General features: G+C 49.4%; 6 protein-coding genes across 11 annotated transcripts; all 6 read right to left on the reverse strand.

The window, feature by feature from the left end:
• Positions 1 to 22,222: 22,222 nt before the first annotated feature.
• SSH3 (slingshot protein phosphatase 3) lies at positions 22,223 to 30,365 on the reverse strand. Of its 3 annotated transcripts, none has more exons than XM_014793057.2 (14): positions 30,152 to 30,365; positions 29,636 to 29,676; positions 28,806 to 29,037; positions 27,289 to 27,407; positions 27,137 to 27,208; positions 26,715 to 26,780; positions 26,412 to 26,600; positions 26,232 to 26,325; positions 25,929 to 26,057; positions 25,802 to 25,848; positions 25,011 to 25,157; positions 24,587 to 24,787; positions 24,217 to 24,490; positions 22,223 to 23,239 (listed from the first exon to the last, which is right to left on the reverse strand). In XM_014793057.2, exons 1-14 carry the CDS (start codon positions 30,215 to 30,217, stop codon positions 22,967 to 22,969), a joined length of 1,950 nt encoding a protein of 649 aa, XP_014648543.1. In that variant the 5' UTR covers positions 30,218 to 30,365; the 3' UTR covers positions 22,223 to 22,966. The 3 variants fall into 3 exon arrangements, with proteins under 3 accessions (XP_014648543.1, XP_004437753.1, XP_087278692.1); XM_004437696.3 differs by having other exon boundaries at positions 22,224 to 23,239; positions 29,636 to 29,673; positions 30,152 to 30,307; XM_087422566.1 differs by having other exon boundaries at positions 23,106 to 23,239; positions 24,217 to 24,392; positions 30,152 to 30,307.
• Positions 30,366 to 31,376: 1,011 nt separating this feature from the next.
• Positions 31,377 to 42,236, reverse strand: ANKRD13D (ankyrin repeat domain 13D). Its single transcript, XM_004437695.3, has 15 exons — positions 42,022 to 42,236; positions 41,309 to 41,444; positions 41,069 to 41,193; positions 40,241 to 40,286; positions 40,016 to 40,159; positions 39,572 to 39,761; positions 34,756 to 34,822; positions 34,288 to 34,369; positions 34,005 to 34,066; positions 33,785 to 33,915; positions 32,703 to 32,860; positions 32,491 to 32,607; positions 32,244 to 32,407; positions 32,072 to 32,163; positions 31,377 to 31,749 (listed from the first exon to the last, which is right to left on the reverse strand). Exons 1-15 carry the CDS (start codon positions 42,109 to 42,111, stop codon positions 31,536 to 31,538), a joined length of 1,818 nt encoding a protein of 605 aa, XP_004437752.2. The 5' UTR covers positions 42,112 to 42,236; the 3' UTR covers positions 31,377 to 31,535.
• A 2,789-nt stretch (positions 42,237 to 45,025) lies between these two features.
• On the reverse strand, positions 45,026 to 64,807 carry GRK2 (G protein-coupled receptor kinase 2). Of its 3 annotated transcripts, XM_087422569.1 has the most exons (22): positions 64,503 to 64,619; positions 56,978 to 57,044; positions 54,035 to 54,111; positions 52,094 to 52,167; positions 51,846 to 51,947; positions 51,650 to 51,724; positions 51,462 to 51,523; positions 50,660 to 50,711; positions 50,283 to 50,374; positions 49,809 to 49,908; positions 49,638 to 49,716; positions 49,413 to 49,543; positions 49,032 to 49,126; positions 48,849 to 48,956; positions 48,573 to 48,639; positions 48,118 to 48,218; positions 47,486 to 47,552; positions 47,310 to 47,405; positions 46,924 to 47,086; positions 46,617 to 46,753; positions 46,413 to 46,526; positions 45,026 to 46,317 (listed from the first exon to the last, which is right to left on the reverse strand). In XM_087422569.1, the coding sequence occupies exons 3-22, from the start codon at positions 54,096 to 54,098 to the stop codon at positions 46,153 to 46,155; spliced, it is 1,944 nt and encodes a 647-aa protein (XP_087278695.1). In that variant the 5' UTR covers positions 54,099 to 54,111; positions 56,978 to 57,044; positions 64,503 to 64,619; the 3' UTR covers positions 45,026 to 46,152. The 3 variants fall into 3 exon arrangements, with proteins under 3 accessions (XP_087278695.1, XP_087278693.1, XP_087278694.1); XM_087422567.1 differs by lacking the exon at positions 56,978 to 57,044 and having other exon boundaries at positions 64,503 to 64,807; XM_087422568.1 differs by lacking the exons at positions 56,978 to 57,044; positions 64,503 to 64,619 and adding an exon at positions 56,494 to 56,969.
• Positions 64,808 to 73,766: 8,959 nt separating this feature from the next.
• Positions 73,767 to 171,689, reverse strand: KDM2A (lysine demethylase 2A). Of its 2 annotated transcripts, none has more exons than XM_087422570.1 (21): positions 171,644 to 171,689; positions 169,388 to 169,512; positions 117,634 to 117,772; positions 116,368 to 116,446; positions 115,655 to 115,701; positions 111,840 to 112,018; positions 107,391 to 107,497; positions 106,928 to 107,021; positions 105,582 to 105,735; positions 103,769 to 103,884; positions 98,975 to 99,101; positions 97,029 to 97,423; positions 87,838 to 87,921; positions 86,071 to 86,340; positions 85,387 to 85,518; positions 83,605 to 83,694; positions 80,913 to 81,625; positions 78,836 to 78,999; positions 78,069 to 78,227; positions 77,277 to 77,492; positions 73,767 to 76,837 (listed from the first exon to the last, which is right to left on the reverse strand). In XM_087422570.1, exons 2-21 carry the CDS (start codon positions 169,427 to 169,429, stop codon positions 76,656 to 76,658), a joined length of 3,489 nt encoding a protein of 1,162 aa, XP_087278696.1. In that variant the 5' UTR covers positions 169,430 to 169,512; positions 171,644 to 171,689; the 3' UTR covers positions 73,767 to 76,655. The 2 variants fall into 2 exon arrangements, with proteins under 2 accessions (XP_087278696.1, XP_004437749.1); XM_004437692.3 differs by lacking the exon at positions 171,644 to 171,689 and adding an exon at positions 170,725 to 170,948.
• Positions 171,690 to 196,721: 25,032 nt separating this feature from the next.
• On the reverse strand, positions 196,722 to 205,788 carry RHOD (ras homolog family member D). Its single transcript, XM_004437691.3, has 5 exons — positions 205,625 to 205,788; positions 201,026 to 201,113; positions 200,130 to 200,239; positions 197,875 to 198,009; positions 196,722 to 197,310 (listed from the first exon to the last, which is right to left on the reverse strand). Exons 1-5 carry the CDS (start codon positions 205,754 to 205,756, stop codon positions 197,143 to 197,145), a joined length of 633 nt encoding a protein of 210 aa, XP_004437748.1. The 5' UTR covers positions 205,757 to 205,788; the 3' UTR covers positions 196,722 to 197,142.
• Positions 205,789 to 212,965: 7,177 nt separating this feature from the next.
• SYT12 (synaptotagmin 12) lies at positions 212,966 to 227,929 on the reverse strand. The gene is made up of 7 exons (XM_087423218.1): positions 227,878 to 227,929; positions 223,388 to 223,581; positions 220,128 to 220,520; positions 216,973 to 217,188; positions 216,155 to 216,275; positions 215,105 to 215,238; positions 212,966 to 213,684 (listed from the first exon to the last, which is right to left on the reverse strand). Exons 1-7 carry the CDS (start codon positions 227,909 to 227,911, stop codon positions 213,511 to 213,513), a joined length of 1,266 nt encoding a protein of 421 aa, XP_087279344.1. The 5' UTR covers positions 227,912 to 227,929; the 3' UTR covers positions 212,966 to 213,510.
• Positions 227,930 to 258,807: the final 30,878 nt, after the last annotated feature.

The following is a 258,807-nucleotide window of genomic DNA, read 5'->3' on the forward strand; positions in this document are numbered from 1 at the left end:
TGGCCCAATAGCGAGGAGCACTGGTGCTGCAGGAGACAGAGGGGCAATGGCATGAGTGAGGCCTCTGTGAAGGCGAGAAGGGCCAGGGCTACTACATGAGGAGGAGGGTGGCCTTAGAGAGGAGCATCCACCGTGACAGGAAGGGAGGCAGAGGATGTGGGAGTAGAGGCAGGTAGGGGATACATTTGGGGGTGGGAACGTTGGAGAATCAGATGTTTGCTGAGAGCCTGGAACTGCTGGGAGGGATCTGAGGTTTGCTAAGAGCCATCCGTGCCCTCTGCAGTGCTGAATGTTGCACTTAACGTTATCTGATTGACTCCTCAGAACAATCTCATTAGATAAGTACTATCCATGTTTCACAGATAAGGAAACCGAGCCTGAGAGGACAAGACTCGCTCAATCAGGGCCTGAATTCACACCAGGTCTGTCTTCCCACTGATCGCCCTGCACCTGCACTCCCACTGGCCCCTGCGCTCCAGGTGCCTAGGATGGTGTGAAGAGATAAGACCTACCCTTGTGGGAAGTTAAAGAACAATGTAATACAAGTGCTCCCTTGGGCAACTAGGAGTGGTAGAGACACTGAGTTCTCAGGAAGGAGAGAGCACCACATGCTAAAGGAACCCTCATTGCGGGGGCCCCGGGCACAGGGACAGCCACCGCCCACAGCTTTGGCACTACCCCTGCCTTACCTCATCTGCACCAAGCCCCTTCTGCTCACAAAGTCCCTGCTTCTCACACCTTTCCCCTGCGGAATGAGTGCAGACTCCCCACTGGGGCTGGGGGGTGGCCCAAGACACTGCCACTCTGAATGTTCTTAGTAGTTTTGTGTTTTAGCTTAAAAACTTTTGGCCAGTTTTGCATTCTGCTCCACGACATGTCTGGAGTAGTTGCTGTAACATGAAAACAGATGAACTTATCAAGGGAAATGAACTCTCCAGGAAGATGTGCCACGTGCGGCCTATGGCTGGCTTCACATACCCGACACGCCCACCCCACCCAGCTGGGTTGCGCAGCACTGCAGAAAGCACCCAACAAGCATTTATGGGGAGGAAATGCAAGGTCAGTGGCCCTCGGAGGGTAAGAGCCGGCGGGCAGAGAAGAGCATTCTAGACTGAGGGACTGGGCTGAGCAACGGCAACAAGGAGAGGTGGACGTGTGTGCCCAGGGGAGAAGCGTGCAGACTGCAGACTCACTCTATGAAAATCAGCGCAATAAAAAGCTAGCGTTTCAGTGCTTACCACATATCTAACACTGTTCTAAGTGCCTTTTATCCTCACAGCAACCCTAGACATGATTATAAAACTTTTTATAAAGCAATTCTAAAGAGGAAATTCAGGCACAGAGAGGTTAAGTACTTGCCCAGAGTCACAGAGCATCTAAGTGTTGGGAATAGGATTTGATCTCAGGGTCTGGCTCCAGAGCCTGCACTCATATCATGTGGGATAATGCCAGTGAGGTTGGCTGGGACCAAACACCGGGTCTTGAGCCTGAGGCAAAGGAGTTTGGACTTATCTACGGTGATGAGAGCCCCTGAAGGTTTCTGAGTGGCAGACAGAAAGGATAAAAATAATCATTCTAGAGAATTTGGCCACGTATGAAAGAAAGACTAGAGAGGGAAGAAACTGCAGGGAAGAAGACCAAGTGGGAAGCTATCAAATATTCAACACATGGGCGTTGAGACCTGGATTAGCAGACAGAACAGAAAGGGCAAAGAGCTCTAAGAGACGTTGCAAAGGAAGATGGCAAGACTTGTGTTTGGGAAGGGAAGAAGGGAAGCACAGGGGGAGGTGTCAAACATGACTCAGGTTTTGAGCTTAAGTGGGTGAGAGAATGCTGATGCCATGGGCAGAAAAATGGAAGCTGGGCGGGGAAGACAGGCTCGATTTCATGCATGTTTAGTTTGAGATGATGACAGGACACCCAAATGGAAATATCTAGCAGGCAATGGAAACCTGGAGGTCAAGTCTAGCAGCGAGGTCAGGGGAGAGTGTGGTGTCTGTGGGACAGAGGGGAATCACCTGCATAGAACTGACACTTGAGCCCACGAGCGTGGATGAGTTCTCCGAGAGTGAAGAGGGACAGGAAGAGGGTGCGAAGACAGGACCAAAGGTAGCACTTGGGAAAATTCTCTCTGGAAGAAGGTGGAAGACTAGTAAACAAGAGGAGAGAGTGTCAGAGTGACAGGAGAGTCGAGGTAGAGCAGTGGCCGGGAGGCTCTGAAGAACGTCACAAGCGGTGGTGGCTGGTGTGCCGCTGCCGAGATGTCAAGGAAGACACCATTAGGAAGAGATGGGAAGGCTACAGGATGGCTCGCCCTAATTCTGTCCCATGTTTCCTGCTTCCCTCTGTCCCCGTTCGGTAGTTCTCTCTGGCATCCCCAGCTGTCATAGTAACTACCAGTGCCACACCCATCTATGAGGGCCACACTGGTTCACTCTTTATTGACTCAGGTGTGGCAACATTTATCCACCCTCCCACTCAGACAAATTCACTAGTGGCATGAAGGCTTAAGGAGCTAATGTACCAAGAAACTAAGTAAACAAGGGAAAAGAACAGGTTTCTGAATTAGTCTAGAAGTAGAGCGAAGCCACAGCAGTGCCAGCTTGAAGTGGATTTGGCTTAACACCACCCCTAGGACCTATGGGATCCTCAACACAATCACCAGTTTTCTCTGCAGGTAGGTCTCCAGTTCATCCACCGAGTCCTAAACTAGAAAACAACAGCTTCGTGCCAGTCATGGCAGATGCAAATGATCTGGACCCCAGTGCCTACGCTCCAAGAGCTTACTATAGTGGGAGAGAGGGAGAGCAAAGACGTGCAGGTGAATTTCAAACCCTGCCACAAGACAGGTGTGAAGCTGACACTGTAGGAACTCAGACTTCCTGAAGATGGCCCTTTAGCTGAGTATTTAAGGATGAGGCGGGGTCCACAAGGTGGACAAGGTCCTGGGTCCTTCTTGAGCCCTACTTTGGTCCTTTGTCCCTTGAAGGAAACCTTTGGGGTGGATGCCTCCTTCACCTCATCCAGAGGTCCCAATGGTTCCCAGTCCTGCAAGTGCTACCCTTGACTGCAGGCTGCTTCTCTCTGTGCAGCCTTCCCTAAGAAGAGTCCCAGTGGCGACCCGTTCATATTCTATTATAGCACATCACACTGCTACAGCACGTTTCACTGTCTCCACTGCTAGAGAGCATTTTGTCCTTGTCGTGTGTACCTAGCACAGGGACAGCTACACAGTAAGCACTCAAAGCTGATGGAACCTTCCTACTTCACTCCCGCCTCCTGTTTGGTCTGTTGGTCCCGTCCAGCCTGTGAGAATCATGTATGCACCAGTTGTGAAGGCCAGTCCTCAACGCCAGGGAAATCTGATCTCCATCTAAGGCACTTCTCCTGGGGGTTGTGTGGGTTTTTTTGTGTGTGCGTGTGTGAGGAAGACCGGCCCTGAGCTAACATCTGCCAATCTTCCTCTTTTTTTGCTGAGGAAGAGTGGCCCTGGGCTAACATCCACGCCCATCCTCCTCCACTTTATATGGGATGCTGCCACAGCATGGCTTGCTTACCGTGTCTATGTTGATGTATTTAACAAATATTAAACATAATAGAAACAATGCTACTAGGGTAAAAGGGTTATTGGGTCGTGTATTACACGACTTTGTGGATGTCTCTAGACTCATAACGCTGCACTCTTTACATCCTACTGGGAGAGAAGGGTCTTCTACGGGTCCTATGGTGGGGTCCTGGCAGTGGGAAGGTCCAGCACTCGCTCCCTCTAGAAGGCCCTTCTCCTCTTTTACTAGATCTCTGCCAGGCACCTGGCACTGCCCCACCCTGCGACAAAAGTCACCTTGTCATGGTGACATGTTTCACCAGAGTCCAAACATGATGAATCCAGTTCATTCCTTTACTCATGTAACAAGTGCATATGGGGCACCTGTTAGGATGAGTAGTAGGTGGAATATACAGCTTGGGTCCCAAGCCTTAAAGAGTTTTCAGTCCTCCCTTAAATATACGAAAAGATGCTCAACTTCACTCTAAATAAGATTGGCAAAAGCTAAAAAACTCGGACAGTATACTCTGTTGGCAAGGCTTGGGAGAAACACACAGGAGCACAGAATGACCAGCCTCTATGGAGGGAATTGGCTAGTATTAATGAGAGGAGGTAGCTTTTACCTTTGACCCAGCAATCCCACTTCGAGGAATTTACCCCGAAGAGTCACTTCCACAAACATATAACAACATATGCACAAGCTTATTCACTGTAGCATTATTTGTAACAGCAGAATGTTGGAAATACCCAAGTTCCTGTCCACAGAGACAGATTAAATGAACCCACCCAATGCAATACTGTGTACCTATTAAAAAAAAAAAAGTGAAGAAGTTTCCATTAGCTGACATGGAGCGATTTCTCCATATCAGAATAAATTGTTAAATACGTAGTACGCTACCTTTGTGTAAGATAGAAGGGGAAATAAGATACATATTTGAAAAAAGAAACATAGGAGAAGTAAACTAGAAATGAATAAAATGCTTACTACTAGTGGTAGGTAAGAATGAGGTGGAAGAAAGAGGATGGGAGTGAGATTTCTCTAAGTATGTTTTCATATAGTCTCAGCTCTTGAATCATATGACTATTTTACAGATTCAAAAATATATCAAAAGAGATTTTTAAAAATCCTAAAATTGAATATAAACAGTAACAAATGAACCTAATTGTATATCAAATTGATAATATAACCACATAGAAAAAAGAATCAAGAATTCAAGTAAATTTTTAATATAGTTCATGGACTTCCTAAGAATTACAAAAAAAATCTTGAACTTTACTTAATAGGTTTGTTGTTGATAAAAGTATTGATGTAGGAATTCTAAAACTGTTTTGCTGTTTTTGTATGAAGGACAGAAAAGAAAGAATAAATATATAGATGTTGGGAACCTGAGACTGCACTGCCAAAAAAGGGAGATGAAATATGGAATGGGGTGGGCCAGCCCCGTGGCTTAGCGGTTAAGTGCGCGTGCTCTGCTACTGGCGGCCCGGGGTTCGGATCCCGGGTGCGCACCGACGCACCGCTTCTCCGGGACGCTGAGGCTGCGTCCCACATACAGCCACTAGAAGGATGTGCAACTATGACATACAACTATCTACTGGGGCTTTGGGGGGGAAAAAAAAAGGAGGAGGATTGGCAATAGATGTTAGCTCAGAGCCAGTCTTCCTCAGCAAAAAGAGGAGGATTAGCATGGATGTTAGCTCAGGGCTGATCTTCCTCACAAAGAAAAAAAAAAAGAAATATGGAATGGGGCAAGGTGAGGAAGAATCCTGAAGTGTTGTATTTGAATTGGAGATTATCAGTATGGAGATTTAAAAATTTTTTTTGGTGAGGAGGACTGGCCCTGAGCTAAGATCTGTGCCCATCTTCCTCTATTTTGTACGTGGGATGCCACCACAGCATGGCTTGATGAGTGGTGCATCGGTCCATGCCTAGGATTCGAACCTGTGAACCCCAGGCCGCCAAAGCACAGTGCACGAGCTTAACCACTATGCCAGCAGCCGCCCCCTAAAAATTTTGTAACTTTATTGAAGTATAATTTGTCTACAACAAAATTACATATTTTAAGCATATAGTTTTGCTCAATGTTGCACCAGTGTAACCACCAACCCAATGAAGATCTAGAACATTTCCATCAGCCCAGAAAGTTTCCTCACTCCCCTTTGCATTCAATTCTCCCCTCCTCTCCCATCCTAGGCAATTTGATTTCTATAATCAAAGATGAATTTTTCCTGTTCTAGAACTTATATAAATGCCACCATTCAGCATATCTGGCTTCTTTCACTCAATGCAATGTCTGTGACATTCATCCATGTTGTCGTATATCAGCACCTCATTCATTGTTGCTGCTGAGTAATATTCCATTGTGTGAATATACTAAAACGTAGTTATCCATTCATCAGTTGATGAACTTTTGGGTTGTTTCTAATTTTGGGCTCTGATGAATCAAGCTGTTATGAACATTTGTGTACAAGTCTTTGTGTAGGCCTATGTTTTCACTTCTCTTGGGTAAATGTCAAGGCGTCGGATTGCTGGGTGGTATGGCATACATACACTTAACTTGATAAGAAACTGCTAATCTGTTTTCCAAAGTGGTTCTACCATCTTACATTCCCATCAACAACGTATGAAAGTTTTAGTTGCCCCATATCCTATCAACACTTAGTACTGTCAGTCTCTTAAATTTTAGTCACTCTAATGAGTGTCAAGTGGTATCTCATTGTGGCTTTAATTTGCATTTTCCTAATGTTGAGCATCTTTTCATGGGCTTATTTGCCATTTTTATATTGTCTTTGGTGAAGTGTCTCTTCATATCTTTTGCCCATTTTAAAATCAGGTTGTTTGGCTGCTAATTACAGTGGTAAGAGTTCTTTATTATATTCTGGATATACAACTTTTGTTAAATACATGTATAGTGAATATTTTCTCCCAGCCTGTAGCTTGCCTTTTCATTTTCTTAACAGTGTCTTTTGAAGAACCAAAGTTTTAAATTTTGATGAAATCTAATTTATCAATTTTTTTTTAAAGATTTTATTTATTTTTAATTTTTTCCCCCCAAAGCCCCAGTAGATAGTTGTATGTCATAGCTGCACATCCTTCTAGTTGCTGTATGTGGGACTCGGCCTCAGGATGGACGGAGAAGTGGTGCCTCGATGCGCACCCGGGATCTGAACCCGGGCCACCAGCATTGCAGCGCGCGCACTTAACCACCAAGCCACAGGGCCGGCCCAATCAATTTTTTTTTTATGGTTAGTGCTTTTCACGTCCTGAGAGATATTTACCTACCCCAAAGTAACAAACATTTTCTCCTATGTTTTTTTTCTAGATGTTTTATTGTTTTACCTTTTATATGTAGGTAAAATAGGCCACATAGATGATTTCATTTATAGAAAATGTTCAGAATAGGAAAATTCATAGAGACAGAAAGTAAATTAGTGGTTGGTAGGGGGAATTGGAACTGACTGCTAATAGGTACAGGGCTTATTAGCAATATGTGGCCTTTTGTGTCTGGCTTCTTTCACTTAGCATAAGGTTTTCAAGGTTCATCCATGTTGTACCACGTAACTACTTCATTCTTTTTTCTGGCTGAATAGTATTCCATCATGTGGATATATCCCATTTTGTTTATCCATCCATCAGTTTGTGGACATTTGAGTTGTTTCTACTTTTTGGCTATATGACTAATGCTTCTATGAACATTTTTTTTGTATGAATGTATGTTTTCAGCTCTCTTGGGTATATACTTAGGAGTAGAATCGCTGGGTCATATGGTAATTCTGTTTAACGTTTTTGAGAAACTGCCAAACCGTTTTCTAGCTTCTTAAGGTAGAATCACAGAATACTAATTTTAAAGCTTTTTCTTTTTTCCCTAATACAGGCATTTAAAGTTATAAATTTTGGGCCAGCCCCGTGGCTTAGCGGTTAAGTGTGCGTGCTCCGCTGCTGGCGGCCCGGGTTCGGATCCCGGCCGTGCCCTGATGCACCACTTCTCCGGCCACGCTGAGGCCGCATCCCACATACAGCAACTAGAAGGATGTGCAACTATGACATACAACTATCTCCTGGGGCTTTGGGGGGAAAAAATAAATAAAAATTAAAAAAAAATAAAATAAAATAAAATAAAACAAAGTTATAAATTTTCCCGTAAGCACTTCTTTTGTTTTGTTTTGTTTTGTTTTTTGGTGAGGAAGACTGGCCCTGAGCTAACATCTGTTGCCAATCTTCCTCTTTTTTCTTGACGAAGATTAGCCCTGAGATAACATCTGTGCCAATCTTCCTCCATTTTGTATGTGGACACTGCCCCACGTGGCTTGATGAGTGGTGTGTAGGTCCACGCCCAGCATCTGAACCTGCGAACCCCAGGCCACCAAAGTGGAGCACACGAACTTAACCACTATGCCACCAGGCCGGCCCTCCACTAAGCACTTCTTTAGCTGTGCTACACAAATTTTTATATGCTGTGCTTTCATTATTGTCCAGTGTGAAATATTTTCTAATTTCAGTTGTGTTTTCTTCTTTGACTCATTAGTTATATAGAAATATATTTTTCTTCTTTTTTTTTCCTTTGGTGAGGAAGATTGGCCCTAACTAACATCTGTTGCCAATCTTCCTCTATTTTGTATGTGGGATGCCACCACAGCATGGCTTGATGAAAGGTATGTAGGTCCGTGCCCGGGATCTGAACCCACAAACCCTGGGCTGCCAAAGCGGAGTGCACGAGCTTAACCATTACGCCACTGGGCCAGCCCCCAGAAATATATTCTTTAATTTCTAAACATTTGAGGATTTCCTAGATGTATTATTACTTATTTCTAATTTAATTCCATTGTGATCAGAGAGCATATTCTGTGAGATTTTAATCTTTTGAGATTTATTGACTTATTTTATGCCCAGATGTAATCTAGCTTAGTGAATGTTCCATATGTGCTTGAAAAAAATGTGTTCCACAGTTATAGGGTGGAGTTTCTTTAATGTCAATTATATCTAGTTGGTTGGTTGTATTGTTCAGATGTTCTATCTTATTGCTTTTTTGTCTAGTTTTTCTATCAATTATCAATAAAAGGAGATTTCAGATCTCTATGATTGTGCACTTGTCTGTTTCTCCCTTTAGTTCTGTCAGTTTTTACTTCATTTCTTGTAGCTCTGTTATTAGGTGCATACACATTTAGATTCTATCTTCCTTCAACTGACCCTTTTCTGATTATGAAATGTCTCTCTTTATTTATCTCTGCTAATTCTCCTTCTCTCGATGTTTACTTTGTTTGATATTAATGTAGCCATACCAGCTTTCTTGTGCTTTTTATGCGCATAATATACCTTTTTTCATCCTTCTACTTTCTATCTGTACATTAAAATTATATCTCTTTTAGATATTATATAGTTGGGTCTTGACAAGCTCTGTCTTTTAATTGGAGTGTTTATGTTTAATGGAATTATTAATACGGTGGGGTTTAAGTCTGTGTTAGTTTCCTAGGGCTGCCAAAACAAAGAACCACACACTGGGTGCCTTAAACAACAGAAATTTATTTTCTCACAGTTCTGGAAACTAGAAGTCTGAGATCAAGATATCGGCAGGGCTGGTTCCTTCTGAGGGCTGTGAGGAAAGGACCTATCCCAGGCCTCTCTCCTTGGCTTGTAGACAGCTGACTTTTCCCTGTGTCTTCATATCATTTTCCTTCTGTACATGTCTATATGCAAATGTCCTCTTCTTATAAGGACACCAGTCATATTGGATTAGGGCCCACTCTAATGACCTCGTTTTAACTTAATACCTCTGTAAAGACTCTATCTCCAAATATAGTCACATTGTGAGGTGCTGGGGGTTAGGATTTCAATATATGAATTTGGGGGGATATAATTCAACCCATAAGAAAGTCTGTCATCTTGCTATTTGTTTTCTATTTATCCCACATGTTCTTTTGTTCCTCAGTCCTTCTTTTTCTGCCTTCTCTTGAGAAATTGAATAAAATTAATATTATATTTGCATATTATAATTCAATATTCAATATATTATATTAAATATAATTAATATTATATTTTATCTCCTTTCTTGGCTTTTTAGCTATACTTGTTTTTATTATTTTTTAATGGTTTCCCTAGAAATTATAATATGCATCATTAATTTATTACAGTCCAATTGAACTTCTTCACATTTCACAGTATAAGAACCTTACAATAATATAATTTTATTTACTTCCCCATTTTTTGTGCTATTATCATATATTTTATTCCTACATATATCATATTCTTTTATATTTACCCAGATATTTATCATTTCTGTGGCTCTTCATTCTTTCCTATAAATTTAAGTTTCCAAATTTCCTTTCAGCCTGAATAACTTCCTTTAGTATTTCTCATAGTACAGGCCTGCTGGCAACAAATTCTCTCATCTTTCATTTTTCTTAAAATGTCTTTATTTTTCCCTCATTTTGAAAGATATTTTCATTGGCTATAGAATTCTGGATTGAAAGTCTCCTTTTGTCAGCACTTTAAAGGTGTGATTCCATGGTCTTCTATCCTCCATTTTTTCACATAATTTTTCCCCTAAATGTAAAGTGTCTTTTTTCTCTACCTGCTTTCAAAATATTTTCTTTACCTCTGGTTTTCAGCAGTGTGACTGTGGCGTGCCCAGTCTAGGTGTGCTTTTCTTTGTGCTCATCCTGTTCGTGGTTTGCCAAGCTTCTCGAATCTATAAGTGAATGTTTCTCATCAAATTTCAGAATTATTTTTTATCATCACCTCTTCAAATATTTTTTCTGTCCCATTCTCTTTCTTCTCTCCTTCTGGAACTCCAGACACACATGTTAGACTGCTCGATATTGTCCCACAGATCGATGAGGCACTGTTAATTTCTATTCAATATTGTTATCTCTGATTTTCAGATGCGAACATTTCTCTGGACCTGTCCTTAAGCTCACAGCCTTTTCTCCTCCCAGGCCTTCTCCTTCAATCTTCTGTTAAGCCCATCCAATGGATTTTTCAGTCTATTTGGTTCTTTTTTACAGTTTCGATTACTCTGCTAAGACTCCCCATTAAGAGCACCATATTCTCTTTTAAACCTTAATCATATTTACAGTAACTGCTTTAAAGTCCTTGCACACTACTTTCAACATCTTAGTCACCCCAGTGTATGTTTCCACTGACTGTTTTCTTGATTATGGGTCACATTTTCTTTTTTTTTTTTTTTTAGATTTTATTTATTTATTTTTCCCCCAAAGCCCCAGTACATAGTTGTCTGTCATAGCTGCACATCCTTCTAGTTGCTGTATGTGGGATGCGGCCTCAGCATGGCTGGAGGAGTGGTGCCTCGGTGCGCACCCGGGATCCGAACCTGGGCCGCCGGCAGCGGAGAGCACGCACTTAACCGCTAAGCCACGGGGCCGGCCCAACACATTTTCCTCCTTCCTTGAATGACTAATAATTTTTTATTACGTACTGGACATTGTCTAGATAATATTGTCTTCCTTTAAAGAATGCTGAGTTTTGTTCTGGCTGGCAATTCATTTCTGGCAATTAATTCTCCTTGAGCCTTTTGAGACTTTTTGGCTTTATTAGGCTAGGTCTAGAGTAGCCCTTACTCTAGGGAGGGGGTTAGCAGAAAGCTGACCCTTGTAAAGAGCCAGAGAGTAAATTATTTTCAGCTTTTCAGGCCATCTGGTCTGTCACAACTGCTCAGCTCTGCCACTGTAGTGAGAAATCAGCCATAGACATAAGTAAACAAACAGGTAGGCATGCACATATTTGGCCCAAGGTGGGCAAGATTCGGGCAGGCCATAATTTGCCAACCTCTGCTCCGGGTCAGGGTCCTTAATCCTAAGGCATGGCCTTTCTGGTGTCTCAGCCCAATACCCAGGGTATTAATGAAGTATTTCCCCCTGGCTAGGCCGGAACTCCAGTTCTCCCAGCACTGTGTGATCTTTAGTACCTCCACTGCACTCCCAACTCCACAGCAGCAACTCTGCCAGGTCTCACGAAGTCTCACCTTGCACGTGTCCTGCCCAGCCCTCAGCTAAGGACCCCAGAGAACCCACATACGAACTTCTGGATATCCCCCCTCTGCACAGCTCTCACCTTTCCACCACCCTGCCCTGCAATTTCCACCTGCTTCACAGTCTTCACCTCTGATCTCCGCCTTATCAGCTCAGCAGAACTGCTGTCATCTGCTTGGGCTCCACCTCTGTGCTGTTCCCGGGCAGAGGGTCAGGGGCCAGGGTTAACATGGGGCTCACCTTAAGTGTTTTCCTCCTCTTAGTACTCACAGTCCAGCTTACGGTTCAAAGCCTAATAAGAGTTTCCCTATATATATTTCTCAGTTTTATAGTTGTTTACAATGGGATGGCTCTACCATGGTCAGAAGCAGAAGTCCTAGAATTCAATGATTAAAAAACAGTTTTCATTCTCTGTCCACTGAAAAGGCCTGGAAGCAATAAAACCCTAATAGCTATGAGTACACCTACAACCTAGATCTTAGTTTCTAAATATCTTTCCTACTTAAAGAAACTAGAGCTCTTTGGACAAATGGCTGATTCCAGGCTTGGGACAGGGGAAATACAAGGTGCATCTGGGACATTATGTTGGGCTAGAAGGCAAGGAAGTGCTCAAAGACTAATAGGAACATGACAAAAGGACCTGGGACCAGCTGGAAGGAGCTCTCACTGGACAAATATAGGAAAATCTGAGCATCTAAAGGAATAAAGATGGTAATGGCTTAAAACATACTGAATAAAAAAGGCCATTAATCTATAGTGATACTAAAAAAGGAGACTAGGGAAAATTCTTCTTTACTGAATAATAATGCCATATTATATTAAATGCATAATAAATGTAGAAGGAATTACATAATTTAAAAAAACAAAATGAAATAAATAATTTAGGCAAAGATCATTACTTGATACTGAAACCAACTATTGACAGATTGTTGGAGACAGGATATTCACACAGTCTCAACTTACCACCCAACAGATCACTTATGACTACAAAGGGAAAAGGGCTCCTTGACAACGGAGGGATCTAGAGGATACCGTCTTAATCAAGTACTCAAATGCAGCATCAGCAATAATGAGACAAAGCAACATTAAACGACAGAGGTAATGAAACCAAAAGAACATATCACTTATGTAGTCTTCTTGCAAAAAGGTTTAACCTGAATCTAATTGTGAGGAAACATTCAAACAAATCCAAATTCAGGAATTATTCTACAAGACGACTAGCTTGGATTCTTCAAAAATGTCAATGTCATAAGAAACAAAAAGATAAGAGGACTATTCTAGATTATTGAAGAATCAAGAGACATGACAACCAAACGCAATCTGTGATCCCTGACTGGATCCTGAATCAAATTTTTTTAAAGCTGTAATGGAAAATTTAGAGATGTTCGGAGAAATGCAAATATGGTCAGTAGTCCGGATAACAATATTGCACCATCGTGAAATTCCTTGGTTGCTAAAGGAAACAGTTTGGTGGCTCCTCAGAAAGTTAAAAATAGACTTACCATATGATCCAGCCATTCTACTTCTAGGTATATACCCCAAAGAACTGAAAGCAAGGATGCAAACAGATGCTTATACATCAATGTTCACAGCAGTATTATTCACAATAGCCAAAAGGTGGAAACGACCCTTACATCCATCAATAGATGAATGGCTAAACACAACATAGTATATACATACAAAGGAATATTATTCAGCCTTAAAAAGGAATGAAATTTCAACACATACTACAACATAGATGAACCTTGAAGACATTATGCTAAGTGAAATAAGCCAGACACAAAAGGACAAATATTGTGATTCCACTTATATGAGGTGCCTAGAACAGGCAAATTTATAGAGACAGAAAGTAGAGTAGAAGTTACCAGGGGGGATGAGATGTTTGATGGCTACAGAGTTTCTATTCATGATGATGAAAAAGTTCTGGAAATGGATAGTGGTGAGGATTGCACAACATTGTGATGCCACTGAACTGTACACTTAAAATGGTTAAGATAATAAATTTTATGTTATGTATATTTTACCACAATTTTTTTCTTAAAAAAAGGATATTGTGGTTATGTAGGATAATGCCTTATTATTAGGAGATATGGGCCAAAATATTTAGAGGTGAAGTGTCTTAATGCCTGCAACTTATTTTCAATGGGTCCAGAAAAAAAAAGGGAAAAAAGAGAAAGAACTGTGGCAAAAGGTTAACAACTGGTCAATCTAGATGTAGGGTATATACATAGAGTATTTTTCAACTTTTCTGTAGGTCTGAAATTTTTCAAAATAAAAAGAAGGTGCTCAATAAATATTTTTTAAATGAATAAACGAATGCGAGAAGGGACCCTCCCAGATAGAGAGAACAGCATGAGCAAAGGTGGAGATGGAGAAAGTGTTTTCAAGGAACAGTCAGTAGTCTAGTTTGATTCGAGTGAAAGGTGCATAATCAGACACTCTGGGAGATAAAGCCAGAAAGGTAGGCTGGTGCCAGACGGGGAAAGGCCCCGAGCAAAAGGACAGAATCTGTACGGCACTTGGCAGGCGACAGGGAGCACCACGGAAGGCAACAAACATGGGAGCAACATACATGAAGTGACGCAGTACTTCCAAGGACTCATCTAGTCACGGCGCCCCGGCCTGACTGAAGGGCGTGACCAGCTAGGAGGCTGTTAGAGTAGCCTAGGCATGAGAGCAGGGACTTGGGCTAGGCGGAGGACATGGGGATAAAAGGCAACTGTTGTGTGAAGGACCATCAGAATCTCATGACTGGTTAAATGTGGAAGTGGGGGTTATCCCCCTGAGGTTTACACCTGAGTGGAGGAGAACAGAGGAAATGGGAAAGTCAGCAGGAGAGGCTGGTTTGCAGCTCAAGACTCACAGAGATGAACTCTAAGAAAAAAGAAGGGGTTTAGTTTTCTCCCATCCTTCCTATCAAATGGATCCTTCACAGGCCCTCAGGCTGTCAAAGAGGGGTCCAACCAGAAACAGAATTCTCCATCGGACCAGTCTCACCTGGCCCCACAACCCAGAGCTAGCTGGTATCTACGGTCCTTCTCTGGTGGTGTCCCTTCAACCTGGTTCCTTCCCACTTAGTCTGCGCGTAGTTCCGTCTTCCTGCCCTAACCTCCTCTCTTATCTGAGTCCTTTTTCCTCTGTACGAGGAGAGGAATCAGAGATATGTGCCCAGGAGTACAAGGCCTGCAGCATGCAGGCCAAGATGGGCACTCCTAAGAAGCTTACGTGGGGGTGGGCCAGGGGTGGAGGGAGAGAGGGAAGAGACGAAAGAGCAGGGCTGAGGTGGAGGGGGAGGCTACAGGTGGATGGAGGGTGGGACAGCAGGGACCATGCTAGGCCATGCTCTAGCCAGCCTCACCTGCCACACGGGATACTCAGCAGTACTGGGGTGGGGGGATCTCTGCTTACCAGCTTGGGCATCCCACTGACCCCCAAATAATTCCATCTGTTGCCCCCAAACCACTTAGTCTATCCCCATGGCACTCAGCCTCCCTCTCCCAGTTTCCCATTTCTGTGTAGAAACTAAGAGCTTGAGGTTGGCAGGAGTGTGAACCTTCTGATGAGGCAGAGTTCAGCCTAGCACAGGAACATCTGGGACACTGAGACAACCAGACTGTGGACAGGGCTGGAGGAGGCATCTGGCTGAGCCACCAGTGAGGGTGGAAGCTGTGAAGAAGGTCTCTTGAGGGCTTCATCAGATGGCACCCAGTCCACCAAACCAAGAGATGCGCTGCACAGCAGTGTGCTGCCTGGGGAGAGCACTGCTGTCCTTGTCACACCCGCCCAGCTCTAGGCCTTCTCAAGCCATATGAAGACAAATGATGTGGGGGCACATATAATCAGCTCCATCTCCCCCATCCAGCATCCTCCTCCCGGCAACCTGTCGCCCACCCCCACAATCACATCTGGCCTGAGTTAGGCCGGCATGTGGGGCCTTGGTCAGTCTGGGCTTGTTCCGTGTGCTCCTCGCTGCCACACCCACTCCCCACCTTTACCTCTGAGGCTCACTGAGCTGCCACCAGGGGTGTCACTGGGTGGGGTGTGGCATTACTACCTGGGCCAGAGAATCCCACGGGGCAAACTTTGCCAACTTGCCTCCCCACCTAGTGGGAGAATAGCTTTCATATTCTTGGTCCTCTAACCCAGACACAGAATCCCCTAATGTGTCCCAGCTACCCAGGGTGGCTGCCTGGAGGGGGCAAACCCAGCAGAGTAAGGGGAAGAGCGCCAGCGCTCTGATGGGACTTGTTGCCATGAGAACAAGGCAGTGTCTAGTGAGCGCATGAGAGTGAGAGAATATCTCACTCTGGCCAAATATGTCCCATGACAGAGAGAAGCTGAGCTGGGCTGGAAAACTGAGGAAAATGGGCAGGAAGTTCTGGCTGAAATGGGAAGGAAGGAGAGTCTTGGTCTAACTTCAGGTTAACCTAGGACCACGGCCTCACCACTAGGCAGATGGCAGCCCTTCAGTGACAGCAGAGGCAGTGGAAAGATCACTGGTCTCCATGCCACCATTTGGCTTTGACCTATAACCTAAGAACTCAGGTCCCTCTGATGGAAAAGTGAAAGTCGTAAAACAAGACTTTCCAGCTGTTGTAAATTGTAAAAGACCATCATGCCCCTGAAGTAGGCTGACATAGGCCTCTGTGGCAGGCACTAAGCTGCTGTAACTTCCTCTCAAGTGCCAGGTCTGGAGTTATTAAGGCTTCATGTGGCACTTAGTTACACAGGCATCTTGACACACCCGGCAGGCACTTACCTGCAGCCATTTGAGTGGGAGCAAACTGGAGAGGCAGCACAGAGAGGAAGAGCAGGACTTCAGGGTGGGAGCACGGATTGTGAGGAAGATGGTGTAATAGCTCACCTTGGGTTGCATCTCCAGGAAAAGGAGCATTTGTGGCCTCTAGAAGTCTTGTGCCATCCCATATCTAGGGACAAAATAGGCAGTCAGTTGTGCCCTAACCCTTCTTTGGTTGTCTCCACTTAACCTTTCCCCAGCTTCCTGGTTCTGAGGATGACTGCACCCTCTGTGAGTGACCAAGGATCCCAGGGGGACATGTACACAGGACGTGGGAGGGCTTGCCCTGTCCTCAAGCCATTCTCCTCTCAATATTCTCTGCCTTGCCCTCCTCAAGCGACACTCCCACCCCAGGTCCTAAGACAGTTCTCCACTCCCTGGGCTATTGGACAGTTGCTCTGAGTGGTCTGCTTCAACGCCAGCTCCTGGCACAGCTTCAGCCCTGGCAGGACTGGAAGAAGGGCAGGGCCCAGAAGTCAGCCTGAAGATGGTGCTGCTGAAGCCAACTTCGTTCCTTTGCAGCAGCTGCAGGTCTTGGCAACCTGTTGGCGTGGAGGACTCAGTTTCCCACTCCCAGGTGGGTCACAGATGAGAAAAAAATGTCTCTGGGGGAGGGGTGGGCCATAGAAATAGAAGAACCAGGAACAGACACAAATGCCACCAGAGTCAAAAGAGTATTCATCACTGGTCCTCAAGACTGCTTCATGATCCTGGGCTGCAGTGTCCTCCCCTTGTGGTTGTTCTGCTCCTTTCCAGGGAAGGAGGCTCACACACCCTCCTTCCCATTCACGAGACCCTGTTCACTGGGCCCCCACTTGGCTGGTACTGCACTAAATATGCCAACACTGTGGCCCTTGACCCATTATCATCTGCCTATTCACATTCTCCCCCTAGAAGAGTGGCTGTAAGAGGGCATGTGAGCCTAATAAAAGGGCCACAGGGTAATACAGAGACCACAGCTCAGTTCCTCTCCTCAGGAAACTCATAACCCCACTTTGCTAACATTTACTGTGTGCCATCCATGTGCCAAGCTGGGAATAAAACACCAAAACCCAGTCCCTGTCTCTTAGGACCTCACCATGGAGTCGGGGCTCCAGACATTTCTCCTCCATGTCTCACGGCTGTGGGGAGGGTGCCCAGAATATCTTTTCCCTACTTCTTCACATATCCTCGTTTTCCACATCCTTCAAGGCCCCATTCAAATGCTGTCTGCTCCTTGATGCTCTCATTATATAGCCACTTAGCAGTGGTGTCCCCCTGCCTCTGAATGTTCACAGCACAGTTAGTTACCTGTATCTCTCTTATGACACATCCCTTTCTATGTGTGTTATCTGTGTTCTGTATGCATAGTTATCTTCTCTACTAGACCCTATGTTTCTTGAGGGAAAAAAATGTCTTACACATCTTTATACTCCTCAGAGTACCCATCACAGTACCATGTACAAAATAGGTGCTCAAAGAATACTCATGGAATACAGCTTCCACATAAAGATGTCTGTTAGAGGAGTGAAGACTTGTTTGTGAAGCTACTGGGAGTTCCCAGATTAAAAAAAAAAAAAAAAACATTTTTTATGACTAATTTAAAACTCCTTGGTAGGATTTTCCCAGTTAACACAAAGCTTGAACTCAATGCAAGTAGCATAATATTCTTACGTATTTCTTATAACTGTGTATCCAGGCTTATGTAAATGTTATAATATTATATAAATATTATAATTCAATATTCATCTGTTCATGCATTGTAATACGTAAGTGCTCACAACCTCCGTGAACTTAACGAAGGGAAAGTATCTCTTGTACTACGTGGTGCTGGGCTTTGCACCCTCCCTAGATGCTGCGTGGTAATGATTAACCCAGACTACAGGTGAAGGGAGGAGATACACCAGCCGTGAGTGTTCAGCCTTGGGTAAGAAGACTCTGGCTTCCCGGTCAGAATCCACCTACAAAACCGTGCTGCCTAGGAGAATGGATTTTTCCAGCACTAACAGAAGTGACTCCAAAAATTAGGAAAAGGTCTCACAGTGGCTAAGGAACGTTTTTTAAAGTATCAGAAATGATGGCTGGGACTTGGGATAGCACTTACTATGTGCAGGCCCCCAGCAAAAATCTTACATGCATTGTCTCATTTAATCTTCAAAAACCTGAGATGGTACTGTCATTATCCTGTTTTGCAGATGAGGAAACTGAGGCTCAAGAGATGAAATAACGTCGCCCAAAGTCACATACCCAAGTTTCTCTCACTGAAGATCCTGAGCTCAAACCATCCAGTTCCCTTCTTTTTGCACTTGGTGTGCCATGAGGGACAATGATCCCATACCCGCTAAAGAAACCTTAGGGATCACCTGATTCAACCTCTCTACTTCAGAGAGAAGGAAACTTGTCCCTCGGGTCACACAGAGCCAGGGGCTGCTCTGCAACGGAGTCGCATGTGCACTAGAATTCCAGTCCAAGCCCCATTTGACAGAAGGGGAACTGAAGCCCAGTGGGGTTGAGCCCCGGGACCCGGCTCCATCAGAGGCAGAGCCGGATCCGACCCCGGACGCGCCCTTTGCCCTGCCCGGCGCTACCTGCACGGCCGCCTGCCGCGCGCGGCCCGCGCCCCGGGAGTACCTGCCTGGGCGCGCAGGCCCTCGGCAGGGGGTGACAGGCGCTGGCCCGGAGCAAAGAGGCCGCGCAGGCCAGAGCCCAACACGGCGTCGCCCACCCGGAGCGCCCTGGGCGCCCTGGCCTCAGAACGCCGAGGCCCCGGGAGCGTGCGGACCCCCGGACGCCGCGGAGAATTTGGGGACGCTGGTCCGGGGAGGCAGGGCCGCCTGGCCTCCTCCCCTAAGCCCCCTACTCTGCCCCTCGACCGCCCGCAGACCCCGTCCTAGCGCCAGGGCACCTGAGGAGGAGCAGCAGCTTCACGCTGGGTAGAGCGAGCCGCCGGGACTCTGGCGGGCGAGGTTCCCATGGCAACGAGAGGAAGCTTTTCGCGCCTGCGCGGACGCGCTAGGCACGCTGGGAAATGTGGTTTCTGGACTGTCATCCGGCGGCCGGAGGAACGGACGGAAGATGGCGCTCGAGCGTCGCGGTGGGTTCGGAGTCGCCGGGTTCCCCAGCCCCGGGCGCTGCCGGAGTAGGAGAGGCCGCGGAGGCCTGAAAGGTAGTTTCTCTTGGCAGCCGCGGCTCGGAGGCGTCTGAGATGGGGGGTGAAGGGGCGGGGGCGCGGGCTCTCCGGCGCGTTCGATTTTCCTTTTGAGAACTTGTGCAAATGAGGGGCCGTGCCGGCTCGTGGGCCGTCCCAGCTGGGGCCGAGCCGGGCCAGGCGGAGGGAGGACATTCTGAAGGTGGGAGCTGGCCCAGGAGGGACCGGCTGCCCCAGAGACTCGAGCTCCCTGTCCCAGCAAGTGTTCAAGCCGGGGCCGGGCTCCTGTGAGAGGTGGGAGTTGAATCGGGACTCTGTGCGCAGGGGTAGAGCTGACCCTCCCTCCGGGGGCTTCCCGCGCTTCCCCACCCCGCCCGCCTTGGGCAGGACGGTGAACTCAGTGCGTTGACCGCCCCGCAGCCACCCTCTCCACCCCCGAGTTGGGCCTCTGGACTGAGATCTAGAAACTACTAAGACCGAATTCAGCCTCTATCACAGGGCCTCAGTTTCCTTATTTCTAAAACAGTGGTCATTATAACGCCTGCCTTTTCTCCTCTGGGAGTGTGGCAAGGTTCATATGAGGTGACATTGATGTGGAGGCTGGACCGTCCTTTAAGGACAAACAGGCATTCCCATTCGCTGTAAATTGGTGCAACTTCTTGGAAGGAAATTAGGCAATGCCTTTCAAAATTAAAAATGCACATAGACTTTGCCTCAGTAATTCTAGAAATATGTCCTACAGTTTTAGTGGCCATGTGTGCACAAGAAAGTATACACAAGGGTACTTAAGCATTACTTGAAATGGAAAAAAAAAAAAAAAACCGTAAACAACCTAAATGTTCATCAGTAGATGACCACTTAAATAAATGATAGATTCCATAAAATAGAATATGTGTGGTTATTTTAAAAATTAGGCAGAGCTTTCTGTACTGATGTGCAACTCTTCATGATACGAAAAAAATTTTCAAAGTGCAGAATAGTGTGTTAAGAAGCTATAATTTATATTTTGAAAAGAATACACATATATTTGATGACATAAGCGTGGAATGTCTTTGAAGGAACTCAGAAGAAACTGGTGACAGGGGCTGGCCCAGTGGCCTAGCAGTTAAGTTTACACGATCCACTTGGGCGGCCCAGGGTTCACAGGCCCAGATCCCAGGGAATGGATCTATACACCATTCATCAAGCCATGCTGTGGCAGTGTCCCATATACAAAATAGAGGAAGATTGGCACAGATGTTAGCTCAGGGCCAATCTTCCTCACCAAAAAAAAAAGAAAGAAAGAAAGAAACTGGTGACAGTGGTTGCCAGTGAAGGATTAGAGGACAAGATGGGAGGGAGACATACTTTTCATTTTATATCTTTTTTTAAATTATTTTTTGTCCCTTTGAGCAATTTGTGTGAGCTTTATATATACAGTTCTTAATCATTTGTGTGCATTTTTGATGCAGTTTCCCCTTTAGTTTTTGTAACCCCAAATGCTGAATTCTTACCTCTCCAGGTCCTCCATAGATTCTTGTTGGCCCCACAGCTCTGAGTTCATGATTGTACCCTGCCACCCCAGCTGCACAGGCTTGGCTTCCCTCCTGACACTGTCACCTCACCTGGCCCCAGCCCCAGCCTAGGACTACTGAGAGGGCGGTCTGAGTGGGACTCATGGTTGGCTGTAGGATTGCAGGCAGCCCCCAGTGTTTGGTCAGTGGGGTGGACCAACCAAGTGGATCCAGAATCAGAACGCGCTTCTCTGTACCCCACCTTGTGACACTAGGAATGCCACCCCCAGACAGGTACAAATGATGCCTCTTCTAGAGAGCATGTTGAGACTGAATTCTATCAATGTATAGATGACACGTATTGTTAAAATGTCAAAGTGGGAGGGGGGTGCTTAGGGACTGCCTGGTCTAATCCCTTTGTTTTACAGAAAGAAACAGAGATTTGTGGTGAAGTAACTTGTAAATGGTAAAGCCGGGGCTATAACCCAGGTCTCCTGCGCCTTGGTACTCTAGGGTTAGAGCAGTGCTGGGGGTCCCACTGGGGTCTGGGTGAGAGATTCATTCTTAAAACTGGGCACGAGTTCTCAATCAATGAGAACCTTTAGTGCCAGCTCCTACCTCTGAGGCCTGCTTTGAGGCAAGGAGTTACACACCCCGCCCCAACCAAAGTAGCGTGTTATAGGGCAGAGAATGTGATCTTGGGAAAGGGGGGTTAGAAGTGACAAAGATGGAACCCCTTACTCTTCTTGAACACTAAAACTGAGCAGAAGGAACACCTAGGCAGAAGGGGAGGGCCCGTTGAGGAGGCTCCTCCTTCCCTGGCAGTGATGGGCTGCCTTGGAAAATCAGGCTGTCTTGCATTCTAGCAAGAAGATTCTTGGGACCCAAAGTGTGCTTAAGAACTAGCATCAGATGTCCAAAAGGATCCTTAGCTCTGGAACAGGCTTGGTCCTGCCCAGATGGGCGTTGGCAGCTTCCACTTCCTCATGGGTAATTCCCTTTAGCTGTCCCAACAGAGCCAAGCACCTGCTGCCCCAAATAGATTTGTTCCCCCGCCGACCTCCTAAGGGGGCATGGGCAGCTAACATTTACCCGGGCTGCGAGGTGAGGGAGATAGCACTGACCTCCCCTCTTCTCCTCCGCATTCTTCCCATCCCACCCAAACACACCACTCCCCCAAATGGGCCTGTCACGAGACACCTGGGAACTGAGGAGACTGGAAGGGGTAAGGAGAGGCCAAACTCATGTAACCAGAGAAGGAGCAGACTGATGGATAGATGGCTTTCTCATAAAATTGAAAATAATATGAAAATGTTTTTTATTTCTAAGTACAAAGCCAGATACTATTAAGACTATGAAAAACTGGCCAGAGGCCGTGAGGACGAAAAGAACTCTCTTTGGTCTGGTGCTCTGTGACCCAGTGCAGTGCCGGGGCTCGGGGGGTGGGGTTGGGAGCAGCAGCAAAAGACTCGGGCTGGTTGTAGGGTGTTTGAGGGAGGCCAACCTGCCAGCCCCATGAGGGCAGCCCAGCCCCTCTGAGCCTCCCAGGGCTGGGGACTGAGGACTGAGGTTACGCTCAGCCTTTGGGGGCCACTGGTTCTCTGGGCTAGTGGGCCCCAGGAATGAAGTGGGGGGGGGGGAAGGGACGAGGCAGACAGGAATGAGGGAGGGAGGGAGCATGAGCCTTTCAGCACTGCGAAACTGTTTTTTATTCCGTGGCTGCGAGCATTTCGGACAGCAGTTGAGAATGAAGCTAGGGTGCTGTTGCCCACAAAGGCACCTTTAGTCTCTCTGCCACATCCCCAGTTATAGAGAAAGTCTTGAGCCCTTGGACAGGTGAACATGGGTCTGAGACTTAAGGCTGTAGGAGCTGAGGCTGTAGTGACTGGGGTCTGGGGCCTGCTGGGGAGGAGCTAAGAGGAGTGCGGACAGGCTGACAGGAGTGGGGGGTGCTCGTCCCAGAAGCTGTGTTCAGGTGCCTCTATTTGTGTCTAGAGGGCATGGGCATGTGTGAGGGCTCAGGCCTCGCCCTCCTCCCCACTGCCATCCACGCTGGCCTGCCTCACTATCTTCCGGAGCCTGGGTATGGAGGAACAGCCAGCCTCCCCCTGCCCCTGGAAGGCCCGGGTCCCGCTGGCCACCAGGGCGGCGCTGTTGAGGGCAACCACAGATTGGTGGGACTTCAGGGCAGGCCAAGACCCCTTGCGGACCCGTCTGCCTCCCTTGGCCTTTGAGAGCTGAGGGAAGGGCTGTGGAGGGTCCTCATCTGAAGACTCATTTGAAGAGAAAACCTGGAAGGGTAAGAGTATAAGGAAGAAGAGTCATGGGGAAGTCTCCCAGGGCCGGGGCATGGAGCACAGGGCCTGGAAAAGGGTAGGTGCCAAAGGTTTGTTGAATGAATACAGAAAAACTGAGCTACTCATGGGTCACATTTCCCTAGGAGAGAAGACAGCACTCCAGCCCTACTGCCCCTGCTCCTCAGCCCTCAGCTGTCTGCAGCTTCCTTCTGGCCCCCAGAAGCCCTCCTCAGCTCCCCTGCACCTGTCGTGTCCTTGAGGCCCTCTCCTCCTCCTCTGGCTCCCTCTGCCTCTGCACAGTCAGTCCAGTGAGCTACAAGTGAAACACTTCTGGGTGCCGGGCCCTGAGCTGGGTGCCAAGTGAGGACACCCTGCCTTTAGGAACACCCACACTTATCTCTCAACCATCCATTCCTCCCCATCCTTCCGCACCCAATGCCACTTCCTCCAGGAAGCCTCTCCCAAATGTTCCCGCCCTCCATGAGATGAGCACTCCTTCCTCCCAGTCAGCTATCTTGGCCTCGAGTCGCGCGGGGGCTCTGGCTTCCTAAGGCCAGGGCCAGCTCCTGGTCTTACACTTGTGCCTGTGCACTCAGCACAGAGGGGGTGCTCAGCTCCTCAGCCAGTACATTGGTGGTATGAGTGCTCTGACCCCTCTGCACCCCATCCTCTGATGGGCTGCCCCTCGGACTTGGGAGGGGCTGCAGAGACCGTCTTATCTACCCCATCTAGGTCCAGCTTCTGGCCTGGGTAGGATGCTCTCCGTGGCTGGGCAGCCCTCCCGTTAGGCAGCAAGTCCTCATCAGGTTGACATCTGCCTGCAGGCTTCAGCCCGGGGCCGGCTCAGCAGAGGAGCCCACACGGATGCCCCATGACTGCTCTCCAGCTCCCATTCTCCTGCCATCTGTCCCCTCCTCCTTTTGGCCCCCACCCTGCCTCAGTCTGGGCTTCGTCCCTAGCCCCAGCCTCACCTCTGGCAGGTCACCGGCCCCTGAGGTGCTTTCCAGCTCCAAGGGAGGCTCCAGGAGGCTGATGGACCTCATGATGCCACGGAGGTTGATACGGGGCCGTGACCCAGGCTCTTCTTTTGGGGCTGCCTGGCTCTCCTCCAGCCCCAGAACCTTCACCTCCCCAGTGCCCCCCGGTTCTGGCGGAAGAGGTGGGAACGGTGGAGAGACCTCGGGGGCCAGGGACTCCTCTGGGGAGGCCCCACCCACTTTCTGCTCCCAGACATGGCTCTGCCGGCTGTGAGGAGGTGGCCCTGAGTCAGCTTTGAGTGACCCAGCAGCCACCCCCAGCATCCACACACACGCACCCCTTTTCCTGGTCCCCCATCCATACCTGGCAGTCAGGATGCCCTGGTAGGTCTGCAGCTGGCGCAGGAAGCCGGGGTTGGGGCGGACAATGGGCCGGAGCTCCTGCACGTGGCGCAGGGCCTGCTCCAGGCTCCAGCCATACTGCTTCATGGCATAAGCGATCACTGTGGCAGCCGAGCGGCTGACACCCATCTTGCAGTGGACTAGCACCCGGGTGCCCTGCGCTCTGTGGAGGCAGAACATGGTCAGCGCCCGCCCTCCCCACCCCCTGGCTGTGAGGGGCCTGCAGTGTGGGAGAAGGGCAGGTAGTGGGCTCACTACCCAGAGCAGCGGGGGAAGGAAGCAAGGACCCTGAGGTCCCAGAGCTGAGGGCAGAGCGGGCGGGAAGAGGGCCCGGGGAACGCTGGAAGCCGGGGTGGGGTGTGCAGCGGGGGCGGGGAGAAGCCAACCTTGCAGTCTCCACAAAGCGGTGTGTCTCCTTCCAGTGGGGCAGCAGCTGGGCCGACTCCTCGTCCCAGAGGCGCACATTGTGGTAGGTGAAGCGCTCAGGGTAGAAGTTGTCAATTTCCCGGGCCATGTTCAAGATGTGGCTGACCCTGGAGCAGGGAGATCGAGGCCAGGCTCATGGGCCAGTGGACCCGGCAGACCCTGGGGGTTTCTGTTTAGTTTTTGGTTCTGAGTCAGGCGGGGGTGGCACAGTTACGGTGCAGGGAGAAGAGGACTGTGACCCTGAGCAAATCGTTTCACCCCTCGAGACAGGTAGCTGCTGGGGTCGACTGCAACACGGACCCTTCTATTATTCCCGGAAGTCAGAGAACAACTTTTGAGGTCAGCTGAGATCAAGTGGATCTGCAGCAGCTGGGTGACAGGGGCCATAGCAGGTTACCTAGAAGGCCGTGGGGAACAAATGACAGGAATCTATGGGAGCAGGCAGCCAGGTCCCCCCTGGGAGAGGAGCGCTTCCTTCTCCCCTGAGACGGGGTCAGGCGGAGAGGAGTTTTCTGCTTTTCAGAGCGGGAAGGGAGCGGGGTGGGCCAGGGAGCGCCAGCAGGGCGGCGAGGGTGTTCTCCTCTCCTGCCTGAGACAGTGCAAAGGGAGCAGCCCCAGGGGCTGAGTTGGAAGCAGAGCTAGCAGCTGCTGAGGGGGGTCTGGGGGTTTCTGGCCAGGCTGCCCCTTGCGGGAAGCCAAGCGCAGGGGGAGGACAGAGGGTGGGTGGTCCTGAGTGGGCCTGGAACCCTACCTGTTTCTCTGCAGCTCCTCCAGGTTGGCTGCATTCCACTCAGAGCCCTGTGGACAGGGAGAGAAGCATCATTCTCCCTCTCCCCCGCTGCACAGTCCTCATCTCCCACCCCTCCCCTGCAGCTCACCAGGTAGAGGTGAGGGAAGATGCGGGAGGCCCGGTCTTGCTGGGCCATGAGCAGCAGCATCTGGTTGTCAATGAAGTCGCGGTACTGCTGGAGAGGGCATCCCAGGCGCTGCTCCAGGGCCTGGCGGATCTGCAGGCAGAGCCAAAGGGGAGGAGAGGCTTGGGGGGCGCCGTGCAGAGTTCCTGACACCCCAGCCTTCTCTCTAGAGTCTGTAAGGACGGTACCTATCTCATCAGCTCTGGCCCCTGCTGAGGGCCCCTGCCCCGGGCCCACTCCCTGCCCGGCCCCTGGCACCCTGCCCACCTCTTTGGAAGTGATGCTCTCCAGGTCACTGGTGTCCAGCACCTCCCACAGCTCGGCCCGGATCGCCTGCTCCATCTGCTCCTGTTCCGAGGGCCTGGGACCCAAACCTGTCAGTCCAGGGCCCCCTTCCCCGCTCCGCCATGGCACCCGACCCCCCTCCCCTCCCCTCCCTGCACTGACCGGCCAGGCTCTGCGCTAGGAGGCCGCAGAGACTCCAAGTCAGCCATGGCCGTCCACTCGTTGAGGCAGCTCTGGTCGGAGCTCAGTCTGTCCTGGTAGTGGCTGGCCCAGGTGAGGGCACTGCCCCCTGGCACAAGACCACTGCTGAGAGCCGCCTCGCAGGCTTCGTGCAATACCTGGAGTGTGGCCCTGGGAAAGAGTGAAGGCTGGGTCACATGGTCTTCCCTGCTGCCCCTACCCAGCCCCTGCAGCCATCTCCGAGAAGAGGAGACTGGCCTGAGGCTGGGCCACCCTAGCCCTTACCACATGGTCTGGATGGAGATTGGCTTGAAGATTCGGCTCTGCCCACCAGACGTCACACTGAAGCCCCTGCAGGAGACCAGGTAGGGGTGGAACCCAACTCTCAGCTCTGGGACAGAGCCCCCAAGAGGCCCACCCACTAGGCACCCTGTGAGGCTGACCCTCAGAATATGTACACACCATTGAGTTTCAAAATAAGCCCCGTTTGCCAGATATGGGGCAGCTGAGGCCCAGAGAAGTTAGGTGACTTGCCCAGGATCTCACAACAAATCTGAGGCAAAGCTGAGCAGGCCGGGGCCCCAGACGCCCGGCCTGGACTTCTTTACTGCTCCCCAGTGCCCAAATGCCCCATCATATACATCCCCTTGGTTATTCCACCCTCCAGGCCCCTCCTGTCCCCTCCTTCTCCAGTTGCCACCTCTTACCCATCTCCATCTAGGTACACCTGGGTGTCACTCCAGAGAGGCAAGACCAGGCCCAGGGTGCAGCTGGGGGAGCTGGCAGGGGACAGAGGGAAAGCCATTGACCCCCGGCACCTGACTTCCTTGCCCCACTCCTTTCCTCTCCCTGCTCCCACCTGCTATCCGGGAAGTCCACCCCCAGAAGGACTGTCTCATCCTGGCTCAGATGTTCTCTTGTGGAAACTACCAGCAGGTAGCGGAGCCGGGGGGGCCGTGCTGCCTCCAGCTGGGCTGCCTGAGGAAGATGGGGAGGGAGAAGCCCACGGTCACAGTGGCCCAGAGGACCCTGCTCCCCCATCCCCACCTGACACACACCCAGGCCCAGACCAGACCTGCCACCTGCTCCCTCCATGCCCATCCCCCTCTTCCCAGATACCAGATCAGTGGTTACAATCCAGTGGTTCCCAACGATTGGATTTCGTGATCCAACAAAATGTGTTTTTTTTGTGTGTGTGAGAAAGATTAGCCCTGAGTTAACATCTGTTGCCAATCCTCCTCTTTTTGCTGAGGAAGATTGGCCCTGGGCTAACGTCTGTGCCCATCTTCCCCTACTTTATATGGGACGCTGCCACAGCATGGCTTGATTAGTGGTGCGTTGATCTGTGCCCAGGATCTGAACCTGTAAACCCCAGGCCGTCGAAGCTGAGCACGTGAACTGCTCAGCTACCGGGACAGACCCCAACAAAATGTTTAAAAAGATCTTTCTTAAAGGGGGATGTGTAGGGCCGGCCCCGTGGCTTGGTGGTTAAGTGAGCGCGCTCCACTGCTGGCGACCCGGGTTCGGATCCCAGGCTTGCACCGACGCGCTGCTTCTCTGGCCATGCTGAGGCCGCGTCCCACATACAGCAACTAGAAGGATGTGCAGCTGTGACACACAACTATCTACTGGGGCTTTGGGGGGAAAAATAAATAAATAAAATCTTTAAAAAAAAAAAAAAAAGGGGGATGTGTATGGAAAAAAGGAGAGAATGGGCCTGACACAGATTGCCAATTTTTTATTTCTGCCTAGGAAGGAGGTTTAAAAAAAGCCTTTTCACTTGCCATTACCATCACTTGATTCAAGAATTGTTTCTCATCAAAGAAATATTAAGGACACAATCTCACAATAAAGGATGGTGCTTCCACGGAATAAATTCAGCTTTACAAAAGACTGCCTGCATCTTGTGTTTCCCATTTGCTGCAGACAGTGAGACGTCCCCCAGGCATCTGGAAACTGGTCCTCCCGCGCCCACCTGTGTCCCATCCCCCCATGGGCCCCTCCAGCACACCAGTCCCTGGTGGGTGCTCAGCAGGCCCCCCTGAACGCCGGTCCATTTATGGACAACTCAGGAAGGTCTCGCGCTGGTTGCACAGAAGCCCGCCTCTGTAATTCCCAGCTCCGGGACCTAGACCTAATTTGGCCCTCCGGGCTCAAGCAGGACAAACCTCCCAGTCCTTCCCAGCCCTCCGGAGACCTGAAGACATGACCTCACCCTGCTCAAACAGCTCTGGCTGAAACAGCAGGGTTGTTGGGGTTTGGGTAACCCCTACACTCCCCAGGGTGCCCCTGCCCTCACACCGCTGCTCCCCAACAGACACAGGCCCTGGCTCCATTGCGCCCTCCACTCCCTGCCCTGGGTGGACAGCCCCTCACCAGGCGGATGTCGTCCTGCGGCCTCAGCAGCTCCACCATGAGGTGCAGGTGCTGGCTCTGCTCCTGCTTCCGGGGACTCTGGGGCCCATGCCCATCGTCTGTCTGATCCGCGCAGGGCTGCCCTTCTCCCAGGGGTTCCTCCACCGGCTCAGGGCTGGCCTCAGCTGCATCTCCATTGTCCCCTCCGTCCTGCAGTCCCAGGACAGCCCCACGGAGCACTGCAAAGCTCTGCCTGGCAGGGTGGTGGGGAAATCATATGGCCCGTCGTGCCCCTTAGGACAGGGGTGTGTCAGAATCACCTGGTGGGCTTGTTAAAACAGGTGTTGGGCCCCATCCCCAGAGAGTCAGTCGGTCTGGAGTGGAGGCCTGAGAGTGTGCATTTCTAGCCAGTTCCCAGGAGATGCTGCCACCACACTTTGAGAACCACTGCCTCGGAGGCTCTCATGGAAGCCCCCGGCCCACCTATCCTTGTTTGAGGGGGCGGGAGGCTGTTCCGTTTCCCTTCCCACCTGCCTAACTCAGGAGATGCTGTAAACTTGGTGGGGACCCAGGAGTCCTCAGGCCCTGTCGTCCCATAGTGCCCTTTGGCTTGTGACCACTGGCCTGAGCCAGGGTCCAGGATAGTGGGTGAAGGAGCCCCAACTGACTAGGGGGAAGATGAAAGCCAAGGCAGCCAGGCCAGTGCTGCGAGCCGGCCATGCCCACCAGCTATGCCCACTGGCGACCCTGCACCACATATTCAGCAGTTGGCTTTGGCAAGTCCTCCAGGATGGCAGTGGCCAGGCCTGGCGGCTGGGTGGGGGTGTCTGTGTTGGGGGCGGGGTGCTCACCTTCGCTGGAGCTGGCTTCTCCGCTTGGATGCCTGGTCCTGCTGAGAAAGCAGCCCCCAGGGCAGAATGAGGGGTAAGGACTCTCCTCTCCCCTCTCAGGGCTGCTGGGGTGGGGGGGTGTGGAATCGCCCCCCAGTGGGGAATAGAAGCAGAAAAGGTATCAATCCCCCTCCCACCCTAGTCCACTCCCCACCTGGAGTTATGCCCAGGCCCAGGTCCAGGTCGGGGTAAGGGTGGGTGGGGTGCTGGAGCTGTCTGAGGGGTAGGCCCAGATCCCGGCCGGGAAGGGGGTAGGGCTTCCTCAGGCTGGGCTGGCCCTCAGGGCTCCGGCTCTTGCCCTAGTCTGAGTTCCTGGGAGCCTCAAGACCTGCCCCCCATCCCCTCCAGCCTGAGACTTGGGGTCCCCCTCTGCACACCCCCAGGCTTGAAGGGAGGCTGCCCTTGGGCAGGACCCACTTCCCCAGGCCCAGTTGGCAGCCAACTGCGTGGGCAGGACCACAGCAAAGCCAGACTCACCGTGGGCCCCACAGGCGTGGAGTGGCCGCTGGCCGGTGGCGAGCGGCTCACTGTGACCAGGGCCATGGGGCCAGGCCGGGGGCACCTGGGCTGGCACCGAGCACAGCCTCCTCCCACAGCCCCACAGACAGTCCCTGCCCCGCAGGACCAGGAAGGAGAGAGCGAGCCACCAGGGCCTGGCACCTCCTCGGGGGTGGCCCTTAAAGGGCCAGACGCCCGTCCAGCCCGGCCGGCGGAGCCGGCACCGAGCGGCCGCCGCCCCTCCCCTCGCGTCTCCTCCGGTTTGGCCTGCCTCGCCTCCGCCCCGCAAACACGTTGGGGGCGGGACCCGGGCGGGGCGCAGGTGCGGAGTCCCGCGACCAGGAGGGAAGTGGCCAGAGGTCCGGCAGCTTGCTGCCTTCGTTCCGGGCTTCGGAGCCTCTTCCCGGGAAGCGCCCCTGCCCCTTTCCTCCCTGCTCCGCCCAGTTAGGTCACCTGAGCTCCGCTTTGGGCCCCAACTGTCGTTCCCCAGCAGAGTTGGGACCTAGGGAGGCAGGACTGGGGAGACAGGTCTTGGAGAGGGTCAGACACATCAGACACACGGCGGCGGGGGAGGGGGGACACCTCAAACTTATTTCTCCATGCCGGTTGGCCCTCTGGCTTCCAATGCTCTGCGTGGGTCACTGGGAGACCCACAAAGCTTCAGGAGAGTCAGGGGGAATTGAGAACCAACTCATGAGGCTCCCAGGGGATCCTCAGGGGCGCCTTGGAGTGAGCAGGGCAGGGCAGGGCTGAGCAGTTCAGAGCCACGGCAGAGGAAAGAGACTTGGGCAAAGTCACTCTGATGCCAGAGAACATGCCAGAGTCAGGACAGGGACTATGCCTGGGGTGCAGGGGGCTCTTGCTGTGAGTAGTCTGGAGGCCCAGCCTTTCCCCCTCCCCCACAGGAGCATGGGTGGGTGCCAGGAAAGCCAGACTGAGGGGCAGGAGGAACCTGGGTCTCCAGTAGGTGGGACAGGGCTGAGGAGAATTGACATGTATGGAGCACCTGCTCTGTGAGGTCCCTTGACACATGTTGGCTCATTTGACCCTCCCAACAACCCCATCTGGGGGGGGGTCTCATTTTACAGCTGAGGAAACTGAGGCTCAGAGAGGCTAAGGGGTCCACAGCCAGGATTTGAACCCAGGTCTGAGGCCATCGCCCACGGTGTCTCTCCTCAGTGCCCCCCATTGAGCAGAGCAAGCCTGCTGCTGAAGGTCTTTATTTCCATCTTGGTCTCCAACGCAAGCCCACCCCCAGGGCTCCAGGCCCCAAGCTCAGCAGCAGACAGTTTATAAATAAATAAGTTACAAAAGCGGGAGGGGGCACGGCCAGACAGCCCTGCTGGGGGCCGGGGCTCAGTGCTCAGTGCTCTGTGAGTGACAGCTGCAGAATCCGCTGTAAGTCCTCCTCCTCCTGCTGCCCCCGCCGCTCCCGCTCCTCCTGCTCCCGCGAGGACAACTCCAGGGCCAGGCGAAGCTGCTCCTCAAAACTTGGGGGGGCCAGGGCCGGGGACGTCCTATGAGGGGATCCCGGGCCCCGGGGCTCTGTGGACATCCGCAGGCTTTCCTGGAGGGCCCTTCCAGGCAGGTGTGAGAGGGGAGAGCAGACCGGTGAGCCCTAAGGCTGGGGGAGGAGGCCAAGGGCTGAGACATGGCTTGGAGGACAAGGGTGGCTGGGACCTGGGGCACCAGAGAGAAGAGACAAGGCCCTTGCCCCATCCCTCATGTCACCTTCGGTGATGGGCAGTGCTGCTGATGGGTGGCCTTGGAGAGGGCATGGGGTCCTGGGACCAGCACCACCCTGCTCCCCACCCCCACCAGCCAAGGACCCCCTGGCTGGCAGGGTTGCTGAGGCAGGTGGGCCCGAGACCTGGACCTGTAGGTCCTAGAGGGCCTCACCGCTCCAGCTGCAGCTGCTCCTCATAAGCCGTGACTTGGGGAAGAGGGTGGGCACCGGGCCGGGTGTTGGTCAGGGCTTCCCAGACGGTCACCTGCAGCAGCCAGAGCCCAGAGCTGTCACTTCTGCCACCCGTGGCTGCAGAGGCCCGGGCCCGCCATGCCCGCGCCCCACCTGCTCTGCCTCCGTGCCCGCCTCGAGCAGGCTCTGCTGGATGGCGAACTGCAGCAGGTCATCGTCCTCGTCACGAAGGGGCTCGCTGCGCTCCGCGCCCAGCACGCTGTACCCCTCGGGCACCTCGAACACGGCAGGGTCCACCTCGCACGGGAACGGGCTCCCTGGGCGCGGCAGAGGGGCCGCGCTCAGCCCCCAGCACTCAGAGACCAGTGAGCCACATAGCCCCTCCCACCCGCAGTGGTACCTGAAGCTGTGACAGCAGAGTTGGGGGCCGGCACCCACACCGAGCTCAGGGGCTCGTCACACCCACACAGGTTGCCAAAGGTGATGCGGGCATTGAGCACGTGGAAAAGGGGGATCTCTGGAGGAGACAGCCAAGCGTGAGCTGCACCGGCATCTATCCCACTCCCCAGGAACTGCCTGAGGCCCTCCTGCTGCCCCGGCCCACGCTCTCACCAATCTTGACAGGGAAGCCGGGTGGGAGGCGCAGGGTGATGAAGTCTCGCAGCTTGGCAAAGTGAGCATTGCTGATGGCCATCAGGTCAATGATGGGCGTCACCTGGTCACCCAGGGAGAGCGGGTGCTCCTCGCTCAACCACAGTGTTGCCTTGAACCTGCCCAGTCGACCGCATGATGTGGGTCAAGGAACCCCTGGTGGCCCTTATGCCAAGGCCCACCCACTCTGACACCTGCCTTCATTCATGCCCCCACCTGGCCTGGGGTACCCTCCTCTCTGCTCAGCTGCCCCTGCCTGCCTCCTCCAGCAGCTGGTGTCCTTCTGGCCCTACGGCCCGAGCTGCCCCCAGACCCGGGGCCCAGGCTGGGGCCTGTGGTGGTTTGTGCCAGCTCAACTCGTCTGGATGAGGAGGGCAAGAGGGCTTCAATCTGGGCCTCGTCCACAGCCCTGTCCTCCTCCTCAGCCACAGCCAGCCAGAGCCTCACACTCTACTATCCTTTTGTGCTCTGCACAGCGCAGGGGGCAGGACTGCCAGGGTTCGAATCCCAGCTCCACCACCGGGTGGCTGAGAGTCCACATGAGGTCCCGAGGCAGTGCTGGGCTCATCGCAAGCTGTCGCAGCTCATCAGATCCTCATGGTGCCCTTGGGAGCAGGTGGCCAAGTGTGACTGTTCTCATTTTACTGAGGAGAAGACTAGACTCTTGGAGGGGAAGGCATTTCCTTGGGTCACAAAGCCAGGAGGTGGGAGAGCTGTGGGCCCTTCCCACCCTGCCATGAGCTGGCCCCAGCAGGTGCTTATTAAATTGAATAGAAAACCATACATGGGGGGTGCTGCCCATTCATTCATTCATTCATTCACCCATTCATTCACCAAGTGAGAGGACCAGTCCTCTGGGCCAAGCCCAAGCTGGGAGCCGAAGACCACGGATAAGACAGACCTGGCTCCTGTCCCCAAGGAGTGGAGTCTAGGAGGAAGCCGGCTGCATGAGCGGGGCCCCCACTCCAGTGGGCCCCATGTGACAGGAATCTGCAAGGGCTCAGGACCCTGAGGGAAGTCCCCAGCCAGCCCCCAGACTTCACCTCTGTACTTTGCTGGACATCTCAATGGGGCGGCCGATGTTCCTCGACTCCAGGCTGAAGTTGGGGTCGAAGTACTCTTCCGGGGAAATGGCTGTGGGGTTGGTGGGGCTGGCCGCCTGCTGCACGGGAGCCTGGGTGGGTCCCAGGACCGGGCTTAGCACTCAGGACAGTGCCTGCCTCGCCCGGCCCGGCCCCCAGCGCACCCCCAGCCCTGGCTCACCCCGTTGTGGGAGGAATGCTGCTGGGCCATCCCGAGGAAGGACTGGAATGGAGTCTTCCCCCCTAAGGAGGAGTGGGAGCCCATGAGGGGACTTGGGCCACTTCCCCCAGACTGTCCCCACCCACCCTCCATCGTGGGAGCCTCATGTCGGGTGGGAGATGAAGAAAGAGTATACGGGAATGGAGAGGCCTCCCAGCTTGTCCCGGCTACTGTGGCCCCCCCAGGCCAGGGTGACCCCACCACATGGTGTGACTGGGCAGCTGGCAGGCGCACCTGGGTTTACCTTTGCTCCTCGACTTGTCCTGATCAGAGAGGTGCTCCGTGCGTGTGCGTGTCACCAGCTCCACATTGGTGGCACTGTACACCTGGGGAGCAGGGGGGACACGGGAAGCTGGGGGCTCAGAGCCTGTTCACCACACTCAACCTCACCAGCACAGGACCCAAGTCCTCCTGTGCCCAGGGACAGACAAGATCTCGCTCCCCACAGTGGAGGAGGGGGCAGGGTCTGAACCCCAGGGAGTCACTACTGGGGGGAAAATGCTCCTCCTTTCATCTCAGAACCCTGGGTGGGGGCCCATGCTGTGGGTGATCCCCATGTGCTCGCCCAGGGCCCCACTGGGTTCCCACGGCTGCACAGGGCTTCTGGAGCCCACGGGCCACTGTCGCTCCCTCCACAGGGGTGGATGTGGAGAAGGCACGGAGCTCCTGGGCCTCGTCTCCTACCCCAGCCCCCACCACTAGCCTCTCCTGCCTTGGCCTCGTAGCCGCTAACGGTTTCCATCTTCTCAGACCGCCAGCCCCAGATACCACATTTGTTCCTGAAACAGACCAAACAGGAGCTCATGAGGACCTACACCCCCAACCCTGGCCAAAGCCTCCCCTTCCAAAGAACCCCTCCAGTTAGCCTTCCCACTGTGAATCACACGGGGCCTTGAAGAGGATGCCTGGACAGCTGGGGACAACTGAACAAGGACTGCAGGCAAGAAGGGACTGAGGAATTATTATTAATTGTGTTAGATGTGATAATGGTGTTGGGGCTGGCTGTTTTTAAACATCCTTCTCTGTTAGAGTCACATGCAGAAGCATTTACTGCTGAAATGATATGACATCTGGGATGTGCTTTAAGACAGTCCAGGGTAAAAGGAAAAAAAAAACGTGAGGAAAGATAGATTCAAGAAGATTGGTACAATGTTGATAAATGTTGAAGCTGGGCGACGAGCACATTATACTATTCTCTCTTCTTTCATATATGTTTGAAATTTTCCATAATAAAAAGTTAAAAGTATGTCTGACTCAATGATAATAGTTGGAGACTTCAATACCCCACTTTCAATAATGGATAGAACAAGTCTTCTGACAGAAGATCAACAAGAAAACAGAAGACTTGAACACACTATAAACTAGACTTAACAGACATCCTTAAAACACTCTACCCAACAATAACAGAGTACACATTCTTTTCAAGTGCACACAGAACATTCTTTAGGACAGACCATATGCTAGGCCATAAAAGAAACCTCAATAAAATTGAAAGGATAGAAATTATACAAAGGATGTTCGCCAATCACAGTGGAATGAAATTAGAAATCAATAAGAGAAAAAAGATTTGGGAAACTCACAAATATGTGGAAAGTAAACAACACACTCCTAAATAACCAATGGATCAAAGAATAAATCAAAAGGGAAATCAGAAAATACTGTGAGATGAATGGAAATGAAGACACAGCATATCAAAACTATGGGACACAGCTAAAGCAGTGCTTAGAGGGAAATTTATAGCTGTCAATAACTATATATTAAGAAAGAAGAAAGATCTCAAATCAAGAACCTAACCTTCCACATTAAGACACTGGGAAAAGAGCAAGCTAAACTCACAGCAAGCAGAAGCAAGGAAATAATAAATATCAGAGTGAAAATTAAGGAAGTAGCAAAGAAAAAAACAATAGAGAAAATCAATGAAACCAAAGCTGGTTCTTTGAAAAGATCAGCAAAACTGACAAACCTTTAGCTAGACTGATCAAGAAAAGAGAGAAGACTCAAATTACTAGAATCAGAAATGACAGAGGAGCATTACTACTGACATTACAGAAATAAAAAGGATTATACAGGAATACGATGAACAATTGTACCCCAACAAATTAGATAATTTAGATGAAATGGACAAATCCTAGGGACACATAACCCACCGAAACTAACTCAAGAAGAAATAAACAATCTGAATAGACCTGTAACAAGTGAAGAGACTGAATTAGTAATCAAAAAAATACCCACAACAAAAAGCCCAGGCCCAGGTGGCTTCACCAATGAATCCCACCAACGTTTAAAGATTTTATTTATTTTATTTTTCCCCCCAAAGCCCCAGTGGATAGTTGTGTGTCGTAGCTGCACATCCTTCTAGTTGCTGTATGTGGGACTCGGCCTCAGGATGAACGGAGAAGTGGTGCCTCGATGCGCACCCGGGATCCGAACCCGGGCCACCAGCATCGCAGCGCGCGCACTTAACCACCAAGCCACAGGGCCGGCCCCCCACCAACGTTTAAAGAAGAATTAATACCAATTATTCACAAACTCTTGGGAAAATTGACAAGGAGGTAACACTGCCTAACTTATTCTATGAGGTATTGCCCAGATTCTAAAACCAGACAAAGACATCACAAGAAAACTACAGACCAATATCTTATGAACAGGGACACAAAATAATAGCCAACTGAATCTAGCAACACATGAAAAGAATTACACACCATGACCAAGTGGAATTTATCTCAGGAGTACAAGGTTGGTTCAACATCTGAAAGTCAATTGATGTCACACATATCAATAGAACAAAAATAAAAGTCACATGATCATATCAATAGATACAGAAAAATTTGACAAAATCCAAACCCTTTCATGATAACAACACTCAAGCTAGGAATAGAAGGGAACTTCCTCAACGTGATAAAAGGCACCCACAACTAACATCATACTTAAAGGTGAAAGACTTAGTGCTTTTCCCTTAAGGTCAGACACAAGACAAAGATGTCTGCTCTTGCCACTTCTATTCAACATTCTACTGGAGTTCTAGCCAGAGCAATTAGATAAGAAAAATAAATAAAAGGCATCCAGATTGGAAAGGAAGAAGTAAAACTACCTCTACTAACAGATGACATGATCTCACATATAAAAAATCATAAGGAATCCATTAAAAATCCATCAGAACTAAAAAATGAGTTTAGCAAGGTTGCAGGATATAAGATTAATATACAAAAATCAATTGTATTTTTATAGATTTGCAATGAACAATTAAAAAATGTAATTAAGAAAACAATTCCATTCATAATAGCATCAAAAAGAATAAAATACTTAGAATAAATTTAACAAGAGAAATGTAAAACTTATACTCCAAAAACTATAAAACATCATTAAAAGAAATTGAAGATCTAAATAAATGGAAAAATATCCCATGTTCATGGATCAAAAGACTTAACATTGTTTAGATGGCAATACTCCTCAAACTGATTTACAGATTTAATGCAAACTCTATCAGAATCCCACCTGACTTCTTTATGGAAACTGACAAGCTGAATCTAGAATTCATATGAAATTGCAAGGGAACCAGATACTCAAAATAATCCTGAGAAAGAACAAAGTAGGAAGACTCACACTTACCGATTTCAAAACTTACTGCAAAGCAACGGTGATTAAGACAGTATGGTACTGGCACAAAGAGAGCCATACAGATCAACGGAACAGAACTGATAGTCCAAAAATAAACCCATATATCTTTGGTCAACTGACTTTTCACAAGAGTGCCCAAACCATTCAATGGGAAAAGAATAGTCTTTTCAACAAACAGTGCTGAGACAACTGGATAGTCACGTGCAAAAGAATGAAGTTGGACCCTTACCTCCCACCATATACAAATATTAACTCAAAATGGATCAAAGACCTAAATGTAAGAGCTAAAACTATAAAACTTTCAGAAGAAAACATAAGGGAAAATCTTCATGACTTTGGATTTGGCAAAGTATTGTCAGATATGACACTTAAAGCATAAGCAACAACAGAAAAAACAGATAAAATGGACTTCATCAAAATTAAAAACTTTTGTGCTTTAAAGGACAACTTCAAGAAAGTGGTAAGACAGCCCACAGAATGGGAGAAAATATTTGCAAATCATATATCTGCTAAGGGACTTATATCTAGAATATATAAAGAACTCTTACAACTCAATAATAAAAAGATAACCCAGTTTTTTAAATGGGCAAAGGATCTGAATAGACATTTCTCCAAAGAAGACATACAAATGGACAATAAACACATGAAAAAATGCTCAACATCATTAGACATTATAAAAATGAGTATCAAAACCACAATGAGATACCACTTCACACTGCTAGGATGGTTAGAATCCAAAAATAAACGAATAAATGAACAATAAGTATTGGTGAGGATGTGGGGAAACAGGAACCCTCATACACTGCAGATAGGAATGTAAAATGTGGCAGCCCCTTTGGTGAACAGTTTGGCAGTTCTTCAAACAACTAAATATCCAGTTACCACACGACCCAGCAATTCCACTCCTAGGTGTATACCCAAGAGAGATGAAAACACATGTCCACACAAAACTTGTACACTCATGTTTACAGCGGCATTATTCTAATAGTCCAAAGGTGGAAACGACCCAAGTGTCCATCAGTGGACGAATAAGTAAACAAAATGTCTGTATGTTCATACAATGGATTTGGCCATAAAAATGAATAAAGTCGTTGCATGCTACAACTTGGATGAACCTTAAAAACAGTATGCTAAGTGAAAGAAGCCAGTCACAAAAGACCACATATTGTATGATTCCGTTCATATGAAAATCCAGAATAGGAAAATCTATAGAGACAGAAAGTAGATTAGTAGTTGCTTAGGGCTGGGGGAGGAGATGAGGGGACAAGGGATGGGGAGCCATCAGCTAAAGTGGACGGGGTTTCTTTTTGAGGTGATGAAAAATGTTCTAGAATTGACTGTGGTGATGGTTGCGTATCTGTGAATATACTACAGACCCCTGAATTGTATAAATAGGTGAACTGTATGGTACATAAAATTCTATCACAATAAATCTGTTTTTTTTTTAAAGTGTTCCAGAAGTCTGTTAGTGGAACTGGGGCATATGTTGTCAGAGAAATAACACTCTGGCTGCAAGGGTTGGGTTCCTAGGCTCCCCACAAAGGACTCTTTGGCCCAGACCCAGCCATACTATGGAGAAGCCAACATTGGTGCAAACAGCTGCCCTGATCCACAGCCTAAATCCTTGTTTTTATGGGAAAATGTGTGAGGTGAGAAGTCAAGAAACTGGAGACACTCTGACCTAGCTAGCCTCCTTCCCAGGAAGACAGACAGCTGCCAGTATAGACAGGCATGCAGGGGCTTGAAGGCTGTACCAGAGCCTGCCACCCGCAGGCGGTCTGGGTGAGACACTGGGCCTACACTGACTCCCTCCCCGATCTGAGCAGCCTCTTCGACTGACTCAGCCTCTCACTAGCCTGAACCAGGAGCCTCAAGGGCACCACCCACCGTGTGGCCAGGCCCCAACTGACCTCTCGAAGGCCACATTGCGAGTGTCCAGGTGGGTAGAGACGATAGGAGAGGTGAGGCGACTGGCCACATGCTCCTCGCTGGGCCGCATGGCGGCCAGCAGCGCTTCTGGCTCATGCAGGGCGAGCCCCAGTGTTTCCGTGTGTACCACCTGCCGGTCATGGTCCACTTCCATCACCAAGGCTCCTGCCTCTGCCAGGCGGTAGGGGTGTATTGGGGGCACAAATCAGTGCTGGGCCCCAGGCAGCAGGGAGAGGGCCATCATGGTCCCCTTAGCCATCTGCTGCTTAGTGGGTGCGGCCTCAGCCCCTGGGTTCCCCTCCACCCCCAACCTCTGTTTCCACATCTGGAGGGTACAGAGGAAGGACAGCATTGCCCTTACGAGCCGTGGGAAAATCCATGGGCTCTGGCCTGCAGCATGCCTGCCTGAGTCCCCCAGAGCTCACCCTGGCCCTTGAAGATGAAGCTCCTCCGGCCACGCTGCCAGGTCATGTGCTCAAAGCCCAGGAGACTGGTGTCCACCCGCAGGCTCTCACCCCGCTTCCACACGCGGTACACATCGCTGGGGCACATCTTGGACACGAGGGGCACTGCGGGGGGTGCACAGGTCACCGGGGTTCTTTCCCAAAGGCCCCACCCCACGCCTGAGGATGCTGAGTGGTCCCACTCACCCCAGCTGGTGAACTCCCACTTCATCTCCACGTAGAAGTCGGGGGCCTGCGATAGACCAGAGCGTCTGTCAGGGCCCTGCCTGGTGCTGGGGGCCAGAGGGCCTGGGGAGTTCCGCAGCCCCCCTTCTAGGAGCCCAACCCTTCAGGAAGTCTTCCACGGCCCAGCTACGCCCCCACCCCAACCAAACCCCACCCAGAAAAGGGTGGGCCAAGTGGGGCCCTAAAAAAACGTCTGCGAGTAATCAGGCTATAAGCATCTGGAGGCCTGGGGGCCAGTCTCAACCTAGCCACTAGCCCACTGGAGGGCCCTGGGGGAGCTTATGCCCCTCTTGGTCCCAGAGTCCTCATCTGTAAAGAGGACACAATGAGCCCCTCTGGGCCTGCCCCTGGGGTGGGGGGCATGAGGTAGGTAGTGTGCTCTCCCAGCCGGGCCCCCCTGCATGCTCTGAGAAGGGTGGATGGGTATTCCAGAGGCCCAGGCCACATACGCTGAGTGGAGTGAAATTCTCCCTCCAGCACGCCCCTGATCTAACCTCTGTTGAGATGTCTGGCATCAGGGGACCCTCAATGCTGGCAAAGGATTTCCTCCCACAGGGCCCACTTTCCCCCATGTGGGCCTGGACCCTCTCCTTCCTACATGACCCTTCATTGGGGTCAACAGAGAGGGACCTCGCTGACAGTGTCAGGAAAGCATGCTGCACAGGCTGGGTGCCCTTCCCAGGCCAGGCCTGGCATTGGTGGCCAGGGTGATCCCCATGCAGACTGTTAAAGACCTCAGCCATGGCACCCACCCCCTCTTACTGGCCACACCTCTGTGCCCTGCTGTACCTGGCGGAGTTTGTTGAGCAATTCTGGAATGCCTGCCAGTCTCTGTGTGGCCCTCTGGTAATCCCGATACTGGAGAACCAGCTGCACCATCTCGGGGTCCCCAGTGCTGACTGCTTCCTGCAGAACTGGGGGTGCCAGGCTGCTGAGGGGAGCTCTCTTGATGGCCCCAGGCCTGGCCATCACTCCCACCCACCAACCCTGCTGTCAGCCTCAAGGGAGCCCCTCTGCCCTCTGTGGTACCTGCCCAGCCCTGGCAGCTCTCTTTGCCCACGTTGGCATTGTGTCGAAGGAGGACTCTCACAGACTCCAGGTTCCCCAGGGACACTGCCAGCTCCAGAGGGGTACGCCCCCGGGGGTCCTCCTGTTCAATGTCGTGCTGGTGGAGAGGGGACACTTAGCACAAGGCAAGTAAGGAGATGCCAGGGCAAGAATGCCACTGGGCTGAACAAGGTTGGGAATCACTGCAGGAAATAAGGATGGCAGACAGGCGGTGGAATGGCAGAGGATGGCCTGTGTGTCCTGGCAGCGGAGGGGAGGGAGCAGGTGGGAAGGGCCTGCCCACCTCTCCTGCCCTCTGTCAGGGGCAGAGCTGGGGGGGTCCGGTGGTAGGGCCTGGTCAGGCAGAGGTGTAGCCGCGGATATCAAGACTTTGGACCGGCGTGGGGACCAGGACCGGGCTGCTTGTTCTCAGCCTGGCCCAGGAGTGGTGCGGCGCGAGTTCGGGGGCTGGATGCTGAGTGAAGTGGGGAGACGGGCAGGGCAAGGCTCAGCCCTGGGAGCCGAGGCCAGAGGCTCAAACGCGAGGTGCAGGTGCCCTGGGCTTCGGATCGGGCCGGGGAGGGGGCGCGGGGAAGCGGCTACGGAGCCGAACAGGGGCGGGCGGCCTCCAGGATGGAGATCACAGCTTTGGGTGGGGGGCCCGGAGGAAGGCCCGGGTGCCCGGTGGGCCTCACCTGGCGGCTGTGCAGCGCGGCCTCCAGTTCGCGGTGCCGGTTAGCCCAGACGAGCCGGTGCAGCGGGAAGGTGGGGCCAGGGCCGGCCATACTGGGCCTCAGCGCCGCATCCCTGCCTGGCAGGCGGGCGGGCGCGGCGGGGGCGGCCCCGCCCCGCCTCGGCTTCGGGCCTGGCGCGGCCCCCTAGCCTTGCGTCCACGCCGCGCGCGAGCTGCGCCCACCGCAGCCCCCGCGCCCCCGCGGCAGTGGCGGCGGCGGCGCAGGAGGCGAGGAGGGCGGGCCGGGCGGGGAGGCGCCGGGGCGGGGCGGGGCGTCCGGCCGCGCGCCCCCTCGCCTCCCGCAGCCATGGCAACCACAGCCGGGCCCGCGCGCGCCGGGGGCGGGCGGGGGGCGCTGCCCAGCCGCCATGGCAACCACGCGCGCCAGGAGAGAAGCCGGGACCCGGGTCTCCGCCGGGGCCTCGGCAGGGCAAGGGTCTGCGGTGGGCGGTCCGGAGGGCGGGGCCTGGCCAACCTCCGCCCGCGGCCTGCAGGGGGCGCCCAGGCCCAGCGCAGACCCCTCCTGGCGGGTCCGGAAAGGGGAGGAGGAGGTCCGGGGGCGGGGCGGCTGGGCGAGGGGTGGGGCCTGGGCCCTCGGGTTGTGCGCGCGCGTGTGCGCAGCGAGCTGCCGGTCCTGCTCCTCTGGATTAGTTGCGTCCCCCCGGCAGCCACCCGCCCATGTCCCGCTCTTCCTACCCCAGGCCTCGCAAGTACTATGCCTGTGAGTGCGGGGGAGGCGGGAGGTCCTGGCTCCCGTTTCCATCACGTCACAGATGCCCCTAAATGCTGGCCAGCTTGGCATGACGCGCCTTCCCCAGGGACCTGGGCCGGTGTCCGGTGGCGCCACACCACGGGCTGGGCCCAGCCATGCGGGGAGGCGGCCCCTCAGGGCTCTGGAGTCAGGGAGGGGAGTATTGGCGAGTGGGGGGACCAGGCCTTGCTAGTTCTGACCCCTCCTGGTGGAGGACTGTCCACCACGAACGGCTGCTTTCACCCACCGCATGGAGCCCTTTTGCAGAGGCTGCACTTTGCTGCCAGTGTCAGGAGAGGAAGGGGAGTTTCGAAATCAGGGCCGGCCCCTCCACCCACACCGGAACCAGTGTGCAGGCCTCAGTCGGCCGAGCCATGGCGTCCTTACCCTAGCCTTAGCCTGCGGTCTGGTCCTGGTCTTGTTGGATGGTGAGGCAGTGGCCAGGCTTGGCCAAGACTGATCCTCTGGTCTCAGTCTTCTTATCTGTAAAATGACTAGATAGTTTGATCTAGAAGTTTGAGCTGAGTCTGGGCTGGGAGGCCCTGGTTGCCATTTTCACCCTGCCCTCTCCTTGTGGTGGGGTGGCTCCTGGGCTATCTGGGATAACTTCGCTGCCCGGCCCTGTGGTGTCACCAGGTCGTTGTAATGTCCTCGGTCTACAGTAGCTCAAAGGCCTCTGAATGTCCAGAACTCTAAAATCAGGCCCTGCTGGCCGCCACTGCTGCCACCCCCTCTAGCTCCTCCACCTTTCTTAAACGGGGCCACCCCTCCCCCAAGCCATCTTCCACCCAAATCTAGCAGGACTTTCTCAGGCCCAGCCTCTCTTGGTTTGTGGTCTTGAACACAACTTCCCACTGGCCCTTGATTCCTAATCCGGTTGTCTTCTCAACCCTTTCCAGGGGCTCTTTCTCCCTTCCTGACCCCCAAGTCAGGCTTCTCCCTGGATGAAAGCCTGTCTGTTCCCACTGTCACTCTGATGCCACCTCCAGGACTGCATTTCAGCTCCTTCTGGGACATCTCTGTGCCCAGTGCCCCATGCTAGCCCATCGAAATGTCTGAAACCAGATCCAGCCACATTTACCATCTTCCCCTCAGGCCAGCTCTGCTCCTGGCTGTCATGTGCCATCTGGGACTGCCACCTTTCTGTCACCTCCAGGTCCCACCCATTCCTGCTGGGCATGTTCTTCTCATCTGGCTTCTTTGCATCTCCTCCTCTCTCACCACCATCATGACACCTCTTCCCTGGACAGAAGCAGTGGCCCCTAACCTGTCTCCCTGCCTCCTATCCTTCACCGCCCTCCACACATCCTGCGCGTGGTAATCAGTGACTTACTTTTACAGCCAGCTCTCATCACCCAGCCTCTGTCCAGAGCCTTTAAGGACTCCCCAGAGCCTTTCCAGGTTCAGGCTCCACGTCCATTCCCATCTTCGTTCTGTAGTCACTAAGTGTGCGCTGGGCTCTGGGCCAGGTTAGCCTGGCATTCACAACCTCCCAGGCCTGTCTCCTTCTCACAGTGCTCCTGCCAACCTGAGCCACTCCTGACTGCCTGGCCCTGTTCGGCATCAGAAATGTCCTCCCCACCTCCTCTACCCCAGTGCTGGAGGCCCAGCTCAAAGGCCATTTCCTCCGAGACTCTGTGAGCCCCTCAGCCTTGCCCAGCAGAGCCCCACATAGGGTGGGCAGCAAAGGACACCACCCATGGGGGCCTGGAGAGCAGGGACATGGGGAAAAGGAAGTTGACCAGAGCCTCTGGGTAGATGAGGCCTGATGCTGCGGGATCCCTCAGGCCTCAGGGACTGCTGGGGGCTGCACAGCGAGGCCAGAAGGGAGGACAAAGCCAGAGAAGGCCAAGGGCCCAGAGGCTGCAGTGTGGCCCTGAGGGCAGAGGTGCTTGTCTCACTGTCCACAGGGGTGTCCTCAGTCAGCCAGTCCAAACGTGACACCGAGCACTGAAATGCAGGCACCTCCTCTTGCTTCCCTGGGTAGTGGGCAGAAGACCCCTCTGCTCCCGGACAGTCAGAGGACAGCCGTCGGGGTGGGAGAAGGGGAGTGGGAGCGCCCCGCCCCACCCTGGAGAGTGCTTGGGCCTGGGCGGCGGGCCCTGGATGCCTGCTGTGGAGAGACCCGGTGCCACCAAGACCCTCTCCCCTCAGGCCCCGGCCCAGTGGAGGCTAAAAATTATCATCGGGCACAAAAGAGTCTGACACAGCCAAGTCAGGCACCATTTTTTATAAAAACGCATAGTATCATTTTCCACTCTTTAAAATCACATTCAAAAATCGGCAAAGAAATGCCCCGGGGAGTGAGTAGATGGGGGGAGGGTGCGCCGACCCAGCCCCGGGGGAGAGGGTGCGACACCACACATGGCAGCGAGACTGGCACGAGGGGGCATGCGGCGGGCGAGGTGGCGCCCTGTGGGCGGTAGCACTGACAGGACGTGGGGCTGTGGGGCTGGACAGCCCCGGGGGCACTCTGACCGGCCTTGGGGAAGGGCTGGCACCACCCGGCCCCCTCTCGCTGTGCTGCCCGGCCAGCTGCTGGCCCTTCTATGGTCCTGGGCAGATGAGGGGAAAGGGGGACCTTGGGGCCAGGCCAGGCCAGTGTGGCACAACCCGCAGTGGCCTTTCTGTGGTCCCTGAGCCCGGGCGCTTCGGCGGGAGGAAGGGGGGGGGCTACAGTGAGGGCAGCAGCACCCACTGCCAACGCCACCCTCCTGGCCGAGCCCAGTGTCCAGGGAAGGTGGGAATGGAGGCAGTCAGTGACACAGGGGCTCTTCTCGAGCAAGGGTGCAGGGGCCCAGATCACTGTGGGAGGCCCTGGGTCTGGGAGACAACGGGCCCCTCTCCCACCCCTGGCTGGAGGGCAGGACAGTGCAGGGCTGTGTCCCTGTTGCAGGAGGGGCCGCAGTGGGAACATTCAAGTAGCATCCCTGTGCTGCGGCCTCCCCTGGGGTGGGGGGTGCTGGGCCACCCAGCTGTGCCGTGGGCACAGAGCACAGCCCACAGAGCCTGAGGTGCACAACTCGGTGTGGCGGCATCCCCGGGGAAGGGGCGGGAGGGCTGCTGGGGGCTGCTCGCCCCCCGCAGGAAGACACTGGGAGCGGGCGGCCCCTGGGGGGTCAGGACTGAGGGGGGCCGGACAGTGGCTGGGGTGGTGGCAGCAGGAGCCAAGGCAAGCAGGCCCCTCCCTGGGGGCTGGGCCAGGCTGGGGCCACAGGAAATCACAATAATTACAAAATAAAACCTTTTCCGCTTTGCGGGAAAACAAATAATAAAAATTCGACAAAATAAATTAGAGGTTTATAAAAGGCGGGCGGGCGGGCAGGAGGATGGGCGGGCGGGTCAGAGGCCGTTGGCGCTGCCTCGCTGGATCAGCGGCACCTTGCTCAGCTCCACCACGGGCGAGCGGGGCTTGTTCTTCATCTTGGGCACCCGCTGCACCAGCTGCTGGGCCTCGCGGTAGGCGTCCCGCAGCTCCTTCTTCCACTGCACCAGCTCAGGGTCGCTCTGCACACGCCCCAGGCTCCGTCAGGCGGGGCTGGGCGCCCCGAAGGCCCCTCCGTCCCCACCCTGCCCCCGCCGCCTGCCCCGGCCCCACTCACGTCGCACTGCAGGACGAACTGTTTCCCGCCGCGGATCTTGAGAAGGAGGCACTTCCGCTCCTTGATCTGTGTCTCCTCCACCGACTGGATCTCCTCCATGGTCAGCAGGCTCTGCTGCAGGGCGGGGAGGGGGTGGTGAGGGCGCAGGACAAGCCCAGCCAGCCACTGACCCCACGAGCCTCCGGCGCCAGCCACGCTCCTTACCGGGGCCTCGCCCTCGCCCCGCCACTCGAGCCGGTTGGGGAACAGGTAGAAGTACCGCCGCTGCCACTGCGTCAGGAAGGGGTTGCCCATCTTGGACATGTAGCCGTGCATGATGCAGTCCTTGCCCAGGGCGTAGTCTGACCGGAGAGAGCGAGAGAGGTGGTCTCAGCTGGGCCCAGCCCCGCCCGGGTTTGAATCCTGGTCCGGTTGCTTTCTGGCTGCGACCTGGGCCAGGTTCCTGAAACCCAAGCCTGTTTCTCATCTCTAAGGTGGGCAGCGGGTGCCCACGGCAGCCACGGACCCTCACCTTCTTCGTGGCCCAGCTGCTTGTTTTTGGTTTTCTTGCGGGTCTCCAGCCGGTCCGTCTCAGCGTTGATGGTGTCGAAGACAGTCTCTGCCACCTCCTGCTGCCACCGCTCCGAGATGGTGAGGGGGAAGTTGCGGTAGAGCTCCTGGTCGCTGTCCAGTAACTTCACGTGTGGACAGGGAGGGACATCCATCAGCCACAGGCCTGCCCAGCCCCAGGCCCCCCGGAGCAGAGTGGTCTGGTCCAGCCGCCACCCCCAGGGATGTCTAGGGAGGAGGAGCCCGAGGCCCAGCAGCTGACAGGGCGGGCGCGGGGTCTCAAGGGCAGAGGAGGAGGATGCCACGCGGGCCGGGCTCAGGTGGGAGAGACCAGGCAAGGCCTGGTACCTTGATGCCTTTTGTGTCCTCCTCATCAAAAGAGCCAATGTCGAAGGCGTCGGCCGCATTCACCTCCCCTCGTGGCGGGATCAGCGGGGGCGGGTACTGCAGCACAACGGGAGCTGGGCATCAGCACAGGGCAGGGGCTGCAGGTGCCCCGCCCGGCCCCGGCCCCAGGCCGTTACCTTCTGCAAGAAGACCATCTGCCAGTCCAGGGAGCGGAAGAAGGGGCTCTCCTTCACTTCCTGGGCCCTGTGGGGAGATGTGGGTCGTCCAGGCTGCGGACTAAGTCTGGGCCCTGGGGCAGGTGGCCCAGGCTAACTCCTGGTTCTGCCACTCTAGCTGCGAGACCTTGGTCAAGTTCCTTAAACCTCAACCTGTTTCCTCATTTCTAAGATGGAAAGAGGAGCAGTTCCCACATCGCACGGCTGTCGTGAGTCTAGATATTTGTATTTCTTGCAACATTACACCTGGCACTTGGTAAATGTTTAATAAACATAAAAAGCTGCTGTCATCATCATCATCACTGTCTTTGTTACAAGGGCCCCTCCGGAAGCCAGTCCCCAGGCCGCTCCAGCAGCTGCACCCCCGGGCAGCCCCGCACCCTGAGAACCTGTGAGTTCCTCAAAGGAGGCTGGGACCATGGACGGCACTCCAGTGACGGGACACAGCCCTGTCCTCAGGGAGGCACAGGCGGAGGCCCGGGCAGGCTGGCCCAGCGGCCCACTGCAGAGGCCTGAACAAAGCAGCATGCCCCAGCGCCCAGGGCCCGGCAGGAGGGCAGGCCGGGGACAGCGGCCTGGTCCCGGGCACTCACCCTCGGCCCAGGCAGCCCAGTCTCCGGTTGACATCCCTCTGCAGCAGCCCCTCGAGCAAGGAGCGGAGCTCGGGGGAGAAGGAGTCAGGCAGCTCCACGGCCTGCAGGGAGGAGTGGGATGTTGACAGGGACCAAGGGAGGGCCTGTGGCCCCATCACAGCTCTGGGGCCCCCGGGGGTCCAGCCCGCAGCACAAGGAGAGACAGTCGCAGGCCAGGCCCAGGTCTGAAATGCGCACAGCTTCCTAACTCACCCCCAGCAGGCATGCTTGCTCTGACAACACAGGGAGTGGGGAGCCTACAGGGCAGGAGGCCAGAGTGTGGATAAGCAGCCCGAGATCATCGCTAGTTGGTGAGAACCAAGAGACCGTGACCCTGATACCCGCAGGAGACCCAAGCCCCACTGCGGTCCCCCTGGGCTCCACCCAGCCTCCAGGGGCTGGGAGCCTACACTCACCATTGTCAACGTCATGCGGTCAATCTCATGCTTGTCTTTGGTCTTGTGCTGCCGGAAGGGGCTGTGCCTGGGCAAGAGAGGCCAAAGTCCAAGGTCAGAGGACAGGAATGGGGAAACTGAGACAGGCAACATGAATGATCCTCATCCAAAGCCAGGGATGATGCCACCCCTAACACCCAAGCAGCTGTGGGTTCCCGGCCCCCAGCCTCCTACTTGGCCTGGGGAAGAGCTTCTCTCTGTCCTGTCCCACCCACCCGCCTGGGATGGCCCGCTCACCCCCTCAGCAACTTGAAGAGCATGCAGCCCAGGGAGAACCAGTCGGCGCTGCTGTCGTAGGCCACGCCCTTCTGCAGAACCTCGGGGGCCATGTACCCGTGGGTGCCCCTGTGGAGGCGAGGAGGCCATGAGCGGACTTGGCGGAGGGTGTGGGAAGGAAGAGTGGGGGGCTAAGGCACTCACACGCTGGCGTGGGGCTTCTTCTTGGAGAAGTCGCAGGCCAGGCCCAGGTCTGAAATGCGCACGTGGCCGTGCTCGTCCAGAAGGATATTGGCTGGCTGTGGAGGAAGCCCAGTGAGCTGCCCCGGGGGCGGCTCAGGACAGTGCCCGGCCAGGCAAGATGCCAGCCGGGTCACTGTCCTCGCTCTAGATTATGAGTGTCCAGGGACAAGGCCCCGGGTGGGTCTTCTCCTTCCTCCAATCACAACCCGAACCCAGAAAATGGCTGGGTGGGAGGAAGAGTGAAGAGGGGAGGAGCCGGGCCGGCCCTGTCCCAGGACACCACTCCCGTGGGCCTGGCTGCCAGGCGTGCTGAGGAGGGAGGGGACCTCGGCGGCGCCTCACCTTCAGGTCCCGGTAGACAACGAAGCGGTTGTGCATGTGCTCCAGGCCCAGGATGATCTCGGCCGCGTAGAAGCGCATGTCGGCCTCGGAGAAGACCCCGTGCTGGGACAGGTGGTAGTGCAGGTCCCCGCCTGAGGGAGGCAGCCCCGCAGGTGGCGCTCAGCTCCCTGCCCAGCCCCCAGCCCCCAGCCCTGCAGTGCCCTTGGGGCCAGGCCACACACTCACCGTTCATGAGATCGAGGATGAAGCTGAGCTTGTCTGGCGTGTGGAACGCGTACGACATGCAGACGATGAACGGGCAGTCCTAGGAGAGGACGAGAGGGAAGGTCAGCAGAGGTTGCTCAAGGTTCTGGAACCTGACGCTGCTCTGGTGGCCAGCCCGGGCCCGCCACTCACGCCGGTGCTGACGAGGGAGAGCATGATGCGCTCATTCAGGGCCAGGGTCTCCCCCTGCTTCATCTTGATGCGCTTCTTGTCCAGACACTTCATGGCGTACCTGGGAGGGGGAGGGGCTGTCGGTCAGTCAGTCAGTCCACACGCACCTTCATGCAGAGCCCAGGGCTGCCTCTCGGGCGAGGGGACAGTCCTCAGGCTTCTGCGGGGAAGACTAGACACCACAACAAGCTATGACACACATCAGAGAATCAGAGACAGAGAGAAGGCAGGAGAAAGTGCCGGTGGGTCGGGGGCCCCGGGGGCCTGTGGGGCGGGTAACAGCGCAGACAGGAGGGAGGGAGACAGCAGCCTGGAGGGAACAGCGTATGGCCCTTTGCAGAGACTGCCCACTCGGGACCCTGCCACCTGGCTCCCAGGGCCCTCCTCTCCCTCAGGCACCACCCCCTCGCCGCCGCCAGCTGAGCAGGCGCTCACATCTTGCCCGTGTCGGCCTTCCGGCATCCATAGACCTCGCCGAAGCCCCCGCGCCCGATGATGCGGTGCACGCTGAAGTCATTCATGGTCAGCTGCGGGGGAGGCAACAACCGGCGTCACTGCAGGCTGCCTGGGCCCCGCCCTGGGACAGAGGCACCCAGGCAGCGGGGGCTGGTCCCATGTCAGGGCCCCCACACCCGGGGCCACCCTCGCCACATGCTTATTACCTGCCCTGAGCCACCCCCACTGGGATCCTGCCACTGACTACACAGCCACGGCCCAGGGGCTGAAGGGCAGACGCCCCTGACCTCCCCGGGCCCGGCTCCCAGGGAGGAGAGCGGGGAGCAGGGCTCTCCACACCCGCCCAGCCCACTCACGTGGATGTTGAGCTCCACATTCTTCCACTGGCAAAACCGTGTGAATTTATCGCTGTAAGAGAAGAAGCCGGGGCTCAGACAAGCCTCAGAAAGAGGGCAGGCGGAATGATGCTGAGCACGAGCCTGCCCCACCCCACTGCCATTCCCGGGTCCCGAGCCTCAGGGTCCTCTTCTGGGACTGCCAGGAACAACGCCGGCCTGAGCGGCCTGGCGACCTGTCTTTGGGCTCCTGCTGGGATCAGACAAGCTTAGAGAGGAGTCTTCCAGTCTGACCCAGACTTCCTGCTACCACATCCTCGACAATGCTCACCTCGTCCCTGCTTGCACACCTCCAGTGACACAGCACTCACTCCCTGTGAAGGCCCCACTCCATGGCTGGGCAGCCGGGACCCTAACCAAGCTGTTCCTTACATCAAGCTGACATCTGCCCACAACCCCCACCCACCAGGCCACAGGCATCAGGGCAGTGTGCCCTCTCTTGCCCGCCCCAAACACCATCCCGATGCTTCTTGGCCCAGATGGGCCCAGCAAGGTGCTAGGCAGTCCCTGGGAGGGGAAGATGCGTCAGTGGCCCCTTAGTCCCTGGAGAATCGTCTAGGACAGCCTGGAGATGCCCGGTACTGAGAAGGGCGGGGCAGGAGTGTGGAGGAGGCGACGACCTCCCAGTGGTCCCTGCACTGGGCCGCAGATGGGCCAGCTGCCCACCTGCCGGGGCTTAAAGCAGGCAGGCCTCTCTCCTCCACGCCATCCATATCCCTCCTCAGGGCAGCCTCTTCCCCTACGGCACACGCCCCGCTCTCACCTCTCGATGAATTTCTGGAACACATCCCCTCGCAGGTTCTGACAAATCTCTTCGATGTAGGGCTAAGGGAGGAAGCTGGAGGTTGGTGACAGAGCCAGAGGGGGAGCCGACTAGGCTCCTTGACCTGGGCTGCCCCAGGGTGGCCCCGACTGGGCTGAGAGGCAGCAGGGAACAAGCCCAGCACATACCTGGAAGAGATCTGGAGGCACCTGCTTCTTCACCAGGTGGCCCTGGACATGCTCAGTGGCACTTTTGGAGAAGGGCTGGGAAGACAGAGGTGGCCATGAATTCTCCGCAGGGTCCTTTCACCCCTTCCCAGCACCCAGGTCGCTCTGGGGCGGCGCGCAGGTCTGGGCCTGAGGACAAGCTAGCCGGGGCACTCACATGCGAGCGGGCCAGCAGCTCCTTCATGATGTAGGTGTCGAAGATCTCCCGGCTGCGGGCCAGGCGCTCCTCCTCTGTCTCTAGCTTCTCGTATTTCTTAATCTAGAGGACAAGGTCCCCACAGGTGACACTGACACCAACACCAGGCGTCTTGTGGATTCAACAAAAGTAGCCCCAACCTCTTCCCCTTTCTCCAGCCAGAGCGGGGCCAGGCCCCGCTGCACCCCTGCCAGCCCGCCCGGCCTCACCTCCTCATAGAACTCGACCAACGGCTTGGCCTCCTCCAGGTGTTTCAGGCAGAAGTCTCGGAAGAGCAGGTACCCTGAAAGCAAGCGTGTTGGGTCGCACTGAGCCACATCCCTCTCAGACACCTTCCCATCATGGTGGGAGGTGTGGGCTTGGGGCTCCCTGGGCAGAACTGGCCAAGGAGGCAGCCAAGGTGGTCTCTGCCCCCAGCGGGGTGCTGGGCAAGGCAGCCTCAAAGGCTGCCACCCACTGCAGATTCTGGGATTCAAGATAGGGGTGCCCGCGTTTCTACCCCTCCCAGAGTCTGCTTCCTCGGATGGCAGCTGGGATGTGACAGGCACCCTGGTGAGGCAGAGGCAAGGAGCTGGCTCTGGCGCCCGGGCCCCCCGGCCTGTCACTGCAGTCTGGGGCCTGCGCCTCCTCCGAGAGGGCAACACCCCCACCGGGAGGGCTGTGCAGGTGCAGTGAGATCCACCTGGGCCAGCCTGAGCTGCAGCACAGGATGGAAGGCAGCCTCCGAGCGGGACCACACCCCTCTCCCTGGCCTTGGGCCTCCTCCATCATCTGGCTGATTCTCACAGCAGCCCTGAGAAACAGACAGGGAGGGTGGGTCCAGTTGGGGAAACTGAGGCTCAGGGAGGCCTGTCAGGCAGGTAGCATGTGGCAGGGATGAGTAGGACTCAAGACTCCTCTACCAGATGGAAGGTCCTGGGAAAGACAGGCAGGGGGTGGGGCCCTGGTGCAGGTGGTCTTAAGGACATAAGGCCGTTGGGGAATGGAAGAGGGGCTGCAGAAAGGGCTCACAGGAGACCCCCTCCCAGGGAGTGGGGCTGAGGCCTGGCCCCAGAGCAGCCCTGGAGGGCAAAGCAGAAGTAAGGGCGGTCTTTGCTCCTTCCAGCCCGACACGGGTGACCAGGCTTGCACCGGTGGCTTCCCACGCCTCTTTGGGGGCCCCCTCTGGGCACTTCTGCCAGGGCTCGCAGCCATCACTTCTGCTAAGGGTGGCCTGGCCTTTCAATATCATGCCTTTGGGTAACTAATAACTAGGGCTTCCCAGTGGGCAAGGGGCTTTCACTGACCACTGTCCTCCAAGAGTCCTGGGCAGCAGGGCTCCTGAGTCCTAGTTCCCAGGTGAGGACACCAGCAGGCTCAGAGAGGTGAAGCGATGTGCCCAAGGTCACACAGCACAGACAGGGGACCCAAACTGTGCTTCCTGATTCCCCAAGCCTGACCTCTAACGCCCGATCCTGCCAGGCCAAGCCAGGCCAGGCCACTCCCATTTCAGAGCTGAGATCCTGTTCGCCAGAAGGCCAAATCAGAGCTGTGTGTGGCTGAAACCTGCTTCCCTGAGACCCGCTCCAACCCTGCCCAATGGGCCAGGTCTGTGGGGTGGACCCACGAAGTGTCTCAGACAACTGGCACTGGAGGAGGAGGATGAAGGGGCCTGCCAAAGCAGGTTGCTCACAAAGACGTCCCACGGGGGCGGGGCCAGGCCGACCACAGAGCAGCAGGCGCCACAGGAAGGGCCCCGCCCCTTCCTGTCAGTTCTACCAACGGCCCAGAGCAGATGTGCCTGCGCCAAGGGGAAGCTGCAACTCTCAAAAACAAAAACCCCAAAGGAGGAACTTCCCCGGCAGGCAGCTCTGGAAGACTGCTGGGCCCCCACCCCCTTCACGGGGCTCCCTGGGCCAACAGCCAGGGGCTGGGAGGCACCATGGGTCGCAGCCCTGAGCAGCCCTGCTGCCAACCCAGGGGGCTCACTGGCTGCCCTACCCCCGGGGCTGGGAGGCCAAACCTCCTGGGAGAGGAGAACACAGCCCAGCCAGCTGAGGTGGGGGCTGGAAGGCGGCCTCGGGATCCTCCTGCCCCCCACGCCCCAGGCTTGGGCAGCTAGACAAGCGGCAGAAAGCCCTTGGGGCTGGCAGAGGCCCCACTGTACTCACCCAGCTTCTGGGAGAAGATCTTCTCAAAGGTCACCTCGCCCCGGTCCTCCAGGTACTTCTGCATGACACTGCGGATGCTGAAAAACAGGGACCGCGGTGACTTGGAGCCCTTGTGGCTCCTCTCAGGCCTGCTGGCCCTTCCTTGGCCCTGCTTCCCTGGAAGGCCGCTGCTTCCTCTCCCAGAATCTGGAGTGGAGAGCACCGCTGCTGGGTGTCACTGCTCCCTCCAGGAAGGCAGCCACCCAGGCAGACCTTACCACATGTCACACCAGAGAGACCTGAGGAAGCCTGTGCCAAGGCTCTGTCCCCAAAAGCTAAGGTGGCCAGCAGGTGGCTGCTCAGAAGTTTGGTCCCAGCGCTGCCTCGTGCTAACTTTGGGAACTTGGCCAAACCTCAAAAGCCAGGCTTCACCCATCAGCAGATGATGGATAACCAAAACGTGGCCTATCGTTACAGTGGAATACTGCTCGGCCATGAAATGGAACGACGCACTGAAACACATGTGCATTACGAGACGGATGAATCTTGAAAGCATTCTGCTAAGTGAAAAGAGACAGTCACAGAAAGCTGCATATCATATGATTCCATCTATGGCCCTGTCCAGAACAGGCAAATCCACAGAGACAGAAAGCAGATTAGTGGGTGCCAGGGACTGGGGGAGGACAGGGGAGTGGCTGCTAATGAGTGTGGGGTTTCTTTTAGGAGTGATGGACATCTTCTGGAATAGGTGAGGTTTGTACAACATAGTGAATGTACTAAAATCCACTGAATTGTACACTTTAAAATGATGAATTTTATGTGAAATGAATTATATGCCAATTTTTTAAAACAGGAAAAAAAAACAGCCAAGCCTGAGTTCCCATGTCCCTAATACCTGAATTGAAAATGTGCCCCTTGCCCCTGGGTTGCATGGGAGGGTAGCAGGGGAGAGGCTGGCCATTGTGACCACAGAAGCCCATCCCCACACTCCCCACCTGTTTACCTTACCCCCGACCCTGAGCGCCGTCTGGAAAGTAACACTGGGCTGCACTTCATGCCACAGACGAAACTTGCTGTCCCCTCCTCCCATCTGCTGGGCCAGTCCAGCCCTGCTGGCCTGCCTGTCATGACGGCCAGCTGTGGTCATGTCTGGCCCGCACTAGCCCGGGCTTCTGAGGAAGGTTCTCAAGCTGCCCATACTGAGGGCCGTGCTGGGCAGTCACACCTGAGCCCACGCAATGCTCACACGGCCCTTAGGGTACGTGGGGTCACCAGCAGGCCGCTGGTGAAGAGACAGTGGGTGGCAAGGACTCAGATCAGAAAGGCCAGCTCTGTGCCCCCGCCTCTCTGCATCCCTGACCCCCTACCCCAGAGCCCAGCACGGGGCCCGGTCTCGGGGGACCACTGCACACCACCCACTGGAAGGTGCCATGCACCCCTACCCATCCTTGCCCTCCAGGCAGGTCCTCCCAGGGCACAAGTCCTGTGTCTGTGGTTCTATGACAGTAGACAGCATGTGACAAAGCCTGAGTGGGACCTGGTCAGCGTGAGGAGACTCAGGGAGGGAAGTGTTCTGGGCTGTTAGGAGAGGTTGTGTGGAGAAGGCGGAACTTCGCTGGGTTCCTCAAGTGCAAACAGGATGTCAACAGGTGGTGAAGCCCAGAGCAGGTGGGTGAACGCGGGGACAGGCAGGGGAAGGCCTGGCCAGGGATGAGCAAGAGGCCATGGGGCAGGGAGGGGGCTGGGCAGAGGACACCTGGGAAGCTCGGTCCAGGGCAGCAAGTGAGCAGACAGACTCCACTGGAGGCACCCCCAGGAAGAAGCCCAGATAGATGAGGACACTGAGCCGGGAAGGAGGGAAAGAGACAGGTGGGGTAGGAGCTTGGGCTGTGGACAGACAGGAGAAGAGTCGACAAGGCCAGCTGGATGGCAGGCTAAGCCTGTGAGGGTCTCATGGTTTGGGACCCCATCAGAGAGGGGGCTCCAGGCAGGACGAGTGCAGCCAGTAGACCCTGCCCAGCCTCCGGGCCTGGGATCGAAGGCAGGGGACTCCTGCCCTTTTCCACTGAGCACTTTCCTACTGAGAAAGTCTGGGCGGAAGCCCAGGCCCCAGCCCTCCCAGGCCCTTGCCCATGTTCAACCCACACAGAAAAGGCCACACAAGATAACCCGGGAGCACGCAGAGCTGTTGTCAGCACAATCCTGAAGTTGTGACCCGCTCTCCGGCCTCCCAACCCTCAGAGGCTAGAGGTACCATGACCTCCTCCAAAAACTGTCTCCAACAGGAAGAAGGGCACTGATGACGAGGATAGCCATCCTGTGTCCCCATCCTGTGACTCTAGCCGACAAGAGAAAAGCCCCAAGCTGAGGGCTGGTGGCCGGGTGGCCCTGAGCTGCCACTTCAGGGTCAGTTCCCTCTGGGAAAGTGAGGACGCCCTCCACAACCGCCGGGGGTTCCAGGACCAGAATGTGGCTCTCACCATGCTGGCACACGCTCCCCTCCCGGGGCCACACACCAGGTCACATCCAGCAGCCACCATCAAGGACACACCTCCCTGGCCCCATGGGACTCAGGAGGTGAACCCAGATCCAAAGTCCCATGTGTGTTTCACACATAGCAGGAGCTTGAAAAATCTGTGAAACTGAGAAAGACACAGCCCCTGCCCCAGGGCCTGCAAACTGGAGACCTGAGCCCCAGGAGCCCATGGGGCACAGTCTGCGCTGAGCTCTTAGGGCTCCCAGGTCTGCAAGGGACAGCTTGGGACCTCCTGTTCAGACAGTAGGTCAGGCCGGGGGTGTGCTGGGGTGGTGCACAGCAGGAAGGGCCCGGGCCAAGGCAGCGAAGGCTTGGCAGGGTCGAGAGACCAGGCAGCCGGGAGTTAGGGGTCTAGAGCCCGGGAACCCCGCAAGGGCGAGGTGCCTGGATTCCTCCTGTGACGGGGACCAGGAAGGCTGGACCCTCACCGCTCCTCCGCTCAGCTCTTTGCTCTCCACATCTGCACCCAATTCTTGTGTTCCAGGACATTTTGGTCTATGGAAGAGGATGAGAAAAAGCAATGAAGAAGGGAAAAATATCACAAAATGTCAATCCTCCATGGGGGTGGATGATCAGATGGTGGTCAGGTGTGGCCAGATGGAATGTCCAGACAGGTAGATGCAGATGACAAAGTGAGCCCAGCCTGTCACAGATGACCCCACCAGGCAGCTGGGCACGGCCCTTGCAATAGTCCCTGGGAAGCCCTCCTGAGCCCCAAACTTGCTTCCTGGGAACCAGCAAGACTGGCGCCAGCTCAGCAAAGGCGACGCAGTGGGAATGCCAGCCGGCAGCTGGGGAGCGCTTCCCGCCACGTGACTCGGCGGCCCTCCAGAGCAGCCTGGAACTGGACACGCAAAGGTCCCCACCAGGAAACGTGCTCTCGGGGAGGGCCTGCCTCCAAAGAGAGAGCAGGGAACCGTCTCTTCTCTGGGGAGTGCGCTGGTGGCAGAGCCTGCTCCCTTCCCGGCGGCTCTGCTGTTGGCTCAGCCCAGGGAACAGCAGGAAGCAGGCCCGGGCTCCGAGTGGCCTCGGAGGCAGACCCCGCCTCCCTCAGAAGCCCGCACGGGATGGCCGCGGCATTCTTCCCAGCCCACAGCGCTCCACTTTCTTCCTTAAAAAGAAAAAAATGTTTTCTAAATAAAATAAACAACCCCCCCCAACCAAACACGAGGTCAGACTTGAGCAGGGCCCTTGAAGGGAAGGCCCCCGAAGCGGCAACGTGAGGGTTTCCTGTCCATTCCCACGGGGCTGGTGGCTGAGGGAGTGGACAGGTTAGAAAAATGTGTCACGGGGGAAGCTCCCGTCAGGGTGGCAAGTACCGGCTGGCACGGGAGGCGGTGGCAGCCTCCTGCGCCAGGTCCCCTCCGTCTCCAAAACCTGCTCCCTGATACTGGTGGAGCCTGGAGTGGCAATGAGCCCAGAGCAGCATTCCTGCCCCCACCCAGGTCAACAACCCTGACATCTAGGAGCATGTGGCTCCCAGATCGACTCTGGGTTGTCAAGAAAGCCGAGTGTCTGCATCTTCCCCGCCAGAAGGACTCGAAGGCTCCCAGTCCCTCTGGGAAAGGGCCTCGGGGCCGCCTTTGCTCTCACGGTCGGATGGGAGCCCAGGCCTGGGTTCCAAATGGCTCTCCCTTTGGAAGGCCAGGCCAAGTCACAAACTTTAAATGTCCAGTTTCCCCATTTGTAAAATGAGGATGTCAACAAAATGCTGAATCGCCACCACCGCGCTGGCCATTTAAAGGCCTGAGAGGACACAGCAAAGGAGAACTCTCTTAAGATGCCAGCCTCACTGTGAGGGCCAGCAGGTTGTGTCCCCCTCCTGGAGGAAGCCCTCCTTCTGGGATTCCACAGCCTGCGTCTCCTTCTAGAACGTGATCATAAGCTACATGGCCTTGTTTGGGTCTCTGTCTCACATCTGCCATGTCCTCAGAGGGTAGGGCCTATGGCCAGGTGGCCTCCTGACCGGGGAGCCCTGACCGGAGCTGGGCCCACGAGCACTCCTTGAGCCAGGCACTCCTGTTGCTCAGTTGCGGGCCCCAGTGGGCAGAGCCTGATACCTGCCCTGACAAAGTATGGAGGGCACCTTGGCAGAAGGCCTACCCCGCCATGGCAGGGAACTGCCTGGCACTGCCACCTACAGCCTAGGCTGTTCCCTCTGGCCGCAGCTGCTCTGAGGAGCAGGCCCAGCCTGACGCTGAGGCAGAGAGCACTTCCTCCCTCCCAGCCCCGAGTGCGGGTTGGGGTGACAGGATGGCAGGAAGGGGGTGAGGGTTGAGGGGGAGAACTTCCGGTACCGTTCGGCGCCATGTGGTTCAGAAGAAAAGCAGTCTCTCGCTTTGTGGCGCAGCGACCTGGCGGGCTGGCCTGGGCCCACTGAGGGTCATAGACTGTAGCTTATGTGGACTGCAGGGGTCAGAAGCCAACACACACGTGTTGATGGGAAAGAAATCAAGGCTAGAAGAAGCTGAGCAGCTGGCCAGAGTCCCACACCGAGAAAACATCCAAGGCTCCCTGAGAAAGCGTCTCCGCTAGGCAGAGGCCTCCCCTCAACCTCTGAGGAAGAGCTGGGTGCAGGGTCTCAGGTGACCCCGGCCTTGTGCAGCATCCTTCCCGGGAGCCCATCGGGCTGAGGCAGCTCTAGCTGGCATCTGGCAGGCCAGGGGCCATGGTTCCTGTGCTCCTGTGTGACAAGGATGCCAGAGCCACGAAATCCCAGGATGGTGCGAGCTGGCACGGGGGCTACGGGCCTGGCGGGGCTGGTGCAGCCACCCTGGGAACTGCTATGCCCTGGGAGATGATGGTTAACAAGCCAGCACAACAGAGGCTGTGGCCACGGCTGAGGTACTCCTCTGTGGCATTTCCAGGAAACATGGCAGTGAGGTGGCAGTGGTAGGAGGAAGTCCCCTGGGGCTTCTTATTAACATTTCTCAATGACTCTTCCTGGGGCCGACAATATCCTCAGAGCCCGAGGACAGGGCCACACACCAAATGGGAAAGCCCAACCCACACGGTCAACTCGGGAGCAAGCCTTGGCCCTGGAAGAGAAGATGACCCCCACCAGGCACCACACACACAAGCCCACTGTAAATGTCCACAGCAACCCAGGCTCCCGACGGCACGGCGGCCTCAGAGTGGCTCCCTGCAGGATGTGCAGGAAGAGACACTCTGGCGGCCTTGTCATATGTCATGGCTTCTACACGAATATGACATGAACACCACACCCTGCAATTTACCGCCACCACATTAGAATGCACCAAGAACAAACCAGGGCTCGTTGCCCTGCAGTTCCCAGGAGGAGGCTGTCCCCCACCCCAAACCCAGGACAGCCTCCAGAGTCAGAGAACTCCCCCCTCAGAGGACAGAGCTGCTGACACAGAAGACCCCTTCTGAAACCCTGCTCTTCTGCCGGCGTAGATGCTACCCTTTGCAGAAAGGAGCGATGCAGAGAAGGAATGCTATTGTTTTAGAAAAAGGCTGCAGCCAGACACCTCATTTTTAGTGCCCCTTAATGGAAACAGATTAGTGATAACTTGAGTATAATCCCATCTTATGCGAGCAGCGGAGGACACTGGCCTGTGGGGGCCACAGGAGAGCGGGGAGGGGCCACAGGAAGAAAGGGCAGGTGTGATGGAGGCTCTGCTGTTTGTTCCGAGGCACGAGCACAAGATCCTGGAAGCACCAGCCACGTGCACGCAGCCTGAACCTTCGAGCCCCTGAGCGCTCAGTCCGCCTGCAAAGCCGACCTGGGTGCCCGGGGCGGGAGGAACCGCCCGCTGTGGAGTGTGCCTACAGCTGACGTCACCGGGAATTTACTACTAGGAATTGATCGTGCATTAATAGGACACGTTATTCCCGGGTTGACAGAGCCCATATTCCCCTGCACGGATTCCAACCTGTAATGCTCACGCTCCCTTCAAATCCATTTACCGAGGGAACGGCGGGCGGGCAAGTGAGTGAGCGAGCAACTTAATGGCAAAAATGTGAAACCCGTGCTCTGGAAAGGAGAACAGATGGGAAAAGACAGCCCAGAGACTCATTCCTGGGGAAAGCGGGGGCTTCAAAGGCCCAGAGGGAATGACTGCCTGCCGAAAAGATAATCTTGTTTCCAGGGGCAGGAGAGGAGAGAACACTGCTACTGGAGTGGAAAGTTCTGGGTAAGGGAAAAAGGCTGGAAACAGCAGGGTTTCTGCTGGTGATGGAGAAGTGGAGGGAGGAGGAAGGGAGAAAACGTTCCCCTGCACCCCTTCCCCCCACAAACCAAGAGCAGGAAGTCCTGGAGGCAAAGAGTTAACAGGAACGACGAAGCAGTAGAGGAAGAGTGGGGGGTCTGGGAGACAGGGAAGCCAGGAAAGGGCTGGAAGGAGGAAATCCCTGGTGGGGGAGGGACCAGGAAAGAGCCAAGAAAATGGGAGGCTGCAAGAGGCACCCGGCTCCGACAATCTGCTGCTGGGGCTGCCACTGTCACCAGGGAGGGCAGGGGCATCTCCTGGGACCGCCCAGGCCGGGCTCCTCAGCCGGGAGCCTAGAGATTAATTACACAAGGGCTCCGTGGTCATATTAAGAAAATGACGATAATTACAGGACTGCAGCCACTGCTGGGGAAGGAGACAACGGCTCCTCCAGGGAGAGGCACAGACCACAGGCCCCGAGAGGTCATCGGTGAAGGTGCAGCCCTCTCGTTTTACCAAGGTGGAAACTGAGGCAGGCTCAGCCAGCCTAAGGGACATGCCTGGGTCCCACATGAGCTGGTATTGCAGCGGGATTAGAAGCCAGCTCTCCTGTCTTCCAGCTACACGATGCTGCCTCCTTCCAATAGAAGGTTGAGAAATGGGTCTGTTTCCTTGGATTCTATAGGGTGACAGAATGGGAGGCCCCTGTGCCAACTCTAAGTGGCATTGTGCCCAACAGCTCCCGTTCCCCAGCCCTGCGAAGTCAGAGCTGAGATGCCAGCCCCAGCTCCCAGCCAAGCCACAAGCCGGGCACCAGCCACAGGGAGGCTGCCAAGATGGACCACCCCAAGGTGGGAACAACTCCAAATGGCACCTTGTCATGGACAAACCGTGGCCTTCCTCCCTGACTCTGACCTTGCGAGTGGGGGGAAGACGTGACCCCAGGCCTGGAACTGCCTGCTCCGTGCACCAGCTTTGCCAGGGCACCTCAGCTTTGTCCCAGCCAAGGGGGAGGGGGCTGGGCCTGAGATCCAGGCAGCTGACGGTGCTGGGGGCTGCCCTGCTGCTTCCAGGCCACCTCCCCAGACCCCCAGCTCCCCAGACGAGGGAGGCCAGCTGGCACATTCCACAAAACATGGAGGGGGTGAGAGCAGAGGTGCAGAGGCGTGTGTGGAGAAAACGAAGCACAGCAGTGAGAGAGCCCCTGGGGGTGCAGAGACCCGCGTTCAAATTCTAGCTTGTCTCTGTGACCAAGTGTGTCCCCCCCCCGCCTTTCTGAGCCTCAGTTGCTTCAACTATTAAATGGGAGCATACCACTTGCTGTGCCTGCTGCCCACAGCTGTGAAAAGGATAAAATGGAGTAAAAAGCAAACTGGGACGTGCCAGGCAAACACAAGATACAGTCATGATGACCTCCCAGGGCAGGAGGCACCTGACCCACTGGGTGTGCAAAGCATAAAGCAAAGGGTGACGTGTCCTCCAGTGCAGGAGACCCGGACTCCCAGGGCCAGCCCCGGCCTGCTACACAGAGTGGCTCTGGCCCTTCCCTGTCCTTAGCCCACTGTCAGTCACTGCTAGAGCCTCTGGTCCACCTCACAGATGGGGGCAATTTGCCCAAGGTCGTGCTGCCAGATGGTGACCCTATATGAGAACCCATGACACCTGGCTCCCGTCTCCTGCTGTTCCCCTAAAACTCGCAGTCCACCTGGCTTCTGACACCACACAGTCCCGATAGTTCTTGAACAACTACTACACGCAAGGCACAGCCTTGCCAACTTCACAGGTTGAGTTTTGGATCAACTGAGATGACAGATGTCAAAATAAATAATAAATTATAATTTCCACCATCACTCCTGTCGCCACCATCACTACCACGGATGGTAAAGGGGACAGGAAAAGAGGAACGCCTCGTTTCTCAGGGTTCTAACACCTGCATGGCCAACCCAAGGCGGGGCCCCATCAGGAGCAATGCATTCTGGGGAGAGATTACCCAAAGGCAGAGAGTTCCAGAAAAGGCCCCGCCTCACACTTTGCAGAACTCCAACCGGCAGGAGGGTCTCAAGGCCGCGGCCACCAAGGAGAGCCGTTGAGAACCCCAAAGGTTGACTTCCCCCATTTCCTCCCTCGTGGCTTTGTCATTTCTGAACTCATTTTTGTTCTAACTGTCGCCGCTCCCTGGACAGCCCACAGCTAACAGTCAGTCTGGTTCCTGTTTTGAGAAATCTGACTGCAAATGTCTTAGAAAAAAAGGGCTCTAACGACCTTTTCAAAATGCAGACCCATTTTCCTCTCCCAGGCCTGGTGTGCAGTCAACCCGAAACCCAGCAAGAACAAGGCATGGACGGGGGAACCGGAGACATCAGCATGGCACCCCCTGCAGCCTCGGGCCCTGCTTCAAAGACTCAGGACGCCGCAGAGTCTCAGCCATTATTTCACACCATCCACATTTCACAGATGAGAAAACCGAGGCCCAGAAACGGGAAGGGACTTGCCCAAAGTCACATGATAAGACCATGACAGCTAGCACAGGCCCAGGCTCCCAGGCCGGCCAGGCACCAGCATGCCAACTCTCAGGCAGGTATGGAGGCCTTGCTGGGACTGGCCTGGCCACATGACATGAGGGCTCGTGGTGGGCACACGGCTCTCGTAGATGCAGAACGGCCAGGCCCCCGGCTCACGCCAGAGTGGTGGACACAATATGGAACTAGAAGCCGGAAGCCCTGATCTGGGGGCCAGGCACCACTCTGGATTACCTGTGACACTGGGCAGGCTTCAGCTTCTCCACCTGTGCCATGGGGACAAAACCACACCTGTCCTACCTCCTCATGGGCTGCTGTCAGGCTCAAACAACGAGCAAATACTCTAGAAGCCATAAAATGCTGGACAAGCCTCAGCTATCGTCCGTATCCTGTGTACTTCTGATACTACATCCTGAACAGTTTCAACTTTGATACCAGGTGTGATGACATCAGATGTCTCATGGAGAGGGGGCAGCCTTGGTCCAGCTGCTGCAGGGTTCTGGGATGTTCCCCTGCAAACAGCACCCACAGGGCACCACAGGCAGGGCCCACCAGAGGGGGAATGCGAGGGGAGAGGGACAGGGGGCGTCTCTCCCACTGGGATGGGGCACACACCACACCCTGCTCCTCACCACCACCCTGGCCCCCAAAGCACTCTCAAACCCCACTCCAAGCCAGCGACCGACCAGAAGGGTGCAGAAGACCCCGGAAGACTTGTCTCCCCCAGATCTCACACAAGTGTTGACCAGAGGGGGCTAGGGGTAGGGGTAGTGGAACCCCAAGGGGGGGTGCCCAGAATAGAGGCAGTAAAAGGATGGGCGATAGAGTCAGGCCAGGTAGATGGTGGCAGCCGGAGGAGGGGACCCCACGGGGAGCACGGGCTGCCCGGAGGGGGATGAAGGGGGGCATGGGGCCCCTGTGGGAGAAGGGAGGAGCAGGGGCCGACAGAGATGAGGGCCAGGCAGAGTGGAGGAAGGGACAGGGGGGCAGAGCGGGGCGGGGGGTACGGAGCGCTCGAGGAGCCAGCGGGGCAGGAAAGCCCCGGCGTTGGGGCGCCCGGGTTCAGGTGCACGGGGCCTGGGGCTGCGGGGTCGGCTCGGGGCTGCGGGTCCCGGGGCGGTGGACGGGCTGAGAGGTCCCGGGCTCGCGCCTGGGGGTCTGGGGCTGCGGGCTGGGGTCGGGCGCCGGGTCGGGGGGCCGGGCAGGGCGCCCGCGGGCGCGGGCGCGGGCGCGGGCCGGGGCCGGCGCCGGCGCCGCCTCACCTGGGCTCGGGCAGCAGGATCTTCTTGCTGGCGCGCGCGGCCGGCGTGGCCTTGCTCTTCTCCATGGCCATCAGGTAGCTCACGTCGGCCAGCACCGCCTCCAGGTCCGCCATCTTGGCGGCGGCGGCCTCTCCCGCCGCTCGGCTCGGCTCCGCTCCGCTCGGATCGGCGCGCTCGGCCCGGCCCGGCCGCTCCGTCGGCCTCGGGCGCCGCCGCCCGCCCGGCCCCGCTCGGCGCCCGCGGCTCCGCTAGCCGCGGCTCACAGGCGGCGCCGCCCCATGGCGCCGGCTCGGGCCCGGCCCCGGCTCGCTCCGCTCCCGCCGGGACTGCAGTCGGGCCGCCGCCGCCGCCGCCACCGCCGCCCGCGCCCCGGAGCCGCCGCCGCCGCCTCCGGCCCCGCCTGCCGCGCAAAGCGCCAGCGAACCCGCGAGGGCCGGGAGGGCGGGCGGGCGGCGGCGCCCCCTGGAGGCCGTGCGGCGGACCGAGCCTGACCCCGTGGCCGCCCGGACCCCGACTCAGACCCGACCCCTCCCCGGGCCTGGGCCGTGACCCTGACCCCAGACCTGGAACACAACAGGGACCCGGCACCGAAGGAGGCCCTAGACCCAGACCTTGACCGCAACTCGGATCCCAGACTCCAGGATAGACCACGGCCCTGACCCCAGACTGGCACATCAGAACATGATCCCAGGGACTTGGGTCTCAGACCCTGGCTTTAACCCCTGACTCCCTGACCTTGGACGCAGTCCACCACCTGACATAAGACCTGGATAACATTCCTGACCCCAGACTCCAAACAGGACCCTAGACCCAAACCTTGGACCACCACCTCAGACTCTGACCACAACCTTGGATCACAACCTGGGGTCCCCAACTCCACAGCCAGGCCCTGACACGGACGGACCCCAGACCCCCAACAGGACCCCAGATCCAGATTTTAGACCATGACCTCAAACACTGATCCCAGCCACAGACCATGACCTGGATCCCATCCTGGTTACTGACCCCAACCTTGATTCCAACCCCAGGTCCAGACCACTACTGTGACCCTAAACCCTGGACTTGGGGGCAGGGCCCAGACCCAGACTTGAACTGTCAACCCTAGACCAGGGTCCTAGACCCAACACCAAGAACTCTGGACAGGGACCCAGGACCAGGACATCCAATCAGGACCCAGACTGGACCTAGAACCCTTAACAGGTGGCCATGAACCTGGGACCTGACAACTCCAGACTTACCCCAGTCAGTTCTTACCCCTCCTGCTCCAGACCCAACCCTGACCCCAGGATTCCCACTCGGGACCAAACAACCTGAACCAACCCCTACCCTCCCTGGACTGGCTTGTAGACCCAGGTCCTGGCCTGCACCCCAGGCCATCCATGGCATTATGATGGAATCATCATGATTCCACAAGACAGGCTCAAACCTCTCTTAGCCTGGGAGGGCACAGGGGTCTCAGTGCTGCCTGGTAAGGGAAACATCCTCTGCTGAGAGCCCACAGTAGGGGGATCCATGTGTCTCAAAGCAGCACCCCCTATCTCAACATGCCCCTCTCTAGAGCCTCTCTCTGCTTTCCAAGGTGACAAGATCCCCTCCCAGTCCCGGGCATATGGAGCCCAAGCCTCATGACAGTTTGTGGGCCAGTAACCAGGACCCTTTTGCAAAGCAGGGACCCCCCTCCCTGTACACCTCTCAGGCTACCTTCTGAGATCAGCGTTGGCAGAGTCTGGAACCAGAGCACATCAGAGATGGCAAGGTCCCCTTCTCAGTGGGCGACACCACCATCCACCCAGATACCCAAGCCAGATCTCCGGGCATCATCCTTGACTCCTCTCTCTCCCCCTGCCCTAATCTATCACCATACCCTCTTGTCTGGCCTCCTGAGAACCTGTCTTCTTGAACCTGTCTGCTTCTCAGCATCCCCATGGCTGCTGCCCTGATACAGGCCCTGACCAGAGATGCCGCTCCCGCATCTAGATCTCATGGAGTTACTGCCTGCTTAGCACCAAGAAGCAGTGTTCGAGGCCTTCTGGAGCTGCTGAGCATGGGGGACACCCCCACTCTGCCCAAAGCAGATCAGGTGAACAAGTTCCTTAACCTGCAAGTCAGGGTCTTGGATGCCTGGGCCCTGCTCCCCTTTCCAGCTTGTGTCGCCACCATCCTCTGCACCTAGGATCCCCCTACCAGCCCACCCACCAGTTCTTACCTCTGTGCCGTTGCCCTTCCCTGTGCCTGGAAGCCCTCTGTGTGCCCTCTTCCTGGCTAACTCCTGCTCATCCTTTAAGACCCACCTCCTCCAGGTAGCCTTTCCCAACACCCTGACCCCAATTGTGTGCATCTCCAATTCTACACTTACCACCTATTTCCTTGATTTGAAAACATCATCAACTGCAAGATGCATCATTTCCAGTTTAGAGACTGGGTGTGTGTGAAGCTTTATAACATGTTTGCGTCGATTGGAAAATGCACCCTGATGTCAGAAATGCTAATATGTGCCAAAAAAAAAAAAAAGTATTTACCATCTCCCACTGTAACTGATGCTCCCAGTTCATCTCTTTGCCCCCAGTTCCCACCATGGGACCTGACACAGAAAGGCATAGTCAATGTTTGATGAATGAGTGACTGACTGAGTGAATGAGCTCCTCAGCCCAAGGTGGCACGTGGAGTTTGGGGCAGAACAGGGCCAGAGGCACATGAGGATGCCACAACAGGAGGCCTCTCACCTTCCCTCCTGCCCCACCCTGACTCTTCAACTCTTTGGGACTCTGATTACAGCCACACACTGACCTGGGTTTTCTGGAGCAGCTCCTATTTTAAAAATTCTGCCTGATGAACTTGTCAAACCAGAATCCCTGTTGGTTCTGAAATGCCAGCCATCCTGCTCTAGAAGGTGGCCCTACCTTCCCCCCACCGCCTGAAAACCCACACTGCCCCTCCCACCCACAGCCCAACCTGCAGCCCTGGTGAGCCTGAAGCCTGGGGACTTTGGAAAGAGCCAGTGTCCAGGGCACCCCTCATTGATTCCTGGGATCCTGGAAAGCCACTCCTGAAGCCCTGGGCTGGGAAGAGGTTGGTGCCAGTCCATGGCCTGGGGAGGCTGGTTTCTTTGGATGGTGCTGCCCTCTGGTGGTTGAAGGAAGGTCAACTGTAAACTTGTCTTTTCAGGCTGGCTTCAGTCATTCCTTGTCTCAGCAAACCTTTGTCATTGCCCAGACTGTGCCAGCCTCCGGCTGGGATGTTGGGAGTGAAAGAGGGGTGGAACCCCATGTCTGCCCAGCTGGCAGACCCACATACACATCAGTACCTGGCATCTCCCCTGGATGACTAATAGGTGTTGCAAACTTAACGCGTCCCACACTGAGCTCTTGCTCCCACCACCCAGCCGCTGTCCAACCCGCTGCTCTCCCGCCTCCCCATCTCAGTCGTGGCTCCTCCACCTTCCAAAAACCTAGGAGTCATCCTTGATTCCTGTCTTCCCTCACCTGCCCTGCCTCACACATACACATGCTCTCATCCAGCCTGTCTTGTCGACTCCCTGGTGTGTCTGTCTCCAAAGTTTACCCCGAATCCTTCCACTGTGCCCTGCTAAACCCGGTCCGAGTCCCATCACTTCCCGCCTGGTGCTGATGCCTGCACCAGCCTCCTCTTGGGGATCCCCGCCTCTCCTCTAGTCAGAGTTTTTACAGGCCTAAATCAAACCCCACCTCCGATGGCTGCCCCTGCACTTAGGATAAAACCCAGCCCCCTTTCTGTGGCCTGTAAGACCCGCACAGTCTGGCTCCTGCCTACCTCTCTAACTCAACTGCATGCCTGGGCCCCTTAGTCTTCAGTCTCTCTGGTCTTCCTTCTGTCACTATAACAAGCTAAGTTCATTTCCACCTCTGGGATCCTGACTTCATAATTCCCCTTGTCTGGAATGTCCTTCCCCTCCTTTCCGGCAAGGTGGGCTCCTGCTCACCCTGCATCTTGTGGGCTGAAAGCTTCCTGCTCAAGGGCTCTCCCTTGGCGCCCCTGTTTGTCGTGGTCACTACTGCATCCCTCACACCCAGCATGGCACTCAGCACTAGGTTAGGGCTGCAAGGAGAAACAGGATTCAGCGGTGGCCCAGTCCAGTGGGGAAGAAGACCCCTAAACATATACCTCCAATTAACCCGGCAAGAGCTATGATTTGAGGAGGTGGGGCGCTCAGGAGAAGGTCAGGGGAAGGGTTGGGGAAAGGTCACAGAGGGCAGAGGAGGAATGGGGAAGGTCTTGAACTTGACATTGTGTGCATGTGAATGTGAGTGAGGACTGGCACATGCCAAGGCCCAGGAGTGCACCGCAGCCCCTCACGTCTCCATCTCCATCGTCCTGGGCTTTGAAGATCCAGGAGGATGAGCTTGGGGGCTTCCCTGACCCCAGGAGGGGTGTCCAGATTGATGGGGAGAAACTCCTGCCTAACACAGACAGACACCTCTCTGACAGCGGGGGCCCAGACAGTGCCAGGCTCCAGCTAGGATGCTGGGAGTTCGCTTCATTCCCTCACTCACTCATGCCGCAAGATTTGTTGAGCTCCTACATGCCAGGGCTTGACCTTGTGGATCCAACATAGGGAGAGACAGACAGTGAACTTACCAGCAACCTACACATAATAATAACCACTGACATTTATTGGGTTCTCACTCTGTGCAGGGTACTGTGCCTAGAACCCGGATGATCTCCTTTAATGCTCCAAACATCCTTATGAGGCAGGTGACAAGTTAATTTAAGAGCCAGGAGCCTCCTCAGGTGAAGTCAGGGAAACCTCTAAGGAAGGGCATTTTTGCCAGAGCCAGAAGGATGGGAGGAAAGCAGTTTTGTTAGGGGCAGAGAAAAGAGCTTTTTAGGCATGTGGAAAATCAAGTGCGGAGGCCCTGAGGGAGGAAAGGGCCCTGGTTATCCAGGAGGCTCCCACATCTCCAGGACGCCATTCCTTCGCCCCTTCCTGCCACAGTCCAAGGACCTTCGGCGGCCCCTGGCCCCTCGGCCCGCAGGCACCGGCCCACAACCCTGGGCCGGGCTTCCTGACCGCTGGCTCCGCCCGACCTGCTTCCCGGGAGCAGCGCCTCTCCCTGGAACTCTCCGGAAGACCCCACAGTCCCCGACCGCCCCGGGCCCATATCCTTTTCCGCCTCAGAACCTCAGCTCGGACATGGCCCCGGCCCGGCCCCGCCCCCGAAACCAGCCCCGGTCCCGCCCATGGCCCCGCCCGGGCCATGGCCAGCCCCGCCCCCTTCCCCGCCCCTGGCCTCGCCCCGCCCCGCCCCGGCCTCCGCAGCGTCCCGCCCCCGGCGCCCTCCTGGAGCCATCCCCAGCGCGCGTGCGCGCCGTCGGCCGCGGCACAGCCTGGCGCTGAAGCCTGTTGGGTTTGTGTCGCGCGCGATTGTGCCTTGACCCTGCCAGCTCACCTGGGAGTGTCCGAGGCATGGTCTCGTAGCCCCCACCGGCCCCACGCTGTGGCCACTGGTACTTGCCATGTCGAGGGGAGGGAGTCTGTGTGTGGAAAAGACCTGGGGTCAAATGCTAGTGTCACCTCCTACTGCCCCTGCTGGGTGCCCTAGGCAAGTTGCTTAACCTCTCTGAGCCTTGCCTTTCTCATCTGTACATGGAGCGCCTCCAGCCTGGCTTCACTAGATTGTTTTGAGGATTAACAGAGATGATGTGTGTGCAGTGTTGGGCTGGGGGAGATGGCTTGCCCAGTGGCCACTGTCACACGTGGAGTATCCTGGGCCTCACTGATGTCTCTCTCTAGGCGTCCTCCATGGTATCTTTTCTCTCCTTTCCTTTCTCTTCTCCCCTCCCCCTTTCTCTTTCTCTGTCTTTCCTTTTCTGGGTGTTTCAGGGTGTTTTCTCTCCGTGTGTCTGTGTCTGTGTCCCTTTCTGCTTCTGTCCCTCTGTCTTGCCATCCTAGCACTCTCATGGCACACTCTGGGCGGATAGCAACTGGACCTGCCTACCCCCTGTAGCGCTCTGGAATGGGGCAAGTGGGGGAGGCAGAAGCTGGGTGACAGCGCCAGGCCGAGGGCAAAATCCAGGCGCTCTCCGACCTCGGGTGCCTGCTCTCACTGTTACCAGCCCACACATGAGTGTCGGTGCTGAGGTTTCCTTCTGGGCCTGGGCACCTGGAAAGGTGATGGTAGGACAGGTCTCCCCAGCCAGCAAGTGCCAGGCCTGCTCTGCTGCTGGCCACTGAAGTGGTACTTAGCACAGAGCTGGCCTAGGAGAGCTGGGATTGTCCCTGCCCCAGGACTAGCTACATCATTTGCAGGGCCCACTGCAAATGAAATGCGGAGCCCCTATTCAAATACTACTAAGAATTTCAAGATGGCAACAGCAGAGTGTTAAGCTAAGTGTGGGGTCCTTCTGAGTGCAGGGCCCTGTGTGACTGCATGGTCACTCACCCATAAAGTTGGTCCTGCCTCCCATCCCATACACCCACCTTACATTGCTCAGTAAATTTCCTTCTCCCCCCACTCCTGGGACAGATGAGGGGGAGGTAGAACTGGCTAAGGCTAGCCTCACCGTCAAGGAGTTCACAGTGCCATGGGAGAGGGCTGGATGCTCAGCAGGACACGAGAGAGCTGTCCCAGGTGTCCCAGGCCCAGTGTTCACATATGTCCCACCTCTGCCACTGACTCTAGGACCATCACTTCACCTCTCTGAGCCTTGGCTTTGTCATCTGTAGAATGAAGACACCTGCCCCCTGGGGCTGGGTGTGAGCAGGACATTCGATCACATGTACACAGAGGCTAGAAGGCCAGGTGGGTAGGACCGACTGCGGAGCTGAGTCTCCAGGTTTTACTAGCCAAGTCACTTCGGGCAGATTGTTTAATGTCCATAACTCAGTTTCTCCCCTTTAAAATGAGGATAATAGTAGCATTGCTGTAGGGGCCAGCCCAGTGGCACAAGCGGTTAAGTGCGTGCGCTCTGCTGCGGAGGCCTGGGGTTCGCAGGTTCGGATCCCAGGCGCGCACCAACGCACTGCTTGGCAAGCCATGCTGTGGCGGCATCCCATATGAAGTAGAGGAGGATGGGCACGGATGTTAGCCCAGGGCCAGTCTTCCTCAGCAAAAAAAAAAAAAAAAAGAAAGAAAAAGGAGGATCGTCAGATGTTAGCACAGGGCTGATCTCCTCACAAAAAATAAATAAATAGTAGCGTTGCTGTGAGGATCATATGAGTTCCTACCTGTATGTGCTTAGAACAGTGATTCACACATAGTGAGGCCTATTACATGTCAGCTGTTTTTACTATGTTGTCCTTGGCTAGAAAAGGCACAGAATGTCCAAGTTAATTCTTCTGGTTGGAGGAGAAACAGGAAGGGCTTCTGGAGGAAGAGGTGTTTGAAGGAAGCATGAATTTTCATAGTTGTGGCGAGGCTAAACACAGCAAGCCCGGGGACCACAGAGGATTCCAGTTGGAGGCCTCGAGACAGAAGCACCTGCCACATGCTAACCATGGTGCTTCCCATTTTACAGGTGCCTGTGGCAGGATGAGTTGACACCGGACCCTGGAGGGTTACTGAAGATTTCTGTGCATGCCTTAGGAAGGTTAATTCATAGCTGAATCCAGGTTACATTGGAAATAGGCAAGAAAAAATAAAAGAGGCTGGTAGCATTAGGACAAGAACCAAGGGGAAAGATGTATGAGTGGAAAAAGTGAATTTGGAGAACGTGGCAACTGTATCAGGAGGGATAGGCCTCTGGGTATCCGAGCTACTGGGGACACTGACTCAGTAGTGTTTCTTGGGCATCTATTATGTGCCAAGCTCTGCGCCAGCTACTGAGGATGACATGGTGAGCGACAGACTGATCCGTGTGCTGGGGGAGGTTCCCGGCTAGCTGGGGAGGCGGACTTTAGAGTCCTAAAAAGCAGGAGGATACTATGGGAGCACATGACCCTGTCTTGAGCAGGATGGGAAATGGCTTTCTGGAGGAAGTAACATGTAAACTGAGGAAGGTGTACCAGCAAAGGGAACAGCACATGTAAAGGCCCAGATATGGTGGAATTGAAAAAAGTTGGCTATGGGTGGAGAGGAGTACGCTGAGGGGCAAATAGTGAGTGAAGAAGCTTGAGGACTTGATCCTGAGACAAACACATTGATGGGTCTTAAGCAAAGTAGTAGTAAAATCTATCTTTTAAGAGAAATGTTCTGGCTGCCAACATGGAGGACCGGGGGCTGGACTGGAGGCCGGGAGGCCACTCAGGGCTCTTGCTGTGGTCAAGGTTCTGGACAGTGGTGGCTTCGACTAGGGTGGCAGGGATGAGGCTACCGAGAGGCAGATGTGTTTCTGAGATATTTAGGAGGTAAAAGTGATGTTCTTCCTTCCCTGGCAACATCCAAACACGGTCACATCCATATCCATCCTCAGGAAACCAACATGAAATCAGCCCATCATACAAGTCCCTGTCCTTTTCTAGAATGTGCAGCAGAGCTGGAGATGGTCCTCAACTATCAGCTTGGGAGTAGGATGGGCAGGGCTGGCCCAGCTCCCCTGAGGGTTGTGGTGACAGCCTACTCAGGACCTCCCAGACTGGATTTCAGCTCTCCTGAGATGCTACAGCCTGGGGTGAGGGGGCAGTCTGCTGGCACCACCTAGCACGCTCGTCTAGAGGCTGGAAGCCTGTACTCCACAAGCCAAAAGCACAGTGACGAGAAGCAGCGGGGTGTGGTGGGACAGATGCTGACTGAAGGCTGTCTGGCCCAGACCTTGCTCAGTGACCTGGGGCCTGTTCTGCAGCTTTAGTGGACGGGGGTTGGCCTTGGCTAAGGGATCTCCAGGGATGGCAAGATTAGAAATCCCCAGGCCCCATCTCAGGAGAGCACTGCAGGGGTCCTTTCCAGCTCTGCTTGGTGACTGCAGGGCCCATTCAAGCACTGCCTTTGGGGAGGCGGGCAGGGGATCAGGTAATCCCATGTTTCAATTTTCACATCCATTAAAAAGTTCACCCTGATGAAGTAAAATGTGGTGTTTCTAGAAGCAAGTGCTGCTTTTTGACACTGAAGAAAAAAAAAAAGGAAAGACAAGTAGTACATGCACATAGCAGGCAACCTCTGGCCTTGGCCTCCAGCATGAGAGCCTGCATGACCTTCTGACTCATCCTTTCTCTCACGCACACACACACCAAGGCAGAAAAGGTTTTGTTTTTTTGTTTTTGTTTTTAAAGCCTTTTTATTAAAAAAAAAAAAAAAACCCAAATCAAAATATTTCCCATCGGAGGCTATTTCTTTTTTTGTCTTTTAAAAATTTTATTACACAAATATCTCCCATTCCCATGTGTCAGAGGAAAGATGTCCTTGCTCTTTCTAAAACCAGTAGTGGAGAACATTTAGGAAACAAAAGTCCAACTAGTTTCCCTCCTTCCCTGGCCCAAAATAACCCCAATGTGTCAACTGAGATAGCATGACTTGTCCCCTTAATGCTTACATTTAATTTAAATTCTTTAGCACAACATTGGAGATTGACTCTAAATCAGCAACAAAAAATATATATTTACAATATTTCTCCGAAAAACAAAAAACACAACCAAACCCTTTAAACATAGTGACTTTAGGAGTTTTATTTATGGAGCAGTTATTTTTTTAATCACCAAGTGATTTTATATTATATATATATAAATTTTCTTCCTTTCCTTTGCGGTTTTTTGCCCCGGTGCTTGGAAAGATGGAGGCAGGGTGTCTGGTCCTGCGGTCTGAGGAGGGCAGGCTCTCCTGGCAAGGCCATATCTCAGAGCAGATTGCAGGAAATGCGATGGAACTCCCGGGTTCCTCTGTCTCCAAACAGACTTTTCTTTCCTCCACATGGACCAACCCTCACCTCTAAAAACCATTTTCCCCTCACAGTCCCAGAGAAAAGGAAGACCCAGCAAGGGCATAGGTCCATCTGCCGCCACTCCTGGGCTCGCTTTTCTGCTGACCAATTTAGGTGCTCGGTAAAAATGCTTGTTTTTCCAAACCAAAAACAAACAAACCAAAACCAAAACCAAAACCCAAAACAAACCATCAGCTTGGAAATTTCTGTCGATGAACTGTCCCAAAGTCAGAGGCACTCTCCCGGCACAATCCCTGCTCTGAAGGGGTCTCTCCACCTCCCCTTTTATAAAAAGACAACAAAACAAAACAAAGCAATCTTTTCAGTATTTTCCACAGGAGCAACCAAAAAAGGCAGGAAGCTTCCAATTATAGGTCACTAACAATAATATTAATAAGGTTTTTGCTCAATACCCAGGGTTCTTTACAGAGAAGTTCCCCTAACTGAGGCACTCTGGAATAAGTCACTGACATTTCCTCAAAGTTTCAGCCCCAGGTCGCAGGGGCCTGGAGACCAGTGAAAGGGGCAGAGGGTCACGGGAGCAGACTGCTGCTTTTAAGGTGCAGCAGAGAGAATCAGCAGATTGGAAGAAACAGACACAATACCACCCCCTACCAGGACCCAGTTTTCTCTTAGGAGGCCAGTCAATGCCAGGGTCAAAGCTGGGCTAGGTGGCAAAGAGGGGGCCCCTCTGCCTCTATTGCTTTGGAAGTGGCAAGGGTGCAGTTGGCGTCTCTCCTCGGGTGGCTCACACTCAGACCCCTGGTGCCTAGGCTCCTTCCCCTCCCCCGCAGGGCTTCCGGAGGAGGAGAGCCTGACACTAGGCTACAGGAAAGGGGGCAGGAAGGGATGGGGCTGGAGGATGAGAAGGCGGGGCGAGGTTGTGCTATCGCTATCCTTACAGATGGGGAGCAGAGTGCAAATCCGCGTCTATCATTTATAAGCTCTTGCCACAGGCTGCTGCTACTGAGCATCTCCTCACACACTTAAATATTGACCCAAAAGAAATTCGACCTTTCTGTCTTTCCTTATTTTTTTTTTAAAGTGCAAAAAGCTCTCTGCTGCCCTAGAGAGACGATCTTTGGACAGGCCGTTCAATGCAAAGTAAAAGGGGGCAGCTGATGGGGCTTGACACAGGGCGGTGGAGTGGGAGACACCGCGCTCCCCTCCCTCCCTCCCTCCACACACACGCGTAATACACTCAGCCACACACACAGAGGCACATGCACACCCCCTTCCATGGCTGCAGGCAGAGGGCAGGTGACTGGCTTCTAAGCAGGACCCACCCCCCCAAAAAGGTGCCAGATCAGTGAGCGCTGGCGCTAAACACAGGCCTGGGCTCTGGGGGCTACACTACACCGGAGGCCTGGAGCCTGCTGGGAGGCAGGTGGGGACGTGGCCGGTTCTCTGCTCCCCCCAGCTGGGGGAGATAGGCTGCTCCCTCTGAGGACACACATCCTGGGAAAGCCCTATTCAGGCAGGAATAAGGAACATGTGGAAAAAGGGCGGTGGGAGGCTGAAAGGGAGGGGAATAAGGAGATGGTGCCTGTCTCAGAATCTGCCTAGGAAGCAATAAAATGTGTCCTGGGGTAGGCAGTTCCAGCTCCTGTGAAGAGCCTCAACCCCAATAAGTGCAACAAGGACCCCATGATAGGTAGGTCTGGGGTGGGGTAACCTCATTATGTGAACTATCACGAGCATCGGACAGGATCAAGCTCAAGGGAGGGGAGAGGAGGGAGAGCAGACACGGATGAGAGGTTTTAGACACCTCAACAGCACCAGTGTGATCTGCATGGGTCTGGCATTCCTGGGGCTGCGGGCCCCTCCTGCATAAGCTGGGAGAGTGTGAAGGAGAGACACGCACTGGACACCACAATGAGAACCTCGCCATGGCGACAGGGCTGCTCTCTTCCTTGGGAGTTTGCTCAGAACCAGGCACTGCTGGGGACCATGGATGGGGAGGAGGGCCCCAGGGCCCAGAGCAGATGATGGTTGCACAGACACCTCAAACTGAGAGCCTGACCTCCGGCAGGCGAGCGAGTGGGCGGGCGAGCAAGCGAGCAGGCACCGTGACAGCACACAGCCTGTGCTTTCCCCTCAGATCAATTTGCTACTCCCTTCTTAGGAGGGAGAGGAGCAGGCAGGTGAAGCCTGATGTCCACCACCCTCTCTGCCCCGCCTGTAGGGAAAGGGCTCAAGGGACAGGAGAGCAGAGAGGGAGTGTGACGCTGGCCTCAGAGCCCGTGCAGGGTCGGGGAGAGAGGCTCTCCTGGCTGGGGAGTCAGGGGAAGATCAGTTTCCTGTTCCGTCTGGGCTGGGTGTGTCTTAGCTGATCTTCTGTATCAGCTTCTCGTCAGACAGGCAGTAGAGACTGTTGATGGACAAGTCTGAGATGAAGTGCTCGCAGGCTTTTCGAGTGATCTGCTTACATCCTCGAAGGTCGATCAAGGTGACGTTGGCGATGCGCCGTAGGTAGATCAGGGTCTGGTCTGTCAATTTATTGCAACCTGTGGGGAACGTGACCACAAGAACAACGCTATGTACGCACAGCCCTAGGAGCCTACGTCTGCCGCTCAATTCCCCAGCTCTTTCCCTTAAAATGCTAAACAAAAGCCCGCTTTGCCCCATAACTACCTGCCTCAGAGACCAGAAGTGCCATCAGCTCTGTGGCCTCTGAAGGCCCCCTGCCACCTCACTCCCTGCACGGCAAGGCTGACAAAACTGAAGCTGGATAGTGGCTGTGCTCTTAGGCACCTGACAACTACTTGAAGCCTCAGTCCCCCATCAGTAGAAATCCACATCCTTGTCCAGATGTGAGAAAACAAGTGAACACGGTTCAGTCAAGAGACTGAAGTTCTTTCTCTTCTACCAGTCAAACTCCAGGAAGGGCTGGGACCTCCAGGAGGCATGGGGCACTGTCTGTCATGCAGCATTGCAGCAGCATACCTGCCATGTTGAGCTCTGTGAGGGAGTAACGAGTGGAAGACCCGACAGCGGTGAGTAGATTGGAGGACTGATCTGTCAGGTGGCTGCAGTGACTGAGGTCGAGTCGAGACAGGAGGGGCATGTGGCGAATGATGAGGCGAAGCGTGGCATCTGTGATGTCAAGGCCTGCCAGCCGGAAGTCGGTCATGTTCCGGAGCTTGCTGCGATTGTCCTGACCTGCACAGGCAAGAAAAGAGCCTAGATCAAAACTCGTAACTCTAGCCCAGCTCCAAAGCTGCAGGCAGCTTTAGCTCCTTGCTGGCCAGGCCCCCTTGCAGGGGTTAAGCAGAACTGCCAACACCAGAGAGTGAGCAGTGTGTGGGGGCAGTTTCTAGGAAACCAGACATTTTTTTTCTTCCCAGCTGCTAGATTATTCCTTACTTACACAGCAAAAGGGTATGTGTGGAATGCTCCTCCCCTTCCCACACTCCTACATTTTTGTAGACCATCACGCAAGCAGCTTTTAATGTTCCACCTCAACCATGAAGCCTTCCCAGACTTCCTCAGGCTTATACTCGCTGGACCCCAAACTCCACTGACCCACAAAACGGACTTACTCCTTTGTTTGTAGGTAGTTACCTGGCTGTAAATAGTTAACCTGCACGTGTACATAGTCCATCATTCTGTTCTCAATCTGCACTCTTCTGTTCTTCCACAGCATCACTTCTGGGACTACCTTAGCTTCTGAGGACAGTCTGTCGAAAGACAAAGCTCCCCCAAGACAAGCACAGAGAAGTCAGGCCCAGAGCATACCTGGTTTATCAGCCGGTGGAGTCAGCAAGTCCCGAATTTGAGGGTCCTTGATTCCTACTGCCCACCGAAGATCAAGAGTCCTGAGAAGGGGGCAGCTGGAGGTGCTGAGGGCAGAGACTGCAGACCAGGAACAGCCCGCTAGGAGGAGGTCTTTTAGTCCTGCAATGGAAGGAAACAGAGACAGGCAATAATAATACACTCTATCAGCACATCCAAAGCCTCAACTTCCAGCTGATCGGACCAAGGGAAATGGATTCCCAGTCTAACAGGAGAGAGAGACTATGTCCTAACCTTATTCTAGTAATTCAGCTCAAAGATTTCTATGGTCTCCTCTATTACATCTTCTAGCTTTAGCGGTAAAACTCATTGCTTAGTTCCTACCAGAGCAATGTAAGTGGGAGTGACTTCCTGTCTTTCCAAGACCTCAAAATGCTCAAGGGAACAAGCCCTTAAAAGGGACTGACCAAGGCAACAACTTACTCAAATTTCCTCCTCAGTGGCTATGCTGAGAAACCTACAGGGCTGGCAGCAGCACCTGATCCATTCTCTTCATTGCCTAGGGCAGTGATTGGCCTGCCAGTTGAGTGGCGCCCTGGGGAGAGGCAGTTAAGGTGGCCCCTGATAAATCTCTTGCTAAGCAGAAAGGTAACAATGACACAGGACTGCTGCCCTAAGTTGCCATAAAGCATTTCTAAGAAGCACTGCCAACAACTCAGCTTTCCCTGCCTGCTCCTGGGCCTCTGCAAGGATGGCACAGGGCTGCTCACCTGGCAGCCTATTGACGAGCCACGTCAGTTGTTTTTTGGAGATGTTGGTCCAACTGAGGTCGAGGCTAACTGGCTGCCTCTTGATGATGCCACTGAGAGCCTGGGGTACAATAGCCTTACACCTACTCAAGTCAATTTTTGTCCAGAGTCTCTTGTCGCAGCACCTGTGACAGAAGCAAAGAGAACTAGCTGTCAATAACCTGATACCCTTGTCAGAGGAGCTCCCATCACAGGCTGCTGGAGGCTTGTGGAAAAAGCAGTGCACCTGGAGGGTCACCCTCCCTAGGTTCTTCTACAAGCACACAAGGATGACGCCTGCCATTGTTTTGTCTCAGAGAAGAGGGCTTGTCCTCTACGGCAACCCTATAGGTTAAGTAGTGGATAACTTGACCAGTTCACCCTGATTTACTATGGATAGGCTGAGAACACAGCACGCTTATTAGGGACACATAGCAAACAATATACTCTAACCTCTCATTTGCATTAAAATGGTATGGCTCCCACCAAAGTGTATATAAGGGAGCTTTAAAAAATTTGACTTCTTACTGCCTGAAGCTACTAGGCTTGCCTCCATTCTCTCCCTTGTCAGTCACTCCCGGCTGCCTGAGAAGCAGGGTGCTACTTGGCACATGTGAAGTTCATCCTGCCTTAAGCTCTAGAAAGAGCCCATTGCTGTATCTGGCCGAAAGAGGCTCTTTATTATCAGGCCTGGAGTCTTCTCCCACCCTTGGGTTTCTGCCTCAGTGTTATCTTTACATTTTCTAGCCAGTCCAGACCAGAACTGAAAGGAAGAGGCCTGCCTTTCCACTGCAATCTACAAGTCCACAGGCCACAAACAGCACTGCAACATGCAGGCTTCTGTTTAATATTTTACAGCCCTCACCTCCCAGCGGCTCAGAGTCTGGCTGGCAGGGGAAGGGGAGACGGCACATAATGGGAGTCTTATGTGGCTCAGTCTGGAAACCAAAGGTTAGAGCCAGGCAGGCTCACTAGCCCTATGAAGAGAAATGTTAGGAGAATTTGGGTAGGTCACATATTAATTCAGATTTGGGAAATAAACTTGTGTTTGTGAAGAATGGGGTCTTTATTTAAAGACTGAAAAAATTTCACCAATGGCACATGAAACTTCTATGGCAGAAACAAGCTGCTTACAATAGAGCAGTGGATCTCAAACTTTAACATGTATTAGAATCCCCTGGAAGAGAATTTGTTAAAAACATTGCCTGGCCCACTCCCAGAGGTTCTGATTCAGGAATTCTGAAATGGACCCTGAGAGCCTGCATTTCTAAAAAGGTCCCACATGATGCCACTGGTCTGGGCATCACACTTTGAGAACTACTATTAACAGGGTCTGACTCAGATAGAAAGGATATGTCCTAGGGTCCAGGAGCTTGGGAAAAACAATGCCCTATGGAAATCTTTGTTCATCACCTTTAGGGATTTTTTCCCCTAAGTGTCTTAATCTTCAATTTGAGAAGAAATGGTAGGTCTCATTAAGAAAGACAACTAAGTTTCAGGAAGCTTCAAAACTGAACCCTACTTGCTGGAGAAAGGAATTCTGGTCCAGGTTTGGTGGATGAGAATTAAAACTGTGGGAAATTATGAGCACCTTCAAATTTTTGAAGAGCATGTCCACCTCTCTCAGATGGAGAAGTAATTGAGGCAGGAGCTTAACGGTAGTCATCTGTGTCACCAGCACCGGAGAGTGACTGGCACATCACAGGCTCTCAACAAATGCGTGTCGAGTTCAGGTGACTTGGGGAGAAAACTCATGACTCTGAAGTTTTAGCACAAACTGTACAACCCCATCCTCCAAATCAGTTTCCACGGCTCAGTAAAACGAGAGATGGGAAAGTATGGAGCAGGGAGAGGAAGCAAAGGGCCAAATTTCCCTGATGACACCAGTAGGCACAACTGGCCACACCTTTAACAGGACCCACTGTCTGGGAAACAGACTGGGTTGATTCAATCTTTTAGAACCTGACAAGCCTCCAGATGCCAAGACGCATGCTGTTCTTAGGGAAAACCTGCCACCTACTCCCGTACCCCTATTCCTGATCCCTGTATCCCTGCTCACCATTTATACCACGTCTTGCACACTCGCATACATTCACAAAGTTCTCTGCGGCTGAGGTAGCGGAAGACAGACATCCAGACCTCCCGCTGCATCCAGCTTTCGTCTCCATCCTGAGCCCAACTGCCCCGGCCATTCAGCCTGGCTGCACCCCCCTCCTCTGCACTGTCATCTTCCTCCTCCTCCTCCTCCTCTTCCTCCTCCTCTCCCCCCAGCCCCTCCTCATCCCCACGCTGGGGGGTTCGGGCTGGGCAGTGCTGCACTAGCACACGGGGGGAATGGCGAAGGTTGGCAGAGGAGGCCGTGATGGCCTGCAGCTTGGGCACAATGGATGTCCCGTGGAGCTCTTTGGTGGGCCTCTGTAGCGTGACAGTGAGGTACGATCCCCGGATCTTGGCTTTCTCAACTTCAGACAGCTCCTTTTTGCCGCTGGGATTGTTCTCCTTTTCCCGTACCATGGTGCGCTCTGTGGCCTGCAGCCGCAGCAACTGCCGCCGTTTGAAGCGCTCATCGCGGCTGGCACTGTGGTGGTCGCTGGGGCCAGCCCCAGGGGATGACCGAGTCACCATACCCCGGGGGGAAACCGGGTCATGGATGAGCTGTAGCATGGAAGTGGGTGAGTGAGGCGGGGGTGTGAGGGGCTCGTCGCAGCTCCGCAGGGGCCGCAGGACTTTGGCTTGCACGGCTTCTTCATCACTCTCTTCCATTTTCCGCTTCTGCAAAACAGGCCCGAAACAGCCACGTCAGCACCTCCTTTCTTCAAAACTCTTCAATTTACAGGGTGAGCCTCACTGTTGCTCTCAGGGGACTACAAGCAAGACAGATCACTGCTTTTCTACGGGGAAAGGGGCAACTGCATGCTACAGGGTGGTCATCTCCTCAGAGTCTGCAATCTGAACTCTGCCAGGATCAGCAACTGAACTCATGTCTGTGCTAGAGAAAGCTGATTACAGAACAAAACCCTTAAAATAGGTCACCTGAGAAATCTACCTGTGACAAAAAGGTTTGTGTCCAAGTACAGAAGAGTGGGATCCAGATTTGGGCCACATGATTCCATTAGCCCACCTATTCAACTCATCTCCCAATTCTGGATCATAATTCCCTAGGTAAAGATATCCTTTAAAGAGGCCACAACTCTACCCCTACGCAATCTGAGCATTTTAAGTTCTGTCTCTAATTTAGCTCTTTCACCCAAGAGATGCTTCTGGTGGAAGAAAGAGATGCTAGTGGTGGAAGAAAAGCAGCCTACATGTACTGTTTGGATTAGGATGCAGAATCTGACAGCAGTAAACACCAGGACTTTAGCTCTGCCAGTGTCTGAGCTTGACTCTACCACGCTGCTTCTTCCACTCAGCACCCCACCCAATCCCTGGAGACCAACTGCACGTAAGAGAGAAAGCAGAGAAAGAGAACCTCTGTGAGAAACGGCACTGCTCCCAGAGGAATCTGCTCAGGATGAAAATGAGGAATTCAGGTTTGGTGAAGCCAACATTCCACAAAGGACCACAACCTCATCCTATGCCACTTGTGCTCTCCAGTTGCCTGTCCCTTCCTGGAGCCCACCTTGGCTATGTTGTGATGAAGCCTAACCAACGGGTTCCACTAGGTTTCACAGCAGTAGTTCAGATTTTCCTTAAGGAGACATTTCATGTCCCTAAGCATCAGTCCTGCTCCCTTTTCTCCTCACATTCTTAGAGCACTATGGTTGGAAGAGAATGACCACCTTTTGGGTGCTTGTTTTTACAATGCATTAGAAGGTGGTACTAAAATATAGCACCTGCCAACTCATCTGCTACAGCAGGGGAGCAAGCCCCCATCACCACCACTACCACTGAAGACACTGTAAAAGCTGCTAGTGTAAGAACTTGGAATACGAAGAACGTTAGCACTCATAACCTCTAGAAATCCTTGCCCTCGAAGATATGTAGACTGAAAATTCAACTACCTCAGTGCTCAAGCGGGAAGAAACAGAAAGAAGACAAGGAAACTTGTCTCCATTCCTGCACAGTACGCTTGGAGGAGACCACTGGGGCCTGGTGACTGACACTAGGCCAGCTGCCTCCTCTAAATGTGCCCTTAGCAGGTCTTGTCTTGCTCACCCAAGTAACCAGACTTTTGGCCCTTTGACGTTACTGGTGACCACTGGACCAGAAAATGCAGCTTCTTGGGGCCAAGGTCATGGCACTGGTCCCCTCTAGGGGACGGGCTGCCTCTGTAGGACACATTTGGGCACATGGGCAGGGCTTTCTTTGAGACCACAAAGGTGAAGATGACAAAAATGTGAACCTGCTTAACTGGAAACTCCAGTACACCACTGCATTTACCAGCTGCCTCAGGTCACTGCCTCCCCTCAAGTTGCATTCCTCAGGAGCAACCCTGCTCACCTCATTTCCCTCTTTAAACAGCCCAGCTGTGGTTCCTCTTTCTCTAGGGCCCCAGAGTGTAAAAGGACCTCAGGAATCTGCAGACCCCAAGGGGAACAACATTCAATAATACACAAAAACAAACATTAAAAACTCAAACAAAAGAAAAACAATTAACCAAAGGAAAAAAAAAGATATCAAATAAAACAAAAAATAATCTCCCTGGATCAGAAAAACCATGTGAATAAAGTTGCAAAGGCAATTGTTAGCCATCTTCTAAGCTTTATGCTTCCTTTCTTCTCGTAGTGCAAGTCTGGATCAAGTCCCCTTACCTGGGCTTTCTCTGAGCTGTCCTCCTGGTAGCACTTTGGACACTCCCAGCAGTTTGGCAATTCCTCATTAAGCAATCCCTCTCCATCCATCTACAGGCAGAGAGGGTTAAAATAGGTGTTAAAAATCCGTCTCATTAAAAAAAAAAAACAAAAAACTTAAGCCTCCTTTATCAAACAATAACACAGCCACATGGTTGGGAAGAACCTGGAAGAATTACCCATTCCTAAACACATTGGTCCATAGAAGAGAAAAACCGAGAGCCATCTGGCCTCTTTCCCAGCCACTGGGAAACTGGCCACCCTCACTCTTGGTTACTTGATCAAAGTTAGGCTCCAGGAGGAGATTCCCAAGAGTCTGGGTCAACATCAGGTCTCTTCTCCTGACACATATATACTCCTGAGGGTCTCATGCCACTTTATGACAGGAATGGTGCCAGACCTGAACTTGACTATTGGGCATAGTAGTTATGACTGCTTGGGTTCAGAGACTAGTGACCTATTCTCTGTGATGCAATGTTCTCAGCCGTAAAGTGGGGATAAATAAAAATACCCATCTTAGAGGGTGGTGGTGAGGATTAAATGAATTACATACTATGTAAAGTGTTTAGAAAAATGCCTGGCATATAGTAAACAGTATTAAATAGTATTAACTGTTATCATCATCATGGAGATAACACCCTATTTTATTGATTCTAAGATGCATATTTTTCACATTTATTTATTTATTTATTTGTGAGGAAGATCGGCCCTGAGCTAACATCTGCCAATCCTCCTCTTTTTGCTGAGGAAGACTGGCCCTGGGCTAACATCCATGCCCATCTTCTTCCACTTTACATGGGACGCCGCCACAGCATGGCTTGCCAAGCGGTGCGCGCCCAGGATCCGAACTGGTGAATCCCGGGCCGCCGCAGCGGAGCACGCGCACTTAACGGCTTGTGCCACTGGGCCAGCCCAATATTTTTCGCATTTAAATCCTTCTGAAATTGGGCTGCTTATCACAATTGACAGTGTCTTATAATCAGTCACCCAGGTGGCAGTCATGACATAGGTGACACCTCTGGGAGGACAAAGAATGTACCAGCACCAATGCCCTTTAGATTTAAAGAAATATGAAGAAATGGGGTAGATCCCACTTCAAAGGTTGTCTTAAAGATTAAACAAGAGAATGCATGTAAAACAGTGGTTCTCCACCCTGGCTGCACATTAGAATCACTTGGGGAGCTTTTGAACACACCTAGGCCCAGGATCCATGCTAGAAGAGTTGACTCAACTTCTGAGGTTGAAGTCTGACCTTCCTCATTACTTTTTGGAAAGCTCCTCAGGTGTGCACTGAGCCTGATACAGACTGAGCACTCATTACATTTTAGCTGATAGTATTATTCTCACTATATTTCAGGAACTAATATCCAGAGATACAACGAAGTATGTAGCAGAGATGCTTAAAGGCACGAGGCATTCCAAAACAGATCAGGCAGTTCCATGACGGCCTGGGGACTTCAAACACACTATCTAAAAGCCAGACTATAACCTCCACGTGGGCAGGAACCGGGACTATCTTGTGTACTGGTCTAGCCTCAGGGTTTAGGCACAGTGCCTGACACACAGGAAAGGCATTTGAATCAAGGGCAGATGTTAGACTACTATATGACCCATAGCTGATGGCCCACAGTAGGGATGCTGGCAGCCTCTTGTGATAGATGTCCCACTCTCTTCTGCTCCACTCAGTTATCTTTAGACACTCTATCAGCTGAGACCTCAGGGACCCCGTAGGCCTCTCCTTACCTGAAGGCAGCCAGGATGAACAATCTCGTTGCAGATACAGCATTCCATGAGTTTCTTCTCAAAGTCCTGTGTCTCCTCATTTTGATCTACCTCGCCACAGAGGGAACACGTGACTGAGTGAGGCAGTCTGGGCTACAAGAGGACAAAGACAGAAACCAAGAAAAGAGCAAACTTAGATCCTTATCATTTCAGCTTCCCTTTAACTGAAAATGGGCGATTTGGTTCCTGCAATTCTCCAGTAAACACTTAGGGAGCATGGAGACCGGGTGGAGAGGAGAGGTTTTGGCTGGAAAAATGGCTGAAGAAGAACATGGGGAAAATCAACTAGCTGGGAAGTAGAGACCAACAGAGGTCAGTTTATTTTCAGTTGGCCTGTCCTTGGCTTCACAGGTTCTTCCTTTCTAATCCACTTAAAGAGGGGACAGATGGCAGTAATTTGCCCTTCAAATGCTGGTCTCTCATTTGAAAAGTGGGTAAGGCCGAAAGATTAAATTAAATCATTTTTAGTACTAGATACCTTCCTTCTGAACCCAGGAAGAAAAGGGACAAAAAGAAGAAAGCCAAAAAGAGAGCATAATTTTTTCTCTCCAACTCTGAAGTCTCTATAACTCTATTCTATGTGTATTTCTGTCCCTTTGGCACCACCACCCCTCACCCAAATTCTTTACCCAGCAGATCACTCACTGCCAAGCACTGCCGGAGGACACAGGACTGCTTCATGCGACCAGGCCCCCCAAACTTCTTCATGTCCCTGCAGTAGTGGCAAACACCACATTCTCCCTGCACACAGGCTTTGCATTTTCGACATCGCACTCGCCTCCGCCTGGCTCCTGACACTATGGGGGAGGCAGCAGCTGGCCTCACAGGTGTTAATCGTGGAGCTGGTTTCATAGTGTGAGGCTTTGTGATGGGGATGGTAGGAACCCGCACCTTTGGCCGGGTGGGGAATTTAAGCTGGAAAGAGAAAGCAGAGAGGTCAAATATATCAGGTAGCTATAAGGAATGGAAAGGGTAGAAGATTACATGGCTTGGCAAACTATGGCCTTTGGGCAAATCTGCCCACTGCCTGTTTCTGTAAACAAAATTTTACTGGAACACAACCATGCTTATTTGTTTATGTATTGTCTATGTATTGTCTATGTATTGTCTATGTGCAATGTCAGAATTGAGAAGTTTCGACAGAGACTCTACGGCCTGCAAAACCATAACTATTGATTATCTTTATTTATTATATTTATTATCTACCTATTATTACCTTTACAGAAAAAGCCTGCCAATCCCTCAGGCTACTACTTCAGCCACATCCCTCTCATTCTGCTGAGCTGTAAGATTCCCCCCTCCCTGAAGCTTTCTATGTACCAAAGTCACTCCAGGGGCCCTCCAGTATTTCCTTACCCTGAATATCACTACTCAGAACAGAAGACAGTAAACTGTTGGAGGGTGAGATGTTTATTTCTTTATTACTCTGAATCCAAGCACACAATCTGGTACAGGGCAGACACCACAACAATACTGAAGTGTGAGATAACTCTCTCGGGTCTATGATTATAATTTCAGCACTCAGATTTACCCCGCTAGTGATCTTTTCAAGAACAAGGACTAAGTCTTCTACTCCTTTAATTTCCCACTGTGCCTTAAACACTTTTCTGACACAAAACACGCAATGGCCAAAATGACTAAACTGTTTTGAGGCAGTCCCACGTGGCCTCTGCTTGGGACTGCTTAGGACTCCTCTACCTAGGAAGGAGGAGGTGCTTCTTTAAAGACATCTTCCAGCTACACACCTGTATATTCTGCTTAAACACTCCTGGAATGTGATGGCTCTGCAAGTTTCAGCTGCGGAACACCAAAGAAGGGCCTAATTTATTTGCCGGACTTATGGCTAAGATAAGAATGTTATCATTTATTTTATTTAATAAATAACCTCGATGAAGGACAATATGTAAAAAAATTATACAGGACCTAACTGAAGAGGCATGAAAATTCATAACTGACAATTTATTAGCTAATGGGTAATTCCTTTCTTCTCTTCAATTTGATACTGAAAAGTCCAAATTAAGGGGAATCTTGAGAGTGTGGTCTCCAACACAGAAACACTTTGGCCTTTTAAATATATATGTGATTATTTTAACTAGTTTTAAATCATATCTGTGAAAATAATTGAGTAACTGGGCCAGGGCAGGAACTGATCCATGAACAAACGCACACCTTGCCATCCCAACCTGGAGGCAGGTCTCCTAGTTTGACAGTCCTGTTAAGAGAGTCACCTCCAAAGACAGCCCGTTACCCTAACCTAAGAGTCAACCCAGAACTGAGTAATGATTTTCTGTCTGTCTATATTAATCCACCAAAAGCTGTCTGCCTCTGGTTGTTCTTTTTCTTCCTGTAATGATAACGGTCACCCAGCAAAATGCTTCAGCAGCCTGAAGATCAAGAAGAATAGTTTCTTACCTTATCCCTTTTTGGCCACTGTACTATAGGGACTCCAGTGAGGGCTAACTTGGGATCGCTGTTGGCAAGCTCCTCCAGCAAGATCTAAGGGTAGGGTAGGAGAGAAGAGGGAAAAAAGGCAGGGCACAGTGAACAAAGAGCCAACCACTCCCAAAAATACCCAGACCTAGCCTCAGCCCCACAAGCACAAGGGCAAGAGCAGGCCAGCAACTGCCTGTAGTTTCCCTTCAGAGAGACTCACTGCAAAACAAGGACATCGAAGACCAAAGAGAAAACTCCAATTAGTGCAGCACTATCAATACTTCAGATTTACCTGTGCTCCCAAGCCCGTGCTGTGTACTCACTGTACTGTTAACACTTATGCAGAAGCAACTCACTCCTGGGGCAACCAGTGTTGTCACACAGTTCTATACACGACAGTAAACTTTCTATCACTCCTTTGCTTTTCTATACCAGTTAATGAATATTACTGAATAGTAAGTTTGCCTTCATTTTGCAGATGTCAGCAAGGTGGCAAAAAAAAAGATTAGCTAATACTGAATTAATAATATGAACAGCAGAGTCTTAATGTCTTGATTCAACCCAGGGCTCTGTTCTTCTAAGGCTGATTACAGAAATCTCAATCTCAAATCCCTCTCTCTTACACTTACTTACTTACTTATACACACAGACACACACACACACACACACACACACACACGGTCAATTATTTGCCTTTATTCCTATAAAAGGAGCAGGAACAATCTTAAAGGGCAATAGTTCTCATCGCTTTAACCAATCTAGTTTGAATGACTTAATGAACAATGCTACGGTAAGAAACTGCCACTTGAGTGAATCACATTGGTTGAGTGTTATTTTGAAACAAACCTTTTATGTTTTAGGCAGAAATTTCTGAATCTCAAACCTTCTAGCAGAATGAAATCCCTCTTGCTCTGACCTCATGAGTCCTGAAGCAACAGCAAGAGCAAAAGAACACAAATCCAGGAGATAAATTACATGATCCCTTCCTGGTTTCTTTAGGTGTGTACAGGATGTTAACTGTTTCAGCGAAAACTAAACTTTGATCCTGGACAGGTCAGCATGCCCGGGCCATCTTTAATAATCATTCGCATAATCCTGTGGACTCTGGATCTAGACACCAGGACTTTTGAAGCATGAGGCATTTCTCTACCAAGCAATCTCATACCAAGCAATTTCATCCTTCACCTAAGGATCATGCTCCAAATCCCAGTCAGGACTCAGAAAGACCCTTTAACTCATACCCATGAAGCTCCTCCACAAAGATCCCCTCTGCCAAGTCTCCAGATGCCTCTCACCCTCCCCGCAAACTGATTTCATTTGCAGCCGTTTTATTTACTTCCAGTTGCTATGGCATCCTATTCTGGAGCCTCCTGTTAGCACCACACTGCGTGGGGGTGAAGAGGCGGGGTGCGGTGCCACGTGGGACTAGGCTCTGGTACGGGCTCCTAATCTCCCTAGGGTGAAAAATTCAGGTCCATTCAGAATGAGTGCTAGGGAGCGCACAGCTCCCCTCCCCCACTTCGCACTGCCGAGGAGCAGGACTCTGCCCATTTCCTCTGCCTAAGAGCACTGAGCTGTCCACAAACAGGGACTTTCCACTTTCAGCAAACCAGACGGCACAGAAAGATCCGCGATTGTTAAGAGTAGAAAAGGAGCCTAACTGTCCACCCGAAGCAGTCTAATTCTACCTGAAAGATTCTGTGGGGGGTAGGAAGGGTAGTGGAGAAACTGTGTCTGCGTGGAGGTGGCGGGGGCAGCTGTTCACATATACACGACTCAGTTCCTGGGGTCTGTGTGGGTGTGGAGGGAAACGCAGATTTCCTTCCAAGCCTTATTTCACTGGGGCCATACAACCAAGCACGCCCTGCTTTCATCAAAAAAGGCAGACTCCAGCTGAGGCCCTTCAAGAAACCATATAAAGAAGCCACCACCCTTCACCAGAGGGGGTTTGGGACGGGGAGCGGGGGTGGAGTGCGGAAAGGCTGACGCCTATCTAGGCTCCTGGCATTCGGGAGAACATTCAAACACAAGCCCACACCCCGCACATCACAGGAAGGGGAATAGAACAGTGGCGGCTGGGCAGAGAAGGGAAAAGGATTCCCAAAAGCCAAGCGACCTGATTCAAAAGCACATCCCACCAGGTGAGGTTGTGAACAAGTGCAGTGACGCTCACTCAACAGAGTCACCTAAGCATTGTCCTGGGCTGGCCCCGGGCAGTTCTTCTGTCTCTCTGCCAGGACAAAGTCCCCACAGTTACGCACACCCCACACCAGAAAGGGTTTGCCGCCCGCCCGCCTGACCTTGTGTTTCTGGTCGCTCTGGAGCTGCCGAGGCTCTTGGCTGAAGTTTCCCCAGCGTCTTTGTTTTGTTTTCCGTACTGGAAGTTGTGCTGAAGGAGTTAGGTTTTCCGCCTCTAGGAAAATCCCGATTTACTTGAAAATTCTGGAATCTCCCAGAGTACATACGGCAGGGCAGTCCGGCTATAACCCTTCAGGCAACCCAGAGAGAGCAGCGTGCAGTGCGCTGAGCTCCTTCTCAAGCCCTTCAGCTCAGCCGCGGCTTCCTGTGCCTGCGAACAATGCTGCTGCGTCACCCACATGCAGCTCCCAGAAATGCTTTGCAACGGAAGATGGCAGGAGGGGGAGCTGAGCTCGAGTGAGCGAGTCAGGCAGAGGGCCCAGCCGTCCTGCTGCAGAGTCGGGAGGGGGTGTGCTCGGCAACCGCTCTCTTCTCGCTGATTGGAGGAGAGCCTGCCCGGGGAGGTGAGCTGGGCCGCGCCCCCGCCTTCTCCCTCCCACCACCACTGCAATAGGAGAACCCGGGGCCGGCCCCTGAGGGCTCTGCTGGCCGACTTAGGAAGGCGCCAGCGAAAGGGAAGGCTTTAACCCATTCTGCATCTGGTCCTGCATTTGTCCTTGTCTCAGTCCACACCCTTCCCCTCAGGGTCACTTCGTATTGTTACAGCCAGTGCTCTCTCGCGCTGACTGCACACACACTTTTCTCCCCGTTCTCAGGAAAACATCATCGAGTGGCCCGAAGTTCAGTCTCGATGCTGCCAGGCACCGGAGCTGAGCGCCTCAGGAGTTACCTGCTTCACCTGAACCTCACACTGCCGCTCTCCCAGGCCCAGAATCCAGAACCAGCATACATGTTTCCAGAAAAACCTTCAGGAATGATACATTTCAACCAATATTGAGATAGTCAATACAATATGTCTGTTTAATATCAACTACTTCTACAACAGATGCCTGCCTCTGCTTACGACTGGAAGCTCCACCACCGTAGCAGAAACGCCTAGGCAGCTCTTCTAGCAGTTCCACTATGACCAAGTCAAGCTAGCTGAGGGGCGAGCTCAGGTCAAGGTGCTTTACTCTCTTGCCTTGGAACCAGCTGCAGGGAGCCAGGGAATGCGCATCTGCCAACTCCACATCTGCTGGTCTCCTGGGACCATAACTTATTATGCTGACTCTGCCCCTCAGACTACCCCACCCTCAGGACACAGCACTCCTGTACATTTCCTATTCTAGTCTATTCTAGTCGTTTGTTTTGCCTGCCTCATTCTTGATATTCCCTAGATGAAGCAGCCAGCCCTGCATCCTGTCAAACACCTTGATGTCACTTCTGACAGCCACTCGAGTGACGCATGTCACTCACTCTCCATACACCAATCCACGGCCAGGGTGAAGCTCAGACTGAACAGGCACTCTCTCAGGCTAGGTGTACCAGGCTAGGTTGAGTTCAGATTTATGTAATTTTTAGACTCTCACAAATGTAACTTGGACCTTTTGGATATTACAGAAGCTGCTTTGAAATAAACCTCTGAGGCCATGAAGAACCTAGCTCTTACCACTGGAAACATTCTTATTTATTTCCAGGACAGTTGTTTCAGTGAGTTTCTGGTGCACAGTCAGTAGCCTAACAGGCTTTCTTGGGGGCGGGGGCTTTGCTGCCAGGGGTGGCATATTTTAATTTTTATAGTAGTTTACCACAGAAAGGAGGGACTTTTGTGCTCTTAGGCTGAGCTCTTCCTGGAAATGTTTATATGGTCATTCTAATCCTAAACCCCTCGTTTGCACTTTATCTTAAGACTCAGAGTGCAATCAACCTATTATGTTTGAAAAACTTCCCTTAACAGTGAGAGGTCTTCTTGGAAAATTCTTATTTTGGTCTTAGTGCTATCTAACCTAGAGGGATGATAAAGTATGAATACTTAAGAGAAATACATTATTCCCAAAGTACAAGTGCAAGCTGCAGCAAGCGCAAATTCTAGAGGCCACCAGGAAAGGGCAACACCCAGACAGGGCACCAGGAAATTCACTCCAAGTAGGTTTCCAAATCACAAATTAAACAAGGCCTTTTTTCTCCTATTAACTTAGAATAAAAGACAGGCAACAAAGATCAGAATTGACATTACATGACATGACATGTCATTACATGACATTACATAATACAGGAATATAATGAAAATATTTTAAAGAATTACATCTATTTTAACCTAACCTTATATACCTCGTAGCCAAATTCAATTACTTAAAACTTGCTACTCAGTAAGAATGTGTGAATTTTTACAAATATCTTGTCAGTAAAAACCGCAAATGAAGTTTTATTTCTACAGGTTGCTTTTTTTCCCCCCCTAATCTGACTTAATGGATTAAGATCTAATTATACTGGGTCCACTACCAGTTCTTCTCTTCATTAGTGTCAGAATCATCCCCAAAGTGTCAGATGAAGAAAATTTCTGGTTAGTGTTTCTGTATTTATTTGAAACCATAACTCTCTGCTTCAGTCCCTTCATACTCATGGGATGGAGCCTAGTATAAATTTTTAAATCATAGTTAAAAACTAAAATGTTAGAATCTTAGATCAGGGCAGTGGTACTCTATTACACTACAAAGATCAATTTTGAAATTTATAAGCTGAGAGCTTTTACCATTTATATAATGTTGTAGTAGTCAATTTGTATTATCTAACAGGAAAGATTATTAACTGGTGAATTAAGAAGACTGGCACCTCCTTCCCTCAGGACAGAATCTACCACCTGCCCTCAGTGCTGGCTCAGCGCCCAGTGTCCCGGGCAGCACCTGTACACCTGGAACGCACTTACTTTCTTAGCCCACTTACATGCCTCTCCATCAGTGGATGGTACACCCCTTGAGGGCTTGGTCCACGGTATGTTTGCATATTTACCCCAACACTCAGCCTGGTTCCTGGCAGGCACTATGCAGAGTGGTGAAATAAATGAATTTCATAGATTTGTAACATCTAATTTTTTTTCTGTAATAATGATACTGTTTATTAAGTACTTTACTAACATTTTACATTTTCATTAATTTTCACAACCACCCCACTGAAGTAGATATTATTTTACAGAGGAGAAAATAGGCTTTCATAGATCTCGTATCTTGCCCAAAAGTCACATGTTTGCTAAGCTTATCAAATGTTTTAGAGAAAACAGGAAAGTAGAATAATATTCAACAATACTGAATTTGTTTCATTAAGTGGGTTGGGTAGCTAAAAATATTGATATATTAAAAGCTTCTTTATATATATATAAAAAGCTTCTTTATTACCAAAATAAATAGTAACAAAACAATAAGGTCTCATTAAAAACTCAGAGTCTTGTGGCTGACGTCCACCACGTTGCTGCGACCCTACGTTGCTGCGACCCTGTCAGCAGTCGATGTGCCCTCTCCAGCCCCTCCTGCATGCACGCACATACAGAGACTCTTTTTCTCACGTGAATGGGATTGTACTATATACACATTGCTCCAGGTCTTGCTTCTTTATTCAACATCTATCAAGGACACAACTTCTCAATTTTAGAAATCCAAGAATATCTCACAGTAGGAGAGAATTCCATCCTACCTTTTAGTAAACTTTTAGGAGTCAAGGTTACCCACACCTCTCCCAAAAAGGACTTTACGCATACTGATTACTTCCCCCTGAACTTTACCAATAATCAACACTTTTTAATGCCCCATTTTTCATCTAATCCCCTTCCAATTCTACATTCTTTCTTCAACACTGTAGAACTTAACATCTTAGAATCTTCAAAGCTCCTTTACCATATCACTAAAATTGATTTTTCTTCCAGGCAATATGTAATTATGGATATCTCATCTCACCTCTTCTGCTAGTTATTTGTGAGAGCCATACAGGCTACACGAAACAATTCTTCTCTCTGCAGGAAGGGTAAACCCTGGGCTTGCTTTTGTCCTCCACTGCAGTGTAGCCTTCTGTGCTACAAGCACCAAGTTCTCCAGCACTGCAGTCTCCAGCTGTGCAGTGATTCGGCACCTACTCAATCCAATGCTTTTTTTTCTTTTGGGTGATGCTCAGATTCTTGAAGTAGTCAAGCTCTAAACTCACTATTATCTGAAGCTCAGATTAAACCCAGCTGGTCAAATGTAGGAATAATTACTCCATTCGATCTTAAGTGAAAGTGTCTGCAGAGCTGGCATCTAAATCTGCTGTCTTCTGATAACAGCTGCATTTTGACTATGGTATTGGGTAAACAAGAGAAGGTGTGGTGCGGACAAGCCCCTGCAGGGAGAATTCAAACACTGTCAGCCTATGCAGTCATCCTACTGGCCACTAGTTCCTCATGCTCTGGTCTCTATGCCACTCTCTCTTAGCCAGTGATGGCAGCCATGTTTTTCATGATTCTGGATAAACACAGGAAGCTCTCTCTAGACACTTTTCATAATGCTAAGTACGAGTCTCTTCTTAACTCATTCCCCTCCTTGCTGCCTCCTTTTACTCTGCTTAATATTTGACCAAAATCTTTCTACATTTTCCCCTACCACTCTGCCTCTTCAAATATCTCTATTTAACTACTTTAGTTAAGGGTATTTGTGTATTTCTATCATGACACTTGACCGTGTACAACCGATTAGTGGATTATAAAAGGCTTCCTAAACAACCGGATTCAGTGGAGTCAAATCCTTTAGGACCGAAAAGATATTTTTCTTTTTCATGAATTAGAAATACAGATACCCAGGCCAAAAGAATGTTGGTGAGATATAAACTTAGAAATCTTTCTTCTTAGGGTTTCTAAAGGCAATTATACAAGTTAATAAGTCCCCAAAGTCACAATTTAATGTTTCCCATATGCATCCATGATGGAATATCTACATAAAAAAGAAACTTTTGGGGCCAGCCCAGTGGCATAGTGGTTAAGTTTGGTGCACTCCACTTTGGTGGCCCAGGTTCCCAGGTTCGGATCCTGGGCGCGGACATACATCACTCGTCAAGCCATGCTATGGCAGTGGCCCACATATAAAATAGAAGATTGGCACAGATGTTGGCTCGGGGCCAATCTTCCTCACCCCCCACCCCCAAAAAAAAAGAAAAGAAAAGAAAAAAGAAACTTCTGTAGAAAAAAAGAAAGATGTGAAGATGTTATACTCAAACTCGCAAGAAAATATAATTATATGTCTTATTACAATGGAAAAGAAAAAATTTAAATGTCCTTTGCTCATTCAAGGGTGGGAAAGGAGTTTGGGATCTAGTTTGTGAGTCTGGAAAAGTATGGCTAAGTTTGTTTTGCTGTATGCACATTAATCATTACAGAAATACGACCACACCTACCTGCAAACTTTGTCATTTCCTCCCCTAAATACAAACCACAAAGATACCACCTGCTTCTTCTAGAACAAACCTTATAAAACCAAACTATAAAATCAACTGTCTAGCTTCTGTCACTACAGGAGAGGACCAACTTCACCAGGTTACAACCCCTATTTAGCCTCTTTAATTTTTCACGTTTTCACTGATGCATAAACAGTAAGATATAATTAAAATGTCAATTGTAAAAAGAAAAAAAAGGTCAGGTCCTATTCCCAGACTTTGGAATTCTTTCCTGAGGTGGCTAGCAGAAGGTAGGGAGCCTCTCAACTGGTTAGTGGCGGCTGAGGAAAAACCTGAACCAGGAATCAGGGATGGAAAAGACCTACTATGAGATACTAGCCTACCTTCCTTAAGGTCACATAAAATTACTGCCCATGAATTCTTCTGTGGCTTAAAATAATCTATATGACAGGTTCTAAAAATAACACGACAAATTGTGAACTAGCTTTCTAATACACATACCCAATGCCCTGTACCCAAAACATAGTTCCAAACACTGACTTAAAAAGAAAATTGTGGGCCAGCTCCGTGGCTTAGTGGTTAAGTGCGCGTGCTCCGCTGCTGGCGGCCGGGGTTCGGATCCCGGGCGCACACCAACGCACCGCTTCTCCAGCCATGCTGAGGCCGCGTCCCACATACAGCAACTAGAAGGCTGTGCAGCTATGACGCACAACTATCTACTGGGGCTTCGGGGGAAAAAAATAAATAAGTTAAAAAAAAAAAAAAATCAAAAAGAAAATTGTTATTCCCAGCTTCATGCTTTTTGGTGTTCATATTAATGGTTACTTATGAGGAGAGACATAAAAGAACTTTGTCCAGTTCAGACAGCTCAAATCTGGATTCCTTAAAAATAAATTCATTTCCTTGAGACCAATACATGAAGGCTGGGCTAGGGTCTGAAGATTACTAATGCTGGGAGACCTCTTGAAAAAGAAGAAAAATAGACAACATGAAGAAACCTGAGATAGCAACAGGATGGATCATGTTTAAAATGACAATTTTCTCAGAAGTTACCCCAATGTTTTTAAGTCTTAACACTTATATTTGAAAGTAAATTTAATACTTAATACTTAAATTTGAAAGTAAATATGCTAAACCTATTCAACATAACCCAACATAGAGCAATTTCTTTCCTCTCACTCTGCTTGGGGTGAGACTGCTAGAGACTGTTACCGGCCACTTATGTTCTAAAACATGCCGCTTTATCTGAGGGTAACTTGTTTAAAGTAATATTTCTTAACACAAATACCTTCTCAGGTTCTCCTTTATTTTTAGGGTCAGCCTGAAATCTGTGTTTTTAGGACTAAATTTAAGTCCTAACTGAATATACAAACATTAGTATTTTCATAACAGGGACCTAACCTCACTTTAGGAACTGAAACACTGTGCAGCACACACACACACACACACACACACACACATTAACTTCTCTCTGGTTGAACCAGAGATTATCCAAAATTTCTGTACTTTCTCTCTTGGAATCTACAAACTGACTGCCCTAGCCAGATCAGTAGCTGTCACATAACATAACCAGCGCTTACCTTCACATCAGCAATGAGAGCGTCTTCGTCTTCTATCCCTGTGGGGACACATTTCTTGTGCAGTGGCAGAGACTCCAACTTATCTACAAGGCAGCGAAGGCCTTCAAGCTCAAAATGGGTAAGATGCACCTGCCTGTCCTTTCGGGGGCTACACTGGGGATCCCACACTTGGCCATTGTGGGTGCCACGGCTAGAGTCAGAGGATGAGTCCCCAGACAAGGTTTTCTTCAGACTTGGAAGACTTCGGCAGGTTTTGCCCAGTCCATCATAATCCAGGTTGACCCCATTGGCAACAGGGCTAGTGAGGACAGAGCGCCTACTGCTCAAGCGCCGGGGTTCTCGATCCATTGCTTCCTCATCTCCATTTCCGGACTCCAGCCCATTTAACTCTAAATCTGCCAGTATGAAGAAAACATGTAGTAAGAACATGCCACTTCGCCATGTGATCAATGAGAGAAATAGGTAGCATGGGAGGGGCTTTGAGGTTATAAATGATGAAGTCGTCACATTTTAAAAATGGTCTCTCTTCTTATTCCAACCCATTTGTCTACTGTTGAAAATCAGTAAAGATAGGATCCTGAGCTAGCAGGACAACTGAGGTAAAGGTCAATTGGATTTTCAAAAGATTCAGAAGGGCCCAGTCTTTGAACTGTGTCCTAGAAATAAGTTACCTATGAAAATTAGCTTTAAGTTCAAACTTCAATTTGGGATTATGATTTCATTATCTTCATAAAAAGTAGACAGTATAAAGCACATATATTTAAAAAGTAGTTTTGTTCAAAGTTTTGGTCATAAAATTAAGCTTTGAAACTAAAATCCTAGCAACACAGCTAAAAAAACAAAGTGTATATTTTTTAAAAGGAAGATTTTGATAGCCAAAACAAATTGAAAATAAAAGTTTTAATGAAAGAATTTTTAAATGTTCATTGGTCTTTAATTATGAAAGTAATACATTTTACTATTAATAATTTATAAAATACAGGAAGGTGCAAAACAAATAAATGTCATCCCTTATCCCTCCACCACCCTTGTATAACAACTCAACAGTGTGATAGATTATCTTTCTGTCTTTTTCTATGCATATGTGCTTGACTATGATTGGATGAATTTTTAAATAAAATTGAAATCATGCTGTATGTACAATTCTGTATTCTGCTTTCATGTATTGGATGAGCATTTTTTATCTTCAAATGAGAAAATGAACTATCCTCAGTGGAAAATGCTAAAGCAAAAAGTATCTTGCTTGGATTGAAGACTCCATGAAACATGTGACCACAGGATATTACAATGTTGGCTCCTCTCCACTTTAAGACATGGAACAACCTAAAAATGTATAACTGAAACCATCCAATAAAATAGTTCTCTTGATAGAAGTTGAGGAAACATTAAAGCACAGAGGTTAAGAATATAGATTTTAGAGTCTTACCAACCTGGTTCAAGCTATAGCTTTCCCACTTATTAACTATAAGATCATGAACAAGTTTTTTAATCTCCTTGAACCTTAATATTCCCATTATTTATAAAATGAGAATAATAATACCTACCTCACAGGTAATAATAAGAACTTAATGCATATGAACTGCTTAGTACAGTGCCTAGAATACAGTAAGAGTTATTCTCATGATACATTCCTAGTTTTTATTGTGCCAAAGACCATTCTTTACACAATAAAATATATTAGATAACTGATCATCTTTCTTGAGGAGCTAAGTACTAACTCAAAGATAAGATCCAGAGTATTTCATTTAGCCTACTAATTCACATCTGGGTCAGAGATCAGCTGTAACAGTGTTCAACTCCAATGAATGAATTCAGTACTTCCAATTAGGTAAGTAAAAAGATAAAAAATAAAAACAAAGCTATTGAGTAACAGCCTACTGAACATTCCTGGCCTCACCCTCAGTCCTGCAGGGTGTCCTGAAAGTTCATGCAGGCAGAACACTTACCCATGCTGAGGGACTCTTTCTGAAATTCCTTAGTTAGGTGAGAGCGGTTGGTTATACAGTACACATAACGTTCCAACACGTACCAACACATCTCATAGTAGAACGGATATCGGAACTTATTTGGAACCTACACAGGGAGAAAATAATGAGAACAGCAAGCTGGCAACAATTTTCAAGGAGATAAAAAGACAAACTAAATCACTTCAAATAATTAACCCATGAAAAACTCTCTCTAGTTGACCTACAAACCTAGGTTGGCATTTGGAGCAAGAATTTAAGTGGAGGGCCAGCCCCATGGCTTAGCGGTTAAGTGCTTGAGCTCTGCTACTGGCGGCCTGGGTTCGGATCCCGGGCGTGCACCGACGCACCGCTTCTCTGGCCATGCTGAGGCCGCGTCCCACATACAGCAACTAGAAGGATGTGCAACTATGACATACAACTATCTACTGGGGCTTTGGGGAAAAAAAGGAGGAGGATTGGCATTAGATGTTAGCTCAGAGCTGGTCTTCCTCAGCAAAAAAAAGAGGAGGATTAGCATGGATGTTAGCTCAGGGCTGATCTTCCTCACAAAAAAACAAAAAAAAAGGAATTTAAGTGGATCTGTCAACCTATAAAATGTTGGTGTTGGGAAACAATCACTGAAGATAAAAGGTACTTGGAAAGACCATTTAGAACCACCAAGAAGCTATCTTGGTTGAGTGGAAAAGCATCAAAAAGAAGTTTTGGGACAGAGAATAAAATGGTAGAGTAAGACATGATATACTTAATTGAGAAAATTGTTTTAGGGATCTTAGGATACAAAAACACGCCAAGCACTCTTCCCTTTACTATAGTTTTACCCTGAATCAGAAGGCCATGGAACAAAGACTCTAATGGCAAAACAGGACATGAGACAAAGCTATATGATTTTATTATGTCCTTACATATATGAAAGTATAATTAGAGACTCATTCTCAAGCTATGTCCAGTCTAGGACACGAGACTGAGTATTTTCCCCACTAGCAACTCTTAGCTTGCCTGTTTCAAACTTTGTAGTTTGCCAAGATGGTATGTCCACAAATCAGATTACTGTTCCACATGGCCTAATTAGCCTCTGGTCTTTAGTTTTCTTTCCATTCTCCCCAAGAGTAGCGTGAAATTATTCCAGCTGAATACTAATAAAAAGAATTGCGCTTTAGATCTACCATAGTTGAGGAAAAGGCAAATCAACAGGGGTTAAAGCAGTGAGGAAGACCAACAATGGGGACTATCCTAAACATATTTTGCTGTCTTTTTTTAGAAAGGCCATCTTTCAAAAGGATAAGCCAAACAATACTTTTAAGATTGTTTTGAATATGCAACTCCAGAGAATGTTCCCATCTCCTTTTCAAAGCTCCATGTCAGGCAGTCCTCTTGAATCAAAATATCTGGATGGGAGTCCCGTTTCTTTTTTTTCTGAGGAAGATTCGCCCTGACCTAACATCTGTTGCCAATCTTCCTCTCTTTTTTGCTTGAGGAAGATGGTCCCTGAGCTAACATCTGTACCAATCTTCCTCTATTTTGTATGTGGGTCAATGCCACAGCACAGCTGATGAGTAGTGTAGGCCTGTGCTCGGGATCCGAACCCGGGCCAGCAAAGCAGAGCGTGCCCAACTTAACCACTATGCCACAGGGCCGGCCCTGGGAGTCCCTTTTCAAAACCCTTCACCAGGTCACAGGGCATCACTGTGGAATGAGATCACTCTCCTCATCACAAGGCAGGAGAGGCACATCCTTTTCATTAGCTTTCTAATGCAGATGAGCCAGGCTCTGAATCTTATGTGGCTACAGCTTTAACAACTACAAGAGGTTTCTCCTCCCTTATTTAAAAGTCAAAGTCAAATTAGGGCCGGCCCCACGGCTTAGCGGTTAAGTGTGTGCGCTCCACTGCTGGCAGCCCGGGTTCCGATCCAGGGCGTGCACTAACGCACTGCCTGTCAGGCCATGCTGTGGTGGCGTCCCACATAAAGTAGAGGAAGATTGGCACAGATGTTAGCTCAGGGCCAGTCTTCCTCAGCAAAAAGAGGAGGATTGGCATGGATGTTATCTCAGGGCTGATCTTCCTCACACACACACAAAAAAAGTCAAATTAATTTACTTCTGGTAAGGTGGGGGTGGGGGTGGGAGTGGGGCCACAAGAATTAATAGATACTTGCTTCCCCCAAATTAAATGTAATACACTGGGCCTCTCTGCTGGCCTTTTAAGTGTATCAACACTTTTCTGGAAGGGTCTTTATTAAAAGTTCAGGAGAACTCAAAATTCTAAAGCCCTCTGGGACTTTGTTGAGAGCTGAGTAACACTGACAGAAAAAAAAAAAAGCAACCAAAATATAAAATAGGGCATTAAACTTGATTTTTTCACTTGGAACTCATCAGACTGTATTAATAACAGCCAAGATATCATACACCCAACCTGCCCCATTACATTTTACCTATGCTGCTAGACACCACAGAATATCTAAATTTTTAAGACTAGGTTAGAATTTTTTGAAAAAAAAAAAAAAATTTTAAATCCTCATTACGAAATTATGACACCTTTAAGCACTATCAGGAGAATAATTACTAACACTCAAGTTTAAATAGTATATTTCTATACACTAGCAGGGCAAAAGTAACCAAAACATTGCCTTAAATTCATAACACACTTTATATTTCTTTTGTAAAGAATTCTCCACACATTCTCTCTTAAATTAAACTTTATAAGTTTATAGAAATTAGTAACATATTAAATGGATGCCAGATTGGTATTGGCACATAAAAGATTGGTAGAGAAAGCAATAAAAAAATCACTCTGTGTGTACGTATATAGGGGACCCAATGCAATTTACAGAAACACAGAAGGGTTCCTTATTCGGAATGAAAGAATTAAGCTATACCTAGGAAAAAATGAAATAATATGATGGTTAGATACTGAAATTTGACATTTTCTGATGAACATAGTCTAAAAAATTCGATACATAAATCAAGATCAGTTATCATCAGTTTAACCAGTCTGCAGGAAACTTTTCATGCAGAGATAAGGTGCTCATTTTACCTATGCTCCTGAATATATTTTCTCTTTCTTCCCCCAAACTAGCAACCAATTAAACCAGGGATATAATAGTAATTTTTAGCCAAAAAAAGGGGAATGCTTTCTAAAAACTAATTTTCAGATCGAATCTTACAGAAGGTAGCTGGTATTACCTGTTAGAATAATTTTGAGTTAAACAAAAGTAGTATTTTACTATGAAATTATGTCATTTTTCTCTTTTGAAATATTTTAACTATTATTACAACTTCAAACTTACTAAGCTACTTACTGTCTTTTGTAGTTTCATTACTCTTAACAAGCAGAAATTCACTTTTATAAAATTTATTTATAAAGCTCTGCGTCCTCTTAATTCTACTAATAGGGCAATCCCTGTCACTCCAACAATACTGATCTTGTGTGTAAGATCAACCGTAGCTCTTAATAAAAATAAATGTTTCAAAATAAGTACACCAAAATGGTTAACTGACCATGTTCATAGTAAATAGGTCAATGACCATTCCTTCTACAGTTGTGAATTCTTCATTAATTGCTATTTTTTAATTTTGAAAATTTGAAAATCCACCAAAAAGTTTCAAGAGTAGTACCAGGAACACTTCTACAGATTCACGGGCTATTAACATTTCCCCACATTTGCTAATCTCTATTCATATACACTGTTATTATTTTGCTGAACTACTTGAGGGCAAGTTGTGAACATTACATCCCTTAAATACTCTATACTCTAATTGCTGTTTAATGTCAATACCATTTATACTTTAATCACATATAATTCAGCCCTTACCAACTAGGGTTCTGCTAAAGAATTAAGCCCTATTTCTCTAAGGCACCGGTCAGCTGGCAAACAGCAGCTAGAGAATTTAGTTTGCTGCCTGTTTTTGTAAGGCTTGTGAGCCCTACATCTTTAATGTGCTTTTTACATTTTTAAACGGCTGGAAAAAAAACTAAGAGAAGATTTTGTGACGGGGAAAATTATATGAAATTTAAATTTCGGTGTCCATAAATAAAATTTTACTCGAGCCATGCTCATTTGTTTCAGTATTTCATTCTACGAGGCGGAGTTAAGTACTTGTGACAGATACTATATGGCCCACGAAGCCTAAAATATTTACTATCTAGTTCTTTACAGAAAAAGTCTGCCAACTCTTGCCTTAAGGTACTCGCTGCATGTAATGAACTAACTTTTTTCCTACAGTACATCCAGAATGGTATCAGCTATGTACTATCCTAGAGAAAACTGAGAAAATAAGACACACAAGTCATTTTCTACAGGGCTTAATTCTCTCATGGAACCCCAGTTGAGAAAGGCAGTAGACACATTTATATATTAAAGTACAATAGTTCGAGTATTAGCTAGCAATCAGAGTAAAGATACATGACTTTTTAAAGTGGTGAACCCGGAGCTGATAAATCTCATTACACCAAATTATTCTAAGAGCATAAAAATGAAACACACATTATGTTTATCTTTAACACACATTATCTTTTGGTAATCAAAAGACTACCAAATGTCCTTCTCTAGCCCTACAAATATCCACGATGCCAAGGACCCCAAAGAACTGGAGTCCCCAAACCAAGCATGTAGATCGTGGTAAAATTTTTTTCTCAGTGTTCCTGAAATGTGAACACTGTATTTTAATCCAAAGAAAAACTGAAGTTTTGAAAAGAACTATTAATGAATCTTTTATAACATATGTCTTAAATGGAGTAAATCTCTTCACATCCAATTGTTACACAGATTTACTTACCCGTGTCCGATCTTCAATGTTGTATATTTTTAACTGCATGGGGATATTGAAGCTATGCAAAAAATTGCCTCCAAAGACTAATGTGTCTGTAGGAGTATACACAGCATGAATCCAGCCTGGAAGAAAGGGAATGGAGGGCAGTGGCTGTAAGCACACATCGTAATATGGCTATGGCTCTCTTAGAGAACTAGTACAAGACTTCTAGATCACACTTTTTACTCTGATTCTGCCTCTCAGTGGTTGGTCAAGTTACTTAATCTCTTGCAGCCTCAGTATTCTCTACTAAACCAGGATAAATTATACTTTATATGGTTGTTGGTAGGCATTAAATGAGAAAACGTATGTAAAGTGTTTAGCATAAAACAAACTTTTAATAAATGCTGCTTCCATTTATTGGAGCACCTACTATGAACCAGGCTCAGTATAAGAGAGTTTACACATATTTTCATTTATTCCTCACAACAAAATGAGACAGGGATTTAAATATTTGACCAAAGTGGTATTAGCGGGTAAATATATAGTCAGAATTCTAATACAGGTCTGTGACTCTAAAATCGGTGCTCTAAGTACTTATTTTGGAACTAGTGACTTGATCAAAACTATTGCTGACTCAGCACTCTAGCCTTCACAGACATCCCTTAGAAGAGGAGGTAGTTCTTAACCAGGAGGTGCGTATTGCCTGCAGAACATGTCTTATCCCTAGAGACTCGGTATATCTAGAGCTAATGCAGGGCCCAAACATGTAGATCTGAAAAAACTCCACCGGCAACTCTGATATGCATCTTTAGTAGAAAATCACTACCTTTTAAAAAAAAATAAATTCTCAGCATCTACTCCATAATGACATAAAAGAACACCACTATTTTCTGCCCACCATAGCATCACGACCATTCTTTTTTTTTGATGAGGAAGATTAGCCCTGAACTAACCATCCATTATCAATCCTCCTCTTTTTGCTGAGAAACATCGGCCCTGGGCTAACATCTGTGCCCATCTTCCTCTATTTCTTTTTTTTTTTTGTGAGGAAGATCAGCCCTGAGTTAACACCCATGCTAATCCTCCGTTTTTTGCTGAGGAAGACCGGCTCTGAGCTAACATCTATTGCCAATCTTCCTCTTTTTTTTCCCCCAAAGCCCCAGTAGATAGTTGTATGTCATAGTTGCACATCCTTCTAGTTGCTGTACATGGGACGCGGCCTCAGCATGGTGGGAGAAGCGGTGTGTCGCTGCACACCCGGGATCTGAACCCGGGCTGCCAGTAGCAGAGCGTGCGCACTTAACCGCTAAGCCATGGGGCCAGCCCCTATTTTTTTTTTTTTGTATGTGGGATGCCTGCCACAGCATGGCTTGATAAGTGGTGCATAGGTCCGTGCCCGGGATCCAAACCTGCGAACCCCAAGTCACAGAAGCAGAGGCATGTGAACTTAACCACTATGCCACCGGGCCAGCCCCATCACAACCATTCTTGGTGGTAATCCATCAATTCCTTTTCCTTTAAGAAAAGAAAGTGGGGGGCCGGCTCGGTGGCATAGTGGTTAAGTTCGTGCGCTCTGCTTCGGCGGCCCGCGGTTTGCAGGTTCAGATCCCGGGCGTGGACCGACACACCATTTGTCAAGCCATGCTGTGGCGGCGTCTCATAAAGAAAAAAAAAGCGGAGGAAGATGGGTACGGATGTTAGCCCAGGGCCAATCTTCCTCAGCAAAAAGAGGAGGATTGACAACAGATGTTAGCTCAGGGCTAATCTTCCACAAAAAAAAGAAGAAAGAAAAGAAAGTGGCTAGAGCAGACAACCCGCTTTTCCCCATCTTGCTTACCTGAGGGAATGACGAAGGTATAGCCCTGCTTGAGCTCAATGCGCTGGCAATCTGACACCCGGTCACCCAGAAAGATGTCTCCCTGTTTCCCTGACAGCAGCCAATTCTCGTACAGCTCCAGGTTGTGGGCTGTAGGGGGGATGAGCCAGAAGACCTGTGAGTTAAAAAACTTCAGTCTGTTAACAGCCATTGACATGACCCAGTCGTCTCCCTCAACTGATAAACAGGTACAAAGTTAAGACCAACAGGTAGAAGAGAGGCAAGCAATTTTCCCAGCCCATAGACCTTGACCATTTGGGAAATTCTAGCAGCCTCAAGGAAGTGGATCTTTTTCGTCCTTTACTTGATGAAACAGCATTAGAACTTCCCTGGGGTTTGAGTGTAGAACCTGGAACCCCTCCAGGACTCAGAGAGAGGAAGGACATTTAGCTTGTTGCCTAGGCTGTCCCTTATTCGTCCCTGGCTGTCTGGCCTCTATAGTCCTAAGAAGCACAGTTAGTTAAGTACAATGTCTCCAAGAGACAGGCCTGGTTGCTTTGTTCCAAGGTAGTAACCAAGACCAAAAGGACCAAATTTAAGATATCATTTCAAAGGATCCAAAGTACACAAAATGACTTTGGATTTGGAGGTCCAGTTGTTCTGGACCTCCAGTTGTTTTAGATTAGGACCTCACATTTTAAAAGCATTATCTGTTTCCATTCCAGTTCTACTTTTCTCTCACAAATGCATTCACTTCTAGTGAAGGATGAAAGGGTAACAATAAGAGTATAATACTATAAATCTGATAGTAATTCTAGACTTCCATTTTCACACAGCATTCAGAAACACTCTGACAAGCTGGAATACAGTTCTTTATTAATGAGGACAATCTTTCAAAGTTTATTTAGATCCTCAGAGAAGACGTAAAGGCTTCCTTTGGCCACATTTCAGATCAATGCCTCCATACAGAGAAAGGTGGTCTGGATTCTAATTTGCTGATTTCATTGTGAATCTATCCAAAATTTGTGTTCCCTTCTACTAGTTTATTACACTTCCATGTAGAAAAATTGTCTTGTCCTCCTAAAACCACTTCTTTGCCTTCATTTGGAGAATTCTACATTGGGAATCTAGAAACAAGACTGTTCAGGTTTACTAAGTACTGTGTCAATACTGGTATAATGATAGTGGACTAGATGAATACTAATTCTTACTGAACTCTAGGTGAAGAAGGTCAACTTAATCTGTGATTCTCTCCAGAATAGGGGACTAACTCCTGATAGATTCATTTCCAGGGTATATTAAGCATACATGAACTAAGTCATAAAACCAGCTTCAGATTCCAGTCCCCATCACAGCTGTGATCGTACCTTTCCCCCTTGATGAATGTGATACCAAACAGAGGTACCACCAAAGTCCACATGGAAGTCAGTATAGCAGCCTCGAACACTCATTAGACAGTACCTGACCCAAAAAAAGCAGCAGCATTAGTGCACTGACAAGCAAAAGAGGATCTGCTCCACCACAACGCCACACTCTCCCCTTGTATACTCCCTCTATCTTCCACCTAATCAACTCCCAGTTGATGAGAGGAATGCAATTTCAAGTCATCACACTGCCAGAAGGATATATTTTTTTTCTTTAACTATGTGATCATGGGCTATTGTACTGTTACACACGCTCTTCTTTTTGGAATTGTAAAGTCTACTCTTAAAATAATTCATCTTTTTGATCTTTAGGACACGGAGCAAGGCTTCTAAGGGAGAAACGGTTCCTTGCTATCACTTTGGTCTCCCATAGCACACTGAGGAAAATGCAGGATAAGCCACTTACTTCTGCACTTTAGGGTACTGCATCTCCAAGATGGCATTTGTTGATTCAGTCTGACTTTCCTTCAAATGCCTTGGCCACATGTTGTCTACCCAGTCAATGAAATCCACCTTTAAAAAGGAGAAGGGAAGATTTATGCTTCAAAGGAAGCGTTGGGATTAAAGAGAATTTTAAAGTCAAGAAAAACAGAATTTCTCAAAATACACACTGAAAGACTACAATTTAATTATTAGCAAACTAAAACAATCTGTTGGTGAATCTTAGGGTCAACAGGCAAACATTCTAGAAATAATTATTCATTGAAAATAAAGACTCCTGGTTCCATCAACATGATCGCTAAGACAGCACTAATCAAAATGAAGTTATTAAATGACACAGCAGTATCCAACGAAGCCCTCTCTTCTGTGTCAGCACTAGTATAATCAGTTGTATATTTTTTGATCCAATAAAAGGCGCTGTCTGGAAGGTACATGTAAACTTTCCAAAAGATATAACACTGTTAGAGCAGCAAAAATACCAAAGTTTGAAAGAAAGGAAAAATCCAGTAGGGATTTGTAGCCTTGCATGAGCAACGTGCTATAGAATCTATATCTACTGGGGTAGGAATCAGAAGTTCCACATCTGTCATGTTTTCTTGAGATCATATGCAAGCCCCTGGAACTCATCTGTACAATGAGGATAATTACCTCAAAGGGATATTGTGAGGATTACATGTAAATACATGTTAAAATTTTTTTGAAATAATGTTATCAGGGGCCGGCCCCGTGGCTTAGCGGTTAAGTGCGCGCGCTCCGCTGCTGGCGGCCCGGGTTCGGATCCTGGGCGCGCACCGACACACCGCTTCTCCGGCCATGCTGAGGGCTTTGGAGGGAAAAAATAAATAAATAAAATCTTTAAAAAAAAAAAAAAAAAAGAAATAATGTTATCAGAGTTTAGGAATCTGTTGTAAATAATACACGCTGAAAGAAATGAGAAGCAAAAGCAGTGTGAACTTATTTGAACACTTCACGCTGAACTGTAACATGTCCTATACCTTCAAATGTGTGCACCCAACCACTGAGTTCCAAGAAACAGTCTCAGCTAGATACAAGTGTGAGCCAAACAACCACGAATCCAGCACAGTACTAAAGTCGCAAATATCTAACTTATGGCTGTGGACACCCAGATGTAAATCGTGGGAGAGTGTGTGAAAGGGATCACCAGTGACATGCAAGTTGAAACAAGCAAGACGAGGAGCAACTGAAGGTTAACTTGCTGCTCCATTTCAAAGAATTTTTGCTCAGGGAGCCATGTTTTAACCAAGCATCCACTGGGCCTAGAACACTGAACCTCAGATTCCTTTCTTTCCCTCAAACTAAATCTACTTTCTCTTCTCTTAACGTAGTGGCATCTCCCATCTCCTGGTATTGTCCTTTGGAAAGCCTTTAACAGACTAATACGTAACTGTACTTGCTCAATACACTACAAACTCTGATGTCTGGATGGAGAGAGGAAGGGTCAGGAACACATGAGTATTTTTTATCAAGTGTTCACTCAGAGACAGCTGCATTTTTCTGGCCAGAATTTCTCACCTGCAGCAACAAGTCACTCATTCTGGCCTCCCTTTATATGGTATTATTAGGTATCATCTGACTACCAAAAGAATATTGTGGTGAGGTGTTCGTACTTTTTCTCTTAGGTTAACCTTTAGGCTGTGGATAGGCCTTTTACTAAATAGCCTGATCCATATGAGAGCAAGTCTCCAGTAGGGGTAATCACCAGTTTCTACCTGTTCTGCACCAATACTAGGGGCAAAGTGGCACTGGCCTACGACCTAATCTATTGACAGTGCAAAAACAGCTCAAGGCCTTCCATGAACTAATCTCCCCATCACCAAACAAATGTGCACATTGTATCTGTTGCTATTTTTTTAATCTATGTCTGAGTTCCTGCTGGAACGATACCAGTGAATACTCTCTCTCTTCTCACCAGAGAACCCCACTTTATGCCAGCACCCACAGTGGCATTTAGAAGTTGCCCACCTGACTCTCCCTGAATCTGCTTTTACATGTACTAGTCCTTCTGCCTGGAATTCTAGTCTTCCTTCTCTTTGTCTCATTATTTCCTTCACGTCAAGCTTAGGGATCACTTCCTCCAATTCTCCTTCAGTTTAGGTTAGGTGGGTCCTTCCTATTAGCTTCCACAACACTCTGTATTTATTCACTTTTGAAGCACTTACCACACTGTAGTTTATATAAATGCCTATTTTCTGGTCTTTCTTCCCCACGAGACTCTAAGCATTTTGAGGACAAGAATGATCTTACTTCCCACAGTACCTCCAGCACACAGCACAGTGCTCAGCACGTGGTAGGCACTTTAGCTAATAAGATACCTCTGAAGGTGTGAAGATCATAGTGAACAAGAGATTATGTAGTTTATGTAAAAGATTATCACACGAATGAATACATTCATCAAAACTCACTGAAATGTACACTTACAATGGATAGACTTTATTGTATGTCAATTGTACCTAAAGTTGGTTTTCAAAAGAGTATTACTGAGATATATTAAGCAAAGACCTAGATAAATGGAGGGATATACTGTGGGGAAAAATATCCCAGCAAATAAATAAATAATACCCCAGCAGAATAAACATGTTACTGCTTAGATAGCAAGATCATAAAAAGGCTGCTTGCTTTTAGGAGGCGACCTTGGTAATAGCTCACTCAATCTTTCTGGCCATGTCTCACATCCCTAAAAGATACTAGTGCACCGTCCTCTGCCCCCTAAAAAATTCCAATTTCCGAGCCCTTCCACAGGTTCTACTCCTCCACCTAATGGTGCAGTATTTTTCTAATTTTTATAAAATGATGCAGCCTTTTTATCATTAAAACTACAGACAAAATGAATAAATTAAGGATGTTACAAAGAGGGCTTCATGTATGAATAACACATCTCTAAATTTTAAGAACGGAGGGGCCGGCCCGGTGGCATAGCGGTTCAGTTTGCACGCTCTGCTATGGCAGCCCAGGGTTTGCCAGTTCAGATCCTGGACGTGGACCTACGCACCGCTCGTCAGGCCATGCTGAGGCAGCGTCCCACACAGAGCAACTAGAAGGGTGTACAACTATGACATACAATTATCTACTGGGGCTTTGGGGAGAAAAAAGAAAAAAAGGGGGAAGACTGGCAATAGATGTTAGTGCAGGGCCAATCTTCCTCAAAAAAAAAAAAAAGGAAAAGTATAATCCAGGTCAAGTTTTGCTCAGGTCAAGTTTTGCTTTTATGGCTATAATCATATGATTTTTAAACTGAAATTCTAAAAATATTAAGAATGTTCATAAACAATGTTATTGTGATTCTTACATCCCCTTTTATTGAATTCTTTATTTATTAGGTGGACCATGTTTGGCTAATAACAAGGCTAAATTCTTTTTTTTTTTTTGGTGAGGAAGATCAGCCCGGAGCTAACATCTGTTGCCAATTCTCCTCTTTTTTGCAGAGAAAGATCGGCCCTGAGCTAACATTCATGCCCATCTTCCTCTACTTTATACGTGGGACGCCTGCCACAGCATGGCTTGATAAGCAGTGTGTAGGTCTGCACCCAGGATCCAAACCTGCGAACCCCGGGCCGCCAAAGCGGAGTGCGTGAACTTAACCACTACGCCACTGGGCCAGCCCCAGCAATTACTATATTTCAACTTTGAAAGTCAAAAGGTATAATTAGGATCATTTAAGTGGAGATAGGATAAAATACTGAGACCTTGACTTTAAACAAACGATTAGACTCAAGTGAGTTCTGAGTCAGGAATTAAATGAATAAAAATGGTCCAAAAATAACTAGGTATATTTCAAAAGTGAAACCAATCCCTCTCAGGGAAATAAGTGTTCTCAATGCCCTGTAGGTAACCACTACTTTACAAAGAGATGGGTTAAATCGTTATCTACCTTCAGGAAAGCTAAGGATCAAAAAACAAACTAACTTTTCCTTAGGACGGGTTGTCAATTTATTGCTATTAGTCATTGAGTAGAATCTACTCAAGAAACCATCTCATAATATGATCACCTGGCTCTAAACCAGTTTTCCCCCAAGCTTCTCACCAAGTATAAACCTATAGGATAGAAATTTATTAGGCAAACTTTCTACTGACAGCTCTTATAAGAGTGAATTTTAAGACTCTTCTCCATTAATATGCAAAGGCCATGCTTTAGGTCCCTAAAAGATACTAGCACACTGTCCTTTGCACTTTAGAAAATTCCTATTAAGTTATTGGTGATACAAATCAGAATGGCCCCTCCCTATACAAAATTAAGTGATTTTGGAAAATGATGAACTTTCTAAAAACACAAGTTATTCTTATCAAATTGTCTTGTTCATCTTCGTCTTGGTATGTACAAAAAGTTATAAATTCCCCTAATATTAAACAACCCTCTTGGTGACAATGACAATGTGGACAAAATGAGTAGACTAACCGTGGAGGGCCTCTGCACCATGTTCTCCAGCCTAGTGTGGCTAAACTCTAGGCTGATGACATTATAGAGTTTTTCTCGCTCCTCCTCTGGGGTCTCATAGTAGCGTGTCCACTGAGCCATGGTCATTTCAATGCCTTTCTGTGTGTTCACATCCATGACATCCACCATGCGACGACTCCCTGCCATGAAAAATGCATCAATCATCACTAATGAGCCACTAATACCCTTAAACATATCAAGAATATAAAATACAACTGGAAAGAAACAAGCTATCCTTTCTTATTTAGGATATTTAATAATAGACAAGGAGACAGTTGTCACTTGAGATGGAGAATCAACAGAAAGCCAAATCACAGAGTATGGGAAAGACAACAGGTAATATTAAAAACAACAATCACTCCCTGTGGCATGTTTACTACACATTCAGGCATTGAATCTTATGTTCAGTATCTCACTCAATTCTAACAATTGTAAATGCTAAGTATTAATCTCCATTTCACAGATGAGAAAACAGGTGTTAGGTAACTTACAGGGCAAAGTAGGACAAAAATTCAGGCAGCCCAACTCTAGAGTCAATGCTCTCATCCACTGAGCTACACTGCTTGGATGCAGGTTTGAAGATTGACCTAATCTATCCCATAATTTGAATAAAGGATCCACCAGATAGTGAGTATTGGATTAAATTGGAATCTGTCCATTCTTTTAAAAGGGTTATTTCCCAAACCTGTTAAGTATTTCCTATGCAAATCCCCCTTTTCATTCATTACACAAATATTTACTGAATGATAAAGACACCATGACGGACACAAAGATCTATATCTGACTCTCAACCAACTGAAACAACTAAAACAAAAGCCAGAATGTCACAAGAGGTAGCATAAAATAGTAGGGGGAGAAAACAATAGCTTTAAAGCCAAGGAGACCTAAGTTTAAACCTCAGCTCTAATACTACTTGGGCAAGTTATTTAACTTCTCTGAACCTTGACATTTTCTTCTATAACTTGGGAATAATATAATATCACCTGGTGGCCCACTGTGAGGATTCAATGAAGTAAAATGTTTAACACAAAGTAAGTGCTCAATTCAACAGAAGTAAAAACAAAGGGAAAATATCTTTTTCTTTTTTTGACTAGACTGACCAGAGAAGAATTTTAGGAAAAGAGGAGGAAGACGAGACATTTGAGTAGGTCCTTAAAGAATAAACAGAATTTCAACAAGAAAGATTCAACAGGAGGCCGCCCCATGGCTTAGCGGTTAAGTGCACATGCTCTGCTACTGGCGGCCCAGGTTCGGATTCCAGGCGCGCACCGACGCACCGCTTGTCCGGCCATGCTGAGGAGGCATCCCATATACAGCAACTAGAAGGACGTGCAACTATGACATACAACTATCTACTGGGGCTTTGGGGAGAAAAAGGGAAAAAAAAAGGAGGAGGACTGGCAGTAGATGTTAGCTCAGGGCCGGTCCTCCTCAGCAAAAAGAGGAGGATTGGCATGGATGTTAGCTCAGGGCTGATCTTCCTCACCAAAAAAAAAAAAAAAAAAAAAAGAAAGATTCAACAGAGAGAATTCCAAGCAGAGGCAACAGCATAAGAGAAGATGTGCAAAGGCAGTAAAGCTAAAATGTTAAGATAATGGTGGTCAAGGAAGGGAGAGAAAGAATAAAAAGCTGCTGCTGGAATATTAAGACTATTGTTCAACTTGTAAAAAAATAACACACACTACTATATACATCTATATATACACGTACTTGGTGGATATACCAAGTGTTATTAGGACCTGGTCCCCCGCCTTCAAGGAGTTTACAGTCTAGTTAGAGATAAGAGACAATAGGCAAGAGGACAAGAAATATGGCCACAATGAAGCAGATATGGCAGAGTACACAACTGATAATATGAGGCAACAGACCGAACCTACTCTTCATATTTTGAAAGAAAACGCAAACACTAAATCAAAACTATCTTGAAATACCACTTCATATCCACTAGGGTGGCCATAATTTAAGGAAAAAAAAGAAAAGTAACAAGTGCTGGCAAGGATGCAGAGAAATTGGAACCCTCAGATTTTGCTGGTAGGAATGCAAAATGGTACAGCTGCTATGGAAAGGAGTTTGGTGGTTCCTCAATAATTTAAACATCGTACAACCACACGACCCAGCAATTTCCACTCCTAGGTATACATCCAAAAGAATCGAAATCAGGTGTTCAAAGAAAAACTTGTACAAATGTTCTTAGCAGTTCTAGTCACAATAGCCAAAAGACAGAAATAACCCAAATGTCTACCAATAGATTAAAAATGGATCAACAAAAGGTGGTATACCCATGCAATGGAATACTATACAACCACAAAAAGGAATGAAGCACTGTTATATGCTACAACATAGACAAACCTTGAAAACATTATGCTAAGTGAAAGAAGCAGGACACAAAAGGCTACATAAGTCTATGATGGGATCCAGAAGTCTATATTTTTAACAAGTATCACAGATGAGTCTGATGCAGGTCCTTTGTGGATCACAAACCACAAGAATGCCTGATCAATAGAGAAAAGCTACGGTGGTCCATTAACTTACAGATCCAAGGAATTACTGTCCTGGAGGCCCATTAGGAAAAGAAGTCAAATGATGGGACCGATAAGTACTCAAGCAGGTTTTCTAAGGCCCCCTGAGAGAGCCTTAACTTGTGAGGAGTGGGAACACATTTTAATTACTCAACAGATTTATTGAGCACATACTATACTCCGGAGACCGTGCCAGGTACTAGGAAATACCTAGTACAGGTAGATGGCTGGAATCTAACACAGAAACAGTGAGGGAGTGAAACATAGGGAATTAGAGAACTTTCCTCTACTTGGGCTATCTGTGATTTGCACCTCTTGGATAAACAGAAGAGTTATCCAGATGCCTAAAAAAGGCCCTCAAGTGGCCAAGAGAAAGTACTGCAATACTTAATATCCAACGCGAGACACTGCACTGGACCTTCAGCATAGAGGACAAAACAGAATAGAAGTTGTAGTGTTAGAAGGAAAGCATCAGAAAACTCTTTTGGTTTCATGTCCTGTTGGAAACATTTCTAAAAGATTTTAATCCACTTTACTGCCTTATCATGTATAGGAGTGACCATCTTTGAATTCCTAGGGATCTCGGCATGTTTCACAGCCACACTGAACACCAAATGGTCTACAGAAAATGGACCTGAACTTTACTGACCCCAGGAAGTTTTCTTCTTTAATTAGATTGCTCTAATTTGCTTTATTTTCCTAAATTTTGAATATAGTAAAATATAAATCAGATTAAAGACTCGAGCTAAACAGTCAGTGATGAAGAGAAATTTTCATGTATCTACTACTCAGCTTACAAAGGTGCAAACTCTGGCCAAGTTATCAAATGTATCATTGGTGGAAATTTCTCTGCTTTTAGGGAAAGGAAGAGAACCATAGATATGAATGAAGCATCATCCTCTTGGCTCAGAGAGATAAAATTTCACTTTCTTGCACAGGTTGCCCTGGAAGGCAGGCTCTTCATGGAGAGGAGGGATGCACAGGGATAAAGACGGTAGGCAGGAAAGAAGTAGAGGTTCAAATGCTCTATGTCTAATAAGTACTAAATGAAGCAACTTTTGTAACTCCCTTTGAGAAAATTCTCAATTGCTAATGAAATAGCAGTTTCCAGTCAAGAAACCACTTCAAGAAATATATACCACGATCAAATATATACTTCAATGTTCCCAAGCCTTAAATCTCAATCAGAGATTTAGGACTGAGTCCCATCTTAAATCTTTGCCTCAAAGACACAAAGGCCACAAGCTTAATACTTACCCACACACATTTTGACATCATTCACAGTGAAGTCTGGATCTGGCATCCTGTGAAACAAACATCAGTAAGTATAAACGGGAAGCACTACTTCTTTAGTCAGTGTGAGTTTTTTCTTAAAGTACTAAGAACTCCCCAGGCAAGAAACATCAATCTTCATGTCTAGATTTAAAAATATTTTTTAAATATAAATGATTATATATGTACATATATACATAGGAAAAAAGAATATACAACAAAACGTTAACAGTAATTATTATCTCAGCGTGGTAGGTTTTAGGAGATTTAAATTTATTTTCTTTTTATTTATTTATTTTTTTCCCCCAAAGCCCCAGTAGATAGTTGTATGTCATAGCTGCACATCCTTCCAGTTGCTGTATGTGGGACGCGGCCTCAGCATGGCCGGAGAAGCGGTGCGTCGGTGCGCGCCCGGGATCCGAACCCGGGCCGCCAGCAGCGGAGCTCACGCACTTAACCGCTAAGCCACGGAGCTGGCCCAAATTTATTTTCTTTTTAGCTCATCTATATTTTCTCATTTACCTATAAAAACCATCAATTGTTTTTATAACAAAAGGAGAAAAATATACACTCTTAAAACTAAATGGAAAATTATTTTCTATTATCTACTGCTTTGGGTTATCAATACTGTAGTGTCTATAGCCCTGGTGTAACCTGGCCATTCTGCAACCACATCCAATCAGGCTGAGAACACTTACTTTATTCCAAGTCCATCAGAATTCTTGAAAATTAGAGGGTCTCTTAAGCCACCCCGCTGGATATACTCTACATTAAAATCTGTCACCAAAGGAAAACAACTGTTAGAAAGGCAAGAGGTATAGCCGGAGAAAGATAAAAGGACCATAAAGATCCTAAGTAATAAGGTAGAGATGGTGTTTGCTATTTCTGTGTATACAGTTTGCTCTGCTAGACAATACATGCTTGTTATTAAGAAGCATCTCTTAGGATATAGAGAAAGCACACTGAGAAGCAGGGCTCAAGGGGTTTGCTAAGTCTGTATTTCCACAGTAAATTCAGAATTTAACCAATAGGGAGTAGTACTATTAATGAGTCATCTCATAAATCTTAAGCAGAAATTAACATTATTCGGCCTCTTAATAGCCAAAAAAATTTAATTCTGTCCACTACAGTACATACCATGACATCTTTGTCAGTTTGCCAAGGAGCAAAGCTGCATGGTACACACGGAATCCCACCTCTGTTTTGGTGGTGCAGGTACATGCATAAAAGGACTTATACGCATTATTCTTAATTAAATCCAAACCAAGGGATGGAAGAAGAAAAAGGAAGAGGCCTTTAGGGAAAAACTCCAACAATGTTTTGTTGTTGTTAGTGTCACTGAGTCGACTGCGACCCCTAGTGACCCTGTGTACAGCAGAGCTGAACCATGTCCAGTCTTTTTGAACCATCCTCTCACCTTCCGGCACTATATCAGACAATGATCCGCTGCTGTTCATAGGGTTTTCATGGCCAATTTTTTCAGAAGTGGATGGCCAGGTCCTTCTTCTTAGTCTGCCTTAGTATGCAAGCTCCTCTGAAACCTGTCCACCATGGGGGACCCTGCTGGTATCTGAAATACTGGTAGCATAGCTTTCAGCATCACAGCCACCACAGTATGTCAACCAACAGATGCGTAATGTGGTCCCTGACCAGGAAATGAACCTGGGCCACAGTGGTGAGCGTGCCGAATCTTAACCACTATACCACCAGTGCTGGCTCCCACATGCTCCTGCCCTAATAAATGCTTGCTGCTTCTAATATAGCAGAGAATGACTCACAGGGAGGAAGGATTGGGGGTGAGGTGTGTGCATGAGAGGCATTGTGTACTAAGAGAAAATAAAGATAAATAGCATCATAACATCAACAAGCAATATTTTAGCTGCATAGATACTGAGTCCACAGGTGCCAGAGTCTACAATTTCCTACATCAAGGGGCTGCAGGTCTGAACCAAAATGATACTGACCTTTTCCCTCCATAAAAGTAACAAAATTTGCATTATATTTGTTGGTGTGGAGTTTCTCTTCCAAGTCAAAAGTTCTTTTCCCTTCAATTTCATCATCTGAAATACCATCGTCTTCATAGCGTCGTCGCATGGTACCACGCTGAGGAGAGAGGAACATAAGAATGAAATAATGTATTTTTTCAGGCCTATCTATAAATGTGGTCACAGTTTCCCCTACATGTGCACAAGTGCTACTTTCAACTTCAGTTGCTATATCAAGCACCAATTTTCCTTCTTATAGATCTTTCAACTAAAGGTCAGCTAATGTTCTCAATGTACAGAATATGACAAAATTTTAATGAGCCACTGGGTTCCCTACTTTGAATTTTACCTCTGCTAACTCTTTGAACCTAGAGATATAAATTTACAATAAAAATATCACCAAATAGGGTCTACTAAACATTTTGTCTATCATTGCTTATCAGAGCAGGGACAAACTGTCTTTATAGACATTTCAGGCCAGAATACAAAACTCAATTTTTTCATAGGGGAAAGCTGTATCTAGATTAGCTTTCTAAAACAACTTTCAAAAACAGACTAAAACATTTGAATTAACGAAGCAAAAAACTCTTTTACATCAGATAAAGGAAGAAAGTTAATCTAAACAACAGCATTCCAAAGAGCAGACCATCAATATCTAGCTTTAAGGATAATGTCTCCCCAAAGAAGATATACAATTGGCCAAAAAGCACATGAAAAGATGCTCAATATCATTAGTCATTAGAGGAAACACAAATTAAAACCACAATGAGGGGCTTGCCTGGTGGCGCAGTGGTCAAGTGCTCTCGCTCTGCTCTGGCGGCCTGGGGTTCGAGTTCAGATTCCGGGTGTGCACTGACGCACCACTTGCCAAGCATGCTGTAGTGGCATCCCATATAAAGTAGAGGAAGATGGGCACAGATGTTAGCCCAGGGCCAGTCTTCCTCAGCAAAAAAAAGAGGAGGATTGGCATCGGATGTTAGCTCAGGGCTGATCTTCCTCACACGCACACACAAAAAACCACAATGAGATAACACTTCACACCTACTAGGACGGCTATTACCAAAAAGGTGGACAATAACAAGTGCTGGCGTGAATGTGGAGAAATTGGAACCCTCGTACACTGCTGATGGGAATGTAAAATGGTGCAGCCACTTTGGAGAATAGTTCAGCAGTTCCTCAAAAAGTTAAACAGTTATCATATGACCCAGCAATTCTACTCCTAGGTATATACCCAAAAGAATTAGAAACACATGTCCACACAAAAACTTGTACATGGATGTTCACAGCAGCATTATTCATAACAGCAAAAAGGTAGAAACAACCCAAATGTTAATCAATTGGTAAATGCATTAACAAAATGCGGTACATTTCCACAATGGAGTATTATTTGCCCATAAAAAGGAATGAAGTACTGATATGTCCTATTAACATAGAAGAATCTTGAAAACATTAGGCTAAGTGAAAGAAGCCAAACACAAAAGACCATATATTGTATGTATTGTATAATTCTGTTTACACGAAATGTCCAGAAAAGGCAAATCTCTAGATAGAAAGTAGATTAGTGGTTGCCAGAGGATGAGGAGAGGGAGAAAGTGACTGTTAATGGTATAGGTTTCTTTCGGGAGTGATGAAAACGTTCTGGAATTAGATAGCAGTGATATGTGCACAATCTGTGAATATACTAAAAACTACTGAATTGTATACTTTAAACGGGTGAATTTTATGGTATGTGAATTATACCTCATAAGCTGTTATTTTTTTAAAAAGATAACATGTTGCTTATGCCACAAATTTACCTTTTAGTTATTTACTTTAGCCAATGTTAAAATTTGCTGAAATTTCTTGACTACATACACATGGGACAATCGATGTGGGAGTAGTGGAGGCAAGGGTAAAGTAGCCCTACCCTAGTATGTGCTAAGGGCCAAACCTGGAATTCAAATTCAGATACTGATAATCTAAAATTGCTTACACAGCACCTGAATTTACATAAATACATAAAGAAATGGGACACTGGAGAAAAGTCTCTTAGAGAATGGGGGTCAGGAAAAGGGCAGAAATGAGTCATGAGAAATGAAAATTAAGGAAATAAAAATGACTGTTTCACACCACAGGAGAGCACGATTCAACTTACCAGTTTTGGGTAGAAACACTGAGGGATACCTAATATCTTTTCCATATTCGGCAAAAAAAGCCTTGTAACACTCTTATTCAGCACCTTTGCTGCCATTAAGTCACAGCTCAAAGGCCAAAAGAAGACCTAATTTTGGTAGACCTTTCACTTACTCCAATAACGCCATCACTACTCAAAATATTTTTAGGTATCTTTATCTGGGGGAGGGGAGATACTTTCACTGACAATTTCTAACATGGGTTTGTTTTTTCAAAAGACATCACTCAGTTTTCTTCCTCACCTTATTTCATACATGTGTCTTTGAAGACAACTCCAAAAGATGAGTTCTAAAAAGTCAGAGAGCAAGGGCAACACCATCGGAATAAATGTAGTTTCCCAAAATAATCACTTTTAGAAAGCACTGATGGGCCGGCCACGTGGCTTAGCGGTTAAGTGCGCGCGCTCCGCTACTGGCGGCCTGGGTTCGGATCCCAGGCACACACCGACGCACCGCTTCTCCGGCCATGCTGAGGCCACGTCCCACATACAGCAACTAGAAGGATGTGCAACTGTGACATACAACTATCTACTGGGGCTTTGGGGGACAAAAAAAAAAGAGGAGGATTGGCAATAGATGTTAGCTCAGAGCCGGTCTTTCTCAGCAAAAAGAGGAGAATTAGCACAAATGTTAGCTCAGGGCTGATCTTCCTCACACACACATACACACAAAATATATATATATATATTTTATTATAAAAGTAATGTAATAGAATAAAGAACAAAAACCATATGATAATCTCAACAGATGTAGAAACAGCATCTGGCAAAATTCAGCACCTTTTCATGATAAAACACATTCAACAAATTAGGAATAGAAGGGAACTTCCTCCAGGTGATAAAGGGCATCTACCAAAAAGCCACAGCTAACATCATATTTAATGGTAAAAGACTGAAAACTTTCTCCCTAAGATCAGAAACAAGACAAGGATGTCTGTTCTCATCACTTCTATTCAACACTGCATTAGAAGCTCTAGCCAGGGCAATTAGGCAAGAAAAAGAATACAAGTTTGGAAAGGAAAAAGTAAAACTCTCTCTATTCAAAAATGACATGATCTTATACATAGAAAGTTGTAAGGAATCCACAAGAAAAACTTTTAGAACTAATAAAACCAGTTGTATTTCTAGATACTAGCAATAATAAATCCAAAAATGAAATTAAGAAAACAATTCCATTTACAATAGCATGAAAAAAATATTAAGGAATAAATTTAACAAAAGAAGCCCAAAACTTGTATACTGGAAAAATACAAAACGTTGTTGAAAGAAATTAAAGAACTACATAAATAACCTAAATAAATAAATGGAAAGACACACCATGTTCATGGACTGGAAGACTTAATATTACAGCCATGCGCTGCTTAATGACAGGGATACGTTACAAGAAATGTGCTGTTAGGTGATTTCATTGTTGTACAAATATCATAGAGTGTACTTACACAAATCTAGACGGTATAGCCTACTACACACCTAGGCTACGTGGTACTAATCTTATGTGGCCTCTGTCGTATATGCAGCCCGTCATTGACTGAAATGTTGTTATGCTGCACAACTGTGCTACTTTGCTGTGCGTTCTTAGGCAGTTATGTAAATCATTTAACCTCTCCAGATTCTAATTTTCCCTTGGAGGTAAATAATTTAAGGTCCTTTGTGTTTCAAAATAAAGTCTTCTACAATCTGATTCCGGTTAAGATCTCAGTCCTGTGCCCATGTACATTATACCATGTTGAAAATTTGCTACATACCAGTCCCCCAGGTCTGTATGTCCTTATTCAAAGAACATCTAACTCCAGACTCAGTCCCCTCTGTCCTGACCAGCGACTCTGAGAGAGACCTTTTGGTGGGCAGGGTAGCCCTCTTAGTGACTTCTACATCTTCCTCCTTTCCTCCCTCCTGTTCTCCTGTCCCTCGAACCTCCCCCATATTAAACAAAATTCCATGTGTCTCAATCAACTAGAAGTAAAAGGCAGTTCTTTCTAGAGAGCTTACCCCATTCCCCAAGGGGCACAAAGGAGTCAGAGAAGGAAAAGCTTGTATAAAGTATGAAAAGGCTGTTGCTATTTTTATTAATGACACCCAGAAGGGCTACTGCTCTGAAGGCAGACTATGATGCCAGGGCAAAAAAACTAGTAGTAATAGCAGCTAGTGTTTGAGTGCTTACCATGTGCCAGGTACTGTAATAAACATTCTGCATGTATTAACACATTTAAATCCAACATCCCTATATGATTATTATCCTCTCTACTTTACAAACAAGGAAAATGAAAGACAAGCAACTTGCCCAAGTTACAAAGCTAGTAATGGATACAGCTGGTATTTGAACCCAGACACTTGGGTTCTAAAGCCAATGGTCTTAACCACTGCTCTATACACTACCGAAATTAGTTTAGAATGAAACTTCAGCCAGACCAGCAGCTTGAGGAAGCTGGAAGCAAAATTGTCAAAGGAAAGAGACTGCAGCCAGCTGAAATGGCTCTGACAGAGAGAGGAGGTCAAGTGGTGGGACCTGCTGGCAACAAAGGAGACTGTTTATAAATTAGAAAACTGCGCTTGGTAGACAGAGAATTAGCAAAGGATCTTCCCCAGGATGGGAGGTTTCTGGTATTTGCTAAGGAACACTACATTTCTAGCTATGCCCCTGTTTATTTAATATTCCACCATTCCCGATTTCTAATTCTAGTTGTTACTTGACAAATTATTTTACTGGTCATTTGGCTATTCTGGCTGAAATAAAAATATGGCTATTCCTAACCAGAGACCATTTTATATCACAGAGTGCTTTGAACCTAATACATTTATTGTGTACGCTATTAAAACTTGTTCTCATTCTCTATATTTGTAGTCAAAGTGACCTTTATTCACACCTTCTGTAAAGATGAAACTGCCAATATTTTTTACCAAGATTAATTTCTTCATCTATTTTCTCTAAGATTGTGATCCACCTTACTCCATTACCTGAGAGAAAAATTTTAATTACAGAGCCTCTTTGCTGGTGATGGTATGAGAAGTCAGGTAACAACTAGATTTTCATGTCCCACATCATGATACTACTATTAAAAAAAAAGTTGGGGGGCATATTTTTATAAATTTATAAAGCTATATGGATTAAATCTGAATCTGTGCAACATTTACCAAGTTCCCACTTGATAGCCTTGATATGCACTTACACACTCTCTAAAAAAGAAACAAGCTCAGGCTCTCACCCTGCCCCCTTCACCAATGTATGAACACATACATGTCCCAAAGATCAACTGAACTTTGAAGTGTTGTTCTCATTTTCTTTCTTTCCATGTTTTTGAAATCCTGACATTACTGCAAGGTCACACACTGGGGCAGATACATATATAGTTTGCTACCTACACCCCACTCCCTCATGTGTATGCGTGTGTGTGTACTATAAAAATTATTATTTGAACACTTAACTCATTCATAAAACAAGGATACACTGAATATGGAATAATAGGCAGGTGTTCTGCATACAAAGATAAAAAGGCACAGTTCTAGCCCTCAAGGAGGTCACTGGCCAGTAGGGGGAGACAGACACATAAATAAATTATAGTATTACAATTCAATGTGATATGTATTGAGACAGGTGGATACAAATGTTATTGAAGTCCAGAAGGAAGAACAACTAACATAGAGGGGTTGGCAAGGCTCCACATCACAAATAACATAAGAGGAAATGTCTATTCATTCAGTATAACTTTACTGAACACCTACTAAGTTCCAAGAACTATGGATACACCCTATGTTGCTCCTCTAGAGCAAGCAACCTCTTCAAACTTTTTTTGGCTTCCTCTTCACCGTACTAAATTTCTTAGCATCTCCTTATTAATAAGATTAGATAGATAGATAGATAGACAGATGTAACATTTTAAAAAAATAAAAGGATATAATCTTTGTTCAGAAAATTTGCTAATTTTATTACACCTCATGAGGGATTTTAATGGAAATACTCTAAAACAAATACCCTAAACTAATATCCTAAAACGGTACAAAAACAGTGGGAATCAGTGCCTTACACTTGGGCCCAAATTTTTATTTTTTGCTCTATGTAACACTTATTGCCCCTAAATTAATAAAACATCTGAACACAAGGATAAAGGGAGAACACACACTTAGTTTCAACATAACTGTTCTAATATATTACAAAGAATGTGAGGTAATTGACACAGCTGAAAACGCCTGCATTTCTTTTGTTGCAAGTTCAGCTAGGTCAGTCTTCAATTATTTTCTGGGCTAACTTAGATCAACTTCCTCAGAGATCAACAGTACATAGAACACTTTCTCTATATAAAAAACTTCAACAGATCACAGTAATTCCAACAAGACAGAGTAATCCATAAAAGGAAGGCATAATCTACAGAATTTGGCAAGAAGATTATTCACACCTAATTCTCTTTTGATTAAAAAAAAAAAAAAAAAAAGACAGCTGAGAAGGCAGTGTTCAAAAGAAGAGGCATATACAACACAAAGTGAACTTTTCCCTAAAAGTTCCCTCAGAACTAGTGTCAAATACCTACTATATACAGATTGATCCTAAAATTCTCTGAAAGAGTCAGAATACACTTCCCTGACCACAAATATGCCCTCCACAAAACCAAGTGGCTGAAAAATGAGTTCAAGTGCTGGATCTCTTCCACCAACGTTGCCTGCTTTTCTACATACTATTTGGTATAATCAACTGTTCAGTGTGCCTGCTGCACACTAACCATGCTATTACCACAATTCTGCAAAGGAAAAAACTGTGGCGACAAGTAGCGAAATTCAGGATGAAGATAAGGCATCTCGACACCATCTTGAAGAGAAATAATCTGAGTTCAGATATCATACCAAAAGCACACTTTTGCTCCACAAAATATCCTAGTATATTTACTAGAAGAGTAACTATGAAGTAAAGATATGTAATTCCTCACGCTACCTTCTGTCCCGCTGTTTCAAATCTTCACTTCCTTTTTGTAGCCCCAGAACAATATTTAAACTTACCACTCTTACTATCTGACACTTAATATTAGTCTGAGTTAAGTGAAATCATAACCCAAAGGGAATATAAAACGTTTCCTTTTTCTAACTATTTACCTCCTAGAGTTGAAAAGAAGGGAACTTTAGAAGGCCTCATTACTAGGAAATAATCTTTAAATTATCTGCACACAACAAAAATACCCCCTACCAAAAATGGAAACAATAATGAACTCAAAAATATTCAGTTTCTGGCCGGCCCCGTGGCTTAGCGGTTAAGTGCGCCCGCTCCGCTGCTGGCGGCCCGGGTTCGGATCCCGGGCGCGCACCAACGCACCGCTTCTCTGGCCACGCTGAGGCCGCGTCCCACATACAGCAACTAGAAGGATGTGCAACTATGACATATAACTATCTACTGGGGTTTTGGGGGAAAAAAACAAAAAAAAGGAGGAGGATTGGCAATAGATGTTAGCTCAGAGCCGGTCTTCCTCAGCAAAAAGAGGAGGATTAGCATGGATGTCAGCTCAGGGCTGATCTTCCTCACACACACACACACAAAATTCAGTTTCTCCCTCAACTCAACCAACTTCTTAACTTTCTTTTCATTAGCCAATGAACATCCACTGAGATTCAAATACTCCCTGAACACTTCTGTGTACTGCCTGATTTGGTTCTCTAGCAACAGGCACTCAGAACACAGAAACAAAGGTAAAGCCTAGGTTTTTCACCATCTTCTGTAAGTGATGCAACTGTAAGTCATTAGCACAATACATGGTGCAAGCCAAGCCATTTCAGTTCCTAGAAGGTAAAGATTAGTATATTTGTTAGACAAGAACAATTTACAGAAAAAGAAAAAGCCCCCAGACGTTTATCTGAAATCTAAAGGGGAACTAAGAGTGACCTTTCTGCCAATCACTGAGAAAGGTACTGCGAACCTTAAAGGACAGCTTGTTCTGAAAAACACTTAACTCTAGACATTTGCTCAGTAAATGATATAAACCATGAAATGTGTCACACATGCTGCTTCTCCTAAGTCTGCAGGTGAGTTTAGGGAGATAGCAAGCAGTCACTTGAAGCAAGAAGATATTATATAAAAGCACCTATTTGCAGGCTTGCTACATTCCATTCATCAGGATGCTTTCCTCCATGACCGTTCTCTCTGGAACTATGATTAACGTTTTGAGTCACAGACAAAAGTCAATCTCTTAACTAACATATGACTTCTTTTCTAAACAAACTTGAGATTTAGAGGAGTCATGCAATTTCATGTCTAAGAGTAGAAGCTTTAGGGCCGGCCCCGTGGCTTAGCGGTTAAGTGCGCACGCTCCGCTGCTGGCGGCCCGGGTTCGGATCCCGGGCGCGCACCGACGCACGGCTTCTCCGGCCATGCTGAGGCCGCGTCCCACATACAGCAACTAGAAGGATGTGCAGCTATGACATACAACAATCTACTGGGGCTTTGGGGGGAAAAAAAAAATAAAAATAAATAAAATCTTAAAAAAAAAAAAAAAGAGTAGAAGCTTTAGAAGGAACTGGCAAAAAATCAAGAGCTGCTATTTTATTTATTTTTTAAATTTTATTTATTTATTTTCCCCCAAAGCCCCAGTAGATAGTTGTATGTCATAGTTGCACATCCTTCTAGTTGCTGTATGTGGGACGCGGCCTCAGCATGGCCAGAGAAGTGGTGTGTTGGTGCACGCCCGGGATCCGAACCCGGGCCGCCAGCAGCAGAGCGCGCGCACTTAACCGCTAAGCCACAGGGCAGGCCCAAGAGCTGCTATTTTAAACTGTCCTCCACAAACACATAATTCCTCTCCTCTCCCACTACCATGATGACATTATAATCCCGGCAAGCCCTCTTTCCTTCTAAGCTTTCAGTCACCCATCTGTGCCAACTAAAGTTGAAGCAAAGAAAACTACGTCTTCACTTCTGAATTTACCTAGGAATGTTAGTTTAAGAATGGTAAACTGACCCACAGCATTAAAAAGTCCAACACTAAGAGGCATACTTAATAAAACAGTTATATTCAAGCTACCAGAGAATTCAATAATGCAAGCTAATGATCACGTCTTTGCTAAATTTCTCCAGACTCAAATATCACATCTAAAACATTACCAATCACCTTCAACCAAGTTAAAATTCTTAGAAAATTCACCTTCAGGTATGATCCTATTTATTATTTATCTTTAGCAAAACTACATAATGAGAACAAAGGAAATGGAGTCAAAAGTGGGTGTGGGCCCGGGTCTAGGTATTGTCGCTTTGAGCTTCAAATTCCCTAAGCTTCCATTTTCTCGTGTGAAAACATCAAGAATTTCACCTAATGCACAAGACTGTTGTGAGGTTTAAATGAGAACATCTGTACAAGCACTCTGCAAACTGTGAAATGCCCTATACATAAAAAGAGGAGCTGTATAGAGTAGTGACAGGGTCTGGACCAGGTTTCCAGGGTTCAAATCCTGGTTCAGCGTCTCACTATATATGAGCTACTTTAATAATCAAAATAGAAGTCATTGCACAGGACTGTACGCAGATCAAATGAAATAAAAGACAGAAAGTAGCCAGCACGTGCTCAAAATATATTAGCAATTGTGGTTTTAAACATGAATCAACACTGGACTGGGAAACCAACTATCTTTCCCAAAAACAACGGTCTATGTAGCTAGAGACAAGTCATACTTCACATGCCTCTTTCCAAATAGCATTAAACATCAGATAAGATTTTCTCCTTCTTTATCATCACAAGTGGTAGTCTTCTAATAAGTTTTCCAAGTCCATCCCTTTCAGGAGCTCTTTTATGATTCTACCATCTCTGAATCTCCTCACACCGAATATCTAATCCTAGGGATGAAATTTTACGAAATCCAACCACTGTACTCTCTCCATCTGCACAGTGCCAGCAATTTACTAAGAAGGGATCATTTCTGGAAGGTGTTACTTGGGAGAAGTCCCTGCTCTAAGTGGTAGAGTTGGTTCTACTGTTGTTGATTTCTGGGTAGAGGGAGCTTGAAGGAATGGTCACGTGTGAACCGAGGAAGTGTAGAGCCAGAAGACAGCAGCAATGTGCTTATACAAGAACAAGTTTCTGGACATCAAGACAGCCAGACTAGAGGAGAAGGCTGAAGACAGACTCAAGGAGAGAAGAGGAGTAACCAACAAAAATAGAAAGTTCAGAACACAGTTCAATTCCTGACTTAAAAAAATTCACACTGGGGCCGGCCCTGTGGCGTAGCGGTTAAGCGCGTGTGCTCCGCTGCGTCAGCCCAGAGTTCGGATCCCCGGCACAAACTGACACACCGCTTGTCAAGCCATGCTGTGGTGGCATCCCATATAAAGTGGAGGAAGACGGGTAGGATGTTAGCCCAGGGCCAGTCTCCCTCAGCAAAAAGAGGAGGATTGGCATGGATGTTAGCTCAGGGCTGATCTTCCTCTCACACACACACACACACAAAATTCATACCTACTTGCCTGTGTTGCTCTAAGTCTCAGAAGGTGCTAAGGGAGAAGTAATCATTACACACACTTACAGACAATAAGAATTAGATCGTCTTAATCTGAATTATTTGGCATCTATCTATTGCTATGATTCTCTTGTATTGTTGGGATGTAATGAGAGAAACCCTGGTGAAAGTATGGCAATTATGTTAGAATTTCATACTGCCAAGAGAAACAGGATTAATCAAAGAAATTGAAATGATTTGATAAGTGATAATTCATCCTTCACTATACTTCTTAGGAAGACTGTTCAGTAGTGGAAGAAAGTTCCTAAGAGAGACAGAGTAAAGAATCAGAACAGAGACCCAAAAAGCTCTTTTCCTACCATCATTCTCATGGGAATTCTGAGCTTGTGTGTCCCATGGCCTTTGTACTAGGATTTACATGTCTTGAGTGCACACTACAGGCTGAGGACTGTCCAAGACACAACAGAAATAGAAGAGAGCTGCGATGTTCAAGAAGCTCACAATTTTTTTGGAAAACAAAACTCAATTAAGAAAAGTCTAGAGGCACAGGCAAGGGCAGCATGAGAACAAGAAAGAGTAGGTGTAGACAATTCAGTTTTACAAAGGTGAGTGTTGCTAAGAAATGCTACAGCTAAATATCAATGTGGCTAGATGTTACATCTTCTTCTATTATAATAATAGCTAACACGAATGCTTGCTATGTGCTAATAAGCATTTTCAAGCTCATTTTTGTAGCTCATTTAATCCTCACAACCACCTTATGAAGTAAGATAGTAAAATGTTGATTTTAGTTCTCCAACCCAGAAACAGCCAAAAGAAGGTGGAGGTAGCAGGCTAGGTTTTCCCAAGTAAGTAAGAATAATTTTGCTTTTATTTGCTTTACATAATAAATTACTGAGTAAAATGTTTTAAAGAAAACAAACAAAAAAAACCTAAGAATCAAAAAGGTTGGGTAACTTGAGCCAGGAATACTTAACAAGTAGCCAAGGTGGGACTCAAATCCAGGTCCAACTGATAAAAAAAATCCTATGTTCTACTCAAACTTATAAAAGCAGAAAGTAAAATGGTGGTTGCCAGGGACTAGGGGGAGGGGGAAATGGGGAGTTGCTGTTCAATGTGTATGAAGTTTCAGTTATGCAAAATGAAAAAGTTCAAGAGATCTGTTATACAACATTGTGCTTGTATTTAACAATACTGTACACTTAAAAATTTGTTAAGGGGCCGGCCCGGTGGCGTAATGGTTAAGTTCGCACGCTCCACTTTGGTGGCCTGGGGTTTGCAGGTGTGGATCCTGGGCGGGGACCAACACACCACTTGTCAAGCCATGCTGTGCCGGTGTCCCATATAAAGTAGAGGAAGATGGGACACGGATGTTAGCCCAGGGCCAGTCTTCCTCAGCAAAAAGAGGAGGATTGGCAATGAATGTTAGCTCAGGGCTAATCTTCCTCATACACACACAAAAAATTGTTTAGAGTACAGATCTCACGTTATATATTTTACCACACACACAAAAAAGTGTGACTCTCCCTCCACGCAAAAAAAAAAAAAAAAAAGAAATCTACATTCTTAACCTCTACACCAGAAGTTTTCAAACTCTTTGGACTCAGGAACCCCCTCCACTCAATTACTGAGGACCCCAAACAGCTTTTGTTTATGTGGGTTATATATGTCAATATTTACTGATGACAAATTAAAACCGAGGAATTTTCTAAATTTATAATTGCAAAAGACAACCGACTGTACTTGTATTTCCACTGGGCTCAATGAAAACTCCAGGATTTCAAAGAAATGATTCACTGGACCACAATGAGGTTATAGAGATTATAGCAGGTATAATCAAAAGCTGCTAGTAGGAGCACAATTATAGTACTGAAAACTGAGTTAATCTCTGAAAAAAAAACATTTATATCCTGGTGCCTTAGGAAATTCTAGGACACATAAGAATACACAAATACACATTCTATTAGCCCTGAGAGCAATGTCATCATCACACATCATGTAGTTCTGGAAAACTCCACTGTATTTCTGGAAAATCTCCACTTATCAGAGAATGAGAGAGAAAAAGGCAAATCACATCTTAGTATTACTATGAAAATAGTCTTGACTTCGCAGACCGCTGTAAAAGAATCCCAGGTATATACCATACTTTGAGAACCACTGTTCCATACCAATCTTCTTTAAACCACAGGTTATAAAAATTAATTTAGGTCACATGTGTATTTTTTTAAATGAAATACTAGGATAGAATGAAATGGAAAATATCAGGCAACACAGTACAGGTAAGTACCATTTCCTGAAACTTTTGTATATCCATATGTATGAGAGTACTAGGTTATAACATAAAATGTATTTCCTACTGCAGGTCAGTCAAGAACTGTGAAAAACACTGTACTACAACATACTAATTTCCCTATTCTACTGCCAAAGCAAAGGCTATACACACATAACCTATAATCTTAGACTGAAAACTGAGAGTTTGTGATAAGCTGGATATTCTGCAACATGAAGGCAATTAAAGGTTTCAGATGGACAAAATTTCTGTAGATCGAAGAAAGTCACAGTCACCTTACCATGATATGCTGTTGCTACAGCCATCACTAAAGATTTTCCTACCACCTTCTCCTCCACAGTCAATTTAGGCAAAAAGGAAGGCAAGAGAGGTTATCCAAGCTCCGTCAGCCACACAAAAAAGTGCTCTTTCCTTCCCTCTAAACAGAGCTCTTGCTCTTAATCACAGGGTTTACTTCCTAAATGAAGGGCCTGCCTTCACAGCAAACTGGTCAACAATCACTTTGCTGCTGGCATTATGGCTATTGCTCTCATCCTGAATCTATAGGACTTCTTGGGTCAAAACAACAGCATTCAGACAATGGTTCAAGTTGTAGATCTCCCTCCATATCCTGGCAAAGGCAGGCCTGCATCTGGCGCACTGCAACAAATTGAAACAGCACATAGTGAAAGGCAGAGCCTGTCTGAACCAACAGCTGAAGCTCCACCCACAGTCTGGGCACAATCCAGGACACGCAGAGATCTCAACAATGGTCTCTCTGAGAGGCCACAAAGACAAACTCTACTGAAGGCAGGAGGTGAAATATAACATCACTGTCTCTTCTTCTCTACCAGAACTCAACTATAGAATTTTATTTCACAAAGAGTTTCTCTCCCAATTAGTCCAAACAGACCAACAGGAAGCCTGATGAAAATTACGAGAGAAAAGTTAGTGAGGCAGAGTTAAGTTCAGTGATGCATTATAATGGCATACACTTTTTTTAAATTGTGGTAGCATACATAGAACATAAGATTTATCAATCTAACCATTTTTAAGTGTACAGTTCAGTGGCATTAAGTACAGTCACTTTGTTATGCAACCATCACCACTATCTATCTCCAGACCTTATACAGTATCCCATACTGCAACACTGTAATTAGCATATACTTTTTCAATGATCCTATTCTTCTGATATCAACATACATTAAGCTGCAAATGCACCCCCTGCCAAGGACAGACCCAATTCTACTACTGTCTTCAAACTTGGAAGGAAAAAGGCAAATTCCATGAGAGTAGAGAACTTTCTTTTTACTGCTGTCTCCCCAGAACCTAGCACATGCCTGACAAATACAGATTCAAATATTAATTTGTTACATGGCCAAAATATTACCCTACAGATCACTTAATAACTGCAAAAGGAAAAATATACCTTTACAATGGAAAGATCTGCTGGTTACGACCTTAACCAATCTTAACCATCACTAGCAGTGGGACAATTTAGCATTGTATACTTCCTGACTTGATACAATTTGAAGTGCTCAATCACCCAGGAAGCACTCTTGCCAAAATATTTAATGTGAATCTAATACTCTAGACCCAGGTTTCAGTTCACAAGGAATACAGTTTAGGAAAACAAACTATACAATGAGGAAACAGACAAATCCAGAATGTAAGACACTTTAAAAGACACCATCACTCACACAGGTATAGTTAACTGATCTTTGACAAAGGACCAAAGGCAATTCAATGCTTCAATGTGGAAAGGACAGTCTCTTCAACAACTCGTGCTGAAACAACTAGACATTCACATATCAAAAAACCGGGAGGGGCCGGCCCGGTGGCATAGTGGTTAAGTGCACGCGCTCCGCTTCAGTGGCCCAGGGTTCGCAGGTTCAGATCCCAGGCGCGCACCGATGCACCGCTTGTCCTGCCATGCTGTGGGGGCGTCCCATATAAAGTAGAGGAAGATGGGCACAGATGTTGGCCCAGGGCCAATCTTCCTCAGTAAAAAGAGGACTGGCATCGGATGTTAGCTCAGGGCTAATGTGCCTCACCAAAAAAAAAAAAAAAACAGGAAAAAATCCAAACACAAACCTTATACCTTTCCCCAAAAAGTAACTCAAAATAGATCATAGACCTAAATGTAAAACACAAAACTATAAAACTTAAAACTTCCAGAACATAACAGGAGAAAACCTAGATGACTTTGGGTTTGGCAATGAGTTTTTAGATACAATACCAAAAGCACGATCCACGAAAGAAAAAAACTGGTGTGTTGGGCTTCATTAAAATTAAAAACTTCTGCTCTGCAAAAGATGCTGTTAAGAGAACGAAAAGACAAGCACCAACTGGGAGAAAATATTTGCAAAAGGAGTTGAAAACGTATGTTCACACAAAAACCTGCACACAAATGTTTACAGCAGTTTTATTCATAAATGCCAAAACTTAGAAGCAACCAAGATGTTCTTCAATACGTAAATGAATAAAAAAGCTGTGGTACATCCAAACAATGGAATATTATTCAGTACTAAAAAGAAATGAGCTCTCAAGCCATGAAAAGACATGGAGAAAACTTAAATGAATATTATCAAGTTAAAGAAGCCAATAAAGGCTATATACTGTATGATTCCATCTATATGACATTTTAGAAAAGGCGAAACTATGGATAGTACAAGGCTAAGTGGCTGCCAGAGGTTGGGAGGAGAAAGGGATAAGTAGGCAGAACATAGAAGATTTTCAAGGCAGTGAAGCTTTTCTGCATAAATACTATAATGATGGATACATGTCATTATACATTTGCCAAAACCCATACAGTGTACAACACCAAAAGTGAACCCTAATGTAAACTAAGGACTTTGGGTGATAATGTTGTGTCAATGTAGGTTCATCAACTGATAACAAATACACCACTCTGGTGCGGGACTTTGATAGTGGAGGAAGCTTTGTGCATACAGGAGTAAGGGATATATGAGAAATCTCTGTAGGTTTTGCTCAATTTTGCTATGAATCTAAAACAGCTCTAAAAATAGTCTACCTTTTTAATGTATGTCCACACAAAAACCTGCACACAAATGTTTATAGTGGTTTTATTTATAATTGCCAAAACTTGGAAGCAACCAAGATGTCTTTCAATAGATGAATGGATAAACAAACTGTGGTACAGCCATACAATGGAATGTTATGCAGCAATAAAAAATGAACTGTCAAGACACAGAGACATGGAGGTAATCTTAAATGCGTATTGCTAAGTGAAAGAAGGCAGCCTGGGCCGGCCCCGTGGCTTAGCGGTTAAGTGCGTGCGCTTCGCTGCCGGCGGCCGGGGTTCGGATCCCGGGTGCGCACCGAGGCACCACTCCTCCAGCCATGCTGAGGCCGCGTCCCACATACAGCAACTAGAAGGATGTGCAGCTATGACAGACAACTATGTACTGGGGCTTTGGGGGAAAAATAAATAAATAAAATCTGTAAAAAAAAATAAAAAAATAAAAAAAAAAAAAAGAAAGAAGGCAGCCTGAAAAGGCTACATACTGTATTTGGATTCCAACTATATGACATTCTAGAAAAGGCAAAACTAGGGACAGTAAAAACATCAGTAGCTGCTGGTGTGAGGGGTACGGGGAGAGGGATGAATAAGTGGACCATAGTCGATTTTTAGGGCAGTGCAACGATTCTGTATGATACTGTAATGGTGGATACATGACACTATGCATTTATCAAAACCCACAGACTATACACACAGAGAGCGAACTAATGTAAACAATTGACTTTGGGTGATAATGTGTCAATGTAGGGTCATCAACTGTAACAAATGTACCACACTAAGGCAAGATGTTACTAACAGGGGAAACCAGGGTGGGGTCGAGAAGGGGTATGTGGGAACCCTCTGTACTTTCTGCTCAATTCTTCTGCACATCTGAAACTCTTTAAAAATAAAGTCTATTTGTTAAAAAAAAAAAAGTCAATGTCACAAAAACAAAAAGACAAAGGGACTGTTTAGAGTCAGCAAACTTTTACTGTAAAGGGCCAGAGAGTAAACATTTTAAGCTTTGTGGGGACCGGCCCTGTGGCTTAGCGGTTAAGTGTGAGCACTCCGCTGCTGGCGGCCCGGGTTCAGATCCCGGGCGCGCACCAACACACTGCTTCTCTGGCCATGCTGAGGCCGCGTCCCACATACAGCAACTAGAAGGATGTGCAACTACGACATACAACTATCTACTGGGGCTTTGGGGGGAAAATAAATAAATAAAATCTTAAAAAAAAAAAAAAAGCTTTGTGGGACATATGGTCTCTATCACAACTACTCAACTCTGCCGCTGTAGCATGAAAAATAGTCATAGTCAACACATAAATGAATAAGTATGGCTTTATTTATGGACACTGAAATATGAATTTCATATAGTTTTCATATGTCATGAAATACTATTCTTTCGTTTTTTTTTTTTTTGAGGAAGATTAGCCCCGAGCTAACATCTGTTGTCAATGCTCCTCTTTTTGCTCAGAAAGATTGGCCCTGGGTTAATTTCCATGCCCATCTTCCTCTACTTTATATGGAACGTTGCCACAGCATGGCTTGACAAGCAGTGCATCAACCCACGCCCGGGATCTGAACCTGCGAACCCCCGGCCACCGAAGCAGAGTGCGCGAACTTAACCACTATATCTCTGGGCTGGCCCCTGAAATACTATTCTTTTTTTTCAACCATTTAAAAATGTAAAAACCAAAGAACTGAAAACATATTTAAACAAATAGTTGTACACAAATGTTCGTAACAGCACTATTAAAAACAGCTAAAAGGTGGAAACAACCCAAATGTCCATCAATGAATGAATGGATGAACAAAATGTGGTATATATCCACAACAATGAAATATTATTCCACCATAAAAAGGAATGAAATACTGATATATGGTACAATGTGAATGAATCTTGAAAACATGCTAAGTGGAAGAAGCCAGATACAAAAGGTCACATATTATATGATTCCATCTATATGAAACATCTAGAACAGGTTAATCCATACAGACAGAAAGTCAACTAGTACTTACCAGGAGCTGGGGGGAGGGGGGAATGGGGAGACTGCTTAATGGTATTGAGTTGCTTTTCAAGGGGCTTAAAATATATTGGAACTAGACAGAGGTGACAATTATACAACATATAGAATGTACAAAACGCCAATGAATTGTACACTTTAAAATGGTTAATTTTATGTTATGTGAATTTTACTTCAGTTTTTACAAATGATGTAGGAAAAAAATGTAAAAACTACTCTTATCTGGTGGGCTGTACAAAAACAGGTGGCTAGCCAGAATTGACACATGGGTTGTAGTAGGCCGACCTCTATTCTAGATTAAAAGAGACTAAGAAGTCATAACTAAATGCAATGCATAAACCTGGACTGAAGCCAGGATTGAAAAAGGTCAGAAAAAAGCTATATAGGGGCCAACCCCGTGGCGTAGCGGTTAAGTGCGTGCACCCAGCTGCTGGCGGCCTGGGTTCGGATGCCCGGCATGCACTGATGCACCGCTTGTCAGGCCGTGCTGTTGCGCTGTGCCATATAAAGTAGAAGATGCACACGGATGTTAGCCCAGGGCTAGTCTTCCTCAGCAAAAAGAGGAGGATTGGCATGGATGTTAGCTCACGGCTGATCTTCCTCACACACAAAAAAAGCTACTTAGGACATTTGGGAAAATATAACTATTAGATATCACGAAATTATTTTCATTTTCTTAGGTATGACAGTAGATTTGTGGTAAGGTCATGTCCTTATTCTTAGGAGTGGCATGCTGAAATACTTAGGGGTGACGTGTCACGATGTGTGAATAACTTTAAAACAGTTCGGCCCCCAAAATATATAGAAATAAAGAAATGTGGCAAGTTCTTTAAAACAATTGAGGACTCGAGGTGAAGGATATACAGATGTTCATTATACTACTCTTTCAACTTTTCTCTATTATAACTTTTTCAAAATAAAAAAGTTTTGGGGAAAATATATTTCATGAATGTAGAAAACTAGCTCCAGACAGCTGAATACAAAGTTTGCTGACATATTAAGCCTCATGTCCCACATTCCTTGGAATAAGGGCTTATAAGAACTGGGTTGAGGAATATACCTGGTTCCAGGATCTTTTTCTGGGACAGAAAAGCATCGCTTTTCTAAGGACAAGCTTAATCAGCTAGGAAGATTGGCAGGACCTGTCCCTTGTGAACATGGGTATAAGATGCATCATGAGCACTACAAGAGGAATTCCTAGAAAATACACATATGCACGCGTGCACATCACACACACAATTTGGCACTGTAATCCTGTATTCCCACTGACTTGTTACAAAATTAAATTAAAAAAGTTTTTTCCCAACAGGAAAAAAATCTGACTATAAAAGTTAAATGATGGCGGGCCGCCCCCGTGGCTTAGCGGTTAAGTGCGCGCGCTCCGCTGCTGGCGGCCCGGGTTCCAATCCCGGGCACGCACCGACGCACCGCTTCTCCGGCCATGCTGAGGCCGCGTCCCACATACAGCAACTAGAAGGATGTGCAACTACGACACACAACTATCTACTGGGGCTTTGGGGGGAAAAAAAAATAAAGAAAATTAGTAAAAAAAAAAAAAAAAAGAATGTTTAAGCCATCATTTAACTTTTTTCTTTATTTATTTTCCCCCAAAGCCCCAGTAGATAGTTGTGTGTCGTAGTTGCACATCCTTCTAGTTGCTGTATGTGGGACGCGGCCTCAGCATGGCCGGAGAAGCGGTGCGTCGGTGCGTGCCCGGGATCGGAACCCGGGCCGCCAGCAGCGGAGCGCGCGCACTTAACCGCTAAGCCACGGGGGCGGCCCTAAACATTCTTATTGAACTAAAATCACTCAGCGTCTATGGGATGACCCATCTGAAATTCTACAGCAAGAAAAAAGAAGTATTTATCCCTGGTGCTGGTTGTTCTAGACTAGCAGGGTCCAACAGAGAGACACTATGAGCCATATATGTAATTTTTTTCTAGTAGTCATATTTTTTAAAGGTAAAATTAATTTTAATATTTTATTTAATCCAATAAATCATTTCATATGTAATCAACAACAGCATTTGACTATATCATACAAAAATTATCGAGATATTTTACATTCTTTTTTTGTATTAAGTCGCCAAGATTCAGTGTGTATTTTACACTCACATCTCAATTTAGACTAGCCACATTTCACACGCTCAATAGCCACACACGGCTAGTGGCTGACTATACTGGAAAGGAAAATCTAGCTCTTGGAAGTGGCAAGGGAAGCAAAGCTTAGAAAACAAGCTACCAAGAAAGCGATTTAATATATGTACATGAATCTCCCAAGGCAACACATGCTGAAATTGTTCTATATTTTCGTATGATGATCAGCCAACCAACCAATTACCAAGGTATAATTTGCAAACTAAACTCAACCTTGCTCTGGTATCCTCCATGATATCCTCCAAGCAAAGGAGGTTAATCACATCTCCATTCTGGGCAAGGGCAGCTTTACCACACATCACCCCACGTACATATTGGATTTAGGAGTTCTGTTCTTTGGCTTTCATCACTAGGTTTAGTCTGAAGGCTAGGATGAAAGAAGAGAAGCTGAATCTTTTGCTCCACTGCCCACCACCACTCTCCCAAAATGGTTAGAATCAGCACCTTTTTTGTGTGTGTGTGTGAGGAAGATCAGCCCTGAGCTAACATCCATGCTAATCCTCCTCTTTTTGCTGAGGAAGACCGGCTCTGAGCTAACATCTATTGCCAATCCTCCTCCTTTTTTTTTCCCCCCAAAGCCCTAGTAGATAGTTGTACGTCATAGTTGCACAGCCTTCTAGTTGCTGTATGTGGGACGCGGCCTCAGCATGGCCGGAGAAGTGGTGCGTCAGTGCGCGCCCGGGATCCAAACCCGCGCCGCCAGTAGTGGAGTGCTCGCACTTAACCGCTAAGCCATGGGGCCAGCCCAGAACTAGCACCATTTTATCTTGGCATTTTCCTTTGTCTACTAACCCTCCTCCCCATAGTTTCGTCCAACTGACCTCTAATTCCCAAGAGAAGAGAGATCACGTCAAATCCATATTCTCCAACTCTTAGATCCCTGCTCCTAAAGTAAGTGTGGCCTCTTCTCTTGACTTTCCCTTACCTAAAAATAAAATCCTGCCAGAACAAGTGGCTTTAGGAGAACAACTAACATCACTTCAAGATCAATTTCATTCCATGAGTGGCCTGGAATCCACTTCCCAATGTGTACATATTACAAACAAAAATATCACAGGTAACTACGAAAATAATTTAAATATACTTGAGGATCAATAATATGCAAATAGTAGTTTCAACAACTCTTTCCTACTATCCTCCTCCAAATGCCTCGCTTGTCCCAAAATGATGGTGGCAAAATTTTCACATTTTTGAGAAAACGAAATATCTTTTCTTACTTGTCAGACTAACAAACAATATCTCAGACCCCTAGTTGTGGAACTTAAGGTAAATTGAGAGATGGTGAATTTCATAAGTTCTGCTCTATTTATGGCCAGAAAAGCAAATGTGTACTTTTGAGCTAAATAGCTGAAGCTATGTTCCTTATTTCTTCTGGATTCTTCCCTTTGATTAAACCTTTCTAGGGTTATAAAGAATTCTATAATTTGGCCCAAGATCTGACACTTCATAACAAATTCTTGAATTTTGCTATCCTTTGGTTACTGAGCCTGTAAATACAGATTCTAATGACTAGTAATTGTAATATTTACAAAATTACTAAATCACTATCTTTCTTATTCTTGACCTATGAAAAAGAAAATATACATATGTGTGTATGTGTTTGTGTACGTGTGTGTGTACAAGGCAAAGACGACGACATGGAAGGATACATGAACTGATAAAATGGTTACTTCTGGGGAAGGGATTGGGATTAGAGTGATTAAGGGGATCTTTAGCCTTCTCTGTAATACTTTAACTTTATATATAAATTTATATATATTTTAATAAATGCATTCATATTTTACTTGTATAATTAAAAACCAGTCAGATTTGAAATATGTATGTATATATGTATTTATTTATTTTTTTGAGGAAGATCAGCCCTGAGCTAACATTCGTGCTAATCCTCCTCTTTTTGCTGAGGAAGACTGGCTCTGAGCTAACATCTATTGCCAATCCTCCTCCTTTTTTTTTGTTCCCCCCCAAAGCCCCAGTAGTTGTATGTCATAGTTGCACATCCTTCTAGTTGCTGTATGGCCTCAGCATGGCCGGAGAAGCGGTGCATCGGTGAACGCCCAGGATCTGAACCCCGGGCTGCCAGCAGCGGAGCGCATGCACTTAACCGCTAAGCCACAGGGCCGGCCCAAGGCATATCTTTTAACCTGACCTTTCCCAAGATGGCATAAGAGATGTGGTTAAGTCTAGATGAAATATAAACAAGGCTTATTTCTACTCTCATACACCAAAATCTTCCTTAACAGCATTGTTTTTAAGTTGATTACATACTCTGGACTTATCTGGCAGACACTTTCATAAATCTTAATTCTGTTTCAGCTTCTATCTTGCATAGCTTTTCTAGCTATTTCTATCTGGTTCACAAAATCTTTACTGCTAGTGCTACAAATTAACTTTAGTCCTCTGCCAGGTTCCGAGGAAGTTTCAAACATATTAATATGATCCCAAATGAGATCAGAAAGCTACGTACCTTTGAAAACTTTTATGAAACATTTTTATCCTCCAAATAAGGAAAAAATAGATAAAACCCACTAAAATGAGGGAGGAAAGCATGGCATTATAGTTTATAACCAATATTAAACTGAACAGTTTTCTACAGCAAAAAATGAGAATAAATGGCTATTTTCCATCTACGGTTTTGCAGATGGAAAATGAGCTACAGGATATAGCTCATTTTGTATTTGGTGGCTTCAGTTCTTACTATACAAGCTGTTTCAAGTTCCTTTCCCAAACTCTATTCCCAGTTCTACCACTTTTCCTTACAAATGATGATCTCATGACTTACTTTATAAAGAACATCAAAACCTTAAAAGCTAACAATTATAGTTTTTCTTCCCCACCATGTTGGCCAACCTCTCCCTCTTTCATCCTACCCTCATTATCAAGGCACCTTCTCACCCTCTCACTGGGTCTCAGTAAATTTGCTCAGGTTTCAAGACAACTAAGTTCTATAATGTGCCTTTCCCACTTTCCTTTCTAAAATTATGATTTCTCTGGCTCTCTTCCCTCACCAGTTCAAGATCCACCATTTCCAGAGAAGCCATTATTTAATCCTGATTCCTGAATTCTATCGTCACAACCCACCCACTTCTATCTACTTATAACCATGAAATAACTCTTTTCTTTGCCACTACATCTAGACCAACCAAGCAGATCTCAAATTCTGTCTTCTCTTGAAAGTTTCTACGGGGCTGGCCCAGTGGCGCAAGTGGTTAAGTGCGCGCACTCCGCTGCGGTGGCCCGGGGTTTGCCGGTGCGGATCCTGGGTGCACACCGACGCACTGCTTGGCAAGCCACGCTGTGGCAGCGTCCCATATAAAGTGGAGGAAGATGGGCACGGATGTTAGCCCAGGGCCAGTCTTCCTCAGCAAAAAAAGAGAAGGACTGGCAGTTGTTAGCACAGGGCTGATCTCCTCACAAAAAAAAAAAGAAAGTTTCTACAGTTGAGTGCTATATTCTTCTCACTGATGTCAACTTAAAAAGAAATCTCAGGTTAAACAGGCCAAATGTGCATGCGTGTTGTGCTGTGTTTCACTAGACCGTAAGAATTAGAATAGAGAACAGTGCTTTTGACATACTCCACAGAGTACATAGATCTAAAATAATAGGAATTGCAAAGTTATTATAAAAGAATAAAAGCTCAATGATGCCTTTAGACCTTTTCTTTTCTTTTGAGATCACCCATTCTCTTTTCTGCAATGAAAAAATACATTACTTGCTTAACTTGAACTTTTTGGCAATAAATTTATAAAGATAAAAGTATATCTAAGTAAGAGAACAAATGGATAATTAGTGAAAAGTTGTTGGGGGAATCTCAAAGTACATCCCACAAATTACTTTTTTTTTTTTTTTTAAAGATTTTATTTATTTTATTTTTCCCCCCAAAGCCCCAGTGGATAGTTGTGTGTCGTAGCTGCACATCCTTCTAGTTGCTGTATGTGGGACTCGGCCTCAGGATGAACGGAGAAGTGGTGCCTCGATGTGCACCCGGGATCTGAACCCGGGCTGCCAGCATCGCAGCGCGCGCACTTAACCACCAAGCCACAGGGCCGGCCCACCACAAATTACTTTTTAATTACAAAGGAAAAAATATATTTTTACAGGAATGATCTGACAGTCACACCCGTAACAAAGCAATCAAACCTAGCATCACCAAGAGTGAGACAATCTGACACTGTGTCTCCTGATATGATGCAATAAACAAACATAGGTGGTGACCTATGTAGTATTTTTGCCAAAATGTTTAACCTGAATCTAATCACCTAAAGCTCCATAAACTTAAAATATATCTAAAATGCTCCTTTCTCATGTTTTAGTCTCAATTTAGCCACCATCAAAGGGCCTGTGTGGGAAGATCCCCAACAACCACCATGAAAAATGGATTAGTAGAATGAGTATGGGTTTGGAACCAGACAGACCTAAGTCTGAATCCTAGATCTGCTACTTACTAAGCTTACATAAGCCCTGAGCCTCAATTTCGTCATGTATAAAACGAGGTTGTATAAAATACCACCAACTTCAGAGGTTGTTACAAGGATCAAATGACATATCTAATACATGTAAAATATCCAGAATACTGCCTGGCATATTAGAGCCATTCAGTAAATGTTGGTTGCCCTATCACACCACATATTTGTTCTCTATAATGTGTCATGGATAACAAAGGACTTTTATATACATAATGTCTCATCATCTGATCCTCTCTGTAAACCACAGCTACAAGTCAGTACAAATGAATACAGTAACATGAATCTTCCCGCAAGGAGTTAATCTGCTAACATTATAAAAATTGAAGCATTTGTGCTCATTTGCATAGGGTCTTTTTAATTATTTTATTGGGGTCATACTGGCTTACAACATTGTGTAAATTTCAGGTGTACCTCACTGTGTTTCAGTTTCTGTATAGACTGCATCATGTTCACCACCAACAGTCCTGTTTTTATCAGTCACCATACATATGTGCCCCTTTAGCCTTTCGCCGCCCTCCCACCGACTTCTCCTCTGCGCACTCACTCTTTATACTGCCAGTACATGCTGTGCATGGTCCCAATAAGCACGAATTTCAGCTACCACAGTCTAGTTAAATAACATCAGTTCCCCAACAACATAGTTCAAGTTTCAGTTACCATGGTATATGAACTGTGAGCAGCTGCACAAAGTACCAACTTTACTGCTAGTTCTTCAGTCCACAAATCACTGTGTAAATAACAGATGTGCATCATGATCAGCGGCCAATCACATCACTTCTTTCAAAGTCTGTTGGTGATAAGTCACTGGGTATGTTATTCAGTTCACATACAACGAGCAAAGCGTGTAGCTGTGTTGCCTTCTAGTCTCCCAGTGATAAACCCACGTGACATTTTACAAAAATAGATAATTGAAAGAGGGAATTGGCCTACAAAGATGAAAACAAAGCAAAGAAATAAAAAGTAATAATGTGAATAGAAGTGTAATCTGAAGAGAAAATAAATGGAGTTATATGCCATCAGAGGAACTAAGTGAAGGCAAACTTATCAACATTAATAAGGAAAGTGATTATGACAAAAAGGATGAAGATGTCCTAGAGGAAGTTACACCAGCAAAAACCTTAAAGGAACTCTCAAAGATATTTCATGACAGTTAAAGTGCAAAGGATAAAATGCTGAAAGCCAAGACATCCAAAAGATGTTTGCTCCGTATAAGTTATACCACAAGAAACAGGTAAGCACTATTCAAACCACTCTTGATAAGTTTTTAACAAAGAAATAAGACACTTCAATATGCAATGTTTCTAATGCTTTAAATTACAATGTACCAAAGAAATGTTAGTTTTGCTATTTTTTCACTTCTTTGTACATTTATAACCAACAATGAAATAGTTTTTAATATTTTAACAAAAATTTTCAAGGTCACATCATAATTTTTCCCACTGATCATCTTGCATGGTTTCAGTCTGCATGGTCATTTTTATAATCCCACGCTACCATACAGAGGTCTGCCTGTACGTATATATGTGGATATATACGAGTTTGTGTGTGTGTGTGTGTGTGTGTGTGTGTGTGTGTGTGTTTATATACATGTATGTATTTTTTTCCCATTTACTCCCAAACCATCTGAGAGTAAGTTGCATATATGATGGCCCTTTACTCCTAAATACTTAAGTGTGTATTTCCTAAGAATAAGGATATTTTTTTACCTAACCACAGAACAGTAGTCAACTTCAGTAAATTCTGTAAGTTACTTTTTAAGAACCTATCTACTCTTTAGGAGTGAAAGATGGAATCAATATTTACTGTTCAAAGTCAAAGACAGCAGCTACGAAATTTATAAATTAGTTTTTCAGATGTAATATCTTTCAGGTAATTATATAGCTTACTTTGAAGTTTAAGACACTGTCAATAGTAAAAGTAAACAGATAAAAATAAACGGATAAAGAAAACTTCCTGGGCCGGCCCCGTGGCTTAGCGGTTAAGTGCGTGCACTCCGATGCTGGCAGCCCGGGGTTCGGATCCCGGGCGTGCACCGACGCACCGCTTCTCTGGCCATGCTGAGGCCGCGTCCCACATACAGCAACTAGAAGGATGTGCAACTATGACATACAACTATCTACTGGGGCTTTGGAGGAAAAATAAATAAATAAAATTAAAAAAAAAAAAAAAAGAAAACTTCCTAAAGTTAGTCAAATGTTCAATCCAATAATTTTTTATTACTTCCTAGGTAAAAAGGGAATACAAAATAAATTTTTATAACCCTCACTTTAAAATATATTACAATCCTTTCAGGAATTCAACAATCACAAATGGAAGATCATGATGCTACACAAAAATGTTAAATTAAATAAACCACAGGGTTTAAGTGCATAGCAGAAAAAAAATCTGTCACAAGTAGATAGGGAGAGAATTATATTCAATTGAATTCATTATATTTTGTGGCATCTACCATGTGCCAGACATTGTCAATATTCTGGTAAATAAGACTGTCATGGTTCCTGACCTGAGAATCTAGAGAGAATAAGTGGAAAGACAATCAGGATATTATTTGCTATGACAACAGAAAAATCTAATGTTAAAGAAATAGGGAGGGGCTGGCCCGGTGGTGTAGCAGTTAAGTCTGCGCACTCCGCTTCAGCGGCCCAGGGTTCATGGGTTCGGATCCCAGGCATGGACCGACGCATCGCTTATCAAGCCATGCTGTGGCAGTGTCCCATATAAAGTAGAAGATGGGCACGGATGTTAGCCCAGGGCCAATCTTCCTCAGCAAAAAAAAAGAGGAGGATTGGCAACAGATGTTAGCTCAGGGCTAATCTTCCTCACACACACACAAAAAGCAACAGGGAGAAGAGGCATCTTATCTAGCAGGAAAGGAGAGAGATGTCAAAAATTTCCCAAAGGATGTAACATCTAAGCTGAAACCTGAAGGATAAACAGAATTAGAGAGAGGAGGGAAAGTGTTCAACTCAGAAAGAACTGCATATGCAAAGGCCCCAAAGTACAAGAGGGCACAGAACTCTAAGAAAACACAAACTAGCTGAGTGGAGTATCATTTTCAGGTAATGGGAAAAGAGAAAGGGAGAATACGGTGTAATGAAAAGAAATTCAACCTGCAGTAAAAAGACCTGGTTTCCAGGATTTGCTGTACCACTTATTAGTTCTATAACTTTAGGACAAGTCACTTTACTTCTCTGGGCCTCTATTTCCTAATGAGCAAAATGGGGACACTACTATACTCCCCCTCAAAGAGTTGTCTCAAGGATCAAATTTTTAAAAGCATGTAACAAACCATAAAAGAAAAAAATGATTAAAAAATTCTGCTCACCAAAATATACCATTAAGAAAATAAAGTGACAAGTCACAGACTGGGAAAAACCATTTGCGGCACACATGCCTAACAAAGAACTTGCATCCAAACATAGAAGAACTACAAATCAACAATTAAAAGATGAACAAACCAATAAAAAAGGGGCCAAAAGACTTGAACAGCCACTTCATCCAAGAAGATACACAAATGGCAAATAAGCACATGAAAAGGCACTCAACATCATTAGCTATCAGAGAAATACAAACTAAACTCATGAGATACTACCTCACACTCACCAGAATGGCTAACATCAAAAACCAAATGTCGGCAAGGATATGGAGCAGGCGCAGCTCTGATATATCACTGGTGGGAGTAGAAAACTGAATAGCACTTTAAACAGTTCAGCAATGTCTTATAAAGTTGCACATACATTTACCACATGACCCAACAATTACTCCTTTGTATTTTCTCAAGAAAATGAAAACATGTCCACATCAACACTGTACAAGAATGTTTATCACAGTCTTATTCATAATAGCCAAAAACTGAAAACCTAAAATGTCCATCAGAAAGAGAGTAAACAAATCGTGGTAGATATACTCACAATGGAATATACTCAGCAATAAAAAAGAACAAATATGGAAATACATGGACAAATCTCAAAAACACAATGTTAAGTGAAAGAAGCCCCTCACAGAAGAGCACATGCTGTGATTCCATATATACGAAAACCAAATAGGCAAATTTGTCTATGGTGATAGAAGTCAGATACAGGGATGAAGGGGGACACTAACCGAAAAGGGTCACAAAGGAACTTCCCATGGAGATGGAAATATTCTCTATCTATATCTTGTTTTGAATAGTGATTACACTGTCAAAACTCACCAAACTGAACACAAGACCTGTACATTTTATTGTATGTTACATATATCTCAATTTCTTTAAAAAATGACACTACAGGTATGCAACCAGCAAAACTCACAAAGTGGGAAATTCTACAAGGCAAGTGATCAAATTTTTCCACAAGAAAAGAAAAAGAAAACAGAGGCGAAGTGACCAATAGGTTAAGAGAGACTTCAGACCCATACTAACCATACACAACACGTGGATGGACCTTGTCTGACTCATGATTCGAACCAAACCACCATTAAAAAAAAATCAGATGATTAGGGAAACTTAAACAATGAAGATATTAAGAAAGTGTTCATTGTTTTACTATGATATGAGTAATGTGGTTATGCTTTTTAAAAGTCTCTATATTATAGAGCAACATGGATAAATCTCACAATGTTGGGTAAAACAAACCAAACACAAAAGAACACACACTGTATTATTCCATTTTTTTAAAGTTCAAAATCAAGTAAAACTAGAGCCAGCCCTGATGGCCTAGTGGTTCAAATTTGGCGCACTCTGCTTCAGCAGCCCAGGTACAGTTCACAGGTGCAAAACCACACGACTTGTCTGTCAGTAGCCATGCTATGGTGGTGGCTCACATAGAAGAACTAAAAGAACCTGCACTGAGGCTTTGGGGAAAAGGAGACAAAAAAAGAGGAAGACTGGCAACAGAAGTTAGCTCAGAGAGACTCCTAAAAAAAAAAAAAAATCAAGTAAAACTAAATTATAGTGCTAGAAATCTCCACTTGGGAACAAAAACAAACTAGTGATTGGGAGGGGCATGAAGAAACTTCTAAGGTAGTGGCAATTCCAAATCTTGATTGAGTGGTAGTTACAAGGGTATTCACTTCGTGATCATTCACTGAACTACAAATTTATGTTTTATGTTCTTTTCCGTATGTGCATTATACTTCACAAATAGTATTACTAAAAACTTAGATATACATAGCTGAAGTACATACACATGAAATAAATAAATAAAATAAAACTATCAGGGATTTAATTCAAAATAATTGAGAAGGAGTGGAGGACACAGATGAGAGAAGAATCCCATGTGTTGACGACTGTCGCAGCTGGTGATGGACATACGGGAATTCATTACACTATTGTTCACTTTGTGTATGTTTCAATTTTTCCATAGTAAATTTTTTAATGTTCATAACCTTAATTACTACACTTCTAGAAATGATAAGGATACATTCAGACACACAGAAAAACAAATACATAATTAAGCTCACTGCATTTTTATTTTTAATGCTCCCCCAAAGTGGATACAACCTAATGTCTAATAATCGACAAGTGGGCAAATAAACTATAGGAAATTGCAGCATAACTTTTACAAGGCTTTTTACAAGAGTTTTTAGTGACATGAAAAATGATTATGATAAATTTAGAAAGCAAGATATAAAGTTATATCAAGCATAATCTTTGCTACATAAAAATACTTTCATGCATGGAAAAAAAACTGGAAAGAGATATGCTAAAATGGTAACAATGGTTAATTTTGGAATTATGAGTAACTTGCTTGTATTTTTCACAACCAGCAAATGTAACTTTTATCGTTAGAGAGGGGAAAATCCTTTAAGCTTCTTCCTCATTCACTCACCCAAAATATCGATTCTATCAAAGTTGAGGGAAGAAAGTAAAAACACTAATAAATATTACATTTCAAAATACTGATCAATATAGAAAAAGGTAAACAAAATTTTACCCATGGGAAAATCCTATTTGAATTTTTCTCAAGTCCTTTGTATTATCTCTGTATTTAATCACTATTTCAATAGGAATATTTTTAATATCAAATTAATCCCATGGTACAACTAGCCAATAACTTATTTTTAGAATTTAACAGCATATAAAAAAGCATTATACCCAAAGGAACTTCTCCTTTTCAGAAACTGAATAGAGTCTATCTCACACCTAAGCCACTGTGCCTAGTTTAAAGTCCTGTGGCAATGAACCTATCAGATGCTTGTAAAATGAAGAGACAAGATTTTGATTCAAATGGACATCTGTTAGCTTGCCATTCTATTCCCATTAGAGCTTTGGCAGAACTACTTTTACCTAATAAAAAGTCATCCAATGAATTTGATTAATATAGGTACGCATACATAAAGTCATTCAAATGATTATTACAATAGAAAAAAATTGACAAATTTTAGCCAATAGTTTTGTTTTCAGATGGGTCTTAAAACTAAGTCTCTCATTAAATTAAGGAGACGTACCTAGGTGATTGGAAAACCCTCAATCTATGAAAAATGAGAGAGAAGGCTATTCTTACACAGGAAAGGCTAAGAGGCCTAGAGATGTGATGTCTTCCCAGATCTAAAACCACCCCACCACCACCCACCTGAACTGGACCATGGTGCTAGAAATTCCTATTCTACTTTTACCCAGTGGAGTTCCTTGGCTCATGACTGGTAACTGAGAGTCCCTCAAAGTTCCAACTTGACTTAGGATAGCACAAGTATCAACAGGGCCTTTCCTGGGGCCGGCTCCATGGCGTAGCGGTTGGGTGCGCACGCTCCGCTGCTGGCGGCCCAGGTTCGGATCCCGGCGCGCACTGATGCACTGCTTCTCCGGCCATGCTGAGGCCGCGTCCCACATACAGCAACTAGAAGGATGTGCAGCTATGACATACAACTATCTACTGGGGCTTTGGGGGGAAAAAATAAATAAATAAAGTTTAAAAAAAAATTAAAAAAAAAAAAAAAGGGCCGGCCCCGTGGCTTAGCAGTTAAGTGCTTGCACTCCGATGCTGGCAGCCCGGGTTCGGATCTCGGGCGTGCAGTGACGCACCGCTTCTCTGGCCATGCTGAGGCCGCATCCCACATACAGCAACTAGAAGGATGTGCAACTATGACATACAACTATCTACTGGGGCTTTGGGGGAAAAATAAATAAAATTAAAAAAAAAAAACAAAAAACAGGGCCTTTCCCGAACGTGCTTAAAATGGCCACATGAATTCCATAAGGGGAGAAACTCAAGAAATATAATTTATTTAGAATTATAAAAACCTTTAACAAGACTTCTCTATAGAATTTTTAAAATAGAGAATCTGGAAGAATTTTATATCACATATGAAGAACTGGTAAAAAATAAAGAAATAAGAGACAGAAGTTAATGGATGTCTCCAGATGTTTGTGTCCCCCACAATATAATGTTTAGGACAGTTCCTAATATTTTCATAAATGATATAGAAGACAACATGGAGTAACATTCCAAACAGGAAGGATAAAGTGAGAAAGAGCTTAAAAAGCTAAGGGAATGAGTATTAAATTATTAGCCTTTGACCTGGACAAGTAAAGGTAAAAGACCTAGAGAAAAATTAAGTAATCCATGTAGTAATTAAAATAGTCATGCATCACAAAACGACCTTTTGGTCAATGATGGATTGCATAAGTGACAGTAATCTTATAAGATTAGTACCATATAGCTTAGGTGTGTAGCAGGCTACACCATCTAGGTTTAACACGTTTGCACATGACAAAAATCGCCTAACAACAGCATTTCTCAGAAAGTATCCCTGTTGTTAGGCAATGCATGACTCTATAATGGTTTCTGAACTACTTTTACCTAATAAAAAGTCATCCAAATCTATGTTAATACCTCACAACATTAGCCTAGAATTTCTGGTAAGGTTCTTCATAAAGTAGACTCAATAAATAACTGGTGAATTAAGTCTGCTACTATAGACATAAAGATTAATATAAATAAATCAAAATTATATTCTTACCTTTGTATAAAATCATGGTATTCCCTCTCAATTAGTGAAACCACCCATCAACCAGGAACTCAAGCCAAGAACCCAGCAGTCATCCTCCACTCCAAGAACATCTAGTAGGATCAAGTCTCATCAACTTTGTTCCAAAATACCTCGACTCAGTCGCTCCTCCATCTCCATTCTTGGTACCAAGGCTTTAGTTATCATTTCTTTCTAAACTATTACACTAAATTCTTATCTCATTTCCCTGCCTCTGCAATTCTTCCTTCACTAGTCTATCCTCCCCAACATCCTCCAAGGGCGATCTTTCTAAAACAGAAATATGATCAAGTCTCCCCCATGTTTACAGTTCCTCTAATGTCTCCCCATTACCTACTGTATAAGGTACAAACAACTTAATATGACTCAGACTCTTCGCATCTCCGATACCCTCCCATTCTTATGTTCTAGTAACACTGACTTAATGCTGTTTTGAGCTTGTAGTACTCAAACTTCTTAGTCTCTGAATGTGCTGGTTCCTCTGGTTGGAATTTCCTTCCTCACTCTCTGGCCTGCTTGGACAAATCTTAATGTTCCAATATCCAACTTAGTAGTTACCTCTTCTGTGAAGACTTTCTTTCCTCCTCAGTCACCCCCTCATTTCTCTTGTCTCTGTACTTTGTACCTGCTAAATTTCATTTATCACAGCATGGCATAATTATTTGTTTATAAGGCTCTTATCAGACTATGAGGACAGAGTACAAGATACTCATTCCTGTATACCTAGCACATTCATTAAACACCAACAGTATACCCAACAATGCTTACTGAATAAATAAATGTGCAAAAGGCCAAAACGAACAAAACTTCTGAACCTACGACAATTCTTGTAGTTTTGATAACTACACTAAGAAATAGTTAATAGGTAGAAAACATTTGGAGAAAGGCTATTATAATAAAGAAAAAAAAGCAACTTCCATGTAAGGAGAAACTAAAGAAAATAGGAGTCTTCAATTTAGAAAGTCTAAGATGAGTTATAACTAAAGGTACAAGAGGTAAATGGAACAAACATGATACTGTTTACTAAATCCTGGAAGCGTTCAACCAGGCAGCATCAGTATATCTTAAAAGGAATTTTTTTTATGAACTCTATTTTCAAAAGGTTCCCTTTATTTAACAGAGAGTAAATTTAAACTCAAGATATTAAGCCAAAACAACAACGGTGGAAGAGGGCCACACACATAAAACACTTAGCATAGTGCCAGGCACAAAATATGCATCCGAGATATGCTATTATTATGGTTTCCATCAGTAAAGTGTGCAAATCCCTCTACAGGAAGTAAATGAATACCAACAACAATCAGCATTTTTCAGTCCACAACAACAACCTGTCGCAGGGAACACTGAGGCAAACATTTACTGCTAAGAAAGCTCCTTGGTATAGGAGGTAAATAAGTATGTATATCAGCTAATGCAAAAAAGCAACCTCTACTTTTTGATACTTCTTGTTCTGCCATGCCACTCACTCAAGTCTGTCTAATAAAGGCCTGTACTTTATCCTTCCTTTCCCTTAACCACTTATCATGAAGAAGTTTCCACTGATACGAGAGAAAAGCATGTCTGTGTGCTAGTTGTATATATATAGGTATAAATACACACACACATTTTGCTTTGTGCAAGCCGCATTAAGCTGTGGTCTTCAAATACTTCTGAATCTACTGCCTCCAATTCAAAGATATCTTGCCTTTATAGCTATGCTTAGTTTAGAAAAACGTGCACAAATTCAAGTGGTACGAAACACATATGAAGAAAAGTTTTAAAAATAATTTTAAGCTATGAAGTTTAAACTAAGGTAGTTAACTCTAATTTTTTTTTGAACACAGAAAAACAGACAAACTGCTAAAGTAATTCCAGTGGTTCTCAAACATTACCATCTGTCAGAATCATCTGGTGGGCTTGTTGAAACAGATTGCTGGGTCCCACTCTGAGTTTCTGATTCAGTAAGTTCGGGGTAGGACCTGAGAATCTGCATTTTAAAAAAAGTTCCCAGATGATGTGGTTGGGGTCATACTTTGAAAACAACTGGTTTTGGGCCGGCCCCGTGGCTTAGTGGTTAAGTGTGCGCGCTCTGCTGCTGGCGGCCCGGGTTCGGATCCTGGGCGCGCACCGACGCACCGCTTCTCCGGCCATGCTGAGGCTGCACCCCACATACATCAACTAGAAGGATGTGCAGCTATGACATACAACTATCTACTGGGGCTTTGGGGGAAAATAAATAAATAAATAAAATCTTTAAAAAAAAAAAAAGAAAACAACTGGTTTAAACTATCAGAACTGAGAAAGACCTTGCAGGTGAATAAAGCTTAGATAGCTAACACAGCCTTCCTGATTACCAATCTAAGGTTCTTTCTATTGTTAGGGTTTAGCTTTATGTTACATATGTTCTACATATTTTTAGGAAGTGCACAACACACGTCTGTTCAATTCAACAGACATTTTTTGAGCACTGAAATAAGACACGGTCCTTGTCTTAAAGAAGTCTACTCTAGCTGGGTGAAGAGAGACTCATGGTCAAATAATTACAACACAAAGTGACTGGTCCCACAACAGAAATGCATATGAAGTGCCTTGGGAATGTAACTGAGGAGAACTTAAGAGAAGAATAACATCTGGGGGCCTTGGAGGATAATTAGGAGCTTACCAAGAAGACAGAACGGGGTGAAAGAGACAGCATTTTATTTTTTTTTTTTTTTTTTTTTTTTTTTTTTTTTTTAAAGATTTTATTTATTTTATTTTTTCCCCCCAAAGCCCCAGTGGATAGTTGTATGTCGTAGCTGCACATCCTTCTAGTTGCTGTATGCGGGACTCGGCCTCAGGATGAACGGAGAAGTGGTGCCTCGATGCGCACCCGGGATCCGAACCCGGGCCACCAGCATCGCAGCGCGCGCACTTAACCACCAAGCCACAGGGCCGGCCCAGAGACAGCATTTTAGATATGCACATTCACAGAAAAAAAAAACCATCAAGCACCTACTGTGGACCAGGTACTTTACAAAACATGAGGATAAAATGGTGAGAAAAGGCACTGTAGCAGCCTTTAAGGATGCTTACACTCTAAAAGAGAAACAATCAAATAATAACCCTCGTAAATATAAACTGGCAATTTTGGTAAGTGTTACACATAAGAGGTATTCTATACTATGAGAACTTATAACAAGAAGGTCTGACCTAGTCAAAGAAATGCTTCCCTGAGAAAAGGGCCTGAGCTAAGGTATAAGGGATGGTACCTTAGTATTCTACATACCATGTTCAAACCTTTGCACATAAGAAGAGTGTTTGTAGGTACTATAACTGTTAAGTGGAAATTTCTGTCTCCTTTAAAAGAGGGATCTTGGTAAGCTCAACTCTGTAAGACAAAAGGACTGTCAATTCACTTCTTCACAATGCCTAACACTGACTCTGAATGCTCATGTCCGTTATCCAGGAAACCCATTTCCCAATATCAAGGAACAGGGGAACCAAATTAATTATGAAAGTAGCCCAGCGAGCACAGTATAAGAGCAAGGGTAACTAGATGGTCTCAAGGAACATGAGCAGTCTCTTCCTCCTTTCTCTAATGACCACAACAAGTGGGGCAATCAGATATGGCAAATCCTTGTTCCTTGGCTCGACTTCTCTTTGATTCTGTTCTGACCACGACCCTCCTGGTAACTGTCAGCATTTAACCATAGAATGGAGCAAACTAATTTTATTACATCCTACTTTGTCTTCATGACAAAGTTAACTAACCAGTAATGTTAGAATCTCAATGATATAAACGGTACTGTGCTGTGTGTGCTAGGGAAGTCACGCCTTGTCCTCAAGGAGCATGGAATCTAGACATAATTAAACTTTCCACCTTGTATCCAGTTAGATATCATGAGAGGTACAGAGAAAAAATTATGAAGATTCAGGAAAGAGGTTTCCTTCAATACACGGGATTAGGAAAACATTATTGCAAATGGGCTTTAGAGGAGGAGAACCACAGGGCAGGGACAGGGGACAGAATATCACAAGTGTGGGGCTAGCCCAGTGGCGCAAGCGGTTAAGTGCATGCGCTCCGCTGCGGCAGCCCGGGGTTTGCTGGTTTGGATCCCAGGCACGCACCAACGCACTGCTTGTCAAGCCATGCTGTGGCAGCTTGACATATACATATAAAGTAGAGGAAGATGGGCACGAACGTTAGCCCAGGGCCAGTCTTCCTCAGCAAAAAAAGAGGAGGATTAGCATTGGATGTTAGCTCAGGGCTGGTTCTCCTCACAAAAAATAAATAAATAAATAAAGCTTTGAAAAAAACAAAAAAAGGATATCACAAGTGTGTGGAAAAAAACAAGCAGGTAGCTTAGTTTGGCTGGAACGTACATAGGTTGAGTAGATAGTAAGATGGGGCCAGCCCCGTGGCTTAGCGGTTAAGTGCGCGCGCTCCGCTGCTGGCGGCCTGGGTTCGGATCCCAGGCGCGTACCGACGCACCGCTTCTCTGGCCGTGCTGAGGCCGTGGTCCCACATACTTCAACTAGAAGGCTGTGCAACTATGACATACAACTATCTACTGGGGCTTTGGGGGGAAAAAAATAAATAAATAAAAACTAAAACTTAACAAACAAAAAAAAAGAGTAGATAGTAAGACTATAACAGCCAATTGGGGCCTGAATACCAAGCTAAGAAGTTTGTGTTTACAATGCTAAAACCTTTCAAGTTAACCAAGCACTTATAAACTATTTCCAAAAGATAATTTTTATTTTCACTACTCCACAGTTGAAAAATTAAAGTTCATCAAGGTTAAGTAACTTGCCCAAGTTTACAGTTTATAAGCTGAAATTCAAAACTAGGTCTCATGAACCAAAGTCCAGTGTCCATCCCACACTACCAGTGACTTTATAGAGTGGGAATGTCACAGAGGATGAGAACAACCTGATCAGAACCTCAGAAGCACAACATAAGAAATAATTGAAAAGATACCCAGAAAAAAAAAAAAATCCAAGGAGGAAGCTACTATAATAGTCCAGACTGAGTCAGAACTAGGAGTGGCAGTGGGAACCACAAGCAGATGAGTATCAGAAATCCAGCAAGTCTCAGCAAATGATTCAATATGGAGGATAACAGAGGAAGGAGTAACAGTTGATAATGCCATGAACAAAAAAATGCAGTGGTTGCTTCCATCTTAAAACAAAACAAAACAAACAAAAACCCAAGAGAACCTTCTCTGGATCCTGCACTTGAACTTGCAGCTATGACTTGCTCCCCTTCTCTCTTCACAGCAGAACGTCTCTAAACTTCTCTTCATTCACTGCCTCTGTTTAATCTCACATTTATTTTGAAGAATGTCTTCTGCCCCCAAATGCCACTAAAACTCCTGTGTAAAGTCACCAATAACCTCTATGCTGCCAAATCCAATCGAAATCTCGGTCTTCAATATACTTGGCCTCTGAGCAGCACCGACCTCAGTGGACCACTTCTTCCTCTTTGAAACACTATCACTATATATAAATATATATGCACACAACATAGGAGCACCAAAGTACATAAAGCAACTATTAACAAACCTAAAAGGAGATATTAACACCACCACAATAATAACGAGGGGATCTTAATACCCCACTTACATCAATGGACAGATCATCCAGACAAAAAGTCAATAAGAAAACAGTAGACTTGAAAAACTAGATGAGATGGACTTAGACATATACAGAGCACTGCATCCAAAAACAGCTGACTACACATTCTTCTCACGCATGCATGGAACATTCTCAAGGATAGACCACATGTTGGGAAACAAGGCAAGCCTCAATAAATTTAAGAATATTGAAATCAGGGGCTGGCCCCATGGCGTAGCGGTTAAGTGCGCACGCTCCGCTGCTGGTGGCCCAGGTTCGGATCCCGGGAGCACACCAATGCACCGCTTGTCAGGCCATGCTGTGGCGGCGTCCCATATAAAGTGGAGGAAGACAGGCACAGGTGTTAGCCCAGGGCCAGTCTTCCTCAGCAAAAAAAAAAAAAAAAAAAAAAAGAGGAGGATTGGCATGGATGTTATTAGTTCAGGGCTGATCTTCCTCACAAAAAAAAAAAAGAAGACTAAAATCATAACAAGCATCTTTTCAGATCATAAGACTATGAAACTAGAAATCAACTACAAGAAAATAACTGGGAAAGTGACAAAGATGTGGAGATTAAATAACATGCTACCGAACAACCAATGGATCATTGATGAAATTAAAGGAGAGATCAAAAAATATCCGGAAACAAATCAACATGAAAATATGGCATACCAACTCATATGGGATGCAGCAAAAGCAGTCCTGAGACGGAAACTCACAGCAGTACAGGCCCACCTTAACAAACAAGAAAAATCCCAATAAGCAACCTTAAATTACGCCTAACAGAACTAGAAAAAGAACAAACAAAGCCCAAAGTCAGCAGGAGGGCAATAATAAAAATTAGAGCAGAAATAAATGAAATTGAGACCAAAAAAACACTAGAAAGGATTAATGAAACAAAGAGTTGGTTCTTTGAGAAGATAAACAAAATTGACAAACTCTTAGCCAGACACACAAAGAAAAAAAGAGAAAAGGGTCAAATAAATAAAATTAGAAATGAAAGAGGAGAAATTACAACAGATACCACAGAAATACAAAGGATTATAAGAGAATAATATGAAAAACGATATGCCAACAAATTGGACAATCTAGAAGAAATGGATAAATTCTTAGACTCATAAAACCTGCCAAAACTGAACCAAGAAGAAATAGAGAATCTGAATAGACCAATCACAAGTAAAGAGATTGAAACAGTAATCAAAAACCTCCCAAAAAATAAAAGCCCAGGACCAGATGGCTTCTCCGGTGAATTTTACCAAACATTCAAAGAAGATTAAATACCCATCCTTCTCAAACTATTCGAAAAAAGAGAGGAAAATGGAACACTTCCTAACAATTCTATGAAGCCAACATCACCCTGAAACACTATCAGCATAAAGTGGCGTTTAAGAATACAAACTGGAGGCTGGCCCGGTGCCGTAGTGGTTAAGTTCATGCACTCTGCTTCAATGGCCCGGGGTTCGCGGGTTCGGATCCTGGGCACAGACCTACACACCGCTCATCAGGCCATGCTGTGGCGGTGTCCCATATACAAATAGAGGAAGATGGGCACAGATGTTAGCTCGGGGCTAATCTTCCTCAGCAAAAACAGAGAAGACTGGCAACGGACATAAGCTCAGGGCCGATCTTCCTCACACACAAACAAAAAAAAGAATGCAAACTGGAGCCAGACAAATCTGGGTTCAAAAACCAACTTCTCCAGTTACTACCTGGTGGTCTTGGGAAAATTATATAGCCCCTTCTTGTGTCATTTTCCTGATCTATAAAATAGAGATAATAAAAGCATCTACTTCATAGAGTTATCAGCATTAAATGAGTAAAATTACACTAATGCTTAGAACAGTAAGTACCATAATCCCTTGGCTTCCAAGACACCACTACAGTCATGTATCCCTCAATGACAAGGAAATGTTCTGAGAAATGCATCATTAGGTGATTTCATTGTGTGAACATCACAGAGTGCACTTACATAAACCTAGATAGTATAGCCTAGGCTATATGGTACTAATCTTACGGGACCACTGCTGTATATGTGGTCTGTCATTGACAGAAACACTGTTATGAAGCGCATGACTGTACTCTCGATTTATTTATACCTCTTCAGCCCCTCCTTCTCACTCCATTTGTAAGCCACTTCATGTCTACTCAACTTCAACTACCATACATATGCCAATGTCTGAGACCCAGCTGTATGCTAATAACCCCTTCCTAGGGCCCAGAGTCATCACCAGTTACCTACTCAACAGTTCTACCAGGATGTCTCAAGAGCACCTCGTATTCAATCTACCTAAACTTACTGAAAACTGAACTTATGCTCTTCCCCTCAATCTCCTAATCTGCTCTTCCTTCAGTGTGCTCTATCTCAATAATAAAACTGCACCACAAGCTACTCACATGAGAAAAACTTGGGAGTTGTGCTTCTACGTACCCCCTTAACCTCACCCTCTACATAGCCAATGAACCAAAGTCCTATGATTCTATTTCGTAAATATTTCTCAAAACCTTCCTAGGGGCCGGCCCAGCAGCATAGCGGTTAGATTCACGTACTCCGCTTTGGCGGTCTGGGGTTCTTCCTCACAAAAAAACAAAACAAACAAAAAAACAACAAACAAACAACAAAAAAACTTTCTAATTCTACTGCCAGCACTCTCAACCATACTACCATCATATCTTATCTGAACCACTGCAGCAGCCTCATAATTGGCCTCACCAAATCCATTCTTGCTCTCTTCCTGATCCTCTCTCTATAATATAGCTGTTGATATTGGTCCAAGCATATTACTCCTCTGCTCAACTTCTGCCTTCCCACTGCCTTCAGAATAAAGTCCTACTGGACTTGACCCCTACTATCTTATCAAGATTTTAACTCTCTCCTCCATTCACTTCTCTCTAGTTACAGTGGCACATTTGGTTCTGTTTGGTTGGTAAGTTCCTCAAACATGCCAGATTCCTTCCAACCTCAGGGTTCTTGCGTATGCTAATCACTTCTCCTTTATGCCTGGTTACCTCTTACTCACCCTTCAGGTCTCAGCTTTAAAGGCTTTCTCAGGAAAAGTGTTCTCTGATGTCTCTTCTCACTCCTGAAGTTTAGATTAGGTCACCCTATTATACACTCTCATTGCATCCTGTATCTCCTCTTGTAGTCCTTTGCTTAACTATAATTAATATTACTAGTATAAGTATTTGTTTAATGTCTGACTTCCCCATCAGACTGTAAGCTTCAAGGCAGAGGGATCATGCTTGCTCATCACTGTATCCCAAGAGCCTTGCATGGTGTCTGACACATGATTGAAGTGCTTGTAATATTTTCTCATTTGTACCATAAGGCTTTCCCTTAGCTGGTCCCTCTACTTAGAGCTCTGTTGACCCAGATCTGGTCCCCTAAGCCCTTGGAACTTCACAAGACTGGCTCCTTATCACTCAGGTCTCAGTTACAAAATGCCATCTTCTCAGGGAGCCTTTACTGATCACCCAAGCTCAAGAAGTGATCCCCACCCTAAAAGGATTTCATCACTCTCTTAATTTCTTCAAAGCATTTAGCACTATCTAAAACCACAGTTTTGGGAAGTTCTAAAAAAGTAAGTCCCAAGTCCAGTGCCCATCACAGGTGTAATCACTCAACAAATATTTAAGTGAATGAATCTCCTGAATGAGAAAGGAGGACTTGAGGAACACCCTCAATTCATCAGCAAAACATTTAAAAACTGTGCTCCAACAAAGTCAAATCAGCAGCAGTATAGCTTAGTAGGCTTGGGGGTCAGACTGTCTACTTTGAGTCCTGGCTCTTTCTCTTCTTAGCTGGATAACCTCAGACAAGTTACTTAACTGCTCTATGCCTCAGTTTCCAAACTAGAAAATGGGAATCATAGAACCTACCTCAAAGGGTTGTTGAGAATTAGTTAATATATGTAAAGTGCCAGTACCAAAAACACAGTACACTCAATTAATGTGTACTATTACCCATCAGATCAGGCTTCCCTCTCCCCCTTGTTTCAAATATACAAGATGACTTTTCCTTTATCTTATTCACCCCAAAAGGTCACCATTTCTTTGGACACTGCAAAACTCCAAGAGTGTCTTTCACGTAGATTAAGATATGTGAATGGCACCTTCTGGAATTGTGCAACATGGCAGCACCATCCCCAAGTTCTGGCAACCCGCAGAACTGTGATTATCGAAAAGATTAAGATGATCAAAAGACACAAGAAACAGAGAAGTACTATGGAAACTACTCTAAAATGATCATTATATTTATGAATCTACAGTCTCTTATGGTCTCTGTCAAAAATAAGAGTAGGTTGACCAGATTACTGCCCTAACACAGAAGAGTTCCTAACTCCTGTGATCCAGGGATATGAAGAGATGGATTAAGGTTGGGGCTACCTTGAATTCACACTGAAGGCCACAATCAGCTCAAGAGGCTGTTTCTCAGGAATGGTCATGGGGTATTCAGCTATAGGGTAATTCATAATATTTCAATATTTGCTCACATCAACACACAGCTTTTATCTCATTTTTCTATCCTTCAAAGAGGATATCAGAAGGAAATTTCTTGTTATACAACTATTGATTTCAAGACAATGAACACTTAATTTGGTTACCCAAATAAGTTGATCTTAGGATAAGTTAAAAGCATTAATAAAGAAATTGGCAACTGGGTTGAGGATATGTCAAGATCATGAAGTTAGTTTTGTGAAAATTCAACAAAAGCACCCCACTTCATGCTTACTTTGGGCAAAGCCCTGGGAAATACAATCTGAGAGTGCTTCTGAGATGTTTTGTGTTAGACTTAAAACTCTAAGGTTAACAGCAGATAATCAGGATGGAAACATAGATACAGGACCTATCTACTGAATATTTCCCTTTCAATCAATCAGAATTTTCAATCTCACACTACTGACGTTTTGGACCAGATAATTCTTTGTTGTGCAGGGCTGAGCTGTGCATTTAGGATGTTTTAGCAGCATCCCTAGCCTCTACTCACCAAAATGACAGTAGTACTCCCCTACTCTGACAATCAAAAATGTCTCCAGCTACAGCCAAATGGTCCCTGAAGGGGCAAAATTACCCCCATTGAGAACCCCTGCTTTATTTATTTATTTTTTTTATAATTTTATTTATTTATTTATTTTTCCCCCTAAAACCCCAGTAGATAGTTGTATGTCATAGCTGCACATCCTTCTACTTGCTGTATATGGGACACGGCCTCAGCACGGCCGGAGAAGCGGTGTGTCGGTGCGCACCCAGGATCTGAACCCCGGCCGCCAGCAGCGGAGCGCGCGCACTTAACCGCTAAGCCACGGGGCCGGCCCAGAACCCCTGCTTTAAATAAATTTGTTTCAACTGTCTAAAACATCCACTCATGTTCTCTCCTCCCCCTTTCAAAAATTCCTCCCTCTAATCAAGTAGGCAGCCTAGTTTCTGGTAACTCGGACTTAATCCCAGATTCTACCTTAATTCTTCATTTGCCTTTACCTCCAAAATCCTCAGAAATCACTTAGTACAACTCCCCCAGCGTGAGGTCAGTTCCCTTGTTCAAAACCATAGTTTGTGATGGAGGTGATACCAGGACTCAGGGCTCATGATCCCCAATCAAGCACCCTTTCCCATCACAACATGCTGCTATCCATCAGTCACCAAGTTTTGTCTGTCCTCCACTGCCCATGTGTCTCACTTCTATCCCTTCCTTTCCATTTCTACTACCTATACCCCAGAGCAGTGCTTCTTAAACTTTTGCATGCATCAGAATCACCTGGCTTATTAAAACACAGATTCATGGGCCCCAACCCCAGAGTTTCTGATTCAGCAAGTATGGGGCAGGGTCCAAAAATTTCCATTTCTAACGTGTTCCTAGGTGCCCAGATAATGCTTTGCTGCTGGTGAGGGGATCACACTACAAGAACCACTGCCCTAGAGTTTAGGTACCTATCACCTGAAGAGGTAATCTATTTCAATATCCTTTTAGACACTTCCCTGACCCGAAACTGCAAAAAAGTTACTCCTAAAACATCACTTTGATCAAATTACTGCTCAACCAAAACAAACCACAACTTCTGGTGGCTCTCTATTTCCCATACCTGGCTTTCATAATTGTTTAAAATGTGTTCCCAACACTATCAATAGTGCCTCCCAAAACAAATCTTCTACTTTACTCCTGGTAATCCAATGGCTGTCCTCAGAATAGGCTTTATAGGTATCCCACTCCATAGTAAAGCTTATGCTGTCTTTACCTCCTGCAAGGCCACCCTCTTCCCTCCTCCTCTCTACCTACCTGAAGGAGGCCTTCACCACTGTATTTGCCAAAACCACTCGTTTGGTCACTATCTGCTGCCTTTTATCTTTATGGTTTAAGTTTTTACCAAGTACTCACAGATAGAGAAAACCCCCAAGAACCTAAAATTTAAAACAGAAAACAATGATATGAGTGACATGCATAAATAAAAGGCTTGACATATACACAAACTGCACAAATCCTGCTGTTTTAATAGATCAAGTGCAACAAGCTGAAAGTTCAAAAAAAGAAAGAATGTGCCAATTTTTTTTTTAAACATGATCGAATACTGGCTGTCAGGTATTTGTACGATCTCAGTTAGGATGTTAAGCAGACATGTGCTAGGGAAGAAATTTTAAAAGTAACCTCAAAAAAAGAGAAACTACTCAACCTACAACTTCCTACAACAGAAGTGGGTATCATTTGTTTTCTGTATGAAATATATCACAAAAGATGATAATGGTGTGAGAGGGGAAACATGGGGTTCAAGGTCTGGTTCTACCCCTTACCAACTTTGTGATCTGGGGCAAGTCAAGGCCATTCTCTAGGGCCAGCCCCGTGGCTTAGCGGTTAAGTGCGCGCGCTCCGCTACTGGCGGCCCGGGACCAGGCGCGCACCGACGCGCTGCTTCTCCGGCCATGCTGAGGCCGCGTCCCACATACAGCAACTAGAAGGATGTGCAACTATGACATACAACTCTCTACTGGGGCTTTGGGGAAAAAAAAAAAAAAAGGAGGAGGATTGGCAATAGATGTTAGCTCAGAGCCAGTCTTCCTCAGCAAAAAGAGGAGGATTACCATGGATGTTAGCTCAGGGCTGATCTTCCTCACAAAAAAAAAAAAAAAAAAAAAGGCCATTCTCTAAGTCTCCATTTCCAGAACAAAAAAATTAAGATTTAAAACTATACCATCAGGGCCGGCCCCGTGGCTTAGCGGTTAAGTGCACGCGCTCTGCTGCTGGCAGCCCGGGTTCGGATCCTGGGCGCGCACCAATGCACCACTTGTCAGGCCATGCTGAGGCCGCGTCCCACATGCAGCAACTAGAAGGATGTGCAGCTATGACATACAACTATCTACTGGGGCTTTGGGGGGAAAAAATAAATAAATAAAATTATTAAAAAAAAAAAAAAACTATACCATCTCCCTTCAGGGTTGTTTTGAGGATTACATAAGGTAATGTATATGAAAGACCTAGTCTAGTACTTGGCACATGATAAATGCTTATTGAATTTTAACCTTTGTTGATATGAAAGCACAACGCAAAATACAGTATTATTCCAAAAATGAGATAAACAGAGCAAATTAATGAAACCTGATTAAGGATGTCCATTCCAAGAAGAAAAATAAAAAAGGACACAAAACAAAGAATGTTGGGGCTGGCCCAGTGGTGTAGTGGTTTAAGTTCACGTGCTCCGCTTTAGTGGCCCGGGGTTTGCAGGTTCGGATCCTGGGCGCGGACCTACGCACCTCTTCTTAAGAGATCCTGTGGCAGGCGTCCCACATATAAAGTAGAGGAAGATGGGCACAGATGTTAGCCCAGGGCCAATCTTCCTCAGCAAAAAGAGGAGGATTAGCACGGATGTTAGCTCAGGGCTGATCTTCCTCACTAAATAAATAAATAAATAAACAAATAAATAAATAAATAAATAAGTTAGTAAATAAATAAATAAAGTTAACTGGATTGGGGCCAGCCCGTGGCTTAGCAGTTAAGTGCTCGTGCTCCACTACTGGCGGCCCGGGTTTGGATCCTGGGCACGCACCGATGCACTGCTTGTCAGGCCATGCTGAGGCAGCGTCCCACATAGAGCAACTAGAAGGATGTGCAACTATGACATATAACTATCTACTGGGGCTTTGGGGAGAAAAAGGGGGAAAAAAAAAAGGAGGAAGATTGGCAATAGAAATTAGCTCAGGGCCAGTCTTCCTCAGCAAAAAGAGGAGGATTGGCATGGATGTTAGCTCAGGGCTGATCTTCCCCATAAAAATAAAAATAAAATAAAGTTAACTAGATATTTTCTTATTTACTCTAATGGCCCAAATACTATAAATGTGTTCATCTGGCATGCATGCTAAGCTTAAGTTTTTATTTGTTATAGCTGTTCTGGTTCTTATTTACACTATAAGACCCCATACCCAGATAGTTTGCTCATCCTTGTACACTAAACTCTCCTCCATTCTAGTGGCCTATTCCTAGCACTCAAGAAAACTGGTAGCAAAGAAAAGTATTTATCAGGGCTTTCCACAATATCAACAAATACTTATTGAGCACTTTCGATGTTGCAGACTGAGTACTTTCTCTTTTTTTGAGGCTACTTATTGAACACTTTCTATGTGTCAGGCACTATTCAAAGAATCCAACATATACCATAAACAAAAACCAAGTTCCAACTCTCAAGGAGCTTACACTCTAATGGAGAGAGATGCAGAAACAAACTTAAGTATGGTAGTGATCAGTGCTCAGCAAAATAAAACAAGAGAAAGTGATACGGCTTAAATATAGTCCTCATTCTGGGTCTCCCAAATACAGCTTACTGTGGAAGACTGATGCATAAGAATAAAGAATTAGGGGGGCCGGCCCGGTAGCATAGTGGTTAAGTTCGTGCACTCCACTTTGGCAGCTCAGGATTCGCAGGTTCAGACCCCAGGCTCGGACCTACGCACCACTCATCAAGCCATGCTGTGGCGGCGTTCCATATATAAAATAGAGGAAGATGGGCACAGATGTTAGCTCAGGGCCAATCTTCCTCAGCAAAAAGAGGAAGATTGGCAACAAAAATCTCTCTCACCAGAAAAAAAAAAAAAAAAAAAGAATTAGCACCCTCGTTGTCTGCATTTTGAATCACCCGAAAAGGGGCAACAAGTTTTGCCTACATCACCAGGAAGGAGGCTGCAAGACTCAGAACAATGTACTCCTCCATCAACACAGACTGAAGGTTAAGTCTAATGAAATAATTATAAACAGGCAAATTCAACTATTTAGACCATTTATAATTTTTTTCTGGTTAACAATATGATACTTCCACGCTAGAGGAAAAAACAGGATTTCATTTTGCCTAGTCCATTCCTGGTCAGAAAGAGTAGGGTCATTCAAAGTGAGACTATCTGTAAAAGAATAATCTGGTAATTGCTGCTGAATCTGGGGAGACAATTTCAAGGGTAACCCAAAGAAAGGTGAGAATATCATCAGGGCTTCAGTGCCCCCAGTTTCTTGCAAGAGATAAATGATTTAGCTATTTCAGACAGAATCATATGTAAGGCACACTAACAGGATTGAACACTGAATAGTATAATAACATCCTTTAGAAAAATCTCTTAATCTCATCATCAAGATTGACAAGCAAACTGAATTCTCAAGTAAATCAACATCTCTCCCTTCAGATAACACTACTAGGCTTAGGTGAATTCAAGAGAAAAAAATATTCAGGTTACATAATTTCTTTTACCCTGAAGGATACTGTCTTCACTTTCTTTTACATTGATTTAGGTATTCATTTGTTTCTACAATTGTCTTTGGCAGGGGCTAGTGAATTTTTTCCATACTAAATGTAACTATATGCATAATATACTACACAGGTTGAGGGCAGATATTATATCCAGTATATTAAAACATATAACAAAGGTCATCTTTTCTAATAAAAAAAAAGTCCCAAGTTAAAAGTGAAGGTCATCATCATAAGACATAGCATAAAAATCTTTATTTAAGCATTTACTTTAGATGCACTTTATTTTGCCCTTCTTTTCCATGCAATAATGTTTTACTCAGGATTGGTGTGATTTCAAAAAACCTAAAAGATCACCAATTATAACTGCTAAGGATTTAACATTTTAGATGAAGAAACTGTAAGATATTATGAACATTCCCTATAAATCAATAAATACTTAAATATACATGGACAGTGACGAATATCCAAAACTACTTCAACGCTTTGGCTCCTGAAACCAAATGAAGAAAAAAACGAAGAAAATGAAGAAAAAAAAAGTTCCATCTTTAGTTTCTGTCAATGTTTCTCAATAAGATCCTACATCTAAATTTACCAGAGATACAAAAATAAATCCTATTTACCTCAGGACAACCGAATATTCACCCATCACCAAAACTGAAGCTTCTACCCCTCTCACTTGAATACCTCCTCAGGTATGTCAACTTGCCTTTGAGATTTGGCTTTGTTCTAGGAATCTATACACAAAACTACTAATCTTTTCATTATTAAAAAAAAATCTATGTCTTGCTTAAGAAAAGTCAAACATTGTTTACACTCCATTGTCCTTTGTCTACGCTGCAAAGTAAGTATTCTAGTTCCAAAGAGTAGAGCTTATACCCCAAATCTACACATACACACCATCTTCAAAGGTACAATTCTCTTCCACATGTAATATGTAAATAACAGTTTGGCAAAAGATAGGCCAATTTTTTTAAAACTAGGTATTTTTGACTTTTTGAAAAATGACTTGTCGGGGGCTGGTCCTGTGGCTGAGTAGTTCAAGTTCCACGCGATCTGTTTCGGTGGCCCAGGTTCACAGGTTCAGATCCAGGGCAGGGACCTATTCCACTCATCAGCCATGTGTGGAGGCATCCCACATACAAAACAGAGGAAGACTGGCACAGATATTAACTCAGGGCTAATCTTCCTCAAGCGAAAAAAAAGAGGAGGATTGTCAACGGATGTTAGCTCAGGGCCAGTCTTCCTCACCAAAACAAAAACAAAAACAATGACTTGTCACAAAGACGATATAAACATATCAGAATTTACTTTACCAAATTAAGTATGTGCACTTGAAATAACTATGTCAGTAAAAAGCATTAAAAGAGCTATTCAATCATGAAAAGTATCCCCATTAGTAAGAATAACAACTTTTTTTTAAAGATAGGTAAAGGGTTCTGAACATAAAAAAGTCATTCTTGTTCCAAAATGAGTTTGGATTCAGACTTTTAATACTGGTACTACGTTTTTTCTCCCAAGCAGCTATTTTGACAGTACGTCACAGAAGGATGACCACTTAGGTTTTGTTCCCTAAAACAACATGGAAGTAACAGTTAATAACATTATAATCAATGTACGAGGTGATTCAATTCAATTTGACAAATATACATTACATGAGACCACACAAACTTTAATCACTAAGCCAAATTAGTAAGCCTCTTGTTTCGTCTCTCTTTCAAACTTTATGTTCCATGGCCAATAACTGCAGAACCAAATAAGTTCTATACTTTGACCTACTTTAAAGACAGACACAGTGTTAAGAAATATATAGTTAACTACTATAAAAATTGGCCTTTATGCCCTTATGTTAGTCTTAAAATTCCTCAACTAAGATCTAACTTAATCAGTAGAGAATTCTGTAATATAAGCACACACTAAAGAGACATTAAAAGTTTGTTAGGCAGACTGACACTCAAATAAGCCACCAACAGGTCTCATATCAAGTTATGTTATGGAAAGGATTTACACGTCAGATATAATTTGTCATGTAATCGTACAAAGGAAAACAGACATCAGTCACCCTAAACTTCAAGATTATTACCCAAAATTCTAAGTAAGAAAGATTCTCCAAAGTATCTGATGTACCCTCTTACACAACACTGCTACAGCAGCACATGAACAAGAAAAAAAAAATATGCTAGATAAGGAAAGGGTTAATGTGTCCAACAGGTAGCAATCACTTTACAACTAAAAAAATATATATCTTGAGGGGCCGGCCCAGTGGCATAGCTGTTGAGTTCGAGCGCTCCGCTTTGGCGGCCTGGGGTTCGCAGGTTCAGATCCTGGGCGCGGACCAACGCTCAGCTTGTCAAGCCATGCTGTGGCGGCATCCCATATAAAGTAGAGGAAGATGGGCAAGGATATTAGCCCAGGGCTGAGGAAGATCCTCAGCAAAAAGAGGAGGATTGGCAACGGATCCTGGCTCACAGCTAATCTTCCTCACACACACACAAAAAAATAAAAAATATATATACCTATCTTATCAGGACAAAAGTCACCGATTCCTTGGATCTCCTTACCACTACACCCCCCTACCTTGTTAAAAAAGGTGACAATGTTTGCTTGCTGAAAGGCTCTTCCTTTGAAAGACTGGATCCCAAGATCTCTCATATGTAACAACTCAACAATTCTATAAGCTTGACATAAAAATGAATTCCATATAGCAATAACTACCTGGGAAGACAGTTTTGCAGCATCCTCTTTCTTTACTTTTCCCAAAGAATTTAAGTTTAATTCAAGAAATGTCAAAACAAAAAATGAATCCTAAACATACCAAATTCCACTACTGATATACTTTATTTCTAAAAGTTAAAGAATTCTAATCTCAACACATGGATTGGGAGACAAGAGGCAAATTTTTGACATAAGCCTTGCCAGAACATACGCCTGCTGGATATACTTGCCGATACACTCCATACCTTTTCAACAGTCACATTAAAAAAAAAAAAAAAGTAGCCTTTTCTTAAGAGTAGAGATCATCAGAAAATGGATTAGAGAATCACTCTTTTTTCCTCCAAACTCAGTCTAAAACGCAGAGCCAAATAAAACTACCATAAATTCCTTTAGTAATCTAGGTCTTTCAGTTCACCAAATTTCACATAATATATACAATTCTGTGGCTTTCCTCTACTCCATCCGGTCTACAATCACAAATTCAAATTTCTGAAATGAATATATGGTGAGAATATTAATAAAGCTCTCTTTCACTGGGAAAAACAAAAATCAAATTCTTAAACTCCAACAGGGAAACCTTGAGAGGAAAGCAGGGCCTAAAGGAGCAAGTATTCATATGCACATACAAGCTAACTCCCACCAAATCATTACTAAGTAAAAATTTCTTTTAACAAGATGTATCTCATACATCCCTCCCAAAATACAAAACACAGAACTTTATCAGCATCCAGTATTCTACCTTCTCTCAATTCTCAATCAATCCCCTCCAACCCTCCAGTTAACCTGTTAAAAAAAAAAAAAGAATCCATAGTTCTACTCCCCAGCTCAAAGCCACAAATCCTGGCACATCATAATCTAAAAAAATTATATAGGACTAACCTTCCTCAAACAGTTCTGCTCCTAAAATTTACATTCTAATCTGACTTAATCAATTAAATTTATTACAATGTCAGTATTGCAAAATTAGGAATCCTTGTCACGTAATCCACAAAATCCTTTGATTTACAACGGCTTCTACAAAAGTTAAAGGCTACATGTAACTCCATTTCCAAAGAAGATGAATATTAAGGCTCTAACTAGTTGGCCTAAAAGCCAAATGAGATATTAATATAACTTCCCTCCTCCTCTGGTGCACAGAAAAGCCACCTGAAAAGTTTTAATCACAGTATGTTCACAAATGGAAACAAAATAGTTACTCTGCTTCAAAATTAAAAAAAAAAAAAAAAAAAGAAAATACTAACCAATCTCTGGCTGTAACGAATCCTTTCTTCTTCGGGTTCCATCTCTCACTCTTCTGTTGAAATTACTGTAAAGAAACCACTCCAGGGCTGCCTTCCTCTTCCTCCTTAGGAACCAGATTGCAACACTAAAGATAACGATATGGAGCAGAGATGAGAACTCATCCTCAAACTCAAGCTTTCTTTTCACGGAAAAGGAGCATTTAAGAAATGTGTAAATTAAAGGCTCTCTGAGGAATCTGGTTCTTCTTCATCCGTTTGGGACCTCTCTGCTCTTGGGCAAGTGGTTCCACGTCAAGATCAATATTAATTACATTACAACTGTCCAAGGCCTAAGCAAAAGGAGACGTTGGTTTCAGTTCCTTGTGGACGGGCCATACCACTTGTTTCTCCCCTCAGGATTACAATAAGCAAGGCTCCCCTTCATGTCAGCATTAGCAAAAAAAAAAAAAAAAAAAAGGGAGGGGGAACACAGGACTTTTCTCTCTAGAGAGCTGACCAGGTGAAGCAGGCACTGAACTAATCCAGATCCTAACCAAATTAGTTCTCTCTCACTGGTAATTAGAAACTAAAGGAAAAAAGGACAGACTAACTATATAAAAAGAGGACAAGAAATGAGGATTTAAAAAATGACTCCAAAACAATTTCCCATACCCCTCTAGTAAAGCCGCACACAATCGTTGCCTTCCTTCCTAGACTCCCCGGATCTTTTCATTCCCAAACCAACCCTCCACCCCAACACAAGGTATGTACAACTCTGAAACAGATTCAAGAAAGTTGCAAATCAAGGACAAAAATTCCATCAGATCCTCCCGGATCAAGTAATAAAATAAACGATTCTACCTATAGATATAAATAAAATACATCTTTTCCAAAAATTAAAGACTGGTTTGCGCGACGGTCGATCCATAATACCAAGAAAGGTTTTTCTTTTTTCTAAATATTCTCATGGATAATGGCTTCCATAGGAAATGCAGATTTTTTTTCCTTTTTGTAACTACATGACGGCCACGTTAACAGCATCCTTTCAAAACTGCTACGAGACAGAAGACCCGATGACACAGCTTGCGAAAGCAGTTCGTGGCAAAGCCCTCCTGGAGGAAGCCCTCGCCCCAAGTCGGGAGGAAAACCGTGTCTGCACCCCCTAGGCGAGAACCGCCCGGGCTTGCAAGCAGCCAGGGCCGGAGAGGAAAAGCGGCCAATCTGGCCGGGCTACCCGAGAGAAAACCGTTTCAATGGTTCACCCATCGGAAAAAGAAATAGAAACTTTACATTAAGTCTTTAGATAACATAGCGAACCAAACTTCCAAGGTGGGGGGGGTTAAGAGGGGGAATCTCACCGGGGATTTTGCTCGTGAGTTCTTGTCCAAGTGAGAAGTAAAAGATTCCAAAAACTGGGAGGACAAATTAAATCCCAAACGTCGACTTCGGCTTTTTCCGTAGCTCAACCCAGTATCCAAAAAGGGTCGGAGCGACCCGGAAAAGAGAGGAAACAGTCGCTGAATCAAACCTCCTCTTCTGGCTTTGGAGCCCGGGAGTCGGAGGCGTCAGGAGAGGGGAGCGCGACCCCTCGGCGCCGAGCCCGGGGCGCCCCCGCCTCCCCCGGGCCAGCGGTCAGCAGCCGAGCCCGAGCCCCGGGCCAGCCCCGGCCGCGGGGAGCGCCCTCCTCGCCGTGCCCTCGGCCAGCAGCCGCCCGGCCGCCTCCGGAGCCCGGGAGCGGCGGCCGATCAGCTGAGACCGGCCGGCCCGAGGCTCCCCGCGCCGCCCCGGCCCCCCGGAACGCGGGCCCCGGCCCCGGCCCCGGGGGGCGGAGGGGGCGGGAGCGGCGCGGCGCGCCGGGCTGGGGGCCCGGGCTCCCCTCGCGTCTCCCTCTCAGCCCGGGCTCCGCGCTGCGGGACGAGCCCCCGGCTACTCCCCAGTCGCAGAGGAGGGACTCCGGGGGATGGGCCCCCTGGCGTTGCCCCTCCTCCCGGAGCGCCCCCTGCCCAGGATAGACAGAGCGGCGACAGGCCCAGCCGCTGGGAAGGTGCTCTGTGAGCCTGAGCCGCAGCCGCCGCCGCCACCGCCGCCGCCGGGGAGGGGTGTTGTTTCCCTCACACAGGAGGAGCCGCTGAAGCAGCCGCCGCCATTTTGAACCCGTCAGACTCTCACATACACACAGCTCCTCCGCGGCGCACTGCGCAGGCGCCGCATCCCCACCCCTCCTCCGGCTCGCCTCTCCACCCCCCACCCCCCTTCAAGCCTCCCTTCGCTTCTTACCGCTCTCCCGGGCGCACGTGAACGCGCACGCGTCACTCCCCTCTAGCGCGGACACTCTGCCGGCGCGCGCACGCGCGGATGCGTCGGCCTCGAATCGTCCGCGCCCGGCGACGCCGACGCGGCTCCCCGCCCCGCCTCGCGTCAGCCTGCCCGCCCTCCCGCCGGCCCACCGCCCCCGCTCCCCGCCGGCTTTCTTCCAGGGCTCGGGCCCGACGCGCTGCTCGCGCCTGCGCGCAGGCCACGGATCCTCCTCCGCGCGCGCCCTCCCCCCTACACGCCCTCGCTCTAACACACACACTTCGCCTCTGTGACCCCGCCCCTCGCCGGCCAGCTGCGCCGGCAGCCCTCCCCCACTTCTCCTGGGAGGGCGGTGACCCCCGACCCCCAACAAAGCACAACCACCCCCCCAGGAGTGGCGAGAAGCGCCCCGTTCCCCTTCAACCTCCCTCTGCCCCAGTCGGCCCGTGACAGTCACGCAACCTGAGGGCCGGGCGGCCTGGGCCAGGGCAGCCGTTGCCCGCCTCAAAGCGGGGTCTCCCGGGGTCAGGCCGCTGGGCCCGGCCGGCTGGAGCGGGGCGTCCCGCTCGGGCTTGCCCAGGGCGAGGGGGCGCGGGGAAGGGGCGCTTTCCCGCCGGCTGCCCTCCCCTCGCGCGTCGGCCGCTGGGCCGAGGCCGGCCTGCCCGCCATCCCCGGGCAGGCCCCGGCGCCCCCGCCGCGGGGCCCGTCCGCCCTGGGCTGCGGGCTCCTCGGTGCAGCGGCCCGGCCCCGCCTCACCCACTCCTCGCCGCTCCGAAGGGGCAGGAAACGGGAGTAGCATGTCTGTCCTGGGCTCGGCTCCCCGGGGGAGCTCCAGGCGTTTGACAAGGGCGTCCACAGGTACCAGGCGCGAGAGTGGTCTCCGCGACGGCCCGGGGGCGACGGCGGCCGGCGCGTCCACCGCGGGCTCGAGGCGCCCGGGGAGGTGGCCCTGGAAGCCCCCGCTCCTCGGCCACGCTCAGGTTTCCGCAGCGCCGGTGCCCCCGGCGGCCCGGGTGGGACGTGACCCCGCCCCCGGCGAGTCGGTGCGCCCCCCACGGAGGGGTGCGCGGGCCGCCCTCAGCCCCTGGGCCGACCCCGCCGCCCCGGGCCGCGGCGGGCGCGGGAGGCCCAGCCGGGAAGATGTCTCCTCTCGGTGCGCGCAGCTTCGCGCGAGGGTCAGCGACGGGGCAGCGGCCGCCGGAGCCGCGCCGGCCCTGCCCACGAACCGGCTCCCGCGGCTCGACAGCTGCCCGACGGGCTAGCAGGCTGGGGACGTCGACGGAGCCCGGCCAGAGGTATCTGAGCAACGCCATGCGAGCAGCCCAGCAGCGATCAGGGCATTTCCCCAGCCAATCTCGTGCTTTGGGGCCCGTTTAAATTATAAATCCCATAAAGGACCGTGGCTGGGGCGTTACGCATCCGGGTCGGCTCTCTTGGCTTCAGTACACTCTTGCTAAGAGGTATCACACAGATCTTTTGCTCCCTGCCTTGGTTTCCCACTCTTTAACCTCTGATTTCCTGAGATCGGGGAATGGAGGACACAGGAAGGGCATGGAGTGAATTTTAGGCAGACATGAGAGAGCCAATTGAAATAATGATGCTTTCTATTTCTAGCAAGGTTTGAACTCTAGAGTAATGGCACTGTGTAAACCGAAGGTATTATTCTTTATTACCACACGAGGTTTTTCTACATGCAAACTTAGGGAGTTTTACAGACATTCTCCCCTTTGTTTCACAACATTCTTAGGAGACAAGCTAAAGTGCCTGCCTGGTAGCATTATACTCATTTTAAAGATAGACAATTGAGGGCCTGCCCGGTGGCATAGTGGTTAAGTTCAGAGCCTTCTGCTTCAGGGGCCCAGTTCTCTGGTTCGGATCCTGGGTGCGGACCTACGCCACTCGTCAGCCATGCTGTGGCAGCATCCCACATATAAAGTGGAGGAAGATTGGCACAGATGTTAGTTCAGAGCTAATCTTCCTGACCAAGGGGAAAAAAAAAAAAAAGACAATTGAAGCCTTTCTATAGAAAGACTATGCAGCTTGCATAGTTACTCCAACAGAGAGCAGTCCAGCACTCTGCAACAGCAGACGGCAACATATCACAACAACAACAAAAGTTTTGTTAATATGGTATCACCCTCTTGCATTCCAGTCATTGGGAAATATTCTTTATTCTGATGCCAGCTTTGTTCAGACTTAAATTTTCAGAGCACTGATAGGAAGATCTTCACCAAAACTTCATCAGATCAAGAACCTTTTTAAGTCTTTCAGACTATAGTAAAATCTATTTTAAAAGCATTCTTTCACATTGGTGCTACCAGATGTGATCCATAGGCCTCTGGCTCTCTGTAGGTGTAGAAAAAGGCAGCAGCTTGTTTGTTTTATTTTTAAGTAAGAGAGACAGACTTTTGCCATTGTAAGATTAAGTAAGTGTTGGGCCTTATTGCTGTGTGCAAAATAAATGGCTTTATTTCCTTCCCATTCATACCTATAACCCACAGGACACTTGGGGGCAAAGAGAGAAAGAGGTTTTGCCCGACTTGCTCAACTTGGTCTTGCCGTTTTTCTTAAGGTCCAGAGCCCCTTAAGTAATTAACCCTCAACACTGAGTTGCTCACCTTCAGCAAACTGATGCCAAAGACAGATTTAACTCAGGTGGGTGTGCTGGGAGGAAACCTAAGAAGGCTCCAAGAATAATAATAGTAATACTTAGTTTGAACAGGACCGCAGGTAAAGGTTTGTCAGATTGCAACCAGCTCTTTTCCAGTTGAAAACCATTTGTTAATTAGCCTGCATTGGGGAAAATGGCATTTAAACACATATACACAATGGTTTCTCCATGAGCAGGCTTTGTTAATATTTGAAAGCAGATGTGCAGGGTGAGGTAAGAAATAGGCAGATGGCTAGTGATTTCTCCCACAATCACAATGGCTCTGGTTGGGAAAGGCATATTTGAGGCTCACTGCTTTGCCCTAAAAGAGCTGTGTTCAAGGAGAATAGAGCTTAGGGATTCCCCAAGAAGGCCACAAGAACTATGAACTATATGGCTTAACTGCAGCTTCAGGTAGATGGGGAGAGTGGTAGATGAGAAGAAAGAAAGAAAGATTCCTTCTAGAAGCATTGAGAAGAGGAACCCTGGCTGGAATAACCTTAATAAGATACTGACAAATCTCTGCCTTCTTGAGCAAAGTTAAGAAGGAGCAAAGCTAAGCAAAGCTCCTTTTGGGAGACTTTAGTGGATGAAAAGAGAATTTTGTAGTCTGGTCAACAGAGTTAAACTTTCCAATTTCTCTGCTTGCCTTAAATGTTAAGGAGGAAGTAGGGATGTCCCAAACAGTGGAAATCTAAACCACAATAGAGAAGTTGGTCTTGAAGATCCCCTGGGAGGTAGCATAACCAGTGGTTAAAAAGCTTTGGCATTGGGCCTGCCCAGTGGCATAGTGGTTGAGTTCTAGAATTCCACTTCGGCGGCCTGGGGTTCACTGGTTCGCATCCCGGGCGCGGACCTACTCACGCTTATCAAAGCCACAGCTTATCAAAGCCATACTGTGGTGGCGTACCATATAAAGTGGAGGAAGATGGGCACGGATGTTAGCCCAGGGCCAGTCTTCCTCAGCAAAAAAGAGCAGGATTGGCAACAGATATTAGCTCAGGGCTAATCTTCCTCAAAAAAAAAAAAAAAAAAGCTTTGGCATCAGAGACTACAGGTCTACTCTGCTTGCTACTAGCTATTCGGTCCTAATGAACTCCTCAAAGCCTTGCTTTTTCATCTATAAAGTGGAAAAAATACCTAACTCTCAAGGTGAAATGAATAATGTCTTAAAGCTCAGGGTCTAGCACATGATAGCCTCCAATTATGAGCATTTACAGTGTTTCTGATCTCTAGTTTTAAGGAAAGTTTTGAGTAAAGATGCTTCAGTATTTAAGCAAATTTACGTAGAGCGTATAGAGTGACTTATGCATAGCTTCTCCTCTTTCCTTTCCTAGCTTCTAGTCTCTCTCTCTTCCCCCATCCCAGTGTCTCTGATCTCCATTTTCCTCTCTTCCCTGACTCTGTCTGTCTGCCTCTCTCATCATCACCTCCTGAGGTCTCTTTCTTTCCATCCTTCTCTCCATCACTCTGCCGCTCCCCACCTGCTGTGTTCATTCCTTTCTCTCAGCCCAGCCATTGTTATGTACTCTGTCATCAGCAGCATAGACCTTACTTGCCCACTTACCTTTACCCGTCCATTTGGTGCATTTAATCACGTGCTCACTAGATTTGTTACTTAATCATTTCCTGAACATCTGCCTCCACCTACCTCCGCTAGACTGTAAGTTCCTTGAAGGCAAGGGCCGAGCCACATTTGTATCCCTCAAAAGACCTTCCAGAATCAGTATCGCATACTTACTGTGTCATCCCTAGGACTTATAAAAACTGAGTGTTGTAATTGTGAGTTTTGAGGCATAGAAAGTTTTCTTTTGAATCTGGAAGTGAAATCTGAATTGATCAGGGGGAAAAAAGGAAGCCAGAAATGGCCTGCAGATTCTCGTATCATTGAACATAGATGGCTTGTGAAATTCTAAGTTTCGTGGAACACAGTTGTCCCTTTCCTTGGGACTGTGGGACCACCCTCCCTGGCCCAGTGCCTGCCTGCTGCCATTTTTTCCAGGCGTATGGCTTGCCTTTGTGCAGACCCGCCCCTCCTGAGTCATGGGGTTGACTTTGGCTGTTGGGGCAGCTGCAGCAGCATCTGGGATCCACCTGCTTTTTTACCAGCCTCAACTTCATCTTGCGGCCAGGCCACCCTCACTTCCACTTCTAAAAGGGAGGGACTTCTTGCCTTTCCAGAGAGTGGAGCTGAAAGACGCAGAGCCCTGGGCTTCACTACACCTGTGCTTGGTAGGGGGAAGTTTCTGGCACCCTGGGATTTCAGGGTCTGTTTGCAACTTTGTGCTTGTTCGCTGGCTGGGCTGGTTATAGTCTTGCAGTGCCCTAGTCACATCTCCAAAAGGCCAGTTGCCTAAACAGTTAGGCCTGTTCCTAGATCCTCCCAGTGGGTCTGATCTTTGCCCGTCTTCTTCAAGGGTGTTCACTGCCTCTTGTCAGCTTCGGCTAAGTCTGGCATCCCTTCGGCTGCTTTGTGAGGGGTCCTTACCAGCTGTGTGCTTTTAGCCCTGTCCGTTAGTCTGTCAAGAGCTCAGTTCTCTCTTTAATGAAATGGAGATAACGACTCCTGCCCCGTTTCCTCCTAGGATTATTGTGGAGTCAAATGGACTAATAGACACGAATGCCCTTTGGAAGCTGGAAGACGACATATTTAGGAAGGATTGTTGGTTCTCCTATTTCTTTTTATTTCTTTTTTTCCTACATGAAGGATTTGTTTTGTCACTGAGTACCTTGTGCCCGACAGTAAATTAAGTGCTTGCATGGAGAAAGGAGGTTTTGAAATTAGAAAACTTGGCTTTTACCCTTGAAAACTTCACATCATGGAGAAGGTACCGTGAAGATGTGACATACTTAGAGAACAATCGTCATGACAGTGAATCACTGGGAGATACTGTAGACAGTAAGAACAGGATATAGAATTGCACTGGGGTGTAAGCCACATGGGGTAGGGAGTTTTGTTCATCTTGTTCAGGTTCATTGCTGCATCCGCAGTGCCTAGAACAGTGCTGGACAGAGTTGGCACTCATTCGTTCGTGTTTATTGGATCAATGAATAATGGGGTTTTCTTGGGTTTTTTTGGTGTGGAAGATTGTCCCTGAGCTAACATCTGTGCCACTCTTTCCTCTGTTTTGTATGTGGGGTGCCTCCACAGCATGGCTTGATGAGTAGTGTATAGGTCCGCACCCGGAATCCGAAGCCACGCGCCCCGGGCTATTGAAGCAGAGCATGCAAACTTAACTACTACGCCACCGGGCTGGCCCCATGAGTAATGTTTTTGAGGGACAGAGGAGTGTGAAGGCTGGAGGGCTTTGAACCCTTGCAGAGAAGTTTGGTTTTGGTAGAGTAAGAGAGGTGCGTATGTTCTGGAGCAGAGGGTGTATAACAGCAGTTGTTCCAGGTAAGCTGTTCCTGCAGCTGTCACCTCAGCTGGGATAGAGGTGCTAGAAACTAAAGCTCCTACTACTGCAAACGGAGCCAGGAGGACATGTGTGACTCTTAGGCCAGTTTATTCGCTCTCTTTTTCTTCCAGCTTCTCTGACCTGGGCTTTCTACTGTCTCCGATTTCTGGGAGTAGTCTTTATAGTCCGTATCAGAGCACAGCCTTTTTTTTTTTTTCATGAGGGAGATTTGCCCTGAGCTAACATCTCTGCCAATCTTCCTCTATTTTGTATATGGGTCGCCACCACAGCATGGCTGCTGATGAGTGGTGTAGGTCCACACCCGGGAACCAAACCCAGGCTGCTGAAGCAGAGCATGCTGAACTTAACCACTAGGCCACAGGGCTGGCCCCAGAGCACAGCTTTTGATGTGATATTATAAACTTAATATCTCCAGTCAATTTTTTTCAAAATGCCTTGTTAATTATACTGTTCATTATATTTGAAGTGTGCAATTTTAAATTGACAATCTCCTTTTTTTCCAAAATGCTTGCTAAATATTTAAACTCTGACACGTATTCAGTCTTCTTTTGCTTTCTGGCTAAATCTATTTTCACACTCTCTGGGGGACTGCAAGAAAATATTGACTGCATTTGAGGTGAGATTTCCTGTGTTGTGTTTTTTGCAATTATACTTGATTTGCCACAGCTTGGAGTTCGTGTTTTGATTTGATCATAATTACTGGATCTGTTTCTACTGTTGATCTAATTATCTTCTTATTGGTGAGCTACGTATTCTTAGTTAACTTTCCTGTATAATTTTATTGGTATAAAGAATGTGGGAGACACTACATCTATACCTTAGTCCTGTATTATTGAAACACATCACAAGGTTTACCCATCTATGTTTTTAATGCATATGTTTATATTGGTGAAAGTTTATGTTTTGCGTAAATGTTAGTATTTTCAATAATATATTTTAGCATTTTCGATTTTGTTTTAGTATTTAGTACTCATTTACTATTTTCTATATTTTATGTATTTTTATAGTCAGCAAATTCATAAAAGTGGGCAAATTGAATTCTCAATTCCAGCTTGCTAGAAGATATAGAATCTGCAGTGGCTTCCTTTTTCTGAATCCACGTTATTCCTGTTGAAGGGACCATATTTCTTTCTGTATGCATTTAAGTTGCTCCTTAATACACAGGCATGTAATTTGGATGCTATTGATAGTAGAACAATGCCCCTAATTTCCACTGCTTTCTCTTCATTCTCTGGTATGCTTCTGGTTAAATCTGCCACCTGCTGTCTCACATTTGATTGACTCTCTATACGACTGTTATTGTGATCAACCACAAAATACATGCCAATTTCTGACTACCTGCTGGGTCCTCAAGATTTAAAATATAAGACTTGGACCCTGCCCTCAAGGAGCTTACAGTTTAAAGAGAGAAGAAAATAAAATCACTACTTGGAAAATGCCAGCCTGCATAAGCAAACAACAGCATGGCAGAGTTGGAGAAGGGAGAGATGAAGACAGTTCCCACGGCTCGGGAACTGCAGCAATACTTCTCCGGGACTTGCTGGTGTTCACTTGGTGCAGCACTAACTTCCTCCCTATAGTATCTGCTGGGTCCTCATCTATTAAGGGGATATTCATGCTGAATCACAGAATCTTAGAGCTGGCATGGAGCTTGGAGGTCATTTATGCCAACCTGCTCATTTTGAAAACTGGCAGTCTGAGGCCCAAAGATGTTAAGCAGCTGGGCCAAGGTCAAGCAGCTAGTTTGCAATGAAATGGGAACCATAAACCACGTCTTCTGATAGCTGCTCTTTCTACTACTCCTCAAATTGATGGCATTTTTAACCATCAGATCTAATGTTCGTTCATTTGTTCCTTCCCCAGAAAGAGCACCTGCCTGTGCAGGGCACTGTGCTTGGCACTGGGGTTGCAGGGTGAGTGTGCACGAGACCACATTGTGGGGGGTCAGGTGACCATATGAATTAGCCTCCAAACTGAGACCCTTTGAAACAGTGAAAGGGCCTAATAATAACTACATATGCATATCAGGTATAGACTAGGATGCACTCATAGGCCGTAATGGACATCAGGTCTATGCAGGATATATACACGGTCTGTACAGGATTCTGTGAGGGCACAAAGGTGGGAGGGGCCAATTCTGCTATAGAGGAGGAAAGGCTTCATGGAGGAGGTGATGCTTGAAAGTTACCGGGGGTTTTGATGTTCACCAAGAATACGAAGGGAGAAGGGCACTTCCCGTCCTTGTCATGCTCTGGACACAGCAGGACGGCTGACAAAACCTGAGTCGGCGGAGGGGCGAATCCTATCCTAGAGGACCTCTCTCACCATATTCAGCAAGTGGACAGGGTTTTGTCTTTTCTAGGGGATGGGTATTTGCTCATCCAGGCAGCAAATATTTATTGAGTATTTACTAGGTAGCAGGCACTGCTGTAGGCACTGAGGAATACCGTGGACATGACAGGCAGATCCCTGCTGAGAGACAGCATGGCGCAGTGGTCCAGTGTGGACCCTGGAGACAACACAGTCTGTGTTCCCAGTCCAGCTGCACCATGCAATGAACACGTCATCTTGCTCAAACCACACAGCTCTCAGGGTTTTGTTTCCTCATTTGTAAAAAGGAGGTAAGAGTCCTTCCCCATAGGTTGTTGTCACAGAATCTACATGCGTTACCATTCACAGTGCTAGAACAGCACCTGGAACATAGGAAGGGCTTATAAACAAGTGTGTGAAATAAAACTGAGCTTACAGTTAGTTGAGAGAGCCATTGCAAACTATTTATTAGATAAATTCTATGAAACAAATAGGAAGGCTTCTCTGAGGAGGTATCATTGGAACTTTCCAGGGAGAGGGAACAGCTTGAGCAAAGGCCCTCAGTAGGATCAGGCATTGGTGTACTCAAAAAGCAGCAGGCCAGAGTGGCCAAGGTGGAGAGTGGTGTGAGATGAGGTCACAGAGTAGCCAGGCGGGGTCACCCAACACTTGCTGTGAGCTGAGAGTGCACACCCATGGTGGGGTCATGGCAGCAGGGCAATGACAAGGTCGAATTCATGTTTCATAAAGGCCTAATACTAAAGCAAAATGCTGGTGAGAAAATTAAGGTGTTCTGTGGATCCCCATGAGAGAAGCTGAGGACATGGCCTCAGGCAGTAAAACGGGTATGGAGAAGAGAGACAAGAGGTTGAAGGAGGACTCCACAGGATCTGGTCACACGCTGGATGTTTGCAAAGTGAGAAAGAGGGAGGGGTCATGGGTGACTGCTGCCTTTCTGCCTCGGCTGGTTTGCTGTGCCACCTTCTGAAGTGGGAGGTCCAGGAGAAGCAAGGGGTGGGGCCAAGAGGATGGGGTCACATTGGCACTGTTGAGGCCGAGGGGCTTCCTAAGGACTGGAATGGAGGAGCGCAGTCTGCGCCTGGTTTGGAGGTCCAAGAATCAACAGCACCAGGTGAAGAGCATGGGAGGAACAAGATGGTCCCTGGAACGTGTAGAAGGAGGCCAGAATCCCAGGGACAGGACCACAGAAGGAGAACTGTGCCCTGCCCATTGTAGGTGCTCAATTACTGCTTGAAGAACGAATGGGTGTAGGAATTGTCCAGAAAAGGAAGAGGAGCCCCTGAAAACAGCTGTGGAGGAAAGACCAGAGAGGCAGGACAGAAAGCATGAAAGCAGCATGAGGAGAGTGTCAAGCAGGAGGAAGGGGTCGAGGGGTCCGATGAAGCTGGAAGACCACCCCTGGATGGGGACCCATTATGACATCACTGGCGACCTTTGACAACAGTGTCAGTGCAGTTGGGGGCGGGGAAATTGGAATGCAATGAGCCAAGAATGAATGGGAGGTAAAAAAAGTTGGCGAGTGTACACCCTTCTTTCAAGGAGCTCCGCTGTGAAGAGAAGAGCAGGGGGAAGACAGGATGGGTGGAGGGTGATGGGACAGAAACGAGCTTGTGTGTGGCCTGTAAGAAGGTGTCAGGAGAGAGAGAGGGCTTGAAAGTGGAACCTGCAAATAATAAGGGATAGAGCAGGAGGTTCTCAGTGTGGAACAGCCACGGGGGCAGCCTGGCCCTGAGATTAGCTCCAGCTGAGAGAAGACATGTCTTCCTCTGAACCTGGAGAGAGGTTGCGAGGGCGGTGCACAGGGAGGTCATTTGGAGGGTGTGGGGGCAGGAGGTTGAGGGGGTTTACACTTGAAATCCCCTGGAATAGTCTGGAGTTGGAGAAAGCAGTGTAGTTGAAGGAGGCTTTGAGTTCCACCCCCTTCTGTCTGACAGAAGCCATGTCTTACTGCTCTTAACTGCCTTGGAGGGAGAAGTGGGTGGATTCAGGGAGCAATGTGAACGATCACCGGAAGCCCACTTCCTGTGACCCCTAGTCATGCCAGAGGTCAGCAAGGACCTGGGCAGGTGCCCTACACAGGAAGGAGAGCTCAGAGTCCACAGCAGGTCACTATGACCCCAGCTGACAGATAAACAGGAGTTTCTGCCTCCCTCAGGCTCTGCCGCTGCCTCTCTCTCCCACTGTTGCCCTTGGGCTTTCTGCAAAGCCTAGCCCTCAGCCCTTAGCTCTTCTCTCCCTGACAGTGTTCCTTTATCCTCCTAACTTCAAATACAGTCTTGGCGGGGGTGACTCCCACGGCTACCTCGGCCCTGACCTTCCCATACCACCTGGCCTCACTGTTGGACCTTCCCCTGGACTCCCTCATGAGGAACCAGGTCTCCTATACGATCCTCTCCTCCAAACAGCCTTAGGCTATGCTTCCTCGTCCTGGGGCCCTTCTGTGCCCCCTTCCCTGCTGCCCCTGTGAATTCCTACAGCGCTGTAAACCACCCACCCAGTTTGGCATTTACTGTGTGCCCTCTTGTGTTTTAAAAATCTCCGATGAGTACGTCTCGTTCTCCCTCCAGTGGAGGAAGCCCCCTGAAGACTAGGGCTTGCCATGTGCTTATTTCTTCCACTGTCTGGAATCAGGCCTCGCAAATAGCCATTTCCTCACTCACTAAATGCTTGTGAAGGTAACCGTGTAGTGGCTGAGTGCATAGGGACAGACTAGAGGGCTTGCCAGGAAAGAGGTGCAATTTGTCAAGTAACAATGGGAGGAGGACATTGCAGGCACATAAAGTATTTGCATCTGAGCAGACTCACATGGGATGAAATGACGGGAGGAAGGGGACGTTGAGTCACTTTGCCAGGAAGGCCCAGCCAGTGGGTGGTAGAGTTGGAAGCGGAAGAGGAATCAAGAAAGCCTGGGGAGAAGGAGCTGGTGGTGAGTTTAGCCCAGGATGGGAATAGGTCAGTCACCAACAGCGACAAAAGGCTCTAGAAAGAACTGTGTCACATGCTCAAGGCAGGAGATGGGAAAAGCAGTTTTGGCACCAGCAGTGGGCACCTGGCAGGCAGTAGCTACTGGAGGAATGGGAAGAGGCGTTGAAACGGGGCGGAGAAAGACCAGTGTTTGGCAGAGGGCACGGAGGGAGGAGGGTGGCGGTAACTCACATAGTCTAAGCTTTGCCCTGTGAGTGGGGGAGAAGGATAAAGAGAGGCTGATGAATGTTGCATTTCTTGGGGGTCCCCATCCAACCCCATTCAAGGGGGTTGTTCCTACGGGTATCCCAGTCTCTCTCTTGGAGATCCCCCTCGGTGGTCTTGAGGGAGAATAGTGGCATCTTCCCTTTGTGGAAGCTGAGGGGGCCAGCCCCTCCTCTCCTCACCCGCTGCAGTTGGGGGGTGGCTTGTGACCTAGGTTTGACCCAGCAGACCCTCTCTTTCAGGATGTTGACTCCCAAGCAGGTGACCTTAGGATGTGGGGAAAAATGGAGATTATTCCTACTTGGCAGTCAGCCTGTTCCTACCAAGCCACTGGCAGTGGGGCCACGGAGTTCCCTGGCTTCCCACCAACCCAAACCTGATCCTCCAGCCCCCAATCGCTTCTGGGAGCCACCTCTACCACCACCACCACCGCACGTGCACACACACACGCTTCCATTAAATCCCTCTCTGCTTTGGTTAGCTGGAGTCAGTTTCTGTTGCATGCAACCAAGAACTCGGACTAAATCTGAGTTCAATCCTGTTGATTAAAGGTTGAGAATGCTGTCAGATTCCTATGCAGATGTGGAGTCTGTAGATGAATTCAGAAGAACCAGAACCGCGGGTTTATTCATCTCTTTGGTCTTCCATGTGCCAGACACTGGGGATAGAAAGACAAGTACGACAGGTGCTGGTCTTAGTGTGGGCAAGTGAGTGTGTCTTAGTTTGAGTTCACCCAGAAGCAAACTCAGATGAAAATTTAAGTGCAAGTGGTTTATTTGGGAAGTGGTCCTAGGGAGCATGGATAGGGGAGTGGGGAAACAAGACAAGGAAGGGAAGAAGCCCACAGTGGGGCATTATCAAGCAAGCTCCTGCAGTGGGCCACTGGAGCTCAGCCTGGCTGGGGCGTCTACAGGCCTGGAAGTTTCATTTATCCACCAGCCACCACCTGTCCTCGTTTGAGGGTTCCCTCCAGAGGTGGTGGGCTGCCCAGCACATGTGCAGAGTTAGTGGCCCAAGCAGCTTGGGCAGAGGCACAGAAAGGGGACTGCTGAGGGGCCACGGGCAGGCTACCACATCCAGGGCTGCAGAATGCAGTGGAGAGAGAGCACTATGGGTTCTCTGAGAGAGCTAGGACAGGGACGGTGGGCACCAGAAGAGAGCAGTCAGTTCCAGAGAGAGAATGTCGTCAGAATTGAGCGACATCCTTCACTAAGGCTTTCTAGGCGTGATGGCTTTTGAGTTTGAACCTGCAGATGTGGTAAAGGAAAGGCAGCTGGAAAGAAAATCTGCTGTGCTGAGATCCCACTCCAGGAGGAGCCAGCCCGACCTGGGGGGCAGGGAGGGGGGCAGCCTGCTGGGCTCTAAGGGAGCAGCAAGAGGAAGGAGGTGGGTAAGCGGAGGCCCCAGGGCAGCAGCATCTCACGGGCTTCCCTGCTCCCAGAGGGCCCTGCTGCCACCAGCCGGGTCTCCACTGGCTGCCAGAGACACCCTTTAAACCACTCGGTTTTATTGAGGGCCCAACCCTATCCCAGCTCTTCACACTGATCCTCGACTCCCTATGAGGAGATGCCATGGTCGCCCCACTTCAGAGACTGAGGGGAAAGGCACAAGGAGGTTAGGCGTCTTGCTCGAGTTCGTGTGGCTTGAACAAGGCAGAAGTAGGGTTTGAACCCAGGTACCGTGCTCCCCAGGCCCATGCTCCCAGCTTTCCCAGAAGGATGATTTAAACATACAGGTGAGGTCGTGTTCCTGCTCTATTAAGACACGGGTGGCTGTGCGTGTTAAATGACAAAGGATGTAACATGAAGTTCGCAGAGGGCTGCTTGCTGCTTGGATGGCTGCAGAGGGCCTCCCCCAGAAGGTGAACTTGAAGGATGGCCGGGCACGGGTGGAGTGCAGGGACACAGTGTGGAAGAAGTTTCCCAGGGTGCCAGGGTGGGGCACAGCAAGGCAGAAGGGGGACAGGCTGGGGGATGGGACGTGTCCACATGACACGGCTGGGAGGTGGGAGTTACCACGTCAGGCACCGGTGAGCGCTAGGTTTGCAAAGGGCAACGAAGACACTGCCCTTTCAAACAGAACCACAGTCTAGTGGAGGAGATCAAAAGGCCACAACAAATGGTGGAGGGAGGTGACAGCTGCTGTGCAGGGCCTGACAGCAGCCTGGGAGTGGAGGAGGACCCAGGAAGCAGGGAGAGCAGTGTGGTTTGGATCCTTCTAGGAAAGGCTGGCCCTGCCCCCTACATCCTTACCACCCCCTCCCACTCTTCCCTCCTGTCTGCCGGCTCCCATCAGCCCAGCGCCCAGGCTAAAGGCACCTGCCCACCCCTCATGCCCCTTCCTCTCTTCTCGCAAGGTTCAGCAGGTGGCAGTAACACGTGTGCTACCGTTAACAGCTGGAAAATGCCCCCATGCCCACCACCCAGGTGGCAACTGTCCTCTTTGATCAACGTTGTGCATGAGGACATCAAGTCTCAGGCAATGGCTGGCAGATCTCAGGGGCCCAGCCCATGCCTGGGCGCTCATGAGGACGGCAATCCCCTGGGAGAAGCCCTGAGCCTTCGAAGCTTCGCCGAGCCTAGGCTGAGACTGTGGCTCTTCGGGCACTGAGATGATGCACAAGATGAGCACTGCTCCTCACAGGGTGCTGTTCTAGACATACTTTGGACCGCACAACTCAAGCTTTGTTTCGTCTTGAGATTCTCCAGGATGGGCACAAGAGAAGGTTGTTAAATTGAAGTTCTGCCGCTTCCGAGAGAGCCCAGCCAGGGGCCAAAGTGCCTTTCCTTTAACCACCTCAGCGACCGCGCTTTGCAGGGGCTGCAGCCAAGGGGCAGGGGGTGGAGGGTGGCCCCACTGCAGGAGCCCGCTCCATGCCCAGGGACACACTGACCCCCAGTCTCCGGGGGATCCCAGCAGCCTCCCCTGCAGTGCAGACACGGGGGCGGAAGCCGGCCTCTCCAGGGAGCAGAGGAGGGAGCTGCAGCTGGCAAGGCAGGCTTGTCTGCAGGGCTCACGGCAGCTCATGCGACTGAAGCAGAAGCTTCTTAAGTGAGGCTGTGGGGGCAGAGTCCCCTCCAAAAGGGAGATGTGGCCTGGGTCTTGCCCACAGCTCTGAGTGACCGTGATGTCCCTGGGTGCCAGGTGTGTACTTGGCAGAAGCTGACAGAGCAGCTTAGAGGGAAGGGAGCCAGAGTGGGGGCACAAACTGGGGGCTCCTAGGTGAAGGGTCTCGGTTCTGGCCCTGACTAGTTTTCAACCTGAACGTATGCTTGAGCATCTCCATCTAGGCGGGTCTGCTGCTCTGTCAGGCCCATCCTGCCTGTGGCTCTTGCCCTGCCCTGCTCCACCCTCAGTCCAGTTGCAAAAATTCTCCAGGGTCCCCCTGCCTGGCTTAGCCTGCAATTCTTCCCTCGCCTCCACCACGACCCCTCATCCCGGGGCCCAGCCCCATGCAGAGGTGATCACACCTCTGTGAGGCTGGACTGGAGAGAACTTCGGCCAGAGGCATAGGGAGGCTCAGGCCAGGTGAGTGGAGGGGATCAGGGCCCCTTCTGGCCAGTGAACAGCTGTTCCTTGTGCACCAGCGGGGGCCCCAGCCTCCCTGTCACAGTGAGCCCTGCAGGCTTTAATACCTGCCTTAATCCCTTCTGCTGACGAGGCCGGCTCGGGGTGGGAAGAGGGGCCAGCAAGCTTGGAGAGGCCCTGGGAGCTGCTCTGCCCACAGCCCGGAGACCCTGGGAGGGGTGGGCCTGTGTCCTGGGCCCTCAAAACCAGGATCACTTGGGCAGGCTGTCAGCCCATAGGCGGGGCCGTGCCCTGGGGCTAAGAATTGAGCTCACTGGGACAAAGTGCTTAGATCTGATTTGAAGCTGTTTGGATAATTTACTTCTGTTAACTGGCTTCCCCCGATCCCTGGGCTAAGGGAACTTGGGCTTGGGCGGACACGCACCCAAGAGTGAAAACTTGTGAGCAAACCCATCAAGGGCTGTTTACATTTCTATTGTCATCGGCCAGGGTCTGTTTGTTTAAACCTCAGGAGGTCTCCCTGGTCCGTTTGGGTCTCCGCTCCAGCTCAGAACTTGAATTTCACAAGTAGGTGTGAATCGCACCCCTCTTATCTGTCTTGAGGGCAGTTCAGGCCTTAGCCAGCCCACAAGCATTTAATCAACATGGTCTGCACTGAGGGAGGCCCAGAGGGGGTGTCACTAAGTCTCTGGGACCTACCCTAAATTGGTTTGCCATCTGGGTACCAGTTGGGCAGCCCCTCAGATGGCTGCACAGCCTGGGTGGTGCAGAGGGCAGCTCAGGCCCTGATGATTAGGGTCTTTAGAGGCCCTCAGCTGAAAGATTATGGGGCCCACTCCAGCACAGATGAGAGAACGTCCAACTCCGAAAATTTCTCCTGGTGACTACTTTGATTAATTTTTTAAATAAGCTTTTTATTTTACAAGTTTTAGATTTACAGAAAAAGTATGAAGATAGTACCGAGAGTTTCCGTATACCCTTACACCCAGTTTCCCCTATTATTACCATCTTCTGTTAGTGTGGTGCATTTGTTACAAGTGATGAACCAATACTGATACATTAGTATTAATTAGAGTCCATACTTGAGGCAGATTTCCTTAGTGTTTAGCTAATGTCCTTTTCTATCCTGGGATCCCGTCCAGGACACCGCACTACAGTTGGTCGTCATCTCTCCTTAGGCTCCTCTGCTCTGTGACCGTTTCTCGGACTTGCCTTGTTTTTGAGGACCTTGACAGTTCTGCGGAGGACCTGTCAGGTAGTTTATAGAATGTCCCTCAATTGGGGTTTATCTGATGTTTTTCTCATGATTGGATAGGGGTTATGGGTTTTGGGGAGGAAGATCAGAGGTAAAGTGCTTTAATTTTTAATATAAAAATCAAATTATTTCCAAAATTGTTCATCCCCCCCCCTTCTTTCTTTCCTGCCTTCCCTCTCTTTTTCTTCCCTGGTGCACCTGTGTTGCCCGCCCCAGGCACTTCCTCCAACTCTCTGTTGGCTAGTGGAGCATTGAGCCCTCAGAGCTAGAGGAGTTGAGGGGCAGGGTGCTCAGTGGGACAGGAGAGGACCTAAAAGGCCAGTGGGGATGTTGGGAGGGCGCCAGTGTGGCATAGCGGTTAAGATCATGGACTTCCTGGGTTCAAATCCCGAGAAGTCTTGCACTTTCTGCAGCTATGTTAAGAGCACTCACCTCATTAGGGTTGTTGGGAGCATTAAGTGAGCTGGTAGAGAATGGCCCCACCAAAGGGGGTGCTTGAGGTGGGTCCTAAACAGTCCTGCACAACTGGAGTGGTGGGAGACAACACCCCCTCCCCCCAAGGGCCCTTCAGCAGATGCCGCAAAGCAGAACTGCCCTCTGGGCTAGCTCTCGGGCTGCAGGAGCTCACTAAGGACAGAGCGGCCTCCCTAGAACACTGGCTGGGCTCCCGTCTGCTGGGCATTCTCCGGGCCAGGTGCTATGTCAAGGCCTCCCATAAATGACCTCTTTCAACCCTCGAAGCGACCCCAGGAGGGAGGTACTATTATCATCACCACTTGACAGAAGAGCAAGCAAGGCCCCGCTCACTGGGTTAGCCATGTTAGTGATCTTGATCTGACAATAAATCAATGTTCCTGAAACCAAGAGTGTCATGGAAAAAGCCAGAAAGAGTTCTTCCTTCTCTAAAACCTTTTTTCTCTAGTTTACTGATCCTGGACTCCCTTTAACAACTCTGAATAAAAGCCACTCCTGCACTTTGACGGGACAGAGTTTCAGTTGGAGGACAGTTGTCACTCCAGTCAGGATTTAGGAGCAGGAAGACCTGAGCCCGCATCCTGCCCGCACTGTGTGACCTTGGGCGGGTCTCCTAATCTCTGTGTCCTTATCTGCACACCGGGGTGTGTGTGTGGGGAGTGATGGAGGGCCATCCAGTAGTTAATATATCTGCTGATCAGCAGGGCTTCTATTTAAATAGCATTTGTTGTTTTCAAATACCCTATCTTAGTAGTAGGAAAACTAGAAGCAACGCAAATACATGTACAACAGCCAATAGGTTTTTAAAAACTTGTTAGAATATTCACTAGATGAAATAATATGCAGCCACTAAAAATGCTATTCACCTAAATGTACTGTGGTATCCCAGATTGGATCTTGGAACAGAAAAAGGACATTAGTGAAAAAACTGGTAAAACCCGAATAAAGTCTGTAGTTTAATTAATAGCATTAACATTAATTTCTCAGTTTTGATAAATGAATGTTAACATTAGGGGAGGCCAGGTAAAGGGTATATGGGGACTCTATGTACTGTATTTGAGTTCTTTTTTAAATCCAAGAACAAGATTTAAACAAGATAAGATAAACTTTTTAAATACAAATTTTACAATTTTTTATTAAAAAATTTAAATGACATTCACAGGTTGTCTGGAATATAGGAATGTTTAGGCTAAAATGTTAAATCAAAAAAGCAGAATTCAAAATTGTGTCACAGTGTGATTATGACTACACAGAAGTTTTCTTCATAGGAAAAAAAGAGGAAAAGAAAATATGCAAATTATCAACAGTCGTTTTGGGTGACCATGAAAATGAGAGTAGTTTAAATCTTTTTTTTTAATGTTTTCCAATTTTTCTTTCATATGGGATCTCAGCTACTCAGAGCTCTCCAGAGGCTGCAAGCATCAGAAAGGGCTGGTTAATTTCAGCAGAAAAGGGCCTTATGGAAAGGCCTGTCTCGTCACTCTCAAAGTCAGTGAGGGAGCAGGGGAGCAGGCCCCCACAGCCCAGGTTACAGCCACTGATTGCTGTCTGTGGGCCCGCCACCCCCACCCACTGCCTGGACAATGCACATATCCAGCCCAGGTTCAAATACTAGACCTGTCACTTGCTGGCTTGTGACCTTGGACAAGTTTCTTAACCTCTCTGCCCCTCAGTTTCCTCATCTGTAAAATGGCACTGCTGATTACTGTAGGATGGTTATGAGGATTGAATGAGTTAATATCAGAATTGTCTGGCATGGAGTAAGCTCTATATACTTGTTAAAGAGAAAAGTACTGCCGGTGTCACCAGAATGAATTTAAACGTCCCTTTTCATCTCTTGACCCAGATTCAAAGTCCCAAGTGAGGAGGCAGAAGAGTTTTTTTTTTTTTTTTTGTGAGGAAGATCAGCCCTGAGCTAACATCCATGCTAATCCTCCTCTTTTTGCTGAGGAAGACTGGCTCTGAGCTAACATCTATTGCCAATCCTCCTCCTTCCCCGCCCCCAAAGCCCCAGTAGATAGTTGTATGTCATAGATGCACGTCCTTCTAGTTGCCGTATGTGGGACACGGCCTCAGCATGGCCGGAGAAGCAGTGCCTCGGTGCGCGCCCGGGATCCGAACCCGGGCCGCCAGTAGCGGAGCGCGCGCACTTAACCGCTAAGCCACAGGGCCGGCCCGGAAGAGGAGTTGATATTGGTGATGTCCTGGCTGCCAGAGTCAGGAGAGAGTGAGGGTCCAGTGGGTGGCCCAGCTCCCACAGAGGAAGGGGTGCTGCCTCCCAGCAAGGCTGCACAGAGGACCAAGGAGCCAGGGTGGGGTCCAGTTACTGGACTGGGAGGCAGGGGTTTTGTAGTACACACACAATAAAGAATTGTTGAATGAATGAATGAATTAATTAATTAATAGGCAATCAAAACAAACGCAACCACAAGAGCCGAGCTCATTTTGGGAGGAGATCCCAGGAAGCAGGAGGAGGGAGTGGGGAAAATGAGACTGGAAAGAGGAGAAGCTCTTAGGGATGTGTCATGGAGGTGGCCACTCCAGTGATAGGGGTATTTATATCCCCGCTCCCTGCAGTTAGGGTGGTCCCGGACCTGGGGGAGGGGATGGGGATGTACGTGAGGCGCATGGGAAGTTGCTCGGAAATGGACCTATGGGGCAGTGATGGTGACAATGGTGTAAAGTACCCTTTATCAGGCCATTTCTTTTTTTTATTTGAGGGGAGGAGTTGGGGTGGGGAAGTGAAAACAGTGGGAGAGCTCAGGGTCTCTAACGTGGCAAGGTTGGGCCAGAGGGAGGCCCTGAGGGGTGTCACCTCTAGGCACTGTGGAGGTAGCCCTTTGTCACGTGACTCATCGCCTTCAGCTGGTGGAAGTACAGGGAGAAGAGAGTTCTCAACTCAGCTGACCTTTCCCATCACCCTCCCGCCCCCATCACAAAGTCTGGGTCTCCATGTGGGCTAGTTCTCCAGCAGGAAGGACCCCAGGGTCCTCCGGATCCTCCCCTTCTCCTTGCTCCCTCCTCCTCCTGCCAGACCCCCAGGATAGTTCTGGCCGCACAGGGCATGTCTCCAGGTGCCAGCCCACAGCACCTTACTTTCTGGGAGCACTCCTTTTGGGGTTCCTTGGCATTCTTAAGTATTTTGATCATCTCCCCAAACTATGTTACAAATTCTGGGGTGGGGTCAGGGAAGGGAAGGCAGGGACGGAGACCCCTCAGTCCCAGCCTGCCTGCCTGGGTGTAGCATAGAGGAAATTAAGCAAACCTGGGTTACATGGCCCCGTGGGAAGCGCTTCTCGCGATGTCTCCTTTGATCTCACTCCAGCCCACACACTTGACTATAATCCTGCGAGGCAGTAAGCACAGAGCCAGGATTTAAACTCTAGATTCTGACCTTAGACCCATAACAGACTCAGGACAGCACAATTCTCATTCTGGGTCGGCCCAGAGTGGCTGAATGGTCGAGTCACCTGGCCACTCTGAGCCTGTTTTTCCTTCAGTAAAATGTTGGGGTGGGCTCGGCTCAGTGGGTGGCGGCTGGTGGGAGCGGTGTGTCACCGAAAGTGCCCCAGGCAGGAGCGATGGGGCAGATCTCCACACCTGCCTGAGAGGCCAGCCTCCCCATGCTGGGGAAAGGCTCCTCTCCCTGGGCCCTGCTGCCCTCTGCTGGTCGAGGTCCAGCCACCTGGCCAGTGCCCAGGGGAGGTCAGCGCTGAGGCTGGGAGTCCCCTCCGGTGTCCACATGCCCAACTCTGCCACTCAGTGCTTTCGGTCCCGCTCTTTAGCTTTCTGAAACCTGTTTCCTCATCTCTACAGTGGGGATTGTGAGGACTGAATGAGGTAGGATTTGCAGAATGTCACCTACAGTGCCTGGCCAGACAGGACTCTGTGGTGCTCCTCTCGTGGGCAGACAGGAGCAGGGGTCCTAGAAGAACCCTGTTTCAGATGCCCGGGTGCGGTGGGGGAGCTCTGTGTCTGTGTCTTTTGTTTACTGAGAAGCACCTCCCTGGCCCTCCCATCCCCAGCTCCCCTCCTGTTGATCTCAATGGCCGGAGCAGGCTTCTGAGTGAATATCGGATGCTCCCCTCCCCTGCTGGTTGTGTCTACATTGCAGCTCCCATGGAGGATGGAGGATGGAGGCTTAGAAGGCAAGAACCACATCCTGCTCACTCCCCCCCGCCACCTGGTGTTCAGTGCCTAGAACAGGGCCCACGTATGAGAGATGACCGGTACATATTTCCTAATCCAATGCATCGTGGCTGCCCTGCGCCCAGCGCTGGACCAGGCTGGTGTCTCCTCTGCAAACTTGGGCCCTGGAGGAATTCCAGCCCCATCCTCCCGGCTCCCCTCAGAGGGTCCAGCCCTGTCCTGCCGGCCTTGCCAAGAGCCATCTACTTCATGCTTCGAGTCCACTCCTCTCTGACGCTTCCCATCCTCGTCATCAGGAGGGTCTGAGCTCCCTCCCTCATCCTCCCAAAGCGTGATGACCCATATTGGGAAGAGGGGACCGACATCCATTAAACACTTCCAGGCTTGCTCCTGCTTTGCAGATCCTGCAACAACTTTGCACAATAAATAATGACCCTCATTTCATAGTTAACCACTCTGATTTGTAGTTAAGACTAAGTGAATAAGCACCAGTTGCGTTAACTCATTTAATCCTCCCAACACGCCAGGAGGTAGGTCCTACCCCTACCCTCATTTTACAGATAAGGAAACTGACACGGAGAGACCCCTAGTGACTTGTTCAAGGTCACAGAGCTGGCAAATTGCAGAACCAGGATTTGAACCCAGGAAAATCCCCTACTTTCCACACTCCGACCTGTTAGGCCCTGGAATGTAGGGTGGGCAGTCAGCTGTTCTGTTTTGGATCACTCTGCCCCTCAGCACCGTCCCAGGCTTTGTTGATTCCCTAGCCAGGGGCTTTAGGATGACTTCCTGGGGGCCGTGAGTGCTGATCCACCAAAGGAAGGGGCCCCGGGAGCAGGAGGAGGCCGGAGAGAGAGAGAGGGTGGCCTGAAGTGGGGTAATCTGCCAGCCACCATCCCCTCCCCACACCCAGATGTGGGGCCCTGGGGGGCTGTCCAGGCGGAGGGGAGAGGGAAGTTTCATGACTCACAGAGTGTGCCCCACCCTGCCTGCCAGGATGCCAGGGAGTGGCCTGTCCTGGAGATGACTTGGGGTCCCCACCCCCACCCCTTGCCTTCCCGGCAGACAACCCCAAGGCTGGGCGGAGGCGGTGTGGAGAATGAAGACACTGTGGTTTGTGGCTCTTGGCCCCAGCGGGCCTCTGGGCTGCGCCTTCCCCGTCTCCCACTCATCTGGCCAAGCCGCCCTGCCAGGCGGTGTTGTGAGGAATTGAAACGGGGGCTTGGCTGGCGAGGAGGAGGAGAGGATAACAACAACCCATAGTAACAACCCTGGCTCCTCAGCCCCATCTCCAAGTGCTGCCACTCACCATGCCCTCCTGTGACACCTGGATGGCTGCGTGCGGCCGCCTGGTGGGATGGGGGCCTGAAGCTGGAAACCGGCCACCTGATGGTCCCGCCTCTCCCAGTGCCAGTGTCTCAGCGATGGAGCTCACCTTCTCTGTGTTTCTCATGCACGCACGCACCGGGAGAGGCCTGCATTCTTCCGTCACTCTCAGAGTCCCCACCCTTCCAGCAGTCTACCCTTGCCACCAGCGCGGCTTCCCAGCCCAGAAGTCACCTGGCCTGGACGTGTGGTGGCTTGTTTCCTGTGTCTGGACATCTGCAGCTGCCCAACTGGTCTCTGATTCCCACCTCTGCCCTCCCAGCCATGCCGCCTGGTCCCGCCACGCCTGTCATCTGAAGGCATCCAACCTGGCCTTTCCCACAGCATGGGAGGAAAAGCCCAGTTCCTCAGCCAAGGGGCCTGCGCAAAGACAATGGAGGCTTTGGTGTGCGGGTGGGTCCGTGTGCGTGCAGTGAGGTGGGAGTGAGGAAGCTGGGGACCCACAGGCTTCCTGGAGAAGGTGGTGTCTGAGCTGGTCTCTGGGGGATTTGCAGGTGGAGGGGTTTGAACAGGCAGGATTGGGAGGAAGGGCATGCCAAGGTGGGGCAACAGCCTGAGCAAAGGCTTGGAGGCTAGCATGGGTCGTTAGTTAGTGCTCCTGGGGTATGGCTCCCTGGGTGTGGCTGGAGTGTCAGGTGTCCTGGGCAGGGAAGGTGGGCTGTGGCCAGATGCAGGAGAGCACAAGTCCCCAGCTGGGGAAGCTGGACCCCCTTCTCTGGGCAGAGGGGCTGTGGAAGGCTCAAGGTGGCAGGACTAGATCTGTGCTTTGGAAAATGGCTCTGCCAGTGGTGAGGAGGATGACGGAGGCTGAGCCCGGAGGCTGGGAGATTATGTGGTAATCTGGGTGGGAGTGGATGAGGGCCTGAAGTGGAGCACTGATTCACAGCATTCATCCACTCGTTCAGCACATGCTTCTTGAGTGCTTCCTATATGCTGGGCACATGGATCGGGAACAAGCCCAGTCCATGCTCTCGGGGAGCTGGCAATCCAGTGGGGAGACAGAACTATGTCAAATGGTGATGAGCTCTCGAAGAAAGTGCAGGAGAGCGGCCAAGGGCGGGGGCTGGAGAGAAAGTGAATGTGTGTGTTCCTGACCCTCCTCTCCAGCGGCCCCCATCAGACTGGGCATGTGCCCACTGCCCCCTCTGTGCAGTGGCCCCAGAAGCCCCTCCCCGGCACACCACAGCCTTCCACCTCCCAGCCCCCATCCTGCTTCCCCTGTGCTCACAGAGAGCACTTCTTCTCTGACCTGGACCTCCCAGCATGCGTCCTGGGAAGTGCAGTGATCGCCTGAGTTGAACTTCAGTCCTGAGTCGAACTTCAGCCAGATGAGATGTTGAAGCTGCAAGAGTGTCACTCTCATAAGATCACACAGCTATAGAAAACGGCAGGACTGAGATTCAAACCCAGATCTGCTGCTGGCTCCAGAGATGGAGCACTCTGCAGGCCAGGCCACATCCTCAACTAGGGGCTGAAAACAAAGATGAAGGAGACGAGGATCAAGACTTCAAGGGAGCTGAGGCCTAGTGCAGGCAGACAGACGTGCAAGCAGTCAGGGGACAAGCATCATAGCAACATACCTACAAGGGCTCCAGGAACACACATTTTGGGAAATTAGAGAAAAGAGATATCAGAGCTGGGCTTAGCTCACTGGGCTTGGGGGCGGGGTGTGGCAGGAAAGAGGAGAATAGGGAAGAACATTCTGAGCATGGAGTGTACATTGGGAAGGAGTAATCAGGCTAGAAATGTAGGCCAGGAAAAGTTGTTTCCCATTCCTGAGCAGCTTATACTAAAACCCCGGAGTGAAGCCTATAATCCAGGTGGGGTTTTCCGAGCAGGCCCCTAAGATCATTTCACCTGCCTCAGCTCAGCTCTGTAACCTGAGCCATGAGCCCTCACCTGGAGGAAGTGGTCCCTCCCCTGGAGCTGTTTCTAATGAAACGGAGGGGATGGGTGTTCTGGCTGGTTCTCTGTGGGTGGGCCTCATCCAATCAGTGGAAGGCCTTAACTGGTTCTCTGTGGGTGGGCCTCATCCAATCAGTGGAAGGCCTTAAGAGAAAAGACTGAGGTTTCTGGAGGAAGAAGGAATTCTGCCTCAAGTCAACAACAAAGAAACCCTGCCTGAGTTCCCAGACTGCTGCCCCACAGAATTCAGACTCAAGACTGCAACATCTCCTCACCTGAACCACCAGCCTGCCCTACAGGTTTTGGACTTGCCAGCCCCCACAATCGTGTGAGCCAATTCCTTAGAATCTCTCTCTCTCTCTCTCTCTCTGTATATCCTATTGGTTCTGTTTCTCTGGAACCTGACTAATGCAATATTATTGACTGTATTACATACATTACATCTATACAATATTATCTATTGTATTTATCACCAATAAAAGGAATACTGTGAACCTTTTGTGAGCAACTGCTGTGAGTCAGGCACCTGCCAAGCTCCTTGCATGTGTCTCATAACGCTCTTACTCACCCACAAGCTCCAAGACATCAGCTGTGATTGCTCCCATTTCACAGATAAGGACACTGAGGCCCAGAGGGTTTGAATAACCTGCCCAAGTTCCTAAAGTGATGAAGCTGGGTTTGGATCCAGGTGGTTCATCTGGCACCTACATGGGGTGGGCTCTTATCCACCACGAAACATGTGTGTAAAGGCATTTCGAAACAAGAGGCATGACACGACTGACAAGTGATTTTAGTTGTTAGTTACCACTGGGATGGGCAGGGCGAGGTGGGAAGGGGCAGGGTGTGAGTTCTGGCCGGAGGGTCCCAGCAACGCAGGATCCTGAAGGTGCAGTCCCAGGAACAGCCGCGAGGTGGCGCCAGGCTGCACAGGCCGCTCCAGGATGCGGTCCAGGGCTGGGAGCTGGGACTCTGTTGGTCATTCCGGGGGTCTCCAGGCCTCAGAGCGATTTCGCTCCAATCCAGGGATCCCAGCCCCAGGGTTGGGGGCCCGGCCTCGGTGGTGCGCATCCGTTTGAGGTGAGAGCGGCGGGTCACAGCCTAGGGACCGGGTCCAGCCCGGCCAACTGGGCAGAGGTCAGCACCCAGCTCCTTCCTATGCTGCTAGGGCGGTCGGGGCAGGGAGGGCCCCAAGCCGTCAGGTCACCACGCAAAAGCTCCGGGTGATCCGCCGCCAGAGGTTGCGACTGCGGCTGCTGAGGGCCACCTCGGCCGCCTCCTGGAAGACGGCATGGACGTTTTCGTGGAGCAGAGCCGAGCATTCGAGGTAGGCCACTGCGCCCACGGACCTCGCCATCTCCTGACCCTAACAGGGAGAATGGATGGGGCTGCCATGAGGTGGGGACCGCTGGGGGGCCTCACGTCCAGCCTCCCCACAGCCCTCTTCACCACCCTAGGGAGTCTCCAGGACAAGAGTGGAAGGTGGATTTTTCCAGGGCAGCCACAGTTCCCGCTCCTTGGCTTGACCAAGGGCATCCATGGCTTCACTGGGTTTCCTGCCTCAGTTCTGGGCTGGGTCTCTGCCTCCCAAGACACCAACTAATTAACTTCCCAGCCTGACCCGGGCATGTAGCAGAGAGGGACCCACAGACTGAAGAGCTGGGGGTCCTCTCTGGGCCTCAGGTTCCCCATCTGTGGGTGGGTAGGACTATCTGCTGTGCACACCACTGGCTCTCCATTCCACAGGTGGAACCTTCCGGAATATTCTAGGTACCACTTCCGAGCGCTGGCAATTCCTGACCCATGACCACCACCAACAGAACCCATACCGAGTGTGCTGGACACCTGGCGCTGCTGAGAGGCTGGGCCGGCCCACTGTATCCCAGAGGTTCCCTCTCCCGGCACCCCCATCCCAGGCTGGGCTTCCTACCCTGTGGTAGGTCACGGGCTCCAACTTATTTTTCCGTAGCTTCTTCACCAGCGACTTGTCCTTGCGCAGGTCGGTCTTGCAGCCCACGAGGATGATGGGCACCTCCTTGCAGAAGTGATTCACCTCTGGGTACCACTGCGGAGAGGGTGGCGGCAAGGGTGTGCGTGTGAGCCATGGAGAATGCTGTCCCTCTCAGCTGACGGGGAGAATGGGCCAGTCTCCTGCTCCCCAGGCAGACTCCACAATGATAATCAGCACAGACAAGGTTTAGAGAGAACTACTCTGCGTCAGGCTCTAAGACTGCACGCATGAACTCATTAGTCCCCCAAGTCCCTGTGGAGCAAGTTCTAGCATCAATCCCATTGTACAGATGCAGTAAACTGAGGCTCAGAGAGGCTACATAACTTGGCCTTGGTCACACAACGGGAAGTGGCAGGATTTGAGCCCAGGGAGTGGGATGCAGAGCTCTGCTCCCACTTGCTCTAGAATCCTGCCTCTGCAAGGTAAGGGCTCGGTGGCTGCCTCCCCAGCAGGGTAGAATACGTAAGGAAATAAGTGATCCTTTAAAAATAAAGCAGCTCACAAAATGGCTGCAGCAGCTGTTTGCCTGTTGGAGGGAGAGCTCCTTTCCCGTGTCAGCTGCTCTCTGGAATGTGAGGCTCCAGGGCCTGGTTATTTCAGCCTGGACTACAACCAGGGGGCCTGGAATCCAGAGACGGGGGCTTTATATCTCCAGGAGCGCGTGCCTGCTCAGCTGCAGGAAGAATAGGCATCAAACCGTCTGGCTCCGGGAGCCAGATGGGGCCCGTGTGGGGTCCTGGGCGGACTCCCCACACCCCACCCCTCCACAAAACTGCCCTTGAAAAGGGTCACCTCCATGATTCCATCTTGCTAAACCCAACAGTGACTCCTCAGCCCTCATCCTACCTGAGCCCTGACACTGCGGATCACTCCCTCCAGCCCACCCTCCCTGTGCCCGGGGAGGCTCAAGTGTGGGCTTGTCTCTCCTCCGGCTGCTCTTGGCCCCCAGGCGACCCCCCAGCCCCAGTCTAGGCTCTTCCCCACCAGCAGCTCCTAAATGGATCTGCCCAGCCCGGCCCAGCCCTCTCCCAGCAACAGCAGACTCGACTCTGCCTGTCTCTCCACTGGGATGTCCAACAGGCCCCCCATCTCCCACGTCCCCACCCACAGCTTGCTCCTTGTCATCTTGGGAGATGGCAAGTCCCCTTTCCAGTTGCTCTGGTCAAAACGTCTCTCTCCCACCCACGTCCAATCCATCTGCAAATCCTGATGGCTCTGCCTTCGAAATAGATCCAGAATCCACCCACCTCTCACCACCCCCTCTGCTAGCACCCTGGTCCCCGCCAGCCATCTCTCCAGGTCCTGGTGCCTGGAACAGCGCCTGACAGAGAGGGTCTCTGTCAACACTTCTGAATGACTGCGTGCAGCAGACTGCCTGGTTCAAATCCCGGTGTTGCCACTGTAATAGATGTGTATCTTGAAGCAAGTGATCCAACCTGGGGTAATGATAGTGTCCTTTCCATAAGGGTGTTAGGGGGTAAGATGAGTACGTATGTGTAAGTGCCCAGAACAGCGCCTGGCACATGGTGAGTCCGCAACGAATGCTGCCATCATCGTTGTGGTTATTATTACTAATGCTGTCATGGCTGTGCTCTGAGGAACCCTGGAGCAGGCCATTCGCACGGAGGCCGTGGCAGCAGTGGGGGAAGGGCTGTGCCACAGCTGGAGGTGGCAGGAGCAGAAGAACCCAAGGGACTGCACCCCTGACACCTGTGAGCAGCCTCAGGAACCCCTGACATAGCTGGGGAGCATCCTGGGAGGCCGCTGAGAGCCAGCAGTCATGCTGATGGGGTCTGAGAGCTGCTGTAAGCTGAGGCTTCATGCAACCTTGGGTAGGCCCAGGCTGGGCAGACGCAGGGGCCTCTGGGTCACTGGGCATTCTCAGGCAGGGTCACAGTGGAAAGAGCCACAGTGTTCTGAGTCCGCAGTACAGAGCAGGCAAGGAGCACTGGACTGGGAGTCAGAGGCCAGACCCTACCACCAAATTCCCGTGGGACCTTGGGCAAGTTGCTGCCCCTCTCTGGGCCTCAGTTTCCCCATATATATGCCAAAGGCACTGGACCCAATGTCATCCAGGGCCTGCTGAGCTCTGACAGTCTGCCGTGTCGAGGGTGGGGACGGAGCAGAGTGGCCTGGCTATGGGGCCTGTGCCTCCCCAGCCTCCCAGTACCTACCCGGTTGGAGATGTTGTCAAAGCTGTATGGGCTGGTGACATCAAAGCAGAGGAGCAGGACGCTGGCATCAGGGTAGAACAGGGGCCGCAAGCGGTCGTAGTCAACTTGCCCTGGGCAGAGTAGGGGTGTCACTCCCTCCAGATCTCCTGCCTACTGTCAGCAGCCCCTCAACATTGAGGAGGTCATCCCACCGGACGGGGGGCTCTGGATCGGGGCCTGGTTGTGCGCCTCAGGGTCCGACACAAATTTGGCACTTAGCTGATCATTCCATGTGAATGTCCCCCTTGGGGCAGCGTTCACCTGGCCTGCCCATGGGATGTAACCCTTGCCTGGATGAGACCACCTGCTGAGAGAGCCTTGTTCTGGAAGGAGTGGAGGACTGAGGCCATCACTCAGAAGGCTGCTTTGCCCTGGGCTTGGGGGTTGAGGAAAGAGGCAGGCGGGACTCCAGCAAAGCCATCTTAGCCCATCCAAGGTTAGGGGGCTGCTAGGATTCCCTGAGGTTAGCTTTCAGCTCTGGGGTAAATTTGACTCTGAATCCTGGTATAGGCAAGGTCAGGAGGCTGGAGGGCAGAGGTCAAGTTCACGTAGATCTTACAGAAGCTGAAGCCAGGGTGGAATGCTTAGGAGGCCAGGAACAGCCCATCCCTGAGAGCAAAGAGCTGGGGATGCCCCCTTGTCTCCAGGACACAGTGGGCTGCCCTGGGCTGGAGGAGGCAGCCGACATAGGTGCAGAAGCAAGGAGGGGTCAGGCTCCCGGGGGCCCGAATCCTGGCCAACAGCTGTTCCTTGGAGATTGGTCAGCCTCCCTGGTCCAGAAGGAAGGGAGTGGGGCTTGGCTCCGGGCATCTGGGGCCCCGCCTCCACCCTGCCCCACCCCAGCCCTGCACACCTACCTGCTGTGTCCCAGATCTGGAGGTGCACAGGTTTGCCCTTCATCTGCAGGTTAACGGTAAGCCGCTCGAACACGGTGGGCGTGTAGCTCTGAGGAGGAAGGGGGCAAGGGGAAGCTGTGAGGACAGCTTCTGAAGGGAGGTGGCCCAGGCTGCCCGAGCCCAGCAATGCCTGCGGCGCCACCCCTCTTCGGGAGTCAGTAGAGTAGAGTGGTTTCTGGGAAGTCATGGCTGGCGGGGCTGAGGCCTAGCTGTGTGCCCCGTAAGGGCCGGACCTCCCTGGCCTCCTCGACTGTAAAGTGGGAGCATTAAGAGTACCTCCCGCATCGTGTTGCTGTAAGGACTCCGTGAGGCGCTCCATGCAGAGCCCTCGGCATGGGGCCTGGCACGAAATAAGCCCTCCACATGTGCCAGCTACTGTTATTTTTATCTTTGTCCCCCTGGATGGGGGGCTGCCCCATTTCCGAGCTTTCCTTCACGCTGTCCCCTCTGCCTGGAATGACATTGACCTACATTCGTTCGTTCATGAATTCATTCATTCAGTAAACATTAGCACCTTCTCTAGGTCCAGTTCTGGACACTGTGGAGCAAGTAATAAACAAGACTCAGTGTGTGCCCTGGGGAGTACATTGCTTATTGGGGTCCCTCCTTTGCCTCTCAACCTCTCACAATCCAACCAAGACCCCTGCCCAATGCCACCTCCCCCAGGATGCCTTTCCGGATCCCCTCCCACGGCCCCTGCCCCGTTTCTGCCTCTCTTACTTGCCCTGTCTGGCCTCAGGAGGAGGTCACCCCTGCCAGAGGCCCCTCCATCCCAGGCCTGCTCGGCCTGAGCCTGTTCCCTGTCCATAACGGCTGGATGAATGGAGGCAGGACGGGTTTTGTAAACAAATGCAGGAATGAAGAGGGGGCACTTTTACAGATGGGGTCCAAGCAACAGGCGAGGAGGTTTTCCAAACTCTGCCACAGCACAAGTCGTTTGCCCCAAGGGACATGTTGGACTGGCTGCATCTTGGGTCCCCAGGCCTCGCTCGCTTGCTCAGGGCTGGTGGGTGGGACCACAGCCTGGGGGGGACCCTCTCTTTGCCCCTTCCTATTCCCGGTGGGGCCCCCACCTGCCCATGACTCAGGAGGATATGAGCCTGCCTGCCTGCCTGCCCGCCCGCCTGCCCGCTGGCCCTCTGAGTCAGGCCCTGGCCACTGGGAGGGGCAGCCCCTTCGCGATGGGTCAGCGTGGTCCTCCAGGGCACTTGGGAAGCTGCAGGGGGAGGGTGGGAAGCAAGGCAGGTCCCAGAGTGGGCAGCTGGGGCAGATCAAAAAGTCGAGGGTGGCCCTGGGGTAGGGGTTCAACGCACTCTGGACTCTAGCCCCCTGTCAGTCCTTCTACTAATAGGAACAGACAAGGGCTCCACCCACCTCCCCAGGCCCCCCTGCCTGCCCAGGGCCCCTCTCCTCAGGCCCTTTGCCTGGCGGGGGACAGTGTGACATGGTGGCTAGGAGCACTGGCTTTGGAATCAAATGTGCCTGGCTGAGAACTGGCTCTGGCACTCACCAGCTGCGTGACCTTGGGCCAGTCTTCTAGCTGGTTAAAGGAGAAAAGCAGTGTGACAGGGAAGACTGCTGGCAGGTGAGGCCTAGCATAAATGTCAGGGGCAGTGTCCACACCGGCTGCCGGCCGTCCCTCCAGGTGGCACCCCCTGCCCCAGGCCCTCCCCAGCCTGTCACTGTGGAGGGCACTGACGCCTGCTGAGGTCCAGCTTGGCCACCCACTCACCTGCACAGGACCCCTCCTGATCTGAGGTGCAAGGCAGCTCTCAGGAGACACATGTCAGGACTTTGCAAATGCCCGTGGAGATGACACTGTCACTCATTCTCTAGGGAGCTACTGTGTGTGGCCCTTTACCTGCACCATCTCTGATCCTTGCAACCTTGGGAAGTCGGTACTATCCCCATTTTCCTGAGGAGAACAGAGCGGGGAACTGACACGCTGGACAGCTGGCTAAGGACGGAGCCCGGACTTTGTGGCTCCAGAGGCCAGGCTCTGTCCCAGCCACCTGCCTCTCCTGAGGTCATCAACTCTAGCCTCTGGTGCCAGGAGTGGGCAGAGAAGGCCCATTCCCGGCTGTGGGGCTGGGTTGCTCCTCTAGCTTGTAACTGTCACAACCTTTCCCCCTCCCCTGGAATGTCATCCTGGAGACTCTGTATATACCGTCTCTCGTGTTCTTTGACCCCCCAGGCAGGTCACTTTCTGCCTGTGGAACAAATAAGCGCCTAATCTTATCTGTTGAGCTGACCTCGGCTGGAAAAGCAGGGCCGGGCCTGAGGTAGACCGGGGCAGAGATGACTGAGGCGTGGGTCTGCCCTCCTGGGGGCTCACAGACAGATGGATGGATCATAGCAGGACGGGAGACACAGCTCAAGAGAGGAGGGTCAGGGGTTTCCCCCGGCAGCAATCCCATGGGAGTCCTTGTGCGGACCAGCAAGGACTCAGCTGGTTCTGGAAGGCAGGGCTGGTGCTCCCTGCCCCCTCCGATACCCACCCTTCTGCGGGCCCCTGGGCTTCGGCCCTGTGGGAACGGTTGCTGCCCCAAATGCCAGGACTGGGCAGAGGCTGGCGCCCAGCCTGGAGTCACTCCCTGCCTCAGCTCTCTCTTCTCTGCTCCCCCTGCCCCGAACCCCAGGTTGGGCCACAGCCAGACGAGCGTCACTGAGGCCCCTCCAAATCCCAGCCTGCTCTCTGATCTCTGCTCCAGGCAGGAGGCCTGGGAGATGGGACCCCAAGTCTCCTAGCTGCTGGCTCCCTGGGCTTGGAGGGCTGCCAGGAGGAGGAGTCCAGGGGCAGGAGCAGGAGAAGGCTGGTCCAGCAGGCAGAGTACTCGTCGATGCGGAGAGTGTCCTGGTCAGGGGTGGGGAGACCTGCATTCTAGGCCTGTCCTGCCACTGCTGGGCCTAGTTCCTCGAGGTAAGACTCTGTCTCTCTGGCTTCAGTTTTCCCATCAGTAAAATAAAGGCCTTTCCATCTCTCGGACGTTGTGTTTCTTTTAAGTGAAGAGGTCTCTCTTGTGCCTGGAGGCAGAGGGGTCTCAAGGAATCAGGGGCACCAAAGAGGAGAGGAGCCTAGACAAGGCCAGGTCCATCCTCCAGGTGACAAGGATGCCCTCCCTTCCCCTGGCCAGCATCAGTGTGTCCTTCAACACTCACATCTTATAAACTGCGAGATGCCCATTTCCACAGTGTAACCTCTCTGAAATCAGATGGGTCTCACCATCAACGAAGTCTCAGAGCCCAGGACACTGATGATGAGGTGCCACCCCCGCCAACCCCTCTCCTGGGCCTCAGCTGGCCGGCTCCGCCATGGCACGCTCCCTACCGTGCCATAATTGTTGGGTTCCCATAGGCAGCATCCGGGGGCCCAGAAACACGCCTCCCCCCAACTTAAAAAAATGTGACTGGCCAGAGGAGGTGACGTCAACACCATAAACCACAAAACAAGAGTCGGCTCGATGCCGCCACAGTGGAAAGAAAGGCCTGACACTGTTACCAGGCCTGGCCCCTCCTGCCTCCCCCACCGGCCTCCCCAGTGCCTGCACAACCCCAGGGGTTTGGAGGAGGTGGGGACAGGCAGGACGGAGAAAAGGTGCTGGAAGCAACGCCACGGACTCCCAGAACTGGGCTGGGAGGTGGCATGGCGGGTGGGTCAGCCCCTGTCCTGGCGCCTGGGGAGTCCGTGTGGACTGTCAGGGAGCATCTAGTGAAGGTGATATGCCCAGAGCGTCAAGGACTTGCCAGGTCCCACGTGGGGTTCTCTCTCAGCCTTACCTTAATTCCATCTCACCACCACCCTAGGGTCCTCCACCCTATGAGGTTGTGTGAGGGAACGGAGGCTCAGAGAGGCTAAGCAAGGTTCTGAGGGCCACACAGTTCGTTAGAGGAGAGCCAAAGTGCCAACCACCTGTCTGACTGGGGTCTGCTGTGCTCTTGCCCTCCAAGGCAGAGCCCATGGGATGTCCATTACAGGGGCAAGATCTGGGGGAGAAGAGACGATGTTTCCCAAGAAAGATGTTTGCCACCAGTCCTTCCTCTTGCAGGCTTGGAGCTGGGCCCTTGACCATATTAACTCACTCTTCACAGTGACTCTGGGAGGTAGGCGCCATCGTTATTCCTATCACGCAGTTAAGGAAACAGGCACAGAGAGGGTAGGGGACCTGCCCAAGGGCACACAGCTGTAAGTGGCAAAGCCACGATTCGAACACAGGCAACCTGGCTCTCGAGTCCTCAGTCCCTCTTAGCCGCCCTGGGCCACCAAGTGCTCCCCTAAGACCTGCTATGTACTAGGCTGCCTAAGTCAGCCACTGGGACATCTCTCCCAGGTTGGTGCCATTCTTGCCACTTGACCCATGATATTGAGGCCTTCACCCCCCGCCCCGCATGGCACAGAGAGAACTGCCTTTGACCCCACACTCTGCTGGGAGACCCCTAGGGAGGCCAGGCGGGCGCATGTCCTCGGCAGCTCCCGCACAGACGGGGCGCACTGGGGCGCCTGGGCGGGGATGGGGGATGCGCGCAGGCCCTGGGCGCCGCGCCGGCGGGGCTGGCACTCACCTCGGGGAAGGCCCCTTCGGCGAAGACCATCAGCAGCGACGTCTTCCCGCAGCCGCCGTCGCCCACCAGGACCACCTTGACCGAGCGCACGCCGGGCGGCGCCTCCTCGCCCACCGCCTGAGCCGCCTTCATCGCGGGGCCGGGCGCCGGCGGCTGCGGCGCAGCGACGGGACGGCGCGGGGAGGCCGGCGGGGCAGGAATGTGGAAGGGGCGGGGCGGCGGGAGGAAGTCGAGCCGGGCGGGCCGGGGCCGGGGCGGGCGGCCGGGCCCAGGTGAGAGGCGAGCCGGCATCGGGGCGGCCAGGCGCGGCGGCTGGGCTGGGGCCCTTCCCCTCCTGTCCCATTCAGCCGCTAAAGAAACATTTATTGAGCGCCTGCTGTGTGTGGGCGCTGGGGCCAGAGGAGGGGAGACCCAGACTTAGCCTCTGTCCTGAGGAGGGCACGGGGATCTGACAGGGAGAAGACAAGGAGCTGGGCAGTGACAGTGTGTGTGCCAAGGTGTAGACAGGGAAAGAGGAGGCACCTGGCCCACTTCCCCTGGGAGGAGGGAGGTGAGGGTTGGCCGTGTTCACCTACTAGCTTGGTGGGGACAGGGACTGTGTCCCTGGTGCCCAGTATAGGTGGGGCACTGAGCATTGATGAATGAATGAGCATTTCCCCCAGGGCTCTGGAGACAGAGCATACCACAGTCCTCCCTCTGGCTGTTTCAGGCCAGGTAGGAAGGGAGTGACCTGGGCATGTCCCTATGGGTCAGTCGCTGGCACTGCCAGACCTGGCCTGCCTTCGCCAGCCAGCACCAGGAAGTTTCGCTGCAGGCGGCTGACCACCTGTCTCCCCTCTGGCTGAAGCATAATCTGGTGAGAGTGATGGAACCTTCCATCTATAAAGTGCTTGGAGCAGGGTCTGGCATGTGGTTGGTGCCATGTGTGAGTGATTCTTATTCTTTAACCAACACTGATGGCCCCTCTGTGCCCAAAGGCCTGGGGACCCCAAACCGTTCAACACAAAGTCCCTACCTTGAGAAGCCCATGGCCTCGAATGGGAGACAGGCAGGACCTCAGTGTGACGAGAGCTAGAGCAGAGGGAGGGAAAGTTAGTGGGACCGGAGTAGGAAAGAGGGGCTTCTTACCCGTGTTGGGGGTCAGGAAACCCTTCTGAGAAGAGAGGCCAGTTTTGAGGAAAAAGTGAGACACAGTCAGATGGGGGAAGGGAAAGGTGTTCCAAACCGAGGGAACAGCACATGCAAGGTACGGAAGCAAGAGAGAGGTGGGGTGCTTTGGGGGGCCGCAATCCTTCCTGGGATGGAGGGCGAGGTTGGGTTGGGGAGATGGTGCCAGGGGTGAGGCTGAGGGCTAAACGAGCCTGGATGGTTTGGATGCCAGGGATAAATACAAAACTGATTGGAAACTCACTGTCCCCTGACTTCCCACCCTTGTTAGTAGCCAGAATTGAAATCTCTTAAAATGGACACAGGGGCCTCCCCAGATCCTGGACTGAGTGTTTTCAGTGAAGTTCAAAGGAACAGGGGGCAGAAGTCTTTGGGTTTTGAACCTCCCCCCATGCAGGTCGTGACGTCATTCCATGACGGGAAAAAGCACCCTCTGATCCTCACTGTGGCCTCAAGAGGCAGCTGGGGCGGGAGTCACTGCCTCACTGTGCAGAGGCAGAGAGGGACCCTGACTCCTATTCCAAGCTCACCCAAGGCCACCATCAGCAAGGCAATGGAGGGAGCATCCGAGGACTTCCCCGCCCTCCAGGCGCCCCTTCCTCCCCGAAACTGCCATAGGGTTGGGCATGACTTGGCGCTGGGCTGGGTGTGAAGCCACTGAGCAGGGTGCCCCGCCCCAAGGAGTGGTTGGGAGGGGCCCCATCCCCCAGCCATCAGCTGTTGGCCTCGTCATCCCCTTTCCTCCCTGTCGCTCTGTCATCAGGCTTTGGGTGGCAAGGCTGGGAGGCAGGTGGGGCCAGGCTGGGGGTGGAGGGAGTGGAGAGGCGGGCAGATGTGTTTGGCCTTGGTCGCTATGGAGATAATCACTCTAATGACACCCTTGACATGTGTCACACTTTACAGTTTCACTGAAGGTTTCCTAATAATAACAGTGCCCATTAATGGATTGCTCACCATGTGCGGGCACCGTCCCTTTGCACGTGGGAATTATTAGCCCCATTTCACAGATGAGGAACCTGAGACCTAGAGAGGTTAAGTTCTTCTCTAAGATCCACAGCTAGTAAGAGGAAGAACCCGAATTTGAACCCAGGTCTGGCCACAAAGCCAGGCTCTCTCCGCCATCACCCCTCCTACGCGTTATTCCCTTCAGCTCTCAGACTGTGGGGTGGGCAGAGCAGGTGACTCGCCTCCCCCATCCTACAGATTTGGGAACTGAGGCTCAGAGAAAGGCAATGGCTTGTCTCAGGCTAGCAAGACGCAGAGTCAGGATTTGAACCCAGATCTTCTGATATTAAACCCAGCCCCACCCCCACTCCATGCTTATGCTTCTGCGAGAGGAGGATGAGCCAACGCGCCAGGGAAATCTGCCCTTGTTGGCAGGGAATTTCCCCAAGTCTCAGACATCACTGAGCCCTGGACGGCACTGTTTTCTTGGAGTTTATTTTGGAGTCGGGAAGTGGCCTGGGTCACAGTCTGCCTCGCCAGGGTACTGTTTACTGTTTCACTGTTTTTTTGTGGCTGCTGTTTACCACTAGCCTGAGGGTGACTCAGCCCCTTGACGCCCCACCAGTCCCAAGCCGAGTCCTTTGGGTACCCTGCACAGCAGGTCACTGCCCCACAGACCCCCGCCCAGCAGAGGTGGCCAGGCCAGTCCTCGGCCTGACATGGAATCCTTTCCTTGGGATGCAGGTGGCCAGGCTGGCTCTTCCAGGCCGCAGCCAAGCCTTGAGCACCTTAACAGCGAGGACGAAGGCCAAACCATCTCTGTACCCCCAGACAGGAGTGCCTGCCCCAGGCTGACACCCAGCTGTGGCTCAGGATGTTATGTCCAGTTGACTGTCTGGCTGGACAAACAGGGGAAGGGAAGAAAATGAGGGAGCAAGGAGAGAGGAAGGAAAGAGGGAAGATGAGCTGACTCAGAAGAATAAACAAACTGAAGAAATGACTAAAGGCACAAATGGTTACATGGATGAGGGAATACATTGCTCGTGACCTGGCTGTGGGGTCAGCAGACAGGTGACCTCCCTCCGGTCTCCATCTGCTCCATGGCCCCCCTAGCCTTGGCTCCTCTGCCCCATTTTCTGGCACCTCACCCCCATCCTCCCTGAGTCCCCTGCTGTCCCGGCCAGTCTCTGCTGCCCCGGTGTGGCCGCTCTGCTCCCTGCACCATCATTACCCAGGGCTGTCTGCTCCGTGCGGGGTTCCTGGCTTGGCCAGTGGGGTGTTTATGGATGTCTGAAGCAAGGGGGAAAGTGGGTGCCGGGTGGCGGCGGGGGGAACTTCAGAGGTCCAGTCTTGCCCCTTGGGATGCCTTGACAGTGTACACAGGCTCCTCATGCCTCCCTCTGTACCCTCCTCTCTTTCATCCCAAACACCAGATCCCAAGAGCACTTGTGCTTGGCCAGAACTCTTCCACCCAAAGACTTGATGTCACGTTTATTGAGCATCTACTGTATGCCACACACTTGGCGTGTGTCATTTCATCCCATCCTATGAAGTATGTATAATTCTTATCCTTCTTTGACAAATGGGGAAACTGAGGTCCAAAGGGGACAGATAATTTGCCCAAGATCCCACAGCTGACAAATGGAGGAGCTGTGATGCTAACCCAGGCATTTGGGCTGTAGAGCCCCTACATACAGAATCCCCAAAAGTCAGAGGTGCGGGGGAACTTCAGAGGCCTTCTTGGTCAATCCACTCATTCTTCAGATGGGGAAGCGGAGGTCTCGAGAGGAAGGGACCTGTCGCACAGCAAGTAAGCAGCAGACCAGTCTATGGCAAGTGGAACCCAGAAGGGCCTCTTCTGCCGAGTTTCCTTCTGTCCGGCCTCCCTCAGGCCAACTCAACCCTGGCTGCCATTTGATGGAGCCCAGGGCTGGGGATGCAGGCCTCCTGCCCCTGCCTCCTCTCCCTGTGTCGCCATGACTGATCCTTCTGGGTGGGATGGGAAGGCTGGTACTGGGGTGGGAGTGGGCGGGAGTGAGGAAGACCTGTGGTCCAATCTTCATGTTTATTTAGCCTTCAGTTTGTCCCTTCCGGTGTCTGTGGGCACAGACGACCACAGGCAGGAGAGGGGAAGTGAAGTTTGGAGTTGCCGTCAACCGTGGATGCTAAAGTGGCTCGTCCTGCTCCTCCCACACGCGGCCTGGCCCAGCCAATGCCGCTGGTCAGGTCAGGGCTGTCATCTTGGTAGGGCTCGGTTATCCCTGAAGGCTCCCAGACAGAAGGGGCCTGGGACCCTCAAGGCAGGCCCACGCGCCTGGGGTTAGAGGAGGGGACAAGAGTGAGGGGGAAGGAGGGGCAGGAAGAGAGGGAGGATCTCGGTTTGGGCCCTGCTGAATGAAGCTAAAACCAAAAGGCAGCTTGATTGTCCCCCACTGACGAAGAGCCCCACTCGCTGATGTCCCTCCTTGTCACTCCAAAGCTGCTTAGAGCGGCCCCCTTCCTCCCTCTGTCCCTCTGACCTGCTCCTGCCCAGGAACCCTCTGTGGCTCCCCACTGCCTGCAGGACCAGACCCTCAGCTTCACCCTGGCTTCCAGCCTCAGCCGGCTGTGTGGCTCCCCAGACACACGTGAAACCTTTGTGCAGGCAGTTCATGCCCGGAGGCCCCTCTCCCTCCTCCAGGTGTGCCGTCCTCCCTGCCTGCAAGGCCAGTGCTCTTGCTTCCATCTCCTCCGGGAAGCCTTCCCTGCTGTCCACCCTTCATGGGCTCCTGCAGCGGCCTGTCCCATTGATACCTCTGTCTGCCAGGTGTTGGCAGGGAGCTTCCTCAGCAGCTCTCCATAGTCAGGCCCAGTGCTGGGCAGGCCTCCTGGGGGCTGCTGGGAATTCCCACCCAGATCCTCCTCCTCCCACACTTGCTGTCATCTTCCAGGGCAGGGGAGAGGAGGGGAGGGGAAATCAGAGCAGCCTGGGATCCAGAAGGGCTTCTCTGCTGCCCCTTAGCCCCACCCTCCAGGAGTTGCACAAGGAGGCAGTGTGGCTTAGTGGTTAAAAGTGTGAGATCTGGATCCAGACAATCTGAGCTTGAATCTCAGCTCTGAGACTTCCTGGCTGTGTGATCTTAGGCTAGTTACCTCACCTCTCTGAGCTTCAGTTTCTATATCTGAAAAAAGGGGATGACAACAGTACTTACCCATAAGTGTTGCAGGGTTGCAGGTTGGGCCCCAGCACTCACTGAGCTCATACAGCCCTTTTCGCCTCCAAGCCTCTCCCCTGGCTCCCATCTCCCGTCTTCCCCCAACTTTGCTCTAGCAAGATCCATAAATTTGCCACATTTTTGCCCACTCCTGCCCTTTTCTATATGCTGTTCCCCCTGCCAGGAACGCTTTTTCAGCCTGTCCGCCTGATATGCTTCTTCTTGCCCTGAAGATAGTTCAGCAGCACCACCGGGAAGCCCTCCTTGATATTCCCTACCACCATCCTCTCCTGCCAGACCTGGCTCAGGGCCCCTTCTCTGAGTTTCCCAAGCAGCCTGATGGCATTGGTCCTTGTGATGGTCTCCCGACCAGACTGGGGCCTCCTTCCTCTTGGGCACCCCGCAGCAGGGGCAGCAGTGCTCATGGTAACCCATGCAGGGGCCTGAGTCCCTGATTCCTGGAGAAGAGACGAACGCGATTTGGGGCTGAGCAGGGCTCCCGGAAGCCCCTCCTTCCCGCCCCAGCTTTATTTTGGTTCTAGAATCATTCCAGTCAGCATACTCAGTCCCCGCCACGCCCATGCCAGGTGCACAGTCAACATTTCATGCAGTTGGAGGGAGGAAAGAGGGGGAAGAGAAGGTGGTAGTCAACGGCCTGCACCACTTAGCTACTGGGGCAGCCAGAGTTGGGTCTCTCAGGCTGAGGGGGCTCACCAGCTGTGTGTTCCCGGGCCCTGTGCTGGCCTAGGCTGTGCAGACCTCCCGGTGCTGGCCACAGGGTGGACGGCCTGGCCACAGGGGTGGGCCATGGCTGTGTTGGGTAGCTCCAGTCCCGTGACCATCCCGCACCCCTGCCAACATCACTGGGGATAACTAGTTGGGCCTGTGTCTCCAGAGCTCACCAGGGTCAAGGAACAGAGGCAGCCAGCCTGAGAGCCACGCTCTCACCTGTGGGCGGCCCTGTAGAGCAGATGCTGCTGCTGCACACCCCCACCCCCATTCCTTTGACCCTGCAGGGGCACCCACCCGCAGCTGCCCGCTCCTCTAGGGCTGCCTTTGTGGATGGGAGCTGCCTTAGCCAGTGACACCTGGAGGGCTATGCACACCTTCCCTCCAAATGCGGTGGGGTGGTAGCCACAGGCGACACGTGTGGGGCTGTAATAGCCCAGCCCCTTCACTTCTGGGCAGGAACCCCCTGGCGTGCCATTCACATAACAGAGCTCCTCTCAGCCATCTGGCTAAATTTCGACTCTCTTGAAGCCACAAAGTTGTGGGGCTGCACCGAGGCCTCCCTCTCTTCCTTACAGGTTTCTCCCAAGGGGGGAGCCTACCACATCCTCAATAAACCCTTTGCCTGAGAATCTCAGGTCTGTTCTGGAACTCAACCTAGGACACCTGGTGTCCTGGGGGTTTGAACCGTGCTCCAGAGCCACCTCCTTCTCAGTCTGGCATTCAATCCTGCCCCTCGCCTTCCAACCTGACCCCCCTCGACTTCCCCTCACGGCCACTGCTCAATCCAGCCTGCTCGTCGTGTCCTCCAGGGTGCCTGCGCCCACAGAGCCCTCTCCCACTGCCGGGCCCCTGCAGTCTGTATGCCGGCTGCCCCGCCGCCCACCAGCCCCACAGGCTGAGGCGTCTCTCTTCCCGGGGCCGGTCTGGAGAGACTCAACAAACACCTGTGGAGCCAATGCCTGATTTACATGGGACTGAACACAAGGACGCCGGTCTGGCCCTCTTCGGACCTCTGGGCCTTGTAAGGGTTACGGTTCAAGGGGGTAGGTTTCATAGAGAATAACTCCAGAGCCAGGGTCCCAGGTGGCCTGCGGGCCTGCACTTGGCCTGGTCTCTTGGTTTCTTCTCCTGTCCAGAGAGAGGCCCTCATGTCCACTGTGGTGGCTGAGGACTGCGTTTGTGACAGGGAAGTTCACGTCCCTGCCATCTCAGGCTGGGCCGGCCGCCTGGGACACCCTCAGTTCTTTCCTTGCCCCTCAAAGCGCAGCTCCCATCTCGTCCCCCCAGCCCCCAGAGCCCTCCCTGAGTCCACATGGCTGGGCCACCATTCAGCACTGAGCAGATCACCAGGGCAGCGGGATCTTGTCTTCCTGACCTCCGAGGAGCTGTGTCTTATCCGTGTCACCCTGCCAGTGCCTAGCACAGTACCTGGCCCCCAAGACTCACTCGGTTCCTGTGCGTGGCCCAGCCTGGTGCTGGCCTCACAGCAGGGGTGGGGTATGGGGAGCTCGCAGGTTCTGAGAGGCCAAGGCCCCCTCCCAGGCCGAGGGACACACCTGTTGGGGATCTCGAGATGGGGGCACAAGGGGCCAGTGCCCGGCTGCCCTCCCCAGGTCCTGGCCCAGCCACAGCTGGCCCTCAGTGGGAGAAAACCTTGGCTCCCTGGACATCTGGCCAGGCCCACTCCTCCACTGCAGTCTGGACAGAGGGACCAAGATGGCTCGTGGGGACTCCCCCAGGGGACCCCAGCGTTCACAGCTGCAGCTGGACTGTGGAGAAGGGCGTTAGAGCTAAGCTTGCACCAGGCTCCAGGCGGCTCCAGGGCCCGCCCTGGCCCTGTCCCGGCTGCTAGTTTCGCCGGACGGCGTGCCACATGGACACGGGCCTGCGCAGCGTGGCCAGCATCTGGTTCCAGTGCGTGGTGCCCATGCCACTGGCTGATGGCCCAATGATGACATGGCCCACGTTGTCCCCACGGCCATCGCTGCTGCTCTCAGCCACCGTCACACGGAGAGACAGGTCCTGGGGAGGAAGTGACACAGGTGCTGGGGACCAGGAGCAATGCCAGAGGTCCTCCATGGCTCCCAGGCCCCAGCCTACAAATGCCAGGCCCCAGTGTCTCCCTGAATCCTCACCTCTGATCTGCCTCCCGCCACAGCCCTCTGATGCTGCCTCCCTACCCAGTGGTGGCACTAGCTTGCCCAGGCTCAAATGCCAGCCTCACCACTTCCTTGCTGAGTGACCTTGGCCAGTGACTTTGGCTCTGCCTCAGTTTCCCCATGTGTAAAATGGTGATAATAATAGTTCCTACCTGTTCTGGGAACAAAATGAGTGAAAATGTGTAAAGCACTGAGAACAGTGCCCGCACACAGTCAGCGCATTATGGACGTCTGTGTTATGCCTAATATAATCATATGCTGGATTCATAACCGAAGAAGGGAAAGAACTGGCTTGAGATCCCAGTGGTGAGGCTGGAACTAGGGCCCCGCCTGATTTCTCTCCTCCCCCTCCTCCTCCTGGTCCCAAGAAGCCAGGAGGTGGTGGAGTAGTGGCATTATGACCACCGGGGGGGAAGCAGGGGACAGATGGGCAGCCTGTCCCATGAGGGTGGCAGAGCAGGGCAATGACACCCAGGACCAACCAGAGACGCTGCTATGTCTACCTGGACTAGGAACACCCAGAAGGAGGCAGGGCTCTGGGCTTTCAAATTCAGACGAGGTGTCTGGGAGGGAAGATTAGGTGGGCTCTGTACAGCCCCAGGGCCAAGGGGCAGGTTTTGGCTCCAGGCACAGAAGGACTTTCTCAGTGTCAGGAATGCCCAAGGATGGAAGGAGCTGGTGAGGGGAGGTAGTGAGCTCCCCATCCTCTGAGGCAGGCAAGCAGGGCACTGGTGTGGCCCAGGCTATATCCTCTGCAGTCTCTCCATCCTTGGTCTGTGATATCTGTGCTGGGAGGGTGTCTCCCTGGGACATATCACCTTCCGAAGGCCATGGGGGTGTGGGTTGCTCAGCAGGGCCTCTGCAGGTAGAACCTCGGGAGATTCAGGGCCAGAACTCTGGGCCCTTGGGTGAGCCCTGGCTCATCTCCAGGCGTCTGTGGTTCCCTCCACTGGGAAGTGACTTCCCCCAGATCTCAGCTTCGCTAACCCCCCCTGCAGAAGCGCCCCCGCCCCCAACCACCAAAGTCTGGCATACTCTTAGTGGGTTAGGACTATCTGGGGACTTTCCTGCCTGTCCCTCGTGAGCACCAAGGAAGCAGTGCCTGTGTCCCTAGTGCCCACATAGCGCTGGTACCTAGTGGGTGCTCAATAAATACTTCTCGACTAGAAAGGTGATGGCTTGAGACAAACCATCACCACCCGCAGGAGCCCTGAGATGCTAGGCTGGAGGGGACGGAGTAGCCCAGAGCCCTGGGGGACACCTGGCCCGGCATCCCCCCTCACCTGGAGCACGATGGCTGGCACCGAGAAGATCATGGCTTCGTTGAACACCGGGTTGGGGTCGTCCCTCTTCACAGCTGTCTTCTTTTTGCTCATCTTCCTCCCATCTTGCAGCAGGTACACCTTGACGAAGGGGTCTGTGGGAGGGTGAGGGGGCGGGGGTGAGGGCCACACTCACTTGGGATAGCCCTGCCCAGTCCCAGTGGCCCACTGGCTCCAAACATCCCGAACCTTCGCTATTGCCATTATCTCCTGCAGTCCTGCCCTTGGTCCTTTATCTCTTTCCTATTATACAGATGAGCAAACTGAGGCTCACACGCAAGTCAGGAGAAGAGCTGGGCTCAGGCAGCCCGCCTCCCAGCCCACGCACGTGCTGCCCTCACATGACGCTCCGGGGAGCTCGCAAACCCACCACTTTCCTTCTATAAATGGCCTGAGCGCAGACATCAGCCCTGAGTCACCCAGCGCCTGCTCAGCGGAGCCTGACTCAATGACGTGCAGCCCTGAAATAACAAGTCACTGCTCATCACCCACCGCCCACTGGGTGTCCTTCTGCGCCTGCCTGGACCCCGGATACCCCCAGGTTCCCAGAAGGACAGGCTCCGTCAGCTGTCTGTCTTCATTTACTGGGGGCTGAGGCTCCTGCAGGCCTGGGGCATCAGGTCCTGCCTGGCATCCACACCATCCCGGTGGCCCCAGTCCCCATTTGGGATCTGGGACGCAGTCCAACCTGTGGGAATGGAGCCTCCACCACGTATTCCAGTTCTGGGAAGCAGGTACCCACCTTGGTTTCTTCCCAGTGCCCCCACCTCGAGTGCTGCCTCCTGCTCTCAGACCCCAGAGGTTCCCTGCTATCCTCCGTGGTTCCTTTGTTTCCCCAGCTAGATTAATCTTCCCACTGCGCCTGGCTCCTGAGCTCAGCCAAAGCCGGGGGTGGGGAGGCCTGGGACCATGCCCCACACCTGCTGGTGCCTCCAGGTGCCCAGGGCTTGGCAGCCAGGCCACAGCTCCCAGCAGCCATGTGGAGGAGCCGGGCAGCCAGCAGGGCCTTACCCGCTGTGGTCTTGTCATTGGTCCAGACGAGATTCTTGGCTTTCACCACGACCACGGTGAGGCGCTCGGCCGTAGGGAGGTAGCTGAGGGAGAGCAGGATCTCGCCCACAGCGTCAGCGGCCTGGGGACAAGTGAGTGGCTCAGAGGGCTCCTGCCCCCTGGACTTGAAGGGTCCAGGGAGAGGCAGAAGCTTCCTTCTCCATTGAGAACTTGCTGCTCTCGGGGCCCCTTACATCAACCAGGGCACCAGGCAGGTGGGATTGAAAAAGGGGCCCCCTCCCCTACTCCACGGAGCACGCGCCATCCCTCACTCCCATGGGGTGTGGGTCCTGCCTTGGAAGGAGGGCCAGGAGTCGCTTGTTAAATGTAGCAACCAAATGCAGTTATGTTTCCTCATTCCCGAACAAGGAAAACATTCTGTGGTCATTGTACACAGAGGTCCAAGTAGACTAGAATTAGTAGATCATTTACTTAAATAACAATGATGCTCCCTCAGCACTCCTACACTTATAAAGGTAAACTTCAGCTTGGTCTCCGTCTGAAATAACTCACTTTAGGGCTAGAGGAGTACTATTATCCTATAGGAGTAGAGCTTCCAAAGGTTTGGTGGTAGGAGCAGTAGAAGAGCTATGAACAGTGGTCAGAGTGTTTTCCAGTTGCATGTAGTAAACTGAGTTTCCTTGAATGTGGCTCAGGTCTCTTTCTCTAACTTCCTAAAGTTGTTGGTGTTCAGATTGCTGTGGAGGACGGTGGAGTCCCTCCTCTCAGGCGTATGTGTGTGATGCTCTCTTCACGAGTGGACGGACGGGCAGACTTACCTTGTTCTGGTCCTGGAGGTAGAGCCAGCCGCTGAAGGGCTGCAGCGGGAGGTCGAGCACAGAAAGTTTCAGCTCCACCACGCCAGTGCTGACATTCCGCTCATCCTCATCGATGCCGAACACGGAAAACCGCAGGCTCTTCTCCTCCAGCGCTGCAGGGTCCAGGGGGATGGAAAACTTCTCGTCGAAGAAGATGGAGTAGGCGTTCCTCTGGATCTGCAGAGAGAAAGGGCTGTGGAAGGAGCTCTGACGTGGGGAGGAGGTGGCAGTCAGGGGCCTGTAAAGCCATGGTAGGGAGAGAGCACTGGATGCGGAGTCTGGAGACCTGGGCTAGAGTCCTGGCTCTGTCGCCCCCACAACCTATCTGTTGCCCCCACAACCTAAATGCCAAACCTTCCTTTGGTGGCTCAGCCTTGATGATTTAAAAGCCCCCTGTCTTTTCAGTGGTGGCCAATCTAGTGGCCTGGCATTTGAAGCTTCCACAATCTGACCTGACTAATTCCCATTCTCAGTGTCCATGGCTCCACAGAACCCTTGTGAAGCACTGGCTGAACTGGTCTCCATCTTTTGTGCACATGTTCAAGACCAGCCCTGGACCAGGCGTGCAATGAGTACAGATAACTGTCTCTGGAGTCAAGAGCCACCGATGTCCAGCCCCGGCAGAGCCTGGCCAGGACTGCCTGAACATCATGGGATGGATGGACGGGTGGAGGGACTACGCGAGGCTGGGCAGACTCAGTTTCCAAGCCTAGTCCTGCCTGGTGGGTGCCACTGGCCTCCTCCCAGGAAGTGTGGGCAGGCCCCCGGGGAACGGGCTCTCCAGGGCGCTGCTCCCCCTTCCGTGGGGGGCAGCCTTAGTCATTGCCTGGTGATATTTAAGGAGAGGAGCTCTCATGCCTGGCACCTCACCTGAAGCTGGGGGGCCGCCCAGCCAGGGCCAGCCCCCCACTTTCTGGGATTGGCTGGGCTGTGGTGCTAAGAAGCTGCCTTGTTGGGAAGACATCCGCCAGCAGCTCCAGGTGCCGTGAAACAGTCTTCCGTCCCTGCCTGGGCTGCGGGAAGGCTCCCCTTACACGGCTCCCGGGGAGCTACATTCCTCACCCCACAGTCTGCTTGAGAATCAAGGGCTCTGTCCCCCATGGGATAAAGCCCGCCTCCTGACCCTGACCTCGGCGTTCAGGCTCTTTACAATCCCCATCTCTCCTTCCTCTGGCCAAACCAGCTTCTTCGCTGTCCCCTGCCCACAGGGGCTTGGGCTCCCTGACCATCTATTGTCTCTGCGTGTGCCCTTTGAGCACATGGGTAGAGGAAAATGGGAATCCCGGGGACGAGTCCCCGATCTCCTGCTCACGTGCTGGGGCTGTCTTGGGCAAAGCACTTTCCTGAGCCTCAGTTTCCCCATCTGTAAGATGCCCGTAGTCTGTCCCCTGGGGGCTAATGAATCACGGACGTGTTGGGCTCTGTGAACCGGGTTCTCAGCACACAGCAGGCTGTGGTGGCTGCTGTCTGTCAATGCCCCCCCTCAAGGGATGTGTCCGGAACCACACAGGGTCCTCCAGGCAGCCCAGGCCATAGGTAGCGTGGTTCCGGATCAACAGGAACACTTCACGGTCCTGAGAGAGCATCTATTGAGCACTTACCAAGGACCGGGCTAAGGACTCTGCAAATATTAACACATCCTCTCCTCAAGAATTATGATGCCCATTTGACACACGGTGAAACTGAGTCACAGAAAGCTTAAGTGACTTACCCAAGGTCACATTGCTAAGAAGTAGGGAACCGGGATTTGACCCCAGGCAGTCAGGCTCCAGGGTCCTGCTCCTAACCACTCACTGGACTGCCTCTAGGAAGCTGGGCTCCTCCTCTCGGGACCCACATGCACATGGCTGGTGGTCAGTTCTAGACCGTCCTAGAGGGAGGGGGACAGGGTGGGGCCGGAGAGGGACGACGGTCTCCACCACCCAGAAACAGCCGGCTCTCAGCATCGGACACAGGCGGGTCTCTGAGGAGTCAGAAGGTACTTGGTCCTGCAGGTCCTCAGGCTCCTCCTCTTCTTGGGTCAGAGGTCATGGTGTCCTGACCTCACTCACCTCGCCCACCCAGCTGCAGTGTCTGGACCCCCTATCAAGCCTGGAGCTACTGGCCCCCCGTGCTGGGCAGCAGGGGTGCCTCCAGCAGGCTTTGCCCCGTCTCGGCACAGCGGAGCAGCCATGGAGGGTAGCCTGGCAGGGGGTGCCGGTGCCTCTCCTTGGCCCTCCCGGTTTCCTCTCCACCCTTCCCCGCCCTGCTTTTGCCCTGGGAGCTGACCTCCACGGACTGCGTCAACAGGCTTCCTTGGCCTCTGGCTTCCGGTGGGGTCAGCCAGTGGGGTCACTGGAGGGACACTAGAGGTTGGGGTGCTTATTTCGCTGACCACGTGCTGACCGAGTCCCTTGACCAAAGGGCACAGCGCCTCTCAAGGCGGTCCTCTCCACACACCTGTCTCCTATTGGGTTGGTAACCTCCCTTTCCCCTCATCCCTTAAGACCAGGAGACCACGCCCTCCAAGAGGTCGCCCTACGTCCCGCCCACACCATTGATAAGAGTCCTGTTATGGGGCAAGCGGTTAAGTGCGGCGCTCCACTGCGGCGGCACGGGGTTTGCCAGTTTGGATCCCAGGCGCGCAGCGACGCACCGCTTGTCAGGCCATGCTGTGGCGACGTCCCATATAAAGTGGAGGAAGATGGGCATGGATGTTAGCCCAGGGCCAATCTTCCTCAGCAAAAAGAGGAGGATTGGCAGATGTTAGCTCAGGGCCGATCTTCCTCACAAAAAAAAAAAAAAGAGTCCTGTTATTAAGCTATCTCCAAACGAGCCTACTTGAGTGTGTCATCCCTTCCCTGTCAGGACCCCCAGTTGACACAGGAGACAGGTGTGGAGATGGACAGTTACCAAACACTGGATTCATGCAGTAGGATTGCTGAGAACTGCGCACAATGGGAGCCCTCAGGCGGAGCCCCAACCTCCCGGGTCTGTCCTCCCTACAGGCAGCGCCTTCGGCTCTGGGGTCAGCATCCAAACCCTCTCACATCCTGCCTGGCCCCCCAGACCCGCCTGCCTGGGGAGGACTCCAGAGCCCAGAGCGCACCCCTGGCCGCTCCTCCACCCCCACTTACCCGGGAAATGCCCACGATCTGCTCGTCGGGCAGCAGGCTGACGCGCATGAAGCAGGACTCGAAACTGGCTTCCTCGCGCTCCAGGAGGTCCTTGCCCTGCAGCACGGCCACGTGGAGGGTGTGGGAGGCGGCATCGTAGTCCATGCTCACCTCCACCTGGCCCAGGGTGAAGTCCTGCCCGAAAGTGTTGCTCACGGAGGAGATGGAGTTCAGGGAGTCAGCCGACTGGGACTTCCGGAGGGTCCCGTAGGGGGCCAGGTCCAGCTCACGGCCCATCAGCTCCAGGGGCCCCAGCTCGCTGATGCTCTCAAAGGTGTCCTCGATGCTGAGGCTGCCTTTGCGACTGGGTGGTCCTCGAGCAGTGGCCCTCGGGGCACTCCAGGCAGACACTCTCTGGGGGTGAGAAAAAGGGACATGGGGGCCTCACAAGGGCAATAGGCACAGTCTGGAGGAGATGGCGAAGAGATGCTGTAAGTCCTGTTCATTGAAGGCACCTCCAAGTTCCCCTTCTGCCAAAACAAGGCACGCCTTAGGTAGGAAGGTCCTTGTTTAATGTTATTTTGTGTCACTCAGTTTTCTCTCTCTAACCAGAATGTAAAAGAGCTTTTCTCAAAATGTTTATTTACATGGACTGAGTTCCATACATAAAGACGTTCGCTGCAGTGATGTTTATAAAAAAAAAATAGTTAGGGGGCCGGCCTGGTGGCATAGCAGTTAAGTTTGCATATTCCACTTCAGTGGCCCGGGGTTCGCAGGTTTGGAGCCTGGGCGCGGACCTATGCACTGCTTATCAAGCCATGCTGTGGTGGTGTCCCATATAAAGTAGAGGAAGATGGGCACGGATGTCGGCCCAGGGCCAATCTTCTTCAGCAAAAAAGAGGAGGATTGGGAACAGATGTTAGCTCAGGGCTAATCTTCCTCAAAAAGAAAAAAAAGTTAGCAACCTAAGTGTCCAGCAGAAGGGTAATGGGTAAGAATACTAGAATATAGCTACTCAATAGATGATCAAGCAGCCTCAAAGGAAGTTTACAAAAATGTCTACAACATGAGAAAGGTTTCATGTTGGGTAACACTCACCCTAGTATTCAAATTTTCCTTTTCTTTAAATTGACCTTGGCACTTGAGAAAACAAAAGCCTTTGTACCATAAGCATCTCTCATGTTGCTGCATAGTCTTCATTGCCATAATTTTTGTGTGTGTGTGAGGAAGATCAGCCCTGAACTAACATCCATGCCAATCCTCCTCTTTTTTTTTGCTGAGGAAGACTGGCCCTGGGCTAACATCTGTGCCTATCTTTCTTTTTTTTTTTTTTTTAATATTTTTATTTTTATTTATTTATTTTTTCCCCCAAAGCCCCAGGAGATAGTTGTATGTCATAGGTGCACATCCTGCTAGTTGCTGTATGTGGGACGCGGCCTCAGCATGGCCGGAGAAGTGGTGCGTCGGTGTGCACCCGGGATCCGAACCCGGGCCGCCAGCAGCAGAGCGCACGCACTTAACCGCTAAGCCACCGGGCCAGCCTTTTTTTTTTTTTTTTTTTATAATTTTATTTATTTATTTTCCCCCCAAAGCCCCAGTAGATAGTTGTATGTCACAGCTGTACATCCTTCTAGTTGCTGTATGTGGGACGCGGCCTCAGCGTGGCCGGACAAGCGGTGCGTCGGTGTGCGCCCGGGATCCGAACCCAGGCCGCCGGTAGTGGAGCGCGCGCACTTAACCGCTAAGCCACGGGGCCGGCCCTGTGCCTATCTTTCTCCACTTTATATGGGACGCCGCCACAGCATGGCATGACAAGCAGTGCCTCGGTGCGCGCCCGGGATCCGAACCCGGGCTGCCAGCAGTGGAGTGTGCACACTTAACCGCTATGCCATGGAGCTGGCCCCATTCGTTGCCATAATTTTTAATGGCCCTCCAATTTGCCATTGAGTGAATAGCCATCATTTATTTTACTATCCCCTACTGTTGGACATTTATGTTGTTTCTAATTTTTTACAAATATAAATATCACAGCATCGAACAGCTTCCTTAAAATCCTGGCTTAGAAGACACAGTCCTTTTGAAAGCTTTTGACACGTTGCCAAAATGTTCTTTGGGAAAGTTGTGCCAATTTACAGTCCCCCCGACAGAGTGAGAGATAGTCCCCTCTGCAACCCCAAATGAGTGAGCACATGGGACCCTTATGTGGTAACATATTGCGGCTGAGCTCTCTGGAACTCTACATGATGTTAGAAAAATTCTGTGCCAAGTGTCAAATGATGAAATATTCAACAGTATATATTGAGAGCCCTAAAAATGTTTGTACTCCCTGATATAGTAATTCCACACCTGGGCATCCATTCAAAGTACACAATCCCAAACAAAGACAAAGTTTTACATATCAAACATGCATTGCATATTTATAATGGTATTTAGTAAATCATGGCACATCCATAAAAAGGAACCTTAGGCAGCCATTAAAATGATGTTTATGATGGTGTTCAACAATATGGGAAAATGCTTCAGCTAGAAGTGAGCTGAGAAGGGCAGGGTATAAAATTCTATGTAGAAATGACACCCATTGTGTAAAAACTATGCATGGAAAAGAGACTTGGGGGATAGATTAAAAATATTGGAAAGAGGGGCCGGCCCCGTGGCTTGGCGGCTGAGTGAGTGTGCTCCGCTGCTGGCGGCCCAGGTTCGGATCCCGGGCGCGCACCGATGCACCGCTTCTCTGGCCATGCTGAGGCCACGTCCCACATACAACAACTAGAAGGATGTGCAACTATGACATACAACTATCTACTGGGGTTTTGAGGAAAAAAAAGGAGGAGGATTGGCAGTAGATGTTAGCTCAGAGCCGGTCTTCCTCAGCAAAAAAAAAAGAGGTGGATTAGCATGGATGTTAGCTCAGGGCTGATCTTCCTCACACAAAAAAAATATGTATATTGGAAAGAAATCAATCAAAATGTTAATAGTTGAAAAACAGTTAACAGTTGTTGCATTTTGGGAGAGGTTTTTCTTCTTTTTCACATTTTCCTGTATTGTTCAGAGGATGGTTTTTAAAACTGAAAGCATTCATTCATTCAGCAAGTGTTCATTGATTACCTACCACTGGGCCATGTGGGAGATATGGAGGGGGACCAGGGTGCCTGTTCACAGGAGGAAATTAACCAGGAGGGAGTGAGGTGGGGAGGGAGTGGAGGCCAATTCTGAGACTGGACGATGGGGTATGGGGTACACAATGCGGGGTGCCCCCTATGAGAGCAAGAGTGAAGGCTCACCTTCTGCCTGGCCTCTGTGTAGGTCTCGCCATACTTCTGCTGAAGGTACCGGTAGTCGTAGTTTGGGAACGGGGAGGGGCTAGGGAAGCTCCCGGATGTCCAGAGCTTCCACAGGCTCACGGCTGCAATTGCCAGCAGCGCCAGGGCCCCGGCAGCATAGACACCGACCTCCCAGTCAGGGGGACTCTTGATGACTACGAGGGAAGAGCAGCCTCTCATTAGTGGACCCTGAGGCCCTCAGTGGTTACAGACGCCCACCCAGGGAGCAGGTAGTTCAGCACTGACTTACTTATTCATTGAACAAATATTTACTGAGTGCCTACTATGTGCCAGGCTCAGTGCTAGGTGCTGGGGATCCAGTGTTGAACAAGACATACACAAGAAATCTCTGTGATTTCTGCTTCTATCCCCTATTGCACAAAAGCATACATTTCTACCAGAAGTGACACTTGGCTAGAGCAGATGAAGAGCTGTGAACAATGGTTAAATATTCACTAGGCTTTAAACAAATAGGGTTGTTTTGCCTCTTTGAGTTCTCTGACCTCATAGCCTTCAGAGGATCTCTTGCTTCCGGACAATCAAAGCAGTCTTTTGGGGTCTGGGGGAAGAGGTAGGAGATTTGGGGGAGAAAATGACCCCATTTTTGCCTCAAACCTTATCTAGAGCAACTCAGTGTCCATCAACTGATGAATGGATAAATAAATGTAGTACATCCACACAATGCAATATTATGCAGAAATAAAAAGGAATGAAGTACTGATACACATTACAACACGGATGAACCTTGAAAACATTACGCTAAGTGAAAGAAGCCAGTCACAAAATACCACATGTTCTATGATTCTACTTATATGAAAAGTCCAAAATAGGCAAATCTATACAGACAGAAAGCAGATTAGCGATTGCCAGGGGCTGCGAGGAGTAGGGGGGAATGTGGAGTATGGGGTTTCCTTTTGGGTGATGCATATATTCTAAAAATGGATTGTACTGATGGTTGCACAGTATACTAAAGTCCACTGAATTATATACTTTAAGTGGGTGAATTTATGGCATGTGAATTTTCTCTCAATGAAACTGTTACCAAAAAAAAAAAAAAAACTTCAGCCGGAAGTGAGAGGCGGCTGCCGGCTGTGCAGGGCTTGGGGACAAATCCAGATGCTCAAATGCTTTTTGTCCACTGATGAGTAAATAACTTGTCTCATCTGAGCCTCACTATCCCCAGCAGAGAAATTAACTACCCCTCACCCGTGTTGGGTGTATCCTCACCTAGCACAGCGCTTGGCTCAGGGCAGGACCAGACACATCGAAAGGCCCTCCTCACTCTACCTGGAGACCTGGCTCTGCTTTCCCAAATGAAGCCAGTGAGATAGTGGGATCATTTTGCAGGAAGTTACACTGTTGGCAAATACCATTCTCCAAACCATTCCCAGTGTTGCCTCTATACTCAAGACAAATGGGCAACTGAGGCACACAAAGAACCTGCCCGAGGTCACAGAGCCAGAAAGGGGTGGTACTGGGATTCCAACTCTGGCAGCCCAACTCCAGAGCAAGCAGGGGTAACCACCTCCCCATCCGGACTTGACCCACAGTGCTTCCCTAGTAGCAGGGTGGACAGAGGTGTGGAGGGCATTTCAGGGGTGGAGACTTATCATCGCACATCCATTGAGCACCTACCGTGTGGGAGCACCCTGTGGAGCAAGTCAGCCCCAGGCCCAGTCCCTGTCCTTAAGGAGCTCACAGTCTAGGGCGTGGGCTGGGCAAATAAATAGACAAAACAGAGTGATGGGCATCGTGATGGGAACAGTCCAGGAGGGCTTCCTGGAGGAGGGACATCTAAGCTGAGATACGAAGGAGGAGCAAGAAGTGTGCCAGGCCAAGGTACCAGGGACTGGGAGTTTAGGGCAGGAAGAAAGGGGGGTGTACAAAGCCCAGAGCATTCAGAGTGCCCGGTGGGAGAAAGGGAGTGGGGCGTTTGGGGCTGGAGGGGTTCCTCGCCACTACTCCCTGAAGCCCAGCCGCATAGGGAGGAATCATGCAGCAGTGGCAGCCCCTCTGGCAGAGGGGGGCCTCAGCCTGCCCCTGCTCTCCTGAGCCCAGCCAACTCTAGCCAGAATCCACAAGACTAACTCACTCCGGAGAAGGGCAGAGCCCAGCCTTCAGCCCCGGCATTTTTCCAGCACTTAGCAGCCTATGAGGTCCCCACCTCCACTTTCTGGGGGAGAACTGAGGCTGAGGGGCTAAGGAACATCTATTTATCAGCTCAAGGCCACGGCGGGGGAGAAATGCAGAGCCTGGGTGCTCGTTCCTTGGCTCCTCTGCAAGCCACCTAGTGTATCTGGGCTTCACTCTCCTCGTCCAGAAAAAGGAGATGACGACAAAAACGTCCCCCATCCAGTGGTTCCACCAGGAAAATTTATTCTAAGGGAAAAATCCCAACAAGTTTTACGTCTGGTGAGTCATCGAGGCTGTATTTATAACAGCAGAAATCCGGAAACAGCCTGGAGGTCTGACCGAGGGGGCCGGTGGTGCTGTCTTCGGAGGGAATGTCATCGGCCTTACAGAATGACAATTGAGGTCATTAGGATGTCAGTGTGGCAATGCAGAGAAACGCTTCGGGCATTGTTAAGGGAGAAAAAAAAATCAATCCTCAACATGGTATAACCACACGATTTTGATGTAAAACTCACACAGCGTATGGACAAGTGCTGGGCGGCCCAGGGAAGGAGAAGAGCGAGAAGTCAGGATGGAGGGACTGTGAGCAAACCCTATTTATTCCTGACTTCTGTTGCTAAAAGGTAACTTGTGGGCTAAATAAAACCACAACAAAGATCAACAGAGGGGCCCAGGGCCAGACCTGACGACTCTCGGAAAGTCCTGGGAGTCTGTGAATAGGGGACGGGATGGGAAAGGACCCGGTAAACTGCAGAGTGAGGTGCACACGAGCAGCTCCTGCTGAGATGTGCACGCTGCCCCAGCTGGCTCACAGCAGGGCCTGGGTGCTAGCAGGGGCGGGCACAGAGGCCTGAGGTCCGAGCAGGTGGCAAAGCAGAGCCAGGCTCCCCTGAGAATGAGGACCCCAGGGGGCTGGGGGACTGAAGCAGAAAAGGGGGGCAGGGCCAGGTACACAAAAGGAAAAGCCCCAGGCAGGTAACAGGAAAGAGACAATTAATGCTCATTTATTTATTCATTTTATTGAATACCAGCCTGGGGACAGTGTGGGAAGAGTCCCCAAGGCAAGTGAGGTCTAAGCTGAGACCAGAAAGGAAGAGGAGGAGGAATCTAGTGATAATAGCTTCTCTTACTGTTCACTATTCGCCAGGCCCTATTCCAAGCACTTCATGTATACGAACGCACTGAGCACTCAGGACAACCCTGGGAGGAAGGCTCTATTACTGTCCCCATTTTACAGATGAGGAAGCCGAGGGAGAGAGGAGATATTTGCTGCCAGACAACCTGCTCCAGATCTGAGCTTGTAACCTCCACACGGGTCACAAGGACCTAGCCAGGCGGAGGCAGGGAAGCACTCCTGGCAAAGGCCTGGAGTTGGGAGACTGTTGTGTTCGCATGGTGCTGGGTGCTCAGTGAATCTTCCCAGCATCCTTGAGGCCGGTCTCACTGCCCCCATTTTACAGAGGAGTCAGTGGAGGCTCAGAGAGGTTTCTTCACTTGCCCAAGGCCATGCCGGGCCCTGGGCCAAGACCTGTGGGCCTGCAGATGAAAAGTGAGAAGGCTGGCTGTTGGATGGGAAAGGGGGTCCCTGGTGCTCCCTTCAGCTCAGCCCCGGGCTGGCTGGGGGCTGTGCTAAGGGAGGAGCTGGGGTGATGGGAGCACCGGCCGAGGAGTCAGGAGACCTGGGTTCATGTCCTGACCCTGTTACTTACTCACGGTCCCCTTCCCTCGCTGAGCCTCCCGTCTTCCATCTGTAAGTGGGGAGGGGACATAAGAAGAAAAGATGGGAGTATATTTCAGCTCTGACACCATCCACCATCAGTTGGAGTGTGTCTGGTGTCTTGAGGCCGTTCCCAAGCTCAGCGCCCGCCGGGGCGCACAGGGGAAGGCGGGAGCTGGGTCCCAGGTATTTGCCATCCCTGCACTGGGCAATCTCCAAGTTTAATGTCCCGTGGATCTAACATTGACCTTCCTGGGCTTCCTCTCACTTGGCCACTTGACAGCCTCCAGGAATGGCCGTAGGTGAGCAGATTCTGCATCACAGCTGATCCTGAGGGAGCAGTGGGACATGGGCCCTCCTGGGAGATCCCCTCAAGTCAAACAGAGGGAGTCGCTTCCACAGGAAGGAGCCACTGGAGCAGAAAGATGAGGAGACCTCAGACTGGTCCCAGCCTGGTGTCCCCAAGGCTGTGTGACCTTGGGCAAGTCACTGATTGTCCTTACCAGTAAAACAGGGCCATTATTGGCGTCCCACAGACACTCCCCACCCCGGGTTTGGTGGGAGGGTCCTGTGAGATGACATGCTTGCCGCTGGGACTCACCGCTCAGGTGGTATTCCGCCACGTCCACGGCCATGATGCCTGCTGCAGTGGCTGAGACTGGAGAGGAAAAGAGAGTCAGCGGAGGGGGCTGCAGAGGGTCACCAACCCTGACCCTATGCCCTGGCCTCCCAGGCGCCCGTGCACCTGTCATCCGGAGCGCACACTCAGCTGTGAGGGGGGCCCAGGCACAAGTAGGTGGTTTTTAAAGTAGCATTTAAAAAAATAGTGTTTAAAGCTCTTTTTCAAGCACTCCAAGAGTTGCCAGATAAAACACAAGTGACATTTGAAGTTGCCTGGAGTACTTTCCTGCCTCTGCCTGGTTAAGTCCTCGCCAGTGACATTTAAGTTTCAGACTCGTTTTTAGTATAAGTATGTCAAAATGCTGCATGGGACATACTTACACTAAAAAATTATGCATTGTTTATCCGAAACTCAAAAGTTACTGGGCTTCCTGTATTTGTATTTGCTAAATCTGGCACCCCTACCTCATTTCCATCCTATGAACAACAGGCTGATCAGCAGCGACTCTGTTACTCATTAGAGCGGGTCCCTCAGGGTGCTCACTAAGACTTCCTTCAGATGCTTTTGTCTAAATTGGAAAGGACAGGCTGCCTTTCTGCAACATTCTAGCATCTGTCTCTCCACTCCCAAATTTTATGAACCACTGAAGGTCTACGTTGCTCTAGAAAGGTCTGGGAGCTCATACAAGCCATTACCTGAACCCAGGTGACTACTTGTAGTTTTATTATTGCTGTTGCTAAGAAGTAAATCTGGCTCACAGATGTGTTCTAATGGGGGGGGGGGCGGGTGTTGAAAAAGGGAGGCTGGGATGAGCTGTGTCACTCTCAGTTCAAGGGACACGGAAGGGCAGGATAACTCCCAGCCCAACCTCTGTGTTCTCTCATAGTTCAGCGAGGTGGTTATGAACCAGTGAGGTAAACGGGGGAGCTGGGAGGGGGGAGGGTAGGGTAAGAACTGCAGAATGCTTGCCCACCCCAGGGGGAATGCCAACCCGGCCCTGACGAATCTTCCGGTTCTTTAAAGAAAAGCCAGATACCTGGATTTTTTATGTGCAGTTTCTTGATTTTTAAATGGTGCAACCAATTCACAAAAAATGTAAACACCATTTAGGCACAGTGTAAAAAGACCCCGGGCCGTGGCTAGCCCATTTGCAACCCCTTGAAGCATTCTGTTGATGTCTTTTTTGTGTGTGTGTGAGGAAGATCAGCCCTGAGCTAACATCCATGTGAATCCTCCTCCTTTTTTTTTTTGCTGAGGAAGACTGGCTCTGGGCTAACATCCGTGCCCATCTTCCTCCACTTTATATGGGCCGCCGCCACAGCATGGCCTGGCAAGTGGTGCATCGGTGCGCGCCCGGCATCCGAACCCGGGCCGCCAGAAGCAGAGCGCGTGCACTTAACTGCTACACCACGGGGCCGGCCCCTGAAGCACTCTGTTGACTCTTTTTGGGATTGGGGTCAAATCAGGGGTGAGCATTTTCAGGAATCCTAGGGTTCTCCCCAGTCTGTGGCTTTGAAGCCAAGTTGGGGTGCCCTGATCCAGATAGGGTCATCTAGCACATTGGGGAGTGCCATTAAGTCCCAGGCCAGGAGGCCTCAAGAGGCAGGGCAGAACAGGGCCCTGGGGCGAACCCCTGCCAGGGGCCCAGCTCCTCCGATGATGCCCCACTCCCACAGTGAGATGCGGGTTGTCACGGTGATGGGAGAGCAGTGCTAACCACCAAGGGCTCCACCCATGCTGACTTGAGTGGAAGCTCATTTCTGGGACCTGTGCTGGAGATCACGATAATGATAGTTAACCTTGCTAAGCACTTCTTCCACCCAAGCGAGGCTCTAAGCACTTTGCATATATATGACCTCATTTAATCCTCTAACAAGCCCATGAGGTAGGTACTATTATTATCTCTGGTTTGTAGGGAAGAGTCCTGAGGCATGAAGGTAAAGTCCTTTGCCCCGGGCCACACAGCTAAGAAGGTGTTCAACCCAGGCCATCTGGCTCCACGCTCCTAACCCCTGTGCCTCACCGCAGGCCGGCACATGGTTTCAAAAGTTTCCTAAGAACCTTCAGGCCAAACTGGGCACTTGTACAAGCCCAAGGTGGCCCTAGTTCTCGGCAGAAGGGGGTCTGGACACACTGAAATACACATGTTAACGAGAATACGCATGCCCCAGCCTGCCTCTGCCTTGCTAGGAATCCACTAACGCCATCAGCTTTCTTTCCTGCTCACCTGGCACAAGTCGATTTCATGAAAGTGAGGCCGCTCTGGCACAGCCAATGCCGGCAGCATGCTAGCACGGGGTGGGTACACCCCTGCAGCAAGTACACGTGGTACGAAACAGAACCCGGATCTGCTGTTTCAGACCCTGGCTGTCCAGGGGCCCCCATCCGTCCAAGGCCAGTCCAGCTCAGACCCCAGACTCCCACACTGCCCACCTCTCCCCCTGCCCTCATCACAACACCTTTGCCTGGAGGCTGTGATTTCAGTGAAGGTGTGAATGACTCTAGGTACCAGAATGACTTCTGGCCCCAGCCAGAAGTTCCCACAGGGGTCCCCTGTGAAGGGGCAGAAGCCTGACAGGAGGGAGGAGAGAACTTGGGGGGAGACGCCCAGGCTCGGGGGGTGGGGGGTAGGGGGCAGCCTGAGCACACGGTTTGGGGTCAGCTGCGCCCTCACTAGCTCAGAGTCTCGGTTGTCTCATCTGTAAAACCAGGCTCATGACTGCCCTATCGGGATGGAAGGAGAAGTGTGGTTGGGCGTGGCAAATACTAGCTGCCATGGTGATTGGCCTGGCAATGGTCCAAAAGGCCCCTTAACCCTGAGTGGGAACCGTGGGATCACGTGGGCAGCACTGTCAGCCTGCACATGTGTTTTGTCTTAAAGTGAGTTGCCAACATTTAAAAACGGGGAAATTTTCCATTAAAAATGGATTTCTAAAAAAAAAAAAAAAAAGATGGATTTCCAGTTTCCCTTTAAAAGTTAGAAGATCTGGGGACAGTGGGTCTATATGCCCCCTTCCCTCCCCCACAAAATAGCCAGAGCTGGAGCACAGTAGGCTCTGCCCCTTTAGACAGGGCATTTGCTTTGCAGACCTGGCACCTCCCACCCCTCCATTCACTTCCAGAACCTGCTGGCCCCTGGAAGCATTTCTGTTCATGAGCCTGGTAAGCAGGCCTTCAGATGAGCCAAGGTGGGTTCAGAAAGGCTAAGGGACTTGCCCAAAGCCACACAGCCAGCAGTGGTGGAGCTGGGCCTGGCAGCCAAGCTTGCCACCCAGTCCAGTGCCTCTTCTATTAGTAGCCACCGCCCCCATGCCAAGGACTTCACATGTGTCTTCCTCATCACCTCCCGAAGACCCCTGTGGGGCACATCCTATTATTAACCCCACTCCACAGAGGAGAGTGAGGCTCAGAGAAGGGCAGTGGATTTGTCCAAGGTCACCCAGCCAGTAAGCAGAGAGCTGAGACGGAGCCAGATCTGGCTCAGCAGCGAGTGCCCTTCTTAATGGCTTTACTCACCTTTCCTGGGACCCCCTGGCTCCATCTCACCAACTACGACAACCTCAGCAGGCTCCGCAGGCAGCTTGGAGGTCTGCCAGGCAGAGGGGCTGAGGCTTCGGCTGGGAACAGGGTGCTGACAAGGCACATCTGAGGCCAGGGCAGCCTGTGACCAGAGCTTCCCCGAGCTTCTGACACACAGGAAATGGGTCACAGCAGGGGTGAGCCAGAGCTGCCCCAAACCACATCTGAGCCCCTCAGATGCAAGGCCCCTTCCTCGGCCCCTTCCCCACCCAAACCCTAAACCACATGGAGCTTGCTCACTGAAACAGCTCTCGGTTCAAATCCCGGCTTAATCATACTTACCTGGCAATACCTACCAATTGCTGTAAGAATTAGACACAATATATGCTAAACGCTCAGCACAGTGTCTGGCCCGTAGCAGGTACACGATACAGGACTGATCAGTGAATGGACAAATGGATCCCCATTTTACAGATGAGGAAGCTGGGGCCCTGGGGCCCTCAGCATACGAGCAGCCACACTGGGATTGGCGCCAAAGTGCCATGGATCTGAGCCTGGGCTCTTGGCCACCATGCCACCTCCCGACCAGGCCTTTCGGGGGTGGAGGTGGGTGGAAAGAACAGCCACTGGCCTTACTGGAATCTGAACACTGCCGAGGCCCCCTCCGGGGCTTGTCAGACAAAGGGCTTTCCAGGAATTCTGTGCGTCTGCAGGGGAAAGGGGCCCCATGTCTCTGCTCCTCCCAACTGATTTCCTTGATCACCATGTCCCCACATCACATCTCTGGCCAGTAAGGTGTTGGCCCCTACCCTCACCCTGAGACCAGCAGGTAAGAGGAAGGATCAGGGGGTGGGTACAGGGCAGTCCTCAACCTCCCAGGCTTCCAGCCTCTTTGGGCTCTGTAGGTTTGAAATCCTTTTCAAGCGCTCCCCTCCCACCCCAGGCCCACAGAAACCACAGTACCGACGGGCTAGGGTTGTGGTGGCTGGCATTCATTGCGTACCTATGTGCCAGGCACGGTACCAAGGACTTGCTGTGTTATTTCAGCAAATCCTCCCTGCTGCCCTCTGAAGGGGCTGCTGCTCTGTCCACTGCACTAGTAAGAAAACCAAGGTGCAGGAAATGACTTGCCCATGTCACCAGAACTGACAAGAGGCACAGTCCAAGCTTGAACCCCAGCCTGGGAGCCCCTACTCTCCCAAGCTACTTGGGGAAGGTGTCAGAGTTCAGAGAGGGGAGGCAGGAGGCTTGGGTACTTGCTGTGACTCTTCTCTAGACTGGCGGGGTTAACTTGGGTAGATCTCCTGCCCCCTCTGAGCCTCAGTTTCCCATTTCTAGTAGGAAGCACAACCGCTGCTGCTCTCCAGACCTGTCAACCCCTGGCTGGGGAAGGGACTGACATTCCAGCGTGCAGGTTTCCCAGGCACTTTGGGGTGGGGGTGGCCTCAATGACTGATGAGGGGAGCATGCAGTCCCTCTGCAGCCCCCGGAAGAGGGGTTACCTGGATGCCTGACTCAGGGCTCCTCCACCCACAGGCCTGGCTCCAGGCTCTCACATTCGGCCCCATCCCCTCTTCAGCCCAAATCTACTCTCCCAAAGAGCAGCATCATCAAAGGTTCCCAGGAGCCCCTGGAGAGCCCCGCACCCAGGCCGGCGACACCGGACAGAGGCTGAGGATCCTCTCCCGAAATCCTGGAGCCTCCTGGAGATGGGGTGCCACATGCCTCTCAGGACTGAGGCATCTCCTGAAGACCCAGCACCTCCACCGCGGGAAACCCCAGGGTATATGGGGACCGGAGTGTGGCGGGCTGACCCCGGAGCCGGTAGGGGGTGTGAGGCGGCGTGGGGGCAGTCAGGGTGCTGAGTGTGAACGAGAGGGGCGTGTGTGCAGCGCGGGCGCCCGGGAGGCGTGTAAATGGCCGGGTGAGCCGCGTGTGTGCACACGCGGGGCGGGCGTGCGGGGCGCGATGCGATGCGCAGTGCGCGGAGTGGCCCGACCAGGGAAGGGCGCACCGGGCGTGCGTGTGCAAGCGCGGCGCGGGTGTGCGGTCCGCGCGGGTGTGCAGATGCGCAGGTGTGTGCGTGGAGCCCGGGGGTCCGCGCGCCAGGCGCCTACCCCGGCCGTGCGCGGGGGGCGGCCAGGTGCGTACTCACCCCGGCTCCGCCGAGGGGCCGCCGCTCCCGCTCGGGCTCCGACTTGGGCTCCGGGTTCCCGGCCGGCCTCCCGCAGCGCGCACGCACCGGCGTCAAGCCCAGCGGTCGCCGGCTACGCCACCCCTGCAGTGTCGCCGGGCGCCCGCCTCAGAGGAGCGCGGCGCGGGCCGGGGGCTCGGCCGGGCCGGGCGGCGGACGGGAGCTGCGCCGCAGTCCAGGCACGCTCCCAAGAGCCCGCCGCGCGCTCCCTCGCGCTCGTCCGCCCGCCCGCCCGCTCCCTGTTTAATTTAAAGTGACAACCCCGAGCGCTCTCTCCGCTCCGGGAGCCGCGCGGCGCTTCTGCGGTCTGAGCCGAAGATCCCCAAGCGCGCCCTGGAGTCCCTGGGGGGGCTCCCCAAGGCCGAGCCCAGCCCCTCACTCCCAGGCCGGGGGACTAGGGTGGGGTGGGGATGTGCTCACCAGGGGCTCCAAGACGCAGGCCAAGCACTGGACGCAGAGTCAGAAGGCTCGAGTTCTAGCCCCAGCCTGCAGCACCCCGGGTTATTCTTACCCCTTTCTGGGTCTCAGTTTCTCTTTCTGTAAAACGGCCCCGATACTGTGCACTCCTAGGAACCGCTGAGAAAACAGGCGGAGCGGCGGGAAGCTTCCCCTTCGCTGAATGGATGATTACCCCCTCCCACCATGATTGAGCTGGTACTGTAGGCTAACATCATTTCACTTAATCCTCACAATGACGTAAAGGGGTCGTGGTCACTCCATTTTTTAGATGAGGAAACAGGCTCAGGCAGGTGAAATGACCTTCCCAAGGTCACAGAGCCAAAGGTCAGAGACAAGACTTGAACCCAGGTCTGTGGCTTCAAAGCCTATGCTCTTAACCACTTAGAGGTCGTGCTTGCTCTCCCAAAGGAATGAATGAAGCATTCAGAAGATATTTATGACGCCCCCGCTGGATGCGAGGCACAGTGCCAGGTGTGGGCGATCTTCCATCTTCCGGGAACAGGGGGAGAGGTCCGACCCTGCCGGCGCAGTCTGGCGGCGAGGCACGCACGCATTAGGGGGGGCTGGAGTGTGGGCGGGACGGTGCCACGTGCTGTGGGCACAGTAACCAGGAGAGCAGGCTTGATGGGCACCTGGGGAGGCCTCCTGGAGGATCCGGATGAGGGGTAAGGATCTCAGGTGGGGAACGAGTGTGCAAAAGCAGCCGTGGTTCCTGGATCATCTACCCTCTGGGCCTTTGGGGCTGAGAGCAACCTGTGGGCACTGCCCTCTCAGTAGGAGCTGGGTCTGTGCTGGCCTTGTGGGCAGGGGGCTTCCTTGGCTTAGAAGGCAGGACCCTGGGGAGCCAGGGGTGCAGTTTCACTCCCACCAACAGGGGGCGCCCTTGTTTTCCGTTCATTTTCTGTACCTGGACGAGAAAGGAGAAAAAGTAATTATGCCCCTTTGGGGGGTGGGGTGGCTGGGCCCTGGGCTTTCACTACCATTTCTCATTTAACTTAATCTTCTCAGCCACCTGCAGCTTTGATATGACTGAGCCCATTTTCCACGTGAGGACACCGAGGCCTGAGCAACGCCAGGGTTCCTGGTTTGGGAGGGCGTGGTGGGTTGGACACACTACCTGCACCTCTGATCCAGGCTGCTATTGCAACAGCAGAAAGGGGCAGCTGAGGCGGGTCTGGTTCTGGCGTCAGCCCCGGGGGTGATGCAGGGACTGGAGGGAGCTGGAAAGCAGATCTTGCCAATTTCATGTTCAAAACCCTTCAATGAATAGAAGAGCCTGCTGCATGGGGGCCAAAGACACCGCAGCAAAGAAACAAAACTACCACCACCTGCAACAAGGTTGGTGAATTGCACTTGCAATGCTGAGCAAAAGAAGCCAGGCAGAAAAGAGCACAGGCTGTATGATTCCGTTTATAGAAAGTTCAAAAAACGGGCAAAACTACTCTCTGCTGTTAGCAGTCAGGATGGTGGTTCCCATGGGGGTGGGATTCTGGGGTGCTGCTCATGTTCTGGTTTTGATCTCCTTGCTGGTTCTCTGGTATGTTCACTTTGTGAAAATTTGCGGCATTGCACACTTAAGATTTGTATAATTTCTGCATGTGTGATACATTTCAATACAACTTGCAGCAACAAAAACACCTCGTGTGGCTGCCCATCGCCCTGGAATAAAAGCCAAACTCCTTCCTATGGTCCACAAGGCCCTCGCTGCTGGCCTCTCTGACCTGCCGTGCCATCCGCCTCCTCGCTCACGGATCTCCGGCCTTCTGGCATTCCAGACACCTGCCAAGCCATTTTCCGCCTCAGGGATTCTCACTTGCTGGTCTCTCTGCCTGGAAAGCACTTTCCCTGCTCTGGCCAACACTGCTTCCTCCAACTTCTACGCATCACCCTTAAGAAGTCACCTGGACAGAAAGGCCCTCCTGAGGACCCCACAGCATGCTGTTTATTTCCTTCAAAACACCAGCTATAATCTGCAATTATTTTATTTATTTGTTTCATTTTCTGCATCCCCCACTAGACTAATAATTGCAAACATATGGCACGCTTACTATGTCCCAAGCACTCTTCTAACATTGTATTAAGGCATTGAGGCCTCACCCCAACCCATGGGGAGATACTAATCTTAGCCCTCTTTTACAGTCAAGGCAATTGGAGCTCAGAGAGGTTATGTAACTTGCTCATGGTCACAGAGCTGGAAAGCAACAGAGCCAGGATTTGAACCCAGGTAGCCTGGCTCCAGAGTCTCTGCTTTTTTTTTCTTTTCTTTTTGGTGAGGAAGATTAGCCCTGAGCTAACATGTGTTGCCAATCCTCCTCTTTTTGCTGAGGAAGATTGGCCCTGGGCTAACATCTGTGCCCATCTTCCTCTATTTTATATGTGGGATGCCTGCCACAGCATGGCTTGATAAGCGGTGCATAGATCCACACCCGGGATCCGAACCTGTGAGCCCCGGGCCCTCGAATTGGAGCGCACGAACTTAACCACTACACCACTGGGCCAGTTCCCAGAGTCTCTGTTTAAACTCTGCACTTTTACAGATCTTGCCTTTCTTCTTCCTTGTAGTATATCTGGGACAGTGCCTGGCACATAGTAGGTACTCAATAAAGGTTTGTTGTGTGAATAAATGAATGAATGAGTGAATGAAGTGCCGGTGGGAGGGAAGCTTGGATCCCAGAGTGGGTGTTGAGGAGAGGGGATGTGCAATGGTATCTAGGGTCCCAAGGACAATGTAACCAGGGACTGTCTGATAACAGATGGAGGGTCTGAGACAGCTGGAATTAACTGCAAGCTGTGGTCACAGCCAAGGCCTTACCTGGGCCTGGGCACATCTCCTGCCCAAGACGAGCCCACTTTCAGCCTCCCCTATAGACCCTGCAAGGCAGAGAAGCCATCCCCAGAGGGAGCTCTGCCTTGAGGGTCCCCACCCTATCTGGGATCCTAACAGGATGTAGACCCCCTGGCAGGTGATACACCCATCAGGTGATGCTGTGGTGGCCCCAGAGAGGGTGACACGAATCACCTGCCTCTGGCCAGAGGCTCTCTGGACCCTTGGAACCTCCTCAGGATAGGAATGTCCGGTGTGACTTGGAGTCCAGGTTGTGGCTGCAGGGCGGGTCGGTGAAGGCCCTGTGTCGTCATCTCTCTTGATCTGTCGTGAAGTCCCCAAGCTCTAGTAGCTGCAGCCAGCTGCGTCACCAGATCCCGGCCATCTTCTTCACCAGCCTGCCCTTGTAGGAATGTCCATACCTGTGGGCCTGCTGGCACCATCTCCTAGTGGGGCCCCTTCTCATTCTTCATCAGCCTCTGAGACAACTGCAACCAGTTCCTGAAGAGCCAGGGCACCTCAGGTGAGAAATTGCCCTGAGGTCTGGCCCAAAGGATGCTCCATCCCGGCCCCGTGGGGATACTGTATGTGCAGTCAGCTCTATTTACAGATCAAGTAACTAAGGCCCAGAGGAAGGAAAGGCCAGCCGAGGCTGCACAGGTGGGAGGCTCTGGAGACGGGGCTGGTACGTGAGCTCCAAGGCCAGTGCTCCAGCAAGCAGCTCTTCATTGTCCAGGCCCCGGGCCCACCACTTGTCTGCCCTCATCTTGAAGCCTGTGTCCTCTGCAGGCGCAACTCTTTCACTTTTGGAGATGCTTAGGCTAATGCTCCTGGGCACGAGCTCTGAGGTCAGGCAGACATGAACTTGAATTCCCATTCCGGACAAGCGACTTCACTTCTCTGAGCTCAGTGCCCTCATCCGTAAGATGGGGATGAAGCCATTCTCACCTAACAAGGTTGAAGGAGCGATAAAGGACTTCGTGCCTGGTGTAGAGCAAGCCCTCGGCAAATGGAAGCTGCCACTGTTACCCTCCCCCCGCAGATTTTCTCTGAAGTAATAGCACAGAACTAGAATTTATGTACTTGACATTGTGCAAAATGCATTCTCGCCCATTACCCCATGTAATCCTCATAGCAGTTGGTGATGTTGGGGCACATGATCCCTGTTTATGGAAAGGTAATGGATAACTGAGGCTGAGCACAGAGAACTTTCCAGAACTCGCAGGGAGAACTGGAGGTTTCCTCTGGGGCAGTCCTGGCTTCTGGAGGGTCTGAGAAGCTGTGGGACTCTTGCCAATGGCTGGATGGGAGTGAATGTGGCTCCCAGGCCATCCACATAGGGATCCACGAATCCAGAGCCAGGTCCTGTAGCACAGAGTGTGTATTGGTGGGGGTGCGGGGGCACCTAGCCCCCAAGCTGACCTAGGAGGCCAGCGAGAAGGAGGAGATCAAGAAGGGGGCCGGCCCATCCCCTGGGCTCCGCCACAGGAGCATAAGCCTGGCAAAGGGGGTGGGGGAGGTGCCAGGCTCCCTGCCAGAGCCCCCAAACTGGCTGGCTGGATTCATGCCCCCTGTTACCTCATTTACTCCAAGGCAGATGGGGAAACGGAGGCTGAGAGAGCAGGAGCAGGAGTCATGTCGTGAGTCAACAGCGGTGGGGGGTGTGGCACCCTCTGTCCCCAACCCCACCCCCAGGCCCTGTAGGGTGCCTGGCACTTCCTCACCCCTTTCCCAGGCTACCTGCCCCTGGCACCCTCTTGGTCAGTCTCTGTTCCTTCTGTGGCATCTCCAACCTCGACCTCATCTTCATCATGATGAACTACAGTGTGGTTTTGAGGCACAAGGACGATCAGGGGAGACCAGCGGGGACCCCTAGTACCTGGAGCTGGGCAGGGAGCAGGGAGACCCACTCAGCTTTGCGCCTGGGACTGGGACTTCTTAACCCCTCAGCCCCAGTTGCCCCTGGGGTTGGGTGGGTGCTGCAAGAGATGGTAGCAGAATATTGAGGAATGTGGAGATGTACAAAGTAAGGAGTTGAGGAGGGGGCAGAGCTGGCAGAGTCCCTCACCTCTAAGGAGGATGTCAATTTCACAGGAGGTTTGTTGCTAAGGGTGGGATTGTGCGGGGGGACACTGTGGGGTTCAGGGCAAGAGGCTCTGGAGGGCTGAGGGATTGTAGGCCCCTGTGGAAGGCTCTTCAAAGACAGCCCAGTGCCTCCAACTCAGTTTGGCAAGGGCATACCTCATCAGACACCTGGGGAAAATTATTGCCTTCAAAATACAAAAAGAAAAGGAAATTGGGGGGGGCCAGCCCCGTGGCGTAGTGGTTAAGTGCGCACGCTCTGCTGCTGGTGGCCCGGGTCTGGATCCCGGGCGCGCACCGACGCACCACTTGTAAGGCCATGCAGAGGCCGCGTCCTGTATAAAGTGGAGGAAGATGGGCACGGATGTGAGCCCAGGGCCAGTCTTCCTCGGCAAAAAGAGTAGGGTTGGCATGGATGTTAGCTCAGGGCTGATCTTCCTCACAGGAAAAAAAGGAAGAAAAGAAAATCGAAGGTAGTATTTGATCATGCACAACTAGCAAGCTGCACCTCAAGGTAGTGTGGTAAAGAATTCTATTCACTGTGGAGTGTGTATCCATTTTATGCGACACATTGTGAGATGGGGCTTTCAGGAGAAAGAGGAGCTGCATCCTGGGAAAGTCTTAAATGGCCCTGGCCCCCAAATTCTTTCCCCACTTCCCCAGGCCTGGAATTCCCTTGGCTCAGCCTATTCCAGGGGGTGAGACCAATAAAGTGTGGGCACCATCGCCAACAGGCCTCTATTAAAATAGGGCAAAAGAACTGCAGGAGTGCATCTCCTGACCCCTCCCCCCACCCTGAGCCACGGCCAAGGCTGCCCTCCCCCAGGATGCCTGGAGAGAGGTGTCAGGGCCTCACAGGCGTGAGCAGGATGCCAGGCAGCCACAGAAAGCTTTTGGAGGTGGTGGCAGGTGTCATCAGCAGGATGCTGGGCAGCCAGCTAACACAGAGCTGGAATAGTCCTGGCGAGATGAAGGGGCATGAGCTAAGGGTTGGGCACAGAGCCCTGGAAGGGGTCGCGGGACCCGTGGGCTGGTGGGGCTTCACTCCACCCACCTCCAGCTACATCATGATGCCTACTGTCTGGACACTGACCCCCTCTTGGCTCTAGCCTGTCCTCCCACCCCTCAAGGCCCAGCATGTCAGAGCTGGAGCCTGGACGTGGGCAAGGTTGCTAGCTCCAGAAATCATGCCATACCCTCCGCCTCGAGGGAGCCTGGGATAGTGCTGGCATGGATGCTTCCACAGGGGAGGAATGATTGAGTGAAGATCCTTCTTCAGGGTAATTCTTAAGACTCTGTTCTTCTTTTTTCTAGCCTGAGAGATGGCAAAATATTTTCTCTAAATATCTGGGTAAGCCAGAAGTCACAGGTCAGATATTTTCGTTGTATTTTCTCACCATCACTTCAGCCTCTTGTCTAGCCCTCACCATCTCTCAGGCCATACACTTGAAGCTTCAGCCACAATGCCCTACTAACTATTCCCCGAACACACTAAGCCCTTCCTTGCCTCCAAGCTTTTGCTCAATGTAATTCCTTTGTCTGGAATGCCTTCTATCTGCTTCTGTGCATGTAAACTCCTCTTCATCCTTCAAAACCCTTTCCTGTGAACTCTCCATAACAACCAGTCACTCTCCTCTCCCACAGTACCTGGACTCTTCCTCTAGCACATCACATACAGTGTGTGTCCTAGAGGTATTTGTTTCTGTGCCTGTCCCTACTGGATGCTGGCCAGTTGAGGAGTAGATGCCATTTCTTAGTTATCTCTCGGTCCTTCAGGCCAAGCATTTAGCAGGTGCTTTGTCAATATTCAAAAATCAAGAACACATATTTACAAAGGCCTTCAGTGCTAGGCATAGTTCTCAGCGCATTACACGTATTGGCTCGTTTAATCCCCTCAACACCCCTAGATGAAGGTTCCTTGATCAGCCGCCCTTTACACATTCAGAAACCGAGGCATAGAAAGGTTAAGAAATGTGGCCAACACGACATGGAAACAACCTAAGTGTCCATCCACAGATGAATGGATAAAGAAGATGTGGAGATATGTAACGTCAACAAATAAGAGGCATAAACTGCAAGAAAAGCAAAAAGTTTATTTGGGGTCTCAAGAATTGCAATTCGGGAGACACAGATACGAGTAGAAACTCAAAATGCTCTGATTACAGGAAAGGGGCTCAGGGTTTTTATGGGAAAAAGAGAGGCAGATGAGGTGAGTTGTGATAGGGAAGAGTTCATCGGTGCCAGATGAGGTAAGGCTAGGTTTGTGCTTCATAGATTGGCTTGAGATTCAGTCATCAGGCAAAAGGCCAGACTTGTGCTTCATTGACTGGTTAGCGATTCCGCCGTCAGCAAAGTCCAGTTCCATGGGTCCTTGCAGACAGGACATTTTTGTCCTTACTGACTTCTTGGAATATCGATGGTTTGGTCCACTTTGGAAGATAAAGAAAACAAGACGTGCAAGGCAATTCCTCTGAAATGGCTGCTCCAGCTCTATTTTAATATGGCTCCACTCATGTCATCTTTCACAATACAATGGAATATTGTTCAGCCACGAGAAAGAAAGAAATCCTGCCATTTGTGATACTATGGATGAACCTTGAGGGCATAATGCTAAGTGAAAGAAGTCAGATAAAGACAAATACTGCACAATATTACTTATATATGGAATTAAAACAGCCAAACTCAGGGGCTGGCCCGGTGGCGTAGCGGTTAAGAGCGCACTGCGCTTCGGCTGCCCAAGGGTTCGCAAATTCGGATCCCGGGCGCACACTGACGCACCACTTGTCAAGCCATGCTGTCGCAGCGTCCCGTATAAAGTGAAGGAAGACAGGCACTGATGTTAGCCCAGGGTCAATCTTCCTCGGCAAAAAAAAGAAGAGGATTGGCATCAGATGTTAGTTCAGGGTTGATCATCCTCACACACACACACACACACACACACACACACACACACACACAAATAGCCAAACTCATAGAAAGAGAAAGTGGAGTGGTGGTTACCAGTGGCTGGGGGGTGGAGGATATGGGGAGATATTGGTCAAAGGGTACAAAATTCTCGTTATAAAATGACTGAGTTCTGGGGATCTAATGTACAGCATTGTGATTATAGTTAATAATACTGTATTATATACTTGAAACTTGCTACGAGAGTCAATCTTAAATATTCTCACCACAAAAAAGAAATGGTAATTCTGTGATGCAATGGAAGTGTTAGCTAACACTATGGTGCTGATCATTTTGCAGTACATAGTGTATCAAATCAACATGTTGTACACTTTACACTTGCACAACGTTAGATGTCATTTATATCTCAAAAACGCTGGGAGAAAAAAAGAGTTATTTTTAAAGACAGAGTGGTTGATGACAAACTATAAATGAGACCTGATAAGGGGGTTCACGTACTTGATGCTCTTACAACTTGATTGTACTTAAGTGTGGTTTCTACTTTTATCTGGTGGGAGAATAAATCAAATGATTTTCCACTAAAAAAAAAAAGAAATGTGGCCAAGAACAAACACTAGCAGGTGGCAGAGGTGGGATTCAAACAAATGAGTAACAAGCGATAATAATAATGAGCTAATGAATGAACAGACGAGTAAAAGGAGGAGAAAATCAGATGAAGTGGGACTTCCTCGGGATTTAGGGAGGAAGTGCTCCGCCTCAGAAATGAAGAAAAATCCTTCAACTCAAATCCAGTCTTTTAATAAAGAAGTATATTCTTTCTTCTCCCACTCCTTCTTATTACCGCCTCCTACTCAGGAACTGAGAACTCTCCGTGTAAAATTAGCAAACCTGAAGGAGTGTGAAGGAAGCGCTCAGCAGAGCACCCTACACAGCTGTGACCCCTGAGGGTGGGTGGCTGCCGGGTCCTGCAGAACCAGGAGACGGGCCATGTAGCAGTCCCTGGAAAGGCCCTCTGCCCACAGGCTCAACACAGGGCAGGGGGTGTCTTCAGTCTCCCCTGGGGGATGAGGTGCACTGTCTCCCAGGCCTCCTGTCCCAACCCCTCTGGGCTGTCCCCTCCACACTGCCAGCCGCCAGAGCAGCACTTCTGAAACCCTCTGGTGGTCCCTCCCGTCTCCTACTGGGCCTCCCCTGCCTCTGTGTCACCCCAGTCTTGGCCCCACTCCGCCTCCCGGGTGTTCAAGCTCATTCCACCCCACCAGGAACTCGGGTCTCCCACCACATCATCCACTTCCTATTTCTTGCTCATCCTTCAGAGCCCAGCTCATTTCCTCCCACCCCTTCTCTGTGAAGCCTTTTCCAACTGCCAGCAAGTAACGGAAACCCACTCAAGCTAGCTGAAGCAAAAGAGGCAGATTTATCAAAAAGATTCAGCGTTTCAAGGCACCCCAGGGCAGCAATGTAGCCAGGTGTCCATAAAGGACAAAGCTCAAGGATGGAGAGGCAGTCATGAACCCAAGTAGCCAGCCTTGGGGATTCAGCTTTCTTCTCTGCAGCCCCTGATGGGGAAGAATGGCCACCCACAGCTTCCTGGGTGACATCATCTCCTAGAATTCCAACCTCCACTGCATTCTCAGGAGAGAGCTTTGATTGGCTGGCTTGGGTCAGGTGATCAGCTCTGCTCCAATCCCCTGTTGCCAGGAGTGCAGTCATGTGGTACAAACATGGCTGCCAAGGCCTGCCGTTCAGGATGAGGGGAGGAGTAAGGGATGCTGATGGCGCCCAAAAGTTGTCTCTGCCGCCTCCTCGTTGCTCATCCTCACTCTTCCTGTGAAATCCTCTCTCTCCAGCTGTGCTTACTGCACTTCCTTTGCAACTCCATTTCAACTCCAATCGCATTCTTCTGCTTGCTGTTTGAATTGCTGTGTGCCTGTCTCTGTGCACAAGCCCTTATGAGGACCCCAACACGCAGTACAGACAGACCTCTGACCCCGGTATTAGTTCAAGGCCTCCATCCTGAACCTCTAGTCAGGGCGGGCCTCTTGGGTGTACAGCCTGTTCGTGGGCATGGTGGCCCACGCATGGTTTAATGCTCTGCTGTTGCCATCCTGAAATTCTCAGTGACTTTTTTTTTGTTATAATTTTATTTATTTATTTTTTTCCCCCCAAAGCCACAGTACATAGTTGTATGTCATAGCTGCACATCCTTCTAGTTGCTGTATGTGGGACTCGGCCTCAGCATGGCCCGAGAAGTGGTGCGTCTGTGCGCGCCCGGGATCCGAACCCGGACCGCCAGCAGCGGAGCGCGTGCACTTAACTGCTAAGCCACGGGGCCGGCCCTCTCAGTGACTTTTGAATAAAGAATCCAGCATTTTCATTTTGCCCAGGGCCCTGCAACTCGTGTAGCCTATGCTGCCTCTCTCCTTGCCCCACCTTGAGCTCTTCTTCCCAACCTGACTGTCTTAGTCTGCTTGGGCTGCCATAACAAAATACCACAGAGTGGCTTAAACAATAGTAATTGATTTTCTCATGGTTACAGAGGTTAGAAGTCCAAGATCAAGGTGCTGGCGGAGTTGGTTTCTGGTGAGACCTCTCTGTCTTGTAGAGGGCCACCTTCTGGCTGTGCCCTCTCATGGTCTTTCTCATCTGTGTGCCCTGGAGACAGAGAGCGCTCTCTGGTGTCTTTTCTTCTTCTTATGAGGATGCCAGTCCTATTGGATTAGGGCCCCACCCTTATGACCTCATTTAACCTTAATTACCTCCCCAAAGGCCCAAATACAAATACAGTCTGTTGGGGGTTAGGGCTGTGACATATGAATTTGGGGGGGGGGAACACAATCCAGGACCTTCTCAGTTCCTGGCCCCTTTGCTTGCACCCCATGCACAGACTCATGCTTGCCCCTTGGATCTGGCAGGTGGCACTGTCCCTTGGGGTTGACCTCTGGTTTTCCTCCTCAGTGATGGCTCTCCTTGCCTTGGGCACATCACCCTGGGCAGCACCCTGCTCAACCCAGTCTACCCTTGACCTTGTCTGACACAGTCCTCCAGGGCCCCGGCCCTCCAGGCCCGGAGATGCTGGGGCCAGACAGTTTCTCCACTGGGTAGGGAGCCCTCACACCCTTCAGGGACTTTGTTGGCTGCCTGGAGGGTGCTTTTCCCACCTGCCTAACTCATATGCAACCTTCAGGGCTCACAGAACCCCATCCTCATCCTGCATGCCATTTCTGCTCTCTTCCCACTGCCCCCGTGGTGGGGTCATAGTTCCATCCTATGTGGCTTATCTCACCCCTTTAGAACTCCCCCAACCAGTATCACAATGGTCAATTTTGTGCCCATCAGGCCCACTTGTCCCTTATGATGATGAGGACTCTTGTCACCAGCTTCACCCTGATGCCTCACGCAGGGTGGCCACAGAGTGGGCACAATGAGCAATAGGATGCTCTTTGAAGGGGGTGCTTAGGCTTGTCACCTTTGATCCCCTTCTCCCAGGTCCGTTTCTGATTGTAACCAGAAGGTGTGCAGTGAGGACCATCTGCAGGGACAGAGAGGGAGTTGGCCACTTCTAGGCCAAATGAGAGAACAATCTTCTGGGTTCTTTTTTTTGCTTCTCCCCAAAGCACCAGTACATGGTTGTATATCCTAGTTGTAAGTCCTTGTAGTGCTATATGAGCCTCCACCGCAGCACGGCAACTGACAGACGGGTGGTGTGGTTCCGCGACCAGGAAATGAACCCTGGCGGCCAAGGGGGAGAGTGCAGGACTTTAACCACTAGCCCATTGGGGCGGCTCTCTTTTGGGTTCTTAATCATATGCGTTTTAAAAAACAAAGGCCCCAGATAACGTCACAGCTGGTCCTTTTTGCTTTTTATTTGCAGTCATGCTAGTCTTTAAGAAATACATTCGTTAAATTTTTTTAAATTACAGAAACTATACAGTTATATCCTCACTGTACCAAAAATCAAAGAAATGGCTGTAGTTTAAGATTTAAAACACAAAAGTTAGTATGAAAAACTGTAATTCTACCTCTAACTGAGCTCGCTGTTCCGCAATTCTGCTCAATGGCAGAGAAATCCCTGACGCATCTGGCCAATTTAGCATCGGGCACTTTCCATTTACACTTAGACTTTGAAGCCTTTGAGAAAGTTTTCCCCATATTTTTGACCTTGGCTAGCAGTAGGAAATTCACTGCACTTTGAAACCCAGTGTGACATTTAATCAATTCATCATGTAGCAAAAATTTCATAAAATAATGCGTAACGTGATACACTGACATTTTCTATTCTATTCCTATTTTCTACTCTATTCTGTGCTGTTTTATTTGATTCTATTCTGTTGTGTCAACCCACTGAATTTCAGAAACCACTGATGGGTCGTAAGCCAGTTTCTCTCCCTGCCCCTTCTCTTCTCCAGGGCAGATCCAAGCTCCACGGGTCTAGGTGTGGTTCCAGCATCAGGAAAGGGGCACCGGGTCGCCCCACGTTTTTCTGTCCTCCGCCTGAGGCGGGATCACCCCTCAGCTCCTGGATGTTGGCCTCTGTCCAGTGTTGGCTGTTGCTGATCAGAGCCTGAACAGGCCTCTGTCAACAAGTCAACAGGCCACACACCACATCCTCCCTTCCTGGCTCCAAGCCCTTAGGGCCTGAGCTAGTGTTCTTAGAGAGCTCAGCAAACATTCAGAAGCTCTTCTGTCTCTGTGGGGTGCAAGAGTGGTGGCCTGAGGGCCCAGACTGGTTTCTTACCTGCTGGTTTTACCTCAGACATGGCTAAGTAGCTCTCCCTGAGGCTTGTAGGCCTCCTGGGGCTCTTGTGGGAGGCCAGGGCCTGGGACATGGGCAGAGATGGGGGAGATGTGGGGCTGGGGCACATCTCAGGCCCCTAGAGCTTCTCTTCCCACCTGCTGGACGCAGGGAACCGTGCCTACCTCCCCTCCCCCACACACACACCTCCTTCCGCACCTGGGCAGTTGTGGAAAACTTCGTACTATGAGACCTCCAAGGCCTGCAGCCCCTCATTTCTCAACAAACTCCTTCTTCCTCAGAAAGCCCCACAATAGCAAGATCCTACCAGGAGAAGCTTGTTCTCAAGGCTGTTGTTTCTGCTGTGGGCTTTGAAAAGCCTAATTTGAAACCCAAAGCTTATCAATGACTTCTTTGTTCTCCTGTGTCCGCCTCCTGGGGCCAGTGCTGGGGAAGGCCGTCCAGCGGCCAGTGCGGGCGGGTGTAGTGGTGTTGGGGGTGGGGGTTGGCCGGAGGGAATAGTAAAATGAAAGGAAAAACAAAAACAACCTCAGAATTAAAATAATTCTCTTCTACACAGATCAAGCGAAAGCCCCATCCTCCTCATCCTCCCACTCTGGCCTCTAAAAGCAAGTATATTTATCAGCTGATGGTTTATGCACTTACACATACATATATACACCCAGATTTGTGTGTGTGCATCTATATTTTGCTGTTTAGAGCCAGCTTGCCGGAGTTCAAATCCCTCCTCTGCTATTTACTAACTGTGCAACCATGGGAAAATTACTTATCCTCTCTGTGACTCATTTTTCTCATCTGTAAAATGGGAATAACAATAGTAATTAACTCATGGAGTTGTGAAAGTTACATTTAGGGAGAGGCCAGCACATGAGGAGTACTGTGCAGTGTTGCCTGTTGTTGTGGCACTATTTGTACTATGGGTCTATTTCCTGCTTTTTCTTTTTAGTTTTTTTTGGTGAGGAAGATTTGCTCTGAGCTAACATCTGTTGCCAATCTTCCTCTCTTTTTGCTTGAGGAAGATTAACCCTGAGCTAACATCTATGCCCATCCTCCTCTATTTTGTATGTGAGTTGCCCCCACAGTATGGCTTGACAAGTGGTGTAGGTCTGTGCCTGGGATCTGAACCCATGAACCTGGGCCGCCAAAGCAGAGCGTGCTGGACTTAACCACTATGCCACGGGGCTGGCCCCTCATGCTTTTCCTTTATTGCGGAATATTCCGTTGTATGGGTACATCATAGTCTCCTTTTGATGGACCAGGATTGTTCCTAATTTTTATTACAAATAATGCTGCAACAAACACACTGGACATGTGCATTTTTACCTTAAAAATTACAGCCACATTGTCTCCTCCAAAGAGTGTACCAATTTATACTCCTGCCAACCCTAAGTATTTCTCTATGTCCTCATCAATACCTCACACCATCAGTTTGATACATGAGTAAAGATGTTGGTTCATTATTGTTTTAATTTGCAGTTCTCTGATTACAGGGTGGGCTGGCATCTCTTCATGTGAGTATTCACCCGTTTGTCTCCCCTTCTGTGAATTTGCCGATTTCTTTCCTTTGCACATTTACAGGAGTTCTTATGTATCCTGGTTACAGATCTTTCTCTTGTTTTATTTGTTGCAAATAGTTTCCCTCCAGGTTATCTCATCTTTTTTTCTTTCTTTTTTTTAAAAAAATTGTATATATATATATATTTTTTTTTGCTGAGGAAGATTTGCCCCTGAGCTAACATCTGTTGCCAATCTTCCTCTATTTTTTGTATGTAAGCTGCCACCACAGCATGGCCACTGACAGACGAGTTGTGTAGGTCCATGCCTGGGAACCAAACCTGGGCTGCTGGAGTGGAGCACGCCGAACTCAACCACTAGGCCACCAGGGCTGGCCCTTTTTAAAATTTTTTAATACACACTTTAATTTAGAATAGTTTTAGATTTACAGAAAAATTGCAAAGGTAAAACAGAGAGTTCCTATATACCCCACACCCAGCCTTCTCTATTATTAACACCTTCCATTGTATGGTACAATTGTCACAATTAATTAAGCAATATTGACACATTATTGTTAATTAAAGTCTAAACTTTTTCACATTTCCTTAGTTTTTACCTAATGTCCTTCTTCTGTCCCAGGAGCCTATGCAGGACACCACATTTTATCTAGTCATCACATCTTCTTAGGCTCCTCTTCGTTGTGACAGTTTCTCAGACTTCCCTTGTCTTTTTTTTTTTTTTTTTGGTGAGGAAGATTGGCCCTGTGCTAACATCTGTGCCAGTCTTCTTCTACTTTATATATGGGACGCTGCCACAGCATGGCTTGGTGAGCAGCGTGTAGGTCCACGCCCGGGATCCAAACCTGTGAACCCCAGGCCGCCGAAGCAGAGCACTCCAACTTAACCGCTACACCATCGGGCCAGCCCCCCTAGTCTTTTTCTGACCTTGGCAGTTTTGAGGGGGGACTGGTCAGGATTTTGTAGAATGTCCCTCAATTGGGATTTGTCCGTTTTTCGCATGATTAGACAGAGATTATGGCTTTTGGGGGGAAGAGCACAGAGATAAAGTGCCATTTTCGTGGTATCGCTTATCATCACTGTTAGTGTTGACCTTGATCGCCTGGCTGAGGTTGTATGTGGCAGGCTTCTCCATTGTCAGGTGACTCGTTCATTCCCCCATCTCTTGTCTGTTAACTGTGTTTATGGTGCCTTTTCATACGGAAGTTTGACGTGTTCGGTTTCTTTAGATCTGGAAAGACCTTCGTCTAAGGGACAGCAGCAGTGGCGCTAGCAGCTTCCGTGTAGCGAGCGCTCCCACAGCACCAAACCCCATGCTAAGAGCTTCTGCCCTCGCCTCGCCGACCCCTCAGGACAACTTGTAATGTGGGTCCCTTTATTGGCTCCATTTCATAGACGATAAAGCAAAATCTTCCCCCGATTAGCCATGTCAGAGCTAGCGAGTGGCAAACTCAGGATTCCCACCTGGGGCTGTCCGACCCTGGATGTAACTGCTTAGATGTAGAAACCAAGGTCCAGAAAGGGGACGGTTGTCTGAGACCACCCAGCAAGTTGGTGGCTCTGCCCAGGCCCTCCCATGGCCAGGCCACCTCTGACCCCACTGAGTCTGCGGCTGTTTCTCACCCACTGGGCCCTGCCCTGGCCTCTGCCCCACCCCCAGCTGCCCATCCTGAGCCTCCTCCAGGTCGTGTCCTTTAGCCGTTGTGGTTTCTAGCACCCTCAGGGGAAGGGACCCAGACTTCCCAGTAAATAAACACCGCCCACAGATTTCCAAATATACAGAGATAAGTGTCGCCTCAGGCAGGGGTGGCTGGAACTCTAAACATCCCGCCTGGCTCCTGCTCCTCCTGGTTCTGGGTCCTGAATCCTCATCAGAACGGCACGTGTCCTCTGCTGTGTGGCGGAAGAAACCTGCACCCCGGGGCCTCATCGCCACCATCATCAACAGCAGCAGCAGCAGGAGTAGCTAACAGCCACATCCCGGTTCGGTTATATTCTCCACTCTTCACATTTTATGAAACATTTGTGAACAAAGTCTTCCTGAACACCTGGGACAACCGTGTCTCCGTCATTAGACAGAGCCCCCTTGTGAGCCGTCCAACAGGGCTGTCGCCAGCACCCCGCACCCCAGCCTCACGTCCAGGGAATGAATCAGGGTACAGACCGTCGCCACACGGTCGCCACTTACAGAGAGGGCTGCTCTTCAAAAACTCTTGATTGTGCAGGATTTTAAACATATACAAAATTAGGCAGAACACCTCCCTGACCCAATCTCCGTCACCCAGCGTCAGGAGTTATCCATCAGCTCAGGGCTGATCTCACTCATCCATGTTCCCATCACTTTCTCTCACCTTCAGAGCAAACCCCAGGTATTGTATCATTTCACCCACAAAAGGTAAGGATAATCTAAAAGCTGAGGGGTCTTTATTAATGTAACTATAATATCATTTTCGCCTCTAATAAAGGAACTGTTCTATAATATCATCAAATAACTGGTCAATATTCCAGATGCTTCATAAATATTTTCTTTTTTTTTGATGGTTGTATTAGTATCCAAATAAGGGTAATACATTGCAATTGGGTAAGATGTCAGGTTTCTTTGACTCTAGAATTTCTCCCTCTGTCTTTGTCTTTTCCTTTGCGATTTATTTGTTGGAAAAAAGCTGGGCTATTTGTCCTGTAGGGAGCACCATCATCCGGATTTTGCTGATTTCAGTCCCACGGGGTAGATGAACATGTTTCTCTGTCCTTGGGGGCTCTTGTAAATTGGGAGTTGGATCTGGAAGCTTGATAAGATGTATGCTCAACTTTTTTGGGCAAGAATAGTTCATAGATGGTAATGCTTCATATACTGTCTGTTGCCTCTCCTTTTGTGATATTATCGTGTTGCTTTATTTTTTTTAATTCTCGTTTTGGAAAAACTTCAAACCTATGGAAATTTGCAAGGATGGTACAAGGAACTCCGATATACCCTTCACCTTGATTTACCAATTTTTGTCACATTTGCTTTATCACTTTTACATATGTATATTTATTTAAATTATTTGAGAATGGGTTGCAAACATCAACCCCTTCACCTTTAAATACTTCAGCATGCATCTCCTAAGAACTCTCTTCTATAACCATCTCAAAGAAAAACAGGTTCTCTCTATTTTTCACTACACTTCTGACACCAAATGTGTGGGGTTTTTCCTCACATTAAACAATTCTCCAACTCTCTAGACACCAGCCAGATGTCCGACAATTCAGTTCTGGCACTAACTACCCAGAGTTAGAGCAGACCCTGCAGGTTAAGGGCTCAGTCCCACAAGACGGCCCCCACTTCAGACGCCAGTCATGAGCTGCAGGTTGTCCTCTGCTTCTGACCAACCAGCTATAAATCAGGGGTTCTCAGACCCTCTCCTCAAGGTAGATAATTTGCTAGAAACGCTCATGGATCTCAGGGAAACTCTTATGTCTACCGGTTTATTACAAAGCATGTAATAAAGGATACAGATGAACAGCCAAATGGAGGAGATGCAGAGGGCAAAGCACGTGGAAGGGGCATGGCGCTTCCGTGCCCTCTCCAGGAGCGCCAACCTCCCAGTACCTTGATGTGTTCACCAACCTGGAAGCTCTCCGAACTCCATTGGTTAGGGGTTTTATGGAGGTTCCATTACGTAGGCATGATTGATTAAATCATTGGTCACGTGTCATTGGTGATTGAACTCGATCTCCAGCTCCTCTCCCCTCCCCAGAGGTTGGGAGGTGGGGCTGAAAGTTCCAGCCCTCTAATCACGAGGCTGGTTCCTCTGGCGACCAGCCCCCCCATCCTCCAGGCATCACCTCGTTAGCAAAACTCAGGTATGGTTGAAAGGCTTATTATGAACAACAAAAGATGCTCCACCATCCCTATCACCCAGGAAATTTCAAGGGTTTTAGGGGCTCTGTGCCAGGAACCGGGGACAGAAACCAAATATCTATTTCTCATTGTGTCACACCATCAAATTCAGGAAGTGTAACAGCGATACCGTTGCATTCTCTAACATCTAGGTCTTGCCCCACTTTTGCCAATTATCCTGCACTGCTTGTTCAACTGACCTTTAAAAGACTTCTTTCCAAAACACCTACTCCCTGCAGCCATGAGGTCATATCCTCACAAATAATTTATAGATCTATATTAAATTTATTTTTCATTTCATTTTAATTTTTACCAAAGTGTCAACCTACAAAAACAGAAAGCTGTTTAAGAGGCAAAGCGTTTATTTGGGAGAAAAGAATTGCAATTTGGGGAGCAGAGATTCAGGTAGAAACCCAAATAGTGCCCCGATTACAGGAGAGGGGCTCGGGTTTTATGGGGAAAAGGGAGGAAGATGCGGTGAGTTGTATTAAGGAAGAGCTCGTTGGTGCTAGGTGACGTAAGGCTAGGTTTGTACCTCACAGACTGGCTTGAGATTCGGTCATCAGGCAAAATGCCAGACTTGTGCTTCATCGATTGGTTAGTGACGCGGTCATCAGCAAAGTCCAGTTCCATTAGTCATTGCAAACAGGACATTCTTGTCCTTACTGACTTCTTGGAATGTTGGTGGTTTGGTCCATTTTGGAAGATAAAGAAAACAAGACGTGCAAGGCAATTTGTCCGAAATGGCTGCTCTGGCTCTATTTTAATATGGCTCCACTCATGTCATCTTTCACAAAAGCAATCTATGTACTTAGTTTTAAAAATCAAATCGTCTAAACTTATGAAGAAAACTAGCGGTGCTCTGCCTTATCCCACCCCACCCCACCCCCACGGGAGCCCCCAGAGGCTGCCAGCTTCAGCCCTGGTAGGTGTTTCCTCTGGGATTTATCTTAAGATTTCTAGATAATATGCTTTCATTGCAATTTCTTGGTTTTTCAAATGTGGACAGCATCTATTGACTTCCTACCATGGAAGGTAAGGATTTAGTACGTGTTTATCATCCCTCACCCCCGATCTCCTTTCCCCACCCTTCCAATAGAGTTACATCATTGATTAATCATGACTTTTGGTTAGATAAATAGTCATTGGTTACATTATTTTGACCATGTAAATACTGTTCACAGCTGGCCACCTAGTGTTCTATATGTTCATTTCTTTCTCGTACATTTTTGTTTTGTTTTCATGAGCACAGGCTTGGGGCATGATTGCTCAGTGTAAGTGAGCATAAGTGAGGCCATCTTGTTACGCTAAATGGCCCCAGTCCCTCTTCTGTGTGCCTACTTGCTGCTCTGCACCTACTCTAAAAAAATTCACATGCTCTCCTGATTTATGGCCTCCGCTTACGTATGTACTCCCCGATAGCTTGATAAATTAAAACTTTGTTCTATGAGTTTCTCTCCAGAAACAGGCTGAGCACAGGCGGGAAACACACCTACAAGGTATCCACCACAGCTGACAGAAGAATGGAACGATGTGATGCCTGGAGACCAACATCCCTGGACCCCCTCCTTACTGCCCGTTTTCCCTGTAGGACTGCCTCAAGATTCTGTAACCTTTGATGATGGTTTTTTTGAGACATTCATCTGCCATCTTCCTGATTATGCTGGCTAATTGAATTAAAACTTCCTTTCTCGATCCCTAACTCTTTGTGATTAATTGGCTCAGATCGAGGTGAGAGAGCTAGCCTATTGCTAGGTATCATCAGGGCCCCACCCAGAGTAGAAGTCAGTGCAGGTTTGCTAAATGAATGAATGATGCTCATTTAAAAAATCAGGGTCAGGGTGGATACATTCCAGTAAATTCAAAGGATTAGAGAGAGAACCCCAAATTCTCAAATTCTCCTGCCTGACCCAAGTTAGCCTCCCTCTGTGAAGTTCCCTAAACCCTTTTGGAGACTGACACTTCATTCAATGAATCATTCACTCAGCAACTATGAATTGAGCACCTACTGTGTGCCAAGACCTGGGGATACAGCAGGACACAAAACATATCAAGTTTCCACTTCATGGAGCTGACACACTGGTCGGGGAGAGAATAAGAAAATATGTCAGGGGCTGGCCCGGTGGCATAGTGGTTAAGTTCAGCATGCTCTGCTTTGGTGGCCTGGGTTCACGGGTTCGGATCCGCTCATCAAGCCATGCTGTGGCGGCGACCCACATACAAAATAGAGGAAGATGGGCACAGATGTTAGCCCACGGCCACTCTTCATCAAGCAAAAAGAGGAAGATTGGCAGCAGCTGTTGGCTCAGGGCCAATCTTCCTCATCCACCAAAAAAAGAAAAGAAAATATGTCAGCCAGAACAAGTAGGGTAAGGGGCAGAGAGAAAGGGTGGGATGGGGGAGCTATTTTAGGTAGAAATGTCAGGGAAGGCCCCTGTGGTGAGGCAGTTAATGAGCAGAGATTGCAAGGAAGTGAGGCAGGTATTGTGGGAAAGCATTTCAGGTGAAGGGAATAGCAAGTGCAAAGGCCTTGAGGCAGGATAGTATGTTGATGTGTTTAAGAAACAATAGGGGACCAATGTGACTGGAGCCAGGGAGCACAGGGCAGGAGGTGGGGGTGAGGGGCTCCTGATGAAGTTAGAGAGGCAGCCAGACGCAGTTGATGATACAGGCCATGGAATTTACTGCATGTCAGCAGGGAAGCCATTTCCAAATTTTGAGCAGAAGAATGCCCTGATCAGACTCCAGTTGTAGAGGCAAGACCCTGGATGCCATGTGGAAAGTAGATGGCAGGGGGCCAAGCTGGAAGTGGGCCACCAGTGAGGGGGCCATGGAGATGGTCCTAGTGAGAGGGGCTGGTGGCTTCGCCCAGGGCCATGGTGCTGAGAGGGAGAGGAAGTGCTCAGAGTTTGGATGCATTTTGAAGGTGAGGCCAACAAGATTAGCCACTGACTGTGATGGTTAATTTTGTGGCAGCTTGACTGGGGAAGGCATCTGCTTAAACATTATTCTGGGTGTGTCTGAGAGGGTGGTTCTGGATGAGACTAACATTTGAACTGGGAGACTGAGTAAGGCAGATTGCCCTTCCCAATGTGAGTGGGCCTCATCTGATCAGTTGAAGGCCTGAACAGAACAAAAAGGCCAAGTAAGGGAGAATTCAACCTCCCTGCCCGACTGTCTCTGAGCTGGGACATCGATTTCCTCCAGCCTTCGGACTTGGACCGGAACTTACACCATCAGCTCTCCTCGGTCTCCTGCTTGCCAAATGCACACTTCTCAGCCTCCATAATTACATGAATCAATTTTTATAAAAATCTGTCTATCTAGGGCCAGCCCCATGGCGTAGCAGTTAAGCGTGCGCGCTCTGCTGCTGGCGGCCCAGGTTCGGATCCCAGGCACACACTGACGCACCGCTTGTCAGGCCATCCTGTGGTGGCGTCCCATATAAAGTAGAGGAGGTTGGGCACGGATGTTAGCTCAGGGCCTGTCCTCCTCAGCAAAAAGAGGGGGATTGGTATGGATGTTCGCTCAGGGCTGATCTTCTTCACAAAAGAAAAAAAAAAAAGAAATCTTAAAAAAAAAAATCTATCTATCTCTCTACCCACCTACCTACTTACTGATCTAATCTCCTATCTACTGGTTCTCTTTCTCTGGAGAACCCTGACTAAAGCACTGACCACTGAGGTTTCTGCTCCAGGTTATGGGAAGTTTGGAGTTCAGCAGGCTGGACCAGAAGATGGGAGGACAGTTTTGGACATGTGGAGCCTGAGATTCCTATTAGACATTGAGGTGTAGGAAGTTGGACGGAGGAGTCTGAAGTTGGGGATAGGGTGTGGGAGGCTGTGTGATCTTGGGCAATTTACTCTATTTCCTGTAACAGCTTTACATTTTAATTGGAGAACCCATCCTGTCTCCATGTGATTCCAGGGAAGCCAACTCAGACCTGACCAGTTAGAGCCTTACATTGCCTGTCACAGTGAGTGGTCCAGAGATGAGCATGTGGACAGAGAGAAGCACTCTTTCCCTGTGGGCTTTAGGATATCAGGGCTGGGAGCTGCTGCAGCTCCATGAGGAGACCATGAGGCGAGAGTGAATCTGAGAGAGAGAGGGAAATAACATAGGTGCTAGGGATGGCTTTGAACCCCTGATCAAGCTGTACCTGAAGCTAGACCTATGTCTGGATTTTTCAGTTACGTGAGTCAAAAAATTCCCTTTCTCCTCAAGCTAGTTTGAGTTGAGTTTCCTGTTAATTGAAACAGAAAGAGCTGTACCTGAAAAACCATCCAATCCTTTTACTTTCTAAATAAAAAAGGTAAAACCCAGAAAAGATGAACGACTTCCCAGAGGTCACACAACTAGTGAGCAAATGGGTATCTGAGGCCTTTTGAGTAGACCAACCAACCTCTTCACTCAACATCTCTGAAGACTGCTGGTTGGGAACAAGCCACCCCAGCCCCATTGCAGGAATGGAGTCTCCCTCGTAGAGGGACTTGGAAGTCTGGAGTCTCCCGGGGACTCCACTGGCTGCAGGGAGCCCACTGGGCAGGCTCCAGCTCACTTAAGCTCTTCATAGAACGTTCCAGCAGCCCCTGGGGGCCATTCTTCCATGGGAAAGTGGAGCAATGGGCATCAGGAACAGCTTTGGCTTCCATTTTTCCAACCGTCTCTGGTGTGTGGACGTGCAACATAAGCACACTAACTAGCAACGTCCGGCGTCTGTGTGTCCCGGGAGGTGGCAGTTGTGCAAGGAAAGGTGGAGAGGTGGGACCCTTGGCTCCAGGGTGCGAGCAAGAACAGAAGTAGAGGGAGGTTGGGGAAAGATTGGGAGCATGTCCAACGCCAGGCAAATCCCACTCCTGCCTGCCTTGGGGGCAGAAGCAGGGGCCCAGGTCTGCTGCCAGCCTCCTGGGCACCGGCCCTCGCTAACCCATCCACTCCACACTGTCAGAGCTGAAGCCTTCCCTGGGAAGAGCGGGGCCAAGCACCCCACCCTCTGGGAGCTGCTACCCTGGGAGGTGGGCCCCGGGTGGAGGAAAGAAGACAGAAGGTGAAGTTGTACCGAGGCGCGTGGCGGGTGGCTGGGCCTGATGGGGGGGTGGGGTGTGGAGTATAGAGCACTCAGCGAGGGGTCATCTCACTGCGTGTGACCCACTTGAGCTCCTCCCTCCCCCCAGGCCTCGAGACTCTCATCCGTAAGACAGGAGCACAGTCCATCTGCACTCTGCCCAGTGGGTCCCCACCCGTCCGCTGTGTGGAAGTGGTCACAGCCACCCCTCTCCCTCCTCTACTGAAAACCCTGTGACGGCTCCCCAGTGCTCCTCAGGTGAAGTGCCACCCTGGGTCCTTTGAGCCCTGTCCCTTGTCTATCTGTCTGTCCTCACCTCCCCCACTCCCACTTTCTCCCCAGCAAAACTGAGTTATGCCTCCATCTCTGAAGATTCCAGCTGTTTCACCTCTCCGTGCCTTTGCACCTGCCATTCGCTCGGCCTGGTACACCCTGCCCACCTCTTCTGTTGGGGTGAACCATGGCCGGCTCTGCTGTTGGCTCCTCAGCAAGCCTTCTCTGATCCCTGCTCTCCAGGAGCTAACCTTGCCCTTCTAGGGGCACATCTGCTCCCTGAGCCAGCCCCTGGAGTGCTGGCTCATTTCCCTGGCTGTTACCGTGGTGGCCTTCGCAGGGGCTGTGCACGCCCTCCCTGAAATCCTCACCTGAGCGGGTCTCTGAGTGAGCCTTGCTGAGTGTTGGTTGAACTGGCTGCTTGTGCCTGAGGCTCAGAGAAGGGAGACATGGCCTGGTGGGGGGTGGGGACAGGAAGGGTTCAGGGACAGCCACGGTGGGAGGTGGGGTGGGATGAGCAGAGAGGCCTTCCTCTCACGCCTACTGCACTGTCACTAAGAGAGCGACCACCTCCTGGGAGGCCCCAGGGTGGCCGTCTGCTCTGCGGCCGGGGCCACTTTCCTGGAATCTGATGCCCACTGCCCAGCAAGGGCCCAGCCGGGCCAAGGTGAGCCGAGGACACGCTGGCTCCGAGCGCCAGGCTTCTGGAGGCTCTCATGGAGTGGGCACTTCCACGGGCTGGCGCTGGGCTCAGCGCCTGGGTGCCTTGGCCCATCTCATCCCCCCTTGAGCCAGGTGCTATTATTAGCCCCCATTTCCCAGAGGAGGCTGCCAAGGCTCAGAGGGAGGACCTGTCCAGGGTCACACGGGGAGAACTGGCTACTAAGAACTGAGGGCTAACTGCTCTAAGTGCTTTATGTGCGTGAACTCAGGCAATACGACAACCCTGTGAAGAGAGACCGTTATTCTTTTACTGAACAGATGAGGAAACCAATGCACAGAGAGGTTAAGCGACTTGCCCAAGGCCGCCCAGCTAGGAAGTGGCAGACCCAGGGTTCTAACTCAGGCATTTGGCCACAGAGCTTTCAGGCTCATTGCTCTCAGCCTGAGGAGGAGGGTGACGAGGAGGGGGCGATGATGGTGTTCCCTCTCAGGACACAGCATGCCACAGTTTGCAAAGCTTGTGCACACTTGCCAACTCATCTGCCCTTCAGCCCAGGGGAGACACAGAGATCACGATGCCCATTTTGCAGAGAAGAAAATTAAGACCAGAGGAGAGTAATGACTTACCCAAGGTCACTCAGCAAGTTAGTTGCAGGGCAGAGGCCTGGGCCCCAGGTTTGACACCTAGGCTCGGGCCCCCCCTGGCCCACCTGACTGACTAGACACGTTGAGTTTGAGGGAACCGGTTTGGTGCACCCAGGTGGGCAGTGAGTTCTGAG

This window comes from Ceratotherium simum, chromosome 34 (assembly GCF_057802395.1).
Source record: "Ceratotherium simum simum isolate JZ-2026a chromosome 34, ASM5780239v1, whole genome shotgun sequence".
In the NCBI taxonomy this organism is placed as follows: domain Eukaryota; kingdom Metazoa; phylum Chordata; class Mammalia; order Perissodactyla; family Rhinocerotidae; genus Ceratotherium; species Ceratotherium simum.

Coding starts and splice junctions, on each gene's coding strand:
- SSH3 (XM_014793057.2), bottom strand. CDS start 30,217: ATGGCCCTGGTCACAGTGAGCCGCTCGCCACCGGCCAGCGGCCACTCC. Junction 26,601..26,714: donor ATCTCCATCCAGACCATGTG/GTAAGGGCTAGG, acceptor ACTCTTTCCCAG/GGCCACACTCCAGGTATTGC. Junction 26,326..26,411: donor CCTAGCGCAGAGCCTGGCCG/GTCAGTGCAGGG, acceptor TTTGGGTCCCAG/GCCCTCGGAACAGGAGCAGA.
- ANKRD13D (XM_004437695.3), bottom strand. CDS start 42,111: ATGGCCGGCCCTGGCCCCACCTTCCCGCTGCACCGGCTCGTCTGGGCT. Junction 32,408..32,490: donor CTCTGCTGTCACAGCTTCAG/GTACCACTGCGG, acceptor TGCCGCGCCCAG/GGAGCCCGTTCCCGTGCGAG. Junction 31,750..32,071: donor GAGCAGCTGCAGCTGGAGCG/GTGAGGCCCTCT, acceptor CCTGCCTGGAAG/GGCCCTCCAGGAAAGCCTGC.
- GRK2 (XM_087422567.1), bottom strand. CDS start 64,615: ATGGCGGACCTGGAGGCGGTGCTGGCCGACGTGAGCTACCTGATGGCC. Junction 52,168..54,034: donor GATCTTCTCCCAGAAGCTGG/GTGAGTACAGTG, acceptor GCTTGCTTTCAG/GGTACCTGCTCTTCCGAGAC. Junction 48,219..48,572: donor ACCGCATGACGTTGACAATG/GTGAGTGTAGGC, acceptor TCCTCCCTGCAG/GCCGTGGAGCTGCCTGACTC.
- KDM2A (XM_087422570.1), bottom strand. CDS start 169,429: ATGGAACCCGAAGAAGAAAGGATTCGTTACAGCCAGAGATTG. Junction 107,022..107,390: donor CAGTACCCTAAAGTGCAGAA/GTAAGTGGCTTA, acceptor TTTTTGGGTCAG/GTACTGTCTAATGAGTGTTC. Junction 76,838..77,276: donor CACAGAGCTCAACATGGCAG/GTATGCTGCTGC, acceptor CGTTCCCCACAG/GTTGCAATAAATTGACAGAC.
- RHOD (XM_004437691.3), bottom strand. CDS start 205,756: ATGAAGGCGGCTCAGGCGGTGGGCGAGGAGGCGCCGCCCGGCGTGCGC. Junction 198,010..200,129: donor TTGACAACATCTCCAACCGG/GTAGGTACTGGG, acceptor CCCTCTCCGCAG/TGGTACCCAGAGGTGAATCA. Junction 197,311..197,874: donor AGCCCGTGACCTACCACAGG/GTAGGAAGCCCA, acceptor TCTCCCTGTTAG/GGTCAGGAGATGGCGAGGTC.
- SYT12 (XM_087423218.1), bottom strand. CDS start 227,911: ATGGCCGTGGACGTGGCGGAATACCACCTGAGCG. Junction 223,582..227,877: donor GGCGGAATACCACCTGAGCG/GTGAGTCCCAGC, acceptor CTTCCCTCGTAG/TCATCAAGAGTCCCCCTGAC. Junction 217,189..220,127: donor AGATCGTGGGCATTTCCCGG/GTAAGTGGGGGT, acceptor TTCTCTCTGCAG/ATCCAGAGGAACGCCTACTC.